At 46.2% G+C, this 252,936-nt stretch overlaps 3 protein-coding genes across 27 annotated transcripts; 2 read left to right on the plus strand and 1 right to left on the minus strand.

The window, feature by feature from the left end:
• The first annotated feature begins 53,028 nt into the window (after nt 1-53,028).
• LOC119717831 (uncharacterized) lies at nt 53,029-184,120 on the plus strand. 19 transcript variants are annotated; one of them, XR_011811164.1, is made up of 19 exons: nt 56,590-57,562; nt 62,977-63,216; nt 90,471-90,727; nt 112,629-112,680; nt 131,004-131,088; nt 135,200-136,355; nt 137,185-137,481; nt 145,025-145,177; nt 151,555-151,668; nt 152,190-153,884; nt 154,179-154,302; nt 156,308-156,942; nt 157,640-157,750; nt 161,082-161,212; nt 162,881-162,954; nt 165,726-165,816; nt 167,458-167,521; nt 167,613-169,353; nt 170,634-184,120. XR_011811164.1 is itself a non-coding variant. In XM_072041953.1 (10 exons), the coding sequence occupies exons 1-8, from the start codon at nt 144,622-144,624 to the stop codon at nt 168,004-168,006; spliced, it is 690 nt and encodes a 229-aa protein (XP_071898054.1). In that variant the 5' UTR covers nt 143,598-144,621; the 3' UTR covers nt 168,007-168,087; nt 168,727-169,353; nt 170,634-184,120. The 19 variants fall into 19 exon arrangements, 1 of the variants encoding a protein (XP_071898054.1); XR_011811168.1 differs by lacking the exon at nt 56,590-57,562 and adding an exon at nt 53,225-53,828 and having other exon boundaries at nt 151,555-153,884; XR_011811188.1 differs by lacking the exon at nt 56,590-57,562 and adding an exon at nt 54,042-54,485 and having other exon boundaries at nt 151,555-153,884.
• A 13,541-nt stretch (nt 184,121-197,661) lies between these two features.
• LOC101790301 (endonuclease domain-containing 1 protein) lies at nt 197,662-211,577 on the plus strand. Of its 7 annotated transcripts, none has more exons than XM_072042258.1 (4): nt 197,662-198,069; nt 204,493-204,579; nt 207,863-208,189; nt 209,886-211,577. In XM_072042258.1, the coding sequence occupies exons 1-4, from the start codon at nt 198,010-198,012 to the stop codon at nt 210,429-210,431; spliced, it is 1,020 nt and encodes a 339-aa protein (XP_071898359.1). In that variant the 5' UTR covers nt 197,662-198,009; the 3' UTR covers nt 210,432-211,577. The 7 variants fall into 7 exon arrangements, with proteins under 7 accessions (XP_071898359.1, XP_071898423.1, XP_071898505.1 ...); XM_072042404.1 differs by having other exon boundaries at nt 197,683-198,069; nt 204,506-204,579; XM_072042345.1 differs by having other exon boundaries at nt 197,685-198,069; nt 204,437-204,579.
• Nucleotides 211,578-220,257: 8,680 nt separating this feature from the next.
• Nucleotides 220,258-234,999, minus strand: IL2RA (interleukin 2 receptor subunit alpha; the record flags this gene model as incomplete). The annotated part of the gene is given in 6 exon segments (NM_001310816.1): nt 220,258-220,349; nt 221,282-221,329; nt 223,025-223,261; nt 223,568-223,672; nt 223,896-224,081; nt 234,828-234,999. Coding segments are annotated over 6 exon segments (681 nt in total). The 3' UTR covers nt 220,258-220,305.
• Nucleotides 235,000-252,936: the final 17,937 nt, after the last annotated feature.

The following is a 252,936-nucleotide window of genomic DNA, read 5'->3' on the forward strand; positions in this document are numbered from 1 at the left end:
GAAAGCGCATCTGAGTCAGAAAATAATATTCAAGGGATGCGAGCGGCTCTGAGCCACGTCGAGGAAAAAAAAAAAGATCTTGGTGCCCTGAGCTGAAACAGGCTGCTGGAGGGCAGGAAAAGCTGCTGAGATGGGCACAAACGTTGCCCCGGGTGCTTCGGGAGGATGTGCCTCTCGAATGTCACCTCAGTGCCACCCTCTCCAGCACTCGCGCACCCTCGGTGCCTCTTCCTTCTTCCAAGAGCAGCGCCTGGGCGTTGTGATTATTTCTCTGAATCACCCAGAGAGGATGCTCCGGCCTCTGTTTCAGATGCAAAATGTGCCTTGGAATTCAATAGTTGCTATAGTGCCGTAATTACGCTTTTTATGGAGTACTTAGTCACAATGGCTGGAGCGCCTGTTATTAGGCTTGGACTCCTTCTGCTGCTGTATTTTAAAGACCTTTCTGTTAAGCACCTTCTCCCTGCTTTAAAAATAGCTTGTTTCAGCACTTGTGTGCCTCCAGAGACAGCCCCAGCTCATGGCACTGATGGAGCACAAGGGCAGGGTTTGCAGCCTGCTCTCTGTACCCGGGAGTTGCGGTGCCCTGGCCTTGGGTGCTCCAAAACACACTCCAAAGTCAGCTTAAGCAACACCAGCAGGATATTTCCAGGATCTGGGCGCTGCTGAGCACTGATCCCGGCAACATCTGTGGTTTGGAGAGGGCTCGCAATGCCTGCTCGGGGCACCTGCACCTTCCCTTCGGCAGCGTGGAGAAGGGTGGACCCCATGGGTGCTCCTCCTGGAAGATGACTGAACCTACAGCAACAGGACATGATTTGGGCAAAGATTAATCCTTCTGGGGTGCTGCTCTTCTGGTGCCCACTCCAGAAGAAGCCCAGCTGCAGTGCAGGCAGTTGAGATAGGTAAGATGAGCACCGTGCTCCACGCCACTCCTCCGACCAGCAGGGATGCTCTCCGCCCTACACCACGGGATCAGCCTTTCCCCTTTCTTCACCTCTTTTTGTGCCTGGGTTTCCCCATCTGGAGAGCGGAGCCAACTGCTTAATTGCCTACTTTCTAAGGAGTCAGGCGGGATAATTAGCTGGTGTTTGGGTAATGCGTCATAGGGCAGGAGCGCTAAGTGGTGCTGCTGTCAGCAGCACAGTGGGAAGCGAAGGGCTCAGTCTTGGTTTCCAGTCGGGGATGTCAGGGTGTCCCTGGGATCATCGCGCCCACTGACTGGTCTGCTGGGAACTTGGGCGAAGAGTTTAAAGGAGGAGGATGCCAAGGGCAGCAGCGATCCAGGAGGAGGGCTGTGACAATAGCTCGGTGGACTTTGGAAAGAGAATGATGACAAAGGCAGGGAACACGCCTGGGGCAGCACAGAAAGGGCTCGTGTATGTAAGCACAGCATAATTCTTGATCAGCAACATCCTCCGAGTCGTAAAAGTGCATCGGGGAAAGTTTTCTTGCCATGCATTTATTGCGTGCGTGCAGCACGGTGGGAAGCACAGGACAGAAACCTTTCTCTGTCTCCCCAGAGACTGAAGTAGCCTCGACCTAAAAAGAGATTTTGCATCTTTAATTTTTATTATTCTGCAGATTTCTTTAAAGATGAACTTTAAGCCCTCCTCATGTCTGTTGATGATAACTGATGAGGTTTCAATGGTGCCTTCTTGAGGTTAAACGTCCAAGAGATGCTTTGGTTAAGCGTCTGCCTTTCAGAGCAGTGCCGTATCTCTCTTCTGCTCCCGTCTACTTAATTTGGAGCGGGTGCCCAAGAGCGGTGCAGCTAAGGAAAGAATCCTGGGCTGAAGCTCTCGAAGCTTTCAAACGACCGGCAGACCCTTCAGCGCCGCCTTGTTTTCGCCGTGGCTGGAACAGCGCTTTCCGTGACTCACTGCTAATTACACCGGGCTTTCACAAACAAATGTTTTTAACCACGTTGGATCTGGAAAAAAAAAAAAAAAAAAAAAAAAAAAGAAAAAGAAAAACTCTTCAACCCTCAGCTCTGTCCCTGCACTGTCCTGGAAAAGCTGCTGTGATTTGGTGTCCCACCTCTGCGAGACCAGCTCCTGGGCTTTCCGGCCACGCCAGGGAAGCCCATTCTGCTCCTCCTGCCTCTTTTCTAAATGAGCTGACATTTCTCACGCTCTCTATTTATTTTCTCGTCCTGGAGACGGTCTCACGCTTTGATCCACGCGAAAGATGACTTTTCCAGGGAGGTTCTTGGGCTCTCCCTGTTTCCTGCCAAGTGGCCAGCCACAGGCCACTTGGAGGAGATGCCAGCTCCCTTCTCATCTTCCCAGCAGTGCTGAACCAGCCGCAGACCATCTCAGCAGCTTCTCTGCGCCCTGCAGGGACGTCTCCACATCCAGGAGCGAGGAGAGGAGGAGCACGGACAGCCCGGAACCGATCCTCCCCACCGCTTGCATCCACCCCTCTTTGCAAGCTGCCCATAAGGATGAGTGATGCCTGACCTCCGGAAAAGCAGAGCATCCTTTCGTTTGCCAGCCCTGACGATCTGAAAGCTGGCAGGCACGCCGCCGTGGGTGAGTCGCCGGCCGTGGAGGAGCCGCGTGCCAAACCCGACGCCCCATCACGGCTGCTCCCCGGGGAGAGACCGTGCCCAGCCTCTGAAGTCTCTAAAAGCCTGCTTTATCCTCGAGAACCGCTTCCTGTTGTGTCTGTTCCTGTGTTTGTATTACGGAGGTGGAAATACTGGCAGCGCTTCTGGGAAGGGCAGGGCTTGGGGAAGGATGTACCTATTTATCACGATCGTCCTCCGAACCGTGGCTTGGATGCTCCACTTGAGACCCTTGGGCTCAATTGGAAAATTCATCCCACTGCTCCCATGAAGTGGGATGGGTTTTTTCAACCAACAGATAAATTTATATGAAGGAATAAGCATCTCCTTTCAGGGCAGGGCATTCCGGGCATCACGAGTTGCACATTTTTTCCTCCAGACTTTGCTCCAGCAGCAAATCCACCCAAACAGCCTCATCTGTCCTGTCCAAACCCCAACCCTAAGAGAAACCAGGGGCAGCAGCTGCTTGCAGAGGGGTGGGACACGGGACAGGGCCATCACAGCTTCTCCTGTGCCCTTCACACTGGGTCTGTATGCACAGGAGCAAGGGGAAATGCTTCTGGAGCCGGGGGGCTGCCAGGCTTGGGGGGGATGGCACAGGGATGGTCCAGAAGCAAGATCCAGCTGCTCATGTTGCGAGATGGCCATTATTTCCTACAGATCCCAGCGTTTTTAGCCCATTAGAGGGAAGCATTTCTGTTTTCTGGAGGCAGGAGAGCCGCGTACCCGGCGGGAGGCTTCGCTTCTCACCACGCTCAGCTTCTCCTGCTCCATGGGAAGCTGCTTCCCAGGAGCCACAGATGGGCATGGAGTGGTGCCTGAGCCCGTTCCAATACTGCTCGTCTCTGTGGTTGTGTGATTTTGCAATCTGCTTCCTGGGGAGAGGAGGGACACAGAGGCCTGTGGCTGCTGAAGGCTTGGGACAGGCTCCTGCTTGCAGGCAGGCATCAGCATGGGCTTGGCAGCCAGTGCTGGGTTTGTGGGCAGCCGCCTGAGTGCCACCCCTGCTGATTTCCTGACCTGCTAACGGGTTCTCAGGGACCTCTCCACATGCCTGAGAACGAGGAGATAAGAGGATGACCCAAATCACCACGTCCTTCAGCGTGGGCACCTGGAAATGCCCCGTCCAGAGAGTGTTCGCCCAACATGTGCTGGAGAAAGGCAGGTTCCTCATCCAGCGTGGCTTTCCCCTTGTTGGTTTGGATCAGGGGACGAGGTGACATCCAAGCAGGGAGTCTGGTTGCCCCGGAGTTGTGCTGCATTGCCATGAGCCAAACAGATCCCGGTTTCTCCCAGTTCTGGGTGCACAGCAGAAAGGGCAGCTTGCCCGTCTCCAAACAGGGCGCCTCCCAAGGGACCTTGTTTCCTGCACAGGTCATCACATTATTTATTGATATACTCATGCCCATCCAAAAGGGAAAGTCAAAATCCTCAGTTCCTACAGGGAGAGAAGACATTTGTTTTGCATAAGCCTCATGGTAAGAGCCTTTACGTGGGCATTTTGATCCCCAAATTTGTCTTGCTAGGGTCTAAGGCTGCCCATGCCTATAAGGTGAGGCGCTGAAGCCCATGGGAGCCCTCCAGTTTGTCCTCTCACCTTCCCCAAGACCCTTATTTCTGCCCTTTGCCATGAAACGGGTCATCTTTGAGAAGAGTGGGGAATCTGGCTCTGTGCAGAACTGGAGGGGGCCTGAGAGTGTGCCATAACCTCACCGAGTACACCCCTACACGTTGCCCAACGATGCTTGGGGAGCATTAACCAGCAGCTGTCGTGGCTCCCTCCAGGAATACCCAGCTCCGAGGATAAAAATAATTCACTCTGGAAATGGAAAAGGGCAAAGCAGGAAGAGAAGAAAGCCCGAACCAAGCCAGGTTTGCACAGGACAAGGGAAGGTGATGGGAAAAGCAACAAGAGAACGCTGAGCTTGGTGCTACGGAGCACTTTCAGGGAGGGGAAGGGTTTGCCAGAACACCAGCCTGAGAAGTAGTCAAGAAATGCCAGCAGGCAGCAGTCACATCTCCCTGCGTAGGCATCTGGAGTGCGCAACAGCGGCTAGCAATGAAAAAAAAAAGGAATGCCAAGAAAATGCTCAGATGTATTAGCAAGGACAGCGTGTCCTCCAGATTGCCGAGGGAGGGAAAGCAGCAGCAGCGGTGACCTTTTCCAAGTGATGGAAAACCAGGGAGATAGCCGGGAACTTGGGAAAGAGGTCGGAGAATGGAAAGAAGAGCAGTCTTGGAAATTTTTGCATGGCAACTCTGACTTTGGTTCCAAATGCAGCAAGGGGAAAGGCCCTGACCTAAATCCCTGGCTGTCTAAAGGAGGAGGGAGCAATGAATACTACGCCATGGGGCCATGAAGACCACGTGGATGGAGATAGTGTTTTTCTCCGTCTACAAAATGAGTGGTTGTGAGAGTAGAGTAAAGGCAGTTTATCCACTCGTTTGTGAAGGATTTGATGCAGTGTCTCAACAAAGCCCTTTTTTTAAAAAAAATTAATTTGTCTTGGATCTAAACACCACCGCACAGGCTGAACATCGCAATTTAAAGGCCCTCCCGGATGACCAGGCGGCGTCTCGATGCCTCCCAGGTGAAGTCGGAGCGCCTCTGTGAACGACCCCGAACCTGCCTTGAAGCCATCTCGCTGCAGACCCGAAACCTCTGCATTCATCTGCCTCCGCCAACCTCGGTGCAGATAAGGCTCGGCAAAACACCGCATCCTCCGGGATGGAGGCGGGGGAGTGAGAAAGCCAGCAAATGACTCATCGAGCCTTGCAGGCAAGATCTGCCCGGGATCTGCGCCGTGCAGGAGGAGAGGAGCCGTGCAAGAGGCTCGCAAGAAGCTGATGCTGGTCCTGCAGGACCCCAAGGACCACCCTTGTGGTCAAGACCTGGTGGAAGTCCACGCCACCCTTGACACATCCTTCTCTCCCTCATGTCCTGCAGGTCCAGGAGCCATCTCTGTTGGCTTTCCACCAACGGAGAGGTCATTTCCTCCAAGAGGAGATGGCAGAGGTTTGTTTCCAAAACCCTAAGGGGTATAAATGTTGGCCACGACGCACCAGAAAGTGGCTGTCCAACTGTGCGTGGCCCCCTAATTAGGGAACCAAACGCAATCCGCCGAGGCCGTCCCTTGCACCGCGCTGAAGACCTGATTATGGTCATTTTCCTTCCTGCTCCCACTGCATGCCTGAGAAAGGGACGCAGTAATTAAACTTTGAATCTCATTAAAACCCAGAAAGTGCTTGGCTTTCCGAGAATCCAATTATCACAAATGCTATGTAACGCCAGTCAGGGCACGGCTTGTTTTTGGTGTTCGGAATTATTCCTGCTAAACGTACAAACACGGCGTGAAATCACATTTGCCAGGGGGTGTTGAAAACCCGAAGAGGGCACAGTTACAAAATCAAGTCAAGGGCAGGAGAAGACACCTTGGGGAGGGAGGGAGAGGCTGCCAGAGGCTTCGCTCACCAGTAAGAGGAGGAAACCCTACAAAAACACGTGGTTGGAAGCAGAACCCTGCCACCCCCAGGGGAAATTACTCTTTCTAACAAGCAGTTGACCACGGAAAGGGAAGAGTTGGGTCCTCCATCCCTTTATATTCCCACCTCCAGGCTAAAAGCCTTCCCGAGAAACAGAAGATGCTCTTCTCAACCCACCTACAAAAGGGAGCCCAGCCGAAACATCCTCCATCCTCCAACTGCCCTCCTCACCTCGGGGTTAGGGGTCCCAGCTCCGAGCAGGGAGCATCACCCCTCTCCGGAGCCGGTGGTGGCACAAGGGATGCCCAACTTTGCTGCGTGCTGCCTCGACTGCTCCCTGCCTCAGTTTTCTCAGCTGTAAACTCGTATTAAAACAATAACCTAATTTGCCGGGGTGCTGACAGCCTCCAGCAGCGGGAGCAAGGAGCTCTGCCAACCTGGGGTAAAAGGTGCTAGTTAAGTGCAAAATACTATTATGCTTTTTTTTTTTTGTGGCACAGTGTGTCTGCCATACCTTACACTTATGTAACGTTACTTAGCACTTAGTCGGCACTTCACATCTTTAACTAATTACACAGAATCGAGCCATTTACCAGCGTGAAAAGAAAAACATCCAATAAAGGCTGATCCTGAGACGTTGGACTGATTTCCAGGCTCCTCCAGGAGTGAGAATTGCAGAAGATGCAAAACGAGGTTTGGAAGAAGAACGGCCAAACAAACAAACAGATGCATGAAATGAGAGAAGAAAATCAAACCGTGTGACAGCGGAGAAGGACTTGCAGAGGAAAATAGCCCACTGCTTTTTTCTTTTTTTTTCTCATGGAAACAGCCAGCCAGAGCTCAGCCTGCAGCATCTCCAAAGCACGTTTAACATTCACCTCCTCCTCCTTTTTGCAATTAAACACATATTCTTATGCACCTCGACTTTTAAAATAAATAATGACAATTTTTAGCGCTAGCAATTAAAAGCGGTGCTGTTTACATTTTAATTAGCTCTTTCAGTGCGACTAGCTCAGCTTCTTTCAATCAGAAATGGATGTATTTAGAAACAAGACAGCTTTAAATGCTCTCCCTTTTTTTTTCTGTAAACAGTAGCCCTGCTCTGCTTTCAGGTTCTCAGGGTAGAGGGAGCAGAGAGGCAATCTGCTGGATGGAAAACTCTGCACAGCTTTTCTTCCCGGTGGTGATTCTCTGTGGGAGTGCAGAAAAGGAAGTTTATTTTGGAAGTGAGAAAAATAAAGCGAGGTTTTGTTCCAGGAGAGCGCAAAGATAAGTAGCATCTGTGCGGCTGGAAGCGCTGTACGTGGCTGGGAAGACCACATTCACAGCTGCAAAGTGCCAGGTACGTTTTTTACCTCCTGATGAAGCTCCAGAAGGCAGCCAAGTGCTACCAAGGCAGTCCCCGGGATGGATTTTCCACCCACATTTGGCTTGCGCTTGTAAAATCACCAGTTGTGTTCCTGCTCAGTGCCGTCCGTGGGCCTTGACGCAGCGTGGCGAGTCGATGAAAACTCTGCCAGTGGTTTCAGCACGAATAACAGCATCGTCACAGCACAGAGAGTGCAGGTGATGTACATCAGGACCCTCTGTACACCAAACCTGCTCGGGCTGAACCTCCTTCAGCAATGCGCTGCATGGCACATCTGTGTCTCGGATGCAAGCCTCTTGGAGGAGAGGCAGGTGTCAAAACACCACTCGGGAAGCTTTTGCCACAAAATAATTCGTCCTAAATAGACAGCAACTGTAAAAGTGTTGCAAATTGGTGCAGAGGAGAAGCAGGTTCCAAAATCCATGGTTAGCAGGTGGTTTTAGCAATGCTCTCCTGCCTGCACCCTCACGCTGCTCAGGAGGAGGCAGCGTTATTTGTGACGCACAAATAAACTCCGTGGCTTGCCCAGGGCAGGAGGGGAAAGTCTTTGGACATAGGTTGAAAACATAATGTTTTTCTGGGGAATGTTCTCCCTAAGTATTTTCATTTTTCCTAAGTACTTTTATTTTTTGATTCCCAGCTATTGTTAGAATGGTGGAGGAGAGAAAGTTGGAGGAGTCTCAAGTCCTTGGCATTGAAAAATTCCTTTACCTTGTCTCTGCCTCAGTTTCCCTCACTATAAACGACTGCAGAGCTCCCTGGCATGGGCTAAATGCAGGAAAAACACCCGCTAAGGACCACCTATTGTCATGGAAAGAGAAGGGAAAAGGCTGTGATTTGAAAAATAATAGCCCATCCCTGCCAGGGCAGAGTTTGTAAGGAGCACTGATGGGGTATTTGGGGCTCGTCTGAGTTGTTTCCTTGTGAATTGACCTCCTCCTCCAGCAGAAAAAGGCTGCAGAGGTTCTGTTTTGGGGCATTTCTGGGGTTTTTCTCCCCCCAGAGCTACAGCCAGGGTTGTGGTGAGCTTGTCCCCGCCAGCCCCAGCATCCCGTAAGCCCGTGACCTTCCCTTGCTGCTTAGTCTCCTTGAGCCCCAACATAAGCAGATAAAACAGTAAGACCTTCAGGGGCTTTGCATGAGCTTGCTCACGTCCCGCACCAGGATCCGCTGGCAAAATCACACCCAGTTTCTGCGATGCTTTCAGGGAAATCCCTTTGCAGGGAAAGGAGAAAGACCTGGAAGGTAAAACACAGGGAAAGCACCATTGGCAAGCGTGCAGGTTGGTATCTCTGCTCTGTTTGCCCCGCATGGCAATGGCAATGATTTCAGCAATGGTCGCAGGGCTGCACACTAAGTCATCGTGGGTTCTGTAGTTAAGCATGACGGTGTGTATGAAGGCAAAATGATTTATTTTTTTCTGGTGTTGGGGCTTTCTGTGGGCTGCATCTGCACTTGAACTGCTCCTTTCCCCCTTCCCCAGCTGCACATCTGGATGGTGAGCACAGAGACACCGGTTCAAAATGGGGTATTTTTGCAAAACAAGGCCAACACCTGACCCCCAGCCAGGTTCCCCCCTCTTATTTCGGGGACAACCCTCACCAAAAGATCACACTCAAGGTGATGAAGCCATCAGAAAAGGCTGATTTCTGTGGCTCATGAAGCACAGCCAGTGAGGATGAAGACAAAGCTGTCAACCTGCTCGAGCTGCCCAGTCTTTGGTGCCAGAGGATGGCACGGTGCTTCCAAAAGGAGCCCGTCCTTGGCCATCGGGGAGCCTGATCAGCTCCATCTGCTGCGGAGGCCTTGCTGGATGGCTCAACCTGCGAGGCTGAAGGAGCACCCTAGCACTAATGGCTTGTGTTGGCTTGCTGTTTCAACATATTTTGTATGATATTTTGTATTTTTCCAGCCAATCCTCCAAAGCCTCTCTGCTCCTCTCTAGCTCAGCACCCCATCCCAGTGCAAGACCCCAAAGCACGCACCCATGCGATGGATGGGTTACACTTTGGAGCCCTTCCTAAACATGCTTCTTAGAGGTTGGGAGTGGATGGGAGACCTTGGGTGTGAAGCATGGACCACAAAGAGGATTGCTAAGGGCTAGAAAGCAAAACAGGAATCTGGATTTTTTTAAATCTCTGCTTGAAAGGAGAGCAAAAGAGCATGCAGAAGCCAGTAGTGAGGGAGAAGGCTGGAAAATCCCAACAAGGCTCTACCCGTGGCTGAAGGCCAGTTGGGCGTCCAACGTAAAAGCTGGCCAAGGCTGAGTCTCAAGAGGCTGCTCGGGGATGGGGAGCCATGGACAGATGTGTGCTCCTGGATCCAGCTGTGCCACTGGCCCTGCTCCCCCTCCAGCCGTCCATCCCCACCCTCCAGCTGCAGCACGGAGCAGCATCACTTGGAGCAAAGGATTTGGGGTCAGGATGATGCCGTTGACATCGCAGTGAAGAGCACCGAGGACACCAACGGGTGGCTGGGGCACGGTGACATTTCCAGCTGGCACAGCCCTCTGCCTGGTGAGCATCTGCCCTGGGGATGGAGAATAACTGAGGGAGCCAAGCGGGAGCTTTCTGAGGCAGCCGAGGGTTGCTGGGGAAGGTCAGCGAGCCATGCAGCAGGATTGGTTGTATTTTTGTGGAAGAAGGGCTTTTACACCCAAAAGTGTAGCAGGGAAGCGAGTGAGGAGGGAAATGGAATTGCTGGCAAGGCAGAAGGGCCAACACTCGGCGCCCTCCTTACAGTCCTGTCCTCTGAATTCCCAAAAACAGGTTCTTGGGAAATTTTAGATTTAAGATATCAACCTGTGTAGGTTGCAGACATCCTCTGGTATTCATCCCCAGCTGCTAATGGCAGGATCTGTTAATGAGCATTTTGATCCTTGGGTGGCTTTTTTATAAAATCGTTGGGCAACATGATCCTGAGAGGCAGCGGAAAGGAAATGTGGTGGTGATTTAAAACAGAAAAGGAGAGAAAATAATTTTGGCAATCACCAGCCTATAAAAATAATAGAACAAATATTTAAGAAAAGATCATGATGAAGTATTTAGAGCTTGTTTCTGTCCACACAATAGTGTCAACAGGGAGAAACTTTGCAGAAGCCAGATGCTGAGTAAAATTACCATGAGACAAGAGTCAGACTCGAGGGATGATGGGCACAGAAAACGGCCAGGTTTTCTTCTTTTCCAGCTCTTTTTGGTGCAGAGAGGAGTGCTGCTGGAGAATGACAGAGCCGGAGGATGTAGGGAGCGCAGCCTTTACGAACATATGTTTTTATTTTGACTAATGCATTTTGCTTTGTCTTAGGAAATAAAAAAATTAGGGAAAAAAAAAAAAAAAAAGCACTGGTCTGAAATATGGTTTGTGCAAACTGAAAACACATTGAAATGCAGCAAGTAATCCTAAACAAGTGTGTGCTGCATCGAGCAAGGCGCGTCGGCTGGCGTAGAACAAGAGTCGGGAATCAGGAGCAAGCTTCATTAACATCTTTGCTGATGATCCAGGAGGATGAAGCTGATATAAAACGAGGTTCACAGAGGATGGAAAATCAGCAGCAGATTAATATCTAATCAGTTTTCTGAGGTTTGGATCCAGTTCTGTTCCAAACACCTGGAAATTTCCACCCGCTACAAAGCGGCACTCCGTGCACCGAGAGAGCTCATCTCGTGGAGTGACGCTTTCATTACTCACCGCCTAGCCCACTCAGTCTCTTTGTAACCCTCTCCATCTACTCCTGGGCTTCTTTCCTGGGTCTTTCCACAGCCCTCCTCGTCGTTACCTTGTGTGATATTCCCAGGCCTGTTTCTGGAGCAAGCCCGTGCATCCCAGAGCACGGAGCCGCCCTCCAGGTTTACAACCCGCCCGCTGTCCCCGTGTGCGACAAAAATTGCTTGAAAAGCCGATGCTGAGCAGCCCAGCTGGAGAACGGCATTGTGCTCTCCAGCACGTGTCCCATCTCCACGTGGCCTTCAGCACTCTGACCTGCTAACAGGGATTAAACTGAGAAACCTCCCAGGTCTGCGCCTGCCTCCGCGCTCCCCTGGCGCTTACAGTGCTCCCTGACCTCCTTCTCCTTACGCTACTTGGGCGATTCGCCGCTGTTACTCAAGACCTTTCCATCCATGAGGTCTTGAGTAAGAGCCGTGGATTGTCTGAGCAGCGTAAGCCGCGTCCCCGGAGCGCTGACCTGGGCTCTCCTGGCCGTCAGGAGAAAGGGGGCAGCGGAGGACAGGGAACAAGGAGCACCCGTGACTCCTCTGAGCACGCTGGAAGGATGTGGGTAGCTTCTGGTTTCCTGATTTCTCGTCTCTCCTCTCAGATACAGCTCGATGGTGCGAGGAAATGGGCTGGCAAGGGGGATGGTGTTACCCTAAGTGGAGAGAGGAGCCACAGGGGGACCTTCGTGGCCTTCATCTGGGACCTTCACAGCCTTCATCTAGGACCTTCACGACCTTCATCAGGGACTTTCATGTCCTTTGTGCGTCAACCATCTCAGGATCTGCTGGGGATGGAGCATGGAGGAAGAGAAGGAAGACCTGGAGCTGGCAGGGTGCTTTAACTGATCCAGGTTGGACCCCATAGGACCCTCCATCATCACCCACACAGGGTCTGAAGTACCCTGAGATGTCCTCTGCAGGGCCATGAAAGCCCCAGGTGAATTCCCAGGTGATAAACTCATGGAGAAGGACACCTAAAGGAGTTGTCACCCGCGAGTGTCTCGAGGTGACAGATATTTGTGTGAGCTTCCCCAGCTCTGTCCGAGGACTCCAGGGATGCATCAAATTACAGACGCCAAATCTGAGGTCTTTTAATGTGCTTACACCTGAGGGTTGGGTAGCCACAGCAGGACACCCTGGGGACACCCAGGGGGTTCAGGGAGGTCCAGTGCAGCAGAAAGAAACCCAGAGAGAGCAGAAAGGATGCTAAGGAAGGATGCAGCAGCCGATGCAGGAACCGGGGGCAAAATTACAGGGGACACGATCTGAAGGGGTCAACCATGGAGGATGCTCGCTGCGAGGGGCAGGAGCAGGCTGAAGCCTTCTGGAGAGGCAATATTTATCCGCTTTGCTTTGTGGCTGCTTGAAGCCTGCTGGGGAATTTGCTCCCAAACAAACAGAGGAAGAAGCAACGCATGTGAATGGATCCAAACGTCTCCTTATGGCGTTATTTTTTTGTTGTTTCTTTTTTTTTTTTTTTTTTTCTCTTAATGAAATGTGTTGATTCTGCATTTGCAGCACGTCAAGGCTAATTTTAGGAACGTGCAATTATTTTTTTTGTTGAAAACCCAAGGGGTTGCAACCCCCCTGAGGAGGATAACGCCGTGTTGCTGAGCGGCGATTCCCGGGGTGGGAGGGCAGGCTGGCTGCGAGGCGGCCCCAAACGGGGCAGGAGCCCAAAGAAAAATGCTGTTTCCCAGCCCAGAAAGCAGGGAAAGCACAGACAAAACAGCTGTAGGGCTGCCAGGAGCTTCAGGACCTGGTGTCAGGTGCCTCTTGCTCCAAAGGGGTGGGGGGGACAGCAGGAGGCACGGCTCAGCCTGTCCTCCCCCTCTACAAGCAGCTCCTCCAGGCCAGGCTGGAAGCGGCCCCATCCGCCTCCTTCTCTGACTCAGCCACTACACCCAGGGAATTTATGGCCTTTCCTTCCTGCCAGCCTCAGTAAATATCCCCGTCATCTGACCGGGCTTTGGGGACCTACCAGGAGCAGGAGCTTTGCAGGAGGGATGGGGTGGGGACCTGAAACGTGGAGACCTGCACCGTGGGGACCCACAATGGGACCCTCACCCCATGGCATCGCCATCCCCATCAGGACCCTCACCCCATGGCATCTCTGTCCCCATCAGGATGAAGCTCATGGGGCTATCCCAAATCAATCCCTATTCAAGACAGTGGCCACCGACCCATCTGGGCAGGTGCACAGCAGGCACAACGTTCCCAGCACGACCCAGCTTTAATTTCCCTTTTCATTTTAAAATCTTCTGAAAATGGGAAGGGATGGAGCAAGGGTCTGAGACCACCGAAAAAAAAACACAAACAAACACCACGTATACAGAAGCCACGTGCTTCAGCTCTGCTGGTTCCTCTTTGCTTATTTACTTAATTATGATTTTAGGTGATGCCCAGGTAGCGAGGTGCCTTCACCCCGTAGTGCCTGGGCTGCCTCGGGCTGAGCAGAGCAGCAGGACGTGGTCTCTGATGGATTCCTTGATGCTCCCAGATCTATTCGGTCACCTATACGGCTTCCCTATAGCTAATTTAGGGATCCTGGCTTGCCCCCTGGAGGCAGCCCCACGCACCGTTGACGGAGGTGAGAAAAACGATGCTAGTGATAAGGGTGAGGGTAAGCTGATGGAGAAGTTTAAGCACATCTGAAGGGCTGCAGGGAGAAATCTGCACTTTTGGGTCGTTGAAGCAGCTATTTCGGGTAGGTTGGACCATCTGGGCTGGAGAGAGGATGAGGCAGAGCCTAAATTCAGCACCTGAGTTATGCCTCGCTGGGTCCCCCTGCACTCATCCATCCCAGGAGCATGTTCACCACCACAGGGATGGAGATCTCCGCAAGGCAGGTGAGAGATTCTTCAGTTCCTCATCATTGCAGCCTCTGGGGATGCCAAATCGTGACCTCTGGGCCAGGCATCGTGTGCTACACCCTCCTGGCACGGCCATGGTGTCTTCTCCTTCCCAGCTCTACACTTCTCCCAGGGCAACACAACCAAGAGAGAAATGTTCCCAGAGCCACAAAGAGTGGGTCTGCTTGGTAATGTGGATGCTGGGCGCATCCTTCAACAGCCTGAAGCCCACACCTCGTTCCTGGAAGGGTTTTGCAGGAATTGAATTGGTCAAGCATTGTGGAAGAGCATCGGACCACACGAGTGCCCATCTCCACGCCATGGAGTGCCTGCGTGCGGGCTCTCATGAGCCAGGCTACGAGAGGTGCAAAGTGGCCTCTGTCTCACAGCCGAGCGTTAATTTACCTTTACTAATGGCTGGTGGCAGATAGCAGGTAATTGCTTTCGAGCCCAGCGTGCACTTACCCTGTCTGCACGTTCAGTGCGTCCAGTGGTGAGTTCATAAATCAAAAACTCTCGAGAAGTCTGTCCCTTGATGCAGCGAGCATTTTTGTGGGTGAGGCATCCCCACATGGCCCCACAGCCGTGATTAATAACCTCCATCTTTCCATTTGCTTGGTTTTTTTTTTAGGGCAAGTGTGAATCCAGGTCCTCGTTGGACTGCCACGAAGCACGTTGGTTGGCACAGTGTGGAACAAGGCAGGGATCCCAAACTGGAGTGAGGCAGAGCCGTGTGAGCCATGGGAGTCAAAAACTCCAAATAAATGAATAAAGGGATAAATAAATAAGGCGGATCGCTGGAAGCCTGGCAAAAAACATGCAAGACAATCTCATAAACACAATCAGTAAATTGCCACTGGGGCAAATGCACAGGGGCAGTGGCTGGTGGCCATCCTGCTGCAATGCCACCTTGGTCGTGCCATATTGATGCCCTTGGCTTGGGCCATGAACCACAGGCACAAACTGCTGGTGTGACGGTGAGATGCCAAAGGAGATGCTCTTGCCACATGCCTGGCAGTTTGGGAAGGTGATGGTTTTGTCCAGGATTTAAAGTCATCTCCCAAACACCCCATGAGGGAGCACTGCAGAAGGGGTTTCTCCTGAATGAGCATCCTCCACTTGCTTTTTGAGCAGACGAGGGGCTGCTTGAGTCTTCGCCCACACCAAAGCAGCCAAAACACATCAGGAGCAGTATTTTGAGGTCTTCTCCATCGCTCCATTAAAACCCTTTCCATGCGCTTTGATGCTTGACCCATTCTTGTTTCCCCCCGCATCACCTGTTGAGCCAGAAGAGCCAAAATTCCTGCACTACTTTCCCTCTGTGCCTGGATAAAAAACAGGCAAGGAAGCTAATGAAGGCAGCCACGGCTCAGGGCAGCCCTTGCTCGGCTCTGTTGGCAGCAGATGAGCGGCTCCAGCTCGGCGAGGGGCTGCAGCGCGCCCTGGTCGCTTTGCAAACACAGCCTGCAGCAGCCACGGCCAAAAACCCAGGGCTCGCTCAACAACACTGGGAATTAACCCACGCTGCACGGGAAGGCGTGCACGGGCTGAAAATAACCCCTGCTCCCCTCTGATTTTCTTAGCAGGGGGCGAAGGGGGGGGTGAGATGCTGCTGCAAAAGCACCGCCGCGATCCAGAGAAGAGCGAGGGAGAAGCCGGCGCTTCTGCTGCCAGGGAACGAGCTTGAAATGGATCCAGCGGATAAAGAGATATTCAAAGTTCAGCTAATGAGCAAGATGACTCACTGCCTCGGCCAGACAAAGGTTAGGCTGGAAAATAGAAAGGCTCGCTGCAAGGGGCCGGTGGGGATGCGAAGGGCTGAGCGCTGCTGGGGCGGGGAGGCTTGGATGTGACCCCGGGTTTGGGCTGGCTTTGCCCCAGGCTTTGCGTCGGGGTTGCACAACGGAGTGGCCTGAACCACGCTGGCAGGCAATCGGGCATGCGGCAGCTGTACCTGAAACCCTTCTGCAGCCCTTCTCCTGCATAAAATATTCACCCAGTGGCTCCAGCAGGTGCTGCTTGGAAATGAAGGCAAACAGCCCTGCCTTCGTCCCCTTCTCCAGGCTGGCAGTGCTGCGGAGGGACCAGCTTCAGAGGATGGTCACCAGCCAAAACGTGCCTGCTAGTCACCTGAAGACATCAGCCTGCTTTGAACACCTGCATCGCCACCGCTGTGCCCGAGGAAGAGAATTATTTTGGTAAATGCACGCTGCTCCAAAGCACCCAAAAGTGAGGCTGTAAAACCAGCACCTCTCTGCTCACTGGCTGCCTTTGGGGTACCCCAAAACCCTCCGAGGGCATCCCTCTGTCAGGGCTGGGCAGAACAGATCTTTTTCTTTCTTTTTTTTTTTTTTTCTCCCGGTTATTATAGCCCAGAAACATGGAAAGCTGCAGCTTGGAAGCCTACAGACAGTTTTGATGGTGACCTTGGGACTTCATTTTTTGGATGTGCTTTTATTTCCTTCACTGCTGGCAGGAAGCTGAGGCTGGGGCCAGTTCTGGAGCACAGCTCTGAGCTTCCCCAGGACGTGGCAGGGCAGCACGAGCACTTCCAGCCCATACACCTCTGGGCAGGCAGTTTGGGAAGAAGAGGGGTGGGTGCGGATGGATGGGAGCAGCTTTTGGAGAAAGCAGGATGGTCAGAAAGGGAAAGGGGAGATGTGGGTCTGGAGGATGGAAATCCCCTGTCCTGCTCCTCCCAGCCATGTTTTTCCCTGCCTTCATAGCATCCTCCTTGCCATGTATAAGCTGGGTGCTGGCCAGGAGCTGGAGCTCCACTTCTGAGCAAGGAGGTGAAAGGTAGGAGATGAGGAAACGGCCTCAAGGTGCACCAGGGGAGGTGTAGGTTAGGTGTTGGGAAGAATTTCTTCCTGGGAAGGGTGGTGAGGCATCGGATGGGGCTGCCCAGGGCGTGTTGGAGTGCCCATCCCTGGAGGTACCTAGGAGATGTGTGGATGTGGCACTAAGGGACATGGTTAATGATAGGACTCAGTAGGTCAGGTAGATGGTTGGGCTTGGTCTTGGAGGTCTTTTCCAACCTAGACAGCTTTGTGTTTCCACGATGCTCTCCATCTGCCCTTCATTTCCACAGCCATGGGCTGGCTTCCCAGGCACAGGAAGAAGCAAAAGGCTGAAAAAAAAAAACCTAACCCCCCCTAAAAAGGCTTCAGCAAAAGGCTAAAACCCAAGGCAGCGTGCTGGGCTGGAAGAGGACAAAGGGACTACTTGTTCCTTTTCCATATCCACCCTTGATCTCCCTGCAGTCCAGGCATGGCTGAGAAATCAGAGCTGGACGCTCTGTGCCCCAGTGTTTGGATGCTGCTGTCCCTGTCCTCCAGGGCACAAGGAAATTATCCAGCTCTTGACAGCGTGAGGCTGCTCCTAGGTCTTGTAACGCCAGGATGAGTTACTTTCCGAGGGATGCATCACGCAGATATTAACTTGACTGCACCTGTGGACTTTTAAGCTCTTCAGTGAGCTTCTCAAGCATTAATTAACCGGTTACCAGCTCTGCCTGGCACGTCCCCCACTTGCAGGTAGCTCCGCCAGCTGGCTCGCAGCCGAGCCCTGCAGGACAGGCTAGTGGCTGTGGCAGAGCTCACAAACCCTCCACCCTGAACAGAAGGCAGCCTGGATCAAAAATGGGGTTTAGGATGTGACCCAGGAGGGTCCTGGGCAATGTGATGGGGTGCATCACCTTGTCCTGGGTTTGTGCAGCACCATTGGGGTCTTGCTCCTTTGTGGGGTTCCTGGTTGTTAGTTTCAGGCTGATTTATGGTCTTGATGTTGATTAACGTGGAGAAATGGAGCAAATGGCCACTGGGACTCACAAAATGCCTCGGTGGTGTTAGCACAGCCAGACAGAGAGGTCCAGGCTTCATCCAGCCCCGGTGCTGTCATGGCCAGGAGCTGTGGCCACCAGCACCTCGCAAGGAGTGAGGGATTTGGGGGTTGGATGGAGGAAAATGCATCACGTTATCAGCAAGTCTGAAGGAAACGGTGACACGACAAATTGCTTTATAAATTATTGCCATTTAAATGGTCAAAGACTGCCAAGGGTTCCTCTCAGAAGTCCTACTGGAGGAGAGTGAATCAAAATAAAAGCATCGCTATTTCTAGGGCTGCGCAGAGAGGTTGAGCCTGCCGTGAGATGATTTATTTCAATTTTGATTGAAATAAAATGACCCCGTGATGGACTGATGCTTGCAAAACAGAAGCACGGCTAAAAGGCAGCTGGAAGGTAGAGTGATGCTCCTCACACCAAAAATCCTCTGGACACGTTCGTCCTTCCACCAAGGGAACTGAGCCTGCAGGACCGAGCAAACCCCATGGCACTGAGCTCAAATCCACCACACCTCCAGTCCTGTGACAGCCATCAAAGCTCTGCTAACAGTGCCCAGCTGGAGGCACCCTTCCCAAAATCACGACAGAGGAGAACTGAAATTAAAGCACTTTAAGGGCTGTCCCACCTTTGGGGGACGGCACCCTTGTTATACCCTATAAGATGGAAGACCTCAGCTGGTACGTAACACTGCCTGCCTCTGTCACCACGCACGTCCCACTGCAAATTGCGATGATTTGGCTATTTTGGGAGCAATCCCAGCCAGGCTTTAAACGAAGCAGTCCCTGGCAGAAACACACATGCAGGTGGGGCTCGGAGAAAGTTCTCCTTGCGGTAAAAAGTTTTGGCCACGCACGTATTATGGCGCCTCTCGAGCTAATGCGTTCCCAGAGCAGCACTCAGGTGCTTATTAATTTTACAAGAGCAAAAAGCAACCAGAACACCCTGCTTGCTCTCACCCGCCGGGCTGTGGTGTGCGTAGGTAAAGTGAAAGCAAAGCAGCTTCTGCAAAAGGCCGTGCAGCGAGGTCGGCGGTGCTGGCGATGTGCAGAGCATCGTCCCAGCTGCCCCAGCCAGAAACCCCCAGGGACACCAAAAAAAACCACCACCACCACCTCCCACTAAAGCTTTTAAAACACAAGAAAAGTGGGTGGGTTTGAGCCAGAGTGAGAATAAGACAAGAGGTTAAATGAGCCTGAAAAAGAAGCAGAATTTTGGAGCTCCATCCCGGTGGTGGATGCACTCCCCACGCATGCCCCCTGGCCATGGTGAAGGACAGGGACCTTGCACATGTCGGAGGCGCTGTGAGTTCATTCTGAGTCACTTGGGAACATTTAATTCGCCCAGGAGATGCTCCCAGGCCAAACAGAGCTATTAGCACAGTCATCCCTTAGCGTGACATCAGCTGGTTGCTGGAACTCCACGGGTATTAGCTTGGGAAGAAGCTTTGCAAGGGATTGCCGGGGGGGATAAATGGGCAGAGAGGGGTGAAATGAAGAATGTGTGGGTTAAGCACTGAATTTCCTCCAGTGGAAGAGCTGGAAGTTGCCCACAGCACACACACCGAGAGGGCTGAGAAGCAGTAAACACACAGAACAGCCCCGCGTTGGCAGGGATGAGGGCTGGTGACCTGTTATATATTTTCTACCTCCACCTTCAGAGCAAAGATTTGGCTTTAATTGCCTTCTAACCACCTATTGAAGTCACTTCTATCGATCCCAGCACTCCAGAGCCTGAACCACGGCCAATCTTTTAATGTGCTTATCCTCACGCTGCCCTGCAGGGGTAGGAAAAGACCGAGATGTGATTTTCACATGGGAAACTGAGGCAAGGAGAGATGGATGGCCTTGGGCACAGCTTGGGAGGCTGGACCTGGGGGGTCCTGGTGGGCAGCTGGCTGAATGTGAGCCAGTGGTGGGCCTGGGTGGCCAAGAAGGAAAGTGAAGGGGGAACAGCTTCACCCTTGGGTAGGACACAACATCTTCTCCAGAGACACAGCCAAAAAATGCACACCTCGGAGATGGGGAAGGACAGGCAGAGGACGCTGAATGTGGCCAACTTGGGGTGGGTGCTAGACCTCTGTGTATCAAGGAGGGACACATGGAAGAGGGCATTGCATCCTTCACTGTCTTTTGAATAGAAAAGAAGATGCCCTGGTGCATTATGAAGACAAAGCACGAGGGCACCTAACTCTGCAGGAGGACTGGGGCTGTGAGCTAAGCCCCAAGAGGTTCTCTTCTCTCTTCAAGTGTGGGCACCAGACCACCACCTCCTGTGATTTAGCCCTGAAATAACCTTCTGCTGTGGTTATGGGCATGTAGATGCTCTCCATCCCTAGCCCTTTAGCTGTTAACTAAGCATGCCATGTACACCCTTATAGCTGAGATCTTGCTGTGGTGACCGGATCCAGGTAGCCATGGTGGAGCCTCCATCCATGGCCTCATCTCAGATCTTTAACTAGATGGCACCTTGGTGACATTTCTTGTTTGGAATCCACCACATTCAAGGTTGATCAAGGTTTCTGGACTAGGCCAGATATCAGGGGTGAGTTTTAAGGTGTTGTCTTACCATGTGGGTTCACCCAAACATGCCGCGTGTGCAAAAAGCGTGAATCACTGCTCCACCGCCTTCCTCCAGACCCTGAAATGTGCCTGACTTCACACAATTAACCAATCACGCTCTGGCACAGCAGAAAAAAATGATGTTGACAACTCGCACGGAATACCTTGAGCACCTGTGAGTCACTTCGGTAACATCTCTCCCGGAGATATATAACAGCACAGTTGGATGCAGGGCTATTACAGCCAGATTTCATGTCAAGTTACAGCTTGTATCATCCCTGTGCCCCCCTCAGCAAGCCCATCAAGGACATTGCTCTACGGCACATCCAGCAAACACCTGCCTGGAGAGCTCTGCTCAGAGCTGAGATAAATGCATTCTTCGCCTCCCTCAACAGAGCAGCTATTCACTCGGATGTTCTGCATGACTTGTCCCGCTGCCAGATTTTGAGCCTTGGTCCTCGTCCAGGAGAAACAGAGACCGAGTTGGGCGGCTTTTGCCTCGAAGCATCCACGCGTGGGCTCCAGGTGTTGTGCTGACTGCCCGACGGGAGCCACATCATCCGCAGAGCCAAGGTTGCTGAAGGTCACTTCACCACCGCCGGTGGATCCCAAGCGATGCATCAGTGCTTCTCAAGCCCAGGCAGTGATGGCACAGCCCCATGGCAAGGGGAATGTCATTTTTTGGGGAGCCTACTGTATTGGGGAGCTGCTGCCCCGTCACCCCCGGTGGCCTCGCAGTCATGGGAAGGCAACTCTTTCCGCGAGGTCCCAAGGCGATGGAGTCACGCCATGGGGAGGACTTTGCTCCTGCTCCGTCTTTGCAACTTGACCAGGACAAGGTTCAGCGTCCAGACGGGGCTGGCAACAAAACAGGATTGCTCCGGGCAGTCTCTGCAAGTCAGCAGAGGCTGCGTTTTGGCAAAGGGAACGGGGGCGAAGCCTGGCGCAGGAACAGTCGGCGACACGGTTGGTCAGCATCCCCTGCAGCCCCACGGGTGACCTTTTCCTTTGCGCAATGAGAAGGCAATGTCCTCCTTCCATCCCGGGGGGACTCCGCCAGACCCCAAGCAAAGGGACATCTTTCTTCTCCCACAGCTTTGGGTGCCAGCAGCAGGCGCCTACAGCCACGCTCCTCAGCCTCAGCTCCCTTTTGTGACCTTTTAATGGGCAAATGAAGTCACATCTAGAAATTGGTCCATCATTTTTGATACAAACCTTAACATGAAGCAAATCAAGACCTCCTGTGATCATGATTGTCATCTGTAATGCTATGATCTTTGTTTCTTGTGAATTAGAAAGGTACTGAGACACTCCATAGCCCACCCTGTGAGACCTGACTTTTTGCTCAAATGGCCCTATTTGTCCTAAAAAACATACCCAGGTCCTTCATAAGTCAAAAACTTGGCAGCCGTGTAAGGGGTACGATGTGTCTGATGAGTTTTGGGGATAATATCTACAATAGCTTTTCATTGCTGGAATGGGAAGTATATCAACTTACACGTTATTGCAAGTAACACTTCAAAAATCTGTTGGTGTGGTGCCATAAATAAAAAAATAAGGTTCCCATGAGCCGTTCCCACCAGAGAGCTCCATGCAAAGCAAGGCTGGTGGCTTCATTCATGTTTTGCCCCAAATACTTTTTGTGGATCTTGTATATCCCCCAGGGCTTTGGTTTCTGCCCCCAGCACCATGCGGGTGACGTTGGTCAGCATCAGAAAAAGGACGGGTTTGTTGGCAGATGTTCCACGGGCAGTTCTTGAGTTGGCTTCAGATGTCTTCTGCGTTGTGGCACCGTCTGTTCTGCATTTCCACACCACATTAGGGATGGGAGAGGGCTTGTGGCGAGCAAGGGATCCCCGCAGGACCTCACGGACCACATCTGATGTGCCGGGAAGTATTTGTATTTTTTGTATTACCAAGTTCCAGAGTCATCGATGACATGGCAGCATCCAAGGGCTTTATTCAGGCAAGCTGCCCAGTTCATTCAGTTTTCCTTTTCCTTAGCTATTGGGTTGATGAAAGGTTCACCTAGCGAGCTGAGACCCTACACTGGTGGGATTGTAGGGGCGCAGGAAGACACAAATAGTTCCTGTGTTTGTAGTAGGCATTTCTAATCTCAGTATTTCCTCATTGTCCTTCATCTCACCAGGCTGTGGTCACGATCTGTTGGTATTTCAGCAGTTATTTTCATCTCCTGAGCTCTGCAAAGACCCTGAAGAAGATGAATGCTCTGATTTTCTGGGATCTTTGATGGGTTGTTTGTTTAAAGGAGCTTTTGGGAAAGAACAAGGGAACATCCCCAAGTCTAATCTGGAAATTGGATCTTTTGAAGTGTTCCCTTTTCTCTTTGCCAGTAAGCTGAGCTAAGCTGCTCTCTCCTTCGGAGCAGTTAATGCTACTGAGTTGTAGAAACATGTGGTTTGAAACGTTTAGGTAGCACTTCAGGGAGGGTCAGGAAATCATCCAAGTCTACCCACTGGATGATGCATTGCCTTGCTTTTAATGTTGCAAACTCTGAAAAAATCAGGCAAAAATTTTCTACGCTGAGCATTTTGTACCACTTCTGCCTAATTTTCAGCCAGAACCACTCAGCTGTTTCTAAGAACAGGGGTGGGGAAATGTAAGCTTTTTTTTTCTCCCTTTAAAGAAAATATCTGTGGATTTGTGCTTTGGAGCTGGATTGCCCATTGGGTTTCAGTGAATGTCTGCCCGTGTGAAGCCATTTGCAAAAACATCAACTGGCCCGTTTCCAGGTGAGATGTCTTAGATAAGAGCAGTGAAACCCCCAAAATACTCAAAGCTCGCTGGGTGTTCTCACCTGGAGGCAGAGCAGGGCTGACCCTGTACTCCCTGGGCTGTTCTGGGCTGCCAGCTCCATCACCCTGTCCTGTAGGGCTCAGCAGGGAGCAGCCAAAGAGAAATGTTGATTAGCTGCTCGTTAACAGAGCTGTGCACATCCTGAGCACCGAATGAGGCAGCAGCTCTCTGCAAAAAAATAGTGAATGTGTAGTTGAAGGCTATCTGGATGCACCTACATGAGATGGATTGCTGCAGGTTGTGGGATATTTTTAAGCCAGGGTCTTGTCTTTGGCCAGCTAGGGTGCTCCTCAAATGTGTCTGGGTGCGAGCTCCTCTTTTTCACATTGTTTTTGCAAAAAGCCCTAAAACTAAAGGATAAAATAAGGTGAACCCAGTCTGTTATTGGTAAACATCACCAGCAGTGATTTCTCCTTCCCCATGGCCAGAAGGACCCTGTGGCACCCACACACCCCATGGCAGGGCAGGGCTTTTGCACTGCCAACCCCAACCCAACCACGCCGCTCACTCCCAGCCCACAGCAAGGCAGGGCAGACACCCTGACAGCACCTGCCCCATCACCTCCAAACATTTGTCACAAGAATAACATGACCCTGCCCTCACTCATGGGGTCCCCAAATCCTCCCCATGCCCCAGCGTTGGGGTGGCCACACGGTGCTTGCACGGGGAGGATGAGGTAACCTTCCCGTTGGCCATGATGCCATCACCTTCCCCGTAAAGCTCCCTCCTTCTCGCCCTCTCCGTCACGTTTTCCTGGCAGGCAGCCCAGGCACGGGGCAGGGTAATCTCCCAGATGGCATCAGGCACTGAAGTGTCTCACTGCAGAGCTCAGGGTGACAGCACGCACCCTTAGGTGCGGATGAAGGCCAGCAAGCCAAGGCAGGGATTTCTAGCCCCTTTGCCACCTTCCTTCCCACCTCCCCTTGTTCCCTGTCTCCCCGTGGCTCCAGCCTTGGCCAACGGGCTTTCTCTCCCTACTTCGTAGGATCACACCATGGGTTGTGTTGGAAGGGACCTCAAGGATCATCCAGTTCCAACCCCCTGCCATGGGCAGGGTTGCCCGTGCCAAAGGCACTGCCTAGCACGGTTTTTCAAAACCAGGTTTGTTTTCCCCCGGATTGCGTGTTGCGGGTTTCAGGGTTGCTGACTCCTGTAGTTTTATTCCAAAATGTGATATTTCATGATGCTTTGGTGTAAGAGTTCCTGGCACCACGTGGCTCTTTGACAAGGAGCTTTTATTAGGGGCGAAACAGAACGGCACGTTTGTGGTCTTCACACGACAAGGAAAGCGAGGAAGTATGCCCCCTAAAAGTTCAGGAAGCGGGCACAGAAAAAATAAAATAAAATAAAATAAATAAAATAAAATAAAATGCCACCACCCAAATCTCTTCTATCATTTCTTAAAGCCCCACGATTTGTAACCTGCCGTGATTTTTCTGGTGCTGGGTCACTTCTCCTGCTCTCCAGGGGGCAGCTGCTGCAGTGGCTTCCAAGCTGTTCCCTGAAATGTGGAAATCCCCCTTACACAAACAATGGCACTGTTAGTCTTGCTGATTTTCTGGAAGCACAAAAACATGTTTGTTTTCAGCCATGATCCACTGAGGGAATTTCCTCACTGATTTGGAGCTTGGGATATTTATTTCTTGTTCCTCTGAAAGCCATTTTGCCAGTTTCCAAGAACCCCAACGAACTACAATTACCAAGATTAGGAGCTTTAAGCGGTCAGCATCCGACGGAGAAACAGACCCCGGATTGTGATTATTTTGGTGGAAACGGCCAGAAACAGCTGAACGAAATGACCCCTTTTCCTGCAGGGAGCCTGAGAGCTCGAGACGAATGTGCCCCTGTCCGGGACAAGAGGCTGCCTTTGGCAGGAGCTTTGTGCTGATGGAAATCCAGGCAGCTGCCCAAAGCTGCTGGCGGGCAGGGGAGACCTCAATTTGAAAAAAAAATAAATAAATAAATAAAAAAGGGTTCAGGTTGGCAGGAAGGATGTTCAAGGGCATCTCCCAGAAGATAAATACGCCAAGAGGAGGGAAGGGTCCAGCAGCTCACTGATGGGGGGCACAGACATGCTGTGATGCCTTATCACCAGCACTCGGTCTGGAGGTCCTGGTGCCTCCTCGCAGCGCATCTTTGCATCTTTGCAGCCTGGAAGATCTGAAGTGAGGTCTGACCTTCCCCAGGGATACAGAGATGGGAGTCCCACGAGGCTCCCACAGGAGGAAGGAGCTCCTTTGTTGGCTCCACGCACAGATCTTCCCCGCGGGGAAGGCGGCAGCTACTGAAGAAGGAAATCTTTGAAACCGTGCTGTGCTGTGAGTAACTCTCAAACACCCTGAGCGACCCCAGGAGGAATACATAAGGAGCTGGGTTGTCTCGAACGGCTTGAAGGATGTGAGGAATTTCCTAAAATCATCACCGAGGGCACGTCCATACTAATTTGTGTGACTGCAGAGCCTTGGTTAATTACCGAGCTGCACATCCACAGGAGCACGGTGGCTCCTTCCACCCCAGCTGCTCAGCGGAGACCCGGCGCCCACCGAAAATTCCCCATCACCCATCCTCATCCAGCATTATGACAGCATATATATGTTATAGCAGTAGCATTATAACTTCCACGCCTGCCCTAAAAATTGCTCCGAAGGCAGCATTCACCACTAGCTCCTGGGATCCCATCCCTGATGGTGGGATGTGGGAAGACGAGGAGCCCTCGCCCCCTTCCCAGCTCTCCGGGGTGACCCCGAGGTGTTGAGCATCCATCCCCATCCCGAGGAGGACGTCCCACCAACAGACACACCACTTTCCCCTGTGCTTTTTTGTGGCTTTTTTATTTTTCCAGTATGATGCTGCTGTGGCTGCTCAGGAGGCAGGACTTAATTGGAGAGATCTGGAGCAAGGCAGATTTTGTCATGTAAATGATTCCTGTCACAGGACACGATCTAAATTTGGATTCTGAGGCTGGGGCTGAGCAGAACAATCTCTGCCGTAGCATGGCAGCTGTCAAAGGTAGGGAGAAGCTTTGAACACCTACAGGAGTGATGGCTGGTGCCTTTTATTTCACTGCGGGGTACATTTCATCCTCTGAACACATCGAGTGATTATATATTGCTGGACAGGAACGATCCTGGGAGACAGGCTCTATTATTCCCACTCCTTTTAGCTAGGGTAGCCAAAAAGCCCAAGCGCTTGTGGGCAATAAAAGGAGTCGTTATCAGGGACATGATTTGATCTTGAGATTTCCAAGCTCCCAGGCCTGTGCTCAGGCCACGAGCCAACATCACAGCCTGTTTCTGTTTAGTGTTTTCGCTCTCTGCTCTTCGGCATCACAACAGGAGGCAGCATTTTCTGCTCTGCTCCGCCTGCCAGTGCTGCCTCTCACCATGTTGTCCTCCTGATGCTGCCCCATGAAGTACCTGCTCCTTTAAAACAAATAATTCTAAATAATAAAAATAAAATAATAATAATAATAAAAAACAGCAGTTCTGACAGTGATGGATAAGTCTCTAGTCATGATGGTTTTTGGGTGTGGATTCTCTGGTGTCTCATAGAGTGGGCGGCTGAAGCTTTGCCTGTGGGTTTGCAAGACTTCATGGCCACCTGGGTTCCCAAGTCTTGCTCTTCCCTGCTGTTCCCCTCTACCTGATTGTTTGCTTTCATTATCAAATCAGAAATTTCACACTCGCAAGTCCAGCGGTTCTCCATCAAATTCAGCTGAAATTGGCCAAGCTGCGAGACAGGTCCATAAAACACGAGCCCAAAGGCACGGCACGTGAAAGCATTGGCCTTGCGTCCTTGGGAAGCCAAGCTAATGGGGAACAGCAAAAATTTGCTCTGGAAAATGGCTGGAACAAATCCTGTTGAATGCATAATGCGAGTAATCTTCCAGCGGCCGGGAGAAGAGCTACGACAAGCAGAGCAGGGAGGTGAAGTGCCTCATTCATAAGATCCTCCAGCAAACACGGCACCTTGTCACGCTCATACAAAATACATGAAGAAACCATGATTTTTGGTGATATTCAGTGTTCACGAGTACTCGGTTCAGCAGTTTAACTCTGCACAGACCCGTCATGGGCACTGTGCTGGAGCGGATCCCTTTTGGATGGGTTCGTTTTGGCTGGCCAGAGAGTAGGGCTGCTGGGGTGGAGTGATTATTTAAACAGCTTCAGCTTCAATGCAAATCCCTCGGCTGTGAATATTCAGTTGTAAATTTGACATACGGTTTCTATATGCCAGTAAAACTTGACCTAGACCGGTAAAACTCTTAATGAGCTAAAGAAACACACCCACCCAAACACAAATCTAGAAAACCTCTTGGAACACATAAGGAAATATGGGCAGAAGGCTGTTGGCAGCGTTTGCCTTCATTTTGCTGAAGGTCTTTCATCAGCTTTTGATTTTGTGACCCGGAGAGCAGTTCCACGGCGTATTAAATTAAAGCAGCCCATCCTAATAAATCTTTTTCAGGAATAACAGCACCGAGGAGCAGCTCCAAAAGGCAGCCTGCTTGCAGTGCCATCACGTAGAGCGATGCGCCCTCCCCAAATGTAGGGCATGCGAAGCAGCAATTAGTTGGCTGGGGGGAGACCCCAGTACATGAATTTCAGGCGGGGAGCTCTACCTGAATCCCCCCTGGTAGGAAACCTGCCTGAGGTCCATATGGCTACCCATGGGTAAGTGTCAGGATGAGTTTGCAGAGCGTGCAAAGCCGCCTGCCCCGTTCCCAGCGTCACGGCCACGTGCCGGGCTGCAGGACATCACGCCTGGGCTCTGGTCCATCTCCCGCTCGAAGACGTGGTTCTGATTTTGGAGACCTCCTCCTGGCTTTGGCTCCTCTCCAGGATGGAGGAAATGACTCAAGTGACTCTTTGGCAGCGGCAGTAAAGAGGAAATATTAAAGAAATCCTTGAAAATGAAAGAGGCACAATCACGAGCAAAGCCCAGTGAAAGCCCACTGCTGTTATTATGATTTTCTTTTTGGTAAAGCCCCTGTCTTGGGTAGTAATTGAACCCAGAAGGAAATAGGATATTGTTCATATCCTTCCCGAGCCCAGGGGCTGAAGGTATGAACCAGGGCTCGGATGTGCAAGGAGCTGCACGGATCCAGACCACAGGGACCAGCCTTACCCCAGCGGCACCTTCTGCCTCCTGCGAGTAGCTCAGGAGGGAGCAGATGGACTCAGATTTAGGGACAGATAAATGAATACGAGATTTCAGTGACAAAGCCATCTGTCTCGCCAAAGTCACCCACTTCAGTAGTCTGCGAGGCTTGGATCCACCCACTTGTGTTGTAGAGCCAGACTCCAAGCTCAGGGATTTTACTTATGGCTAAGTGTGATGTCTGCTTTGCAGGGAGATGAATTGTGCCCTAGGGGTAGATGCTTCTCTGCATTAACTGCAAACGCAGAGGAGGATTTAGCTTTGGTTTTGTCATCTAGAGTCAACACGTCCCAGGCAGATGCTCAATGGTTCAGCTCTTTCCCCATTAGAAGGAACTTGGTCGGTGTCTTGGCTCACTTGTAGTTAGGGCCGAAGTGATGGGCATGCAAAGGGCATGCTGATGACACCATGGCAAGAGGACTGGTGCTCAGAAGGACCTCTCCTCACCCACTACCACCTGATGGGGTCTTCTCCTAGCTTAAAGTCCCCATAGGAGCACAGCCAAATTATCCCTTTAGTATTTTGGGTCCTCAAAAACGCACCACACTGCTGCAGGTGGAAAAGAGGTGAAGTTCTCTGCCGTGCCCCAAGTTTTCTTGGTGATTGTGTACTTGGACATGAAGAATCACCTGGGCCATTGCCCACTCATCCCGGATCAGCACCTCCTTTGAGCTATGGCACATCAGGGTCTGGCTGGGACATCCCAAAGGCACCTGGGGACACACAGCCAAAGGGAGAGAACACCCACTGGGGCATCAGAAACAAGGCAAGAAGTCCCAAACACCTTTGGGACTTAACCTTTGGGTTAAATTGGCTTTGCAGAGCAGCTCCCAGGAGTTGGGTGCTTGTGCCCAGGTGCATTTTTGGGTGCATTGACCCCAGGAGCAAACTCTGGACCTCAGTCAGAGCCCGGGTGTGGGTCAGGCTCTCTGCCTTCCTCCCCATCCCTGCCACTTGCAAAGAGCTGGCTGGCAAAGAAATTAAACCCATGATGGCTTCATCTCCATGAACCCCAAATTTCTGCTTACATAAATGAGAATCACAGAATCGTTGACCACCCTGAGCTGGAAGGGACCCGCAAGGGTCAGATCATCAAGTCCAGCTCCAATTAATGTGCAGCCCTGATTAACTGGCAGCCTGCTGCAGTGGGACTGATCGACCGTGCGGGCACCTCCACCGGACAGAGGCTGCTCTGTGTGCCAGGGGTCTACGCTCTGGCAGCACTTCATTTGGTTTTTGAAACTTTGAAATGTAAAAGGCCACCCGGGCAGAGATTTTGGGGGCTGCAGAAGCCAGCTGGGCATCTGTGCAGCATCTCAGCCGTACAATAGGAGAGGCAGCTCTGCTTCCAATGTGTTTCCTTTGCTGTCCTCCCACCCTCGCTCCTACGAGCGCCTCATCATAATTCCTCCAGCACAGCTGACAATTCTCTCTTGTGTTTTCTGTCCCTGAGAAGTCTCTGCTCAAAGCGCCAGCGAGAGCTGCCGGGTATTCAGGCTGAAGGCTCGCACAGGTACCTCTCACGAGCTGCTTCCAGGCTACTTACCTGCCTTTTTTGTGGTCTGGCGTAGGCAAAGGCATATTCACCCTCTGGGCTCCTGGGCTTTTTGTTGGAAAGAGCATCAAAAACTCCATCCTTTGGAAGCTGTGCTCCTCGAGGAGCCATCAGCATCCTCTGGCACAGCACCATCAGCCACCGCCTCGTTAAATCTCAGCTCCCCGCTACCTCCAACACGACCGGGGCTCTTGCAGGTGCCTGGTGAGCCCCGCACGTGTTTCTCCTGCAAATGCATCAAATGCATCGCTTTCCTTTGGTCTGGCTGATTTTCCAAGCCTTGCCACAGCCGTTCATTGATCCTTTGTAGCAAACTGCAAAGCAAACAAACAAACAGAAGCAAACCAAACCACAACCCCCCCAAAACACAACACGAGACGCAAGATAAAACCCCGAAGCCTCATCAACCTGCATAGCTTAAAGCCAGAGAATATATTAAAAATTTCCATCATGGAAATTTCCTAGCTCAGCATGGAGATTTCCCACTATATTCGACTCTTCTGTTTTTCAAGGCTGCAAGCAAAGAATGGAAATTTCCAATTACTGCATCAAAGGCTGCTGCTCTCCTGACAGTCTGCTTCGCAGGGGTCATCTGCTCCTGTAGGACATTAAATAATTTAAGGGAGGGACAGGGAGGGTTTGCTCAGCTGCAGCATTTCCTGCGAGAGGCACCGGCGTTTCCTCTGGGGCTGGGTGGGAGGGAAGGAGCCCGCTGGCCCCGCCAGGGTCAGGACCTGGGGGGCTGCTTGTGCCAGGTCCCTGCACGCTCAGCGGGGAGCAGGGGGAGCCCAGGTGCTGTCGATGAGCTGGAGCTGTCCAACCTTCACCCTGCTGCTTCCTCTGGATTGTCTCCATCCCATCCCATCGCATCCTGGAGGGGAGGAGGGAAGATGGAAAAGCAGGGAGGGATCTTGTCACTCCCCCCCCCCCGCAGCGGTAACACCAAAATCTCTGCTGGTCGATGGGGCTGTGGAAAGGGGGTGGAAAGTCTCTAAGGGACGTGGTTTGGTGATGGGACGTGGGAGATCAGCCTGATGGTTGGAGTAGGTGACCTTGAGGGTCATTTCCAACCTGGACAGCTCTGTGATTGCCAAGGCAGGAGGACCTGAGCCACTTCTGCCTCCCCGCTGTGCACGGGGTGAGCAGCCCTGGTCTGGGGCTGGTGGCAGCCCCTACCTGGCAGCATTTCATCCATTCCTGCTCGTGGACAGCGCTGGAATTCCCTCCCAAGGTATGGTGTAAAAGTGCAAAGTAATGGCACAACCCGGGTGATTTTCTTCATCGAGCCTCAGCACCGCAGCATGAGGCATGTTCAGGACGGTGCTATCAGCATCTCCAGCTCATCTGCCTTGGCATGAGCACGGGGAAGAAGGAGAGGGAGGAGAAATGAGTACGTACGAGTCCAGGGAGAATTCTGACTTGGCCTCGCTGTGTGATTTTTGCAGGCCACGTCTTATCTGTGCCTGTAAATCTGGCTCCGTGATATTTATGGGAGCGCTCTCGGATTAATGCGTCTTCTGAACTCCGGTCGTTACAGAGTGTTTTCTGCTGGTCCCAGCTCATTACAGAGGTAATCATGTGAGCCAGTTTATTTAAAAGTGGAACTGGATCTGAATGTTCTCCACGCTGAAAGGCTCTTAAGAGCACGAGCTTGCAGCAGTAACTGTCCGTACCTCCGCAACTGCTCGCATCCAAGAAATTCAGAACTCTGCAAAACAGCATCTATGTGGTTGTTTCCTTTATGGGGAGGCAGAGGGAGACAAAGTGGGTTGTTTTAAGGTTTCTCTATGAGTTATTGGTAAAACCGGGATCAGAGCCCTGGTCTTGAGGCGTGTTGGCCCTTATACCTTTTATATCCCCTTGGTTTGAAAAACAACTCATCCTGGTTGGTGTCATCAAGCCCAAGAGCAGGTATTTGCTGTCTCAGAGGATCTAGATGGGTCACGGAGTTACAGAACGGGGTAAAATGAGGTTTTATGTGAGTCCGTCTTCATAATATGTTCCAGAAAATACAGCTGTTGTTAAGGGGAGCGTCAGCGTGAGTCAGGTATGCGACGAGTTTCAGGCAGCCAGCACAGGAAAACATCAGCAAAGCTTTCTGAAAATTAGAGGAAATAATTTCTGACACAAACGGTCTTGCACCAAGCATGAGGCAACTGGCCCAAACCTCATTATGACAAAGAAAATTACATTTATCACCGGACCAGAAGCTGGTGGCTGCGCACAGACCCACGAGCATCACCTGCAACAGCCCTTGGTAGGAGCTGGGAGAGAACAGCCCCAGAGAGGGATGCGGCAGCTGGCGGCACGGTAGGGGCTGGTTTCCCAAAACTGTGGAGAGGAATGGGATGAAGCATCGAGATGAAACCCCAGGATGGGAATGGGAAGGTTGCAAAGAATTTTTGGGGTATGTCCAAAAAGCTGTAACATTTGGCATGGTGCTCATCTTGGCCGAACAGCAAGAAGAAAGCAGCAAGAAGAAATAAAAAGTAGCGTGTAGTGAAAGGAAAGCAGAGAAAGAGGGGATATAGATAGCAGGTGGAGGGTATGCTGTGGAGGGAATAATTAGGAAAACTGTAGCTGGCATAGGCAACGTGGATGACCAAGGTATGGAGGATGTGGAGAAGTTCTTAAGGTGTTTGATGAGCAAAAGGAGTCCTTGCAATGGAGATATTAAATGGGGAGGGGGCAGAAGCATTCAGACACGTTTCTTTTCTTTATCTAGAAAGAAGCAGTGCCACGTGTTTGTGTCAGGAGGGTAAAGGAACTCCTGCTCTGCTCTTCAGGTGGGATTTGGTTCATCCAACCCAGCTATCAGGTGTTAACACCCAACCCAGCTGGCTTTTTTGCCTTCCTAAGCAGTTTATGGAGAGAGACATCTCTTCCTGAGGGTGATTCAGTTGCTCCGGAGATAGGTGGGCTGAGTCGCTTTCTAAAAGTGACTTTTTTTATTTTATTTTATTTTCTCCATTGACTAGAGAGGAGGAGGCTAGACACTTAGCTCCCGCTACACACCTGCCTTTTTGGCAGCTAAAATTAGGTGAGATGAGTCTCATTTGTTGGTAAAACCAAGAGGGGTGTTGGAAATCTACTACAGACCGGTATTTTTAGATCATTCATCCAGGAAATGTGAATCAAGGGGCCCGTAAGAGCTGCCTCCAAAGGCCTCTGGACTGCTGGCATTGGTTTCACTGCCGGCCTTGGCACAAGGAGGAGCTCTCGAAGACCAGGGGAAGGGCAAGGAAAAAGCCTTGATAAATAGGTTGACGAAAAAGGTTGACAAAAAGGCAAGAAGGACAGCATGGGGAGCTACAGCTTCAGTCCCACACGAAACAGTGGAACTGCTGACGTACAATTCAATCCATATGGAATTAAATGAGAAGAAAACAACTAGCATCAATCTAGCCAGTTTGGGTAGAAAAATGGTATTTTCAAGATGTCATTTTCAAGACTGGTATTTCAATGGCTTGCCATTCTTCAGTGAGATTACAGATTTATTTGTCAGGGGCAATTACAGCTCTACAGTATGCTGTCCTCGTACCCCAAACTGCATACTCACTTGTTGGTGATATATTTTCATTAAAAAACTGGCACTCTGAATTATCAGACCAAACCCATTTGTAACATGGGTTAGAAACCGGCTGCCAACAATCTCAGAGAACATCCTCAGCTGGGAATTCAGCACCAAATGCAATTTTGACGGTGAGTTTCCACAGGGATCAGAAGGAGGCCTGACACGTGGAGGCAAAGCAGGGAAATGCTTTGGCTTACGGTCTAGGAAAAGCCCCACCAGATGTCGAAGGGAGGAGGACCTGACTCATGAAGGCTGCTCCTCGTGAACGAGTCCATCTGCCTCCCTGATCTCGTGCTCATGCTCGTCTAGAGGCTGCTCAGTGACTGCAGGGTTTGGATATTTTCCTTGTACCAGCACCTAGGACTCAATAATATATCCCCAAATCCCACCGGCTGCAGATATTTTAATGCCAGAAGATGTTGGGCACCAATGAGGCCAGGAGGCCAAGGGATGGGCACATGGGAGCAGGGAGATGGCACATGAGGGAATCAGGAGGGAACGTGCTCCATCCTCGCTATGTCCAAAATATTGGGTGGCAGCAAATCTGTCTGCTTATCCCCCCGGGTTCCCTTCCTATAAAATTTGACCCTATAACCTCAGCGAGCAATCCCCAGGAGACCTCCAGGTAAAATAGCTTTATCTTACAGCTGAGGTAGGAAGCAAATGTTCTGGCCAGGGACTGCAGAAGGCCTTGTTCTTCCAAATCTTCTCCTCCTTGGCCAGGCCCGCTTTTTTTTTCAGGCGTGCTTTGGATACGTGGCCACCCAGATGCAACTTCTCTGCAGCCTGCACGTGGATGGGAAGGGGATTTCTCCTGCACAGGCAGGTTGCACGTTGTCTCACTGCTCACCACCCAGTGGAGGATGGAAGGCTCTGTGTATTGATGTAATCCGGTAATTAACCACGCTAAATAACGAGGAGGTAGCTAGATAATTCAGTCTAACCCTTCCCACTCTAATGATAGTGTTTTATGGGCTATAACACATTTTCCAGCTGGACCCTACTGCTCTCCTGGTAGCACTTTGGACTTCCAGGGACTAATGTAATACAATATGATATAATATAAAAAGCCTTCACGGCAGCCAATTATACTTTCAGAACCAAGTAAGAGAAGTGCCACACAAGATGGCAAAAATTACTCTGCTAACACGAGAGATTCATTGCACAGGGCGTTTTTCGTGTGATGCCCAAGCAATGACGCAACCCGGTCCCTCTTACAGCCTCAGTATATCATGTAGACAGCAGGGGAAGTATGCAGGAAGGATCCAAAAGTCCTGGGCTGAAATCCCAGTAAAGCCGATGGCAGGATTTCCATCCCTTTCAGAAGGGCCAGGAGCTCACCCCTGAGAATCCGTCCTGGCTCTGCTGGGCCGTGCGTCCACCTCCAACTTTTCCTTTCATGCCATCTGTAAAACGGACACAAAACCACCTGTTTTACTCACGGGGCTGCTGTGCAATTCAACTCACCAGCACTTGCCTGTTGAAAGGGTCGGAATAACCGCAGTGTTTTCTTTATTGCCTGAATATCAGCCCGGGGTATGAGGGCTGGAAGCAGATGCAGCTCCCAGCTGCGCTGTGCAAGCAGCTGTGAAGCCCTGCAGGCAGCAACAGCTCGCCCTGGGGTCCACGTGCCCACCCGTCAGCCCCTTGGGGCAATAAACAAGGTGTAAACTCCATAAATCTCTTGCTTTAGACCCTTTCACCTTTCAAACCACTTTTTGCTTGTGGTCCTCTTGGCCCTTGGGCTTCTAGCCTAGGGAAAGCAACAAAATCCGGACTCGGATGGTGCTGGAAAAATTTTCTCTGGGAAAGCCAAATGGATCCACGCTGAGCTGAATGTGTCTGAAAAGGTCTGTCCCATTTCTAGGTGTTTACCAAATTAAACTCAAGGATGGGGCCTCGGACTGAAGATCCCCTTAAATCAAAGGGTGCCAGGGGTGTTGTGCCCCCTCTCAACAGGCCAAGCTGGGAGAACATTACCCAAACAGCGAGTCCTGCCCATGTCTGCCCAAAAAAGAGCATTTAGAGCCTGAAAGAGCTTTTCTAAAGTGGAAGAGAACTGACGACACGGTGTCCCTGTGATAACCAGACCGTAGGGAGAGCCTGAAATTCAGAGGCAAAGAAGTGAAGGAAAGATTTTGGCTGCAGCAGGCCAGCACAGGGACAGTGGCACCCTGGAAATGAAAGGGAGGGCTATAGAAGGGGAAACCAGGAGATGAGTCACTGGCAGCTGCTGGGGAAGGAGGCAGCACGAGTGTGCTTTGAGCCGGCTTTCCACCCCCTTTGCCGTCTAAAGCAGAGGATTTCAATGCCTGTGTTTATTGTTAGCGCAGGGCGAGCGCCTGCTGAAGTCCCGAAATCTTCCCTCCGGAGGCACCGATGCAAGGATTTGGAGCAGCAGGTCACAGCCCAGAGCTGGAGGGATCTCCTCCAGCCCCACCTCGAGCATCCTGCACGCCTTTGGGGGGCACACAAGCAAAAACCCTGGAGATGCAGGGCACGGAGGCGAGATGCGCCCGCTGTGCCCCGTCCCAAAGCAGGCGCTGCGAGCCCGGCAAACAAAAGGCTGCCCCGGGGAGAGAGGAATTCACAGCCACCATTTCCCGGAGGAGCTACTGAAGGCGTCGCTAATTGCTATTTGCACGGCTGGAAGCGCCCAGGTAAGGTGCAATGGCTCTGCCCGCCGGCTTTTCGCGTGCGGTAATTCAGCCCCCGCGCCTCGCTCTCCGCCGGCCGCTCCGGCTTTGCGCGGCGGGGAGGAGGCTGCCAGGAGTTTGTAAGTTTGAATATTCCTCCCGGCCGAATAATGGACACCAGGCTTTCAGTAGATCGGCGCTCAGGAGTGTTAGAGGAGCCCTAAATGGCCGAATTGTTCCTCGCGCTGAAAGAAGCAGGCATGATGTTTCCAATTCTTCTTCATTTCAGACAACAGCTAGCTGTTTTCGTTTACTGGAGCAGGAGCCGGGGAGGGAAACAATATTGAGTGAACGGTGCTGAAAAAGGCTCTGTGTAAAGCAACAAATTTTTCTGACATGGACCCAACCTTGCTTTAGAATATTGCTGGCAAGTCAATAATAGGTACAGCAGAAATCAATCGGCAGCAGTGTTGCAAACGAGGCAGGGAGCACAAAAAGTCCTTTCAGCACAATAAATAAATCTCTGCTTGTTCAAACAAGTAGCGTTTATGACATGATATGGAACTTCCAAAAGCAGGCATTTGTGCAAACAGAGAAAGATGTTAAGTTTATTAAGCAGCGTAACCGAAAAACAGCTCGGAAAACTCTTCTCCTCCCCCTCACAAGACTGGAGAGATAAAATATTAGGAAAAAAAAAATCCAAGCAAAAGGATCAGAAACTGAGGGATCTTGCAGAGAGCTGCAGCAGGGGGGAGGCAGCCTCCTGCTCAGACAAGATGCTCTCTTGGGCATAAAATTATTTTTAGGATACAAAGCTATGGTATCGTCCTATAGAATTCAGCAGGAAATTATACCTTTCTGTTGAGCTTTTGGCTGTTATTAAATGTCTGCAATAGAATTTTAGAGGTTATTAAAAAACTCTGTAAAAATTAAATTATTCTCTGTTTAACTCTACAGCCTTTTAAAATAACTTCCATAAAACTGAGTTAAATTTCAATTGACTCCCACTGCTTTCATTGCTTACCCAGGTCTATGGGATTTCTCCCTTACAGGTGCATTATGTAACATTAAAATTGCAGTTGATTTTCATTTGTAAGTAAGCGGACTGCCTTTCAGCTACTCTGCTCCTTATTAAAATGTACAACTCAATAGTACTAAACAACTAGTAGCACAGCATAAAAATCTTATAAAACACTCACAGGTGCATATAGAAAGAAAGGTGTTCAGAAATGCTTGAAATCGATTAAAATGATGGGTTTAAAACCTTGAGAAGTCGGGAATAACCTGGATATTGAAAGACCTAAGAGACAGCGCAAAGCACAAAGAGAAAAAAGCACAAAAAAAAAAAGGAAATTTTGTAATGTATGAGCCACAGTTAGGAAACCTCCTAGGAAACTGGCAATCTTGCAGCCCATCAGAGAGTAAAAGGAACAATTAGGATGTTGCAGAGAAGAGAAATTATTTCTTTGTGTCTCTTTCCAACCCGGAGATTGTCACCAAAATACTTGCTCTGTGCTTGCTCAATGTACGTAATGAATCTGGGAATATTGTCGAAGATTTAGGCTAAGCCCATGCTTGAACATTTTGTGGGAGTAACAGCGTCAGCAAAAGCCCGTGTGCTTTTTATATTATACCAGCAAAGAGTCAGCACAATGCAAAGACAGCTTATTCTGCGAGAGGAAGCTTGTTTACCCCAAATTACCCAAACCAAAAATGCCGACAAAAGACAAGTTTGCGCAACATCTCTGCTGAGGCTGTGCGTGGATTTAGGATATGGCCAGAGCTCAGTTGTATTCCTGGAGCTAGGAGCTGGGTTTCTCAACGTGGGCACTGCCATGTTCCTTCCCAGGCTCCCAAACATCCAAGGCTGAGCCCAACTCTTTGTGCTGGATGGAGAGAGGCAGGCGTCTGTTCAGAGCATGTGCCCCAAATGCTTAAGCCAGGTACACGAAGGACATTTTGGGATGTTCTCAGGTGACTCACCACCATCCCCAAGATGAGGAGACAAGTGCCGTGTCCCAGCCATGGCTCCCAGATGCTGGGTATGTTTCCTAGGGCTCTGCTTTGGGACAGCTCCAGCCCCCAAGCATCCCCTAGCACCACTCTGCATGCCTGCAAGCCCCGCTTTCCTAGACAAGTCATACAAGAAGGAGATGCAGGAAAAAGATAAATTAAAGAACAAGAGGTCATTAGGAAGGTCTAATGGGTACCTCCATGTGTTTTGGGGCAAATTAGCTGCAAAGCACTAAGCACTAAGCAATATGTGCCTTCTTTGCACTACAAATCTCCGATGTACCAAAGGACTGCAGTCCACCTGGGCAATGCCCACTGACAGCAGTGACTTTAGAGGAACAGCCGAGTGGTGGCCATTTGGGCTGTGTTCCCTGGATCTCAGCCCAGCTGGCAGAGCCTGGGCACCAGGTTAAACTCTTTTACTCTCCAGAGCAGGGAGAGTCACTCAAATTGCCCATCAGGAAAGCAAAGCTCAGGGCCATGCCCCTACATTGCCTAGGAGAGAATTTGTTAACCTTGGCCAAAACTACAGCAAGCACCAGGCTAAAAATGTGATGGCAGGGGCAATTGTTGACCCTGGTGCTGGCCCTACGTGGTCTCCAGTAGCCACTGGATCAGACCAAGGTCTGAAGATCTCCCCCAGCTACCTCCAGAGATGCCCTGGGTGCATCCCCAGCCCCTGGACACGGGGCTGTTTGCAGGAAGCACATCTCCACCCTGGATAAATTAGTGCCTGGGATCTGCCTCATGCCCTGCAGCACTGCACAAAAACAGGAAAGCCGTGCAGCCACCGTGGCTAAAAGTAAATTCATGATTAGCTAATATGTTTTGCTGTAATAGTAACACAGCACTCTCTGGAGCTAGCTCAATAGCCAAAAATGACCGGTGATAGTTACACCCTGTGCTTTGCACAGAACAATAAATAAATGATCCAACAAAAAATGCCTCACTTGGTCCATCCCATTTCTTTACTAAGGTGCAGGCAGAAGTGCCAGTTCTAAGCTCTTGGGGGCAGGACTAGTCGTGTTTTAGGCTGAGGCTTCCAGCATCCTTCATTCATCACTGTCCTCGGTGGCTTTCAGAAATCCCAGCTATGAAGCAACTATTCCCGGGTGGAACATAAACAGTTGTGCTGGTTGAGGCTCTGCTCGCGCCCCGTGTCGTCACTGTCTGCAGCAAAAAGGAGCTGCAGAGACGGGCTGCATCGGGGAATCCTCCCCCAGGTGCATCGCATGCCCCAGCTCATGGCAGGGACGGCGTGCACCTCCCCAGGCTGCTGCCACCAAGGGGGTGGGAGGGCAGAGAGGTGCCCTTGGGCTCCCTCAAGGATCACCACCAAGGTCCCTGCACCAAGACCAGCGTGGTGGGACCCCACACCTTTCCACAAAGCAGGATACAAAGGGGAACGGCAGCAGGGACCTCCCCAAAACTTTTCCCCTCCTGTTTCCAGATGCAGAGCGCTTCCCAAGAGAGCCAGGCGGAATCTGACATGAGTGATGTGGCTTTTGGCTGGCCCTCTCCACCTGTGACTCTCAAAGCATTTGGCAAGGCACACTTTTCCCTTTCTGATAATTGCAATAATCTAAGCAATGCGCATAACGATTCAGAGCTTTTCTAATTGCATACTTTTGTCCAAAGGACACAATACAAAGCAACGCAAATTAATTTCCCCTCCTTCAGTTTGCAACCATGAGTTAATTGCACAGAAAGCAAACGCAGAAGACTTCTGATGCTGTCCCAAGAAATTGCTGCTGTCGTTCATCCAGCTGGTCAGGATGTGATGATCAGTATCAGTTACTCAGCAACTGATCTGGCGTTGGCCTCCTTTGATTTAATGTCCTGTAGACTCACTTGAACTCGCACGCAGAAACGAGTTCTCCTAGGGACACGCAGAGTCTTCTCCTGGAAACGTAGTATTTCTCGTGGATCCTGGAATTCCTCTGAATTACAGGGAGGAGTTTTTCCACTGGGGAGAGGAGTGCTTGTGAATCAGCCTTCTGAAGAATTAAATTTGCTTATAATTTAAGATTTAGCTAATGCACAGGATGATCTTTTGGCAATGTCGTGATGCAAGCTTGACGTTTTGAGGTTATAAACCTCAAGCAAATAAAGGCAGAAAGAAGAATGGCTTCAGAAAAGTTCCATTGGGCTATAAGTCAGAGGCTGTTCCACAACATTTTATCTCTGAAATGTCATGCTGTACTGGCCTCAAAGCAAGAAGAACAGACGGTTCATCTAATACAATTATTTTAGGATCCTTTCATCATAAACAGTGTGCATGCCAAAATGAAAACGTATCATGGGAAAGCATTTCTCATTGAAGCCCGAATCTCCTCCCTAATGTTTATTCTATGTCATGGAGAACACCAGGGGCCAAATACACTCTGGGCTAAAAACACTGGCATGAGTTCTTGCAACATAAATCTGGCGGCGATTCAGGACGCGACAGCCGAAGGAGGCTGCGGGCTCCCCGGCCCCGGCAGACCCGCTGGTGGCTGGTGATGGAAAGGGGGTGATGAAAAGCAACCCGAAGCACACCACGGAGGCTCGCTCTTTTCCACAGCTGCTGGCTGCCGTCCTGGTCCCTGCCGTGTCCCGAGCTCCTGGGAGGTGCAGCGGCAGCCCCGACTCTCATATTGACGGAGATCCCCGCGTGGTGGTAATTTGCACCTCCTTGCAACAGCAATTTGAATGCCGGCCCGGGTTGCAAATCAATCTCTTCTCCATTTTCAAGAACACCACAAAGTCTTTTTTCCTGCGAGGAAAGCTTTCGGTGCTGTTAGCTGAGTTGAGGCTGCTGCATAATTCTCTCTTATTCTCAGCACGTTCACTTTTAGTTGATTATTTCGGCTGTTTCACTGCTCCCACATTCTGGGCTATTGTCTTCTGCCTTGCGAGTGTGATCTATAGTTTCAACCACAGTCACGCTGCACTTTGCTTTATTTAGATTCCTCTTATTTCATCTCAGTCCTCCTGCCGTGGGGCTGGGGTGACTGGCTTTCACGTCACCGCCGAGGTTAGCAGCAATGACTTTCATCATTTCCTCTGGGTCAGTCCTAAAGACACTGAACAACCCAGGGTCCAGAATAAATAAATGGGAGACTTCAATATCTCCAGCATAATTGAATTTCAAATTGCGTTGTAAGATCTATGGGTGAAATAGTTTTTAATCCATTTAGCCTACCAGATTAGTCTTTGTACCTTTTTCTTTAATTGGGACTGTGTTCAGGAACTGTTCAATAACTCGCAGAAATCTAAATAATTTATAACAGCCTTATCTTTATTAGCCAAACTTACATTCTCATTAAAAAAACATCCATTTGTTTGACACGACAGGCTTTCCATAAAACTGCTCGGGCATATCAATCAGGTTAACGTCCTTTAATTCATTACCAATCATGTCCCATATCAGATTTCCTTTGATATTGTTTGGGATCAGTGTTAAACGGATGAATTTGCAATTACCTGGGACTTTGCTGGTATAGGAAATTCAGTCTTCTGCAGAGCATCCACACAGCATCCCAGCACTGCAGGACAGTTTGGGTAGGGAAAGACCTTCACACATCTCCAGGCACCAGGGCTGGCCTCAGCATCCCAGGAGTTGGACTTGATGATCCTTATCGTTCCCTTCCAACTCGGGATATTCTATGATTCTACGATCCCCATACATTGCTCAGAGCCTCACCCTTTGAATTTTGCAAAGATGGAGATCCCAAAGCTCTCTGGGTTCCTGTTGAGCTGTATTTTTTTTCTCCTAATACCTACCTGCAAAGTCCTTTGCTGCAACTTGTGCTGACCACCTCTTGTTCTATTATTTTGCCCCTCCAAGGAAAATCTGGCAGTGTCTTTCCAATAATCTGCAAGGGGTAGTTAAAGACACCAACAAGCTGCTTCTTCTCAAGCCTGAGCAACTTCTGCTCTTCTGTGTCCCACCAAGTCTCCTCCATGGGCTCAGTGTTGTGTTATAGAGTCGTAGAATCATGAAGGCTGGAAAAGCCCTCCAAGATCATCTGGTCTAACCATTGCCCTACAACCACTGTCACCCACTAAACCATGTCCCCAAGCACCACGTCCAACCTTTCCTTGAACACCCCCAGGGATGGTGACTCCACCACCTCCCTGGGCAACCTGTCCCAGTGCCTGACTGCTCTTTCTAAGAAGAAATGTCTCCTTATTTCCAACCTGAAATGCCCAGCTTCACCAATAGCCCAAGTAGATGCAGATTGCTGCTTATTTACTGTTCTCTGCTTTATTCATATGGCTTAAAAGCTATGTACTTCCTCCGACCTGCCCCGTGGAGAGTACTTGAGAGCCTGGAGAGCCAAAGGAAGCCCTGAGCCAGAGCGTAAAGAGGAACCAGAGAGAGGTAGACATAGGTGGAGTTGCAGGTCTGGCACTCGTGTGACCCTGCAGGTTCAGCTTCTTGTTTAAAGTTGTCATCATTTTAGGAAGAACAGTGACCTGAAGAGCTGGGGACGTGATGTAATACATTTCACATGGGCTTGGGTTTGTTGTCCGATTTTCTAAAAGATAGCAACACATTTTTTGGTGAAAAGCAATGCCATCTGTGTGCTGGGCGATATAAATCTCAAAGAATAAAGGGACGTTTCAACAAGCAGTACACTCAGACCTTTAATTGCCTTTCCTAAATGCCTGCTTGGCCTCCCACCGAGCTGGAGAGGGGTGCCTCAGCAGGCAGGCGACCTCTGTAACGCTTACAGGAACCATCACATTAATCTGCCACCCTAAAAAGAGCTTTAGATAAAGACTCCTAGCTGCTCTCTAAATCTAGGTGCTGGGAAGGAGAGAGGAGGAGAGGAGGGTGTGGGAAATGGCCTCCTCCATCCTTCTGGCCAGGAGTAAAAGTCAAGGCAAGGGCTGGCATAGTGGAGAGCTGGGGATGGGCTTAAGGGACAAATTGATTATTAATTCAATCTGTGATAAAAGAGCAAAATAAGTACTGGTTTGCTACCTGGAAAAAGGACCAAACTTCTCTCTTCTGCAAAGAGAAAAGACAGATTTTGGCTTGCAAGCCCAGTAGAAAGGCTTAAAGCTACCTTTATAGGCTGGCAGCAACTGTCCAAGTGGTGGAGCAAGTGATGGGCTGATGGACCAGGCTGTGACTAGTGGGCAGGAGCTTGCTGAGAATAGGAAGGTGGAGGTCGATCAAGCTGGAAGAGAGAACAGACGGATGGAGTTCATCCCTGTGAAAAAAAGGAAAGAGCAAGGAAAGCAGAAAAAGGAGGCTGGGCAATAAACTGTACAAAGTCTGGAAACAAGCCTAGAAAGTGATATCTGTGGAGGAATGGCATGAGTATGGAGGACTGAAATGTGAAAGACGAGGGACGAAATGAGTTTTAGTTATCGGGGGATATAAAGGGTGAGAAGAGAATGCCCTGGAGAGGCATCAAAAATAAGAGGAGGGTAACAGAAATTGTGTGTAACTGAATCAATGGAAAACAAGAGAGGAGAAGTAACAACAGACTGGAACATCCATAATTTGTCATGCTTTATCAGAACTACTTCTGCTGAGGGAGTAAGTCAATCCAAAACAACAAAAGAAACGATAAGAACTGGTTAAAATCATTTGAAGAAATTAGACCAGCAGGGCTGGATGGAGCTCTCCCAGAAAGCACTGGCCAGAGCAATTCCTGAATAGCTGGTGACAGGGAGAGCCTGAGGAGCAGGGGGCTCCATGAAGAGAGAAGGGTAAATGTAGTGCTTGTCTTTAAAGAGGAGACTACGGGCTGTGAGAATTAGCCAGCAGTCAGTTTAGCATGTAATGCAGAGAGATAATACAATAAACTGCTAATTAGTTATTAAGCACTTGACTGATAATAGAAATATAGAATCAAGCAGCTTGGCTTTGCGATAAATGAGTGATGCTAAAGCCATCCAATTTCCTTCTTTGAACAAAATGACTATGTTATAGAATAAGGGAGAGGGAGTATACGTGATATATTTTGAAATAAACAGGGTTGTCAACACCCTTTCACATAGCATTCCCATAAGCTGACCAGGAACTATGATCTCTGTGAAATCATCTTAAGACACAAATGACAGAGAAAAACTGTATTCATACAAGAATTATGGATTCCCTCCCTCTGCATTGAGAAGGTTTTCCAAACAGGCTCCCGCAGGGTTTGCTCCTGGACCCGATTCGAATATTTTCATTAGCTGTTTGGATGACGGAATAAAGAATATATAATTCCTCTGGAGGATGTATTCCAAAATGTGCCTGGGAAATAGTACAAAATCAACCGGAATTGGTTCAATATGGACAGAAGCAACAACACACAGTAATGCAAAGTGGCAAACTACTGGTCAAGCAGCCATTCGAAGGAAAGGGAGATGTGAACAAGACCCCAAACCGTGCACAGCTGTTGCAGAAAAAAAAAAAGGTAAATCTTGTTTGGGGACATGTGAACTGGAGTATAATAGGTGAAACTTGAGAAACAATTATCCCAGTTTAATGAGGGCTCGGTGTTTGGGTGCTGTACTCGAAGAAAGTAGAAGAAAGATGTAGATGAATTGTAGAGGGTCTGGAGGAAAGCAATAGGGATTAAAGACAGGTCAAAAGTTTGGAGGATAGGCTGACAAAATTTTCTTTGTTCTGTCTGGAAAGGAAAAGATTGCAGGAGAAGATGAAAACTATTTTCTAACACAGTGGAGACTTATAAAAGGATATTGACAATTGTCAACTTGTTGGTTTGATTTGCTGCAAGGAATGTTGTTACTAGGTATCCGGGCCATAAAAAAAAGCCCCATAATCATAGAATCATAAAAGCCTCCTAAAAAAGAACTTCTCTTTGAATTAAAAATAAAATTTCTAAATTAATTGCTACATCTTCCCCTCTGAAACACGGATTAACCTCTCCCAGGGATGGTTTGATTCTGCTCGGGGCACAGAGGGGGATGCGTGGTCCCTTTCCAGCTTCTCCCTTTCCATGCCTGCATTGTGTAGTGTGCCAAGGGTTCCATCTTCCTCATGGCTGTCCAAAATGTCAAATATTGATGCAGATCTGGTGCTTGTGCTTCAGCATAGCTTCAAACCCCACTGGTGGGAATCAACTATCAAACAACAGCAGAAAGCCAGTGGTACCAAATGAAGCAAGGAGTTTTCCCTGACCCTTACCAAAATCAGTCTTTCCTCCTGTGCATTGCATAGTTTGACCAGCTTTGTTTTCCATGAACCAATGTTGCTCTGTATGAACAGAATGAAGAGCATCTCCCATTCCTGCATCTCCCACAGGCAGCAGAGGGGTGAATCTGGCACCGTGGTCCTTTTTCCTTAGGGCTAAAAATTAGTAAGTGTGCTGGTGTGCAAAGCTGGTGTGCAAAAATATGCTTTACGTGACAGGGAAATGGTGTGTTTCTCACTTTTCCTTAACCTGCAAATAAAGGAATAATATCTGGGAAAAGGTTTTTGGAGTGGTTGTTCAAGAAATACAGGTGTTGAGGGAGAAAGAAGGAAGGAGTTAACAGCCTATCGGGAAGGGACAGAATGGTTTGGGTTGGAAGGGACCTCAAAGCCCATCTCATTTCAACACCTCCCACCAGCCCAGGCTGTCCCTAGCCTCATCCAGCCTGGCTGTGAGCACTTCCAGGTTGCTGGAACTCTAGGAGGTTTATGAAACAATGTTCAGGATGTCTCTGGGTGGAGATAAAGGAAGAGAGAAATCAAACAAAACCAGAAGCAGTCTCATGGTAGAGTCCGTTTTACATCAACTAATGAAAGAAGGAGATTGAGGAAGGGTTTTTTGAAAAATATAGGAGCCATGAAAAGAATGATTGCTGATGGACTTGAAGGAAAATAATTCACCGAGTTCAAGAATATTTTGAATTTTGTAGTGAAAAGGAAGAGAAAAATAAGGAAAGGAGGAAGCGATTTAAGATTTTGGCTGTCATTCCTTGTAGCCCTTAAGGTTTTGGGGAGCTTTCTGCTACTCTGAGGGTGTTTTCTTTTCTCCTCTTAGACCAACACCAAGTTCTGAATGAACAGGTTTCTGTGTCTGTCTTTCTTTTTGTGAAACATTTCATTCGTTCCATACAAGTAACACAACTGCAGAACTCAACACAGATCTGCGGCATGGTTTGGGGGAAGGAATTAAGTCTGTCCTTATTTTGGAGAAGGAACAACTGAGCCTTGGTTGCTCAAAGAGGTCCTGAGAGGCAGCATGGAAAGTCACTGGTGCCTATGAAGTTGTCTCTGCACTTCATCTTGAATATTTAGCAAATGAATGAGACTTGGGTTTTCAACTTAAAAATCACTTTATGGACTTGTATGATGTTCACGGCATCCCCAAATGGCAAGAGGATCATTTCTATTCTCAAGAGCATGAAACAGGGGCAAGGAATTTGATAATTTATGTTTGGCAAATCCTGATAAGCCTCAAAGGTGAAACTCCCTTCATTCACGGGAGAAATGAGTTGCAAAATCAATGCTCGTGCAGTCTCTGCACCTCTCTGCTCGACCGCTTACAGGGTGCTGGGGTGGCTCTGGCAAGCAGACTTCACGTGTTGCTGAAAAGGTGCATGAGGAAATGATCAGATGGGGTAGGATGTGGTTAAAGCCTCAGTTTGCAAACTGGAGCTAATGTCAGGGAAGCATAGCATGTCTCACATCCACTAAAAGCCCCCAGCAATCACTCCCACTAAGACGAAGGAGCAGCACAGAAGGAATTGTGACCTCCCGAGTCCCGGTAGCTTCTGGAGCTGTTCCTGTTAATACTCCATTACATGCTGCCCGGGACGTAGAGCACCAAAATACACCTCGCTCTAGCCCTGAGGCTCAGCTGCAACCCTTGCAGCTGCAGGAGGCAGAGCCACAGAGAGCCACAACCCCCAAATCTGGGTTCTCACACCTCCAGTTGCTTGGGCAGAACCAGCACGGAGGAGGAACCAAGCTGTCCACCCCCTTCCTTCTCCATCTCCCCTGTCCACGCTGTGTGGCTTTGGGGAAGTGACTGCAGGTAGGAGCAGGCTTTTCAGACTTTTTCCCCACCTATTTTTTAGCCAGGACGTGCTGATTGACCATATAGTTCTCCACGTGTGCTTCCTCTCCATCTCATACCAGGCAGCTTCTGCTATGGCTTCTTCTCACCCCCTACCCCAAGCGCCTCCCATCCCCATTGACCCAGGTACCCCTTCCACTTCCAAATCACGGTATTAACTTGACATTTGCAAAAGGTCACCGTGCTTGCTCTGCCTGAGAGTTACATTGTTCACTCTTCTGTCTTTGTGCTCCGTAAGCCCTTCTAGGCAGAGGTTACCTCCTCGGGTATGGCTGTATAGTGCCCAGGAAAAAAACCCGGATCTCCTTTGGTGCCTAACGGCTGTGACAAAGATAACTGAGCTCCTTGATAGAGAGGCTGCTTTTGATGTTACAGATTAATTTTCAGAGGGTAATGACTCTTAATTTACATGCAAAAGCCTTCCTTCCAGAGGAGGTCCGTAGCAGCACCTCATGGCACGACAACCAGTGCCTTCATTTCAACAAGAACCAGCCCCAGATGACTCCGAGAGTCCCTTCGGGTACTGCCGGAGCACGTGCCATTTGTGCCTGCTGCAGGAACAAACGGGACACGGGGCAGGTGGCACACAACGCAGATTTGTGCCTCTATTTCGTGCACGTCAAGGCACGGCTTTTTTTAGCGTGCGAGCTCCGGTCACGCTGAATCCGTTTGCTGCATCCAACTGATTGCGCTAAGCTCAGAGCTCGTACGGCTGCCCGGGGCAGGCAGGGTGCAGCTGGGAGGGAGAGGAATTAGAAATTAATTCAGGTGAGGATGGGGCTGAGCCCATTCCCAGCCATCAGCTTTTCCCTTAGAATGGCATTCCTTAAACTACCCTCGAAAACAACTCGTTCCCTGAACTCCCCCAGTTCTTGATCTTTTCCATGATGTCTCCTGCCTGCTATACCAGGCAGGGTAGGGCAGAGCTGTGGCTCAGTGTAGCTACAATTAATCTCTACAGACTAATTGGCTGGTGCATGTGGGTTTAGTGGCCGGGAGGAGGCTGCCAGCCCTGTTAGGTTCTGCTTTAGGTTCTGACCCGGCTCTCGCCCTTCTCTCCAAGGGCTGATTTTCCTGCAACCTGCAGGAACAGAGCTGCCACTGAAGCAGCCACTCTCTCCCAAGTTCATCTGAAATTCATTAAAGGGTTCAGAAGCTTTTGGGAGAGGGGGGCGGACAAACCTGCGAGCAGCAAAAACAGCAGGGCAGAACCCTTATTTCCTGCCCGAAGAAATAAGAGGCATTTCTTCTCCTTGGTGCTGGGCTGGCGACCCACACAAATAACAGGGAAAAGCGACCACGCAGCCGGCTGCAGAATGGGAACAGGGAAAATGACTCAGCAAGCCTGGCACCAAGCTGGAGAAAACACAGGTACATTATAGCCTTCCTCGAGCATCCATCTCGCCTGTGACATGATGTAGGAATAGCAGCGAGCACAGGTATTTGCATCTGATGGAAACATCCCCTCTGATAAATGATTTAGCCCTGCTTTTGCAAATAGTTATACACGGGAGCAGAGCAGGTGAGAGGCTCCATTTGTATCTGTCAGTAAGGGGGGGAAAAAGTTCAATGAAAACCTCTCATTGCTTTTTAAAATATTTTTTCCCCCTGTTATCAGTTAGCAAATAGCTGCTGAATTATAGTTTCATGCTTCGCTCGTGTCATTTTTCCTAAGATCAGTATTTCCTGCTACATCACCTTAGAAACTCGATCAACAAACACTGTGCTCGACATGTAAACAGAGCTTTATTTTACTTTATTTTTGACAGCAGCCAGTGTTTTAGAAACCAGAACACTCCAGGTTCTCTGGGCTGTTTGCCTCCATTTCACAATTTGGGTTCGGTTTTGAGGGCCTGTCAGCATTGTTTACACCCAGGTGCGTTTGAGCCGCGATGTTTTCCTGCGAGTGGCAAGGAAAATATATTACTGCAAATTGCTTTCTGGAATCAGATTTTCTCTTCTGTTGAGAATCTAAATGAAACTGCACTTTCTAGCACGTGGGAACTAAAGAGTGAAACACGTTCGAATGAGAAGTGAAACGAGCAGATTTAGTTTCAGTGACTGAGATGAACAAAAAAGAGGCAAAGACAACGCTGGCAAGCGAAAAGGACCAAGTCGAGAGCCGGAGCTCCAATAAAACCCAGGAGCCTGAGCTGTACCAGAGGAATTAAAGAACTCAGACGGGCCTTTTAACCATTGCCCTGGGGAACGGCACCGGCTCCAATCCTGCTGTCCATGCCAGAGCCCTATAACATTTTTTTTTTTAATGTTCTTTTGGAAAATCACAGCTGGAGCACCATTAAAAAAAATAATAAAAAAATAGAACCAATAAAGTTTTCTTACTTGCTTTCACTTTGAGCATCTCCCAGGTAGCTGGGGTGAAAACACTTGTCAATTAATCCAACAGAAAACAGGGGGATTATTTTTGGCAGTTTTAAAACAGCCGCTGAGCCTCCTGTGATCCGCCCCGCCACACAGACAGGCTCCATCAGTTAGGGATTAATTTTAAGGCAGATATTAAAGCCTATCACATGATGACGGATTTTCCTATATGTGCGGTTCGATGGGATGCTACAAAGCCGGGGCGTACGCATGCACACACACGTGTGTGTGCACGCCTGTGTTTGGTTAAGCCTTCTTCATTCATAGCCAGACGCAGCCTCAGGCTTCCTCAGGCCTTTCCAGGGAGCATAAACTTGGGAGGGAGAGAGAGCAGAACGATCTTTAAACCTCGCATTTTTGCAAGCAAGTTTCTGAAGCACATAAGCTCAGGTGGACAGAGCCAAGCTTGTAAAGATTTTACAACAAGCGATGTTTTCGAGAGGAGGCAGAATCCCTGCTCGCTCTTAGCCCGAGACCTCGTCGTAAGAACTCAGAGCAAATGCTGTGAAAAAAAAAAAGCGAAAAAAAAGCGCTTTTTTTTTTTTTTTTTTTTTTTTTTTTGTTACAGAAACGCGTCGCTTTGCTTTCCTGCCCAGCTGTCACCTCGAGCGTCTGGGCTTGACAAAATGAGACACAGCCGCGTGACGATGTGCTGTGGCTGCCGCCGCCGCTCAGCCTCCTGCAGAGCTCCCAGCGCCGGGCACCGGTCTCCCCGTCGCAGGCTGGGAAGGGAGCGGTGCCTTCTGCTTGCCGAGACCCTGTGCCAGGCAAACTGGAGCTTTGCAAAGCGGGGCTGGGCTCTGCAGCGAGCTGGGGCTGGCTCCAGCCCCCAAGGTTTTGCAAGGGTTCGCATGGCGAGGTAACTCTCTTCCCATGACACAGCAGAACAGCAGCAGCAGCAGCAGCAGCGTAAAAGAGATTGGTTCTGGCAGTGCTCCGAGGAGACTATTTTATATCCCAGCTCCTGCCTCTTTCTCCTTTAAGGACGATCCAGAGGAGGGGATGTGGAATAAAAAGAGGCTTAGCGAGGTAGGCAGGATAAACCCCAGGGAAATAGGAGGGGAGGCACGCTGGGGCTGGAACCCACGGCAGTGGGACAGCCTGGATATGACGGCAGAAAGAAACAGAGTGGTAGAAAACCCCCTAAAATTGGGCAGGAAAGGCCAGATGAGTAAACACGAGGTGTAGGGCACAGGGGGGGAAGCATCTGAGCCCTCCAGGGAAGAAGGAAGGAAGGGAGGATGAACTGCTCCACGCTCAGCTAACCCTTTTTTGTTTAAGTCATTAATAGCTCCTACAAAAGTCCTGGTTAAGTACTGAAAAAGAGTAATAAAATAGCTGAAACACCGACCTGTTATATGTACAGCTTGTTGCGAGGGCAGGCTGGATTGAATGGGGTTGGGCACCGGTGTCCCAACCCCAAAAATCCGAATGGGGGAGCAGAAGGAGGTTTGCCAGGACAGGGCCCGCACGGGGCATCGTGTCCCGCGGACGCGTGATGGGCATCGGTGTCAGCCAGAGATGGAAAAGGCAATTTATTCATCTCCCTTTATGGGAACTCTAAGAGATGCTGAATAAATTGGATTCCAGTCCTGTTCTCAGCGCCACGGGTCACGCTTTGAACCACTGAGGGGATGTGATTTTCAGTGGGGCGAGCTTTGCCTCCCTGTTTTTAACAGTGAATAGCTAGCCCCCTGCCAGCCCCCTGAACTTTGCGCTTGGCTCCGAACCCCGCTGCAACATCGCAGCTTTGGGAGCTGAATTTGGGGAGCTCCCACGGGAACCACATGCCACCAGTCCTGCCTAAAGCCCAGCCAGGGCCCGAGCCTCCGAGCAGCGCTGCAGGGAGAAGGATTGAAGGCGGGTGAGTGGGGCGGGTGGGCTCGAGCTCCATCCCCACCATCCTTGGGGCACAAGCTTGAGCTGAAGCCACTTCAGCACTGAAGGCAGAACAGCAGCCTCCGAAATGCCGGCGGCCTGCGTGCCGACCTCCAGCAGGGAGACCCCGGCCGCACGCAGCGGGGCCGCGGGACGGCCGGGATCTCCCCAAAGCTCCTGAAATATCTTCTCCTTCCTCTTTCTCTTGAGAAAGCGGCTGCTCGTGTGCAGGGCTTTAGTGCAGCGTCAGGCGTGCATCACTAGGAACGGCTCCTGCAGGCATCTCTCCCTACAACCTGGATCAAAAAGCTGCTGGTGGTACAGCTTAGCTGCTCCATGGTTTTTATACCAGCTGGCCGAGCTGCAGAGGTAAACCCACGTTTGCAATGCCTCAAGGCTGCACAAGCACAGAAATGGCCCTGCTCGCACCTCCTGCCTCTGTAGGCTCGCTGGCACAACCAACTTTCTGTCGCTTCAGCACCGGAGCCGCAGCCCCGGGGATCCCTCAGGAGGCTGGGGCTGGGAGCATCCCCGCTGAGCAAGGTGCCGCGGCGTCAGGGCACGGGGTTTTGCCAGGGGGGAAAGAAGGGGAGGGGAATAATAGTAATAATAGTAGTAGTAATAATAATGATGGTAATAATAATAGTGGTAATAATGATGATGATGATGATAGTAGTGATAATAATAATAATAATGGTAATGATAATAATGATGATAATGGTGATAATAATGAAGATAATGATGATAATGATGAAAATGATGATAATGATGATAATAATGATGAAAATGCTAACAGTAATGATGAAAATGCTAAGAGTAATGATGAAAACGGTAATAATACTGATGAAAACGATAATAATAATGATGAAAATGCTAAGAGTAATGATGAAAACGGTAATAACAACAGGGAAAGTGCTAATAATAACGATGAAAATGCTAATAATAATGATGAAAATGCTAATAATACTGATGTTAATGGTGATAGTATCAATGTTAACAGTGATAGTACTGATGTTGAGGATGATAATACTGATGCTGAGGATGGTAATGCTGATGTTGAGGATGGTAATGCTGATGTTGAGGATGGTAACGCTGATGTTGAGGATGGTAACTCTGATGTTGAGGATGGTAATGCTGATGTTGAGGATGGTAACACGGATGATAATAAAGCTAATCAGTCAGCGAGAAGGGAGCCCAGCACGGTGTTTTGGCCGCAGCAGCAGCAGCAGAAGCAGCAGTAGAAACAGCAGTAGAAGCAGCAGCAGTACAAGCAGCAGCAGCAGCAGTAGAAGCAGCACTAGAAGCAGCACTAGAAGCAGCAGTAGCAGCACTAGAAGCAGCAGTAGCAGCAGTAGAAGCAGCAGTAGCAGCAGCAGTATCAGTAGCAGTATCAGCAGCAGCACTGGGGCGGCGTGGGGCCGGGGGTGGCGGCGGGTCCGGCGGCGTGGCGTGACGTGAAAGTCCCCTTTAAGTTTCCACGGAGAGGCCTCCGGGTGTCACATGATGGACATGATATAATGAAACAACATTGTGCGGAGGGAAGCATTAGGGGAGCCCGGGGCGGCGGTGCTGCTGCTGCTGCTACTGCTGGTGGTGGCGGAGTGTGGATTGGGGAAGGTTGGGGGGGGGGGGGGAGAGAGGCGGCGACAAGCGACAGGCGACATGCGGGACCCCCCTGGCTCTCAACACCTGCACCTGTCCCGGGGCGATTTGGGCTGCGTGGGGCGGATAAGGCTGAGGTGAGTGAGGAGGAGGAGGAAGGGGATGAAGTATGGGGGGGGGCTGCGAGGAGGTGGCCGGAGCGCTGGGCGCGGCGGGGGGGGGGGGGGTGCCGCGTTCTCCCGGCCGGTGTGTAGAGAGAGAGAGAAAAAAAAATAATTAAAAAAAAATAAATAAAAGGGGGGTGAAATGAGAAAGGGGAGAGGTGTGCGGGTTCATATGGGGGGGGGGGGGGGGGTGCTGGCGGCGCCATGTTTGCGCGGCGGAGGTCGGGGGGGAGCCGCGGAGCCCCCGCGGAGCTGCGCCCGCCGCGATGTCCGCATTCCAGCTCATGTTGCGCAGATAAAATTCAAACTTGAGGTAAACACGGGCTGCCGGGGGGGGGGAGGAGGAGGAGGAGGAGGAGGCGGGGGAGGAAGGAGGGAGGGAGGCAGGCTCCGTCCCGCTCCCACCCCCTGCTCTCACCCCCCCCCCTCCCCTTCCCCTTTGCACCTGGCTGCCCGCGCCCTGCCCCGAGCCCCCCGGGAGAACGTGGAAAGGGGGTGAAGGTGGAGGGGGGGGGGGGTTGCTGCGCTTTTTAATTAATTTAATTTAATTAAGGGACCCCCACACCGCACACGCACACTTCTCCTTCTGCTCGTCCTCCCGTCACGCCGCCTGTAGGGAGAGGAGAAACTCCGCGGGCGCGGCAGGTGCGCGGGGCCGGTGTCGCGACAGGGCGCTGTGTGTCGCGACAGGAGGGCGCGGAGGGGGGGGGTTATTTATTTATCTATTTATTTGGGGGTGCTGTTTTTTGATGCGGGGGGGTGGGGAGAGAAAAAGGAGGCTTGGAGGTGTTGTTTTTCCTCGCGGCGAGGATATGGTTTGTTGTGGTGTTTTATTTTTTTTGGGGGGGGGGGAAGCAAACAACCTCCCCCCAAGTAAATAAATTAAAAATAAGAATAAATGAAAATACTGCTTTAAAGCACTGAGGGTGCTGAGGGGGGGGGGGATTAGGGCTGCGTTTTGAAGTGCGTATGGAAAAAACAAAATGTGGCCGAAGAGAAGAGAGAAGGGGGGGGGGGGGACAAGAGGAGGAGAAGGGGAGGGGGGGAGGCGGGGAGGGAAGCGCCGCTGCCTCGCCAGCCCCGGGCCTGTGACACGGGCGGTTTCGCTGGCAGCGGGGTATTTTTAGCACTTCCCCGAGCCCTTCGTGTGCTCCAGCCGCCGGGCGAGAGCTCCGTCATGCACGGACGAGGGGCTCGGTGGTGGTCCCGGGGCTTGTGGTGGCCCCCCCGGGGTTGATGGTGGCCCCCCCGGGGTCCTCGCGGTGGCCGCCTCAGAGCCGCGGTGGTCCCGTGGCCCCACAGGTGGGTGCGAGCTGGGAGGGGTTTTGGGGTGCTAGGAGGGGTTTTGGGGTGCTAGGAGGGGTGGACGTGTTGAGAGAGGGGTTTGGGGGGGCTTGAGGGAATGGTGGTGGTGAGTGGGGTTTTGGGGTGCTGGGGGGTGATGAGTTGAGGGGGGTTTTGAGGTGCTGGAGGGGGTCATGGTATTGGGATGGTGATGGTGAGGTGTTGACTGAAGGGGTTTTGGGGTGCTTGGGGGGGAACGGTGCTGGGAGAGGGGCACTGCAGCATCAAGGAGCGAGGTTTTGGGGTGCTGGATGGGGACGGAGAGAACGCCATGGTGCTACGGAGCTGGGTTCTGGAGGGCGTGAGGGAGCGGCAGGGAGCGGAGGGGACCCCATGGCGTCGAGGAGTGGGATTTGGGGTGCCTGAGGGAATGGTGATGCCGAAAGGAGATCCTGGGGTGGTGAGGAGACCCCATGGCGTTGAGGTGTGGGGTTTTGGGGTGCCTGAGGGAACAGTGGCGTCGAGGGGGGACGCTGCGGCGATGAGGCGCGGAGCCTTGGGGCGCCTGAGGGAATGGCGGTGCTGAGAGGAGACGCTGCGGCAATGGAGGAGCTGGATTTGGGGGTGCGTGAGGGGACGGTGGCGTTCACCGGGGTCCCTGTGGCAAGGAGCAAAGCCTTGGGGCTCCTGAGGGAATGGTGGTCCTGAGGGGGGACCCTGTGGCGATGGAGGAGCGGGGTTTGGGGTGTGTGAGGGAACGGTGGTGCCCAGGGGGGTCCCTGCGGCGATGGAGGAGCTGCGTTGGAGGTGCTGTGGCGACGAGGAGCGGAGCCCCGGGGTGCGTGAGGGAACGAGAGCTGGGTTTGGGGTGCGTGAGGGAGCGGTGGTGCCCAGGGGGGTCCCTGTGGTGACAGAAGAGCTGGGTTTGGGGTCCCTGAAGTAACGATGGCGTCCAGGGGGGTCCCTGTGGCGATGGAGGAGCAGTTTTTGGGGTCCCTGAGGGAATGACGGTGTCCAGGGGGGTCTCTGTGGCGATGGAGGAGCAGCTTTTGGTGGTCCCTGAGGGGATGATGGTGCTCGGGGGGTGTCCCTGTGGCGATGGAGGATCTGTTTTTGAGGGGTGCGCAAGGCACCAGCCTCTCAGGGAGGGGACGAGCGCCGCGGGCAGAGCTGCGGAGGCTTTTCCTGCGTGTGGCGCAACCCGGGGCTGCCGAGAGGAGGGGAAGGAGGGAGGGCAGGCAGGCAGGTGGCGTGAGGGCCTGTTGGGCACGGCTGGATGCGCTCCTATCCCCTTGGGGCCGCGGAGCCACGGCCGCCCGCGGAGGTGCCACAGCGGGGCTGGCCCTGAGGCGAGGGGGGCGCGAGAGGCGTCGCGGAGGGCGGGAAGCGCGCGAGACCCCTCGACGCGCGGCGGCGGCAGCAGCCCCCGCCTGGCGCCTCCTCAGCACTGCACCAAGGCGGCGGGCCCGCTGGCCCCGCCCCCCGCGCCCCCCGACCAATCGAATCGCGACCTCCCCCCCCCTCCAATTGGTTTCCCCCCCCCTCCCTCCTCCCCGCCCGCCCTTGGCAGGGAGCGAGCGCGGCCCGCCCCCGCCCCCCCCTCCCCTCTGCTCCCCCCCCCCTGTTTGTTATGGTCTCGGCCACGTGCCGCCGGCTCCCGCCGTCACGCGGCCCGGCCTCGCGCCGCCCACTGCCCGCCGCGGGGGGGGGACGGGGGAATGAGGGGGGGGAACGCGGGGGGTGTGTGGGGGGGGTGCTGACAGGAACCGGGGGGGCTGAGGGGGGTTCTGACAGGGATTGGGGGGTGGTGAGGGGAATGAGGGGGTCTGGGGGTGTGAGGAGGGAGGGGGGTGGCGGGAGTCATGGGGTCTGGCAGGAATCGGGGGTCTGATAGGAATCGGGGGGCCTGGGGGGGGTCTGACAGGAATTGGGGGGTCTTGGGGCATCTGACAGGAGTTAGGGGGTCTGACAGGAATTGGAGAGTCTGACAGGAATTGGGGGGTCTGGGGGGGTCTGACAGGAGTCATGGGGTCTGACAGGAATTGGGGGGTGGTGAGAACTGGAGGGTTTGGGGGGGTCTGACAGGAGTCAGGGGGTCTGGTAGGAGCTGGGGGGTCTGGGGGGGTCTTACAGGAGTTAGGGAATCTGACAGGAATCAGAGGGTCTGACAGGAATTAGGAGGTCTGGGGGTGTCTGACAGGAGTCGGAGGTCTGACAGGAGCTGAGGGGTCTTGGGGTATCTGATAGGAATCAGGGGGTCTGATAGGAGCTGGGGGGTCTTGGGGTATCTGACAGGAATTGGAAGGTCTGGCAGGAGCTGGGGGGTCTTGAGGAATCTGACAGGAACCAGGGAGCCTGGGGGTGTCAGGCCAGAGCTGGAGTGTGACTGGAAGCAGGGGGTCTGGTGGGAAATGGGGGTCTGGGGGTGTCTGACAGGAGACAGGATGGCAGGAGGGAGCTAAGGGGTCTGACAAGAGCTGGGGGGTATGGGGATGTTGGGTGGGAATTGGGGTGTGTGATAGGAACTGGGGGGTCTGGTGGGAGCTGGGGAGTCTGGGGGGGTCAGACAGGAGCCAGGGGGTCTGACAGGAACCAAGACGTTTGGGAGTGTCAGGCAGGAACCAGGTTGTGACGGGAGCTGGGGGTTCTGGTGGGAACTGGGATGTCTGCAGGTGTCTGGCAGGAGCTGGGCCTGGCTCCCATTCCTGAGAGGGGGGGTTCCAAACCCTCCCCCTTTAGGAGAGGCAAGGGGGACCCCCCCCAGTGCCTTCCCCTCCTGTAGGAATCAGGCTTTCGGTCCATGCAGCATCTTTTTATTGGGGAGTGGGTCTGGTTCGTGGCTGGGCAACCTGCCCTGCGGCCAGCAGGAACCTCTGCAGAGAGGTGGGGGGGTTCTCTTAGGAAGAGACCGGTTTGTGCCTGGTGGATTTTTGTCCCCCCCATGGTGTCCCACAGGAGCTGCAGAGCAGTTGTGTGTCTGTCCGGGCTGGTGGTGGTAAGGCATGGTGCTTTATGGAGGTACCCGTTTGTGTAGGTACCCGGGGGGATGCCGTGAGGAACGAGCTCAGCTATCGGTCTCCAGAGCCTATTTATAGGTAGGTTGGGCAGATCTTACCCGTAAAGGACTCGTGCTTCTGGATACGTGGTGAAAGACGGTGTTTTAAACGATGTCGTTTCGTTCACAACAATTTCTGAAATGGGATTTTATGGAAAACAGGGGAAGAACGGCCGTTAGCCGGCTACGCAGGGGAAAAACAAGTCGGTTGGGCGTTGAGGAACGTGCTGCCATTTTAAAGCAAGTTCTCAGCAGTAAGAGGATACGCAGCCTGAGGTCAGTGCCTTCCAGGCTGCAGGCAGCAGACCCTGGCCGTCTGCTGCCGGCTTTACACAGAATCACTGGGACAGGACAGAGGAAAGGGCATCTGCTGGCTGGAGGCATAAGCTCGGCACGGAGACCGTGTGCCTCTTGAGATCTGGGGGTTTGAGAGGGTGAAAAACATGGCAGAGCAGGATTCTAGATCCCTGAGGTATCTTCCCTCCGAGTAAGTGGAGGAGGAGTGGGGAAGCAAGCCCTATCTGGGTGTTCTGCTCTCTGTTTTGCTACTATGGAGTTTAAAAAATAAAAAATTAGTGTATTTTTAAGAATTACATGAAGCTGGCATAGTGGTTCTTCAGTAGCCTTAAAGAGTTAAATAACAGCAGAGGAACGAACGAGAATAGGTTAGGAAGAGCAGAGAGGGTTTTATAACCAACGGTGACAGTCATGCACGGATATTTAAATCAGCCTCAGAGTTGCACTTGTGTCTTTTATTAGTGGGATTTTTATGTTTTATAACACAAAATACGAGCAGGATGGGAAGATAAGGTTCATGGTACGTGTCGGTCTCGTTCATGAAATGGATCGAGGGTGGTTTGTGCTGCTTCAGTGTGCTTTCACTTCCATTCCTTCATAACGTTACCGGTACGATGTTCTGTGTCTCAACTACTGAGAATTTCCAGAAATCGTGGAGGGAATCTGGCCTGAAGATAGCAGGAAGGGAGTTGTGCTGAACGGCGAAAGGGCCGGGGTGGTAATCAGCCATATTTAGCACATGCCGGAGGGAGCTGCTATTTTGTGTTGGTTACGGCAGTCATTTGAAATGGAGTTATGCACAGAAAGACATGCATCCACCCAGGTAGCACCGGCTTGCTTTGTACATCTGCATATCATTGTATTTTGGGGGAAAAACATGCCTTAAAATAGGAAGTGAATAGGGAGCCCTCGGTCTGGTGCGGATCTGGGGGTGCTGGAAGGTGCCCGTAACGGAGCGTGCCGGCGTCTCAGCTTTTCGAGTGTACGTGGAATTACTGGTGGAGTTGATGGCACCAGGAAATTGCTTTCTCTATTTTTGTTGGTGAGACGCAGCTAACGTAAAACGAGCCCTTTGGATCCCATATCCCCTTTCTCTTTAATATAACTAAGATCGTTTATCTTCTCGGACGGCCGGGGGAGAAATATTTCATTTTGTAACTTAGTTCACCTGCCCTCCGATTGCTGTCAGTTCATGACAAGGAACAACGTGTGCTGTACGCTGTGTTCTACAGAGCTGTTGTGGCGACGAGCACGATGTATATGAAGAAAGGTCCGTGAAAATAGGTATTGTGCCAGTTCCCCTCACTTTTTACCATGCCGATTTGTTTCTCATGCAAGAAGTAGTCAAAGTTTCACGGTAGGATCTAATTTCTCGTCAGGTTTCAGTGGCAAAAAGGTTGCTATTTTGCTGTTTGTATGTACTTTAAAAAAAGGTTTTGGAAAGGATCTAAGTGCTCGTGCTGGTTTTGCGATAGGAAGTAGTGAAAGCTTTTTTTTTTTTCCTGTTTCAATAAAAAGGGAAATTGGAAACTTATTTAAACCATTTGTTTGTTTATGCTCCTGGTAGCCTATTACATGGTTAAAATTGAGAGGAGCTTGTTAATCCAGGGTAGATTTCTTTTCCACTGCTGTAATCATGTTTACTATGTATATTTTTTGTATTAACAATGAAAACATGGAGTTACCTTTTTTTTTTTTTTTTTTTGTGCTGCCACATCTATAGTATGAGTAGCTGTAGTTCATCATGCAGTATTTGCATGGTGTTTTTCCACAAATAACTGCTGCTGGAATTATGTCGTAGCACCAAAATATGAGCTCAAAAAGACCGTAACATAAAGGGTCAGAGCACTTGCAAACATAAACCCTGAAATGCAAATATAAAAAAAAAATAAATGATATCCCCGATAGTTCTCGCAAGTCAGTTTCACGATAATGTTAGGTCCTGACTCATGGCTTTCTGAATGACTGGAGAAAGAATTAATGGGGTTGCGAGCGTTTGCCAAGAATTTGTGCATAAACAGTATATTTTTTCTGGCTTCGGGTTTTACAAAAATCCAGCATAAAACCCTCCATCCTTTTTTTGGTCCTTCAGGGCGTTACACCTCAGCCAGCAGGCGTAGCGTTGTTATCTAACAGTGAGACTGGAAACTGGAGTTGTTTGTGTTCGCCTCCGAGGTTCACCCTTACCAAGGTCAGAGATTTCATCCTTCTCTAGTTCTTGACCTGGGCACTTTATGCTTGCAGAGGGTCCTAATTTGTGACTGCTCCTGAGCCTCCTGGAGCTGTGGCAGGAATGTGTTAAATGTCCCCCGCAACGCGCTTCTGCACGGGCTGAGTCTGGAGATCTCTGCAAGACCGACAGCTACAGGGGGAAAATACTGATGGCGAGAGTAAAACAGCCGAGCTGAACGTGTTCCCTGAATTTCCTACAGAAAGTGATGTGTTTGGCAGGACAACAAAAAAAAAAGTGATGATTGTAGGATGTGCTGGTTGTAATTAGTTGTAATCAGCGTGGATGAGGAAGTTTTGCTGTTGACAGTGGTTTATTTTACGAGCGTTTCAGTCGAGGCATGTGGCAGAGTTGGTGGGTGAGGGGAGATGGTCCTGCTCCTGAACTGGGCTTCACAGCCGAATTCCAGTCTCCTGTTACTTGTTACTAGCTCTTTATTTTTTTTGGTATTATTATGCTAGGAAGCATTAATGGGGCATTGCTGATGTTATTTTTTTTATTGTTATTATTCTTGCTAGGCTATAAATTTGCCACTAAAGCGTAAACAAAAGGAATGGAGAAAACAAATGGTTTAAAGGGCATTTATAGCACCATTTGTGAGCCGTGATTTTATTAACACGTCTCTGCACGTAGGTTGGTCCTACTGAAGGACGTAAATCATGCGATTATTTAGTAAGCAAGCAAAGCTGGTAAATACAAAGGTACTGCAGCAGTTGTGGTATTTTCCTCTCCCGACTTTCAAATTCTTATTCTTTGTCAGCAAAACCTATGACGTGCTTACATGTAATAAATCCTGTACGACAGTCTTACCTTAACAGAAAACTTGTGAAGTTAGTTTTCTAATAATACCGAGAGAGAATTTTCTTTTTTTTAATTTGTGTCAGCAGTGGTCAGAAGCAGCAGTTAGTTGCTGGGTGGGAAGATGGAGTGAAAAGGGGGGGGAGAGGGGAACCTGGTAAGCATCCTGCTCAGCTGTTACAAAATGTCCGTAGTTCTGGCGCTTTGCATAGAGGGACGTGCTGGTTTGCCTGATGCTGCACCGAAACCAAGCAGGCTGGCAGCAGCGCGGTGTTGAGCCCGAAGTAATCCTTCTTATTTATTTTTTTTGGTAGTATTTTATTAGTTTGGATTAAATATTGTCTGTGGAGCTTCTCCTGGGGGAAGCTGAGTGCGTCCTTTCGGCTGGATTTTTTTTAAAGGGGGGAAAAAAAAAAGCCCTGAATCTGGGTTGAATTGTTCTTCATCTGAATCGTGGTCAGGTATAATTTTGGTGCTAAATAAACTTTCAGAAAAGAAAAATTATATTTGTAAATACAAGTTAACCTTTTATATGGAATATCCTGAAAATGTGCTGATTTGTGTTACTGCATTCTGTTTAGTTCACTGACTTTCGGTATCTCCGTAGCAGCTATCGGAGGAGCTTCTGCAAGCATAGATTTGTGAAATGAAGGCAGATCCTGGCTTGATAAACTACAGCGTGCAGAGGAAATAAAGGAGAATTAACTGGCATTCAACTTCTAGCCTCCTGGGGGGGGGTGGGTGGCCGGGCCGGCCGACATTTGCTTGTTTTTTGCCTTGGTTGCTGTTGGTGTCAGCCATGGAGGTGTTTGTTTCTCTGTGGGCAAATGCTGGGTGGCAGGAGATGGTTAAGCCAGGAGCCGAGCATACCGTTGTGTTTCACTGCTGGAACTCGGTGGGTGGGGGAGATTTGGAGCTACCCAGCTCCTACAGGGAGCTGTGAAGCCTCGGGAGACCGAAGATGCATCTAGCAACGGTGTTTACTTTTAGCAGGAGGGTGAAAAAGGATTTCTGGCTATTAATCTGGCTGTGTTTTCCAAACTGAAAGCACTGGTAGGCTTTCAGGTGTCGCTGCTGTGTTACCGGGAGTTCTGCAGTTTGGCATTTTTAGGGGTGCTCTTCCTCTTATTTTATTTTTTTATTTTTTTAACTGATCTTTAAACATGAATCTGTCAGTGTCTGCTGTATATCAGTGTGTCACCTGTACTTCCTGGGAGATCTTTATGTAATAACTTCTGTGATTTCACGGCAATGGCACAGGCTCCCAGAGCAACCAGAATTATTTATCCTATCGATAGAGAACAAGATTCCAGACCTGCAAAAAGCAGCAGGTATTTTCTTCTCCGTGAGACATAAACATCAGAAAGACGTGTAAGAAAAGCCTGAATGGAACAGAAACGCTCAAGTCCTGCGGTATTAAATACTGTTTATGTTTTTAGACAGGTGTCAGCGGTGCTGGGAATTGCAGGCAGTACGCCACTCGCTTCAGAGCGGCCTTTAAGCCGCCGAGTGCCGTTGCCCTCTGCCGGAGGAGAGCAGAAACACAGCGCTGCGTGGTGGGCCCGAGCTGCCAGAGCCACCCGAGGGTGCTGGGGGGGCTCTGGGATGCTTTTCTCCTCCTCGCTTGTCGCTCTGGCTTCCTTGTCAGCTCAGGTTGAAGCCAGGTCGGCCAGCTCCTTGGCTTTCCTTCTTATACTGCCCGTGGGCGTCTCCTGGGTGAAGTTGTGGGTATAAACAGCAGCCAAACGGTGGACCTGGCATCACGGGACCTGCTAGTTCTCCAGAGTTTGTCTAGGAGCCACAGCTCATTCTGAGAGCCTGGGTAGCAAATTGTGCGCCCTTCCTATAAAAAAAGAAAAGATGGGAGCTCTAATCTCTGAATGTTTAGCCCTGTCAGGTTTTGGTAATTCGAAGTTATCTGTGAAACAATGTCGATCCAGAAATTAGTGTTTCAGTGTAAAGGGCACTTAAATTTGAATAGTCTTTGTAGACCACGTAACAGGAATGCGATCTGACTGATTTATAATATATGTGGTTTCACTAACACTGCATATATCTGCTGTTTTGATAAGCCTGTAGCATAGCATAGCACAGCCTTCTTTTTTTTTTTTTTTTTTTTTGTGGTTTAGGAAAACGCCTGCTTTATTCTTTTCAAGAAACTGCAGTTTTCACGTATTTGTGGTGCTGAGGTTAAAGGGACTTTACGAAGACAGATTTCAGCGATCCTGCTTCAGGGAGAGCCTCATTTCTCCCGTCCTTGATGGGAGGATTACAGGCATTCGTAAGGAAGTCCTTGCTGAATATTGGAGAGAGAAAAAGGTCGGCCACGATGACCAGGGAGAAGTAACCATCAATTGCTAATTGAAAAGGTATTTACTGAGTGAAGCTCAATTACTTAAAAGCAGTATTATTTTGGTCACAAGGGAGTCTCATCTGTAAGCTGGAATTTGTGCTGGAAGTCAAAGTTGTATAAAACAGGAGGAGGAAAATGCTGGTGGAGGTGTTGGTTGGTTGGTCCAGACCCCCGGTGTTACAGTGGGAGAGGTGGCTGTCAGAGATGGAAATAATCTTTCAATTATAGACACATGCAAAATAGATTCTCCAGGGGTAGCCTGGACGATGGGCTCTAGTCCTCCATTGCTTCCAGCAGACGTGCAGCATGATTTCCACAGCCTTTTTTCCTTCCAGGTTCCAAACTGAACCCTTCGTTGGTCCTCCACAAAGCTGTTTGTGGTTTATCACTGATCTTTAGAAATCTACGTCTCAGTTCCAGCATAAAAACCTACGTCTCGGTTCCAGCTGACATGGACTGTGGTGGTGCAGATACTGCCCGTTGGTGCAGATACCTCTGTTCTTCCCTTGGGTTTTGCACATGCTGCATCTGGGGATAGCAGTTAGATGCATTTAGCCTTTATTTTGTTCTAGACCAGCAGGTCTTAATTTTTTTTTTTCATGCCCTTCCCCCTCTTCAGGATGTATTGCATGCCCCCGTAGTCTGAAGACCGCTGGTTTGAAAAACAAGCTGTTTTAGTCTTTTCCTGTAACTTTGTGTTCCTGTGGGTAAAGCTCCTTTTGAGAAGGTTTGTGTAAGATCATTCTCATAGCTGGTAGGTCAGGTAAATATTACAAATGCACTCTGTTGTGGCCAGTATCATCCTGCTCAGAGTCTCTGAGGGATATTCCTTGTTGCACTTACCCTTCCATTCATGTTTTCCTTTGCAATTACCATGTCCTCCTACTGTCATGAACAGGTTTAATTCTGTTCCACGTGCTGGTGGGTGACAAAGTAGTGATGTGTCTTCTGGCAGCTTGTTACAACATCAGTTCCCATGAAAATAATCTTTTTACCTGAAGTGTTTGAGGTCTGTCTCGAAGAATGGCTTTGTGATACACGTGATGTCTGTAATAGACAAGGACTGTAATTTATTTTTTCTTTACTCTGCTACTTTAGATAAAAAATTTCCTGGCTAGATTCAACCTGGAAGCCAATGTTGAGACTTTGAGATGCACTCACTTTTGTAGCTGTGGGAAATTAATTACTGTATACTTCCAAGGTTACCATATAAACCGGCCTGCAAGGTTACCATATAAACTGGCCTGCAAAGTATTTTCTGGGTAAATTTTGCTTGGCTTATTTCGTTTTTACATTTGATCTCTAAATCTTCACGAATACCTTAAACAATGTTAATAACTATTCATTGTCTTTCTTAATAACGCAAGCAGAAATGCATAAGGTTTTCCAAAGTGGGTTCAGTAATTCTTTTTCACTTTAGATTTCTTCTTTATATGTCACGTTTTTTGGAATGCTTCTTTGTCTGTGCCTTCTACCAGTATCTCTCTTTGTTGTGCTGCTGCCTTGCAGGAAACAAAAAAGAAAAAGAAAAGGGGTAGTGGAAAATAAGTCCATACTCTTACTGCAGGTGGCTTTCATGATTCTTGTGTGCGGTGTTTATTTTTTCCAGTTGTTTTGCTGCCCTTTCGGCAGCAAAAGGACACTTTGCTTATTTCCCGATTGCCAGCTTACCTTTGTGGTTTGGTTGCTCTGCAAGTTTTGAAGAAGGAATCTGGAAGGGGAGAAAACAGAGCAAGAAAAGGGCAGCACTGGGACCTGTCCTCCTACCCTGTCCTTGCCGTGGGCCGTTCGTGGTGGCCTGTGCATGTGCCCGAGCTCAGCTGTGCTGGGACGAAGCCTGACTCGCAGCGATAACGCACGTTCTCCTCTCCTGCCCCTCCCTGCCACCCAGCCGAAGCATGAGGACGAATGCAAATTCCGCCTTGGTACTTAAGGAAATCCTCTTGCAGATTGCAGCGGTGTGGTTCGTAACTTCGAGATTTCTCGAGTGAGGAATGGAACAGTCATCTGGTTTTCTTGCTGACCGGGGCCTGGAAGTGAATGCCTCCACATCCTGTGATTGTGAGATGGGTGTTTCCAAGCGGCTCCGCTGCAGGCAGTGCATGAATGGATGCTCAGGCAAGCTCAGGATGCTTGCTTTTAAGACAGACTTCGTAGCAGCATCTCTTGCAGAACTGGCTTCAGAATCTAATTTCTGCTACCATCATTATCTCCATTTCAAATGGGTAAAGACTGTAAAGCTGCGTTCTCTCAGCTAATTGATATTCAGCTGACCCCTCTACTTCTACATTCTGTGCCTCTCAAGGGTTCTGTTAAATAATATTTATATTAATAGTATCATCTACTGCCGAATCCCTCCTGTGGTTTATAAGAGCGTATTTAAGTATTACATTATGTTAACCAGCTCTGCCGGTAGCTCAGGATTCAGGTTGCTTGTATTTGCAGTTATTCTGCTGCTGAGTTCCTCATCTCCGTGAGTGTTGGGAGTAACAGAGGTGGGGGCTGCAGGGGAGAAGTCTGTGAAGAGCAGCAGGGGCTGGAGGCACTGCTGTGAGCTCTCCTGAGGAACCCTGGTAAGGCGTAAGGCAAGCTGGCTGTGGCTTTAACTGGTGCATGGGCAGATGGAGCAGCAAGCGAGCGCTGTCTGGAGGCAGCAGCTCCTGAAAAGAAAGCTGAAGGTGCAGGAGCACAGAAAGAAATCCAAGCTAGGTAAGGTTAGAACTTGGAGTCTGTGGAGAACAGAGAGATGGTCAGCGCAGGGAGGAGGCTGGAACAGGTGAGGCTCTTCTGGAAAAGTTCAGTATAAGATGGAAAACAAATGTTAACACCCTTCACAAAAAATCAAATTGGCAAGTTTAGAGAATAGGCGTAACTGAACTGGTGCTGGATTTAACCTGGGGTACAGAAGTCAGCTCAGGAACAAAGCTGGAATCTTCAATTTGGATTTCCTAGTAAGATATCTCATTGTGCTGCCACTAGATTAATGTCTTGGCCCAGGATAACGCTGGCTTTTGAAGAGCTTATCTTCAAATGTTTAAAAATCTGTTCTTGTGTTTTACCATAAACTGATGTGGTCCAGCAGTCATCTGGCTCGCATACTGGAAATATTTTGTTTTTCTTTTTACATGAGTCATTACCATGCATTTGTTACTATGGTTGTTTTCTTTTAAAGGATTTCTTCTGCCCTTGACTTACCACAATGTGGGGCATTCAGGGTTGACTTAACTCCCAACGTAGAAATTTCCTCTGGGATTGCTAGTTTCTAAATAAATCTTTCTAGGTTATGTGCCTGTAAAATTAACCAGTCTTACTATTACTTCTGCATCAGTCCAAGTTAGGACGTTGCCCTATTGCACATACAAATCTTAAAGCTACTTTAGGCTTCAAGGAGTTGCTCATAACTTGCTGGGGGTCAGCTGCTGGAGGTGCTCTTACTCGGTAGCAGTGGTGTGTACTTGAAGGAAATAATGAGCGAAATACTGTAGTGGATGATATTGCTGATATTTTGGGTTCCACATAGCTTTAAAACTGAAAAAGGGCAACATTGCCCATGCGTGCTTGTTCTCATTAAAGTATTCTATTAATAGGTAGCGGTCATTTCTCTTTCTTTACACAGTATTTAAAATATTATTCTGTAACACATTTCTTGTCATAGTTGAACCTAAATATCTGCTTCTGTTCAGGAGAAGCTGTAATGTAAGATTCATAGAGTTACAGACTGGTTTGGGTCAGAAGGGACCTCAAAGCCCACGCAGTTCCACCCCCTGCCATGGCAGGGACACCTCCCACCAGCCCAGGCTGCCCCCAGCCCCATCCAGCCTGGCCTTGGGCACTGCCAGGGATGGGGCAGCCACAGCTCGTCTGGGCAGCCTGAGCCAGGGCCTCATCATCCTTAGAAGAATTTCCTCCTTATATCTAATCTAAATCTCTCCTTTGTCATTTTAAAGCCATTACTGCGTGATGAAACATGTTTCCTTTTTTTTCTATTGTTTTTTTTTACTGAAGGGGTCGCTTTAGATCACAGAACTTTTTAAGCTGGGTCAATTCTACTTATTTCTTCAGTAGCTGATAATTATTTTTTCTTATCTTGAATTCCTGGTCTAAGATACGTAGTGCTGGCAGTGTTTGTGATATTACTGTAGAATTACTGCTCACTTTTGTGGTAAATACATGGAACTAGTAAAGGCTTCTAAGGTTTCTCAGTCTTGTCACTTGGTATAGGAAGTCTGATGTGGTTTAATGGCTGTATATTTGTGTTTCAAGCTAATGAAACTCTTCTTAAAAATGGTGGTGTTTTTTTTTTTGTTTGTTTTCCCCCTATTGCAAAGCTGGAAGATTTCTACAACGTTGGATGTTTTGATTAGAATGTTTCTTCCAGTTGCCAGCTTAAAGGTTTCAAGGCCATTATTATAACCTCTTTATTAAAAAACAAAACAACAACAACAAAAGGTTTTGCCTTATGTAGCTCTCTTTCATGTTTATTTGTCTAATGGTTTATGGCTAGGAGTTGTATCACTTATGCCTCTTCGGTCAGGTAAGCAAACAAAACTCCCAGGATTGATTATTTTTTTCCATTCTTTTGATCATCCTGAACCGTGTCTGCTCTGCATGCTTGGCTCAAATCGGAGACGGATTTGCACCTTAGTGTGCCTACTGCCCGTGCTTAAAGCAGCATGGGACACGGTGTCCCTTGGTGTCTCTTAATATCCTCCAGAATGTCTAAAGTCTGTGGCGAGTGAGCTTGCTGTGCCGGGCTTTGATGTGCGGTGCAGTTGGAATAGCTCATCAAAGCAGAAACATGGGCGAAGGAACTATTCTTAATCATCGTGCAGTTGTTAGCTGCTGCTCTGCAGCTGAGGCTGCATGAAATAACTGTGTGAATCGTCCTCCATTTCCTGCCTCGGAAACTTCATGGTCCCGTCGTTCATTTTGGAACCGGTGCTGCGGTGTCATTTCCCAGCTGAGACCGGCATGGAGTCTGCAGGTGCTTCTCTGCTCCGTTCAGCCGATTCCTGCCGTTGAGCAGTTGAACGTAAACCACTGATGGAGCAGAGAATAACAGCAAGAGCTCGTGCAGGCAGGCTTCCGTTGTTGCTGGGAGGCAGCAGGAACAAGCAACCACGTTCGCTCCGTTTGTTATGCTGGTGCTCCTCTTCTGCTCCTTCCTACTCGTGGTCTAGATTGAATCATTTGGCTGCCGTTAATGATCTTGGCTGAGAAATTATAATTTGTAGTCTGAGACCACGGCTGGTGGTCAGACAGCTTTTTTCTATTTTTTTTAATTTTTATTTTTTTTTAAACCGGTGAATCCCGTTCCTTCTGGCAAATGCAGGGCTGGCACTTGAAAGGTAGAGGTTACCATCTGGTGCCGTTCCTGCTACCTGAAATGTTTTTTCTACTGATGCTGGAGCCTGCACCTTTCTTAAACAGGGACCACGATATAATAGGGCTGCCTGCAGACTGCATCCAAAATTGCTGCTGTAAATTGGGGTCTTGGTAGCTTTATTTCTTACCTCTGTCCTGCCAGTGACCCATGGTTTCTTTGTAATGGGCTGCATTTTTCCTGCTGCATAGATTCCAAATTGAGGAGCTGTTTACCTGGCTGAAATACGTATTGTGCTCATGTATATGACTAAATCTACAGCTGCTGAAATTCACTTCTGTTATTCAAGTTCTTAAGGTTATTCAGCTCCTTCCGTGTGATATCCTGGGTCTCCTTTTGTAACTAAGTTTTATCAACAAACATCAACATGTTCATTATTCTTAGGCCAGGATTACTAATAAAGGGGGGAAAAAAACAGCACAAGACTCTAGTCTCCAAACTTATCTGATAATTATGTAATTCAAAGTATCTACACCATTCTATCAACAAAGATCATGGAAAGTTGCATGTAGAGATCTTCAGATACGTTCCATGCTTTGAAAAAAAAAAAGAAAAGTTGCACTGTTAGGTGTTCTGTTTTATCAAGATGTAAGACACGTCCAAGGATGTTGTGATGGATTTAGAAGAAGCAGATGGTGAGGTCCAGTTTTTCTGAAGGCATTTCAGCTCATTTTGAGTGACTGCAGGGAAGTGAACCAGACAGAGAAGCTGCAGATAGAGAAAGCCTGGAATTCCTTTCCATCAGTGATAAAAGAGCTGATAGAAAACTGCTTAAACTTTTGTATTAATTGAGGAAAACCCATGAACGCTTTGATGCAAGTGTGGGGATAAGTACATTAAAGAAGAAACAATGTAAGGAGTGGTAAAAGGGCTGAGCTGCAGGGAAAAGCCTGCTGTAGGAGATGAGCAGATAAATGGAACCAGTAAGCCTGTTAAGACATGTCAAACAGTGATAAATACTAATAGAGCCTTCAGCTGTTCAGATGGAAACGTAGGAAGGGGAGGTGAAGCCCACACTGAAGGTGACAGCATTTGGTTTGGTTCAGCCCCTCCGTAGGGACGTAGGGAGAAGGCAGGATGGGTAATGGACATAAGGCTTAGAAACAGAGGTGGGTGTAAGAGTGAAAGATGCTAAAGCACTCAAGTCTGGATGATGTGATATGCTCCAAAAACTTCAAAGGATTTTTTTTAAACTATTCCAGAACTGCAGTAGGAGCGTTTTTCTTTTTTAAACACATGTATGTTGAAATAGCTGAACTAGTACGCTTCTTCCAGAACTCAAAAATAAACTGAACCTAAAAACTTGGACTTGGACAGCTAGATACTCCTAGAATTCTACTGAAGCCATACTAAAGTGTTAAAAGAGAGCAAGGTAATGAGTATACTGTACAGAAAATGCAATTTGCTGATCAAAACTAAATTGTGCTGGAATAACCTGACATCTCCTCCAGCAGGACCTGCTTTTTCAGAAGTCAGCCTTCCCCCAGGCTTTGGTCAAGTCCTTGGGAGGAATCCAAATGGGAAGGTACTGTTTGAGCTGCAGAAGGGGGATGTGTTTTATCAGAGAAGTTGTGGTGTCAGTGACAAGATGGCCCAGAAGCAGTGACAGTTCAGCAAATGGAAGGAGAGGGGTGGGGACAGTTCACAGAGAATCAACATTTTTTTTTTTTTTTGGTGATTGGTTTAGGTGCAAGGGGTGAGTGACTGCCTGTCAGGGCTCCGCACAATAGGTTTTTAAGACTCAGAAGTTAAAGTAATTATGGAGGGATTATTGCATTACAGAGATGTAATGGTGTTTCACTGCTTGGAATGACACAAGTGTTGCTCTGATGTGTATTTGGAACCTCTAAAATTCTTATTCCTTCCGTTTAGAGTTTGGTTTTGATAACCGGTGAGCGTTGAGTTAATAGTTAACATGTGGATGTTAAAAGAAAGCGTTAGCAAGTCGTAGCGCTCTTTCATTTTGTAATCGTACAGTATTTATAAGAAGCAGTGAGGTCATTGGCTTCCGGTACGAGCCACTTCCTGAAAACCATGTTTTACATGGTAAATCTAAAAATGTATTTCTTCGAAAAACTCAGCTGTGTTTTGTTTCCTCTCCTCTCGATTCTGACTGTCCACCTTACTTCTGTTTCTGCTCCAGCGCTTACGTACTGCCGTAGAATAGGGCCGCTTGGTGACGGAGGGCACGGGCTGCCTGCTGCAGGTGCTGCGGAGAAGGTAGCTCGCAAAGCCAGAGCAGGAGGAGGTAGCGTGGAAGCAGCTTAGAGTCTGACACGCAGCAAGTATTGACGGTCTCAAACATGAGTGAACCGTGAATCATACGCTGAGAAATAATCAGATTAAGATAATGAGGTAAAACCAGCATCAGCAAAAGTACTTAATGTATTATTTTCCTGTTGGGTTACGGATATCTGAGGGGCAGTTGTTCTTAGGCAATGCCGGTTAAAATCAGTTTGTTCTTGGGCTTTTCTTTATGCGAAGTTCTCATACAGTCGGTTTCTGAACGCTTAGGTTTTAAAAGTAACCATCAAATTTCATAAGACTTGAAGGATTTGGCAGTAAAAGGAAGCAAGCATATATATGCTTCCTTGCTTGCAAGGAAACAAGCCTCCACACTTCATTTATGCAACATTTTTTGATCATATAATATTATTGTTTATAATGTAAGAGAGTATTTTAACTGTGACCACGTTTAAAATATCCAAATGTAGTCATAATTGAGCAGTATGTATTAATTAAGCTATAGCAGGTGAGACTGTATGTGGGAGCCAGGCAAGATCTGAAGAGCCTGGCACATCAGAAGGAAAAAGGTGTTTCAGGGTAGTTCAGAAGAGTTGTTTTTAACCAGAATTGGACAAACTGAAATTGCTAAAAAAAAAAAAAAAGTATATGCCTCTTAAAGGCAATGTAATCATTTAAATGTGTGGGTCACTAATTTTATTTTTTTGCATTGTTTTAGTTGGCTGAAAGGCTAATTAAGTTTAATATATATATAATATCAGAGTGAAGACAGACCAGAAGAGCTTTATAAACAACTGCTTTGATATGCAAATCATCTGAAGTTCTGAAATACAGGAACATAAAGAACTTCTGCGGTCAAAATGAGTTTGAGAACCTTGTGTCCATTTGAAGATGGAAGATAAATAAGAATTTTTGTGGTTAATCATATACTTGTTCAGTTCAAATGAGGTATTTTGTTTGACCATGTAACAACGTAACTTGCTGGATTTCATAGAAATAACAGCAGTGGGAAATTCTTGAAAATATAAAGACTTCTAAAACTTCGGAACAGTTCATGTTATTTTAGCCAATCATCATACTGATGTGTTGTTTCTATAAAGTCATTTTCTGTGCCTCTGTAAAGACATGCTGCCTGTCAGCCTGTAGTTGGCAATGTTCCTGACCGTTGCCATGGTTATTTTATTGGTAATTAGCATTTGTCAATAGCTTGTCCATCATAACTCTTTAAAATCTCAAGCCTCATCTGCCCATACCACAGTCACTTTAGAGATTTCCAAAAATGCAGTTCAAACCCTGGCTTTACGTGGCTTTGTTGGCTACTGGATGAGGGACACAGGTTCTGAATTTATTGGGGAGAGCTGTGTTATTGTGCTCTTGATCCTTCTTTCTTTTTTTATCTTCCCTCCTCACTTTTCTTGTCCAAATTCCAAACTTCTGGACATGAAGTAGAACCAATGTCTTCATCACTGCGTTCTTACTTACAGTTTTATTGAAAAATTTGTTTCCTCTACTAAGGTGAATATAATGATTGTGTAGTAAAGTTACTGGGAGCTGTGGGAGCGTGCATTTGTTTGCTGTCAGGCTTTAGCTTTACCATACCAGGTTCAGTTTGTGCCTTTCACATGAGGTGCTAATGTACCCTTCCCATATAATCGCTGTGTGGTCAGATTATCACTTAATTGTGATCAGTTCATTCTGAGACATTAATAACTGATAAAAGTTACCACTTCACAGCACTGGCAGCGTTGGAACATCAGGGGGAAAAAAGCCTGAAGCCCGTTTCCACTTTTCCCTGCAGTGCTTTGCTTGCTTTTCATAGGGCAGGCTTGAGGATCTTGTGATACTGGTTTAGGCTGTGCCTTGCCTCTGGCACGTGAGCCTCTTGCTTACAGCTGCCCAGGCAGCAGTCGTGGCACTGCACTGCACACACCACACGGCTCTGCACCTCTCCTGGTGTCGAAGGGCTGGGGAGAACAGGACGGCTCACGCTGCCTTTAACCTCCTGGTAAGAACTGCAGGTACTCATTCAGGTGGTTCATACGGGGGGTTATTAGACAAAAAAGTCATCCTGATGGTCAGGTTCCAGGTCCAGGTGGACTTCTCCTCCCAGGTGAAATCAGTAGACATCTTTGAGTTTTTTCATTGCTTTGTATCTTGTTACTTTCCTTCACAGGCTGGGATAATCTGGGAGTTTCTCACAATTTTCACCTTCTCTGTCCAGTGCATGGTCTGGTTACCCAGCAGGTGAAAAAAAAACCTCAGGCAAAGTCTGTAGGAGCAGAAGGATGAAATGCAGTAAGCTATGATAGAAAAACGCTTAGTCTGAGTGATCTGAAGTCTCTGGACTGTGATGTACACCAAGTTGTGTGATGCTGCTTTGTCGAAATGGATTTGGGGTTGAAGTTCACGTTTAGGTAATTTCTGGATTGAAAGAACACTGTGTTTTTTGTTGTTTGAATTAGGTAGCTTTGGGGTGAAACTTTGGCACACACGGTTAGCTGAAAATGACGATGGAATGTGTTCCTTAGTTTTCTGTGTTGCTTGAAAACCTAAACCATGAAGTATTTTGTGAAAGGTTATTTAGCATTTGCATCATCTTCAAAAATGTTTAAAATTGCTTTATTAGTTTTATGTTTGGTGTGCAATAATGACTGGTAATCTTTGGGTCTTCATTGTATTCCTGACTGCCTACGTACTGTTGAACTTGTAGGATTTTGCCTGCGTGGCTAAGCACGAGCAATATCAGGCTTGACAGCTGCGATGACGCTACATAAAATAAGATGAAGTAAGTGAAGAGTTAACCACAGCAAAGCTCTTCGCAGTATCACTGCAGTTTCAGATAGTTATCACTAGGAGGACACACAGACCACAACATTAAGGAACTAATTGTTTACCTTTTCGCATTAACTGCTTTGGTGCTAGTTTATAAGACCCAGAGAATTGCGTCGCGAGGTTGCCGTGTAATAATGCGCTAATTCAGATACTTTATTTTCTTCCAAATTGAAAGGGAAAGTTGTGTGACAGAGTAGAAGTGAGTACGATAACATTTGGAAATCTCCGTGTTTGCTTTGTCAGTGAATCAGACGAACGCTTACTCTCAAGGGCGTACGCCAGGCAGTAATTGACATTTCGGTGGAAGCGATCCCTTTTTGTTAGCAGTTTTTGTATGTTGTTTTTTTTTTTTTTTTTTTTTTTTTACTGGAGGAATTTCTTGCACCTTATTCTGCAATATTTACAGAGGCTGCTGCTGGGCAGGGAGCTCCGTAAGACGGATCGCTGGATTTGGTGCGGCACTTGCTGTCATCTTGGCTAACGTGTAATCTATTTGTGATCTGGTGTTTGCAAATCGCTTTCCTTTTAGTTGTTTGTATGTATTTACTTAGAGTCTGATGTACAGTAGCTGTACCAGGTTGAGTAATATGGAAATTAGTCTAATTGATTTAAATAGTTTGTAGACTGCCTGTGTTGCTGAGGCAAGCTGTTACCTAATAAAGATTTCAGAATCTGACTCTTTCTGTATCGGATCGTTATTGATATCACACATGCAGACAAAGATGATAACTGAAGCATATGCTTTAAATAAAATGACACGAGAAAATGAAAAATGCTTTCAAATTTAAAATTGGGGAAGGATGCATGAACATAACACCAGATGGAGAGAAAGAGAAAGTAAGATGCAGATTATTAATAAAGTGTGATGTGTTACAGTTACATAGAATAGAATCTTAAAGGCTGCCATTGCGTACAACTTGCTGTGACTTCTGTAATAGTTGTTGTATTGCATAAAAGTGAAAATACGTCATCTGAGTCCTCTGCAGTGAAGAGACCTGGTGCTACAATAAGGAGCACAGCCGAGGTCTAAGTGGTTTTGAAAACCTAGCAATTGTTTTGCCCTTTAGATTGCAGGACGATAGAAGGTGAAATAAAGATATTACTTGTAGATTTACTAGTTTTACTTCTCTAGGTTCGTATACTTACTTCCCTTAGGGACATTCTCCTCAGTACTGCAGCTAGTTTCTATAGTTTCATTTTCTTGGATGTAGCAACAACCCCCTGTATCTACCTGCGAGATCACTTGGGCCTGGGATTGTTGTATGGATGCTTTATGGAAATTCCTGTGCTTTAAACAAACCTTTGCACTTTTTGCTCATCATCTATATTATAGCTGAGTTTTTCATGTATTTGCTAGTACTTGCTGTGCTTTAATCCTCGTGACGCTAATATCCTGAGCAAAACCTAGTGTATTTTCTTGCCAACCATTTATATTTGTTTGTCCCTCCATTTGTATCTCAGTTCAGTTGATTTTTTTTTTGATTTTTTTTTTTTTTTTTGTGGGAATCAGTCTGTTCTATCACAAAAACTTGTTGTTCTGTGTCAGGCCCTTAACTGTAGAAAAGCGAGGACCCAGCCTGCTGCCCGACTGCGCCGACTATCTGCTAACCCTCTGCATCAGGCTGGACACTGCACATCTCGGGCTTTAGGCCCCTGGATCATTTATGTCTTCAATTTGAATTGAATTACAGCGTTGTCAAGACAGTTCTCTTTCTGCAGCATTGCTGCTAGGGATTCTGGAGAGATTTCCTTTATTTTGCAGAATTTTCTGGAAGTCTGGAGTAGGACCTGGCTCAGAAAAGTGCTTCAGGTTCTTTAGGCGTTTCACTACAGAGGGCTTTGTCAGGCTGAGGCTTTTTGGTCTGTTTTCAGGATTATTTATTTTAAACATCCCATTTCCCATTCATACTAGGAATATTCTAAATAATGATGGAATTATAAGCAGAAACCCTGCATAATGCTGCTGAAGGATTAGAGGCCTGCAGCATTTTTGTAAATGATCTAGTTAGAATTTTGGAAAGCGTTAGGCCTTGATTAATCTAACCAGAGCAAAGACTGGGAACCTTTTGATATTAGTATGAAAAATGAGGACCAAACTGCAAAACTTAAGTGTAGAAGACAAAGAAAATATATATATATATATATATATATTTTTTTTTTTTTTTTCTTTCCCAAAGTTGGATGAAAATGCTGTATATTGAAGAGCTGCCTTGGACTAACAGAATGAGACAAGCTGCTTTCAGAATGAATACGTGCTGAAGTATGGTTCTTGTTCTGTCAGAGTATTTATACAGTGAGTAATTACAGTATCACAGGATATTTGCAGCATTCTCAAGATGCAGTATCATGTTGGTAGGGAAGCAAGATTTTGATTATTCAGATCCTTTAAATGAGGAAGCAAATAGCTTGCTGCACAATACTGAATTACACGGATGTATTTGTTTAGGTTTTTGTTCAACAGCATAGCAATTGTTAACCTTTGACTAAAAGCGAGTTCTTTGGAACTCATTCAAGGATTTACATTCAGATAATGATTCAGAATTTGAGAGAGTTTCCAAAACAGATCAATACTGAGATCTTGTTTGGTGAGTAACATCAAATCAATGTCATAAAATTCAGCTGTGAGACTCACAGATTGGCAGCTGGTGCAGAGCTGGAAGAAAGGACCAGGGCAGGGGAAGACAGGAGAAGGTGGGAGCTGAAGGCAAGGCCACCAGGCTGATGGGCAGACTCTTCAGACTGAAGTACAGACAGCAGTACCTCTGTGAGTATTAGCATTTGTGGTGCAGCAGATCAGGGTACTCTGTGCGTTGCTGCTAGCAGTGTAGTCATTTGTGAAATCCTAATTTTTGCAGTGGTTAGACTCCATTTCAGCAGATCTGCTAGACTTGCATTTTGCAGCCTATGAGGCGTTCCGGAGAGCAAGGGCTGAAGCAGGCCTTCAGAGTCAGACCAAAATAATGGGAACTGGAGAAAATCATTCTGCAGTGATGTGTTTGTTTTTTTTTCTTTTTTTTCCTGGAATATGGGAGAATGAACCACACATTCTTTTTTATTTATTTATTTAATTATTATTATTATTTTTTTAAATCAAAAGATCAACAAAGGGGGAGGATGCAGACTTTATCTTTACAGATACAGGGTTTTTTATGGTGTCTTTTCCATGAATAATCAGTCTTGGCACTCGCTCTCTTTGGTGCAGAAGTACAGGAACTCCTGCAGCACTGATGGAAAATGCTGTCTTTCCATCAGTGGATTGCCAAAGGCAGTACTGCTTCCATGGTGAAGGTGAACAGAGTCTGACTGTGCTATCACAGACTGGTGTAGGACCTGATGGAGCTTCTCTTATTGCTGGTTTCTGCTAGTGTAACTCCAAAAGACAGAAAGCACTTCTGTGCAATTCTAAGCAAATTTCCAAGAAATATGCTTCGTTTAAGCAGAAATCTTACAACTTACTTCACAATCACGACAATCACTTAATTAAAGGATTATTTCAGCTTTTTATCCAGAAATAAGCCTATTTTCATTTTCCTGTAGTCAGCGGGTGCTATTTTTTCCCTCATACTTCTAATGCAAGCCTTTTGTCTCTTTTTCCCTTTTAGCCTTTTTAACTAAAACAGGTTTCATTGCTAAATGGAATTCCTGATGCTGCTTACGTGCCACAGGTGGTAGTTGTGTTGGGGTAATAAAAACTGGGATGAGTTGAGGAATGATAACGAGCTGTTTGTTGCACAGCTGTCAATGTTAGAACACGATCCTCTGCTTTGACCAGAGGTTTGTTGTAAGAGGAAACCAATTTCAGTGGCAGGTAATGTCTGCAGTGTCAGCTTAGTCATGTAAACAGCTCTGAACTGGAGCATAGCAATTAATGTTCTGCTCTAGGTACCAAGCTCGACCTGAATCAATCTCATGTTCTTTTTTTGTTACAGATCCAGGTTGCTTCGAGCACCTTGGCTTTGCAGAAAAGTATTTTTATATCTAGTCTTTCACAGTCTTAGGGGAAGTGTGTGAGGCTGGCGTCAAGTGTAGTGGCCTATTGAAGATAAGGTGGTTGAACTGACATCAGCTTGAAGAAGGCTTTTCCTATTTATTCACGTGACCTGCCTTTAACAGCTCTTGAAAAGCACACGAGTGGGTCTGTGACGTTGGCAGTCAGTATCTAAAGAAGCCGTTTCCAGGGCCTTGGCTTGTTGCTGTCAATTTGTATTACCTGGTGCCAGTTTCTTGAATTTAGTAGGAACAGAGTGGAAGAAAAGAGGGAGAACAAAGGATAGACTGGAGTGGTCATCCCTGTGCATTAAACTTCGTGCATTATGGAGAAATAACCTCTCAGAGCTCATGGCCACTAAGGATAAAGCCTGCACAGCTTGTTTCCAACCACAGTGCTGATAGGTTTAGTGGAATTGACGTCTCTGTATTTCAAAAGCTGTCTCGAAATTTGTTGGAAGGGGAAGGTGGTTGACATAAATGTAACCAAAACAGAAATAGAGGAATGTTATTCCTGGTATTGTTCAGGATATTTTTCTTTTCTGTGGAATACTTGAGAGGTAGTTGAATCACTAACAGGAATGACAAGCTAGGAAGTGACGATGGGAGTGCAGTGATCAGACTGGATAATTCAGTCAAAAAGTCAGGCCCCTCCCTGATACCACATCAAGGTCAGAGAAGTGCCTGTTAAATCAGCACAGGATATTTTCTGTGTCTTCATCTCTCAAATATTCATCCTCAAGCATTGTTTCTATGATTGTTTGGTTAAGAAACCATTGGAGCCAAGTTAGTTTTAAGTAGAAAACACACTGCTTTTGGCTTTATTTTTCCCCCAGACACCAAAAAACATCTTTGGAAACTGAACACAAGTACGTAAAGTAAGTAGTAAAATATTTACAGGAGTAGTACTAGCTGTTTAATTCTCATGTACTGTGTTCTGTGTTTCCCAAATAACTTGTCTTTGCATGGGTAGTGACATAAATGTAATCCAGTGTCAAGAAGAAAAAAAGAGGAGGTCAGAAATGGTTTCAATTTTTCATGGTCACCCAGTGTTCATGGGTGTAAAGGTGAAACAAGACAAGCTGCTGTATATTGTGTGCAAGGGAAATTGTGCTCCTCTGCCTTCTTTCTTTCTTCTGCCCGAGGTGCTGGATTCCCTGTTGTTTTCTGCTTCGGTACCGCAGACTCGGTAGTTCCAGAAACAAGACCAGTTGTGATGGTTCGTTGCTCTTAGGGAATGGTGAAATGTCATCTCTCAATGGAGAGAGGCTGCGGTCAGAGGGGGAGGGTGGAATGGGTTTTGATGTTCTTCATGGTGTTTCCTTGGGATGGGGTCAGCATGCCTTTAATATTCTGTGTTTGTATACGTCATTTCTGACGGCAGAAATACACTTCAGAAGTTATTTTGCCAAGGTTTCATCTTTTGGACAAGAGCGTGGCTCTCTGCAGTGCTTGGAAGTTTAGGATGTGATTCCTCACATTTTGTTTTTTTGACTGACTGGATTTAGTCAATTGAACTATTTTACCTGGATCTACATTAACTGCAGTGAGAATTTTAGCAGGTTTATGTGAGGGCACCTATATTGTAGAAATTAAGCGAGGCATATCCCAATCCAGGGTAACAGCGTGTGATTTGGTTACCGTGCAGTGTGAGAGATCTCAATTTATACTTCTGTGTTGTGCTGTTTTTCTGTGAAAATCTGTAGAATCCAGGGTCGTTTCTCTTCCAAAATTAAAATATGCTAAAACAGGCTTTTGCAGTCAGAGTGGAAAACGAATATAACACTTCTTTAACATGGATTCATCTGGGATCTCTCTTGGTTTCCATGAGTTGTTCTGGGACAGAGTAAGACCAGTTGGTTTGATTAAACTCTAAATATGTCCTAGCACTGTGTTGTCTACCTTGGTCACCCTGCTATTAAAATCCTAAACAGATAATATTTGTAAATTTTACTCTGTTGTAATGAAACTCTGCAATGCAGTTAACTGCTGGTATTAACATACTCATTTGGGTTGATTAAAGAGATGCTGGATTACAGGGCCATGTTCCTCGTGTTCCCAAATCACTCCATCTCTGAAAGCGCTGTTGAAATACTAGGGAGGAATAAAGGTTGAAGTGAGTCATGTTAATGAAGTTCATGTATATCTAAACCTTCCTGTTCAATCTGTTAAAGCCCTGCTGAAATTGCTAGCTGGGATTTCAGTGCTGGCACCAAGGTGTAAATTTTAGCTGCCTGTTGATGCAGTCTTTAAGTTACTTGAGTTTCATGGAGAGAGATGGGTGCCATGGAGAGCTCCAGAAACAACCCCTATCTGCCATGATGTCCTCTAAATGTGATGCACCAGAAGCAAATCATTCTCTTATTAATGATGCCTGATTTAGGCAGACTGGATCCTAAACAGCCTGCTATCAAAATTTCCTCTACTCCGTTTTATTTTGCTTTGCGACTGAACTGTCTTGAGAGGAGAAGCAGCAGAATCTTCTATACAAAACATATCCAATACAAGCAGAAGCAATCTGTGTGGGATGTATGCAAAATAAGGTGTTAAGGTTTTCAACTAAAGGGTTCGGGGAGGAGCCCCTAATTTACGATGCTATCAGCATATGTAGCAGAGGTGTAATACGCATGATTTTCAGTACGTTAAGTTTATAAAAATGCCTGAAGTGTTGGTTGTTTCTCTTGCACTCAGTTTTAAATCGGTTTCGTTGAATACTTCATTTAAATAAAGCCAAATTAGATAGAAGAACACCTAGAAGAACACCAATGATAGTAGATGACAGTCAAAAACCATAATTCTTTTGGTTAAAGCCCTTTGTCTCTTTAGTCTGCAGCATGTTTTAACATACTCCTCTTGCTTCTTCAGACATCTCTTGAAGCTGGAAAATAAATTGAAAACAAATTTATGCAGCTACTCAGTGCCAAGTGCGATTCCTCCTATCTTTGCAGCAAAATTGATGGAAATCTGCTGGTTTGCTGGTAGGACTTGGGTGAGGGGCGTGCTTCTTGGGGAGCACCTTTGCTGGCCAGTGCATCCCTGGCAGGTGCTGCCAGCTCCCCTTGGTTATCAGCGTTGGTTCTTCTCGAGTTATTTTCTGCACCAGTAGATCTCTACTGCCGATCGTTTAATTACTGTGGATTATTTTAGGTATCACACTGATGAAATGGGTGAGCAGAAGGAAACAGAATGGGGTTGTCATGACTACTGTGGCTTTTTTTTTTAATTTTTTACTTCCCTTCAAAAAATATTTTTATCTAAATTTTTTAGGGATAAAATTCGCTTGGATTGTAAATTAATTGTCATACAGCCACATCTTCCAGTTTTGCTGGATATTGCAAAGGGTAAAAAGGGAGAGTTCTCTATCTTTTCATGAGGAGAATTGAGTTAGTTTGATATTCACAAAATCCATTTCAAACCAGGTGGCTTTGCATAGAATTTACCTATGAATTAAGAAATAATTTTTTCTCTATTGAACTAGTAATTTTTTCGTGAGATTCTACCTGCTAATAGTCATGATTTCATTGTTTATTTTAAATTAATGTAAATCCTTTTCTATGAGTAGATTTCCGTAATACTCATGCCTCGGTTGTGTTTAGAAGTGATTTTCTTTGATGGAATTGATTCAGGCCTGTAATTATTGCGTAGCAAAAGGAAGACCAAAGCAATTCAAGATCTTATCAGTCACTCGAGAGGGCAAATCACCTTCTTTATGATGGATCGAGTCAGCACATTGCTCTTAGGCATAAGAATGAGTCTCTTTTTTTCTGGGTACCTTCAGAGCGGGCCTGAAATTACCTGGACCATTAGCAGGGTGGTGCAGGGGCTGATTGAGGTCGTGTTTCTTGCACCATTGGTGTGTCTTCAGCAGTAATCAAACAACAGGACAAGCAGGAATCCTTCTACAGTGAACAGCACAGGTCTGGCTTTTAAATCAGAAGAATTTCCTTTTGTTTTTTAAGTCTCTCCATTTACAATTGTTTGTTACTTAAATATGTACGTTTAGGGCAGAACTATAAGACAAGTGCCTGACGAGTTCCTTACTGGGTTTAAGGTTGGTATGTGCCTCTGGTCTTCCCAACACGCAGAGGAATCTGCAGTAACAGCCGTGTCTGCAGCACGCTTCTCGATTCCCCAGGAGCTCTAGCTTTTGTTGATGATACAGCCAAATCAGCCTGAGCTGATTTAATTTGTCTCTTCCTCATCTTAACAAGCTAGCCCTAGATGAACTTGCCTGTTGCATTAAAAGACTGCTACTTCTCCCCTGTGCAGCCCCAAATCTTTCTTAGGGATGTCGTGCAATCAGTGTTGAAACCAAACAGTAGAAAAATGATTTCTCTTCATTTTCCTATAGTTGCAGGTGTCTCTTCATATTTTTTGTACATTTAATAGAGGTTAATCATTTCTGGTAGCCATTTTCTGCAAGAATAATTCTTATTATGGACTATTAATCTACAGAAATAATGTTTTTTTCTTGTGCATCCTAGTTACTGTTATTGAATGCTACGAGCAGCAGGACGAGGAGTTGTGTACCATTGGGTTTTGGTGCTGTACTGGTTTTCCTCCAGTGTAAGCTGCATGCAGTTCATTCTGTTCAGGAGCTTGTCTGAAGTCCCACAAGCAAGCCACTTGAAAGAGCAAACGTAGAACAAAGGATGTGAGTTTGTAGAAAGTGTAATAGGACTTTGAAGGCTCCTGATGGCTGAGATGCTTGTGTGTTGTGCGGTATCTTCAGTTACAGTCTGTTCTTGTAGTTGGCTTTCAAGGTACATAAAGCCAAACAACTGAGGTGTGATGATCTGTTATCTCCCAACAATTCTTTCACATCCTGTATATTGGTGTCTGTGCTCTCTGCTATCTGACCGTGCTTTGTCAGTCCACATCCTGCCTTTGCACGTTGGATTTAAATGTGCAATTAAGTGCTGATTAATTCCACTTGCTGAAAGGAGCTGGTCACACAAAGTAGGGGGAGAGAATGTGAAAGAACGATGCTGCTCTGCTCTGTTCCTTCTCACTCCGTTTCTATTTTGGTGACAGACATTGCTTTAAGTTAAATATCTGTGCTTCCATGAATATAATCTTTATTTTAAATTAAATAATAGAGTTTGGCAGAAGTTGGCAGCACTAGAAAAACGCTCCTACATGCCCTGAGTGTTTTATTTTTCCAAGGGTGAGTGTGTGTATGGTAGTGATTGAGAAAGAATAAGTATGTGTGGGCACTGGCAGCTGGCCACGCTCCTCATGGCATGCACTGTAGCACCTCTTCCTTTGCCTTGCAGAATGTACAGGTGTAGATCCATAAAGCACTTCTTTCAATATTATATTAAATAAGGTCCTCTTAGTCACTCGGCAGTTACAAAATGCTGCCAAGTGTAACACTTCCTCTTAAATTGTCGATTATCTGCAAATGACGAAATACTACACAGTTACTGCAGCAGGGAAGAAGCATCTTCTCCAGCTATACAACACCGAAGTGTGAAGGAAGATGCGCTGAGCAGAAAGCCAGGATTTCTCCTTTGCCCCTCCTACTTACTGCTTCTGCATGTGAGGAGCCTTGCTCACTGAGGCTGTCTGCTTGTGGCAAGCAAAATTGTCACTCAGTGCGCTCACAGCTGTGAGTTTTGACGAGGCCGGTCAGCAGCTCGAGCACAGCAGGGCTGCTCCTCCCTCACTGCCACCTTGCTACCAGGAACAAGCGAGACTTCGGCAGCTTCCCGTGTAACGAGGTACGGATTCTGGATCAAATGTTAGAGCTTCTCGCTTCTACGTGAAGAAATTGGATTCAACCCGGGGGTATGTTCCAAAGGGAATCGCATTAAATCCAACTGTGGGCTTCCAATTACAGTATGTGGACCCAACACAACCGGGGAGAGAGCTGACACACGCACACAGCTCAAAGATGTCAGGCAGAAGGAAACATTGGATCAGTTCGTCTGACATTTAGGGTGTTGTAGGTCATTACGTGCAACTGTTACTCCCTGTTTTGAGCTCATGCTTGACTGAAAAATCAACAGGCATTTGTTTCAAACCTTTTTCATGCTGTCTGTTTTGAAGTTCCTGAAAAACGGAGACTTCAGCATCAATTCTAGTAATTTGTTCTATTGGTTAAACACGTTCTGGGCTTTCTTCGTTTCCTTTGTGCTTTTCTGCATGTCGAGCTCACATTTATGCCTAGTTGCTAGTTTCCTGTAGTTTCACAGCAATTTTAAGCTGGCATCAGCTGGCAGAGCTGCTGAAAGAAGCAGTCAGCTTCCCGCAGTCGCTTGTTCCTGCTTTGGCGCCAGCTGGCGTGGCCAAAGCGTTGGCCCTTGGTGCTGGCCCGATCTTCCTACAGCTGTACAGGGAACCCGCCTGCAGAACCAGCAACGGCAGCGACAAAATCAGTCTGGGTACGAAGATCTGGCGCAAACACAGCTGCGTGAAGGGTGCTGAAGCAAACAAGTAGGTGGAAGAGGACAGGAGTGAGCAGTCAGGGGTGGGAGGTGTGGGCAAGGCTGCCTGTTCTGGTGGTGGCTGTCCAGGCAGCAGATGGTGAAACGATGGAGTGACTTTCAGCTGTTGGTTCTTGGCCACTCCGTGCTATAAATAATCAGATTGTGCTGGTGGCTTGTGTGGTGTCATCTCTACATCTGTGGCTTGGTCCTTGTGGGGTCAGCATCACAACTTCACAGCCAGGTGTGCGTACGTCAGGGTGCTGATGTAAAAACTGAAGTTACTTTATGTAGCAAAAGCAGTTTAGAAGCAAATATTGTTGGAGTATTAACGTTGATTTTCCTGGTAAAGCTTAGTATCTGTCATGGTAATTGGCAGATGATACTCAGACTTTTGACTGTCTTACTGCAGGGTTTGTATGAAGCAAATGGGTCTTGGTTATTAGCAGGGCAAAAGTGCAGATTCCCAGTATGTGAGAATGGGGGGTGTAGGGCTAGGAAAAGGGGGAATGGCGTTAAACTGAAAACGAGTAGGCTTAGAGTAGATAGAAGGAGGAAATTCTTCCCTCTGAGGGTGGTGAGGTCCTGTCCCAGGCTGCCCAGAGGAGCTGTGGCTGCCCCATCCCTGGCAGTGCCCAAGGCCAGGCTGGATGGGGCTTGGGGGCAGCCTGGGCTGGGTGGAGGTTTCCTTGCCATGGCAGGGGGCTGGAATTAGATGATCTTTAAAGTCCCTTCCAACCCTTCGATAACTCCCAGAACCATCTTCTCCGTAAGTTCACCAGGTGCTGAAGTGAGATAGACAGGCCCATAATTATCATGGATCTCTCCTTTTTTCTTTTTTTTCTTTAACTTTTCCTAAAAGCTGGGACATTTGCCAGCTTCAAGTTGACTGGGTCCTCTTCAGATTCCCAAGACTGTTGAAAAATACGTACTTGGGGTGCATGCATATTTGATATAAGAAGTCCAAATACGTACCAGTTTTCTAGGGTGTCAGATAGCACCGATGTTCTTTCTATACAGAAAAAGTCTTTTTCCAAATACTGCTGAAAGCATGGACTGATTTTAGCGTTGTCAAAACATGTTTTATGCTTGCATTGACGTTTACCAGTGACTCTCACTTTTATATAGCACATATTCTATAATGAAAGTTGCTATATTTTTTCTTCTCAAAAGATTTCAGCATTGTTTAGGCAACAGCGTTGAGTGAATGAAGCATCTAGTCACTATTTGTTACCTTCTCACTATTCGCCGTGCTGATACCAAATCTCTTCTGGCAGCCCAGTTAAACACTTCACTAGAAAGAATTTCTTTCTCTTCTGTGGTGCGTTTGGTTTTGGATAATCCGATTGCGTATTATTTCATTGAGTTCATCCTCACAGATTCTCCTAGCAGCCACAGATCGCGTTTCACACATGGGAACTGATAAACAAAGCTGCAGAGGCTATTTTATCTTCCCGTCTTGCTTAGGAACTCCTCCAAGCAGCCCGGTTCGTCAGAGCTCTTGCCACCACTTCGGTGGAGAATGAGGAAGCCACTTCACTTGAGATCTGACCGATTGCCAGCGGATGGTCAACTCAAACGCTTTAGAAGTGGTCGTGTGGATTGGCCTCTCTCAAACGAAGCTCCTCGAAGGTGCCCAGCCACGCTTGTCCTGGGGATGTTCTGCTGCTCCTCCTCCTCTTCAGAGCCTCCCACCTATGTTACCTGTCCCGCTGCCCTTCGTGGGGCTGCTGGCTGGCTGGTGTGCTGTGCAGTTATGTCCCAGACAAGGTGTCTTACATAATGATCAATCCTTGATGCATATTTTGTATATTTTTCTTTTGGTTCAAGCTTTGAGAAACTTTCTGGGGTGAAAAATGTCAGGCCACCTGTGACTTCATGGGGGAAATTCCCATATTTCTCATTTAGAACTCTCAGTTAAGGGTTCTATTGAAGGCAGAAGGTATTTTTTTTTCCTTTTTTTTCTTTGATTTCAGTATTCGTTGCACAGATTTTTATTAGCCTGTTACAGCTGTAAAATGGCAGCGTTGTTACCATCTTCACTGGAGGTGGTACAGTTTGAAGAAGGCTTTGCAGTCTGATTTAGTTGTTTGTACTTCATTATAATTTGAGAGTCTTTTTTATTTACCAAATGCTTGTGATTAAACCATAAAAAAACATGATAAAGAGAAGATAAGTCTCTTCACAACACAAGGTCTTTTATTTCTCCAGAAACCTGTGAAAGCAGGAGGTTCTTGCCAGGTATAGAAATTTTCAGTAGGTTGCTCTTATTTTCCCCTTACTATATTTCAAATAGTAATGCATGTGACATTATTGACAAGCTTTCTCACAAAGGATATCCAAGTTTGACAGATCTTGCTAAAACACCATTTAGTGTGCATCTAGGTGGAAATAAGTGATATAAGAATGGATCACCATTAAACGGTGCTGAAATAAACACAGCCGTTCTTCGAAGAGTCCTAATGATGAATTATTACTGGAACTGCACTCAGCGACTTGTAGAGTCAGTGGGAGGCTTTAACTTCATTTTCCAGGAAACCCAGAAGGCTCGCTCTCACTACAGTGCCTCCATCTGCTATCAAATAGATCACCTATGATGTATGTATTTTAGAAACGTTCAAAGCATGCGATTGAAAGGAAGTTGTGTACGCAGTAAGAGCTTTCTGTGTCCACTTCAGATGCTAAAAGTACAAGTATCGAGAAATCACTTGCTTTTGAACAAGAAATATCAGTTCATAGGAATTTTGTGTGTAGCAAACTTTTTGAAGACTTTCTTCAGGAGAAAAACTGTAACTTAGAGAACCCCATTTTCATACCTGGTAAAAGATGGTCAGTAGGTTTTCCAAACCCATCACGGGGCTGTGGGTGAGACCATGGACAAAACAAAGAACTGGGCATTTAGAACCATGGTCCTAGCTTGAAAGTACCCTGCTGCTGTGAGCTAAGCTGGAATTCCCAAAGAGGAAAAAGGGAGGTGAGAACTCAGACCTTGTTTGTTGAGGTTGTGGCAGTCTGACCTTCCCTGGCTCTTTCTGAAAACCCCGAGGTAGGATGTGTCATGGGTTGTTTGAGTTGAAGGCTGCACTCTCCTCTGTCAGGTGATGGGAGATTTGCATTCCCCGAGGACACCTGAGCACAGCTCTTGGGGCATCTTTTCTGAGGACAGGGGAGAGACTGATGAGAAAAGAGCCTGTGTGAGGAGGGGAGGCTGCAGAGAAGATGGAACAGACTCAGCAAGGGCTCAGATGTGGAAAGAGAGACTTCTCCTCCAGGGCTGCCTAGGGACTATGCAAATTCAGGTCACTAATGGCTTGTGAACAAGCTTGAAAACTAAAGGAGTTACTGAAAAGCTTTTTCTTCCTCTTGCTTTCACTTGTAGCTGTTCAGGAGTTCTGTGCTTCATGCATCTTTCTAGTAACACCTCGCTCCGGAGCCTGCGGTGCTGTTACTGATCCGAGGGTGTTCGAGTCTCCAGAGAAGTGCAGGCAGCTCCTCCAAGCACTCGGTGCCTCAGGGGCTCGTCGTTAGAGACAAGATGGGAATCTGAAGGCAGCTCTGTGCTGAGGGCTCATGCTGGGAGATGAGCAAGGCTGCGTGTCCTCTCCAGAGTGGGACAGACGGTGCTCGTGCTTTATTTATACATTGGAGAGATGGGAGGACAGAAATACTCCTTCCAGTCTAGGGAACAGCTGCACAGAATTGGGAATCTTTCTTTAAGGGTTGAAGAAAGCCAGCTAGTGGAGCTGCTGATCTGGGTGTCTACGTAACACCCGAGAGGGAAGGGCTTTGTAGAACCTAAAAGAAGTCAGAGGTAGGGACTCTATTCATCTGGTGGTTCCGGTGCCTTCATCTGTAGGGAGCAGCAAGGCAAACCCAAGAGCAGTAGGTGAGCAGAGGCTGCAGTGGGATTGAGAAAGTTTAAGCAGGAGGAATATGAGCAGAGGTAAGCCACTGAACTGGAGTTGGTCATGGGAAGATTATGTGTTAAAATGAACGTGTACAACATGAGAATGGGTTAAAATGGGTTCAAAAATACATAAATAAGACAAAAAGCTTTCCAGACCCCTCTCTAGCCTTTGGGAGGATTTATAGGTTATGGGATGATTCACCAGCTCCATCAGCTACTACAGGCAAAGGCTTTAGAAGTCATCTTACAGAGTCACATCTTGAGAAGGGTTTAAGATTTAAGTCAAGGTAGGAGAAGCCTTTTGACACAAATTTGGAATAACCTCAGCGATACTGCTCTGAGTGTAAGGCAAGTGAAAACGGGAGGCGTTGGTACCTGTTGAAAACTGGATACCCTGATTTTTGGGACCATCTCCGTGATGTTGAACTGGATTAAAAGGACTAAAATGGGGGAGTTGGTCATGTACCAGATCTGGATTAGAACAGCAAGAGGTCAGCATTTTTATTGAGCTTATTGTAGGATGAAATTCATCTGTCTTCCCTGTGAGAAGCAGCAAAATGACCCGATGAGTACAGGGTAAGAAGTGCTTGAGAGTAGCATTGAGATGCCTGAGGTAAGGAAGGGAATCCACCTTTCCTGGAAAGAAAAGTAACCCTTTGTGGCTAAGGGGTCACTTTGAGGCTTTGGAGACCCGATCTCTGTCAGAGACACTCGAGGGAAACAGAAAAGAGAGGCGGGTTTTCTACTGCAGTAACAGGACATGCAGGAGATCTATCTATGTAATATCCATTGATGTGAAAAGGAAGAAAAAGAAAAGATTTTAGTATTTCACAGGATTTTGGCTTGCCGTTTCTTCAGAGGGAATCCCGAGGAGATGTGAACCAAACGTAGCTGACTGAAGAGGAAAGTCTGGGGAGAGGATGGAGGTACATGGCAAGCACATCCCAGGCTGGTTTGATGTTGAGGAGAGTTGAGAAAACACGTTAATCCTAAATTATGTCCAAAAAATATTAAAAAGTCTCCCTTCTGGAACTGCTGAAAAGAAGACAACAGTTCTGGTACCCATGGGAAAGGAGGTGACCTGCAGAGGGCTGCTTAAATGTGCTTTGTCCTCGGTGGGGTTGGACAAGGAAGGGAAGCTGAGAGAGAATGAAATAGCTTCCCAGTCTAACTCACAGTCAAGACAGTGAATCAAGAAGGCAAGAAAAGAGGGATGGAGGCAGTGCAGTTTGGTTAGCAAGTTAAAAAAGGAGTTTCAAGTGGTTCTGAGACTTGCTGTGGCTTTGGAAGTTCCTGCTAGGAGCACTGTAAGGGAGGACAACGGAGTGGGAAGGGATAGCACACAACCACTTTGTTTGGTTGGGTTTTGAGATGGGGCTGGAGTGGGCAATGTGCTGGGCTCTGCAGGTCAGCAAGGTGCTGAGCAAAGGCTGAAGGAGAGGATGTGCTGGGAAGGGCACAGTGGGCACTGCAAAGGTTTGTCCACAGGCCCTTCTGCTTCTGTTAACCCACTTCAGTCTTCTTTGTGAAATAAATATGTATCAACTCCTTCTTGTTAAAAACTAGCTCTAGAGTTAACAATATTCTGGTGACTTTTAGCTGTCTCGTTCCTTAAACGTGAAGGCAAATCTGCCTCCGTGTCCCTGTCTTACCGGAGGTCGTGCCAGGATGTTTGTTAACATTGCAAATCAAAATTTATACAAGTGAGGCCTTGAGGGACTGCTGCTAGCTTGGATGTATTAATAGAGCCAGGCTCTGGGTGCAGGAGTGATGGTTTGCGTGACTGATAGCTCGAGGGAAATTATTTTTAGAAGTCTTGCTATTAATTATTTGTTGTTAACAAATCGAACGTGAGAAAACAATGAAACAAAATATTCTTGAACGATCGCAATTCAGAGCTTTGACCAGCAATAGAAAACGTAATTAGGTTTGGTTTTCTTGTTTTCAAATTTTTTGCTGGGTTTATTTGTGTTTTTAATTGCAAATGTTCAGCTTTTGAACTAATAAGAAATAGGGGAAGGAGAATTTTCTGTACTTTTAAATCCTGTGTGCTCTGCTGGGGTTTTAATTGTGTTTTAAGCAGTCGGTTCTGGTTTTAAAGCCTAAATGAAGTTTGAAGCTATTAGCTGTATGGTACAATGTACAATGATTCAGCATTCGTGATGAAATCTATTTATAGTTAACTCTATTTTTATTCAAAGAAAAACAATAGCACTGAATTTCAGGCAGTTTGACCAGACACTGAGGAAAGTCTGTTGGAGCTGAGGAAAATCTCGAGTTGCCTGATCTTGAAAGCTGAGCTAGTGAGCTCCTCCGGCATCAGCATCTCAGGGCTGTCCTCTCTAAGGTGAAACGCTGTGCTGGAAGGCTGCCTGAGGGGTAAAGCCTGTTTTCCATCAGCAGTGAAGGGGTTATCCACATGAATTATGTTGTATTTTTAAAGAATTGAGCAATATAACTCAGCTTTGTTCATTTTCTCCCTCTTTCAGGTTTTCCTGACTGTTCTGCAGTCCTATCGCTGCAGCAGCCATGGATCCGAATGCTGTGGCTGCAAAGGCTTCTTACTTTCTCATACTGGATCCCTCAAATCCAAGAGCTGCTTGGCAGTTTCCAAGGCAACCACCTGTGGAATAATTAAAAAGGATGAAGCGTTAGCGTGCCAAAGATACGGAATTCTTGCCTGGAGAGAGCACTTCGTTTTCATCCGTTGTGAAGAACCAAATGTGTCTCTGCCAGCAAAGTTAAGGTAGTACAATTAAAAGAGTACTGATTTATTGTCTGGAGATGCTGAAAGTTGGCGTAGGAGTAACACTCCTAATATGCCCATATGCTGTTCACTTCACAAAGTGACCGTGGATTGCTTACTGTTAATTTTGGGGGGATATTTAAACAGAAAATCCAAGAGAAAGATGATGATGGAAAAGCAATGTGAGTGAACAGCATTTCGTGCAAGTAAAACATTTGCATGAACTGTTTTGCAGTTTTTGCTGTCTTGCCTCACAGATGATTTTAAGCTGGTAAGGACTAAAGTGGAGCGTGCATTAGTGGGAGCATAAATATAGGAAGTGGAGCCTTCATGCCAAGTGCACTGAGATTTCTTTGGCATTCGGTGGAGTGATGGATATAAAAGGAATATAGGAGTGGGCTCACAGAAAAATGACAGAATCGAGGATCTTTCTTTATCCTGTAGCCTAATAAAGGGTATGCAGCGACTAAGCTGATGTTGGAACTGAACTGTTTAGCAGGTTTAGACTCCTGGGTGAAGCAGCAGCTAAAATCATTTTTAAGCCAGAATCAGAGCTGAAATTGCCCAGTAGGGGACCAAAAGGTAAAGAAAAGAACTCTGTTAGAATACCAACTAAAAACAAAAATAGCAAATTGAGTTCTGCACATTTGAAACATGGCTACAGAAGTTTATGGCAAGCTCTTGCACTCTAGATGGAACTGGAAACCTTATTCTTTAAGTATAATATGCTGCTGGATGTATCTGCTTGTTATATCTTCTTCTCTGCCAGTCATTCAAGTACATTTGAATAGAAAAATATTGTTCATTTCTGACAATGAAGTTAAATGGGGAAAGCCACATTCGCGTTCTTCTCATAGTCCACATAACTGCTCAGTTAAGTCTGGTTACCTAGCTTAATGCCTTTGTGCAGTTAATTTTAGGCGTGACACTTTTGTGTCATTTATTTCAGAAAAAAAAATCTGAATTTTCAAGCAGAAATATTTGGGATACCATCTGGGCTTTACATAATCAATTTTTACTGCCAAGATGTTTGTGGGATTCTGTTCGGATGTGGATGGGATTTCACATTCCATCCCTTTCACAGCACAAGAGGATCATTGTTTTTAGATACGGTGGGTCCAAGAAGAAATACAGATTGCTTGATGGCAGCTTTGTGATCTGAGGGAATACAAATAGACGCCCAACCTATCTAGTAACCACTGTTACGTAGTCAGGCTCCTACAGAATCTCAGAAGTAATATTTGTAGGCGGAATCGGAGTGCAACTGTACTTATAAACCCTAATACTTAGCTGGCAATTTCAGTTTTGCTGTCACCGTAGCTTAACTGCTAAATTGATTGTCTTCTGAAGTAAGTCTTCTGGCTGTTCACTTCTTTTCAGCATACAGCTGAGGAAAAGGTGTTTTTTGTGTTTGTGGTTTGTTTTTGTTGGATTTTTTTGTTTGTTTTGGGAAAAAAAAATACTGTTTTCCCATATGAAAGGAATGCGCTGGCAAAGTATTTGCAGCAGACATGGAGAACATGACTGACATGCGGCTCAGGTAGAGTTAGGCAATGGGGGTGTGCGTGTACGTCTGGATCCAAATCTTCTGCTTTCCAAGAACCATGAGTAAGTCTGAAAGATGAAGTGTGTACTTGGGAAAGAGCGTACGCCCGCGTGTGTCTAAGACTAATGCAACAGCTAGGTAGTAATCCCGTGAAGTAGGTCAGAATTCCCATGAGTGTGCACAGAGGAGAAGTTCCCTCCTGGACACTCTTTGAAAACACCCTGGCCATTATACAAATACCTCACTTCTTCTGTTTTTCCTCCAGTAGTGTGGGTAGGATTGTTCTCATGAATCTCAAACTCGTAGGTAGTGCTGAAGCTGGTGGTGGAAAGCAGACAAGGTGGGTAGCTCCCAAAGGTACCTGTACCAGACCTCCTCCAAAGGGATGATGTCTAGATTAGATTTTAGAAGCACTGCTCTTTATCTTGATGGCTCAACGAGGCCATTACTTCAACCTAGATCGGAAACTTTGTGTGTGTAATTGTCTTTAATACCTAAGACCCACGTACAATCACTTTTTTCCTCATATTCAAGCAACCTGGTCTAGTGGAAACTGCCTGTGCACGTGGCAGGGTGGTGGAATTACATGGGCTTTGAGATCCCTTCCAACCCAAACCATTCTGGGATTTCATTCCTAATCCAGAAATGGGGTAAGTGGATTTGAGCTTGGTTACTGGTACAACCCAGTTGCTCCCAGCTCAGACAATCGACCCTGGCAATTCTTCCAGGCTTGGGATAATGCGGTTCAATGTCAAGGATACCGGAGAGCTGCATGGAGTTTGTTAACATAGTTTCTATTAGAAATAAAAACATGCAGGCTAAATTTAGGCAGCTGGACTGTGTGAAAGAAAATAGAGCGGCTGGGCAGAATTTCTAATCTTGTGTGTATAGTTTACGTTTCACTAATTGTTATCCTTGAGATATTTTTCAGGACTGAAGGGGAGGAAAAACTTAAAAGCTGTGATTTGTTCAGCAATCCGGATTTTTTAAGTGGTTCAGTACATGGCAACGTAGGATTTGTTTTTGCAGTCCTGGCTATTAAGAATTAGTGCTATGTGCACCTCGAACAAGTGAAATTTTCTTTGTGCTGCTCATCTGTAACAGAAGATTTATGTTACTTTGCGCATTGGGGTAATCTGAGCTCCTCTGGAAAGAAAAAAAAAGTACAAATGAGTCATATGGTAATGCTCTTAAAAAATACTTGGTCCAGTTAATGTACACTTTTTTTTTCCTATTTCTGTGCTGTTGGCTCAGCTGTATCAAAGGAGTCAGTTACAGCGTGGGTCTCTAGACTTATCACTGAAATGCACGTTGGTTTTGCCATATCGGTGGGACTGTTTCCTAGAAGAGAGAACTTTCTTCTGGCTGCTTGGAAATCAAGGTGATTTTGGGGGTTGGGAGTTTTCGCCGGGAATTTTCCTTCTGCCAAGGGGAGTCAAGAGTGAAAATGTAGGGCTCATAGGGAAAAGTGTTAAGCAAGAAATGCCTTCCACTTCCTGGAATAGGGAACTCCAGCAAGGAATTGAGCTGTTTGCATGGGCTTTCTCTGGACACCTAATATCTACGTTTCTGATGGGGGGTTTTAGGGTGTATCAGGGTGGGCAGACACGTCAAGATCTCACCAAGGTGTTGTAGAAAAGGTGCTCAGTGGTCTCTGGGAATATCGGTCACGGTGATGCTACGTAAAGTCACGCATCCCAAGGTTTTTAGGACCATCTCTTTCCTCTTTGGCTCCTCAGAGATCAGAAGAGAGTTAAAATGAATTGCCCAGAAATGATGAAAGAAATTTTCCAGCGGCATCAATAGAGGACGCTATTTTTTGCCCATCAGCACCACCATCAAAATCAGAAACCTCACTAAAAATGGGTTTTGCTCCTCTGCATCACCTTTGAGTGCTCTCAGTGTTCTTGCAAATAGAGTTGTCCGCTAGCTGGTAACTTCAAGATGAGTCCTAAGATCACTTGCTCTCTGCCAGCCCTTGCTGCTTGTGCGTTGTGGATACATCTCAGCATAGTTCAGAGGACTTGCCCTGATGAATCAGACAGAAATATTAACACCTGACAATTTCTCAGGACATCGTACCTGTGCTAGGCAAAATGAATCCTGGAGAGGTAATGAACATAGACTGGAGAGCAGCTTCTGTCGTACACCCACCTGGAGCAGTGTTTGTCTCCAGCAGTGGCCAAAGGTGGGTAGCTGAGGAGTGCAGGAACAGAAGAAAACTGCATGATGCTCCTTGTGCATGCCCTTCAGTCTTCAGACATGGGGAGTGCAGGGGCTTACTGAGCCGGATGCCTCCTTAAATGTTCACTTGGTTTGTCTTCTTAATTTCTTAAATACTCCCTTCAAGCCACGAGAAGTTTCAGGAATGTAATACTTGGTGGTTCCATAGCCTGACTGATGTGGCAATGTAGTGAATGAAGTCCCATGTTCTTCTAACTCCCTTTAATGACTTCCTCTTCTACTGCAAGAGAGGTAAATGATTAATCTCTATTTACTCTCCCCATGGCAATCATAATTTTCTAGACCCCACCTGGCTTAAGTTGAGACCCAATTCAAAGCCTCTTGACCTGTATTATCCCCCCACCCCTCCCCAGGGATACCCTACTTAATGCTTAATTTCATTGACTTTTTGAATTTCATCGATGTAGTTTATTGCCAAGTCAGCAATCTGTTTGCAGTCTTTCTCCAGTTTTTCCTGCTCATTTACTGTCTTTGCTACCGTGACTAACTTAATACCATCATCAGATATCATCTAGTGAGCTCGTTCCATGTCATTTATGAGTTCATTGAACACTGCTGGGAGCAGATCCCAGCACAGATCCCCATGGGAATCTGGGGGTGGAAAGGAGGAACCGTGATTGTACCAAGTCCTAGCAAATGCCCACTTTTACATGCGACACGATTGAGTTTATACTTGTGTGTTGTTGTGGTAGGCTTGTCCAAGTGGAATCATCACTAACATTTTTGTAGGAATGCTGATTGCATTTATAAGATCTGTTACCGTTCTCCGTCAGCTGCATATTTGTAATTTCACCTTTGAAAGACGTGACAGGGAAGAGATTCACCTTTTTTCATGATGGCTTTTAGAAGTGCTCTTTGCTCACAGTGCAGCAGTTTTCATTTTCTCAAGTTCTATTCTCAAAACCCGCTTGTTCAGGATGTACTGCTGTATCGCTCTGCACTAGCAGTGTGTACAAAACAGCGCTGAAAAAGGTAAATTGAGCAATTGGGTGAATCTCCACCATTCTGAAGGTACACTGGTTTTAAGTGGGTAAGTGTGGAAAATTACATTACATTAACAGCAGAACTACGAGTTGTTCTTGTTTCCTGATGTTCATCATGTTTTGAAGTTCAGGGACACCTCCCTGCAGCCCAGGCTGCCCCCAGCCCCATCCAGCCTGGCCTTGGGCACTTCCAGGGATGGGGCAGCCACAGCTCCTCTGGGCAGCCTGGGCCAGGGCCTCACCACCCTCAGAGGGAAGAATTTTTCCCTAGTATCTAACCTAAATCTCTCCTCTGTTGGTTTAAAACCAGTCTCCCTGTCCTATCACCACAGCCCCTGACACACAGTCCCTCCCTAGCTCTCCTGCAGCCCCTTCAGGCCCTGGCAGCCCACTGGGAGCTCTCCCCGGAGCCTTCTCTTCTCCAGGCTGAGCATCCCCAGCTCCCTCAGCCTGGCTTCACAGCAGAGAGGCTCCAGCCCCTTCAGCATCCTCGTGGCCTCCTCTGGCCTCACTCTGACACATCCCTGTCCCAGTGCTGGGGCCCAGAGCTGAACTCAGGCTCCAGGTGGGCTCTTAAGAGATCAGAGCAGAGGGGGACAATTCCCTCCCTCGCCCTGAGGAACGTTTGCAGGCTGCTGTCATCTCTCTTCATATGGAAGTAGTTCCCTAACGTTGCTCATCACTGTTTTTCTTACCAGCGTTACCCCTTCCTAAGGTGGGGGCACCGAAGCAGTGCGCAGAGCTCACGGTACGAGCGTGCAGCAGATGGATGCACCTCACCCTGCTGCTCTCTCCTTCGGTCTCTGTTCCCTGCCTAATGACCTCTGAATTCCTGCTTGCGTTCTCACTGCTGCTGTTATCAACCACTGTGAAAGCTGTGTTTTCATAGAGCTATCCTTAGTGACTTCAAGGTCTTTCCTAATGAGGAAAAACTAATTTAGAACCCTTTATCTTCTGCGTGCAGTTACTTTTTTTTTTCCCAGATACTGGACCTTGCATTTATCTACTTGAACTTCATCTTCTGTTTACTCTCCCAGTCACACTGTATAATAACTAGCTGGGAAAAAAAAAAAAAAATTGGGAACTTCACTTAGATTTACTTAATCTTTTCTCCTCAATAGACCTGTGATCTCACATTGAATCATCTTCAGAATAATTAATGGTTACATTAAATGACAGTATGGATTTTTATAGGACTATGCTTTTGTGTGTCTCGGTGGAAATGGCTATGTGTTTAGCATGTTAATTAACTGTAAATAAGACGACCTTGCTTCTGTTGTGGGTTCTAAGAGTTGTTTGAAGAAGTGGTAATGAAGGGTATCTTAAAAATGTCATGTTTACATCCCATTGACAATGTTGAGAGCTTGTGCATCCCTGAAGTCCTGCAGTTCAGCCACTTGAATCTCAAGAGATGGGATTTGTCACTGGTAGCTGTCACCTGCTTTTGTGGGACCACGATGGTCATCTCCTGCCTCGGGCTGAGAGTGGTATGGGGGACTGAGGAGCTGCTCCTTCCTGCAGGACTTATTTACGTGTCTTCTCTTTCTTACTGTGCTTTTGTTGGAAGGAAGAGGTGTCTCTGAGCTTCGTGAGCTGTCGTGCGCATTGAGATACTCAGGTCAGTCAAGGTGATGTAGAAGCTATCGGGAAAATGTTCTTTAGGGGATTGTGTCCCTAGTCCTGCTGGAATATCCTACTATTCCTGCTAAGAATACGCTATTGAAAATGGCCAGAGAGTGATGTTAAATGCTGAATGCTGTCCCCAGCCAGAGAAGGTGAAAGCAATTTGGCTCACCCTATGCAAACATCCCCTCGTGGGCAGGTAGGTGCTGCTGTTCGGGCTCTGCAGTGGCTCCAGCGGGGTGTTACACACCCGGAATGCCTGTAAATCATTGCAGACACCTGCATGAGGTCAGTCAAATCCCATCCTGGTATGTAATGGCAATTGCAAGGCACGCTGTGTTGTGATTTGGGTGGTTCAGAATTTTGTCAATTTTTATCACTTCATTGAAAAATAAATCTAATTGAAAAGCCCAGGGCTGCGGTCAGGTGGTGCTTTACTGAATGAAAAAAAAAAATCCATTTTTAAGCAATGCAATGAGCTGAGCTGAATCCATCCTTAAAGGTCAGGGTTAATTTGAGTGTTAGCACTTCTCTCTGCATGGTCACTGGCAGCGTAGCAGCTGAGCTGTTCTTGAGTTTTTAAGATGAGTTTGTGTCAGCCTGGAGCTATTCATACGCTACCCCAAAAAATAACCTTCTGAGTGTATCTTTCAGCGTGCTGCTTGCTGGTGATTGTTCATCCAAGTGACTGATCTGAGTGGCTGGAAATTTTGTGGTGCTTTACCTTCGGCAGGATGAGCCACACGCTGAAGCTCAGGTTTGTGTGGGTGAACGGGCAGTCCCGCGTCAAGTCTGCCCACCCAGCCTCGTCAGCAGCCTCGGGGCTGAGGTTCACGAACTTTTTTTCTGTTCCCTTTTGTTCTGTCTGCAGCTTCCTCGGCTTCGGGCTTCGCAAGAAGGCAGACAGGTCTAAAAACTATGTAGATTACATAACCTGCTGCCGGGGTTTGTTTCAGCTGCGGGGTGGCTGCTCTCAGTTTCTGGCAGGGTGAGCACGCTCCTCTGCCCACCACACCATGCCAGGGCTGGGGCTGAGAGCAGGTGTTGAGACTGATGACATCCTCTGATCCCTTTTTGGGGTGTGAATTTGAGGAAATGTAGGATTTTCAGGGGACCCGAAGGATGCCAGTAGCCCTCTCCTAATTCATTCCCATCAAGTAGACGTGGATTAAACACAAACGCTCAGGAACGGTGTCAGGGCTGAGAAGATGAAGGGTGTTTTTGCATACTGCCTGCCAGGATAAGAAAAATTAACATGAAATTCTTGTGGTCTTGGAGAATACTCGCACAGGGAGTTGTCTGTTCGACAGATGAGGGCTTGAAGAGTATTTGGGTTGGATTAGTCATTTTGAAAAGAGGACTCGCATGCGATTTGTAGGAGAATGTTTAAATTTCTTTGGGATACGTTAACTTCCACTTGCTGAGGACTTCTCATTCTGATTCTCAAGGAAATGAACCAGTAGTTCTTACTCAAGCAGAGATCTCACTGAAATCAGTGGTAAGGATTTCTTGCTGTTAGGGAGGCCTGCAAAAAGTGAGGTTAACTCTACACAGTCTGAAGTGTGAGGCTGGACTGCTCAGCAGTCAGTGAATAGTCAGGGTTCTGCTCATTCAGAAATCGTTGTTTCCTTCAAATTGTCTGATTTTTACCTTGTGTGGGGTCCCAGGGTTATTTCAGTAAAGGTGTTTCTAGTATTTTCTGTTTTGGGCACTTACTCCAGGGTTACAGATTCTGCTGAGGTGTTGCTGGCAGTGATACAATCAGTGTCTTGTTTATGGTAACTTCTTTTAAGGTTTGTAATGCAAATATCTCTGCAGATGTCAGAGCTCCAGGTCCTCTGGAGTTGAGGATTTCATCTCCTCTAACCTGCTTTATCCACCTGATCCAGGCAGATAATGAGGAAGGGCCTTCACCATCAGTCTCATCTGGATGTCTGATTTTCAGAGAGCTAAAGGCAGAGTCTCTTAATTGCAGGAGTAATTTCAGATGGCAAGTAGCAGGACTTACTCCTCTTCCTTTTTTATGATCGTTGTTCTAAACAGGGAGCTGTGGGTTCCTTCGTAGTTGTTTTTCCTTGGTGTTCTGCCATGAAAAACCAGTCTATAGATAATTGTGTAGAGGAAACATGGTGCTCGATTTGGAGTGGTATTTGTGTTGGTAGAAGAGGATCAGCATCCTAAAGACTTGGGCCTAACTCACTTTAACAACAACAAAAAAAAAGTTTGGTTTTGTATATAAGTGATTTTTAATGATACTGCTTCTCTCAGTTAAATCTCTTCCAACTTAAATAATGAGATAAACTGCCATATGCTAGTGTAATGCCAGCACACAAATCGTGATAAAATATAAATTAACAGAACTGCAATTTGGGGCTTTAATGCCATCAGAGGGATCCATGTGGGAGCCCTGTTCATTCTGCACAAGACGTGGAGTTGGTTGCACCACCTGCCTGTGTTCTGGAGGCTTTGGGATGGAGGGACTGGGAAGGACAGAAGAGAAACTTCGGCAGTTCCAGTGCCTGGGGAAGTCCTGGTGAATGAACCTCTTCTTCCAGGAAACACTGCAGTGAGCTTTAAAAGCTGGCATGTGAGCTCTGCAGCCTGCTGTGGATGCTGTCTTGGATTTTGAGGCAGAACCAGCCCTTCTGTGGCCGTTTGTGCCAGGCTGCAGTTAGCAGTCTGTGGAAACTGGCTGTGTCTGTACCAGGGAGTTAAACGGGGCTTAGTGGGATTGCACAGCATCCTGTGGTCATCCCCACTTGGAATTCGTTGCCGTGGTCCTTTGTGGGGCTTTGTCCAGTCTTTCCCAGGCAATTCAGGGGGTGGTTCTGGTGTGGAGTTTGGCTGCTGCCCTGTGCTGCTGCCAAAGGCAGCTCAGCTGTGTGAATACGGGGTACACAGCATCTCTGCTGGCCCTTGGGGCCTGAAAAGTGACTTTTTTTAATACTGATACAGGAGTAGGCACAGGTGTCTTGGTACTCAGTAAGCAAAGGGTCCAAGGCCCAAGCAGCTCTGGAAATTTGGATACTGAACTTACCTGGGCAGCTTGCAGAGTTGTAAGCACAGGTTAAGTTCTTTACTCCCGATTTTTATTTACTATGATCTTGTTCGACCCAAATATTTAACTGATCTGTGTGACTTGGACTTCTTAATGTTCATCTTTGGAAGTCCACGTGTATTTGGACAGAGGCTGCAGACCACATAAACACGTCCATTAATGGTGAGCACATAGCTCAGATGCCTCCCTTTTCTGTTTTACATCGGCATCAGTGAAGGAGTGGTTAAGTGTCCAGCTGCTTGTGTCCAGGCGGTCGTTTGGAGTCGGTCATGATGAAGGTAAAGTTTAGTTTAATGCATGTGCTTCACTAAAACCACAGGTGTTTATTTTAGGGCTAACATCAGATACTTGTAATCTTGAAAAGGCTGGAAAAATGTGAAGCAAAACAATAACTTTTTTCTTTCCTTTTGGTAAAGAATACCTGAGAGGAGTGCGTGGAAGCTGTCAGCAGCATTCCTGAACAAGTATTCAGGCACAATTAGGCCACTAGTATTTTGATGATTGATTAAAATGAATGAGACATTATAAATAACATTTCGAATCCTTTCTGTGCGCCTTCTGTTTATTTCATTTATTTTTTAGGGGGAGGGAGAAGATGTCAGATAATTTTTGGTCATTTCTGCGCTTCCTTGGAGACTGGAAAATGTTTCACTACAGGCATTTGAGATTCTTACGTAATCTGGTAGTTCTGATAACAAGAATTGTAAGAAAAATGCTGAGCAATTCACATCTTGTCAACAAATTACAAGATTGAGAAAGATTGTGCTAAATACTCCCGCAATAATTTCACCAGAAATACGAGTATTCTGGGCTCCTGGAAAGCATATGTTTCTCTAGGAATCAGGGTTGTATCCTAAAGGAGTTAAACTCTCATCTCACGGAATAAAAGAGGTACTGACAGTTATTCCCTAAAAAAAAAAAAAAAGGCATTTGGGTTTTGTGGAGTATTAAAATAGAGTAAAATGGAACTGTAAGAAGGCAAAGAGCTCCAAGTTCAAGGTCTGTGGTTCAAAGGGACCAGCCAGGAAGGGACTTGATCCCATGTGAAGCACAGTGGGGCTTATTTTACCTGCTCTGGTGCTTCACAACACTTACTGTATTCAACAGAGAGGGTTTTGTTATTTTTTTCCAGTATAAAATGAAAATACTGACCAATTACTGCTACCTCCTTTTAAGTTGCACTTCCAGAAACGAAAATGTAAATGTCCTTATTTTTAGGATGGTTTGAAGTTGCCATATTCCGATACCTTCTCCAGAATACAGATAGCCTGAAACAGGAATCCAGAAATTGAGGATGACTCAGAATTAAAAATGAGTCAGTTTGTGCTTTATTCTGTTAAATTTCTTTGAACTACGGAATTAGAAGCAGATGAAATGGTTACCTTAGGGTGCCTTGTCCAGAACTGTATAAATTCCCTTGCTGCACGTGACAGGGGAGCAGGGCAGCTTCAGAGGTCCCTGTAGCACGTGCAGGAGAGTGACAGAGGGGATAAAACAGGAGCAATCTGTGCTCCCGAGCTGCCTGAACATCACACAAGGCATTACTGCGTGCCCACCTTGCAGAGCAGATTTTGCAGATGTGGGGTCTGCCGTGAAATCAGAAACAGCAAGAAATATTTAACCTCGAGTACCTACAAGCAACAACTTTCTGTTTAGTTCCTGAAGAACTTGTGACTTGTCAGTGAATGCCATTAGGCGGCTCACGGTTCAGCGTTCAGAACAAAATATTTCAGCATGGAGCAAGGGCACAGCATCAGCTGCTGCTTGCTCTTCATTTTAATCCCGTTGTTTCTTAACTACAGAGTTCAAAATCTTCACCTATTACTGTTCTCATTCAATATCAAGAAACAACCTTCCTTTCTTACAGTATTTCCTCCATTCTTGCTAATCTGTCATTTCTTTTGTCCCTCTCACAGCGTGTTCCTTGTCTGGTGTCACAGATGAGCTCTGTGTCTGCTGGCACAACCAGCCGTGTAGGTTGAATATGTCCCTTAAAAGTCTTTCTGTGTTTTTACTGCATTATTAGGACGTGAGGAACAGTCTCAGTCGTGCCACAGAAGGTTTAGATTGGGCGTGAAGGATTCCTTCATGGAGAGGGAGCTCAAGCACTGCAACAGGCTGGAGGTATTCAGGAGCTGCGGGGATGTGGCACCGAGGGGCACAGTGTAGGGATGGGTCAGGGTGGTGGTTGAACTTCATGAACTCAAAGCTCTTTTCTGGCCTGGATGATGCCCTGATTATTGAGCTGTGTCTGTTCTGCCAAGTCCTGTCACTGCGTTAGCCAAAAATTGAGTTTCTGGACAGACAGAAGGATGGTGATAAAGTGTTTGGGTGATGGGGGGCTGAGAAGAGGGACTTGGATAGTATAAGCAGTAAGTGTGTCATCCTGTTCTTCTTTGGTAATTGTTTTGGCTAAACTAATGTCCTCCTGACATGTAACTCCTCATCATTTTCTAATAAAGCATAATTTAAGTCACCATTTGTTTCTCCCCTAAATGGTATTTTCTTTCTTTCCCATCTTAACTTCAGCTTCTGTGTTACTTTTTGAAGTAACAAGGAGAAAGCAAAGTAGTGGATCAGATGTTTTCCACGCCGGTGTTTCTGCAGATTGGTTTATTCAGGACAGCCATCTTCCAAGTGCTGCTTTCTTCAAGTCAAAAGGGAGCAGTTCATCTTCACGCAGTGTGCTGCAGTAAGCATTGAAGAGCAATACAGTTACAAATTAAAATAAACTTCAAAGCTAATTTTATGATTTCATATCTAGCTCTTAATGAAGTTTTAGTTTCATGTCTTTACACCAAGCCTGTAATCTGGTCTGACCTTATCTGACTGAAGATGAGATTTTTTTTCCACAGAAGTGGGTCTTAGAGTGAGTGCCTTTAGAAAGTTGTCTAGTCCGAACTCACCAAGTAGTGGTAAATCTTGCACCTCTTTTTTTTGAAGGCTAAATCTTTAATAATGCTACAGCAAAACAAAACAAGAAGTTATTTCAAAATGGAACTCTTTTGGCTTCCAGCCTTTGTATCTTGCTATGCCTTTCTCCGCAAGGCTTGCAGGGTGGGTTGCTGTTTGTCATAGTCACAAAGTATCACTAGAAGTTGGGTCACATCCTCATGTTCTCCATAATAAACTGTCTTTGCTCCTTTGACCCAGCATCGTGAAGCCTGTATCGCAGTGTGACTGTTTTCTGAGCTCTACCTTTGAACGCTTGCCAGTCCTTCGGCATCTTTGCAGGGTGGGTATCGGAACTGGACATGAAGTTCTAGCTGAGAATTCAGCTTGGTTTGTTTCGTAAACACTGAAGGATGGTGTCATCAGCCAAACCATTAATACACCCTTGCCCTGCACTGGCAGTCCACATGGGGATGATTCACTTCAGAGTGAAGTCTCTTCAGAGCCCTTTCTGGGTAGAAAGCATCCCAAGTCCCAGAGGAGTAGCCTGTGTTCCTTCTGGAAGCACGGACAGCTTTGATTTGTTAGGATTAAAATCATTTGTTGTCTTCAACCACCGCTAGGTCATCGTGGAGCATTACTATTTCCTCTGCCAGTACTTCTGTCATCTTAAAAGTTGTTTTTTTATTATTATTATCTAACTTACAAAATTGCCAGGGCCCAGTTCGATGCCAGTTACTGCTCGTGTCACACAGGCAGTAACACGAAAGCCTGCCATCCACTTGCTTTGCATAAGACAGCAGTTTACCAGCTCTGGAAAAGATGAGGGGACTTTGGTATCCCAGGTGATTCTTCTTGCGGACAGAATGAGTCATCTGCATGTGGACTTCAACATGTGGGTGAGTGAATCATCAGGTGTCGAACAGATGAAGCTTTTCAATGGGACATGCACAAGATCGTGTTTTCTCACAGAGACAACTTGCACCTGCCTGAAGAAAGGAGTAGGGAGGCTGGAATAGAGTGACATCGAGTGCCTTCGAACATGTTACCTGGGGAGCTGATCCGTAAGCCAGCCCAGTGTTGCTTTTCACAATCCTTTGTATGTGTGTGGGATAGTGACCTTTAAAGTACTGGTAAGAGCAGCAGCTTTGGGAAAAACTAAAATAATTGACCAGTGGTTGCACAAGAAACTGAGCACAAGTTTGTCCTTCTCACGTGCTTGTCTCACAAAACAGCCTGTAGGGAGGCTCTGTAAATTGGGGCAGCACGTGACGACGACCCAGCACGTACGTAGAGCCTGGGGCTGGATAAAACCCGACTGCATGCATTCATCCGGGTCTGACACAGGGCTGTGGCCAGCGCCCGCTTGGGCAGTAACCGCAGACTAAACTGCAGGATTGTCTCAGCTTTGCTTTCTTTTTTTTTCGGTAGCACATGGCTGAGTTCCATCATCCACAATCGTGCTGAGTTTTGGGTTTGACTGAGTTCTGAAAACTAGACAGCAAAACCATCTTGCTGTTATGACAGATTGGGGATAAGAAATGAAGCACCACGTTTAGGTGTGAACATGCTAGGTAAGTCGGGTTCAGAGCTTCAGCCGAAACCTGACGTGGGTTTACATGAAAAAACTAACAATCATTTCATGGAACTTCAGCTAAGCTTTAGTTTTGTAATAGTGCTGTGAGCTCAGGGAATTTTCTTACAGGTTTCATTATAAAGCATTTCTCAGTGGGCTTTTTAAAAGGGTTTTTAGGAGGTACCAGTAATTGCAGCCTTACATGGACAGAAGAATTCTCTGAGCAGTGAATTTTTATTTTTATTTTTTATCTCAGTGAGGGCTGCAGGCTGAAAATACATAGATTTTAGTCACCAAAGCAAACTTAAAGTGAGGTAAATTCATTCATCGCAATTAAAGGTGCAGATGCTTTTAGGATCTGACCAAATAGCTCTAAGTAAAAGCATGTTCTTCATTCCTACTTCTGAATATGGATTTCGTAGAGTGGAAGGGTTGAGCACCAGAAGTGCAATAATAATAAAAAAAACCAACACCACCCCCACTCTTCACACCCACCCCTTCCCAGCTGTCTAGCTCAGTAACTTTCACACCATGGTTGCAAGGCCAGAACGATTACAAATTAGGGTTAGCACAAAATCTAGCAATCTGAATGTTTCTACATCATTTTACTGTAACGTGGAGGCTAGAATTTCTCAAAGAACAAATCCGACAAAATGCACGAGGGCAGGGAGGTCACACTTTTTTTTTTTTTTTTTTTTTTTAAAACAATTCACTGCAACAGAAAATGGGATTTCTCAGCCTTGCTTTTCAGGCAAACCAAATCATACATGGCACTCCTGCATCCTAGGATCATCCTCATTACTGAATTTTCTTCTAGGAGGAGGTGGCAGGACATTCAAACAGTTCCATATACGATACCAAGACCCAAAACTTCTGGCTACGGGGCAGTTCTTGGCTGTTGTTTTTTTTTTTTTAAGTGTCCTTAGGCAAGTCCCCAGGTGCCCATAACAAATTCACGGGAGCAGCAGAGTACGTTAAACCTTCCTAAATCTTACCCTGTGCAGAGCCTCTCCGAGGGCTTATTTTCAATTGTGGTGGAAGGAGCATGCTTGGTCTTCACTCTGATTTTTAACTTCGCCATAGATCCCTCTAATTAATTTACTCCAGGGCTAGACCATACTGCTTTTTAGGATTGTAGAGCAGCCATTAATGGAAATTGGTTGAGAGTGGGAGTGCATGCATGTAGAAAGTGTGTATAAAAAGATAAAGATGAGCCTCTTGCTTGTGATGTGCTTAGATCAAAGCCAACAACATGTCCTATACCTTCGAGTAAAGTTAGGTAGAGAGCTGCTGTGCTCTGAATAACAGCTGCCACCGCAGCCTTCAAGGCAGGAAAGCTTTTGTGGTCCTCAGTAATGCGCAGCTGATTCTTACAAGCCTGTGAGTTCTCTTCTGCATACAGTGATGTACAACTCCAGGTATGGATCAGGGGCTTTGCCTTGATTATGACGTGAGATCAGTGGTTTTCAGGTATCCTTACAGGAAATTACGGTATCAGCAGTAATTGGGGATAAAAGGTACACTCCCTAGTGCTTGAACCCGATGAACCCTCTGGCCATTGTTGCCTGTGCTTATATTTACAAAGGCAAATTTGCAATAATGCAAAAAAACAACCTGTTGTTCTTCATGGCAGCGTTAAGAGGTAGTGTATCAGAGAATTAAATATTTTAATTGCTGCAAAAGAATCTTTATGGAAATCGGGTACGTACCAGTCACAGCCTCCCTGCTTGCTACCCTGCTCTTAAAGGAGGCGTGATAGCTGTGAAGGCATCCTTAGGATCTGGGTGAAGTATTCATACTGCACTTGTCTGTGCCAGAACACCTCAGTGTATATTAAGAGAAATCAGAGTTCACCCCCCAGGGAGATGTCATAGTTCCCCCAAGAAATCCAGCATCAGAAACCCAAACCAATGTACAGACACAAATCAGGTGATTGCCAGCCTAGGTCTAACAAAATCGACTTTAATTGAAAATGTGGTGCCATAACTTCATGTGTTTTTTTTCTTTTTTCTCCTTTTGATGCATGGTGTGCGTTCAGGACTGTAGGACAGGGAAACTTGTATTCTGCCCAGCACTTCTCGGCTCTTTTTCCTGCTCTTGCTGTGCTCCATGTGGGAGCTATCACTGTTGAGAACACACTGCGCTCTTGCTAGAAAAAAAGACTAAAATTCATCTTTTAATTTATTTGTCCTCTCGTTTGGAGAGAGCAACTAATGTGATTTCGCATAATAAAACCAGCCATGTGAGAATCCACAGAGGTGATTTTCTAAATTTAAGGTTTCCCTTGAATTTTTTATCACAAATAGATTGGATTACTATAGGCTGTGTCAGTGTGAGTCACTTGTAAGTGCCTGCTAATCCAATAAACCTGAGTGGTTTCTTATGGAAATACTATTTTCTGATTTCTATTTATACTGTGGACCTGGCCTTGCTGAATCCCCACTGACTTCACTGGAAACATCTACGTGGAAAAAACTCATCTAATTTCATATGGTAATGGACATCACCATGAATCAGTAAAACGAAAAATAGCCTCGAGTAATTAGTAAATGTTTTAAAACGAGTTATTTCCCTCAGTGTTGTTCTGTATTTTGTAGCGTTTTAGGCTGAGAGTAAAAACAATCTGCAGAGCTTTTTTTTAATTTAGTTTGTATGGAAGGTGGAACAGTGTTAATAGGTTTTCGCCCTGTCCTACAAATTCCAGTGGTTTTGCTCCTCTTGTTGCCACTGCCCTACTTTGTGCTGGTGCAGTGCCCTTGGATCACTGCGTGCTGTGCTGTCCTACCACTCTCAGCCCTGCTGAAAACTGCCTAAAAAAATGGAATAAAAAAGCAGCCGCTTTGAAATCATGACTTCAGCCTTTTTTCTCTGTTTAGCTTGAGCAGCAGCTGGTATTACGAGACAGCAGAATGCAAATACTTGGCTATTTTTCGGAATTTGTCTGAAATTAAATTTAAAAAAAAAGCGAGGAAGACAGTTTTTCCAACATGAGATAGGTTTTACTTCCCTTCCAGAGCAGCAGGAGGGTCTCACAGTCTTAAAATCTAGCCTCTAACCCTGCCCGTTGCACAATACCGGGATCTGTGTTTGCAAAATGGATCTCTCCAGTGCTGAGAGGGGGAAAAAAATAAACGTACTGGAAATAGTTTGACAAAATTCAGCATTTGGGACATATGCAGTGCTGCTGATAACCTTAAGGCACCGCAATCTTCATAATGTTAAATTTACATGCACGTACTGAGTGCTCAAATACCATCCTCCTCGGGCTCTACTGGCATGTTGTTGTGCGTGGTGTGAGGGCTGGGACGCTCAGCTCCCCTCAATTTTTGACGTGTTGAGACAGAATTTGTAAATGTTGGCTGCCTACTTGATCACACGTATTTGTGATGATTATTGAGCCTCTGAAATAAACACTGCCTGGGGAGTCAGATCGGTAGCTGGGGAGATGAGAAGCTCTAATCTTGATTTTGCACAACAAATTCTGCTAGTAAATGAATAAATTCTGCTAGTAAGTGTTGCATGGCATTTGGGGAGGCAGTTCAATACCGAGATTTTAGATCTGTTAGTGGTGGTGGTTTATTAGCAATAGCTCCAGATCCTGAATTAGATCCTTAATTAAGATTTCAGCTAATTTTGTCACTAAGCATCCAGTCTCTCGAGCAGATACTCAACAGAGTAAGGGAATGCGCAGAGGCCTGGGAGTTAATGAAGAACCTAGAACTAAAGCACAAGAGAAGAGTGAAAATAAAGCAGAGAGATCTGTCTTCGTGTGTTGAACACAGTTGAATAATATAAAAGCATATCTGATGAGGTAAATATAAAATCTAAAGTACAAAAAGACTGATAGCTCATGTTAGTGGAAGCCTCATTCTTGCCACAGAGTGATAATAGATAGTAGATAGTGCACTAAATAAGCTGGTGAGCATAATTCTATTATATCGCAGGTCTTTTGAAGGATCTGAAACCCCTTTTGGAGTCACCAAGGGAACAATTTTGGTAATTAACAGACTTCAGGTTAAAGAATAAAGCTGCGATATCTCTGCGAGCAGTACGAGCTGTGGCAATCTTCTTGAAAACAGTATGCACGGGCAGGCTGGCAGCGAGGTTCAAAGGCAAAACTTACTCAACACACGGACAGCTGAAAACGTAAGAATGCCTAAATCAATATGTTCATTGCAGGGGCTTGAGCCAGCTTGGGTTAGGTGGACCTGGCTTATTGCTGCATCTGACAGCAGCGTTGCATCAGCTGGGCTGCGGGGCAAGATCGCTGCCCAGGCAGATTTGTCTCGACCTGAAACAAATGTGCTCTTCCCTCCACTCAGCTTATTTCTAAAACCAGCCTTTGTTTAATACGAGAGTTAAAAATAAGCTTTCTTTTTTTAGAAACATGCCCTGTGGCTGGTCTGTGGACCAGAGGGCTGCTTCTAACCCTGCTGTTTTGTTAGGTAGCTGCTGCTCTGCGTAGGGCTTTCTTTTGGGAACGGGACACCGTCAGCGCCCTTAAGGTTGTTCTCTTGTCTGTGGACAACAATGCAGGAACACATTGCCAAGAACTCCGTTTAAAAGTCGTCCTGTTCCCTTCTGAAGGCATACACTAACTGTAAAGCCTGAAAATTGAAATTATTGTTTTTTTTGGTGTTTTATGACTTGTTGCGCTCCTGTGGAGGTGGTCAGCTGCAGGAGAGGGGAAGAGGACTCTCAACCCGAATTTTCCACGATGTGGTGATGAGGCACTGTCCCAGGATGCCAGGTCAATGCCATCAGTCTGTCTGAAGCCTTAAGCCCAGGTTTCCTGCTTCTGCCATGACTGCAGCTCTTGGGATGTTGCACATCAGGCAGCTCATCTTCCTGTTTGTGGAGAGCCAGACTCCCAAGAACAGGCTTTTTAAATTATTTTCCTGCATTCTTAAAAATAGGGCAACTGTACCAGCTTGATCAGAGGCACTTGAATTGATTCTGATGAAGTTGGGTTATCAACATTTCCCTTCTTAGGTCTTCAGACACCCCTGGCCCTCTGCGCCCGTGCAGGGACTCTGACTGATTTCATGCTGTTGATGGAGCATTTGGGAACGTGAATTACATTGAGAGTGGAGCTGGGTCCTTGATTCCATTTGTCTGGGTGAGTTGCATGGAAGAAGGAAGCCGTAAGAAGGAAGTAGGTGAGGGAATGGCTTGTGCTTCAAGGGAAGGAGGAAATCCTCTTTTTTTTTCCATTCAGGGTTCCACTTGCTGTATGTTTGGGCTGTTCCCCACCCATCAGAGGGGTTGGAGCCCTCTCACAGTGCATGCAGTGTGTTTTTTTCCTGAAAACAGAGCATGCTCTCTGATTCCTCACTCTCCTCCTATGGAAAAAAAGCAGTGCTGTGAGATCAGCAATTACCTTTCCCCAGCACTGTATGTTCTCTAAACGCAGGGTTCAGCTAGGAGGTCACTTCAACAACAACTAGAAACGATGGCTGTTTCCAAAGGCTTCATGCAAACCTGCTCTTCTGTAAGCACTCCGTACTCGAGCAGATTTTCTTCCAAGTGCAAGAAATCCGTTTTATGTGCTGCTTTCTGAGAAAGATTTGTTGCTGGCTGTTTATCAAACAGCAAGAGTGCTGCGGAGAGGGGGAAAAAAACACAGTGGCAGAAGATGTTTGAGTAGCTGAGTACCGCTTCTCCCCCAGGAGAATTGCTTTCAGGACACAAGGTTGTTGATGGAGTTCCGAAGTGAGTACGTGTTTCCTTTCCCCCTCCTTCGTTCCTCATTAATCAGTAAGGTGGGAAGGCCTCTCTTTGTACTCGAGGCATTTTCATGGAGTTGTGGCAATTCTTCGTAAGTTATAAAAGAAATAAATAAATAAATAAATAAATCCCGCAGCAGTAACCCAAACACAACGGGTTGTGCTCCAAACTGCAAGCTCATCTCACGCTGTTGAGATGCGAATTGAAATTGTGACAGAATTCTTCCTCTGTTTAGAATACATTTTTTTTGTATCTGCTAATGACATATTGTCATGCAAATGAAGTTGAAATAAATTAAAGGAAATAGTTTTCCTCTAAAGTATACTCAGCTGTAGGACTCCATAATGGAGATCTATTTTCAATTAGAGTTTGGAATTTGGAATAAGAAGCCACTGAACTAAACATAGTTGCCAATTTTGAAGGGACATAGCTAGCATAAAATCACACCCATCTCCAAAATATGTTGATCTATTTAAAATCTGGAGGAGTATCATGAAATCTGTGGTTTTACTTTGTATATTTGATTGTGCTTGGAATTTAGAATTATTTTTTCTGGATTTTTTTCCCCCCTCACAACAGCATTTTGAGAACAGAAATGCCATTTTTTTAAAACCACAAATATTGGCTGTGCATTTCAGAGGCAAGCAAAAATAGTGGCCAGGGTCATTAGTGAAAAACACACTCCATAAAGCTCTATTGTTGCTTTGCTAAATTTAATAGTGTGAGGTTTAATGATGTCCCTTCTAAAGGAGTTAGACGATTGCATACCTCCTAATGATGCATGAATGCGTTTCACATTGAGATTTTAGAACCTCAGCTGATGAAGGCAGGATTGGGAAAACATTTTTTTCCATGCACAGTTGCTTGATGAATCGATGAGATTCTTTGTTTTCTTCTGAATGCGTCGTTGGTTTTATATTTTGCTGATGCTGAAGGTTGGGTACCTTGTGCTGAGATCAACATGCAGCCGCTGTTGTGAACCACTGATAGTTTTATTTTTAAATATGTTTGTCCATCTAATTTTACTGCATGTTTATAAAGACTGTACTTTCTTTATTGATTTCAGAGGGAGCAGTATGACAGTGTGAAAACTAAGACGTTAGGGTGACCGAGGCAATTGCTGCACCTTCTCCAGATCCCACGGCTTTGTAACGTGTAGGTGAGGGAAGTGAAGCAGCCAGAAAGATCTGTGGCATTTTTGCGTCCCTTCATCATCCTCACCCGGCTGCAAACTTTAGAACAGAGCCAGGGCTCTTCCTGGCATCCTCCTCTTTCCATCTCTCTCTTCTTGGTGCTTGTGCATCACCATTTGCAGCAGACTGAGCACCGTGCTGACCTTGAGTGCTGAGACGTCTTTGTATTGCATTTTCCAGTCCATCCCTTGCTGTTTAGTTACTCATTGTCTGGAACTTACCAGTTTGTACGGAGCTTTGAATAGCTCTTCCAGGTCACTACTTGGCATGGTAAAGGGAATGAGGAATTTTTTTTGCTGGTTCTGCTAAAGTTTTACTAATTAATGGTGTGGCTAAAGAGAGAATGCAGCATTAGAGCATTCTTTTTAAGGACAATACTCTGAATAACTCTACTTCATACATTTCTCCTTTTCTTTTTCTCCTCCCTTTTTATGGTTGCTTGTTTTTTTAAATTTTAATCTTCATAATGCTTTACAAACATAAACGAATTCCCAGTAAGGCATGGATATACTTTGTGTTTTTACAGATGTGAATCCGAAGCGCAGAGCAGGACATAGGGGCTGACTTCAATTCAATGCCTGTTGCAGTGTGTTGGGGTGCTTGCAACATAGGGCTAGCAAGTATGACCCCAAAAAAGGGAAAATTACCACTTTTCTGGTGTAGGTGTTGGAGGCAAGGCAGGGAACAGTCGAGGAATGTAAAATGATGCTATATAGCTATCTTGGAGCAATTAAATCCCTTTTTACATGTTTAATCTCATTTTTTCTCTGGTTATAAGGAGCTTCTTTGGCAAAGTCAGATTTTGGCATTGTTGACTTTCTTTGGTGGCGTGCTCAAATCACGAGGCAGTCTCCGCAGTTCATCTTGATAGAGCGCTCTCGTAGCAGAAATATTCTGGCAATCCAGTTGGAGAAATAGAAATGAATGATGGAATATTTTTTTTCCATTGCTGAGTAAAAGCAAACAGTAAGCTTCAAGCATTAATTAGCAATATAATAAGAAACTTTAGTTCAAGTAAAGATTTTTTTAAAACAGAATTTGTCTTTTTTTGTGTTGCAGAAGAAGAGAAATGGTGACCGAGCTGTGCAAGTGAACCAGGACTATCCAAAAGGTAAGTCAGTCGAAGGAGACTGCTTTTTTTTATTGTTTATAAGACTAGAGGACATCTGTGCTGTAAGATGTGTATTTAATTGAGAAGATAATTAATTTTCCTCCCTTCTTTTGACTGTGAGTGTAGTGTGTGACTTTGTAGAGTTGTTTGGAGTTAGCTGGTTTGAAGCCATGTTGCTCAGGGCGAGTTGGACTCGGTAGGTCGTTTCTCTGCCTTTCTCATCACTGCTCAGGATTGTGTCCTGTAATTGTGTTGCTGCTGCTGTTAGAACCATGGTGGTCCAGTGATGTGTGGAGGAGGTCTGCGGGGAAAGGCGTTGTCTCTTTTGAGGCTGTTTCTGATGAAACTCGAGGAGTCAAAGCAACCTACAGGTACACAAGAAGGGCTAGAAAGGGTTTTCAAGTTATGAAAGCTTGGTAATATTCTCCGTAATACCAGTTGGTGCAAGGAAAGTTTTAATCTTCCTTTCAGGCTGCTGAATATTTTTGAATATATTGAAAACAATTATTTGGAGTGCTGTATGTGTTTGTGGTTTAGCACAGGAGTTTCTTCCATTTTGGTCAAGAAAGACAAACGTTTTTCAGTGGTATTTCAGATAGCAAGCCTTACAGCTCATCTTCCTGATTCGCTTGCAGTAGACACCGGCAGACTTTTAAGATGTGTGCTCGTAACTGTCTTGAACAGAGCAGGTACTGTGCAATAAGAACATCTACGCTGCAGTTGTAATAACAAAACCTAATATTATTCTGAATTCGGTTTCACACAGGGCTAATAAGTGAATTCATTAAATGATTACATGAGGCTTTCTGTGTATTGTTGAGTCAACTTTAAATTATCCATAAGTCTGCAAAATGCATCTCAGTGTGCTTGAGCAAAGGATGAGTATGTTCTTAACGCACAGGTTTTGATATTATTGATGCCTCCAGTTTGTCAAACAGTCGGTATGGGTGGTGCTTTATTGATCCTTTCTCTATGGCTTCCATTAATGTAATTTTAATTAATACCTGTATCCTTGTCTTGTCTGAAGTGTTAGTAATCTTACAGACTTGCTTTTTATAGACACTTTCTATTAAAAAAAAAAAAAAAGATATTAAAAGTGGTAGAACATGTGTCAGGCATATGCAATTCCTTCAGCATCATGTTTTCCACACTGATTTAATAGCTATTGAATCTCTTCAAATATTCTTGTTTCCAAGACCTGTTTTACAGTAATAAATCTTCCTGGCTGTAAAATTCTTGAAATGATTCAGGAGGACAATTGTTTCCTTAGCACATTCCTGAAGAGATCATAGTTAAAAATGGAAAGGTCCTTAACCAGGTCACTTTTTTCCTTCCAGTGCATGTAGTCAGTGCTGAAAATGACAGTTAATTAAATCACCAGTGTTTGTCCTGGTGAACCACAACTTGGCACTGATGCGCCTTGCTGTAAATTCTTAAGAGAAATCAGGGTAGCAAGTTTTGTATTGGAGTGCCACACTGAACTGCACTGAGAAATGCCCGGCCAGATAAAGCTGTGGCATGGCTTGAGACAACTCTTCGTTTAAAAAAAAAAAATATAAAAATCTGTCTTAAAATTGATATTGAAAATATTAATGAACTTGCTGGAGATTTACTTAATTTCCCTGAATGTTTGCACATGAAGCTAGTAGATGGGCTGGGGTGCACAGGTTTTTTGACACAGAGGGTAAGAAAAAACCTGCTCAGGGTAGTTTTTAACATCTTCCTTCCATACAGTGAGTGCCATTTCTAGTTCTGGGGGTTCTCAAGTTGTATGGAAACTGCATCAACAACGAGTACATGGTCTGTTGTGTTGCCAGCTTGTATTTCTTCGGGTTTGCCACCAGAGTACATTTGGAAATAGCAAGCCCTTATGTAGGAGAAATCCCAAATGAATTCTGCAGTCCATGATGTAGGTTGCATGCCTGACAAGTTATTAAATTACAAGGGTGATGAAGTTGTGCGACCTGGTCTGTTGGGTCCCAGAGGGTGAACGAATGTTGTATAATCTGTGCGGCTGTCTGACAGCTGGAGAAGGCTGCAAACATCAACCATGAGTTCCTGGGAGCAGAAGGGAATTCAGCCAGCAGCCCCTAATGAGCTCCACGAGTTGCCTTTGCCAAGGGAAGCCATTCGGTAGCTCGTGGGGAACACAACGTGTGCCAAGGCAAGGGAGACGTGAGTGTGCCAGAAGCACACAGCTGGAGGAGGATCTTCCTGGGTGAAAACACAGGTTATGCTGTGAAATTCCTTTGTCAGCCATGGTCTTAAAATCTGTGGCTTTCTGAAACACTGTTTGTTTGTTTTTTTCTGTTTGGTTAGCTGGATGGCAGGTGTTGGGATCACCCTCCAGGTTGTTGAGCTTTGAGGAAAGCAGTAAGTCCTAAGGTTTGTTCCTCCTTGGGCATTTCCTTCAATTACTCAGGCTTTGGCACCTGAGATACTTGATCCTCTTTAAGTACCTTAGGGTAGGAAATAAGACTTTGCAGCTCCCCCAGGCTTTTTAGCAGATTTGTGTATGAAATCTCCTCTTACCATTGTTCTGGAAAAAGGAGTCTGGTATCCACGCCATCCTCACCTGCCAGGCAGAGGGATTTCCATATAAACAGAGCATTTTAACCAGGTGCTTTTACTGCGAGATTTTCAACCTTGTTCTTCATAATAGCACCCATGAGTATTGCAAAAAACTTCCCTGCTAGTCACTATAGAGATAACCTCTGTGCTTAAGAGGTGGGCTTGGGGATTACTTCTGCACTGTAGGATCTCAACAAAAATGCTTTGTCTCATTCCTGTTAATGTCTCCTGGAAGAAAAGGGGATGCTAGGAAGCATTTTACACGTGGGTGTGTATGCACAGACACTTGTACAGCTTGGGAGGAGCTGCCATAGTCCTGTTGGAACTCTTGGTTGGTTGTGTAAAGATCTGGGGTGGTCTAACAAATGGACGAGGGGATGAGAAGGTTTCTTACTGGCAGTTCAGGTCCTGCTAACTTTGTGCCTTTGTGGAAGCCACCGAGTCGTGTTCCTCATTCTGACTTGTGAAGTGAGAGGACCCTACCTACTTCAGAGTTCAGGCATCAAGGTACATCTTAGTATTTTGACTTTTCAGACCCAAAAGCCTAATATCTGACCTCAGGAGGAAGCCTACTCCTTGCACACCTGCAAGCAAGCAAGTTTCTTAGGCTGCTCAGTCTCGTAGCTTTGGCAGGGATTGACAAGGACTTTTTGCAGAGAAGAGAGAAGTGCAGCCAGCAACCGTCCAGAAAACCATTTTCCTCTTTGGCTACCTCTTCTGAGGAGGTCCACTAGTGCATGTGGCGTTAAAAGAGACAAAAACCACAAAGAGGTCAGTGCTTGGATGTGTGCGAAGTAGCCATTAACGCAGGCAGCGAGTACTCAAAAAGAAACTCTTCATTTGACAGTGCAGTCTTCTAGATGACTTATAAACATAAAAACACACCATATTTTTAAAAGAGCACTCTTAATTTCTGTCAGATGTGAAAGTACCTGCAAGTTTGATGTGTGTGCGCCGGCTAGGAGCTACCAGATTGGTGTTTTATGAGTTGCCTGGGGTACGGTGGCTTCATATACAAAATCCTGGCACCACCACGAACACTGGGAGACGTGTATCAGCTTTGCTGCGTGCTTTGGGATCTGTGGTGCTCAGAGCACGTCACAGTTCAGGATTCCCTTTGTGCAGCTGTGTTCTGGGCTACAGGAGGCCCCAGGGAGCAGGCCTCTGAGCTTCTTTTGCCCCTTTTTCCATAGTGATGCAGCTGTTACAAGAAAGCTTTCTGGAAAATAACACCCCTCCAAAAAAAGGGGGGAAAAAAGAAAAAAAAAAAAAAGTTATGTATCATCCCAGAACGTATGCGTCTGTGTTATTAAGACCTGGCTGATACATTCCCAAGCTAAGTGGTACACGGCACGTGTTCCTGCTCTTCTCTCCTCTGCGTGTTGATCAGAGCCTCCCTGGTAGTCCCAAACCTGTGGTTTTCTGAAGACTTTGCGTGTTTAAAATTGGAAGACACCCAGCAGCAAAACCTTCTCCCCTTTTTTTTCTCCTTTAAGTGACTCACTCTATCGAAAGGATAAAAAGCTCTTGGTTTCAGAACCATGTTTAAGATCTAGAGTTTATACAGAAATTTCTTTTTTCTCTGCTTGGCAAGCTAAAATTGTATAGGGCTGGAGCAGTTGGGTGACCAACTTGCAGTTGTGCTTCCCCTGATGCCTCCCTCAACTCTCAGGCAAATCCATGCACACACACAGGGAGTAACGAGGAGCTTAGCATCCTAAATAACTCTCGTTTCTCGTTTTGTAACCTGGGGGGTGTCTTGATGCTGGAGAAAGTGAGCAACAGGCAGAGGACAGGGCACTGATCTTGTTAAACACTTTTCTCTAGAGATGCAGGGTGAAAATACATCTTGGTTATACAAATATTTTTGCATTGCTAATGCTTTTTTCTTAGCATGAAACCCAGAGATTAACAAATCATTTTTTGACTTGATTTAGATTTTTATTTTCCCCTAAGTGAGGCTAGTTTCTATAGCTCAGGGGTGGGAACCTGTGTATCCTACAGGCTATATATGACTCACAACTGTTTCGTACAGCCTACTATCACTTTACTTTTTCACGTTATATAGATCAGTACTGACATGGTTGCTAACACATGGCTGCGGCCTGCCAAATACGTTTCAAAGCCTTGGCCCTTAGCTAGAAACAGATTTCCCTGAAGTTGCTAAAAATTGTTGTGTCACAACCTGTTTTCACTTGCAGGCACCAAGTGTCGGTGAGTCCCGCTTGCTTCCCAGGCAGCCGGGGATGGAGAGACTGACATCGTGACATCCAGGCTGGGGGGGATGCAGGCTGTGATGCCTGATGGGTTGGAGCTCTCCAAGCACTGATTCAGCATCCTGGAGCTTTGCATACCATATTTCTATCGCCCAGTGTCGTTTGCTTTGGGCTTTTTCTTCAAAACACCAAATTCTCCCAGGTATGGGAAGCGATGGATGTGCGTTCCTCTTTAGTTTTCAGCATCCTTTGGCCAATCCAGGAGGGTTGGCCTAACAGGCTGGAAAATTACAGCCAGCTCCATCAGCCTTCCAGGAGGAGTGCTGCTGGTCCTCAGAGGAGGGCGATGGCTGAGTCAGGCCATGCTGATGGGCTGCTGGCTTTCTTCTGTGCCCGCAGCATCTTCCAGCCCTTCTGCACGGGGCAATCCCAGCGGAGGCTGAGCTCAGCTGAGACAGGTTGTTCCTTTGGCATTGAACCAGCCTTCAGCAAGAGGACAGGGGGTGCAGAGGATGCAGTGAGGAGAGGGAGAGGAAGCTCACGTCTCGTTGGGTGTGCCTATCACAAGTCAGTTGTGGAGATTTTCCTCCTGTCTTCGAGGCTTAGATGTGTGTACGTGAGAGTTCAAGTACCTAGAATAAAGGTCTTAATATTGCCTGTGTCCATAGGAAAAATAATTTGCCTTTAGATTCAAATTTAGGATTTTTTAAAATGTTTTTCCCCTCTTGGTTTCAAACTAATAAAACTCATATATTGTGCGTGTATAAAGGAAGAGATAACGGGTGAGATGATGTCATGTCAGACAAAAATTTGCAGAGATGCCACTCAAAATTAACACTTAAAACTCTAGAAAACCTTGTTGTTGTAATGCACATTAGAATTCTTAAAATACTTCGCAAAGGCTGTGAGGGTAAAGCCAGGGAGCCCGGATACCTGCATTCTGGTTCTACTCCATCTACTTTGTAAGCTTGGAGAAGTTGCTTTGCAGTTCCCTGCCTTGGTTCTCCTGTCAGCAGCGTGCTTTACTTGCTCTTGATAAAGAACTTCAAAATAAAACCTTGAATTGGTGTTGTTATGGACTGCCATAAACTTAATTAAAATCCCTTTTCCTCCTCCCTCATCCCTTCCCAAGATGAGAACAAGACGCCTGTTCTTTTCCAGGTGGAATGCTGGACTGATGTGCTGCAGCTGCTTAAGGTTAGGATTTACCCGATCCCTTCTGCTCTCCAGACACCCAGTGAGCAGCTTCAGCTGGAGAAAACCCTTGGGTTTGCACCACAAAGCACGCTGTCAGGCTGTCCAAGCCCATCAGCATCCTTTCTTGGGAGCCGATGGAGCCACACCAACCTGCCCTTACCCAGCTGCGAGTACGGATCTCAGGGAAGAGAGAAGCTCTTGTGCTAAACTTCCTGCTGGCAAGAACGTGAGAAGTGAATTCAAGCAGGCATTGAGCTCTGGGGGTGCAGGAAAACACGTGGATTTTGTACAGTTAAACATCGTGGAAGAAGTTGAGTTCAACAGAGTTAAATCTCCACGCTTGGAAGAAATGAACACCCGTGCTGGGGTGCTGCCCTACTCAGTGATCTGCCGCTCGTGTTCTCTGCTACCACTACCAATGTCCTGGCCAGAATCCCACGTGGGGAGCTGAAGAAGTGGATTGTCTCAAAGCAGAACCCTTCGGGCTTTTTGTTCTGTGCTGGTTCTTGCTGCAGCTGTGCTGTGCCAGCATCTGCACTCCGTATCTAGAAGCAGCGAGCGCACTCTGAAGGGTGGCTGCTGGGCGTTGCTGTGCTGCAGGGGTGTTAAAAGCCTTGTGGTGTGTACAGAGGTCAGATGTAAGTTGCTTTAATTAAGTGTAAAAGCTGTGTGTGTGCTGCAGAAGAGGACAGACAGGGATTCCCACCTCTGACTTGTCTTCTTGCTGTCCGGATTTCTTGGCTGTTGTCTCCCCTCTCACATACTTGGGCAGAGACGTTTCATCTTCTCCTTCCCATGCTGTTAAAAACAGCATCAGGCTTTGGAAACACGACAAATCTGGAACGTTTTGTGCTGTTGAGAAGCCCTTCTTGCTGTTTGGTACCAGAGCCATCCTCGTCCTTCCTGAACCACGCACCTAGACAGCATTTATTTCGATCAGAGCGCCGCAGGAAGCAGAATTCCCATCCTGTGGGACACTTCTCCAATCTGATTTTTATTTTTTGAATTACAGAGCTTGGACTACCCACCCCAGGGCTGGCAGGCGGCCGGGCAGGAAGCCGGACAGACTGGCCTGCCGGCCAATCTTGTTGCCTTTTTTAGAGCATTTTGATGAAATCAGCACATTTCCATGCAATCTGTGTGTTTTGCAGCGTAAAGATTGCTGTGTTGGGAAGAGTTTGGGGGCAGCTCCAGTTGGAGCCTGCAACTTGCGGCTTCTGGGAAGCTGCAGAGCAGTTTTATTTGTTGTTACAGACAGCCTCGTGAGAAGAGAGGTTGTGGTTCTGTGGATGAAATCCCTCCTGGAAGGATGTTCTCGAGCCAGCACGAAGGATTTCCCTCTGCGTGTCAGCGTTTAGGTAGGTGAGCTAGCGGCCAGGGGCCTCGTGTTCCCGATCTACCTCTCACATGACAGCAGCTTTCTGACAAAATTGCTACCAAATGTTGTGTGTTTTCTCAGAGCAGTTTGCGTTGGGTGGAATCCAAGCCGTGCAGGACACAGCTCTCATCTTTTGGTGGGGCTCGGTCAGGTTTGGAGCAGGTTGTGGTGTGTCTCCAAGCCATGTTGGTGATAATTGGACCTGGCTCTTCCTCCTGCTCAAGGCAATGATTGAGGTCAGATCAAGCTGCTCAGGGCCTTTACTACTTGAAAATCTCCAAGAACTGAGAGCTGATGGTTTTTCTGCCCCCCTCTTCCAGTATTTGCTGATATCTGTGTTGAAGAATTCTCCTTGCATCTAATCAGAATTTGCCTTTCTGCAGTTCAGGGCTGTGGCCGCTTGCCATTTGGCTGCGTGGGGCTGAGCAGCTGCAGTTCCTCAGGAACCCCCTGCAGGTGAGCAGGGCTGGGAGCGAGGAGCCAAGAACCCTCCTTCCATCACTCTTCCTCTCCATCTCTTCCTCTTTTTGGGCATGGAAGTGCTAAGGAGAAGCAGGACGTGGATTCTCAAGATAGAGCCATGTTACTGAGTGATGTTGATATTGACTGGACTTCTTTAGCATCATCCCAAACCCCTTAAATCCACCGGGGTGACCTATCCAGGTATCTCACACTTAAAACAACTCAGACTGATCTTGAAGGTATTTTCTTGTACTTCTTTTCAGTAGATGAATCTTCCTCCTTGGACGATTCTTTGCATTTTGAGGCTGTAAGCTGTCAGTGAGTCACCAATTAGCAGCTCAGTGTAAATAATTTCAAGTGAAATCATTACATGTTTACTGACGTAGTTGGTGCGGTCAGAGGAAACATGAGGGCAGCCTTGGCTCTCTGGAGAAGCTCATGTTGGAGAGGATTTTGAGTGCATCCCGAGAACGGACTGGTTGTTTACACAGATGTTCCAAATCATCCATCCCATTTCAAATGAGCCGGTCTTGCATGGAATTCCATCCGTTAAGGAGTGATATATTGGAACAGGGGATGCCTTTATCTGCTTTTCTCGTTGCCTGTTGAAGCTCTGGTATTTGCACAGTCTCAGCCTGAAAGCTGTGTGTGTAAATCCCACCAGAGGGGGACCTAGAAGATAACCAAGAACACCAGTAAAAAGGAGGAATAGGGGAACTTCACCTTCCTGGAGTCAGTCCGTACAGGTTTGGTGGTTCTTGTGTACACACAGTCTAACTTCCCTGGAGCCCATCCAGATTGACAACGGGTAAGCCACTCGGCAGAAATCAAAGGAGGTGTAATCTTGTAAAACTTGCATTAAAGGGAAGTTTTTGCATTTCTATCCAGAAGCTGCCTGAGCAAACATCTACTATTGACTTGATCTCTTAGACTGATAGCCTGCCTTTGACTTGGTGTGTGAAACTTAACTTGAGCGAAATGGACCATACTTTTTTTTCCTTTTTTTTTCTTTTTTTTTTAACATTTAGCATCTTCCTTAAAAAAGCATGTGACCAGGTGCTCCTGTCATGGCAAAAGGTAATGATTTAAACTCCCTCTGTGCTTACTGTGTTCTCCCAACTTCTCCTCGAGTGCTCGAGGTGCATAGGGAACGAGAGGGCTGCTAACGAAATAAAATGCAGTGAGATTCAAGAGGTTGCAGCCTGCAGGACTCAGCTCTGCAAACTGTTTTTTCCATACCCAAGAACCATGAGTCAGATTTTGCAAAGTGACTCAAATCTGTCTTCAGCTTCATTTGAAGCCGCTGCATTGGATGTAGAATTTGAAACAGCGTTATGCAGAGAAAGGGCTCAGAAAACTGAGTTTGAGCATTCCCTTTTAGTGGGATGGGGGAAGGAATGGCCACAAGTGACAGGGAAATGTGGAAGGAGGTTTGGGTGTTCCTCAGTCCCCAGAAACGTGGGCAATCCTCCTGCAGCCTGGAGGAAATAGAAAGGTGATCCTTTCTTCTGCGCTCCTGTGGGGACTTCCCAGGGCCTGAGAGATGGTTATTAATTGAACTTCCCTTGTCCTCGCTGCTGATCTGTGGTTGGGTTCCAGCTTGAGAGCAGCACACAAGGGTGTGGGCACTCCTTGGGCTTTCACATTCCTCTGCCAGAAGCCTCCTGGAGACGTCCTTGGAGATCCAGACGCCAACCCTGGCCCGCAAGGAGGGCAGTATCCGCCTCACACCTTCTTTTAAATAAATTAATTTCCTTTTGTTTTGCACTTCTTGCCTTTATCTTCACCTGGGTAGTGTTCCTGCCCATAAAGCTGTCCTCTTGGGTCAAATGTGCTGGAGCTGCAGCCCTTGGACAGGATGTGACTCCTGCATGTTTTGCTGGCTGTGTCATGCACAAACACTCCCTTTCCTCTGGAGGAATTCGATGACAATTAAACTTGGAGGCACAGCCACCTTCCAAGTCTCGGTTTCTCCTCTTCTGTTCCCATGTTTCACCCTCCCTCTGAGAAATCTTTCTTTTTTGATCGTGGATTTCGACCAGGAAACAAATTTGATGGCTCCATTCTTAACCGTCGGTCTTTGACTGCCTACAGTCAACATCCTAATATTGTGCTGAGCAGAGTGACTAATACCTCCTGTCTGCCTGACGGCTTGAATGAACTGGTAGACAGGCATGAGTTGATTTTTCCTCTTCTCCCATGTAACCAGCCTAGAAAGAATTCTCTAGATTTAACTTTCCTTCCTCAATTTTAGGTGGGGACCCTGAGCAAACAAGTGATGGAATTCAAGTGCAGCAGTGCAGAGAGCATCTCTGCTGGCTCCCCTTCGTGGTACGAAGATGAGCTGACAGCACCAGACACACGGGTTCCTGAGGTTCCTGATAACACAAGGTCTTGTAGGACTCTGGCTGCTTTTAAATCTGCCCAAAACTCAAACACCTCTGAGTTGTCCTCACCCCCATTGGACTCGATGATCTTGAGGTCTCTTCCAACCTAGAGATTCTGTGATTCTGTGAGATTCTATGAACGAGGGATGTCATGTTTGTAGCCACGTCCTGCTTCTAGATTGTTCAGGTCCTCGTTACTTTTTGTAGAGGTTTCTGCTTTATAAGAAGGTGTAAGGGACTGGGATTCAGGAGCCCTGCAGCAGTCTTGGTGCTTATTTCCACACCTCCACATCTCCCCCGGTTTATTTTCTGCTAAAGTTTTATGAATTTTAGTGCAGCGCCTCTCAAGCACCATAAATAAAAACCCAAAATGAAACAAAACAGTCTTAACAAGCCACAAATATCAGTATATTTAAGCAGGAGTTGGTCGGTTACCTTGCCCACACGGCTCTTTGTTGCACCTCCTGCCAGGAGCCTCGGGGATGCCCTGAACCACAGCTCGGAGCATCTCCAGCCACTATTCCTGGCTGCACGGACACTGGTCGTGGTCAGGGACACAGCATCGTGCCTGCAGCCTCTCTTCTTCACAGCTGCTGCTCTCTTTTGGTTCTTTTTCTAGTTCCTCACTACATGGGTACGTGGCTCCGTTACCACTCTGCAGCTCCAAGTCCTCCAGTGACTTCTGAGTCAATTACCAAGAGGCTGAGAACAACAGGTTTGGGATTTTCCATGCACAGATCCCTTTCAGAGAAGCTCTGCACGCTGCTTGGAGAAAGTAATCATTGCCTTTGGGAATTCAGAAGTCTGCTTCACTCTCAGGCTGACCTGCAGAGCTGCTTCTCTCTCTGATATTTATGTAAAATTTTATTTCTAAGGAATTTAACGTGGTTCACCGTTGGCAGTTACCTCTTTCTGATAGCTCATCAAGAACTCTTTTTGATAGCTCCTCAGGAGTTTAAATTAAGCCTGTAATTTCGGGCACCTGTAGCTGAGTAAAATAAACCCAGTTCTGCCAGCAGCTCCCTCCCCAGTAATGCAGTCACTGTTGGATGGGTGCAGTCTCCCTGTCAGTCTGTTGTTATTACAGGAATGCTGAAAACTATCCCCTAAGGTTGAGGATGCCTGAGTCACTCCGCTGAAGACAGGTTTCTAAATCAGCATCCAGTTTAGCTCAGGATTTCTGAAACACAACCACTTCCTGGGCAGTGTGATAAACAGGTACAGGTATTTTTGTCATTATTTTTGTCTCGGCTTCGAATCTTCCTTGGGGTTGCTGCCATGCATGCTGGAGGCTTATCTGGCAGTCTCAAACTACTGGAAAATCCCTGAGGATCTGGTAAATGAAGCACAGAAACCCCATGTTGTGACCCAGCAGCCCTATTTTCGGCCACATCCAATATCTCAGCTATTCACATACACATGCCCTGTGCTCTGGTCAGACCGTGCCTTATGCTGAGCTAACACAGAACTCAGCGATAAATATTTTAACGTTTTCTGACTTCCTAGATGCCAGTACAATAGCTGGATGTGTCATTCTCCAACACACAGATTACATTCTGCCGAAACACTTGACGGTGTCACCAGGACCCTGTCAGAGATTGACCCCATCGATTCATAGCTCGCTGTGAAATCCAGGCGGTGCTGCTGACTCTGGCCTAGTAAAATGAATCCTTGTTACGGTTTCCCCCTCTGCACATGTAATACATGGGTTTTAGCAAGCCTTTGTCAAAAGGGAATAGAGTCCTTCAGTATTTAAAAGAGGTCATCTTATTAAAAGCGAGCTTGTACCGCAAAGCCATTTTTTTTTCTTCTCTTTTCCATTTTTAGGTCAGATGATTCAGGTTTTCCTCCGTGCTTTTAACCTTTTGCCATCCGAGCGAGTTGTTCGAGGGACAGCGATGCTTCGAGGCCATTACTGAAAAAACACTGCCTTTGATAGGGTGCTTCTGTTTCACTGTCATTTTCTTCTGTAATGTTTGCTTATCCCTTTGTTATTTTCCATTTTTCCTTAGCACTGAGCTAGCATCCTAATGAATGCTCCTCTTGTTTTCTTTTTAACCTCTCACACTTGCCTTTTTAGGATAAAAGTCCATACAGGAGAAGGGGGAGAAAATAAAAAAGGTCTATAGCTTATCTAATCTACCAGCTTTTCATGGAAATGTATACAGAATTGCTAGTAACAGAGAAAAAAACAGAGCATTTTAACGCTTCTCATTCTCATTTGAACAGAAATTTCCATAGCTTGCTGGATGTTCCCTCCTTGCATTTTGTTCTTCAGATAACAAAATGAGCGTAGGCTTTCGTAAACTTCCCCTGTGAAAGGCAGGAGAGAGTTCCTGATGCACCTGAGGGTTGTCCTGCCTTCTAAATACTTAAAATAGATTTAAAAACATCGGCAGGAGTGTGCAAGTCTGCAAGCACACAGAGATCAAGAACAGGTAGCTGGACTGTGGAGAGAGTGATGGGAGAAGGGGTGGCAGAGCCGTGTTGAAAAATATTCTGCAGAGGGTTTGTGTGGTTCACAACGGCTGCGTTTGGAAAGCAGAGGCTAAATTCAGGTGTTAAAAGGGCTTTATGCTTTTAAAGGAACCCAGTATTTTATTTTGTTGGGCGTGGGGTAAATCTCTCAAAGGCAGTGGGGTTGTGCGAGGCTTACATCAGTCGCTGCAAGCTGAATTTGGCCCTTTATGTTCTGTGCTTCGTAGTCATGTGATGCTATTTCCATAAATCATGCACTTGAAAGGTTTTCTTGCTTCCTGCTTTTACCAATCAGATCATATAAAATGCAGATGAACCCAGCTTCTGGTTTAGAAGCCTAAGCAGAACACCCCCTCTAAATCCCCTTTTATCACGCTGGTCCTGGTTCCCCCACCTGAAAACAAGATAGCAAGAATGACAAACTTTGACTAATACCGTGGAGTTTTTTTGGTCTCCTCCCTTTCTTATTTTGACCTGTACTTTGCTTTCGTTCTAAAGTGAACGTAGAAATTACCCTGTGGGAGTGGTGAAACTGCAGCAGAGAAACAAAAACTATTTGGATTCTTCCGAAAGCTATTCATTCGCTTGCTCTTCTTTTTATTAACGGCTCGAAGCATGCAGCTTGTCTTGTTCTGACTGCGTACCCCTCAGCAGGAATGGAGGTAATGCTTTGTGGCTCTTTTCATTTTAATAGTGCTTTATAAGAAAAGGTTTTTGTGTTTTTTCTCATTGTTATTTCAGCGACTTTGAACGTGTGTACGCAGCTCTACAGCTGCCTGGTGGGCATATTTCTATTAACCTCAGCGAGCTCCTTTTCCAGTAACTTTTTTTTTTTTTTTTTTAGTAGAAAAACGGGGCTTTAGGTTCGGATCTGGGCTACGCAGGTGAAAATCTCAATTCTCTCCAGAGGAGGATGATGCAGAGCTGCTTCCAGCAGCCGTCAGCAAATTTGCAGCCAAAGCCGAGCCTGTAGCAGGTTTTTGTTTTAATCATACCCAAAACCTAAAGAAACATCTCTCTGCACTCTTGGTATCAGCAGCACTTTCTGTGCTGGGGAAAGTACGTTCCTGTAAACCCATGAGTAAGTTCTGGGCGCTGCTTTCTCTGCAGCAAGGAGGTATTTTTAGCAAGTCCTTCAGTGTACAACTTCCTAAGTCTTTTCTTATTGATTCACTGCAAACGCAGGGTGGGCGGCAGGTAATTCCAAGAGGATCCTTGCCCCAAAACCGTGCCTGCTCCCTCGCTGCGGGTGCAGGCGGTCACGGCTCCGAGGCACGGGGTATGGTAAGGATGAGAGAAAGTTTTGCTTGGCTGCTGCCTGAAGTAGGAGTGCGAAGAATGTCTCTGAAATACTGCAGAGTAACTTTATGCCCCTTCACGCCTTCGCGAGGCTTTTGCACGGGGGGGAGGAAGGAAAGACAAACGGAAATCCTTTAGATTTTGCTAAGGTTTGCCGTAGATAGCCGTTTCTGGACCTGTTCCAGAGGTCTTTATTCGGCATATTTCTCCCTTTCTCAAGTGAAAATGTTCCTGGTGGTCTCACGCAAGGCGTTAATCCCAGCACGAGCAGCAGCGTCTCCTGCAAGCCACCAGCCCCGGGCTGGCTGCGTGCTCCCTGGGGCTACCAGGGGCAGGAGGAAGCCGTGGCTTCGACGGGACCACTTTAAAGAGACACCAGGAGGGAAGGACCCTCTGGTTAGCTGCCCTGCTTTAACAAAACTTTATTAGAAGCTCGTCAGTACTGGTATGCGTGGCACCTGATACCTGCATTAGTTTTGATGGCTGGCATACAGGTCAGTTGGTCTCAGGAAACACAGGTTTTTCTGAAGTGCTCAGCGAGGGCTGTTTGTCTCCTGAGTACTCTGAAAACAGCACTCGACTGCGTGGAACAGGGAAAATGTACATCAAAACGTAGAAGTAAAAATCCCAGTTCCCTGCCAGGGATCCTGGGCTTGGCGTTGCATTCCTGCGTGCGGCAGTTCCCCGTCTGGACAGAGATCAGTCGTACCCACTTCTCTCTACTGGCTTCACGCTAAGCGAATGAAATCGAGTTCACTTGTTACCTGTGTGGCGTGAAAATAGTCTGTGAGAGCTGAGAATTGCTGCAGCTAGGAATTCTTCCGAGTGACAGGGTAAGCAATACACAATTAATTGCAATTAATGGCTACGCTGTGTTCCTGTAGCCGGTAGTGCCGATGCTCGGTGCTTCCGCCGGGCTGCAAACAGCCCAGAGCCCCAAAGCAGGCTGCTTGAAGAACAGGATGAGTTTGGTGGATGATGGTTATCAACATCGGTGCAATGAGATCGGTTTCATTAAACCTCTGCAGTCAGACGTTGTATATTCTTGTATTTCTGCTGCTGCTCACTAAGCAGCCAGCTGTCCGGTGCCAGCAGGACTTTGACACCTCCAGTGTGCAACCCAAGAGGAAAAAATCGTGCAAATGAACTTGTTCAATAATTAACTGCATGCATGTATGTTGCTTTTAATGAGTCTTTCTCCGGACTTAACTATTGAAAGGTTGGGTTTCAGCTTCTTTGGTCAAATGTAGTGAAGATCTTAACAAATGTTTGCTCCATGTCAGAAGCTGACCAAGTGGTGATTCGGTGTGCTGTAGGAGAAGTCTTATTGCCTCTTTTTATCCTATTTCAGCTGGTTTTGTAAGTGGTAAGCTATTTCTCAGGTATCTTTGCACACTATATACATCTGTTGTATTCACCAGACATTACACACACATATACATATTCTCCATCCATTTCCAAGCGACGAGAGGAAAGCTTGGCCTGTGTGTGTGGCAAGAAACGTGGACAAGAGGAGAGCAGCGAGCTTCCCGCTCCGGTCTTTCTCCCCGGCTTGCTAGGTCATGCCTGGTGCATGTTTGTGTGCCTCGGTTCTGCTGTCAGAACGAGGAGGTGAACGTTTGGGATTGCTCACGGGATCAGAAATTCTTGAGCGATTCTAAACCCGTATCAAAACATGAGATGGAAACTTTTGAAGAAAAAAAAAATAAAAAAAAAAAATGGTGCCAGAGTTTTTGGACCAGCTTTTATACCTGAACTCAAATTTTGCAATAATGAGTTGCACATACATGCAAATACTGAACCTACCTCTTTTTTGTCCTTTCTTTCAACTCTCTTTAACCACAGCACACATCAAAGTGTTACCAAAAGACTGAGCGTAGGAATTTATGTTTGGAGAGCATTATCCATAGATGACTTCATGTTTATTCCAGCCTTCCCTGTTTTCAGGTTCTGAAACGCTTTTGTAATTTTTTCCATTTGATTTGAATCGAAGCCATTTTGAAAAAGCAAATTATTTTGGATTCCTTAATGCAAACTTCCAAAATTTATCTCCAGCTTTAATAAAACTCTACTGCTCAAGCCTTTTTTTTTTTTTTTCCTGAGCTGTAGAACACAGTGAATGAGAATAAATAGAAGCTGGCATGTTTCTTCTTGTGCAGTTTTATTGGTGTGCATGTTTGTTCATTTGTCTGTTAACTTGTAGAATTCCATGATCTTACAAAGTGGTTTGCGGTTTGGTTTGAATTGGTGAGACTTTCCTATTTTTCACATTTTAACCGTTACTGACATTTTAATGCAGTAGAAACAATGCAGCAGAAGAGCCACAAGTTTTTTTATTTTTTTTATTTTTTGAAAATAGCCATTAGATGTTATGGTGCTTTATTGCCTTGCTTTTAGAAGGTTTTAAGAGGTTCTTGATGGATTTCTGGGCCTGTCTTTCATGGGGTGTTACGGAGGCACATTGATCTGTATTTGCATGCCCAGCTGCCAAAAAGCCTGCTAACAAATTGGGTGACAGACACTCCAAGAGCTGTCTTTTCTTCACATCTCTTGATTTGTAGGGTTGGCTGGAGCACTTGCTGGTTTTTAGGTACAATACCCAGGTTGCCCCGTTTAGGATCTGACTCTTTACCTCCGCTTGCGCAGTCACACGTCGCGTCTTCTCCACTTTATCTCACAAGTGCGGGGAGCCTGGCTGCTGCCCTCGGCGCGGAGCTGAGCCGCAGCACATTGGGCTTGCTTTGCTCGGAGCTGAGGGACTGCTGGAACGCCCAGTGGCACACGGACAGCTGCGTTTTCTTGTAAAAAGCAGCACTGCGTGCTGTACACGCTGTAACAACAATACCACTGAAGCAAGAGGTCACATTGATCCACGCTGGAGTTCACCGGTACTACGCTTTGCACTGAGGTCAGTAATGAACTGAAACAACCTTTCCAGCATTTGCTTTTCCTCCTCGCGGTGCCAGCGGAGGAGCTGGGAACGGCCTCCTGGAGTTTTCAGGGAAACTCATTGTTCACGTAAACCCTGGGAAGGAATTTCCCTTCCTTCTTGGCCTGCTAGGTATGCAGCGAACCATTCAGTTTGCTTTAGCTGCATACCATCTGCATTTTATTTTTGTTTTGTTTACTGACTTTCCGCCCGTGTCGGTCCTTCTTTTAGCGTGGGTATATTGTTGTGCAGCCCACCTTTGTCAACAGGGCTCTGCCACTCTTTGTTCGCTCCGAGCAGCCTCGCGTTATGCAAGTTGGGGTTTGGAACAGAGCTCCTCTTGGAAAAAAAACTGAAATTGGGGGAAATTCTACCTGTATTGTGCCTGCAGGAGAATGGGCACTGGCCGCTTTGATTGTTTAGGGCCGCTGCTGTTTGTCTGGCACACGTGCAGTTCTGCACTTCGTACTCACGTAGCACTGTGTGCAGGGACCTGCAGTCCTTGGGGCGTGCTGCTCGAGCGAGGAGCACAAACCCAGCTTCTTCCTTCTCCACCGCTTGTGGCTCTGCTCAGCATCTGCTTTTACTTTCCCTCCGCTTCTTTCTCCCCTCTGCTTCAAGCTTTGCTGGAAGAATCGCTCCTTCCTGAGATGCCTTTAGCCTCAGTCACCGCTGTTTCATGGCGAAGCTGGTGCCGCAAGGAGATCCCAGTCCCAGAGCATCAAAGATCCCAGTCCAACATCATCAGAGATCCCAATAGCACAGCACCAGGGCTGTTGGAGCTGGAGGAGCCCCGCATTCAGTTGGGTTTGTGACGTCCCTAAGCAGACCGTTCAGGTGGTGACTTCGCTGTGGCCAAACACCACAGCAGCGATGCTGATTCTGGACTAAACCCTGCTGCTGGAGGCTTTGCAGAGCACCATGAAAGGAAGGTCAGCAGCTCAGCACAAACCCAGGGGGCTGGGTTAGAGGAACGTGACCCTGTGGCTCCAGGACCCAGGCTACATCCGCGCGTTCCTGCGGTGCCGTGGCCAAGCTAATCAAACCACCCCGAGATGCCAGGAGCTGGCTTTGCAAAGAATAGCATTGTTATTGACGGTTTTTCATTAACCAGGTTGCCCCAGCTTCCTGTTACCTGACATATTTGAGAGTTGACTGTGTTGTATTATGTTGGAGTTCCTTACTGAACTTCATGGTCCAGAAGTTTGGCTGGCTTCTCCTCGGAGATAGCTCCAAGCCGTGTTCTCAGCAGCATTCACGATCCAAACATTACCAGATTGTTTTGCTAGACAAGCCTTTAGTGTAACGCTGATCAAAATCTAAGTCACCGTGTTCTTTCTTCAAAGCTAGGTGAGAATGAGAAATCAGTCAATGTTCACTAAATAAAAATTCCTTCTTCTGTACAGGATTTGCATCCAACAGCACTGTGATGCTAGGCCTGGATGACCACACTGAGCAGAATTGTCTCCTACCAGGAGTTCTTGCTGTTAGGTAAATCAAAACATGTTTGTTCAGAGGGTGACTCATGGAAAGCTAAGTAAAAGTTTTATAATCAGATCCTTTGGAAATGCTAAATGGCACATCACAATGAAATCGTTAAAGTCTCCTTACATAAATTGTTTATACGCTGCTAATCCTCTTCTCCAGTGAAAAGAGCACTGAGTGGGGCTTTAGTACAGAAAGTAAGTGCAAGCTTCAAGCTACCTGTGCTTCCCTGACCTCTGTGACTGGGCTGAATTTGAGTGCACTGCCTGATTGTAAATCTAAAGATCCTGCCTGAATCCAGGTGGAAGTTTCCGATGCAGAATACTTCCCAAATCCTTCCTGCTCAGCAGAAGGGATTACACTGACTCCGCAATGGAAGGAAATGGCATGAAATGCATTTTGCTGTCAGTGCTTCTGCAGTGAAATCCCGTCCTTCCTTGCATTGTGCTGTACCTTATTGCCAAAATCACCCTGGGATCCTAATTGCTCCTCTCCATTTGCATACCTCCTAAGTCCTCAGTATTCCTTCTCAAATACTTGCCTGCTGAAACCTGGGAGAGACCTTTGGTAACCACTACTTGCCGTGGAGAACAGCTGACACCTGTCAGAGGACTGATAAAGAGCCCTGGACGAGGTAGCCAGCCTGCTGGGAACGAAATAACTGGGCTCAGCTGGAAAAAATTAACCTAAGAGCTTAGGATCTGTCATCTTTCTTGTGGCGTACGTGACAAAGAGGTCTAGCTTTCAGAGGCACTGCAGCTTTATAAGGCATAGAGAAGGTTTTGTTGAGTTAACTTGGTAAAAATGTCTGCATTGTGTGTGTATCCGGAGGGGGCTCAAGCAGAGGCTAAAGAAAGTTAGGTGAAAACAGACTTTAGGCTACCCAAAGGCTGACCTGTATCTCCGGGAGGTGCGATGACTTAATAAGAGTGGTGTGGCTGGGAGGAAGTGTACGTAGTCAAATTTTCCCTCCTACTTCAACATTCAAATGTGGATTGTAAATATAGAAGGCGCTGCCTTCGTCGGGTGACCTTTCCTTGGTACTGCTTGTCCAGTTGCTCCATAGCCTTACTTCTCAAAGAGGGAAATACCAAAAGGTAGCATCAGCAGTGCCAGAGTGAATTTGCTTACACGCATGTAAGCACAACTGGTATTGTGAAATGGAACGAGTGGGGCATAGGGAATTTCCAGATCCCAAGATGAAAATAATTTCAGAGAAGTATAGACAAGTTTGAAGCAGTACCACGGTAAACGAAAGTTGTTAGGTCCTTTTTTTGCTGCCACCCAATTGTGTACTTTTTGGCACTGGAGATGTGTTTTTTTCTTCACGAGACTCAAAAAAACATGAACAAGCCTGCATGGATTTTATAACACATGATACCTTTATTTCGGGATCATGGGATTGGGGTTGGAAGGGACCTCAGGAGGTCTCTAGCCCGACCTTCAGCTCCGAGTAGGATCAGCTCTCTCTGGCTTTCACCTGGTGCCTTTGCTGTAACCGAACTTTTAAATGGAGTTGTGATTTAGTCTTTGTAGTAAAAAAAAATCTCAGGCCGAGTAGAGGCTGCCGATCAATTAATTGAGTTTTAAATCACACTTGTTAATGAAGTACTGTCTGCCTTCCAAGAGCAGCTGCGCCTTTCTGCATGGAGGAGAAGAGGATAAAGGGAAGAACAGACACACCAGTCCCAGACTTCCTTTCACCAATCATCCCCGGATGGATTTTCTCTGTTTGCCAGTTACACTTAAACTAAATTTTAAGTTATTTCAGCTCTGGGGCCGCTCTCTGAGATTGTCACAGCCCAAGAGTCAGCTCAGTGAGGTTCAAGGAGCCTGACGGTGTAGGGCTGCTGCGGTTTCAGTGACCATTTGAAGCTTGACACGTGCTCTGCCCACTTGTTCTCAACACGTGTGAGCACCATTGATGAGCATGGCTAGAAAAGTGTACACTTCCACGTATTTTTTAATTGCTATTTTGTTCCTTTTGGTATGATGGTGATGAAAAGTACCTAGGCAAGGCTGCCTGCTTGCCTGTGGGCTGCTGGTTGTAGGACAGGCTCGCTTTCTGTCACTGCCCTCTTCAGGACAGACCGTGGCTCATCTCTCATATCCGTGTGTGTCCCTTCTCTTCGTGACCTTCCCTGGTCGCTGAGGCTGTGCCTTCGCAGTCCCGTTACCGAGCCGTTGGCTTGCAGTGCTGCTGAAAGGCATGACCCCATTTTTATCCCATTTTTGGATCTTGTGCAGTGCAGGAGTCATGCAGCCAATGGACCAGATGGCAGGAAGACACACCAGGTTGCCCTGCAGCAGAAATGGGTCTTGCACTGGATTCAGCTGGGCTTGCTGGAAGCGTTGGAGATCTCCTGATCCATCCTTACCTAGCAGAGTTTCAGGCAGGTCAGTAGTCCGTATGAGGTCAAAGCAAGGTCTGTTGGGACCTTGCTTGGTTGTAGGATTTCTTTTTGAAATTCCTTTAAGATCAGCAATAAGACAGTTACCCAAATTTCATAAACCTTTCTAAAATTTCATTTCTTGAATCAATGTGTAGACATAATGGACTGACCTAAAGAAGTGGGAGCACTCCCCGTGAGGACCAAGTCCCCTCTGGGCCTCCTTGCCCCATGAAAGGTTGGACCCCATGGTTTTACAAAGTCCCTTCCAGTCCAGGTTGTTACACGATACAATCGCTGAATTTATTTGATGAAATGGCAATCTTGTGACCCCTTAAACTAAATGGACTGGAGAGAGAAGTGGGAAACTGGATTATTTTTTGGTGTGTAACTGATGGAGCTCAGCAGGACAGGACAGCAGAGTTCCTGGGTACCAGCAGAGGCCTGTGGAGAGATGTGGGTGCGTTTACTGAAGGAAGGAAACCTGTGACACATCTCAGAAGCATCCAGCAGGCTTGGAAGGACAAAAATGCAGCTAATCCCTTTGAAAAGCGGGAAGCTGTGCGTGTTAAAAGCGGTCCTTGCTGCAAGTGGCAGCTCTCAGCACTGCTTGGCACTGCGGCTTGGCCAAGCAGTCTTGGCACAGAACCCGGCCTTGACCAGGAAATGATTTTCTCTGTAGCTCAATGTCAAGGGGAGGCAGCTTCGCTTCTCTTTGAACGCACACCTGGAAAAGGTGGTTTTAAAAATGATTCTGCTTGAGCAAGTTTATAAAAATCTGCCTGGGTGACAATAAATGTTCCTCGGCTTTGCCCTGAACAGCCTCTTCCTTTGAAGTTACTGTGGCTTCTTTGTCTGATGTTTTTGTTACTGGGAGAAATATCTCAAACCCAAAGATTTACAGGGCAACATCCACGTTATAGAAGACCCAGAGGAGAGGAGGAACAAAGTTATAAACAAAAACGAGTGCCCTGATCCCAAGACCAGGTTTACAAGATGAAGGTATTTTTCCCTGCTGGGCTTAGCCCACATTTTCCTGCATAATGGCAGCTTCATCTGGAATTTAGCAAAATCTTTGTTCCTTTCCATTCAGACTCAAGCTGCAGAAGAATTTCTCTTCTCATTACAATCAACCCTTGGCTGCGGTGGAAAGAAAGGATGTCTGAAAGTCTCCATTATGATTTCGTTGTGGGGTCAGATAGAAGCTGAGGATGCAGCTGAGAGAATGAAATGTTTAATCTCAGGCTAATTGTAGTGGTAGCTGGCAAAAATGGGCAGTGAATGAGGGCTTTATTAAAACATATTCTCAGGTGTCAGCGTTGGTTTCTGTCAGATCTGTAACACACAGCAAAACTGTTTCAGGCACGAATGCAGAAGAGGCTTAAACCTCCCTCAGAAGAGACTCTCGGAGCCAGCAGAAACACCCCGGTAGGGTTTTCTTCCTTGAGTCCTGTTGGTTTTCTTCTCAGTGTTCCTCTTTGCCAGATCTCTTGTATCAGGGGAATGTGTCTTGTATCAGGGCACAATTTTCAAGAACCATCGGTTCCAAGTTCCTAAGAACCACCTGCAGCAAATGGCCAGGCAGGGAGTAGCATCACTGAGAGGAAGGGGGAGAAAGCTGGTGCTCTGGGGACGTGGAGCCTGCTGTTACCTTTGGCATCTGCAGTATTATTTCAGATCACAGCTTGTTTTCTGCTTGTAATAGTTTGTTGTTTTTTTTTTTGCAGAGTAAATCTGAGGACTTCAGGCTATAAGTGTGACCGAGGAAAAAAGCACAGCCCAGGGAGACTGGGATGGGAAAGTGAAGGGAAAGGGAAAGTGAAGACTTCACTTTGCCCTGCCTCGGTGCAGAAGGAGAGAAGACACGGCCGTAGCTTTCAGCCACAGCAAAAGCAAAGATAGAAGTGTGTGTAGGTTGATAAACAGGGACAGGAGCCATAATTAGTGCTGGGAAAGCACCCTCGTGCTCTCCAGGCCTCCTCGTGGAGCCGCGCGGTGCCAGCCAACGGCGGAGGAGCCACAGGTTGGTGCCAGCGATTCATATCCACTCGGTGGAGTTGCTTTGAGATTTGCAGATGATACAGCTGCTAAGTGCTGTTATTAATGTTTCAAAGCTTCTGGCTCCCGTTTCCATACGTGGATCATCAGCCTGTCTTCCCTTGCCATTTTAAAATAATTGGATGACCTGAATATCTTCGAAGTAGCTGGAGTTGTTGCTCAGGCACGGGCTTTACAAATGAAATCTTTCATCTGATACACTTAATGTTAATTTTCCTTCTGTAATGGGATTCTCTTTACCCAAATTTACATGATGGAGCTTGCAGCCTGCTGGAGATGTTCTCCTCCAGTGGTAAATGTGCCCGAGCATCTCGCAGTATGTGGTGAGAAACACGTAGGTAGCTGCTCGTGTGCCATGCGCCTTGGCGGGCAGACCAACAATGAGGGGTTTGTGCGGTTGTTGCTCCAACAAGACTTCAGAAAAGCGCCGGCCCGCCTGCCTGTCACTTCTGTTGTTGTACTTTGCTCTTGGTGACATCACCGGTGGCAGCTAAATGGAGTGTGTTAATTGTTAGATGCTCTTTGCCCAAGGATGTTGACTTTTCCCAGCACCCAGTCCTACTCAGCCAGTTTGGCAGAAGAAGCTCCGCCAGCCAGAAGACGGCCACTTGGTTACGGGTACTGCTGAGAGAGGAGTTGGTCTGTTCGTGTAAATGAGAGGCAAATAATTAAGGAGAACTAAAAGCCACGTGAATCATCACGTTTTCACCATCATCCCTGATGATGACGCAGAGTCAGCTCTGGAATTAAAACCCCTCCACTGTGTTAAAAGTCATTTGAGATGCCTCTGAGATCAGTGCTGTTCTCCAGGATCACCTCTGAAAGGTGAGGATCTCCAAGTGCCTTACAAGTGGTGAGGGATCAGGAGGTTGTGATGTGCTGTAACGACAGACGGACAGATTTCAGCTGGCTATAGCCCACACCACGGCACGCACGCTGCCCTCAGGACAAGCTCTCAGCACTCAGGCATGAAGAGCTGATGTTAATTTTACCAAAACCTTCCCTCCTGGTCCCTCAGCTTCTTCAGAAGGCTGTCATGTGCCTGTGGTTGTGCTCTGGGGAGGCCTGGCGGTGAAGTTCAGGGGACTCTCGTTGCTAACCCTTGGTATGTCCAGAGCAAGGCGGACTGCCCAGGGGGTTTCCAGATCTGATATTTGAAGTGAAGCAGTACTGCAGAGGCCAGGGCAGTGTCAAGAGCTTAAACTCTGTGCAGTAATAACCACATCCTCCCCATTGTCCTTGGGGTCCATCCTCTTCTCAGCCTGCCTCTCTGGACAGGGAGAGCTTAGCTCTTGATGCTGTGCTCTAGGGATGGCTCCCCAGCAGTTCCCATTTCATCTTCCTCCCCAAATCATCTCCCTCCATGGCTGTGTCCTCTCCACAAACGTAAATTTGAGGTGACAAATGGTGCTGGGTGGTGCTGAGCTGGAGACTTGCTCAGTAACATCAGTAGGAAATGCAGTCCGGAGCTGGTGGTGCACTTTGAACGTCGTGCCCTTAGCCATGAGATGATTCTTCCTTCCTCATAAACATCCTTCTATTAAAGGAGGAGGATATTGCAGGATGAAATCCACTTTCTGCTTTTTATCTCGTTGTGTTTACTTTCCAATTATTTCTATTAAGAGTGGAAATAGATCAATCGCTTCCTTTGCAGGCTGGCCCGAATTTTTCATCCTTCTTCTCGTAGACAAGGCCTGTGCTGCAGAATTTCATCTGCAAATTGGAACAGGAGAAAGCTTAAAACTCTCCGAGTCATCACGCTAGCTTGTGTTTTTCCACTTCAGCGAGGAGACAGAGGAAAAACGTGCACACTAAGTCATTATCAACAAGCTCTCGTTTTCTGAGACACCTTGCACAGCAGCTTAAAGCGGAATTGGAAAGCAGATCCCTTCATTTCCATCGGGCAGGGCTGCAAGGTTCCCGGCTTCCCTCGAACAGGGAAGAGCCCAAGGTAAGGCAGCTGTGTGCAGTCAGGTGAATTGTGCCGTGGATGTGGTGGTTTCTTTCTGCTGGCCTCGTGGCTAACTGGGACACGTCTACTCCCTGAGCCTGCAAATATAAGCGGGGTGAATCCCGGTTTTCCAGCCTGCTTCTCCCTTCCAGTTGGATCACAGTGCGTTGGGTTGTCTCGTTGGCTTAGGGAAAATGTGGAACAGGTTTTCAAGGGTTTTATTTTTAATGCCAAATTTCGCAGTGGGGATTGTAATGATGCTGAGGAAGGAGCCCATCCATCCAAGCACTTGCAGTTCTCATTGAATAACATTGAAACACGGCAGGAGTGTGTTTGGAAGAGGCTCGGTGTCATCCAGGGCAAGCCTGCGTTTTGGGATAGCTGACAGACCGTCCTTCCAGTGGCTCTGAAAACAGAGCTCAAATTGCTGTTGTCCTAAAAACTGCTGGCTTCATGGGAATAGGAGCTGCACCCACAGTGCGTGCCCGAGGGGACTGCAAGGGCTGACCTGGGGCTGTTGGACTATGATGTCCTGTGAGGAGCAGCTGAGGGCACTGGGGGTGTTTGGTCTGGAGCAGAGGAGGCTCAGGGCAGACCTCATTGCTCTCTGCAACTGCCTGAAAGAAAGAGGTGAGGAGCTGGAGGTCGGCCTCTTCTTACAGGTAACAGTGATAGGGCTAGAGGGAATGGCCTCAAGTTGTGCCAGGGGAGGTTCAGGTTGGCAATGAGGAGACATTTCTTCTCAGAAAGAGCAGTCAGTCACTGGGACGGGTTGCCCAGGGAGGTGGTGGAGTCACCGTCCCTGGGGGTGTTCAAGGAGAGGTTGGACGTGGTGCTTGGGGACATGGTTTGGTGGTGATGTTGGTGGTAGGGGGATGGTTGGACCAGATGATCTTGGAGGGCTTTTCCAACCTTAATGATTCTATTCTGCTCTATGAATACAAACAAGATGTTTGCCATCAGGTTTCTTGGGTTGTGTGTTCACAATGCCTGGCTGGGCTGCTTCTGCTGGGTGCTGCTGCCCGCGTGACTTTGGGGGGAATAATATTTGCTTAGGGCAACACTCGGTATGTAAATACCCAAATAACACCAAGCTGATGGATCAGGAAAGAGGAGCAGGATTCCTGGAGGCAGGAATGGAGCACGTTGTGGTCCTGCCCTGAAGCTGAGGACAACAAAGGCAGATCCCTGTACGTCGTCCGTGTAGTTTGGGGCATCCTTCCAGAGCTGAATCCTACATACAAAGGGAAAACAAAGTTGTTTGCCACAGCACCGGGGTTGAGCTGTTACTGGAAGGGGGAAGGCTTCTTCCATCTGGACAAGAAGTATCTTTGCCATTGCCCTTGGGCTTTATCAGGAAGATTTCTTTCCTGCTGGAACGCAAATTGCCAGTTGTTTTTCACTGGCATTAGCGCCGGTTCCAAGGACTTAAGTCGAGCGTTGAAGCCATAATGGTGAATTTCTAATCCTCTTTTTACTGCAGCTGCAACGCGATGCCACGACAAGTACCGTGCCCGAGCTGCACCGGCGCCGAGCCGACTTGTTCTTTCGGAGGCATTGTTGGTCGAGGCAGAAACATGCTCGTGCTCACCAAGTGGGCTGAGGGAAATTAAGGACCTGGCAGCGAGAAGAAGCCAGGAGCCTAAAGGAAGCGGTGCTGCCAAACGCTGCCATCCCTGCCAGGGCCGGTAGCGGGGCACAGCGAGGCGCACGCCGTGTGGATCGCTGCAAGAGGTGGCTTGCCCGCGGAGCTGACTCAGTGGGTCGTGGGCTGCTGTTGGTGTTTGCTTCTCTGAGGTGGAGAGCTCGGGTCCACCGCTGTTGGGATGCAGAGCGCTTGGCCCTGGTGGAAAAGCTGGGTTTTCGGGTGAAAAAATACAGTGCTGGGGCTTGGCCTGATGGTAGGTTGTGCCCTGAAAGCTCTCCCTGCCATCAGTTGGTGTTAGCGGTGTGCTGGAGAGGTTGGGAACTGGTTTTGGGTCTGGTTTTGGGCTCCCTGGGGTCTTCCAGCCTCCTGCATCTTCCTGAGCACAGTGAAACTATTTGGAGTTTTATCAATGACAGCGACTTGGCTTTTCAGGCAGGAAAACAAATCGCTATTTTGAGAATTTCAAAGCATGCAGGCATCAGATAAGGTACACCTCGGGTGATACCCAGCCACATAGGTTGCTTTCCTCTAATTGCAGCTCTGCAGGCTACACGTGTCAGCGCTCAGGACTCGAGCAGTGCCCTCCCGTGTGCTCACCTTCTTACCTTGGTTGCCTGCCTGTCGTCCTTCTCCGGCTGCTCCCGGTATCATTTTACCTGTACTTTTCCATCCCGGCTGAGGGTAGCGGGATAAACACGGTGTGATGCAGAGCAAAGTCTTACCGTAGTTTCGCAGAGATGCCAAGAGCTTCAAACGTGCCATCTAGTGGTGTAAACACAGCACTCCCCGTCAAGGAAACCCCCCAGAATCCACCCCCTCGTGCTCATTACTTGTGAAATATTCTCTTGTTCTGGGTGGAGGTAAGCACTTAAAAGTTTCTGCTACCCCATCAGTTTTTGGAGTGTGTGGAGTGAGCTCCTCAGGGACTTGATAATCAGGAGAAGGAGCAGGGAATTTTTTAGGCTGTTCTACGAAGTTTATGATAACTCAAGAGCTCTGTGCTTGCATATCGAGAAAAGAGTTTCTGCTGGTGGTGCCTCCCCTCGGAGGAACCGAAGGGAGTTTGCAAACCAAATGAATTTTAAGGTTAAAACACTTTGGTTTTGTTAGGGAGAGGAAGATGATAATTGGGTGGTCTGTAACCATACAATGATTCATCAACTGTTGCAAGAAGCCCTCCCTTTGCAGATCAGAGCTAGGATGTTGACCGCTGCAGCTTGCAACCTGATTTCATCCTCCGCTTGGCTAAAGAAGGCTGCAGCGAATTGCAAAAGACTCCAAAATCTTCCTGAAAGCCATCCCTCATCACCGAGATAAGCACAGGCCCTACAACGAGGAGCGTTAAAAGGCACGAGGCTCATTCCACCCTTCGGCATGTGTGCGCGATGAATTACGGTCTGAATCCAGCCCAGCAGGAGTGTTTGTCCTTACTCTTATCTCTGGTCCGAGCTCTGGCACAGAATTGGAGTTGCGCAGGTTGGGCTTTGTGTGCTTGCTGTTCCTAGGGTTTTTACCTAGAGGTCATCGTGTCCTTTGTTACAGCAGGCAGGTTTCTTTCTGTTCGGGTTGGGTTATGTGATCCATCTGCTGTAGCTACCGGAGGAAGGCAGGAGAGCGTTCCTGTGCTCCCTCGCTTGCCCCTCAGGTCAGCCTTTTCAGAGCAGGGCTGGAACCGAGCCTCTCGGATCAGATCCTACAGCTTCCTTTGTGTGTGCTGCTGGTGTGTAAGCACGTGAGACCAAATGGAAAATATAAGAAAAAAAACCACAAAATTTCTAGCACTGGGCTTGCAAACTGCAAATAATATTATGGAAGGAAGATGCTTGTAGGGAGAATAAGAGAATTTAAATGTCTAAAAATAGCCAGCAAGCTAAGTGGGAAGAAAACTAAATGTGCCAGCATTAAACGCTGGAAGTGTGTCTGTCCTAACCCGAGGTCTGCTTATGTGGCTTGGATAAAATGCAGAGGGAGGATTAAGGAGAGAAATCAAACCCTAGGGACGAGCAGCATCTCTTTGGCTGACTTTTCCAAGGATGGTTTGAGTGCGGTGCTGAGCCCTGGGGCTGTGCTCAGCGCCTTTTGGGGTGAGGCTCTGCATCCAAGTGCATGAACCAGAGCACGGGTACTGCCCGGAGTGTTTCAGCCCCAAACTTTGCAGGTTATAGGCTTCAGGGTCAGCCCCAGAAGGATTTAAAATTAAATGAGACGAAGTTTAGGTCGCAGCTGGGTTAGTCCTCAAGCTGCGACCAGGCTTCCAGCGCTGCCTCCTCCTCCCCAGGCTTTTTGGGTGAGCAACCCCGCGGGCTGCGGGGCGAGCAGCAGTGATGGGGGCACGGTTCGGAAAGCTGCAGCAGGTGGGAGAGGAACAGGGGATCTTCAGAAGGACAAGAAAGCAGCACATCCATAATAATAATAATAATAATAATAATAATAATAATAATAAATAGGAAAAAAAAAAAAACAAAACAGCCCTGCATTGGGAAAATTCACGTCATGCATTTGGAAACAGTTGTCTTTGAATGTATTTGTTTTAATTGGTTTTTTTTTCAGACTTAGGTGAGTGGTTTAGGTGAGCCATTTCTGCTGCTACCTGATTTTTCTTTCAAGGAACATGATATTTTTACGCTAAAAAAGCGGCTGCTTCTTACCTGTCATCTTTTCTTGAATGGGTTTTGATTTTATGGCAGGAAATGTTGGACCATTTGTGCCAATGGGATGCGGCGTCTGACTTTATGACCGCCGCGCGGGCCTTTTATTAGTAAAATTTAATGTGTAACAGGGTAATTCCGTTGCACCTACTACTCTGCTGGCTTGATTTTCTACAAAACAAGTGTCTACTTCCTTGAAGGCCTTACATAAGCACGCACTGGGAACGGGCCCAGCATGTTCGATCACAATAAAGGAGCTGATTCAGACCGGGCTCTTTCTTAGAAATAGTCGTAAACAAGTTTATATATAGACACTGCTCTTATGTACAAAACTCGCTGCAGAAATGCTTCTAAGGACCAGGGGATCGAATATATGGCATCCGTGAGCAAACCTGTTGTTGTAGCTCGAGGTGAGGTTTAAGAGAAGAGAACATCCCCGAAATCCCGGTGCGTGGAAGGGGCTGAGCTCTGAAGAGCTTTCTGCTTGTGCCAGGAGAAAGGCGTTCGATAAAAGGCGGCACGGGAACTCGGGCTGGCATCCCACGCATGCAAATCCAGGTGCTGTGTGTGTTATATTTGGGTGTCGGGGTTGTTCCAAGCCGGTCAGGACCAACGTTAGGTGCTTTGATCCCTCGCTTGTGCCCAGTTGCATCGAGATGTGACAGCCCCCTCTCCCTTGAAGTCCCCACCGCTGAGCATCACGCCCTGGGGAACAACAGAGGATTGTCACCTGGGGGGCTCTCCTCCCCCTGAACCAGGCAGGATCCCAAATGATCCCAGACAGAGCTCACCGATGGGGTTTTATCTCGAACAGGTCCCAGCGGCGTGAGGGCTGCGTGTCCTGAGCTCTACTGCCGGCTCACGCTCAGCATCACCAGCTCGGTTCGGGACCAGAGGTGGGAAGCCTCCAACCTTTGTGATGGATTTTTTAAGGACGGTGCCTCGCCTCCTCCCTAACGAGCTGAATCGTTAAAATATGTTAATGGCAGCAGACACACGAGAAGGGGTGAAGCAATACCCTGACACGCTGAATAATTAGATCATCTCCTGCGCAGGAAAAAACTCGGGTGCGAAACAGGAACAAGAAGAGCCTCCCTCCCCCTCTGCCGAGGCACCAGGTCAGGCTCTTGCTGCGTGCAGAAGCAGGTTAGGCAATTACATCTTCAGCATTAATTCCTTTTTGTGAAATTCCCGAAGGTCGGAGGCGCACGTATGGGCACTGACGGCCACTAATCGCCTCGCGCTCGGCTGCTGCGTTTTCGGAGAAGTTGGAGGCTTGTTTCGGGTGGCTGAATTGGCGAGCTGCGTATTCGTGATGAAACAAACAAAAAAAAACTGAGCGCTGCTGGCCTGAATTCATAAACAGCGCCGTGGTTAATGGGGTTTCCTCGCTGAAACCCTACTGATTGCTGTCCTGAATAGGAGTTAGATAAAGGGAATTTCCTCAAGAGGTGCAGGACGCTGTGGATGCTTTCCTTGTAGCCTTTGTCATTCTGGCAAAGCGGGGCTTGATATTTCTGAAAAGACTGATTAATTTGCAGTAGTAACTGCTTCTAATCTCCGTGATAGCAGCGGGGTGGGAGCTGGCACCCACGAGAGGCCGTGGCAGCGACGAGCAGGCTGGGCTGTGCGAGTTGACTTGTTGATAAACACAACCCTTGACTTTTTGTTCTCCTCCTTAATCGCTTCCTTCAAAGAGTTAACTTCCCAAGCAGCCACAGATCAGTTCTCTCTCGGTTGTTTTAATTATTCTTCTCCTCACGCACGGTGAAGGTCTCGTGTTTGGGGAATGTCTCCTTTTATTTTTTCTGTTTGTGTGTGTCCCCTTCCCTCACCGCTCCGGTGATGCTGGCATCACGCCGGGTGAGCTGGCCGCGGTCGTGTCCTTTTCAGCCACTTTTTTTTGAGCACCCTCGGGGGTGACACGAGTGCTCCTCTGCGTGGGATTTCAGCGAGGGAGAGGCTCTCGCGGGGGCCTCCACGTGCTCGCAGCTGAGCAATTTCCTTTTGTCCCGCTGGCAGGTGACTCAAAGCAGGAGCGAGCAGCTGGCCGCGCCGTTAGCCGGTGGCTGCAGCCTCGGGAGATGAGTTGTGGAATTTCCATCCAAGTCGGGATTAGGCTCAGGAGATGATGGCAGCGGCACAAAGCACGCCGGGGGACCGCAGGAGAAGAGGAAATCATTCACGGCGACTCATCCTGTGGTTGGGTGATTCAGGGGGTCTGCCGGTGGTGGTCACAAAGGCACGTGGCTCAACTGCATCAGCTTTTGTGTGCTGCGCAGGATGCAAACGGTCTCCGAAAATTAATCCTGGCCTTTTGGATTTTTGTCCGGTGAATTATTTCCAGAAAGGAGTTACTGTATTTTCTGGAACGCATATTGTGAAATTCTTTTCTTTACAGTGGGCGAGTTTTCAGCTGGTGATTTATCAACCAAGTATTTTACAGGATCATAGTTAAAGGCTCTTTTTAAAGAAGAAAAAAAAAATCCTGTGCAATAGGGAAAGCAAAAGCATCTCGGTTTCCAAATGATGGAGGAATAACCGAAAGAGCTCGTTCTTGGAATAGGAGCTCCATTGGCACTCGGTGGTGATTTCCTGTGCATTTGCTGTGAGAAGCACTCGGTGATGTGAGTAGGTGGTACTAAAGGGTTATTACGAAACCAATTTTCAACCAGACGTTTTGAGTCATGGATCGGGAAGAAGGCTAGCAGCTCCGGAGCTCTCTCTTTGTTCGAGCAGCGCTCCTGCGAGGCACAGGCAGGATGCTCCCGGGACGGAGCGGGGACAGGTTTGGCACCGGGATCTTGCCCTTCTTCTTCTTCTCCGTGCCGCCGCGCGCTCGCGATGGGTTACGGGGCTGGAGGCGCCGGGAGCAGCGGGCAAGGTGCACGGCGAGCGCTTCCCTGCCTGTGTTTTCTTTGTAAGTATTTGCTCGTGGCTTTTCCCAGCCGTGAGAGACAAAATGGGGCTGTGTCAGGACGGATGCCTGCGCCAGGGCGAGGTGTTTTTTTTTTTGGGAGCCCGCTCGGTTCTGTCCTGCGAGCAGCTGAGCTGCTGCTGGCAGCAGACAGTTGGCTTCTCCATCAGGCAGGGGAACAAAAAAAAAAAAAAAAAAAAAAAAAAGAAAGAAAAGGGGGCGTTTAAGGGAATTGGTCTGGCTCCTAAACCGAAGGAATTGTTGACCTACTGACTCAGTTATGAAGAATTAGGGAAACAGTCTTATTGTGGTTTCTTTTGTTGGTGGCAGATTCAGAAGGCGTCTGCGAGCGGCCGGGCAGGACTAGCACAGGAGAGGTGCTTCTGGTACCTGCTGCCTCTCGCCTGGGGCTTGTGCCAGCAAGGAGCCGACCTCACATCACACCTGGGCTCGATTTTGGATGCTTCTCCTGGCAGTGCAGGGGTAAGTTTATGAACTTCTCCTTTTCAGTGCTAAGATGCTATCTTACTAAATGGCATGGAAAGAAATCTCTTTCCAGCTGTGCGAGCGTGGCGAGGTGTATTCGTTCTCCAGCAGAGCAGCTCTTAAGAGAATCGCTGGCTGGCCTGTGCGAGTTAAGGAGCCTGGAAATCAGGGGGCAGGCTTGGATCAGGGTGACAAAACCAATCCCAAATGGCTTTTCCCTCCGCACTTCCACCTGCAGACCTCTGCTGACGGGGGTGCTAAGCAGCCTTCGTGCCCGAGCCGTGGGATGGGACCATCCCAGAGGCCCTGCTGCTCTCTCACATCCCTGATACTCGTTGCTGAATGAAGCAGGGCTTTGGTTTGCTTGAATTTCACATGAAAATCGGATGGCCGTGCCTGGAACTTAATGATACTTTTCCTGAAATATGCCTAGAATAGAAACGTTATTTTGAAGTGGCTTTTTAAATCCCAAGAAAAAGGCTACCAATTAGTGGTTTCTCAGGAAAAAAAAAAAATAATTAGAATAAAAAAAAAATGATTAGCATACTGTTGGCTAGAAGGAATCCCCCTGGCTGGTGGAGCTGGCTCTGGAAATCGTGCTCTCTGGATCTGCTCTCGACTGCCACAGGTTTGGGGCTGGTTTTTGGAGGATAAGGCTCTTTTGGGGCAGTGATTATTCCTAGCTGTCCGGCCAATAAAGCGAGGATGGTGATGTTTAACTTCACCTTCTGTGCTTTATCAGCATCATCACTCTGCTTTCCTTTTAAAGAGGCTGTGGTGTGATGCCGTAGCTTTTTGCTTCCCAGCAAATCACGCTGCACGCATAGATGGCAAGAAGATAGGGAAGGCAGAAGAGAGCTCGCTGGATTTATCAGGCTTGGTGGCACATCTCCCGCGCAGACAGCAGCTGCAGTAAGTGGTGCTGTGTGCTGACAGACGCGAGGATTTCACCGAGGGGCAGCTTCCCTGCCTGGGCTGGGTGATGTGAGGACGTTTGGCTTTTCCCAACCCTCTCGAGACGTGAGTTTGCAGCACGGTGCTCAGGAACCTTCCCCCCTTTTTTTTTTTTTTTTTTTTTCCTGCAGCGTGGAGGGCAGCACACCCACCACCCATCCCCACGGAGCTGGGAAGGAGCCCAGGGGCTCAAAAAAAAGAGGAAGGTTGAGCATTGTGCTGGATTTCCTTTCCTTAAGTGCTTCCTTTGGATGGCAGGAGAGGAGCTTACGTGCGCGGCAAGTTTCTAGTGAGCAGTTGCGCTGAAAGGAGTGGGAGGCAGGGTCAGGGAAGAGTCACTCGGTTGTTATGTGGGTGTGAAAAGCCTCTGAAAAGGAAAAGGCGGAGGAAAATATTTCACTTGAATTAAACAAATAAGGGAGAATGTTATATGAATTAGATATGTAAAGTTAGGCTCCTGCCAAGTATTTTTGTGAATTAACTGCATATCTTCTGAAGATCATTTCTTTAATGGTAAGCTTATCAAAATGTTCTTAAAATTGAATGTGTTTGGAAAAAACAAAACCGAAACAACAAAAAACCAACCTTCCCACCCCCAATTCTTTTTTTCTTATCGTTTCAGATAGCGAGAAAGGCAGTTGCAGTTTTTTATAGCCCCTAACTTGTTAACTGTTAAACTTAAATTGAAGCAAGGGATCAAATTTCTCCCTCGCACCGGAGCAGTTCCATTTACTGAGAAATCACAGGCAGGACCCGTTTAAGGAGAGGCAATTTTAGATCTTCAGTTAATGGCTGTGTACCCACCTGCGGGGCAGGGGAGCTGCTGCTGCTTTGGGGAGCTGGCTCTTCCTGTCTGTTCACTGCTAGGGGTGGCACGGACCCAAATTAATGGGAAAAAAAAACTGTTCTGCAGTTTGAACGCTGATGGTTATTTTTTTTCCACGTGCGTTTGTAGTATCTCTGATTGTTTCTTGTTTTTAAAATGCTGCCTAATAGAGAGGAGAGAACCTAAAATACACGGTGCAGGGATTACTTCTTTTTTTCCATGCTTTCTCTGATTATCTTGACCCAAAAAAATGCAGCCCGTGGAGGCTGGTATAACTGCACTTCCTCTCTGATACAGAAAACTGCCTGCTTATTGCATTAGTAAGCGCAAGACTTCATGATTAAAAAAATAATACTAATTACAAAACAACACCTTTATCATAAACCATATCTTTCTCAGCACGAGTCATAAATTGCGTATCAGGAAAACACTAAAACAGCGTGACGTGAGATAGGCAGGTGTGTAGCGTGATTTCTTTCACTAACACATCCGAAGGCTTGATGTTTTAGGTGTGTGCAGTGTCTTGGTGGCATCCACGTGTGCTGACTTCCGAGGGATTCCCTTCTGAAGGTGTGCAGGCACGGTAGGGAGGCGTTGTTGGTTTTGCTGTTTGCATTGTGTTGTAAATTTGGGAGCTCAGCTCTTCGTGGCCCGTGGCAATCCAAATGCAGAGTTTGTGGCTGGAGTTTGCATAGAAAACGGGTGAGCTCGAGCTGGAAATTGGAGCTGGAAGAGGAGAGCGCTTCCTCTCGTATTGTTCTGCTGGAATCAGGATGCCAACATTTAAACAAAAATCATGCATCGAGCCAAAGGAAAAGGTGTGCATACCAGCAGTGTGGGCTCTGAATAGGAGCCGTGTGCTGCCGGGAAGTTGCAGGAGTTGTGCACGGGGATCTCTGGAATCTACCTGCTGGCTTTCCTCGTTTCCTATCCATTTCCTCATGGCCTGGGCTGCCCGCAGGCAGTGCTGCCCTGCCAGGCTGTGAATTTAGGGGTTTTCTGGCACGATTCGTGCTCGGAATCGAAGATTGCTCACCCGAATTGTAGCTTTAAGGACCTAAGAGGCTACTGAAACTCCCTGTGTGACCTGTTATTACAGGCTCCTGTACGTACAGCTTTATTGCCAAAACATGAGGTTGGCAGAAGTGAGTCATAACCGTGAAGATCTCCAGCTTCGCTCTTTTGATTTTCTTTTATCCACCAAAAATAAGCATATTTCCAAGAATACAGGTAGGTATGCGCTGTTCTCCTGTTAGGGCAGAGCTCTCACTGGCTCTTCGGTCTATTTACATAGCTCGTAGGATCTATTTTGAAGCTTTAGTATAAAAGGAGCTCTGTATACATTTTATCTAATCTTCGGTGCAGTAGGCATGAGCAATTCCCGGGGTAGGGATCAGCGTATAGGGTTCTGGCCCTTCTCCTGGGAGTCTCTTTCTCATGGAGTCATACTTGCCCTGCAGTGCTTTCTCTCTCCTCTTTATGGCTCTGTGGATTTTGAATTCCTCTCCACGCTGGCACTGCTCCACCAGGAGGGCAGGGAGCAGCCTCAGCTCAAGGTCTGCCCGAAGGCTGCTGCTTTGAGGACTGTAGGAAGGGGAATCCACAGGGGGAGAAGTGCCCAGCTGCCCAGGTGAGCCCTCACCCTTGGATTACTCTTCAAAGTCAACGTTATGACCAGTTTTGGATGTGTCTTTGGATCGTGATGTTTACATGTTGTCTTGCAGTTGATGTTTTAGCGTGACCTGAGCGTACCGAGCAGGATTTGCTGTGCAGATTTCACGTCTGGTCTCAGGGCTGGCTTCTTCCTAGGCCAGCACTGCTGACCACGTGGCTGTGAGGTGAGCTGGATCATCTTCTTGATCTGGTTGAAAATTGGATTTTTCTTCCTCTTTTTGTGGAGGGAAAGTAAGGTTTTGGCTTTCTGAATGGATCCAAGCCATTGCATAGCTGCATGGCCACTCGTGCTGGTGATGAAGTAGGAGGAGGAACTCGCAGCCAGAAGCATGGGAGAAGGTGGGACTATCCCTTTCCTTGACACCTACATAAAAATTAAATTCAGCACAGCCTGATCAGGAAGCTGCCCCTCACCTCTCTATTATTCACAGTGGAGCTCAAGCTAGAGCTAAGGGCTGGCTTTGTCAGGTGTAGACACACATTTAGTGAGCCTTGGCCTCCAAACATGCACCTATCCATTTTTACTCTTCCCTCTTCTCCACTGGCACCTGGATTTTAGGTGTCTCTGTTTCATTGGAGCATCCATGTGCATCGAGTACTCAATGTACTCCTTCAGTACACCAGTAACAGAGCTGCTCCTTTCCATTTTCTGTCCAAAAAGTGCAAAAGTACTTGAGATGAGGGCTGGCACACCTCTTGTGTGGTGTCAGAGGAGTCCCTCCAATGCTACCATTTCTAGTCATCAGCGTAAATAGTACAGAAGGAGTATTTGTAAAGCCTGATAGGCTCGTGGCACTTGGAGATTCACTGTGTTTTTTCAAACAGCATCACAAATTGTTCTTTCTGTTGATGCTTCTCCCAGGCCTTGCCTTTGGATTTGTAGGATTACAAATCCCACAAATCGTACCCTGTCCTCATCAGAGTCGGGGTGGAATTCCTGTTGCCCAGGAAAAGAACAATAAAAGATCCCAGACCCAAAAGAAGACCCAGACTCCAAAGAAGCTTTCAGGGCAGAGGTGATTCAGGCAGAGGGATTCTAGCAGACACGTAGAGTTCTTCATGTCATAAAGAATTATCTGTTTATATTCCTTTTTTCTGCTCTGGAGGTTCTTTTGCTTTCGTAGTTTTCTTGTAAACTTCTCTATTCTTAACGTTTTTCTTGTTAGAACCCAGTTTTCTTGCACACATGCTTTAAAGATGAAAGTTGCGCTCGTGCTCTATCTGCTTTCTGCAGGTACACTCACCTAATAACTTGCAAACAGCAAAGCACATGATCAGAGACCCAACCTGGTATTTAACCAAGAGGGAGAATTTTCTAAGCCCAAAAATCAGGGGTAAATAGTTGAAAATGCCTTTTAGGATGGATCCAGTCCTGCTAATGCTTACTTGCATGCATGAGTAAAGTTATTTGCATGCATAAGCAGTGACAGAGTTGAACTCTGCATCATCAGATCTGCTGTCAAAAGTTGACCCTGGGCATTTTGTGAGAATGATGATGATTGTCTCTTTAATTACTTAAACTCTGTTTTGCCTGTTTCGGAGAGCTATACACAACTCTGTAATTACTGCCATTCACATCAGGCTCTCTAATGGCAACGCCGTGCACGACGTCGAAGGAAGGCGGCGTGGCGTAACTGCAGCACACAGACACAAGGGCATCCTTTTGGTGGAAGACTTTGATTATCACGTTATTATCAGCCGATTGAGCTGGTGCTGAAGTTTGCCAGCCCTCTGGTAAGTGCTCTTACGGAATTACAGAGTCATAGATGTTAGAGATGGAAAGTGCATTAGATCATCCAGACCATCATCCTGCCAGGACTTGTTTTCTGCTGCATTTCTTTTTTTTTTTCTTTGCTTCTGCGGTTTATGGCTAGAGATACTCTAAGAACTTGGCCTTCCACTTCGATCTGCTTTTCCACCAAGTTTGATGGTGAGATTTTTCTTTGCCTGATCTTTGGCCTAAATTTTTCCGTTTCTTTGTTTCACCACATTGTTTCGAGTCTGCGGTCTCATCTTCCAGCAATTCTTCTCTCCGTGATGTTAACAGCCTGCAAATATGAGCAGAACAGTATTTGGGGCTCTTGAATATTAATATATCACTTACCTAAGTGCTGCACGTTCAGATCTTTAGGATTTGGGGAAAAAAAAATCTGATTAAAGATAGGTTTTAAACCAAACTGCTAATAGGATAATTTCTACAGTGTATATTTTATTCCAGGATAAGAGTGGTCTGTGCTGGTGTCACTTGAGAAATTGCTGAAAGTTACCTGAAAAGGCCAGATTTACTCTGGAAGTGTTTTTTTTGGGGTGGGGTAGTTGTGCCAGTGTAAAAAAAAAAGTGATTTTTAACTCTGTTGTGGCATTTAGGCTGTGGGGAAGTGATCCTGTGCAGGCAAGTCTGCAGAAGGCGTTGCAGGGAAAAGGAACGAAAGGGGACGTTTCAGTGACAGAAATGGTGGAAGTTGTTTTGTCATTATCTGCATCTTCATTTTTTTCCCTCTTTCCATTATCCTCTGTCGTTCTCAGAACCACGTTATAAATACTGTTTCTTTTTAGAGTTGCGCTCATCTTGGTGGGATCTGGGGGTTGTTTGCTTGTTGTTTGTTTCTCAATGCTTGGTCTTCGCTACAAGAAGTCTTGGGCGCCCAGGCAGGGTCATCTCCACAATTTCCAGCGTCTTCACCACAAAGAGCTTGACCAACACCCCCCAAAATAAATATCCTTGGCCATAAGGAAGACAAACGGGCATTGTTCTTGCTCTCACCCCATGAGAGAGCGGCTGGTTTGGGTTTGGTGTGAGCTGGCCCGTGGCCACGCTGGCCTGAACCAGACCATTCAAAGAGTGGCCTACGGTCATACCCCGGCGCCTTCAGCCTAAATCTCTGGTTTCTGAAGCATTTTATTCCTGTTCTCATTGCAGAATGCCCCAAATGATGAGAGGGTTGCATGGCAAGCCTCCAGAGAAGACTTTTCGGTTGCCTTCCTTAAAGCCACCTAAGAAGCTCGACGCAGGGTAGGGATGTTGATGAGAGAGGTGAGGACAGGAATATTGCAGGAGGCAAAATTACTATTGCCGAGTGGTTTGAAGGTATTTGAGGATGGGATTGTGTAACTGAATGGGGAAATGAATGAGAAACATGTAAAGGGGTGGGTTAGTGAGTGAGTAAGAGAAAATGCGAGTGGGCGGGTAATTAGACTGGCAAGTGCGAGAGGAGGTAGGAGTGGGTGACTGGAGGGGTAGGTATGTAGCAGGAAGGTTGAAGCAGCTTCATGGGTCGGCTTCATGGCAATACCTGAAGGAAGGGGAAAAATCATCCCCCTCCAGGCATGTGGATGAGTTGGGTGCTGGTGCAGGCACTGCACTGTGCTCAGCAGAGGACCTCGAGACCTCGGTTGCTTTCCAGCAGCCTGCTGCAGCTCGTGGGAGGGCAGCTCGTTGGCTCTGCCAAATAAATGTCCGTGTGTCTGTCTGCGTGCAGCCAGCTTGGCCTTGCTCATGCGGCTGTGTGCTGCTCGTGGTCATGCAGGAATATGTAAAACCTTTACTATTTGAAGGTGGTTTTGGCTCTGACGAAGTCACGGAGAAACCACATGAACCCAGCACACGCCTGAGCACATCTGGAGCGCTGCTGGTCGTGGTGGACGTTGCCAGCAGTGGAAACAGCCCAGAGCTGCAGGTGGAAGGAGTTAGGTGGCAAGTACCGCAGAGCCCCAGCCTCTGCTCCCACCCCGCTCATGTCCAGGTGGCTTCTGAAGCTCTCCAAAGAGGGGACACCCCAGCCTCAGGGCTCCGGCACCCACGTGGTGACCATCCTCATTGGAGAGGCTGAGATAAAAGGTACAGAAGTGACAGATGAGGTCAAAGTATGAGCGTACAACGCAGCATTACAGCATCTCCCGAACCTGAAACGCATTTCTTTGCAATGAATGAAACATGATGTTGCAGTCACTTAAAATAATTATCAAACCTTGGCTGATGACTTTCATTAGGATCTTTTACCACAACCGGTGTCAGGCTGGCCATAGCTCACTATGTCTAATCAGTAATTGTTTGTAATTTACCATGGCAGAGTTACAGCCCCAGCTGTGACCTTTTCCTAGCCGGGTACAGTCGGGCTATTGTTGAAGGTAATGGCTCCACTATCCCGTTAAGTTACTCTAAGTTGTGTGTGGTACATTTTCAATATTTATTGTAAGAAAGCAAGTCCTTTTGAAGTCCGCATAGAGGTGAATGACTCCTGCAGGAAGTTACGGTCTTTATCTTAGCTGCCCGAAAGGTGTGTGTTTGCTAAGGAATAACTAACACGTGGTGCTGCACCGAAACATCCTGCTGCAGACCTGGCCCTGCTGCTTTTTGCATCAAGTAACCAGGCAAGGTGAGAGTTACCCCTTACTGAACCTGTTTTTTGAGGAAAACCACGTTGGTTGCACGTGGATGTAAGGTCAGGATGAAGACCAAGCAGCCTGCTGTAAGGAGCACGGTGACTCTGTGGTTGTCATTTCATCCTACACGGGTGGTTTCAGCCCACGGCGTGCTCTGGAGGCTGCTCTGGGAAGGGGGACCCAGCCCAGCACCACGGGGTTTTTGCTACTGCCTGCCAGCAAGGTGCCAGTTCTCCTTGTGGGGCACAAAGTCCCTGCAGCTGGGTTACACCAGCATCTGGGACAGGCATCAGGGCATCTAACTCTTCAAACCATCCCCAGAGAGAAATCTCATCTTCAAATCCACCACCTGTTGCACAGCAAAACTCCTCCAAAGCTTGTAACTGCAGCCAGGCGAGCTCGTGCAGCAGGCAGCGTGCTTTTTCTGTCAAACCCAGAAAGCGTTCGCTGCGCTTAAGCAGATGTCGTGCTGTTAGAAAGAAACCAGATCTCGTGCTGCTGTTGAAATGCTGTAGTAACCGTGCTGCGAGGTAAGGTGCAGAGGAACGTGGGGGTGTGTTTAATGCAAGCCTGCTGGGCTGTGGATCTGTCAAAGCCCAGGATTTGCATTACTTACATAAGCTCAAATCACAGGAGCGTTCACACGTGCTCGGTGTTTGAGGAGCTGCAGGAATTGAGTGGCTGGGTCAGAAGCACTGCTCGCACTTGCTGACAGTGGGATTGCACAGGAACTGTTGTAGTACTGACAACTGCAGCCCTAGCTAGGAGCTTGTTTGCTGTTACGCTTGATGCTAAGGCTCAGAACAACAATCGTAAGAGCAGCGTGCGCCTGCGATGGAAATACAGATAGTCATCAGATTTCTGAGAGTACGTAGGAAAGAAAACCTTGAAGTTTCCTTTCTGTTTAATTAATTGTTTGTTTCTTTTTTGTGGGTGACAAGGTTACAGAGCATTCGTAATAAGCATGCTTCGTCTTTTGCCATTTTTTTCCATATGGGTGTGTGCTTCCTTTTCATTATGTTGTTTTTCTTTCCTTTTTTTTTTTTTTTTTAAAGCAGCCACTCCTTTCATTTTAAGCATAAGAAATGAGCTGCTTTCGGAGCAGAAAACAAGTTTCATAAACATCGCGATTCTGATCCTTCTAATCCTTATTACCTGTAGGGGCAGGTGCAGGAAGCTACGACAGGGAAGGAGGCTTACTAATTTTCTCAAGGCTTGGGATTATGCAGTGGAGCAGAGTTATTTTAGACGCTACGGAGAAAGTTCACAACAACATGGTCAAAAGGTGCGTTGCTCAGAACTACATCCCCTTTGCTTGGCTTATTTCACTTCGATTTTTATTTCACTTTTGCCCCGTAGAGGTCTTAAGCCTTTCCAGCTATCGTTCTAAACACTAAACGGGAGTAGGTGGCCTAAAGTCTACGTATTATCTTAATTGTTTCCTGCTGTTGTAAAGTAGATTTTATTTCTGGCGATATTATCTCTTAATACTTTCATTACCGGGCTTTTTCTGTTTGTTTGTCGAAGGGACACACTCAAGAGAAAGTGAAGGGAAATGCTCACTTGATCTCAGGAAAAATAGAGCAAGCAGTTAATGTTGGTAGCTGTACTGACTCTATAATCCTGAGGTAGCGTCCATAGGAAAACGGCCAGACAGCTTCAACAAGAAGTAAGAATATTCTTAGCGCTCTGAAACTCTTTAAAATGCTGAAATGGGAGTAGGGCGAGGAGGGTGGTTTAAAAAAAGCAAAACAAACAAAACAAAAAACAAAACAAACAAAAAAACCCAGCACCCGTCCCTTGTGATTCTCTGGTTTTGTCTGAGTTGTTTTTTTCCTAGCTACGATCAGTCATGTGTGTGAGTTGTTTGCTGCCTTAAGACTGCAGCTACGTGCAAGATGTATTTGCCTAGTATTAAAATTGTGTGTGTAATAATATTTTCGTGGTGCTTGCCATCTGGCAGATCCATCGCACACCTTTGTATTAAAATCCGTGGCTCCCTGTTGGCGTGTTGCTGTGTTTTATGGATGGAGACTTCAGTGCATGGACTTGTTAGGTTGCAGTTCTGGTCTGAGGAATTGTTTGGAGCTTCCTACTTGTTGCCAGAAATAGGGTTTCACTCTTCTGTCTTGCTGGGCCCCGTAGGACCAATCCATTTGTGGGCAAACACTTCTTCTGCTTAAAAAAATACTCAGTTCATTTCCTAGAAGAAATGCTGGCCAGCTAACACAGAGTAAGAGATCCAAGTGCCTGCTTCCCCCGATGGTTCAGGAGGTGCTGGAAGCTTTGTGGTTCTGATCCAGAAGTGTACATGCAGATCACAAGGTGTAAATCTCTGTCAAAAATGATCTCAAGGTGGTACGCCCATTAAAAGCTGCGTACAAATACTTCTCTCTTGAATGGAGTTAATAAAATTGTGTCAGAGAATGGGATAATCATGATAAGGAAAATTGGAGATGAACTTTTCCAGTCTCAAAATCTGTAACCGAGCTGTTGTTGCTTAAGCAGTATTATTATTTTTTTTAAAATAAATAAATCAGCTTTCTGTGCTGCAGGCACACCTTTAGAAAAGGGCTTCTGAGCTGCTCGAGTTTGTCAGATATATTTGCTTCCATTTCTGGCACGTACTGACTAATGAATTTCCATTTTGAGCGTAGAGCCGTCCTTTAAAAGACCGGGTTTTTGAAGTGCTCGGCAGCAGACAGCATCTATGAGCTTAATTCCAGCTCGTGGTGGCACCTTCTGGATACTGAGCAATTGGGAAATTTCACCTGTCACTTGGGGAATTGATTGAAAGTTGATTTTTTTCCAGAACCTGGCATGCTCCACGGTCAGCAGTGTAATATAGTACAAGAAAACAGTCCAAGTCTGCTGTCTCCCAGGCTTGATAACAGTCTAAAATGTTTTCTTCTCAAATTGCTTTTAAAACATGAGCATGCAAATTTGAACGTGCTCTGCAGATTTGACCTGTATTTCTATCTGCCTGGTTGGAAGAAGCCCATCAAATTATTTCCATATTGTTTTCAGTAAATCTCCAGTTTATTATTCTGAGAAAATTTGATGCATCTGCTGTGCCCACGATCTGGCTTTCTGATACGCAGATGCACAGCCCTGCCTATCTTGTCAAATCAGTGTAGCAACTGCTTCTACAAACTACGTGACAATGTACAACCTCCTATCTGAGAACCAGATCAGACAGAAAATTGGGCCTCGGTCCAAAAAATAAAAGACTGCAATCAATCTACTCACTGTGTCAGCACTCAGATTCGTTTCTGTTACATACACTGCAGGGAAAGGAAGTGGAAAACACGCGCGAGCATCCAGAAACGGATCCCTGAGTCATGGAAGATGGCTGAGATGGGCGTTGTTCATAGGAGCTGCATAAAGGCTCCTGTTTTTTGCAGGCGCCTGCTGGGCTGGTAGACGTTGACGCCGCTGTTGTAAGGCTGTGTGACACTGAGGAAGTCGGTGAGTGACACTCCGGATGCCACGTGGTCGCCCTGTTTACAGTCAGCCCAGCTGTAAGCGCACACACCAGACACCAGCAGCAGACCTCTCTGCTCGTGGTTCACAACATCCTCCCTCTGCGTGGCCCTCAGCCTTCCCACCTCGTGCTCGGTACCAGCAGGGATTCACTGCAAACCCATCCTTGAAGTGCCGAGGAGCTGGGGTTGGCTTGACCTCTTGCTTAAGAGCCTGAATTTCCTTCCCTTCCGCCCGCTGCTATTCCTGGCTGCTGCTGGCACCTCTCCTGCCATGGACAGGTGGTCCTGTGCTCGGCACTCTCCTCTTAACACTCTCATTTCCCAGCAGTAGCCACCTTCTCTAAAATGGGCTTGGTTGAGCAAATCATTTACCCCTGCTACAGCGAGGAGGCTCGGCGGGGCCGTGAAACCCATCCACGATGGCCATAGGCAGCGTTCAGGTGCGTAGCAGCAGGGATGCTTCGGGGTTACAGCAGTAAATCCTTCAGGAACAAATCTCATGATCTAAGGGCTCCTGTTCCTGGGCAAAGCCACTTGCCAAGGTCTAATCTGTGCCTTAAAGCTCTGCTGGTAAATCCCATCTGGCAGCTCTGCCTGCTTTCGGAGGGAGACACCAACATCTAAATGTCCTCCTTGGGAAAGAGCAGTGGAACCTTCACTGCCCACAGCAAAAACAAAAACCTTTATAAAGGTTTTTTGTTGTTTCACTTTCCTTTTTTTTTTTTTTTTTTTTAATTCTTGCTACACTGTGGATGTGCAGCAGACTACATGGGTGGGATTTGGCTCTGGCACAAAGACCAAATAACTTAATGCCTTCTCATGTACCTGTCTACAAATGCCCAGAGACAGGATTCAGTTGCTGGCACGCGGGTGTGGGGTGCCTTAGAGACACCTCAGGGTACCTGGGACGTATCTGTGGGGCCAGCAGGTACAACGTGAGTTTTCTGGGACTGATGCAATGCTGTAGATAGTAGCTGTAGGCCAGGCAGGGCACTGCACAGCACCTAAAATGACCAGAGCTGCAGATACTGTTATATTTCAGCAATGGCACATTCATACTGAGTGATCTTGCTCCCATATAAGGTGAAGCAAGTAAGAAATAGTTTAGAAATAAAAAAATATTTCATGTCCTTGCAGTGAACACCGCAGAATTTGTAATAGTCGATTGGGATGCAGAGAAACTAAAGATGTTTTTGCAGCTGGATACCTGGGAAAGAAAATGCTCAGATTCAAAGCCAGTAGCTCTTGGTGAGTGTGACTGTAGCTTACTGCTTACGCTGCTGTCAAAATTTTGGTGTCAAGGTCACACATATTTGCCCATTAAGCTTTTTGTTTCCAAACAAGAATTTTTGGTTGTTCTGTCATTGCTTAGTCGTAAATAGTGAGTTGTTCTATGAAAGTAGGGGACAACGTACATGTTGAGCCAAAACACTACAGCACATAAGAAAATTGGGCTTCTGTTTTTCATTGCCAATTTCCTTCTCTCTTCTATCATGTCTTGGTTTTAAAAAATCAACAAGCCCATTGTGATGGTTTTGATTAGGCTTCAACAGAGATAATAAACGTATAGTGTCCCTTTGTGAAAGGAGTTTTTAATTACTGTTAATTGTACTTGCTAGCATCATTTCTGAAGGGAAGCGGAGATGACCTCATTCCAAAAGTTGTCAGTCTCATGCCGGTGTCATTCACCGCCTAGAAAAGAGGTTGGCTTTTTGTTTCTCCTTGCTTTTTTTTAAATGAGGAGCTGTCAGCTGGCCTGGTGGTCCCTGCCGCTTTGGAAACACTTTGCAAAGTCTGGTGTAGTAGCGTGCTTGTTTCTGAAACATTCAGCTTGAACAGGAGCACAGGACTGGCTACGAAGGACAGTTAGCAAAGATTTGAGGGTTTATTTACCTTGTTCTTTCACACTAACATCCAGTCTTGGATGTTTTCAGCATCTACCCAAAGACCTGATTTCTGAACCCTTGGAAGAGCTTGGCTTTGGCATGCTCGTGGGGCAGTGAGAGTTTTGTCTGTCTTCGTAATTCATTTCCTGTGCTATTCCCTTGTCTCATCTTACACAAACCTTCTCTAAAATACCCCAAATTTCCAATTCCCTTTCAGTTCATCAGTGCAATCTGCCACTGTGCCTGCCGTGTATCTCAACCCTGCTGGAAATCCCCGTTTCCCACCAGTACCTCGGTGCCTTTTGGTGGGATGAGCTAGGCTGGCAAGCTGATCCAGCCTCCGTTGCCACTTGCACAGCAATGCCAAGAGCCAGATCTGACAGCCTGAATGCCAAACCCCAGTGAGATACCAGCAGTGAGGCTCCTGAACCGCTGGGCTGGCGTCTTTTCTCGGTTACTGCTCAAGCAGACTCTTGCTGACTTAAATCACTGTGCTCGTTTTCAGTCTCAGATGTGTATTTAAAGATGATTTTTTCTCAGTATCAAAACCGTTGACTTGGAGATAAAGAGCAAGATGCCAACAGGTTTCTCTACAAGGGAGTAAGTGCTCAGCTGTTTCGTTTTCTAGCCCTTGCCTGGAGAAATATATAAGGTCAGTGAGCTTGGTACATTAATGGGTCTCCTCGCCACTTTGCCAAACGCGCTGTGAGCCATGATCTAGAACTCCATGTTCCTCTTCATTCTTTCTCTTTCTGCTGCTTCCTAAAAGACAGATTTCAGGTCTTGGTGGTGTGAGATGCTAGGTCAGCTTACTCTGACTTGATTTTGTCTTTCTCTTTGCCATCTGTAGCATGAGGATCTGTTGGTAAACCTGCATCTTACAGGTTTATGCTGACAATCATGCTGTCTTGATAGCATTTTCTGTAGTTTTATCAGAATAAATGCTAAATACAAATATTCTCAAACCTTTTCATCTCCTAGGCAGGACAGAATTTATCTCGTTATGCTTTTTTTTTTTTTAATCTATTTTTTTTTAAAAGGTGGTGGGACTGTTCTCATCTTTACTGCGTTCTTTGCAGGACTTAGAGGGCAGTGAGGCCCAGGCTGCCCAGAGGAGCTGTGGCTGCCCCATCTCTGGCAGTGCCCAAGGCCAGGCTGTATGGGGCTTTGGGCAACTTGGGCTGGTGGAAGGTGTCCCTGCCATAGCAGGGGCTGGGATGAGGTGGACTTTGAGGTTCCTTCCAACCCAAACCAGTCTGGGATTGTATGAATCTCCAGATCTGTTATCTTGCACCTGCCAGAGGTGAATCCAGAAAGAAGCTGGTAGGATTTAGTCTCTGAAGTGGTGCGTACACCTGGATCAGCACAAAGCACAAGCTGCTTCATCCTGAACAGGCCAGCAGGAGGCTGAGTCTTGCCCCTCATTCTCAGAAACTACTGTAGGAATCATGGTTACAAGGTATGTCATGAACCAGCAGGCTGTCTTCGGGACAGTTTGACTCCCAGAGCCTGAAAGGGAAGAAATGACCTTTTTCTACCTACCAACAAATCCAGAAACACAGCTACCTTATTCAGAAGCAAAGCTGTATTCTTAGCTTCGGCAGAATTTCTCCTTTCCCTACTGATGTGCATTTTTGAAATGCAGGAGAAGCAGTGAGTGTGGATGTGGTGGTGGCGGATGCAGAGCCCTGCCGTGGGAGAGCGGGGTTTATTCTCGTCGTTCACATCTTTACAGCTTCCCGCACTGTCCCACCCTGCTTCTTGACCGTGACCCTTTCTTGTGGGCAAAACCAGCTCTTGATTTAAAAAAGGAAAACAACTTAAATCTGCCCTAGGGCAAAAATAAATGACGGCGAGAATACCAGTGGATTGAGCAACGTGGACACGTTGTTTCCGTTAAGGCTTCTGACTATAAATGACGTCACGCGGATGGTTGGGATGTTTGCGAGCACTACAGGGCTTGGAAAGGGAAAGCCAATCGGAAAAACACTGGGAAGCTGAACAATTTGTTATGCTTTATGACTCCCTGGTAGTTTAATGAGGGAGCTATTACTCATGCGCTGTCACTGCACATCTAGAAAATTCCTCTGGGTTTAAAAACTGGCAGGGAGAAGTGGTTTCCTAAAAACCACTGAATTAATTAGATAAAGCGTGTTGCTCAGGAATCGCGGACAGGAAGGGTCAGAGGTGGAGCTGCGCACGACTCACGATGACTTGGAAATCTCTGCAAGATGCTGTCCAGAGCAGAGGGGGTCGGTGGTGCAGGAGGGAGGCTCAGCATCTCTTTGGCAGTGCTGTTGATTTGGGGGAGAAAAAGGTGGGATGGGTTGTAGCAAATCCTTTCCCTCCGTTCTCCCAAAATACCTGGTACTGGGGTACCAGACTCCTAAAGAGATGGGATTTGAGGAAAGGTTTCTTACAGACAGTGGTACAAGGCAACATACCATGAATATCAAACCTTAAAGTGTGTAACACGTATTTAAGGAAAAGAAAAAAGAAGTATTTGTTTGGTCGGCTTCACTGTACAGCTTTAATTGAGTTTTCATGGTTTTATAATCTGTACTCCCACCTCTCTCCAGCTTCTGACTCCCTGTTTCATGTGCCTGGGTTATTTTACAGGTTTGTGTAGTGCAATTCACGTACTTACTGCAGTTATTTTAGTTATTTTAACCTCTCGTGTCATGTCCACGCAGGATACGCATTATCTTCATCTTACCTGGAAACCTAACAGGAATTTATGGCCCTTGAAAGTGGGATGAGTGCTGTTTGTCTTGTGTTTTACAGCCTGGTGCAAACAGAGGACTGCTCCAGCCTGGAATTGCAGGTGAATATATTCCCCAGCAGACTCCCAGCGCAACTCCTGCCTTGCAAAAAGTGCTGATCCCACACGGGCTATTAGGGAAATCTGTAAGGAGTCTCTGAAGTGTGACACAGTGATTAATAGGACAGTCAGCAAGCGGCTGTGATAGGATGATGAATGGCAGAATCAGCACGCCACTGTAACACTTGTAATGCAAGTTTGTGGTGTGTTGCAGTACCTCAGACACCATCCTGCTCCTTCCTTAGTTTAACCATTTGGTGCTGTACATCAATTTTGTTTTCTTTCTGTATTACTAGCCTTAGAGAACTCCTTCAATTATTTTTTTTCCCCCAAACATAAGCTCTAATATAGGATATTACCCATTTTACACCAAAATACAGAGATAATGCAGCAGAAGTTGTGTGTTTCAAGCTTCACGTCAAAAGGTTTAGCAGTGCCCATGCAGCATGCGCTCCCTTCTGAAACAGGCAGTACTGAGCTGGCTCTGAATATTTTTAAAAGCACGTAAATGCCCGGTTTTGTGTCTCTGTGCTGGATTTTTGCCCTTGGGTGTGGAACTTGCTGTCTGGGCCGGAGTTAGGAAATGCTCCCTACATCTGCTGTGACAAAGCGTTGGGTGTAGGACGGCTCCGTCTCACCACAGTAGGAATGGGACTTCCAACCGAGACTGGGGGAAAGCTTTGGGAATTATGAGGGTGGCAGGGCTGTGATGTAATTCCCATTATTCTGGGACTCAAACCACCCAGGATAGATGGAGGCACTTCCGAGGCACCTTGTGTGTAATGCCTTAGGCCAGCACCTGGGCACTCACAGTGGCAGCAAACACGGGGATGCTCAGAGTAGCTCTGAGAGGGCTTGTCAGGGCACCAGGAGCAGCAGGACTGGTGTCAGAGCGGTGCTCATGTGTTGGATCTCTGCTGCTGCCATTTTCTGGGGTGGACGAAGTGTGAGGCTGAAGGCCAAGGTGATGGAAAACGTGGCTCATCTTTCTGGGCAGGAGCCCCAGGGGCCAGACTGCTGCTGCCTTGCCATGTTCTGGAAAGAGTTGTGGGGTTGGCGTGGATTCTGGTGGGTTTTGGGATCTTTCAGGGGACGTGCAGGCTGTTTGTTGCTAGTCCAGGGGAGAATCACCCCAGATGGGACACCTCTGATCACCAGCAGCAGGTAACACCAAGCTCTAAGATATGCTTGCAGTCACCCAAGCAGCTACCAAATAAATGGTTTTATCACTCCGGGCACCTACATTCTGCCAAAATTTAGGCAGAATAAAACAAAAATCCATCACTTGCCCACTGTTTTCTGTTTGTCTGCAGTCTGCTGACCCTTTAAACACCTATCCCCGAAATGTGAGCTTGGGAAAGAGGTGGCCCAGTGACCAGCCACGTGCCCACAGCCCTCCAGCCTGGTGCCCAGGGGTGCTCACTGTGCACGCAGCCGTGTCATGCTGTTTGTTGCTCAGTCACCAACCCAGCAGAGAGACCGTGGGCTTCTGAAGCTCTAACCCTGAGTATTGTGCACCAGTACAAATTTTTGGCTTGCTGTTGGTAGCAACCTAACTCAATTTTCCCATTAAAGAGGGCTCAATATAGCCTCCTAATGTTATCATGGCTCGGCTGCTTTCCCTTCTTTGCTAATTGCGTGCCTTTCCCTGTTTTCTCTCCGTGCTGGAAGGAAGCTGCTGGAACAGTCGGCGTTGCAGAGAGGCAGGGCATGCCTTCAAGGGTGCTGCTCCCACCTTCATACCGGTACGTGGGCACTTCTGCACGTGCTGTCAGCCAGCACCTGCTCCACACTTTCTGTGCACAGACATATGCACGTGCTGCCTTCAAACCACCGTCAGGCTTTACATTTGAAGGCCTCCCTCTCCTTCTTTCTGAAATCCTCGCCAGGCCCTTTGCTGCAGCTGGCATCGCACAGCACATACTTCCTTACCCCAGTCATCACTTCAGCTATTTTATCCTTTTAACCTTCCCAGTTGCTACATGAGACAATTGTGGGGATAATCTAGTATGAATTCACTTGGCCTGTACCAAAACCACAGAGAAATTCTGCGCAAAAGGAATCTCCCGACAAAATTATTCGCAAGGGACTGGAAGGGAGAGAACACAATGCAAAAACCCAGTCCAACTGCGAGGCTGTGGGGACAGCAGCACGGGCTGGCAGCTGCGGGTGTCGTGTCAGACCTGTTGCAAGCACCGCGTGGTTCCTGCAGCCCGGCTGGGCAGGGAGCAGACCTTGCTGACAGCCTCTTGCTGCCATTCGTGGCGTGCGTCGTCCCGGGGAGTTTTGCGTCTTCGGTGCAGTTCTGCTCTCTGCCTCCAATTCCCCTTTTCTCATCACGTCTGATATATTAAATTGAATTTGCAAATTATTACAGATTGACATTAGGATGTGCCTCTTAACAGATCGGGCTAAACGAATTACATGCCATGAAGTAAGTGAACTCATTTAGTAATTGATGAATTAATTTAATTATCTGTCTGTTACAGATAGGAGAACTCAAATGTAGGCAGCATAAAGATCTAACTCTTCTTTGCTAAGTCACCTGGGTTCTTGTTATTTTATTGTTTCTCAGCCTAATATTGGCTGTATTTTTTAAAACTGTAAGTTAAATAATTCATTTGCAGCTTGGGGTTCTCCTCCGTGATTCCATCCCACCCCATTTCCGGGCTGACTCCTGCATCTTGAATTTGTTTGAAACCTTAAGATGCCTATTCACTTTTCCTTAGCTAAGTATTAGCACTGGTTCTTCATCCTTATCCTCTGCTCACTGGACAGAAATTCAGCACAGACAGTTGTCTTGTCCAGGCTGAGATTTTGACCTGGCTGGATGGCCGTAAGTTTTGATCTCCGCTAATCATATTCTGAACACATTCACCAAAAATGAATTCTGCATCTTACTTCCCAAAAGTTGCCTCCACCAGCACATAACTGCCTGCTGCTGCTGTGTAATCGAGTTCCAGATGTGCATCATTTCATTTCTCTCCTGAGATGCTTCCCTGACTTGCCAGATGTGAATTAACGTCAGCTGCAGCTCAGCATCATTTCAGCAGAAAGGAGCTTTCTGCCGTGCCAACCCTCTGCAAATGCCACAAAAGTACCTTTTTATTTCAGCCTCTATTTTAAGGCTGTGTGTTCCTGTGATGTCTGGAGTAGATCAGCCACCAGGCTCTTAATTTGCCTACACGGGAGGTTTTATTGTTTCATTATTTCTTATAGTTCCTCTTCTCTTGATATCTCTTCACTCTTTCCTCAGTCAGGCAGTGAACTGGAAACCAAACTGCTCTGATCCTGTTTCACATGAAGCTCTGAGATCACCGATGTGTCTTGGTCCATCACAGGGACAACAGTTTTACAGTGCCTCCCCTGGAAATTGCAGGGAAGCAAAATATCTCCATGGCTAAGTGTCTCCATAGCATCCTCAGACTGAGTTTCTCAGGTCCCATAGAAAATCAGACCAGAAATAAAACTCGAGCCCTCTTTCTTTTAATGCTCAAATTCTGATGTGCTCACCTTGTCTTTAGCTTCAAAAGGTAGAAATGGGAATAGGGAGGGGAGTATTAGGTTCAAAAAGTGAGCTGCAGCAACATGAATATATGTCTGTTGTGTTTTTCAGATAGTTAAGGATGTGTTTGTCTAATACAACTGAATTTGTTCGGTAGCTGCAGTAGATGAAAGCAACAAACACTCTGCAAAACAAAATGATTTTCAAAACCCAGCAGCGACTTCTCCCCATCTCACTTGCCTGTGTTGAATATGTGGAGCATTATGTTGTGGTCCTCTAATTAGCTCGGTAATTTCCATGGCGTAGGCCAGCATCGGTGTTCATTATTGAAGCACAGCGCCTGTTTTTGTCCTGGAGATGAGTTTTGTCCTGTAACAGCAGTCAGTGCATGAACCGAGTGGGAAGAAGAGGTTTGGGAGTGAGGATCAAATCTGCACGTGGTCCTGGGGCTGTAATCACTTCCAGTGCCATCAGACACTCAGGGTTGGTCCAGGTGATGGGGAACCCCTCATCCTTGCTCCCTGTGAAGATCCCTTTTATCTCCTGGCTCTTCAGTCTTCAATGCAACATAGGGGCCATTCATCTGTCCCTAAAACCTTTAGGTAAATCCGTCATCCCTCTCATTTCACAGCCAGAAGAAACAAACTGCTCAGTTAGGTGACATAGCTTGGATTAGATGAACAGATACAGAAAACGGGAGTTTAATACATCTGTATTTATATCCATATGTGTATCAAACCACTGGCTGGTTCTGTTTATTCTTTTGGTCAAAATGGGCTGTTCGTGGAGAGTCTGCACGAGCTGCATTTATGGCCTTCCCCTGCAGTGGTGGGAAGTGTCAGCTGTCTGTGTTCCTGTAACACTGTCTTATTCTGTAATAAAACGTGTGATCCAGCGTGGAAGCAAACGTAAAAACATACGATAGCCGTGCAGCTTCCCTCTGCCTTTACGAGGAGAAGCTAAAGTGAAAATGCAAACAAGCATTTAAATGAGCCCTTTTATACATTCCAGGTGCTGATCTCCCGAGAATGCTTTCCATATGCCAAAGGAAGAACACGATGTTGGAGGGAAAGCCTATTTATAAATGTGTACCGACTGAAAGGTAAATAACTCCTGTTTCCAGTAAATTAATGGAATATGCTCTCTGCACTGGATGTGTTCCCTGCTGAGAAGTAGCTGGGGTAAATATATCTGGCATGTATTGTGTTTGTTGCTCTGCAGCACGGTACGTAGGAAGCAGGTATTTTTAAAAATCGTTTTCTCATTCTTTGCTTCTTAAATACAACAGAAGAAGGGTTCAAAGGTGGTTTGTTTTGCTCTGAAAATATTTCTGGATTGGCATTCGTGTTTTTGCAGTGTCATCCCTGATGGGAGGGGTCAAGAATACTTAAATCTTCTGCTAAAAGATTCTCTGCAGTCTGTTTATCAGGCCTGGGAATTGAGCTGGGATTAAAAACAATCACACTTGGATCTGATTAAATTTCCTATCCCTTTCATTTGCTGTCTTCTCTTCTGTGTGGTAATTCTATTTTACTTGCTCTTCAGTAATCAGAGTCTTTCAAAGTAATCATAATTGGAGTTTGTACTGTACCAGAAAAAACACAGAGGAATAAACATTTTTATGCATGTTTATTGTTACTTTTAAATGATACCTAAGGGCAGTTCTTTCCAGGTCACATTTCATCCTCAGACAGACAAATTAGCATGATAATTTATATACCAGTGTGAACGAAGCACTGAAGATAAGCAGAGGGGCAAAAAAGTTACAAATGCCTGGTTTGAAGAGCTGACTGTGGAGACGTGAGTGGATGCAATGCACGACACAAGAACACAAACAGTTGGTGTAGTTTCTGAGGGCTTCATGACGGGGGCATTTCTGCTGAGCGCTGGGATTAGCACTTCTATTGAAACTTATGTAACAGAGCCTTTGCCGGGGTGGTTTCTAAAAATGATGTTCGTTGCTCTTCAGATTCCAGAGGCTTTAAGTCAGAGGAAATACTTTAAGCTGAAGAACGGCTTTGTTTTTTTTTCCATTGATCATTGGTTTCCTCCCAGTTCCCAATTAGATCCTACTGCATGTGTAAGACAGCAGCGGAAATTAAAAAAAAAAAAAAAAAAAAGTGGGGGTTATAATGAAAATACTTGAGCAAGAAGCATTGAATTTTGTTGTGAGTGGTTCCTTTGTTATTATACCTTTGTTCTAAGCATACCTTAAAAAAAAAAAAAAGGAATTAGATTGATTATTGTGTAGTTGGTTGCACTGTACAATTTCTAAAGCACAACATCGGCCACTTTTGTCCAGAAGAGCAGTCAGCTGCTATGGTGATGGGCACAGGATGGGAACATGGACAGAAATAGTGGTGAGGCTGAAGATGGGCTGTTCATCCTTCCTTACTGTTTCAGCAGCTCTTGCTGAATTTGGTATGACTGAATTCAAGGCGATAGCAGGCTATCTTACTTTTTTTTGTCTCAAATTCTAGCAAATACTACAAAATAATAGGCAAAAAAAAGGGTGAGACACTCAAGCTGATAATATTTGTATAAACCTGCATCTCATTCCCTTCAGTGCAGCTTGTGCCTGTTGTGCTTGAATTTGGGTGCACAGAAATCTCCCTCCCCCTGTAAGAATTAGTGGCTTTTTCAGTAATTTTCAGTAATGAATAATTCATATACTAAAGTCTTTGTCACAAGAACATCTCACTGTTTCTCCCCCAGCTTGATCAGCTTGCTTTTGTATTTTTAGGATTTCTGTTTCCCTAATCAGCCCAAAAATAAACCTGAAGAGGTTTCAAGAAACAGAATTCAGAGTAAGTCTGAGACAACTGCACATCGAGGATATTGCTTTGCACAGTAGGTGATCCTCTGGCACTTTTCTATTTGCAGCTCCTTCTTTTGCAGAGAATTATTTACCTGCAGTACGAGGCCACGCCACTGCCATGCATTCAGTGCCACAAAGTAGACCAAGTGGGATACATCTTACTTAGCTTCTATTTTTCAATAACTTCTGAATCTGTAATCCAAAATGACTCCTTCGACAGGAAACACGCTATCTGTAATTTAGTGATAAGGTTAGTGGTAAACTTTGGTTGCCTGTTTTATTGATTTGACTGTAAAAGCTCTCACTTAAGCTCAGACTGAGAAGCAGTAACTTGGCTAAAAGCCTGTCTAAGGGTCTGGAGGAAGAGAAGAATGATTTTGAGGTTGTCTTTTAATTCACCTATTTGAAGAGCAACACAAAGAGGGGACTAACTCAAACAGCTGCTGATACTTTATTTTTTCTTCCAGATTCTGAGGACATCCCTTTCTGTCAATAGTGAGCTGTTCCAGAAATAGATGGAGAAAATTGTACGTGGGGGAAGCTTTTTTTTCTGAGGTATAGCACATCTGTGTCCCTCCTTGGTACTTGGAGATACCTTGCAGCATTGGCCATCAGATCTTTCCTGTTTGAAGCTTTGAGAAGCTTCTGAAAAAAAATAAAAAAATAAGCATATTGTGTGTACATAACAGGTAAATTAGATGTTTGATTAGTGAGTAATGCCAGTCTTTATTCAAGGGCTGCTGGCTTATTCCAGAGGAATGTTCCCCGGTTCGCTTACTTGGTAGACCTTTTCATTACAGCTAAACAAAGGACAGGAAGGAAAGCGAGGTATATGAAGTACTGTCATCAGGGTAGGAAATTTTAACAGTAATGGTTTGTCATGTTGTTAATTTCCTTCCCTATGTGACCTAAACGCTTCTTCTCACCTGTTTATGTCAAGTCAGTGCAGACCTTTTGGCCATACTAAATTCCATCTGTGGAGGCTTCAGTTGTTTCTTTCACACAGCTGATTTTAAGATAATTAAATTGCTCAGCAAAAAAAAAAAAATATGAATGGAAAAATTTAGGCAGCAGGCCAAAGCTGAAGGATGGACCTTTTATAAAGACTTAGTAAAACTTCAGTAACTCAGACACTTAAAGTTTGGTGTATTGATTTTTTTTCTCTGTAAGTTCAAGAACTGTGTTTCATTGCAGGCTGAACTCTCATCTCTGTTCCTCATGACCAGCTGAGCAAGGGAGATGGGATTTGATGCTATCCAAGGTGTAATTCCACAGTTCATGTCTCTTGCTAGTGCCAGCTTAATAAGTTTCTGCCTACCCCCAGCCATTCATTTCCAGCTCAGCAGCAGTGCAGTGCCTTCCCTTTCCTGACCATGTGCAAACTCAGGTCCCTGAAAATATCTCAGCAAGGAAAAGAAACACTTCTTCTTTTCGAATTAGAATTATTTGAGTGATCTTGCTTACAGTGTGGCCCACCGACAGTTGTATCTGTACAGCTAAAGGTGACGTGCACCTGCAGGAACTGCAGCATCAGAGGCACAGCAAGCGCTGGAGGGTGTCCAAATGTTAAGTGGTCTTGTTGTCAGTGAAAATCTGCTCTGGGACTGTATCCTGGTTGAAGGGGCTTCACTAGTCACGGTAATATTTATTGGTCTTGCTTTTCATTTTATTTTACTTTATTTTATTTTATTTAAATTAGCATCTTCTTGTTCGGACACTTTTTTTTTTTTAAATTTGTTTTTTTGAGGAGGTAAACCATCCCTGAGAAGTAAATCAGCTTTGCGGACAGCCATGAATGTCAATAAAGTCTTGGCAAACACAGTAGGTATTTATTCAGCCTTGCAAATTAAAAACATTTTTCCTGCTTGTTTTGTGAAGGGAACAAAAAAAGACAAATTACATAGCGGATGAGCTCTCTTGATAGTTGGAATTCATTAGTCTGGTGGTGAAAACGCTGGGGGATTGATGGTGCAGAAATATAAAAGATGAAACAGCTTTTCCCCAATAGCAGTGGTTTAAGTTCAAGTTGAAAATGACTGGGAAAAAAAAGACTTTAAACACATCTGTAACTGACTTCGCAGTCCCAATTACTATCTTGGTAGGCAGTTCTTCCTCGCTGCAGTTAGTATTAATTGTTTTTTCAGCTGGAGGACAATTCCTCAATGGTTGCTCGGCCTTCATGCCATAGGGTATCTGCAGCAGCTCGTAAATGAGATATGTGGCCGGGCGTTAAGTAGGAAGTTCACACACTCCTTTCCCATGCTATAGCCGTTCGGTGAACAGAGCCTTTCTGCAGAGTTGTCAATCTGTCATCTTCCCTTGGCTTCACATTTTATTGAAAAAAAAAAAAAAGGAATTTGAAAAGTTACAGTAAGTTGAACAGTTTGTCAGACATAACGTACTCGCAGGCTATTGTCTGCAAATTACAGGCTGGCTCGGTCTTTCAGCCTGTCATGGATGGATCATAAAGCTGTCATAAGCAAAGCTCTTAACAAAATCCATTTGCACGGCTCCTGTTATGGCAGAGCATGGCGAGGAAGCAATAGGACTAATTTTTGAGGAATTTCCTGTCCAGGAGCTTTTTAATCCAGTTGGAAGTCTTTGCTGGTCACTCCCAGTGGATGTTTTCCCTGATTATCCCTGGATTCATGTGACAAAACACACGCAATTGTCACTTTCATTCAGAAAGGGGTCACGGTTCACATACTAGTCTGAGTGCATAACTACTGGATTTAATCACTAGGAGGGAGAGGGTTACCTGATAGGCCTTGGACTGCAGCTAAACCACGTGTAAATCACCAGAATTCGGGTGATTATCACCCAAATCAATGGCAAAATAAAAAGCAGTGCAAACTCCAGTCTTGCAGAGGTTTAATCTCAGACAAAACTTAGTTGCTGTAAGTAATCCCACTGATGGCAGGTAAAACCCTGCGAATGCTGAGCTATTTAGGATCAGGGCTTAAACCCCTGGCATTTCATTCCTGTATAATTTCTTCTGAAAGGTTACAGAGCAGTGTTTGTAACTACAAAAGCAATGTAATAGGACACTTTTCCAACTATTTTATCTATGGATTCTGGGTTTGCTCTTTATATTTCCCCAGGTTTTGCTCTTCTATTGAGTAGGTACGTAAGGGTGAAGGTGTTGCCTTCTCTGCTCCTCTTCTTCCTCTCCAGTTGAACAAGGAAATTACTCTTAAAAAATCTAGGAAGGACAGAAAAGCCCAAGATCTGAAGATGTTCTGAAACTTCCAGGGCCCAGAAGTTAAAGGACATAATTAGGAGGAGGACTCTCAGAGCAGTGCATCAGTTCTCTATCTGCAGTTCATCTGTTTCACCCATTTAGAAGTGACAGTTTGCAGCCCTAATGTGAGAGTGTTTCTCATTATCTGTGCTCTGGAAATGCACAGCGTCATTACAAGTTTTGAAAGATGCTTTCTTCAAAACTACAAATGCATTACACGGGTGAGTTTGCTCTCTGGTTAGTCATACTGAGCTGCTGTGGTCTGCACCCGTTCTGGGGGTGGCACTAAAGACAAAGCCCCAAAAACTGAACCTCTGTGTCAAGTCCCATGCACATCACAGATGGAATGATGCAGACACACATCCTGTAACACGATTTAGCCTTGCCTTTGTCCAGGGAAGATAATGGTTGTGAAGCTTTATTGCTTTCCTTGTCTCACAGATGGATGTCAGGTTTGTTGGACTTTCTCCTGAAGATTTTAGGGGAGGGGAATGTGTTGGCTGCGCTGCTGACAGATACCCTCAGGGGAACTGTCCATGCTCATTGGAGATTTCTCTCCTCTATCTCCAGCCATCTACGAGTTCAGTTTCGAGGCTGAGATAGTTGTTCAGGTTGTCACTGTGGTAAAGGAAGAGAGATACAGACTTCTGGAGGCGATTAACCCGTAGGAACAGATGTAATTTCGTTTCTTGACATGATTTCCTGCCCCCGAAAAGAAGGATTTTGAGACTACGTGGCTGTCCTCGGGAGACCGCAGATGGGTTCGTCTTGGGTGAAGGTTGTAATCAGCTTGAACAGAGCTGCCAGCAGCAGGCAGAGTGCGTGCAGGTAGGACACTGCAGAAGGAAACAACAAGTACAATGCTTCACTCCTTGAATTACGCTACAGCAGGGCAAAGCTTGAGGCTTTTTATGCCTTGGAAGCGGTTCGATCCTGTCCACGTTGTAAAACGGCTCTATTTAAACCCTGTTAGAGCAGCATCTTCTCTTGCACCACGAGACCAGTGTTATTCACAGCCACATGGGGTTTCCTGACATCAGGAGACGCCGTGCTGCTGCTCTGGGCGCTCTGTTCCTCTGCGATGGACCTGCGGAGTGCGAGCACTCAGTGTTGACACGATCCTGCAGATGCCGTTCGGGTGTGTTTGTTCTGCCAGCTGAGCTGAGACGCCGAAGACAGGTTACAAAAAATACATCTGTTTGAAGAGAAATTGTGGATAACACACTCAAGTGGTAAGAGTTCCAGGAAAGTGCCTTGTGTCAGACTTCCTAGAAGCAGTGCTGCAACCAGGTGGTAAGTGCCAGTGCTGCGTAGTCCGTAATTAACACGGTCCTTGCGCTGGGTTTGGGCACTCGCCTTCTCTCCATGTTGCAAACACCACCTCGGTGGGAGCTGGCAGACAGGTGGGCTGCTTTTCAGGCCATCCTTTGGAACAAATTTTCAATGTGCAGGGATTAATACATAACTTCTGTCACACTCCATTACTGCTGCTGCTGTTAAAAATAGCGTGCTTTACCATCTAGGAGACGTTTCACACATCGTTTTGCTGTCACTAGAGGGAGTTTGCAGCAGTGCTTCTCTTACCGACTTCCTTGGTGATCTCGGTGCTGTGGGCAGAGCTCAGCAGACGCCGTGCGTGAATAGGAGACGGCAGGAATGAAAGTAGGACAAAGGTCCTGCCTCCCTGCTTAAACCCTTGTACGCAATGTCCGAGCTCGACTAACCAAATTCTTCAGGGTGACAGAGCTGGAAGCAATTCTCTCTGTTGGTAGCACTGTAATAGAAAACAAATGAGCATCCAGTGACTCAAGGCAGAGCCAAGGGTAAGAGTAAGAAAACAACATCAATTATTTAATAGGAAAAACAAAGATGGAAAAAACCAACCTGGATAGGTGCTCCTCTGTGGCATTTCCGATTTGTTGTTACAGGAACATCATCTCAGCTAGAAGCAAGCTCCCTCAGGAAGCTGGTTTCATATGGTGGTTTAGATTTAACTATTTATTGTCTAGCACCATTTGAAATCAGTGTTCTTGGAGGAAGAATGCCTGCGTTCGTCAGTGAAACAGCTCCTTGGAAACGTTGGTGGAAAAGAAAAGGTCAAAATGTGCTTCTGCCATTAGACTTAGCTCCACCACCAACCAAGTGACCTCAGGAGGCTGGGACCTTTGAGTTTATGGCCGTGGGAGAGCATCACGAGGGGCAGAAATTCTGGTGTAACACTGCTGGGCAGTAACGTGTTTACAGCACTTGTAGGTGGTGAACCAGAACTCGGAAACAGAGAAGGGCTTCCGAGACATAAACACTGCAAAAAAAATGTAATATGGAATTGCAACACAGCATCAAGGCACTGATGGTAATGCACCCACGCTTAAATCACATCTAACACCAGTGTCTGTGACAATGGGACCACGCAGGCTGAGGCTACCCAAAATCGAAGTATTTGTGGTGTTTTAATACTGGCTGTACAATTTTAAACAAGCACGTAACTAATGATTTTGAAAGTTTCTACCTTCTATATATTATAACAATACAACATTTTTCTATTGAATAATACCACAGAGGTAATTAATTAATATTCATCAAGCATTTGGGAAACCTCCAGTGTAAAATACTATCCGGTACTTAACTCTTCATCCTTGCAGATCTCGGTAACCCCTTTGGAGGATGACTGATTTCTTTTGGTGTTCAGAGTCAATAATATTTTCTAGCACCATTTGAAATCGGTTATAGTGATTGGGGAATTGCTCCTTGTGAATTTTATACGAGAGTCTCCAAAGAGAATCTTCAATGGTATTACCTAGGACTGAAAAAAAAAGGGAAGTGGTATTTCGGTGAACAGAGTTACTGAATGCAGAAGTATTACATCTTTAAGCTGGAGTGTTGTTCGGTGCCTTTATATAGCTGGAGGTTCTTGCTAGGAGAAAATGCAGTCCGCAGCTGTAGACAGAAGATGTAAAATAAGCATCATGAGGTTTTGGTGTAGGTCATCAGTGCAAAGATGCTTTGGCAAGAGGGAAGATAAAGGCAGATTGTTTTCCCAACGGAAATTACCAGTATGGACTCAAGATCAAGAAAAAAAAAAAAAAAAGGAAAAAAAAAAGAGAGGAAAAAAAAAAAGAAAACACTTGGTTTAATGATCTAGCCAGGAGGTATGACAATACAAAAAAGCAGCAGGAACCCTTCCAATCTCCAATTACTGTACTCCGGACATGCTGAAAGACAGATCTTGGGAAGGATTTCATTGCTAACCTAAGAGCTTTTTCCCTTCTCTTCTCTTACACTGTTAACAGCATAAGCCACAAAACTGAGTCATCTTCCCAAGGACGCTGTAGTACCTAAGAAGTTTTCCCGAGAACTGCACTCTTCAGGGAAACACAACTGGCCAGAGATGCGGAGTCCAAGCCTGGGTCGTGTCCCCGGTTGCAGCAGGATCTCATTAGCCGTGAAGATAATTTCTGAAATGCATTCCTCAGCCAGATTATCATCCTGCATCTAGCTTTTGGGGAGGTAGTGACACAGACGGCAATACATGCCTCTAGCAGGGGAGCCTTTCCTAAATGAACTGGTAAGAGCAGGAATCTGCTGCCTTTCCCTGCTCTCTGGTATGGAGAAACTACAAAGTTGCTTCAGACAGCAGACAACTGCAGCAGCTTTTGGGTGTTCGGAGACATTCCTGAGCTGGCTGGGGGCAGCAGATTCACCCTTGTCTTTCCCTTGCTCTGTCTTTCCATCAGCATATCCTCCATTTCATCAGCATTTCATCAGCAGTACATCCTCTGTTTTTCCACCGGTATATCCTCCCTTTTATCCTCAGCATATCCTCCCTTTTACTTCTGCTTGTTTAACTAAGGAGGGATCAAGTCATCACGATCCGAAAGAGACTCGAGTGTGAAAAGTACATGGCCTCTAAGTCTCTCACTTGCATCCTTCTGTGAAATCCACCCGCGTGGTTTTTGTTTAAACCCTCAGAAGTGGGTAGGACTGTGTTCTGTTAGTCCTTGAGTTACCATAAAGGGGTGAAAACGCTGAAAACTTGGAATATGGAGTAGTGTTTGTGGCACTGTGATGCCAAGAGCTGACACCTGCCCACGGACGTGTTTGGGGGAGTTTGACAGATGTTCTTAGAGAGGTTACAAGCTGTACGGAACGAAGCATTGCGCTCCTGAAGTGTTCCTTACCAGTAATCCGTGTGTTTGAAGTCTCTTTGCTGCTGAAGTAGCTCCCACCCAGACCTTTCTTTTGAGTGGTTGCTTGTGCAAAGTCCTTCAGCCTATTTGGAGTTCAGCAGCTTCCCAAGGTAAGGTCTGAATATCGAGAGGTTTTCATACTTTAAGGAAACTTCAGCACAAAAACTAATCTCATGGCACAAATCAATTACAAATTAATAACAAGTGATCCCACAAAAAGCACCCAAAGGAGATTATTGAAGTTTAATTATTTCTATTGAAAGGTGAGAGGTTTTTAAACTAGTAATTTTCTCTGTTTGCACCATATAGTGAGAAAAACCAGAGCTGCTAAGTACTTGGATCTCGTAAAGGCTTTTCTGACGTGAGTACCATTGCTGGTGTGCCCGTGCCCTGTGGCTTCTCAGATCCCTCCTGCAGCAGCAGGGGAAAGAAAGAATGAAAGAAGGTGGGAAGGAAGGAAGGAAAATGCTGCATGAAAACAAAATCCACTGTAAAATAAATGCATGAGGAAGGGAGGAGAATTGTATAATGGGTTTATTTCTTTTTTTCTTTTTTTTTTTTTTTGATCCTATTTACTCTCAGCACTCGGTCTTTTTAAAAGTGAAGCTAGCAGAAGACAGTCGTCCTGTCAGGCAGCCAGATTGAGATGCAAAGCAGCGCTTATGCAAATTGCATCCAAAGTGCTCCTCGGTACCACGGCGTATAACTTCAGCTGCTGGTGGGTCTGCTCATCCTGCTGCCTGACACCCTGCAGCAGGTGTAAAGTGCAGGGAGGTTGCTTTGTGGTCTGCAAAGTGTCTCCAATCACTGACTGGTCTTTTGGAGCAGCGTTAAAATGAAGTGAGAAGTCGTACTAAGCCCAGACAGCGCTGGGAGTCAGCCACTGCTGTTGCCCCAGCAATCAGGGATTAGCATAAAGGATGCTTGAGGATGGAGGAAGATGGCTAGTGGGAGTATTTTAACACAAAATATTTTAGGAATGCCTTTTGATGTACTGTTGTTGTATTACGGGGGCATTAAAACACGTTACTACACGATCATAAATTTAATGTCAGATTCATTTATCTGAAACTTTGGTGATCCTCCATCGTTACCTTCAGACACCTGGCTTTTGCATTGGGGAGCTCCGTGAACTCCATTGGGAATTTAAGGGAAAAATGCCTTGATCCCATTGAATAAGAGCTTGGGATGATGCTGGAGAAGTGTTTTGTGTTCATGGCAGATAAATTGCGGCTCAGGACCACAGTTTGTAGCAGCCTCGTCCTTACGTTAATGAAACATGCAGGCATAAAATGTTTGTAAAAGGGTGGAATAGAAAATAAGACAACACAGTGTTATTCTGATAGATTGCTCCTAAGTCTTCCAAAGCTGTTTGAGACTTGATAGCCAAAAATAACCTGCATGAGGGATCTGTCGTGTTGGATCTGCAGGGGTACAAGTGGAATAGATGCGGGTAGCATGGGTTTTGCTGCAGGCTGTGTCCAGCTGGGATGTTTGCTACATACGGAACCAGGCTTAGGCTGAGAGCTTTCTGGTGCTGTAAAACACAGGATTAGAGCTCCCAACTCATAGAGTATGCCAGGAGAGCAAATTCACGTCTGGGTAATGCTAATAAAAACAAAATTCATTGAGTTGTGTCCAGAGAGGACAGCGAAGCAGCCTTTGGCTTCTGACGTGACTCCTGCATAGGTGAGAGCTCTTTTCACGTCCTTCAGGATGGTTCTGCAGAGACTTGTCCTGCTGCCGGACACAGTTCATGGAGGTGATGGCTCCTGCTCTCCAGTGGTGCCCATCAGATGCTGAAGATGCATCTCCCATTGAAAAGGTTCAGAGATTTGAGTTTTGAGGCATAAAACTCATCTTTGTGCTCCTTTCTTGGCCACTGAGCATTCTTATGGACAGCAGGAGAGTTTTTAATGGTCGCCCTGCAAAAAAAGGAGAGGCAAGCCATGGAATTACAAGGATTTGTGTTGAAGGTCAGCATTCAGGGCTCAACATTTCATGCTCAGTTGTTGCAGAAGCCAGATCTGCTCAGGCCCAAATGGGCAAAGCAATTTTAATATTCAGGTCCTGCACGTCCCCGTCCAGGTGCCAGTCCGTGCCGCCTGCTGGCTGTGCTCCTGGGGCAGCTCTCCAGGAGCCTGGTAGACACAGTGACTAAGCTCATCACCTCCAATGGACTCCAGAGCCCTTTTCCATGCTCGATTTTGCCATTATTTAATCTTTAGTCCTGCTTGTCCTGGCTGTGGAACAAATGGAGAGGAATGGGGGGGGTCTCCCAAATGGTTTGTCATTACCAGAAATACCTTGGGCGGAGGGGATTGCCTGCCCAAAGGAGCAGGCTCCAGGCAGATCAGAGCCTGCCCAGAGCACATCTGGGAGGCGAAAATTTCTCAGGAAATCCACGAAGATGATCTCAGGCTGCTGGGTTTTCAGATAGGCTGCTGTGTGAAGGCTCTGCTGCATTTCCAAGGTGAGAACCGAAGCCAGAGCTGAAGCGTTCGCTTCAGGGAAGAGAAATTTCCTTGTTTCACTGCAAGGAAATTTGCAGATTTCAGAACTTGGAGAACTTCAGAGCAAAACGATGGTGTAAAAGAAAAAATATATATATATTTAAGATTTGCTTGGAAAGCCTGAGACGCTCATGAATAATTGCTAACGCAGCCTTCCCACGGCCGCTCGGCAGCACCACAGCACAACCGTGTTTGTCACCATACCGAGATGTTTTCTGGCAACCCTGGAATTTCTGTGATGTTTTTGTTTGTCGTGGAGCTGTCGCTTATCTTTTAATTTCCCAGATGTAAACGGTTCTGAGGAAGCAGATCTGCAAAAAGGACTTGAAGAAGAGTTGAAGAGCGAGGTGCGTGTGCTGCGTTGTGAGCGAAGCCAGCGCATCGGTCGTAAGGAGCGGGGTGGGCAACCTGAGGGGTTTGGAGCCTGTCCTGTGTCGTGCCCTAATGTCAATTTTAATACTCCTGAGTTTAGCAAGGATTTCAAAATCTGAATCAAATCCTCTTCTCGGTGTGCTCTGAGCACGTGTGGCCACTCAGATCCATTTTCTGGTAGCAGCAGCTGACACGATCCTATTTCACATGGCGTAGGGAAGGCTTAAATCCAAGCACAGGACTTTTAATATGGGAGAAAATTAAAAAATGACCAAGTTCCATTTGGTATGGGACCTGCCAAGCTGTTCCTAAGCTGAGTTCCCAGAACCCCAGACTGGTTGTGGTGGGAAGGGACCTTTGGGGTCCCTCTGCTCCCACCCTGCTCCAGCAGGGCCACCCGGAGCTGCTGCCCAGGCCACATCCAGGTGGCTTTTGGAGCTCTCCAAGGAGGGGACACCACAACCTCTGGGTACCCATGCCAGAACTCCAGCACCCACCCAGCCCAGAAGTGCTTCTGGTGCTCAGAGGGCTCCTCCTTTTCCCTTTTCCTGGCCAAGGGCGCAGACGGAGGGACCCATGCCTGCTGTGAGGGCATCCTCAGCTCCTCTCTGTCTCCCCGAGGCATCCTCCCAGCTGTGCGATGCCTCCTCTGGCACGGGGAGCAGCAGGAGCCGCGTGGTTCGCCTCGACGCGAGAGGCCGTGGGTGGAGAGGAGCTGGCGGGGATCCCAGGAGCCGTCGGGAAGAGGCTGCGAGCGGGGGAGAGCGAGCTCTCCACCCACTCGGGATGAAATCACGCCGGTAAAGGCTGCCGGGACGAAGAAGGTGTCAAGTCTAAATAAAAAAAAATACAAAAAAAAGAGGAAGGGCACTGGACCAGCGAGGAGGGCAGTTCCTGTGCTGGTGGGCTCAAGGAGGATCTGGTTTTTGGAGGAGTGCACGGTGCTGGTAACGGATACGGAGCCGGGAACAAGGGAAGAATTTGTCACAGGAAGGTTGGCTTTAGTGCGGAAGGAAAATAGAAGTTGGATACGTGACCCGATTGCTGGGGATTTAATAACGTGTCTGATCTGGGGGGGTTGCTGCCACCCAAGCTGCTGCCCTCCCAGTCTGACCCGTGACCGAGCTGGGAGCATGGAGAGGTAGAAAAGCTCTCCGGGAGCTGGCGTGCTTAAGGCAGCGTGGTGATGGGCTTCTGGCGGAGAGGTTGCATTGCCACTTCCCAAAAATTGTGCTGGTGCCATACCCAAAAATGATGCTGGTGCCAGCTGGACATGCTCACCGTCTCCACCAGAGTGGTGTCCGTGCCATACAACCCAACAAGGGACAGCACCGTGGCTTTTGTTCTGCTCCAAAATTAAATACCAGCCAGCATGAAGTCTTTTAGGATTTTTTTTTTTCCCCATACTGATACCTAATTTACAGTAAACCAAACCTGGGGAGCTGGGGGGGGGGTCGGGAGCCCTTTGGCTCTCGCAGGCGCAGCCAAGGACATTGCCTTCAGGTCTGGCTGAGGGGAACGGGCTCCTCAGCACTGCTCCGTCTGCTCCAGCAAAGCAAAAAAAACAACGCGCAAAGCTCCTTCCCCACCGCCAGCGGGTGCAAAATCGTAATCATTGCAGGAGAGATGCTGCCAAAAAAAAAAAAAAAAGAAAAAAAAAGAAAAAAAAGCATTTCCCTAGCTCGCTCTCTTTTCCCAGAAAACCAGATGGATGAATCATTATAACAGCAGCTATGACAGGGGACCAGACAACAGACTGAGCCCGAAGCCCAGCCCGGTCGAGCCAAGATGAAAAACTGCCCAAGGATTTACCAGTCCTCCCCTCCCACGTGTGCTTAAAGGAGCGAGGCTCCACAAATAGGGCATCGTGCTCCTGGCTGCCTTGCAGCATCCCTCCTGGTGGACCAGAAAGCCTGGCTATCATCTGGCACGCTCTGGGGCTAGGAGAGCAGTCCTGTGCCTAAATCCTGTTGAATGTTGCGAGCAACGAGGCTGGAAATCATTGGAACAGGAGGAGATGCCCACCTTGGGGCTGCCCACGGAGCAATTGCTGCAATGACGGCCTCGTCGGAGGCTCTGCTGTTATTTCTGCTTCCCAAGGAAGCGGAGCGCAGAGAAATGAAGGTCCCAAAATCTCATAATTTGGGCTGCTGGGTTCGAGGCGGTCGGTGCAGGATGTTGAGGACTCAAGGCGCGGATTCCTCTTGTGCCGTTCAGTTTCCTCCCAGCCCCCTGCTTCGTTTATCGCCCTCTTCCAACCTGTGCCTGTCGGGCGCTCTCGTTGCGATCCTCAAATCCTGCTGCTGCTCTTAGGTTTCGAGTGTTTTGATCGCTGGCTGCAGAGCTCGAGCCGAGCCACGCTCCCGTCCTCCCCGAGGTAAACAAGGAGTCAGGGGAGGTCGCTGCAGGTCCTGCAGGAAATAGCAGGGACCAGGAGATCTCTTCACCTCCCCTGCCCTCTGCAACGTGCAAGGACCCCGTCGCAGGGTGAGGGCAAACCCAAAAAAATGGCATCTCGGCCCCAAAATGCTGCTTTTGGTCTCCGCGGTGGATTTGGCACTCGGGGCTCCACAGCAGAGGCAGCTGGGGAGCTGCACCCCACATCTGGATAACCCACAGGGCTCAAGACCTTGTGCTTGGCTTTGTCAGGATTCATTTGGCTGCATTTGTGAGCACGCAGGGGATTTACCGTGAGCCCAGTTTGTCCATGTGCAGTTTTATGGGGTATGGGGTTTTAAGAGCCATCCTCCAGCCCTCAAACCCCTGGTGCTTCGTGGCCCTGCAGCACCAGACCCCAAAGAGCTGTGTCCTGGAGGTGGCCTCACGCCTCTCACAAACCCCAGGTACCACCAGGAGCTTTCTTTTTGCTAAAGTTTGGTGCAGCATTAAAAGCTGTGAGATACGCGGAGCATGATGAAAACTGAGCAGACAGCTGTAAATTAGGGGGAAAAAACAACTTGACGGCTGTCACCGCCCCTACCAGGGAAGGAGAGGAGATGGGGAGGTGGGTGGTGGGCCTTCATCCCACCCCATCAGGTCTTCGGAGGATTTTTGTGGGCCAGGGGGGAAGGGGCCAAGGCCGAGCTGCCTCTTGGTTTGGCACCGAGGGGAAAAGCCAAGTTAATGCTGCAGCCTAGTGGAGAAAAGCCGGCCGTGCGCATTGCCAGCAGGACTAATTCAGGCAGAGGGATGTGTAAAAGGCTGGTGGGAAGCAAACCACGCCGAGATACTGTGCTGGAGCTTGTTTTTATGGGATCCCGAGGGCGAATTTTGTAACCTATTCAGGTCTCCAGGAGGTATTTTGCTGTGCCCGGAGTGATGCCCCAGTGAAAAGGCTGCGGACATCACCGTGACCCATATCAAAGCCAGCACAGCACATATCTCTGAGAACAGTGCTTGCTGAGAACAAGTTTTTGGCAGTACCCCCATGGGGGCAGCTCTGTGCTCCCAGAAGGAATCAAAATCGCATCAGAGCACGTTTACGGGGTGAAATGGTGAAACAAAATAAATGTTCCTGCTATGTGTGATGTGGATGCCCGGTGCGTGCAGCCAGGTCTAGGGCACAGCAAATATCGGCTGGAAAATCAGAAGGATTTCAAAGAAGAGCCCCAAGAGTGAGGCAGGGCTGGAGAAGCACCCCTGGGAGGGGTAAACCCAAGCTCAGAGTGTTAACCAAGCCAGGAGAGTCGATCTCTCACCACCAACACCGAGTCCCGTGTCTAGGTCCCTCTGGGGACCCCAGTCCTGGCTTTGGAGCTCTGTGGTGGGTGTCTCAGAGAGCATCCATGGGCCAAACCCATCACTAATTTCACCCCCTCGCAGGCTCCTCTGGATGTACTGGGGTCCGTTCCCGAGCAGGATAGCCCAGGGACCCAGGAGACCTTGTGCCTGCAGTGACAGATCTGGTTTTCATCCCTGATTTTATCCCTCTCAAACCCAAGACGAACACCAGGGGGAGAATAAAAACAGGGAGGGCTACTGGTGTGTAAATAGGTGCAGATGGGTCATGAAAAACAGGCAGCGTTGCACGGAGAAGGTAGGGGGGGAGGATGGAGGAGGAGTGTGGCCAGGAGAAGAATCAGGAGGAGGAGAGAGACGGTGCTGGGGTCGAGGAGGAACACGCAGCTGTGAGGAGCCCGACAGCTGGAAGCCAAAAATAAACCTCGACGGTGAATCAATTTGCTCCGAGGGACGGGTAAATTGGGGGGAAAGCAACCACCGAGGGCAGAGGACAGAGCACCCGATGGACTGAACGAGCAGGAAAACCCACAGAGCAATGAATCACCCCCCTCCCGAAAAGCCCCTCTTCCCGAAACAAGGCGGGGGTGAGGCAGAAAACAGCAGAGACAGAAACAATCAATTACGTGGCCGAGGGAAGTTGACTCCTGCTGGATAAATACGCCAGCTGAGCAAAAGGCAGGGAGAAGATCCGAGTGTCAGATAAATCCCCACCAGGGCACGGCCCTACAGGCACGGTGGTGAGGATGCAGGAGGGGCAGAGATGCTCCTTCCAGTGGAATTTGGCCCACGGCTGGGATTTTGCTCAATAACCTTGGAGAGGGGCAGAAATTGGAAAGAAATTGCATTCAAAGCTTGAGGAGCAGCTTGATTTTAAGGAGCAGCTCCCTTTGAATGAACACAGAAGTGATGGGGAGAGCCTAGAAAAAGCGTGGAGAGAAAGAGGGGTTTCTTTAGGAAAATGTTTTGTACACAATAGCTTTTGGGGTGAAAAATTTATAGAGAGGAATTTGAGGGATTGCATCTTGCAGAAAACTTGGTAGGGAGGTGTTTGCTAGTAGGACCTCACTGCTGTCAGCCACCCTAGGAGAAGTCCTACCTAAGAACCCCAAAAAAAGCAATGACCCATGATTTGGAAATGAATTTTGGGTGTTTTACCAAAATTAGAGGGAATTGGGAAAAGCCTCCTCCCACCTCCATGATGCAGCTGTGAGGACTGCGAGCATAAATGGCCCAGGGACTCTTGGGGTGGAGATGCCATGTGTGAGGGGGGTCCCACCAGTTGTCCCCTGCTCGGCTCCTCTCCAAACCAGTGTTTCCCAGTTTGACCTCTCCAAGGGACATGGGTGTCCCAACACTGAGTGAACAGAGGGCATAGGCAGAGAACCAAATCCCATTGATGGGAACCCAAAACCCAACTCTGCCCAGATGCTGAGCTCTGCACATCCACGTGGGGAAGGAGATGCTTCCACCCAATCCCTTGGTGCACTCAGAGAGGGCCCCAACCCCAAGGGTTTGATCCACAGACCGTAGGGCTTCCCTCGGATGGAGATGGAGAAGATGAGCCACGAACTCTGCTGATGTGAGGCCACCTTGTCACTAGAGGGAAGCAGAACCATGTGCACGGAGCTGCTGCGGCACTGCTGCTCCAGTGATGGAGCCAGCGAGCAGAAGCACCTGCCCGGAGCTCCTGTGGTGGAGAAGGAGAGGACACCTTCATGGGGTCACTGAACGCTTCAGGTTGGGAGCACCTCAAAGCCCACCCAGTTCCAACCCCTTGCCATGGACAAGGACACCTCCCAGCAGACCGGGTTGTCCCAAAGCCTCATCCACCTGCTGCACCTCAGGGGCACATCTGGGTCCTCATATCCCATCCCTGGTGCTGAGCTGGCATTAGCTTTGGGGGCTGAAGAGGGGTTCGAGGACCCTTGAAAGTTGAAGGTTCAAGGACCCATGGTCAATGGGGTTGACTGGGGTCTTCAGGCACCGCCAGCTCTGCAGAGGAGATGCCCGATGTTCTCAAGGACAAGCCTTCACCAGAGCTTGGCCAACCCTCCATGGCCCTCTTGGGATGGGTGAGCAGTGTCACTGGGTGTGTAAGGACATGGGGCTGGATCAGGGGAGGAGTTGGGGTGGTGGGAAGGAGCCAGGGACCCCAATTACCCTTGGTGAGATGGTGTCTGTGGTGCTGCTGGTCAATGCACCCAGCTCACAGCTCCTCCTCCACGGAGGACACCAAGCCCTGGAGCCACTTCTCTTGGGCCTGGAGATGCTCTTCTCTGGAAATAAAACAGTGCCCTGGGGTTCTGGGGCAGGTGGGATGGCAGCAGAAGACACGAGATGGCAGCTGATCAGAAATGACATCTCAGATAACGAAGCAGCTTTCTTCCTCTGGTTTTGGCACCCAGGGGCAAGATCCATCCAAGGGCATCCACGCGGGGAACCACAGGCAAATTCCTTCCCGTGCGCCACACCAGTACTGTTGGGTTAAGCATTGTACTGATAAAAAAATAAATTTTGTTGTGCTGTTAAATAGATGATTGTGGTTTGGGGTTTTGTACCTCCAGGTCATTCTCTTTCTGGTTAATGTCAGAGCCACGCTAACGGTGCTTGCTGAGCTCCTCGTTACCTGCAGGGGATGAAGCAGAGCTGTGGTTGGGGCTCGGCGGGTGTTTGTTGGGCTGAAGGTCCTCATCCACAGCTGGGAAGAGTTGGAAGAGAGCCCGAGGTGGTGAGTTGGTATCAGAGACACCCAAATCAATCGTTTCTGGTGGCTCTTGCAAGAGGAGAGAGTTGGGAGAGGAGCAAAGCGAAGAGCACGGAGGGGGAGGAAGATCACCAGCAAAGAGGGCAAGGTAGCGGGCATCATTAGGGCGAGGAAATAAGTTGGTTTGTCTGTTATTCGATGGTATTTTGGAAACGGGAGATGAAATATTAGCTGTCGCTAGATCAGCAGCTAAAAATTATTGCCAGTGTTAGTGATTTGGGTGGGGAGAGAGAGACATGTAGGCCAAGTGACTCACCCAGGAGGACAGAGGAGAGGAAAAAAAGTCATGCTTTTTCTGAGAAATGGAGGTCCCTACAAATGGAGGGTTTTATTGTCTGCTGGAGCGGCGGCAGGCCATTTTAGAGGCAGAGAAGAGGATGGATGAGCTACTGAGATGGCTCCAGCTAAAGTAAAGAACAAGAAGTGCTGGTGAAGGCCTTGTTTTTAACAGGAGATTTCTCTTCTCCCCGTTAGCGAGAACTTCCTGCAGCAAAAACAAGTGCAGCTGCTTTTTTTTTTTTTTTTTTTTTTTTTTTTTTCAGAAAGAGGTGACTGAATCCTTTTGCTCTTTGAGAGCGAGCAGGTCGAAAAACAGTTCTGTGGCCTCCCATATTGAGGGGCGCATCATCGCAAAGGTTGCGTTGCACAAGGCCGGCAGACCAAAGCCACCAGCCAAACCAAGCCCTCTGAACCTCCTGGTCCCCATGCTGAGCGCCCCAAGGGGACAAGGACAGATCCTTGGGACCTTGGATCCATGGACCAGGTCCTCCTTGTCCATGGTGGGAACTCAGACACTTGGCTCAGCTGAAGATGTGTGTATGGGCACCTAGCGGGTCTTTATCTCCAGCCAAATCCCAACCTTAATGGTTTTATTTCTGCAAAAAGGCATTTTCTTTCAGGCAGCCAACCTTCTCTCCATCTCATTTGATCCTCCTGTATGGATGTTCTCCTTTCTGTTCTCCACCCTTTTCTTGAAATCCATGCACCTTAGATGGTGTCGCAAATGTTGGACATACCACATTTGAGTCGTGTTCTGCTGACACCAAAGGGGAAGAACACCTCCAACTCCCAATCTGACATGAGGGATGGCCCGAGTCCTGCCCTGCCCTTATTTAAAACAGCCAAAATATGCCAAAGGGGCAGAGAACAGCCTACAATAGCACAGGACAACTGGTTATCCCACCCAACTCACCGTTGGCTGGTGGGCAGTGATCCCAACAACCACAGCCCTCTAGGTCTTGGAGATCCCTCTGCATTTATGCTCTATAAACACGTATATTTACTCTGTGGCCAGAAGAACGATGAACTGAAACCACCCCGTCCTCACCTCCTTTGCTCCCACCCAAGCAGCTTTCTGCAGGCTGTGGGAGCAGATGTTTCAAGAGCTACACGGGAAGAGAGTAGGTTGAGGAGTGTACGCTTGAATTTTTCTAAATGCCTGGAAACCTTCAGCTGCAGGCAGGAGGGGGAAAGGGTGGGAGTTGAGCTGGGGACAAAGCAAGCAAATTTTGAACAGCAGATATTAAACCGAGGGCTAGGAAGAGCAAATAGGTGCTTAGGAGCACAGTCCTTACCGGGTCTTGGAGAGCCACGCAGCGGGAACAAATGCCTGATAATGCCATGACAACAGATGCCTCCTGCAGCCCAGATGGCTCTGTGTCTCCCTGGAGCTGGAGCTCTCAGGAAAGGTTAAAAAACCTCAGCAATTGGTGCTAAAAGCCAAGTAGACCAGCTCCCTCCGAGCACATTGGATGTGCCTCCGGTCATGGCACATGGCCCTGGCTCCAGCCAGCAGGGTTGATATGAGGAACTTTTGGGCTTGAATTTAGCCTAAAGACAGAGCCCTACCCCAGGAGCAATGAATCATCTGAAGATGCCTCAATGGGGTGGTTTGGGCAGTTGATCCTCAGAGATCCCTAACAATATCAACCACTCTGTGTAGGCCAGCCAGGCTCAACTGCTGTCCCCTTCAGTTCCCACGTGGATCCATTTGGGTTTGCCACTCCACTACTACAGTATTTTATCTTGTTTGTTTGATTGTTCTCTATTTTATTTTGTTTTGATTTATTTTGTTTTCTTTTATTTATTTTATTTCATTTCGTTTCATTTCATTTCACATGAAGCTTTGGGGCCCCTTTTAGCAGTAGAACTGCACGTCCTGCCTTCACACGCTCAGCTCTGCTGTTTTATTTTGCTGCTGGGACCCTGACTTGCAGCAGCAGCTCTGAACTGAAGCGTGAGCGTGCTTCAGTCCCAGCGATGAAATGTAAAAGGTTTGCTTCACAGGCAGCTGCAGGAGCAAGCTACAGGAAGGCTTTTTCTGTTATCCCCTCTTTGCTAAGACACCTGAATCTTGTTCCTATCCTCATCTCCTGCTGACCAGGCTGAACAAGGTCAAGAAGAATCATAAAGTCTTAGAATCATTAAGGTTAGAAAAGCCCTCCAAGATCATCTGGTCCAACCATCCCCCTACCACCAATGTCACCCACCAAACCATGTCCCCAAGCACCATGTCCAACCTTTCCTTGAGCACCCCCAGGGACGGTGACTCCACCACCTCCCTGGGGAGCTGCATCCCCTACCCATGGCTGTGCTGGTTGACCCAGCACCAGACACCTCCACTTGGACTGAAGGGCCTCCAACCAGCCCCTCTTCTCACCCAGGAAGTGTTTCTGGCCACAGAGGGGTGCAGAGGGGATACGTTTCTTTGTTTTTTTTTGATGGAAGGCATTGCTTGCTCACAGGTTTGGTGGTGTGGGCATTGCTACAGGGACCCTTCCTGCCTCAAAGAGAGGCAGAAACACCAGGGAATGGTGGAGAACGATGCTCAGCATGCCTGCTGTGCTGTGGGGTTGGTATGAGTCTGCTGGTTTGTCTTCCACATTCAGGAAATGGGGATCCTCAAAGGATGTGGATCTGTCGTGGTCCAAAGCAAGCCACGAGGATGCTCAGAGGGCTGGAGCCCCTTTGTTGTGGAGACAGGATGAGGGAGCTGTGGGTGCTCAGCTTGGAGAAGAGAAGGCTTCAGGGGGACCTCATTGCAGCATTTCAGTACTTGAAAGGGACTTATAAAAAAGATGGAGAGCAACTCTTTGCTCAATCAGATAATGACAGGAGAAGAGGGCATGGTTTTAAACTAAAAAAGGGGAGATTTAGATTAGGTGTTAGGAGGAAATTCTTCACTCAGAGGGTGGGGAGGTTTAGAACAGGTTGCCCAGAGAGGCTGTGGATGCCCCATCCCTGGAGGCGTTCAAGACCAGGTTAGATGAGGCTCTGGACAGCCTGATCTAGTGGGTGCCATCCCTTCCCAAGGCAGGGGGCTGGAACTGGGTGATCTGTGAGGTCCCTTCCTACCCGAGCCATTCTGGGATCCTATGATGCTATCCTTACCTGCTCCCCACACCTCCTCTGTCCTCACCCTCACCAAATGCAGCACTGCTCTCCTTTCCCTGTTGTGCATCCTCTGAAAGGCACAGAACTGCACTACAATTCCTCCTAAGGGGCTAGGGATTTGGAGCAGCCCAGCAAAGCACCCCCTGGCCCTCATCCTGCACCAGGCAGGGCTCAGCCTGGCAGGACGTGGCCGGGCACAGTGCCCACGGCTGCTCGCTCCGTGCCAACCACACCGGCACACCAAGGCACTGCTCTCACCTCCTGACCACACGGGGCCGTCTGCTTAATAGGGGAAATCTGCTCTTCTTTCACTCTCAGGGCTGAGAAATGCTTCGTGTGACCTTCTCAGCTTCGGCTTTTCACTTTCTCATTGCAAGCGCCCGTGCTGACAGCCCCACACACTCCCAGCCAGCGAGTTTCCCACCTATGACTAAAGTTATTTCTAGCTTGGGACACCAGGGGGAACTTCCCTCTGTTTCCCACCCGTGGCTGATGTTTGCTCTTCGGAGTTGTGTTGGCCTTTGGTGGTCAACAAGCTGGAAATCAGGTTGGAAATCAGAAATTTCTTCTCAGAAAGAGCAGTCAGGCACTGGGACGGGTTGCCCAGGGAGGTGGTGGAGTCACCGTCCCTGGGGGTGTTCAAGGAAAGGTTGGACGTGGTCCTTGGGACATGGTTTAGTGGGTGACAGTGGTGGTAGGGGGATGGTTGGACCAGATGATCTTGGTGGTCTTTTCCAACCTTAATGACTATATGATGCTACGCTTTCATGAAACCCATCCAAATCCTTCTGAGGCAATGCTGAGGGGGTCCTCTGTATAAAAACAATCGAAAAAAAAAAAAAAAAAAAAAAAAAAAGCCTTTGTAAATTAAAGCCTTTGTAAATTCCCCTGGGTGCCGTGTCTCAAAGAGGTGTAGCATCAGCTGGCCAGCCACCCATGCCTCTGTTATGGCACTGTAATAACCAGAGTTATTGCAACCCCTTCTCCCAGGAGAGGCTGCCTTGGCATGGCTGTGGCTGCCCGCTATGAGATGGTGCCTGGGGCTGCTGGTGGCATGCTGAGGACAATTTCTATTTCAATTTTCTTCTAAGTTGTGCAAAATGAATAGCTTCGAGGCCGTGCCCCATCCTCCTCCTCCCTGGACAAGCTGTGGGACATGTGGAGAGGAGCTTCCTTCCCTCAAAAAGAAGTTAATGGGCAGTGTCTCCTGGGAAGAAAACAAGCCCTCTTTCCCCTTTTTGCTTTCCAGGAATCAGAAAAGAAACAAGTCCCTTCCTTCCACCCTGCTTTGGGGGTTTTGGCTGCCTGAATGCCAGGACAAATGGGAAATTCCTGCCAGCAGCAGCAGCTCAGCCCCAGGCACTTGAGTAACTCTGGGCTACCCCCTGTGAACGTGACTTACACCCTCTGCCCCGCGAGCGACTTGCACCCGAGCATTTCCCCTGCCCTGAGTGAGAAACCACCAAGTGCAGAGGCTGCAGTTTCCTTTTCACATGCTCCAGCCCCTGCAGAGCTTTGTGGCTTCCCTCCCTTCTGCTCCTCCGTGGGGCTTCAGTCTTCAAATCTCAGCATCTTCTGGCCCTCGCCTCCACCCTTCATAGAATCACAGAATCATTAGGGTTGGAAGAGACCTCCGAGATCATCTCCAACCATCCCCCTACCACCAATGTCACCCACTAAACCACGTCTCCGAGCACCACGTCCAACTCTTCCCTGCTGGCAGCTGCCGTTAAACGCCAGCTCCCTTTTGTTGGACCCCGTTTATGCTCCTCTTGCTCTCTGCAACAAGAGGAATTCACATCTGGTCTCTGGAATATCCCCGTGGTTTTCCCAGGAGTGGTTTCCAGATGAGATCTCTGCTACCTCCAGTTGCAGGTGCATCATTTGAGGTGTCTGAGTCAAACTGTGATGACACCTGAAGCGGTGACTGAAAAGAGGGACTTTAACAGGAGGCATCTGCTTGCGCACAGGAGCATTTTTCTCACCCGTCATGGTGAGCAGTCTTTGGTGTTCAGGGAAAAGAGAAGAGAAAGCAACACCAGGGACTGGTGCCTCTGATCCAGATGCTTCAAAGTTGGGTAAAAAGGAAGAAGAAAGGAAAGCTGACTCAGAGCTGTCCTCCATTTCTTCTCCAGAGGGCTCAGGAAGAGCAAAAAACATCCTCACCATTGCCATTGGGAGGGATGCAACCGAGCTGAAGGACTTCAGGGGAGACTTGGCTCCATATCCCTCAGCTAAAGACCTCATCTACAGGGACGTGGTGGCACCTGCGAAGACATTGAGCTGGAAGTCACTGCCAGGGATTAGCTATGCCCTTTTTAACATTTTGGAAACATTTTAGTTGGAAGCGTATCAGATGTTCTTGACACAGGCAGTTGAGGTGTTTTTCACACCGTCAGGGCACAGTTGCAATAGTTACTAATTTTCAGGGTAACTGAGCAATATTTGAGTTTATAACTTGGTGATGAGAGGGAAACGTTCCCCCAGACCTGAGGCATTTCATCTCAGGCATGAAATAAACATCAAGTGGGGGTAGCAGTGCATGATGAACTGGAAAAATTACTTGATATGTCCTGATGGCTCCACTACCATGCATGTCCTGGTAGGACAATTTGTCTTTTTGCAGCAGAAGATGGTAGCATTGCAGAAAATGTAGCAGAACTACATTTTTTTTTCTATCCAGTGTGCGATCCATCATAATTCCTTGATCCTTTTCAGAAAGAATGAGAGCAAAGTAGTTGTTCCTAATCTGTGAATACATCATGGTAATTTTTGCCTCGTTGCAGAAATTCATACTTACCCTTAATGAATTTCAAGGGTGTTTGTTTTCTTGTTTCCCAGAATATTTCTCTATTTTATTCTGATAACCTTGAATAACAGCCCTGCTCTCCCGTGTCCCTCAACTCCTTTCCAGCTTGAAGCAATCTAGGAATTTAATGAGGATATTGTCTCCTCCATCTTCCAAGCTACCTTGAACAAGACCTTGGACAGACTTTGTGGAAGACAGTGGCTCTGTTCTCCCACTCTGGTGTGGACCAGCTCCCTGGGAACACTCTCCAGCACTTCCCACACCGACCCCAACACATTGTGCCAGCCTCCTGTCTCAGACAATGCCACAGGAGACAGGATCCAAAGTCCTTGTGAAGAGGAGAGATCTGAAGCTTACCACCTCTCCCTTACCCGTAAGGTCTGTTCCCAGGTCTCAAGAGGAAATCAGACAGGTTTGAGAAAATCTGGTCTTGACAAACCCCTGTCTCCTGTTACTTTTCAGAAGCTTTCAGAGTTGTTCTGGATGGAAATGAAGTTCAGCCTCCTACTCTATAATTTCCAGGATCCATCTTTTCCTCCCAATTCATTTTTTTTGAAGACATACATGACTATTCCCCTTTCTTTATCCGAGACCATCTTCCCATCCTGCTCAAGCTCCCCAAGACAACTTCTAATGTTATTTTTAATCATCCAAGAAGAGCCCCTGAGACCTGGGCAAACTGAAGGTGTCTGCAGCTTCTGGGTACTTTCAGCTTTGTAGGTGTCACCCATCAATAACCTCCCCTCCGCACCGAGCAGCAGGTTAAAGTTCCTCCTGGTCATATTATGATGGTCAGTGTACGTAAGAAGGGATTTGCCACTGCCCCAGATCTGTTTTATTTTATAATTTGGGCTTGCTGGCTTAGTCCCAGCGTACTCCTTGTATTCTCTGAGGCTCATTTTTTGGAAGCTGACCTACCTTCTATTTTGCGTGCCACCTCCTGAGGCTGAGGTCAATGAAGGCCTTGAGGTTTACCCTGCCTATAATGATGCTTTTTTCCTTCACTTTGGGACCCTCTGTGCTTGTGATCACATTATCATCTATTTAAAGTTGAGAAAGGAGTCAAGCACGCAGGATAATGTGTTCAGCTACAAGCAACTGCAAATCTGAGGCTCAAAACTCTTCCAAGGCAGACACTTTTTAAAGAAAAAGAATAATGATTATTAATAAAATAATTCAGTAAGGGAAAGAACAGAGTTTGGGACCTAAGGGAAAGAGTGATCTTGTGTATTATTTCCCCTGTGGCCTGTCTCGTATAAAGAATCTTTTCAATTAGGAAACCGTGGAGTTGCCTTGAGTTGCAGCAGCCTGTTGCACAGGAAAGCTGACCACCTCCTCCTTGAAGTCCTGATGCTCTGAGCGTTAAATCAACCTTTCAGCAATTGCCATAACAAAGGCATTTAGGATTTACAATAGGAAAAAAAAAAAAAATCCCAGCTGCAAGGGCAGCCAATGCAGTCAGGTAATTCAGGTAGGCACGCGTTGCCCGGGCATGCAGAGGAGCCTACAATAAGTAAATTTCTGTGAGGGCATGGGGCAGGCAGCTGCCAGGAAGGGTAATATACCCTATGCTGAACCTTCCTGGAGGCTGGTCATGGACTAAGGGTTCTTCCCAGGTCCATCTGCTGTGATTTTTGGTGCACTCTGAGTGTTTTACGTTGGCTGGATCGAGGGAGGGTGGCCGAGGCTGAGGATTTCGGAGTTTGCCGTGGTCCCGGTGCAAGTCACTGTCAAAGCTGAGACTGGAGCTCAGAAATGCTGGCTCCTGCTCTGCAGCCGGCGGGGTGTTTTTCATAACAAGGGAGACAAGTCAAAGGAGGACCGGGTCTGACATTTCTCAGAAAGAATTTCCCCTGTGTTTGCAAGTTCAGTGAGTGCCATCGTGTTTTGCCAGCGAAACCCAGTTACAGTTCAGCTCTCGCTGACTTCTGCAGCTCGGTTCAAAGATAAAGAACTCTGCTTTGGGGTAAGGATCCCAACTGTCTCTGCACTCGTGCTGGTCCCCGGCTTGAAACCAAGGTGCTGCAGCACTGGTAACTGCTGTGTATGTGGAAGTGTCACACCACTTCCTACGCGAGATAGCGGGGCTCTATCTAGCACACGCTGCAAACCACCCATTTCCTGGGCTGACACCCCAGCAGAAGCTTGCTTCTCCTAAAAGGATGACTGAAAAACATCCCGGCCTTGCTTTCCCTCTTGAAACCGCGGCCCCTGGGGAAAGCCCCGTCCCCGGCAAGACGTCTGAGCGTGCACGGGGAGGGATGTTCTCCTTCCCCGCTGTGACGTCCTCGGAGTGCCCTGGGTGGGATGGAGTGAGAGACGTGTTAAAACTGCTCGGTTCAGGGAAAGTAAAACCCATTTGGTGGCTGATGGAGCTCGTTGAGGGTCTGACGGCTTTCAGGAAGGTGGGACTTTCAGGATGGCTTTGCGTCAATAATGTGTCAGGAAATAAAGATGTCCTGGGTCTGTGGGTGCTTTGCTTTTGCACATCACCAGGAAGAAGGCAGATAAAGGAATTCTCCACCATGCCTTTGTTTTTCCCCCCATTTTATCAATAATGCTAATCAATAATGCTATCTAACCTTATTGCAATAATGAAATAAAAAAAAATACTCATTGCAGTGTTTGTAAACTTGCATAGAAAATCATCTACTAGAAAGTCAACTCGTGGCCAGTGGAGAAACCAATAAAGCTATCAGTTTTTACCTGCCATTCGTAAGTGCTATTTACTTATCTTCGGGGACAGATTGTTCCTGCAGGCCAATTTGCTTGGATGACTGAGAATAAACCACATGCAGCCTTTTAAAGGCTGCGTAGATGAGCTGCCTGAATGCATGCTGGATGAAAATAATTCAGAGCAAGGAAGAGTAGACTGAGAGTAAAAAATACTTCTAAGTCCATTCCTCTATTAGCTCCTCTGAATGTTTGAGTGGTTTCCAAAAGCAAAATAAGAGTTCAATAATATAGCATGACACGCAGAGAAAGAATCTCGTATGAACAGGAGACTTCGTGTTATAAGCACTGACAAATGATATCCAAATAGCTGTAGGGCACCTGTGATCTTTAGGAGAGATCAACTCTGTAATGGAATAATCGGGCTGAGCAGTTGCCCTAGGTTACAATAAAGAGGGGTGTTACCTGTTTTAATCCTGCAGAAGAATTATGGCTTGAAAGGTTTGTATTAAATAAATGCATAGAGTTTAATGACGAGCTTGTGCCGCTAACCCCAACACGTTTTCCCCATGAAGCACCCATCAGTGTCCACGGGGAATATTCAGGAGTCAGTACACAAATAGCATGAGAAGAACGAGCACGGTGTTTCCTGTAGCTCACCTCCCAGGATACGGTTTGGGGGCTGATGGTAACAGCCCTGCGTTTATCAGAAACTTGCCTCACCACCGAGAAAACTGAAAAGTATCAGCCGGTGCATTTTGTGCTGAGTCCTGTGATTTAGGTCTGCGGCTGACATAAAAACAAGAACCAGGCCGTAGAAACCTAGCTCTAAACCCAGTATTTTCTGCCTTCTGATTGCTCCAGCCCTACCCGCATTGCCCTGAATTTTGGTCTTGTTTTGAATAAGCCTTTCTTACAATGTCCGTAGTCATCTGAAGGCTTTTGCCTTTTGACATTTGAGGCTGGACGTGGCTCAAGCTGACTCCTTCCCCCATACCTCATTTGGGTGCTGTAGCACTCTGTAGTCACAGCAAGTTTTACAACACACAGAGACTTCTAGGTTTTGCAAACAGATCTAGGAGTTGTTAAATATATATATGTATTTTTATATATGTATATATATATAAAGAGAGAGAGAGAGAAAAGAAAGAAATGTAGGTGGCAAATTCCAAGTCAACCTCCTCCTTCATCATCCCATGGGGGAGCTCTGGGTGTGACATCAATTCTAGGTCAAGCTGCTCAAAGCCGTTTCTATCTCAGGTTTTATGGTGTCTGCAAGCATTGACATTGGATGGTTGGAAGAAGCCCTGTGCTTTGCATCCAGTACCTCCACCACCAGGCTGGTGTGCTTCTGATTTAGCGTTCCTCACTCCCAAACACCGCTGGTGGCATTCGCTCTTCCTTCACCCAGATGAGTCTATACTGAGAATTGATTCAGTTGAGTTTATACTCAAATTGGTGACTCTACCCAGTTGGGTCTATACTCAAACTGATGAATCTGCTTTTTTTACTGGAGCACCCTCGAGATCCAGTGAGGACAATGAGGTGTGGTCCAGCTCAGAACACTAAACATGCAGGAACACCTAAAACAACCTCCACAAGTTTATTACTGATCGTATCTCCCTCTTGTCAGCCAGTCTGGGTTTTAGATGCATCATCTAGCAAACAGTTTTGCTGGGCTGGTTTCCTCACTGGTGCCAGCAGACATTTCTTTTGCTTTTCAAGATAAAACCAGCCTCTGGTTAGACCCATCTGGTGGGCTGCAGGTTGGCTCCTGGTACAGCCTGCATCAACTCAGTCCTGCTCCCACCCAAATTTAACCTCTTTAGCTATCTTTTCTGCCCTGGCAAATGCACCCTGATTAGAGACAGGCCCAGGCAGTCGGTCCTCACTGTGAATTTCATGTTCCAGAGAAGCATCTTTATCTCGGGAAAGGCATCAAAGAGCCAGCTGAGGTGAGGTCTGAGCTGGCTGCGTGCAGGTTTCTGTATTCCCCTGCTGGGTTCATGTCTGCCTCTGTTTGGGGAAAATCTTTGCTCATCACTGAAGAATTCGCCTGCTGCTGCGGCTCATTTTCTCACCCTGCTTGACTTAGACCAGCAGCCCTTGGTGCTCCCGTTCCTCTCTCCTACTTGGACAGACGGGTGATGCCCATTTCTAACACTTTCAAAACCGTGTCAATGCAGAAACCCACAAAACAAAGGAAATGCTGACTTTAGCTTACCGCAGCTGATGACTCACTGTATCTTGTTGACATAGTCCTGGAAATACCCATTTCAAATTCCCCCGCTTGCTTATTATGGACACAGGTATATATTTATAGTAAATTTGTTCTCTTTGTGCATATGGAGAAAATAAGCACTGGAAGCTGCATCCAGAGGGTGAAAACCCCAGGATTTTCTCATGCACCCTATGGGCAATATCCCAGGACACAAAGGAAATGTTACTGGTCCTCTTGGGACCTGCTCAGCCCTCTGAGGCCATCTATTTGGATTTAAAGCTATGGGGTAAGGATGTATCACAAGGGCAAGAGTCAGCCTAGGGCAGGCATTAGCTGACTCTTGACTCTTGCTGGGTGAGCTCATGGTCTAGCAGGAGGTCTGACTCAGAGCAGGAGCACGAGTCACCTGCACAAACAGCTCTTGACTTCGCTTCTCAAGCACCCAGAATTTGCATCCAGCCCAGAGCTAGATTAGCACATGCTCATCTGCATGCAAGGTGATTTTCTGGTGCTAACAGGAAGTTTGGGGCTTGAGTAACATGCAGAGCACCACTCTGAGTCCAACCCTCCCAATATTATATATGAAAAAAAAATCTCTGGTCTTCACCCTCTGCTGGCTTCTCAACCACATCAAACAACTGGATCTAAGAAAACAAAGACTGAACTGCATGAAGAGCATCCTTCCCTCCTGTTCCTGGCCACACAGACTGTGTTTCTGTTGTGTTCACAAGAGAGCATCCTTGAGATGGATGACGAAGAAGAGATGCTGCAAGGGCAGCTCGTCCTCCTAGGGGGTTACAAAGCTTCCCATTTCCTCGTTCCCCTGAAATTCCTGCTGGATTGCCATGCCAACGTCATGAGAAGGAATGAGGAGGGGCTGTTTGAGGGCTGTCCCTAAGGAAAGGGTTTTGGCCAAGGATAAATTTTGTATTTTTATGTTATGCTTTGGCAAGGTAACTAATGCAAAATAGACATCAGGTATGCAAAGATGGGACTCATCTCATGTAATCTTAGGGGTGTAAATCAGAGCTTGTCACCCTCAGATCCTTTATGGCCATCAGAGACAATAAGTTCTTCACCTGACAGTATGAACTGTGCCTTGGAAATGTCCATTCATCTCCTGCTGACTCTGAGGGGGTGCTGAGCACTGGCTCTTCGGCAGGATGAATCCTGCCCAGCAAGCAGCAGAGGTCCGGAAGCAAGTTTGGGAGTCTGAGTCACGTCGGTGGGTGAGCTGGAAGAGGGCTGTTGCAATTGCTTGCCTCTGCCAGCCTGGCTTCAGGGCCAGCTCGTTGTGATGGAGGCACGGTTAGAAAATGTTCCTGGTGAGGACTGGAGACCTGGTTATTTTCCTCGTCCACTCATCGTGATGCAGCACCGGGTCTGTGTTATCTGAGCTCTGGCTCTGTGTTCCCACTGGTCCCCAGTTTGTGTCCTGCACTTGAGTTTTAAGCAGCAGGTAGTGGTGAGCAGATTTCGTGTAGATCAGATGTAGCCACAAATGCATAATTGAAATAGTAAATAGAAAATAAATAGTAAATAGTAAAAAATAGAAAATAAAAATAAAATAGTAAATAGAAATAGAATAGCAGATCATGGCAATCAAAATCAAAGTGTCTCCTGCCATATACACCCAACCTAGGTGGTTGGCTCATGCTCCCTGTCCAGCATAAGAAAACCATCACGCCCCAGCTGGTAATCACAGGCTGTTTGCTTTGTTAAACTTAGATCCTACCTTAAAGTTCATAAATGCATTGAATGAAGTCCTAAACCAACCTCCTAATGGCATTTTAGCACTTAATGCCCTGTGGTTTTATCACCTTTCCTTAAGCTAAGTGTTAAGTCTGAATCCTTTTATCCCAGACACATTGGGGAATCAATGAGCATGAGCACTGAGCAAGATTTATGAATGAAGGAGCTGTTTGCTCAAAATCTGGATTTTCAGCAACGGCAAGAAAGGCTCAAAAAAAAAAAAAAAAAAAAAAAAAAAAAGATAAAATTACAAAATGCATATTTAAGATTATATCCTTATCAGGAATAAGGTCTCTCCTGGCAGCTTCAGCACCTCCAATGGATTTCTTTCAGCTCTTAGCAGAAAATGATGCCTGCATTGCAGTGGGATTTGCCATCCTCCTACAAGACAGCATCATCATGTTTTTTCTGACATCTGCAGAGGTGAAGTGTTTATAGGGGACATCTGTCCCTTCCTCCTGTGCCACCTCCATGGACTTCAGAGGATGCCAGGTCCAGCAGGGACAACCCAAAGCACGACCCCTGGGCATGGGACTGCTCTTCCTTATTAGCAATGCTCTGATATACATCCACCTGCAACCTACAGCCTGATTTCCATATGGGGTGAGCCAGCAGCTAGACTGGAATCTCCTTGACGCACCTGCTCATTAACCTCGGCATAATTAACATGCAGCAACATGGGCTGTTTATTACACAGAGGGCCAGCCTGGGGCTCCCGAGTGGTGGAAACACAGCTTTGGGTAGGTACAGAGACCGTGGGATATCATCCAAATCCCCTTCCAGGATGAAATGAGCTGACAGGGTCTCGTCCATGCCCCAGGGGACTCTGAGCACTGGATCTGGAAATGGGACCTCCCCTGGGCTCTCCGAGGTATGTACCTGGTGACGTGTTGTGGCTTTGGGCTGTGGGAAGACCTTAAGATGAATCTCTCAAAACCAGGGAATTTGGCCGTCTACAGTCCTGTTATGATTTTCCAGATGTGTGCTTTAGGGTGGGAGAAGATGGGAGCCACATCTACCATGGGATCAGAGAAGTGTTAGCTGGAAACATTGGCTGGAGGTCTCCAAATCTTGAAGCAGAAGCGCTGCCAGTTCTCGAGCGGCTTGGTCATGGTTTCATCCAGCTAAACCGTGTGTCACCTCCTTGTTCATCATCTGCCATTTCCTAATAGCCTGGGGCAGCCCTGCACTACCTTCCTAGAGACATTTTCTTCTAACCTGCACCTCCCAAGCCACTACCTGTGGCAGCTGCCCTTTGCTATAGTGTCTGGCTCCACCACGAAGAGCTTGATGTCGTTCTCTCTGCAGCTCTAAGCAGCTGTAGGCAGCTGTTGGGCTGCCCTTTGGCCTCTCTTTTGTCATCCCCAGCAAATCCAAATCCCTCAGCCTCTCCTACGATGTGTGCCCCAGGCCTCTGACCACTTTGGTGGCATATCTTAGGGTCGTTTCAGTCCTCCCACATCCCAGCAGGATTCGGGAGTCCACCTACGTGGTGAGTTCTGGGCCTTAGATGTAACATCCTCCAGGAGGACAAGCCAAAGGAGGCTTAATTAGCAGGTTGTATTAATAAGTTATTTTATTTTATTTTATTTTATTTTATTTTAATTTAATTTTGGGGAAAATGTCTTTTTCTTTAAGAAGTGTATCTGTATGAAACCACAGCCTGGTTCAGTTTCCAGAAGGAGCAACCTGTCGGTGAACTCAAAGCACAATTCTGAGTGCTGCTGCAGCTCATGAATAAGAGCATGGTGGAAAGAGGGAAATCCCACAGAGCTGCTTTGACTCCTCGGGACTTCCAGGTTACCTGAGGAACAGCTGCAGGCTGTGAGATACTCCCACTCCAGGACCCTTTTGTTGTGTTGTTTCGTTTTTTGTTTTTTTTTTTTTTTTTGACACGGGCATCATCTCAGGGCTGTTGCTTTTCTCTGGGTAACCTTGCACCTTGCTGTAGGTGAGTGACCCACGGGGCAAAACCCAGAGCAGAGGGGACGAGATGTGCTCCAGGCTTGCAGGGAAAGTGAGAAGGTTTGCTCACTGAGGCTTGCTAAACTTGACAGCTGTTTAATTTTAATCGCCTTGCCGGGCTGCAGTGAAGGCTGTGGTTAACTATTCTGGGTACAGCAGGGAAGCCACAGTGCTGGCAGGTTGAATGAGGCAAGCTCGTTGTGGGATAAACACTTAAAAAGGGGTCTCCTGAGACCCTAAAAATGCAAGAGGCCAGATCCCAGATCTGCCTAGTCTTCTCTTTTTGTGCTATTTTCCATGACCCAGGCCATGCGAGGAGACAGGAGTAGGATGGAGGGATCTGAGCCTCCTGACCTGAAGGCATTGTGGTCACTGGCAGGGGTTCAGCATTTCCCCATCGATGCAGTGCTTGTATTTTGTAATGCAGCAGCCTAAAATCAGCAGGGAGGCAGCCTCCTCCCCCTGAGTCACGGGGCTGAGTTTTTCGATCTTTGAGCCAATTAATTTTTTATTATTTTTTTTTCGTGGGGAAATCCATGAACCTGACATAACCTGGGTTGCGTCTGCAACCACTTGTAGTCTGCTCGAGGTGTGAAGACGCAGAAGTTTTCATCCTATGGTGCAAAAGCTCAGCTTCTTCCTGGGCACATAGGAAGGAGCTGCCTTGAATCCTGGAGCCGTAACCCCAGTGATGATGGGACTTGGCCTGCGATGCTTTCACAGATACAGGCATTGCACCCCAAAACCACAGGCACCAAGAGAGGGGGTGGATTGATTGCACAATGCTTCGAGTATGTAAAAGCCAGACATCTGTGACGGAGCTATCTGCTTACACTGCGTTTGTACTCAACACAGAAATAAACACGTTAATTTGAACTATTTTATATAGTTGCCTAATTTGGGCTGCGTGCATCTCTCTGGAGATGCCTTTTTTCTCTCCATTGACTAAAAAGGACAGGTTTGTAAATGTGTTTTTCAAATGCCTGGATTAGGATGAACCCCATAGAGAGAGATTTTGGTGATGGATATCTCTTATTATTTTATATAAGATTATTTTAAGATTCTCGTGTGTCATAAAACAAGTATAAGGACATCATTCTTATTTTCCTTCTATATCAATATCACATCTCTGCTTTTGCCATCTGCGTTTTACCTCTGCTCCCAGGCAAATATCCTGCCCTCTCTTCACCCAGAATCACCCAACCTGCAGAAATAGCGGGGTGTTTGCCTGGGGTGTGAGGTTTCGGTGGCTGCTCAGCCCTCCCCGGCGGCCCCCGTGCTGCTGCAGGAGAATCAGAAAGCGAAAACCAACGGATTGATTTTTGGTCTCCAAAAGCTGAACAAAACTGAAAGAGTGAAAGCAAACCACAGGCAACCTGCCAGCTGGCTGAGCCTCTGCAGCGGGGCGATGCGCTGTCGGTGACGGAGAGGAGACCCTGTGGTCACCGGGACCGTGGTGCTTGGTCCGATGGAGTTCGGATGCTTAAAATAACTCCAGGTAGCCCAAATTTGGGTTACAACATAAATCATGTTCCAGGTCTTCACGATAAGCTGGAATATGTTAAAAATGCTTCTTGATCCTTATGGGGCCGCATTTGTCTCCAAAATGCAAGACTGGCCCTAAGTCAGCATTTAAGATATTGCATTAAAAAATATAATAATATCTCAAGGTAAACCATTTAAAACTATGCTCTGGTCCTTTTGATGGATTATGCAGCCTTATTTATCTTTTATATCCTTACCTCTCTGCCTAATTTTCCCCATAACTGAGATACTTTTTGCACAGTCCTGGACAACAGCTGTGCCATGTCCCTTGGTGCTGGCCCCAGGGTGCCCACGCTCCCCTTGTGCCTTGTGCACCAACAGAGCACTTCCCACAACCTGAGGTCTCTGAGGGTTGTCCAGCATCCAGACATCTTCAGGCCCTGCCTGTGGCCAGGGGGATGCCAGGATCTTTGCTGCCCGCTAAGGAGAACAGAACAGAACAACACAGCCCACGTCCAAGCAGTATTTTTCTCCCTTGCATTGGGATTTATTTTGCCCCCGTGGCTCCTGCTGCTGTGATTTGCTCCTTCCTGAGCATCTGCGCTGCTCAAGCTACATAGCAGCTCTGTGGCTCCTCGCTTGCTTCTTCCATGGGGAAAGAAGCGTCAAAAAATGGCTTTGGTGGCACCTCTTATTTATTTATTTTGTTTTTCGGAAGAAATAGTGCCCTCCTCTGTCTGACTCTGCTGGTTTTAAATCCTCTCCTTCCTGCCCTGCAGTCACAAGAGGTGTTTGTATTTCTCCTCAGCTGGACTGCTGTAGCAGCAGCCTTTAACATCTCATAGAAAGGGAACATAAATAAATATAAAAAATAAAATAAAGAAAAAAATCCTTGTGGAGAAGCCAGGTCTGGACACCCACACACTTTCCCTAGAAAAAATACTGCAAACACTATTTCTTTTCAACCATGACATGGAAAAAATGTTCAAATTACTTCATGGACACATCTCCAAGTTCCCAAGAAAAAATCCCACATGACCAGGAGAAGACTGGAGGATCTAATAGGATTTTTTTTTTTTTTTTGATCTCTTTAAGAGCTGAAGAAGTGAAGTTTTGTCTTTCAGGACAAACCCCCTGTAAGCTGGCCTGCAGGAGAGGGTGTGCAACATCTCTTACACACCTCCGCTCCATCCAGAAAGTGTGCAGCTCTGGATACCATGCAACCATTGTCTGTACTGACATGGAAGGCAGAACAGTGCCAGCTGTTAAGCATTAGAGCACCATTTTTATAAACATGTGTGAAATGCAAAAACATGACATAATAGGCTTTGGGAGTAGGGTGTGAGATCCGTGGCTTCTTCTGGTTATTTCACCAACTTGCTGTTACAGTATTCTTTGAGTGTTGTCTATATTTCAGTCACAGCACGTTTTTATTTATTTATTTTTTGATAAACTCTGGAAAAAAAAAAATCCAGATTAAATAAAACTATGTACATGTGGAAAAGTCCAACGTTATTCCCACTGGTCGCTCATTCACAACCCAGCTGGGTTCCAACAGCAAAATGCCCACATAACAATCCAGGCTGGTCCACCTCTAGGGTGACCCTGGATTAGCTTTTATTGATGTCAGCAGCATGGAAAAACATTCTGTTTTCCAAGACTGGCTCGTTATACATTACTCTGTGTGGGATTTCACCACCAGGCCTTCTGAGAACTTGAACCATGTTTCCACTGCGTTTTTGATTTCACAGCTGGGTCCTGATTGCATCACCTTAGCTGATATCTGCTTTGCCTACTTCTTGTTTTGCTGTGAATTTTTTAAGTCCTTTTTGAAAAAAAAAGTGAAACTTGATGTTGGCTGCCTGTTTTCTTCCTTTCTCTGTATGTAGTGACTTCTTTTGAGCAGCAATAACCTGCCATTTTACCATGTTAAAAGCAGAGGACCAGTGAGCATTGCCAGGACCCCAGCCTCAACATCTTACTATTTTTCTTCAGAGGCATCAATCAGGTGCTGTTCTAAACTTGAGTCCCCAAATCCCTTTGCTCCGGTGCCTCGAGACAGCAACCTGCCCTTGGGGGCCCTGCTTGAGCAGGAGGCTTGGACCAGACGACCTCCAGAGGCGCCTCCCAGCCTCAGCCAAGCTGATTCTCTGATTTTCTTCCGGTGGCCAGGCTCTGGCACTGCCATGGCATCAGACTCCTCACCTTTTGTCAAGCCCTTTTCTGGCCCAGGTCCCAACTTCTGATGCTCCCCAGTTACAGTAGGTGGTGGTTGGTCATTGTCATCAACAATCTTTAGTCCCATTTCTCCCACTGATGTAGGAAACCATCATCTTTCCTTCAGCTGTCCTTTGAGAGACCGTGGGAGTCAATTCTTGTCATTCCCTCTGATTTCGGAGGCATGCAGCATCTGCATCCATCCCCCCAAACCCTTTTTATTTGACTCCTAGTGGAAGAACCCATCTCCACCAAGCCTCTGCTCCGTGCAGGTTGGGATGTTGCTTGAACATGGGCTCAGCAGTGGTCTAAAGCAGCAAGCAGAGCAATTTGCAATTCTCTCCATACTTACTCTCCCTGGAAGGGGCAATTTGCGTATTGGCTGTGTTGTATAACAGGGGATTTGGGTCTGATAAGCACTGTACTAAAGGAGAAGAAGGTGCTTGTGGTTCATGTATTGGTGCAGACATGGGAGAGGACCTGTCCAGTGAGATATAATTTTGAAATGCTCTTTCTGTATCTAGAAAATGTAATGAATAAAGAACGGGGCAGTTATATGCCCCCCAAATCTACAGGATGGCATTGGCAATGCTGTTACAAAACCTTTACAGTCAGGGAAGGGAAATGCCTGCCCTGATCATATTAACTGTGTTCTGAGAGGCTGTAGGAGAGCAGGGCACCTGTGTGTGCTCAGACAGGCTGTGGCATCTAATGTCCCCAAAGGCAGTCGGCTGAGAACAGAGCCCCACGAGAAATGAGGAAATGGGGAGGGAAGTCACCAAACACAGTCTGTTTGTGACATGTGACGCCAGTCAGCAAACTTGGGAGAAATTGTGAGGAAATAGAAAATTGCACTTGTCCCATTTCTGGGCAGGCATGAGCAAATCTCCCTGGAATAATTACATTTTTCGGTAAGCTTCACTTTTTATAAAAAGGGGAAGATTTATGACTGGGTTGTACTGGGTCTGGCTGGGATGTTAACTTTCCCTGCAGCAGCCCATACAGTGTTGTGCTCTGCTCTTGTAGCTGGAACAGCAGTGTTATCACACCAGTGTTGTGTCTGCTGCTGAGCAGTGCTGGCACAGCATCAGGACTCTCCCTAACCCTCCTAGGGGGTGGGCAAAAAAAAAGAGAGAAAGGAACATCAGCAGGGCAGCTGACCGAAACCAACCAAAGGGATATTCCGTACCATATGATGTCACACTCAGCAATAAAAAGTGGAAAAAGAAAAACAAGAGGAGGGTTGGGTTCTCGTTGTGAAAACGTCGGTCCTCCTCCCAAACACTAGCTACGTGCGTTGAAGCCCTGCTTCAAGGACATGGTCAAGCATCGCTCATTTGTGGAGAGTAGAGAGCAATTTCTTTCTTCTGCACTTCCACACAATCTTTACTTGTTTTATTTTGTTTTTCCCTTTCCCCCTCCCATTTCCCTTTTCCTTTTTTTCCCCTTTAGTTAAATCATTCAATTAATAGCAATCTTTCCTTAATAATTATTTTTCCCTTTAATTAAATTGTCCTTATCTCAACCCATGAGTTGTTCTTTCCTTTACTTCTTCCCCTCCTCTTCTGAAGAGTGAGAGAGCGGCTGTGGTGGAGTTCAGCTGCCTAGCAAGGTAACACCACCACAGGTATTTATTGCAGTGGGACTCACGACACGTCGCTGTTTCTCAAGGGGGAAGAACAAGGTGACAGTTCACCTGAGATACTCCTTCAAGGTAAGTCCTGCTCATTCCTCATCGCTGACTGATGTATTTCTTTTAAATTATTTCCTTAAGTTTCAGAATAAGTACATCGGACAAAGGGTGGGCTGCAGTTTCTGAGATCTAACCTCCTCCATAGGAGAAAATCAGAATTTACACAGGTGTATACTTGGCAGGGATTTAATGTTTTATATTACAGAGGACAAGGGGAGGAGGAATGGCCCAGGAAAGAAATTCGAGCATAGAAAAGTAGACAGTAAAAATCTGGAGAATATGAGTGATGTACTTAAAAGCCACAGAGATTGGAGGAAAGTGGAAACTTGTCACTGTGTGAACTAAACCTTGGTCTTTGAGGAAATAATGAAATCAAGTGGGATCTGGAAAAAAAAAACCAAACATATATATATATATATATATATAAATATATATATATATCACTTTTGGCTATGCTTAGACCGAAACCTTGAAGAAGGAACATTATTCCCAAAGGGAATGAATCAACCCACTCTGGACTGGCATTGCCAGAAGCCAATCCCTTGGATCATGCTCGAGCTGCAGCCCTTGCTGAGGCTGGCAGTGTGTCACCTCTCTGGAAAAGACATCAAAGCCTGGTGGGACACTTGGAAGAGGTTTTGCCTCTGCAACTCACCTATTGCCCCAGCCACATGTTGGAACTGATCTAAGATACCTTGGGGAAGCAGTAAGTGGAGGAAGCCTTGGGAACAGATGCACAAGAAGGTGCCCAATGGTTAACTCAGTTGTTTAATTGTAGGACAACAGATTCTAGTGTGTTCTTTTTAATTATTCATCTAGATGATGACCATCATCATGATATCATCATCACTATAGCATTTATCAATGCTATTTATTATTAATTATCTCCCAAACACGGTGTTATCATGTTTCGTGTGAATTTTCATATGCCCCAAGGTTATTTTGTGCACTGGAATGAAGCAGCATGACCTGGGCTGAACAGGGCACATCTTTTCAGCTAACCCACCCGGCTCCATTGGGCCTGCAGCAATAATGCTAAAATTATGTCCCAGAGCTGTTGGATCAAAGCTGTAGGAGATGCACTGAAGATACTGGGTGCAGAGTCTCCTCCTGACCTGAGGATGGCTGGAGCAGCCAGGTACACCTGATCTGGGAGCATTCCTTATCTTTGAATTACTGCCAGCTGATCACAGCACGAACCAAGCAGATGGGAGCTGGCTTTGGGTTCGTACCCCCTTTCACGTGCAATTTCAGGAAAAAAGTAGATTCAAGACCTTATTTTGGCCCACGGGCAGAGTCTGGCTCACAGCCATAGGAAAGGCTTGACTCAAGGTTATCAGAAATGCCACAAAATACCTTGCATAATGAACCTGTAAGTTTCAGTTGCCAAGTCACCTGGAAAATTCACACCAAACTGTTGAATGAGAGGAGGGAGCTTATTCTGCCCATGACCTTGAAAAAGATCTCTGGAAAAACACATCTGCAACACTAGTCCTGGCTCCACCCCAGGGCGACTTCACTCTAAATCCTACTCAAATAATCCAGTAAAACAGAATTATTGCCAAATTTCCTTTCCTGGAGATCGTATATAAACCACCCCCCAGCCACAGCCAGTTTCAGGCTGTAGCAGGGGCATTTGAAAATCCTCTGCTGCTCTGGGGCTGCAAACAGAATCACGTGAATAAACATATCTATGCACTGCTCTTTCACACGGTAGGTTGGTTTCTATATATCTGAAATGAAATCAGTTTTTTGTGAGTATATATATTTATATAAAGCTTGTGGAGGGGGTGGTGCAATAGAGGCACCTTTCCTGCCTGAGATGGGTCAGCTACTGTCATGCTCTAGAGGGTACTGGAATGAATCACCTCTTGTGGTTCACTCCTAGTTTTCAGCTTGCTGTCACCACGTTCCTGATCCAGTGCTAGTAAAGAGATAAAGGACCTGATGCCTTGTGTCAGACCAAGGGTATCTCCATTTCAATCTCCTGAATCCAATGGAAATTAATACAGGAGGGTCAGGGGAAATAATACAAAAAGGGCAATGTGCAAGGTGACTTTCCCAGCCTCCAGCAGCTCAGACACTTCCCCAGCCAAAGGTGGGCTTTGTGTTTCAGAGGCAACAGCAGCTTTCACTCCTGTGAATCTTTCAGCTGCCTCTCCTATCAGCCTTATTTCAAATGCTAATTATTTTAAAACCACTCAGTTGAACGTCTAGCAATGAAAATGGAAATATCACTGCTATCCCAAAGCCTGTGTGCAGCTGAGAGAAGATAAAGCATCCTGCATCACAGGAAAATTTGGAGTAGTTCTCTCCAAACAGAAAGATCTTGCTGACTGCCAACAATCACGTCAACACCTGAGAAAGATGAAATAGGACTATTTCTGGACAAGAAATAGAAATTCCTGTGCCAGCTCCTTTTGCAGTATAGCAAAAAATAACCAGAAAAGCTGAAGATGCGAATGGGTAGAAATTTTGTGTAATCACGGGAAGAGCTGTCCCTCGATATTGGTGTTGCTACATTTGCTGCTACCATCCTCTCAGTCCTTTCTCTGCATCCAAATGTTTGTCTGTGAGCTCATTTTTGGGGTTGGACTCCCCCCACACGCAAGGAGGATGCATATTGCCCAGTGTCAGCTGCCTGAGAGCCAGGACCCCAGGCTGGACCATTTGGGGTTATACATCTGATTTAAGTGGGAAAACAACCAACCAAAAATACATACATAAAAAAGACACAAAATGCTGAGATTCAGGACTTTGATTCAGGACTCAGCCTTCCCACTGAGCTCTTGGCCAAATGGGTTGGCTGGAAGGAAGGTCCCTGGTCCAGCACCAGATGTCTGCTGAATGTGGACCTCTCTTCATGCCCCTGTGATCCAGCTGGGATCCTCCAGCAGCTGACCTGTGGAGATGCTTATGTTACCAGCTTGGCCAATTTATTATTATTATTATTATTATTATTATTATTATTACTATTGTTATTATTACTATTGTTATTGTTATTATTATTATTATCAAAGCAGAAGCATTAGTTTTGCCAAGAAAACTTTGCTGTGTGAGCTGATGAGACACGGAGTGGGTTCGGGTCACTCTTCAGAGGGGCTGAAATCTGCTGCTGCTGCCCTATCGAGGCACTGAAACCTATCCTAAATTCCACCCATATTCCCCTGATGATTTTTCTCTATCCAAGAGAGGAGAAAATGTTCTCTCCCTGATCTTTCAAAGGCACCTTCTCTGCCACAAGGACAAAAATGACTCCAGGTTTGACGAGCTTTCTCTTATCTTGTCTGCATTTGACCTCCAGGTGAGCAAGAGCCCATCCCTCAGAGTCCTCCCCGCGATGCCACCACTGCTGCTGATTCTGCTGCAGATCTCCTCCAGCTGCCTTTGGTTGGGACGTGGCGAGGTGGTGACGTCCTTTGAAAGCTCATGCCCCCAGTTTTTCTTCCGGGAAACCCCCCCAAATGATGCCCTGGAGCCAGAGAACCCAGCCTGGATCTGCCAGCGCTACGAGAACCAGTATTACTTTGCCACCCTGTACGACAGGAGCAGGCGTATTCCCGTGTACTCTGCTTACTTGTACCAGCCTGGGCCTGGCAAAAGACCTAAAACGTGGCTGGTTGAGCCCCAGGTGAGTGTCCTTTCTTTCCATACATCAAACTCATTAAAAGCATAACTGGCATAACTGTATGGGATTCATCTTATCTGTCCCCTTGCAGTGCAATTCCTCTGATGAATTTGAGATGTCATCAGGAGATTGAGATGAGTCATGCACTAAAAATGCCCATTTTTCAGCATTGAACTTAGGGGAACATAAAGACAAATTACCTGATATCACACTGTGTAATGCACCCCCTTTCCTGTCCTGTGCTGGAGTGGGGAAACAAACCACGGCAAAGAGATGGCCAACAGCAGCTAAATTTGATGGGAATGAGCCACAGAAGAAGGCCATGTGTCCTGTTCCAAAGGAAGGCCAAAAAGTTTTCCTAAATATGGAAAGAAAGGTGTTATAGAATATATATATATATATATATATATATAAAAGGCATTTGCATTTGTTGGCCATAGCAACTCAATCAATAAATTTGGTATGGTGCCACTGACAATATTCAGAGGGGATAAAAATTTCTCTTTTCATCCTGGACCATCACCCCAGGCCATCTGCAAAATCTGTAATTTGGCTAACTTTCTTCACAGACCTTTTTGCAGCGTGGTGCCCTTTGATATTTGGGTTTCCCAGCTCTCTTTGGGAATTGTGAGCTGCCTTTAAAGGCTGATTATTTCCAACTTATTTTCAGTGATGCTGCAGAAGGAAAACATCTGTGTTCCCTGGCATGGCTCAGCTCTGAGAAACGTTATTAGCACAGTGGTACCAGATCTCACTTGCACTGAGGTATTTTTGCTTAGTTATTAGAGCAAAAAGCTTCATCCTTGTAACGAGCTGTAGCCCTCCCTGGGAAACCTCACCTCTAGGATGGGTTTCCCAACCCATTTCCCTGGGCATGGGGTTAGAGGAGGCAAACACTGGTGTTTCAGAAGTGTGGTATGCCTGCAGCATATACATGCTTCTTCCCAAATGGGGAGCAAAATCGGAGCAGATCAGAGGGAATGAGTCCTCCTCACCTTTCCCTGGGAGTCCCATGGGCTCTCCTCATCCTCTTCCCATCCTGTCCATCTGCAAGGACTCCCCAAGAGACCTAAGCCTTAAATAGGACATCTGTGCTCTTGTTTTCCCCAAGCCTGTAAAACACAAGGGTGTTGACAGATTGAACTTAAAAAAAAAAAGGCACGAAAAACATAGAGACAGAGAAAAACTGCTGTGGAAATGGGGCTGAATGGAGCAAAGGCCAGGGCTGGTGACAGGGTGATTAGATGCAGGTGATGAAGGTTGGATATGATTAATGGGGGTGGCAGGAGCTGGGGAGAGCCCCGGGGCAGCTGTGGGGTTAGGAGATGGGAGGAAAGGGAACCAGATGTGTCACAAATGTGTCTCGCCAAAGTCACCTCTCAAACCTGGGAGAATGGAAAACTCTCACTGCCTCATCATCCGCCCACTCTCCTGCTGCCAGCTGGATTTCAAAGGTCACAAGTCAGATCAAGTGCAGCCACATTTTGAGCTTTATTTTATTTTAATCTCGTGTATTTGTTGGGGAGGGGCAGCTTTGAGATTTCTCTTTGATTTGAGTTTTCACACACTGAAATGACACAAAAAAAAAAAAAAAAAAAAAAAACATGAGTGTTTGGCATTCAGAGACTTGTGCTCCACAGAAACCTGCTCTTTTATTCCCATCCGCAATGCTAACACACTTTCCTCTTTACCTTTCAAGCTGATGGGCTTAAGTTATCCCAAAACGATGGAAAAAGAATGGACCCTCTTGAATTATTTCAACGTCACTTTAGAGCAGCTCGGCAAGAGCCAGGCTGTCCTCCAGGACTACAAGAACCTGACGGGTCTGAACCGGGGCCACCTGAACCCCAGCGGCCACCACTCCGACTCCTTCAGCAGGCTGGCCACCTTCAGCCTCACCAACATAATTCCCCAGGATGAGAAACTCAACGGCGGTGCCTGGAACAACTACGAGCAGCAAATCATGATGAGGAGGACGCAGAGCTGTAACACCACCTACATCGTGGTGGGCGCCGTGCCCGGGAACAACTACATCGCCAAGGGCAGGGTCAACAAGCCCAGCCACATCTGGTCGAGTGCTTGCTGCGAGGTGGACAACAACCACAGGAAATCTTGGGCTGTCATTGCTGAGAATGACAAGAACGAGGTCCATATGCTCACACTGGGGGAGCTGGAGGAGGTGTTGACCCAGCTCTACGGGAGGGACCAAGTTTATCTCTTTGATAGCGACTGTCCGCGGGAATGAGCCTCGTTGCACCTCCTGGGTGTAAAAGGGAGCCAGTAGCAGCACCATGTGCACTGTGTGCCATTCATCCTTCCTTCTCTAGCTGCTTTCCAGCTTTGTTTCTGGGACCATCTTCTCTAAAAAAAAGGAAGGAAGAGGCCAGCAGAGCCTCCACCTGGTTTGCTTTCCTACTCTGCCGCCCACCCTAGCAATGAACTTTCATGGAAGTGTCTTTGGAAGCTCTGGAGGGGCAATCTGAATAAAAGCCCATGGGCAGGGAAATTGGAGCTAGTCGCTAAGACTAGAGAGGTTTTTTCTTTTATTTTTTTTTCTTGTTTGTGTTTTTTGTTTGTTTGTTTCCTTTTTCTCCATGCCCGTATACAGAATGTATTTCCTTCCCTTCTTCATCTGGCATGACTGATAGCATGCTGCTGACTTCTCCCTCACCTCCTTGGGAAAGATCTCATGGCAGGGTGGCTCAGGTAGCCCAGGGAGGTTGTGGAGTCTCCAGTTCTGGGGATATTCAAAGCCCAGCTGGACACAGTCCTGGATGACCTGCTCTGTCTAACCCTACTTGAGCAGGGGTTTGGGCTAGAGGATCTCCAGAGGTCCCTTCCAACCTCAGCCATTCAGCGATGCTGTGATTGATTCTGGAACAAGCAAAGAGCCCAAGGATTGCTGATAGTCTGTAAGGATTATCCTACTGACACAGCCAAGGACATCAGCAAAGGACAGAGGGAGAGAGGAAGGAGGAAAGAAGGAAGGCAACTTAGCGTAGGAGGAACATCCCAGCTCCGCTGAGGTCTGCAACAAGGTAAAACAAGGAGAAGGAAGGAAATAACCTGCATTGAATCATTAGGCTCCCTAACCCTGAGCTTACATGAAGGCCATGCTTATGTAAATTTACTAGGAGATTTTTGTTTGCTTGTTTTTGGACCCTGTACCTTGAGAACAAGTGCTGAGGTAATAGGCAACCAGGCTCAAGGAGCAAATATACAGAAGACTTTGACTAGTCAAAGATAAATTTCGGTGATACGGCGGTGGGATAGCTTTATTTTCTGCTCTACTTCTGAACCTTTTTCACAGATTTATATGTAATTGATTTATTTTTTTCCATTTTAAGATCTGTTCGTTGGTATAAAAAGTCAATATATGGAATATAATTTAGTTTCTGAGTAGTTCACAATTTATTTGCTCCAGTGCTGGATCTTAGGGTCACATTAAGTAAATCAAAAGTTACTTCCCACTGACATTTCCACTCCTGGTAATGCCCTACTGCAGAAAGCTTCCTTGCCAAAGGCAGGCTGTCCAAATGCAATCTGAAGATGTGGCAACACTTATGGAAGTGTTACCATCAGGGTCCTGATGTTTTTCCTATGAACTTGCACACATGAGGTAGATCATGGTGTCATCGTGGTGGATCATTCTCCATGGGTCCTGGGCCTCGGAGCTCTGGTTGCAGAGGAGATCAGCTCAGCTGCATAAATACAGGCATCCTGGGCCAGCTGAGATGCCTTGAGGTATACTGCGGGTCTGATGACCTGCTGCAGGGTCCTGGGGACATCTGCACCCACCACGGGCCAGCAGTCAGGGTGGGTTCAGGTCCTCAAGAGCATCTCCAGTGGCTCTGGACACCCTAGTGCAGGTGATCAGGTCCGGCCCCAGACCTCTGTACAGTGCCAGGTAGCATCGTGAACATCTGCTCCTGTCATCTTCACCTGCCTTACCAAGAGCAGCAATAATAATAACCCACTTAAATTACAATAACTTAAACAACAATAATAACTCACTTTTTGCCAAGTGAGGCAGGAGAGTATCTGTGGAGGACAAAGTCAGGAGGAAAGTCAGGGCCACCACTCATATTTTCCTCTTTCCTGATAGTCCCGTGTGGTCCCAGGTCCCCTGCCCAATTATTTCAAAACATCAGAAACCACCAACGGGGTGAAACTGCCGCTGCTATTTCAGGTTGAGGGAGCCCAGCAGCCCCCTCTGCAGTTACTCATGGGCCTCCTCTGACTCTTTCACCCCACCTCCTCATGCCTGAAAACCACACTCATCCTCACCGCTCCAGCCACCCCCGCTTTCCAGGCCCTGCTGGAATCCCCCCGGCTCCCCATAGCCCAGCCACCCCCTGACTCACACCTCCACCAGCTCCCTGGTTCTCCTCCCCAGGACCGTTTCCCCCAGTGGTACCCAGAAATGCCCTCCCCTCCTCTGCGAGCACATGAAATGCATTGGAAGCCAAAGGAGTAAATGAATCAGCTTGGAGGCTGCCTTCCAGCAGATATCAGGGGCGAGCTGAGCAGAGGGCTGCCCCAGCCCCAAGGCCCTCAGCTCCTGGAACAGCCTCCGGGCAGCTTTCTTACGGGGTTTCCTCTGGTTTCTGCTGATCCTGGATGTGAATGGGACATAGGGACAGAGCCCAAAGCCGCCCCGTGAGCCATGCGTGTGCCTGCTGGGAAGATGCAGCCCCCCTGAGCTGGGAAGGTAACGTCACAGCTTGCTCTGCTCTGTGTCTGTCTGTCTGTGGGGGGAGATCTGGGTGCCAGCAGGACTTTAGACATGAAGGAAGAAGTGGTTATTAGTGGGGGCTGTAGGGGGGCGTTGGTAGCTCAGAGCTATTGCTGGTTGCATCACCTTTTGGGGCATCTGAAGGGGCACGCAGCTCTGCCAGCAGCTCGCCCAGAGGTCCTGCCACTGCTCGAGGGCCTCTAGGTGTTACCCATCCCATCAAACAAGCAAACGAATGAACAAAAAAGCCTAGCATTTAATTAGTTCAGCCTGGAAACACACTCATCACACTGCACATCTCTGAGGAACCCCTCTGGCCAACAGAGGACCAAGTGTCCTTCCCAGGCCACCTCTCCGTGCACGTACAGTGGCCGAGCAAGCACAGGACAGGCTGGCAGCAGGACTCAGGAGCAGAAGCAGCTTTCCTCCAAATTCCCGGCGTCACTTACTATTTCTGGCATTGCCACAGGCTTCCTGTGTGGTCTAGACTGAGGCATTACCTTGTGCAGCGATGGCTGGGTTGCAAACACCCCCATGTAGCGTGGGTGGAGGAAGGAGAGCAGACAGCCGCACGGTGAGCAGGCTGCTCTGTCCTGCCTGCACCAGAAAAAGGGTGAATTAGCAGGTGAGGAGCTCAGAGGTGGGGCATCTCAGCTGCTTCTGTTGCCTACACCCTCATGCCACAAGGCGGCTGGGCTCTTGTGACAGCAGACGCAACCCATACCTTGGTCCCTCCCACGTTAAATGAAATTAATGGTGCTTTTGTACCTTGTGAATATCTGAGGGGTTCCAGGCTGCAGGTGCTGCTCTCCTGGTGTTTCAGATCTGTGGGCACAGCAGACATTTCTGCCCTACACAAGCCTGGCTAAAGCTGAGCCTTTTCCCCAGCCAGGAACCATCCAAAAGGGTCCTGCTGGGTTTTTAGCACACTGAGGACTGGTGGAGGAGGTTTTCTCCCCACTTTTGGGAGGAGGCAACCAGGAGGTACCAAGGCAAGACAGGAGAGGTTTTCCCATGGCACCTGGGGTCTCTGAGCATCTCCAAAGCAAGAAGCAGAAATGGGGTCCCGTCTGTCACCACGCAACTGAATCTTACAGGAGGTCCTACTGGGAATTTCCTGACTTCAGTTAAACATGGATCTTACAAAAAGGAAAGGGGTCATTTCCATTTACCTAGCTTCTGCTTTATCTTACGAGGAGCTATTAGATATTATTGTTATTGTTATTGTTATTGTTATTATTATTATTATTATTATTATTATTATTATTATTATATTTTTTTTTAACAAACTGAATGTTCCTCTCTTCTATTTTTTCATGTAAGACATAGTTACAAGGTCACCAAAAAAGCTCGGATCTTGAAAACTGTTTTCCCTCTTGACTCTTCATCCAAACATGAAATAATATTGTTAAAAAAAAAAAAAAAAAGTGGATCTTTGCATTTTTATAGCACCTTCTCTCTGATCTCTGGTACCTTTACTTGAATCGAAGGGCTAAAGCATGGCTGGCAACTCCTAGAGCAAATTCTGGTGTTGGAGAAACAGTGTTATGAGTATAAGGACTAAAGGCTTGAGACAGCTCTGTCTGATGTAAGTTTATAAAAGGGGAGTGGCACAGTGAAAATGACTGTGTGCTTGGATATATTTTCACAGAGGTAGCAAAACTGTAGATCAGGAAGAGGAAAACACCTGACAGATAAACTGGGCTTGGAGGAAGCCTTCAGCAGGAAGGAAAATTGAGAAGAAATTATCATTTTTAGCGCTGGGAAAAAAAAAAAAAAAAAAAAAGAGAGAGAGAGAAAAGAGGAAAAAAAAAGCTGAAAGGCTTTATGCTGTGTCTGTGTGATTCTGCACAACACTCAGAATATCTGCTGAAAATGATTTTTTTTTAGCATATCATGATGATATCAGTGAGAGCAATATATTCAGGTCTCCTAATATGAAGTAAAGTTTGCTTTCTAAGTATCACATTGGCAAGTACAGTATTTATAATGTAAATTTGCACCCTGTTTCTGACAAATTGCACAACAGCATCTCTTTCTGCAGTTATGTTAGCTGAGCCTAATCTTGTCCTGAGTAACCTGCTCACATTTTCTTAGTTGAAGACCCGTTTTAACAAATTGCTACTTGCATAAATGGTAAATAATAATTTAATTCCAAGGCTCTGGGATCTCACTCTGAATATATGGAGCACTGGTCTTGGACTGAGGCTGATTTATGAAGTTTCCCATCCATAAAAAGAAAACAGAAGAATTATCTTTCTTTTACTGTATACTGTGTCCTAAGGCTAAAACAGACATCATAAAACCCTTCATTTTTATTATTTTCCTCATATGCTGTGCTTAATCAGAACTTTGTTGAGGATAGGGGGTTTCAGCAGTATAAAAACAATAAGAATTAGAGGAGTAAGAAACTTTTGGTTTTGAGCAAAGAGAGCTGGAAAACAGGACTATTCGTGCACAGGAAATTTTGTCATTTCAAAATGTGGTTTCAATCTGAATCAGAACAAAACCCCAAGAAGTTTCCAAATTCCCCTTGAAATGGAAATTCTGAGAATTTTGACCTGGAAACGCTGAAGCAGGGTGTTTCTGATACCCTCCTCCTTGCCCTAGACCCTCTGGGCGAAAGCAACCTTCTTGTCAGCTTGCAGTAGCACCACGACCAGCTTCCCTGAGGACGTGGGAGGCTTCCTGGGGACACCAATGGTGCCACCTCCCCTGGAGCCTCTCCAATATCACTGGGCTCTGAGCATTGCTCTGGGAGCCCTCATCCCATCAGGACTTCTTGGGCATTGCACAGCGGGGTCCTGGCATGCAACTTGCGCAAGCAGCATGTAGAGCAGGTGGTTGAAGGGCTTTTTTAGGATAAGCAGGGGAAGGTGTAGCATGTTGACAGGATAGAAGACCCAGTTTTGGGTCTTGAAAGTGGCTCAAACAATTTATGCAGAAGCATTAGCCCTGCAGCAACGCTGTTCTGCCCTGCGGTCATGGGCTGCATCCTACAGGGACCTGGTTAGGGCAACACTCCTGGGGGCTCTGCACTGAAAGGACCATATCTAGTATGGGTGTTAAAAATAAAACCTAGCTAGGGGATGTCTTCCCCGAGTGTCTCCTGCAGAAAGGCTGGAGGAGAAAAGAGAGAATTAGAAACCTGGAGATGACTGATAGAACTGGTGCTTGCTGAGTCCACAAGTCTTAGCTCAAACGCCTTCACAGCCCCCAGGTGAGCACGTATTTGCCCTGCCACACTGTTATTCCTACAGAAAACATAAAAATCTAGAAAGAGTGGGTGGCTGAAGTGTTAAGACTGTGACTGAGAGGCGGATCTGTACTGTTTCACTGCCTCCTTGCACTCTCAGTCTTGCCTTGCATCTTCTCAGTTGTCTATGATATGGGCCATTTTTGGCCACTGAACTGTACCTGTGCATAAGGTCCCTAGCTCCTGTTGTTTTGTAATAATAGTTTATTATTGTAATTTTTGTTTATTATAGTTTTATATAATATATATAAGTTTATATATTTTTATAAGTTTATTATTGTAGTTTATCACATAACATAATATTTATTATAATAATAATTTATTTGTCACTGCAACCAAAAAAAAATCACACAAATTTAAACTTAAGAAATTATTCTGCCTTAGGGTGGTAGGCAATGTTTTTAATAAGGTTTCTTCACTGATACATTTACACAGGTGAGTAACAGGTTCTGAAAATCTTGATGACTTTGAGGCTGGGGTTCGGCTCAGCCTCTGACACCCCTAGGTGTCTTGGATCCTGGCAGATTTCTACATTTAGGCAACCAGATCAAATGTTAGGTGTTTCTGTGTGAGCTATTGTCTAAGCTTGCAGTAGAGTCAATGTAGATCTAGCTGATGCTGTCCATAGGGGCTGGAAAACTATTCTGCCTGGTTGAATATCTGCATTTAATAGCCAAAACTCTCTAGACTTCTCTTATCTCCACTGTGATGGGATGAGCTCACATGGAGATATCAATATGAAGACATATACACTGAAACATTTTAATGTACAAGATAGCTTTTCTGCTGCAGGCTTCAGGAAAAAAAAAAAAAAAGTTTCCTGGCACTTGGGTTTATATGGTATAGGAGTAATGGAAAACAAATATCAGAATCTTCAGTCTAGATCAATAACAAGGACAAGCTGCCTTTCAGACATCCAGAACAATTTATTCTTACAGTTTATTAATCATTCCACACTGAGAAAATCAAAGTTTGCAGAATAAAAATATCAAAAACAAAAATGTAAATTTGTAAAACAAACAAGAGTGGCCATGGAGCAAACACGACAATTATCGTGCCCCTTTGGCCACGGCTTCTTCCAGTGGCAGAGTTTTGCTACCAGGCTAGATCCTATTGATTTCCATATAGTCTGTGTGTTGTGTTGACATAGTCTGTGTGTTGTGTTGAAGGATCAAGCCTCAAATACAACCATTTCCCCAGAGGGTCAGCGGGCCCTACCAGGAGGTACAGCTCGGATGAGAGTTACAGTTTTGTGATAAAGTACACATACAGCTCCCATGCTGGAGATCACCTGAGTTCAGACTCTACACAAATGTTAATAGCTAGCAAAATAAAATCCCATCATAGTTTTCCTGCTATTGCTTACAGGTCCCATACCAGCAACGTGTATCTCTTAATTTACAGGGAACAAAGGCAAAATATATAGAGAGAGGCCATGAGCCAATCTGGCTAGGGAAAGTAGAATAAAACACCAGGGCAGTGGGAGACAAGACTTGTTATCTGCTTCACTGGATAACCATGTGCATGCTAGAAGCAGATGAAATATTAGCCTTCCCCAGTCAAATGCCAACAGTGGGACAAGCCAGGTCAGCCTACCCACAGTGCTTAACGGAGTTATGTTAACAGTAACTAGAGTGTATTAACCTAATGAAGCACAGGCACTAGTACCACTGCTCGCAGACTTCAGAGCAGCTGACAGGTTTGGAAACCTATCATCTATTGCATACATACAGGTTGTTGTTTGCTCCCATACAAAATAACAGCATAAAGTAGACCATTACATATCTATCTGTGTAAAGATACATATTATGAATTAGTCTTATTCCAGCAGGAATAAAATAAAATAAAACAACAACAAAACAGAAAGTATAAATATCAAAGCTATGGAGTAAGAGTAACTCAGGCTTGGATAGTATAAATATCAAGGCTATGATGTATAACTCAACAGGAATACAAACTAGTAAAACAATGACACATTTTATCACAAAACAGAAAATCACACTAACATTCCATGCTGCCTGAACTATAAGGAAAGGATTCATCCAGTTTGGTTTTTGACATATACTGTGTAAGCATCTATAGGTAATCCGGTCAATTTGGGCATCGTTTAGAGTCAATGAAGCAAAACCCATGCCTTAAGCCAGTGAGTCATTTGGCCTATGTACATATACATATGTATATATGTGTAAAGCTACGTGCATATGTAGACAAAGCTATATATATACGTGTACATATATATATATATATTGCAGTACATGTATATATAAAGCAGTGTATATATGTTAATATATTTGACATAAATAAATATATGCATACATATATAGGCAACGTGGTGAGTCCCTAAAGGACTTGTTCCTTCTCATTGTCTGTTTCAGGCACAGCTGCCTACATTTTGTCAGCTGAATGCCATCCTCCCAGGCAAAACATAGCTAAAAAGAGGCAGAAGACGATTCAAACCTCATAAATTCCCAATAACGTAAGTACATGTCAAGTATTGCATATGCTGAAGTTGTGCTTGAGTCTGTCCTCAGATGCCTTTATGCTATGCTCTTTGGAGCTCTGCAGCTACAAAAAGTGTAGACATATTAATCTGTTGCCACAGTCTGCAGCATCCTTCCCTGATCTGGGTTAAAGTAGGATAGAGATAAGGATAGGGATAGGGATAGGGATAGGGATAGGGATAGGATAGGATAGGATAGGATAGGATAGGATAGGATAGAAGTAGAGTAGAGTAGAGTAGAGTAGAGTAGAGTAGAGTAGAGTAGAGTAGAGTAGAGTAGAATAGAATAGAATAGAATAGAATAGAATAGAATAGAATAGAATAGAATAGAATAGAATAGAATAGAATAATCACTAAATACAGCAGGAATGTAATAATGTAGTAACTGTTGTGGAGATAGTTTGCAATAATTGGAAGAGGGGAGCAACGATAAATACGTGTCCATACTGAACCATGAAGGAGTCCAGTAAGGCGCAATCTGGTTCTTCTGTAGCAAGGCATTGATTTCACAAGCTTAGATCTGAATGCTGCAATTCCCTGGGAAGTTATCACCATAGCTGGGAAAAGGCAGGTTTTCTATGGCTTCTTCTATATTTACGGGGAAAAATCATCCAGCACTTTCTGCAGAAGACACCACTTAGGATCTCAATTACCCTTTCTTTTAGGATCATCTATTTCAGCACTTGTTCCACCACAGGGCCAGTGAAATGTAGAACGTTCTTGGTAATTATTCTTCTATCACATTCTCAGAAACCCCACAACGGCCCAGGCAATCTGCACCATGGTTAACCATCTTCACTAACACAAGTTTCAAACCATTGTCTACACTTTCTATGGCTTTATCCTATCATGAACAGGCAAAAAGCACTGCTGGTGGTTACACAGAGTTCCTCCCTCTGCCTTGTAGAGAAAGATGCACATTCAGCAGAGAATCAGAGCCCATTAGTCATTAGTGAAGAACATGAGGAGAAATTGGGATGAGGACTAGCAAAGAAAGAGGAGAAAAAGAGAACTCCCAAGTGTGAAATTGGGACATTTTGGATTAACGAGGCTGGGGAGCCTGTGAGCAGGAGCAGTCTTTATGCATCTCAATGTAGTAACAGAAAGAGCGAGGAGGCCAGACTGAAATAAGACTGAAGTACAAAGTTGTCATGATATGACTGAGAAATCAGGGGGATGAAGGAAGAAGAATTACGTGGTGGTGGTGGCAGATGCTCCACCAGACTTCCCACGGATCAGCCAGAGAGAAAAAGGCTGATTGCGTAATCTATCTGAAACCAACATATTTGCATAATTAACCTTAATTTCCTCACGGGATTCATTTTCCACCCGTTATTTGAACTGTCATTCTCAGTTCCACAATGGCTGGGACAAAGCGGTTTTATGCATGCTTTTTGATTTCAAAAGCTCTGATTCCTCCTTTTCTTGTACGAGCATTTAACAGCTGAACCAGACAACCCAAAATCCAGGGTCATTTATTTAATACCACAGAAGGTATTCAGAAATCCAAGCAGTGCAATAATGAGATGGCTGATCTGGCTGATAGCTCTTCCAGTGCGAGGGATTTATTTTTTTTTAGATTTCATATTTTCCTGGTTCCTTCCCACTTACCATCTCTGCTTGGCGAGTCACACAAAGACAGCGGAATGGGTAAGCAGAACAAAAAAGATAGCTGTAAAAACACAAAATCAGCACAAAGTCAGCACCTGGAGTTATCTGTAATGCTCCACGGGGATTACTGCAGTTACCCCAACTGGGAAAAACAGAGGATAAGACTGGGAGTGGGTCTTATCCTGTTCTTATGTCCGGAGGCAGCAGTTCCCTCACAGTGCCCCATTGCTTTTCTCCCTGGGGCAAAAAGGATCCAGCCAGAGGGGACCTGGACAACCAGAGAGCAACCACAGCCAAATAACCAGGGGCTGCTGATGCTGCAGTCTCTGGCATAGTTTGCAGTACTTCTCTTTCCCTTCCTTTATCACACTCCATTATTCCTCCTTATTATAATGTACTCTACGGCTGTCAGCAGACTCCAGCTGGAATCAAGAGCCCTTGTACGAAGTCTTGAGCATGTGCACAGTAAGAGCTGATTTCTATTTTAGCAGCTAATGATTGAATGGGAGATGGGGAAGGGGGAGAAGAAAATCGTTTCAGACTGATCTAAATGCATCAGTTTAGCTGTAAGCAAATATTTTATTTTCCCATCCTCTTTTACTCCTTCGAAAATGTGTAAGAAACACATCATTTAAATATTTACATTTTCCTCCTTTTCTCCAGTGGAAGTTACTCACTGAATTCACATTACATTTCAGAGGAAGAATTTGAAAATTACTTCATTTTAAAACTAGATTTTTGGTCAACCTATTTTTTTTTTCTTCTCTTATACAATTTTAGAAACTGCTACATAGAAAGCTGAAGTGCTTAAACAGTCTCTACTCTTTCTTTCCTGACATCTCACCTGATCCATGGACATAGATGTGTCTTGCAGTACATTTATTAGCTCGTATACCAGAGATGGACCTCTTTGATAGAACAGCAAATTGAAAGGCAAAGTAACTGCTCTGGGGGACAGGGTGAGGTCTGAGCCCAATTAATAAAATGGCATACCTGTCACTGGTAGTATCACAGAAGAGGAAAAGGATGGATGAGCTGAACCTACAAAGAGAGAGAAATTCTTGATGTTGCATTGATTTGCTCTTCTGGCAAAAAGCCAGCCTGTTCCAGCACCACAGCAGTGATGAGGGCAGAGTCAGGCTAGGTCTGACAGCTTTGCCTCTGCACAGCAAACTTAATAATTGTCAAGTTTGTATTCTGACCATTTATACATGTTTCCAGCCCAGATATTAACATATCTGCCAAGCTGATATCTGCCAAAGGTGGGCATGAAGTGGCTGTATCTCACAGGGAATTCAGCTAGGGTCTTTATTTCATATGAGATTGGAAAGGAAGACTTTCAAGGTGCCAAGCAAGCAATTGGAAACATACTTCAAACAGGGTCTCATTTTCCCAACAAATGGAACCTAAAACTTCCCCAGTGCAAGAAATCCACTGGATTTCTCCCTTATCCTGAAAAGGAAGCTATAAACTTTAGCCAGTATGAGGTATCATCAGGTTTTTGACAAGAGGTTCTATAAGAGTGGTATCTTGATAAATGTTTCTGTGCTGAATGCTGCGGGGAGAACTGAGAAAGGGGAGAATATTCCTTATCTAGCTTTATTAAAGGCATTATATTTTAACAAAGGGGAAAACAACACTTTGGGGGAATACAGTTTTGGTGCACTAATTAGAAAGAATGACTTTGTTCAGGCTTGAATGTGCATTTGCAAGAAACTGGAATTACTATTCAGTTGAATTAAAGGATTAAAGGCCAAAACGGCCTAATTCATCATCAAGAGTCATTTGTTTTTCATAAAACTAATTTAAAAGCTTCAAATATTTATAATCTCTGACTTTTCAATAGGTTGTGTCCTTTTCTGGGACTGGCACGCTGATGGGTTATTTCCATTGTAGCAAGACATTCCTTCATCCTGATAGCACTACACGAAATTACGAATGGAAAAAAAAAAAATGACTGTCCTGATGGAGGAGGAAAGGCCAAACAACAGCTGTGACTACCATACCTGAAACACACTGAACTGGATGCTGTTCGAAATCAGACAAATCTATAAAGAAGGGGAGAAAATCCTGGGTTAATACTGAATCAGCAAGTCCAGTGAGACACGTGATTCATTCCTACAGTCAGAGCAGCAACGAGGCAACGATGGCCAAGTTGCTCCCAAGAGGTGCAAAGGGTCTTGCCCAAACATCCCTGTTCCACCGCATAGCCTGCTACAAGTCACAAGGGCTGGTGTTTGTCTCAGCTACCCTTATGCACATGTAGCCTCTGAAATAGTCATCTGGGTTCTGTTACAGTCACTGGGGAGAAGGAACTCTTTCTAGGGTGCAATTCATCTAAAACCTTGAGCAATTTTTACATCTGCTTAGATGTACCTTTTGGAGTACCTTACTGTGAAGAGAGGATAGATGACCTCATCTTCTAGGAGCAAGGAGAAAAAAGAAAGGCTTATTCTCCTATTTTCTTCCCAATATTTGACTATCTGCTCCCAGATTCGTGCTTTCTTTTGCAATATTGCAGTTAGCATGAGAAGATGTAAAGACCAAGCAGGAGGCAGCTGTATCCTCCCAATAGATGTCATCTCCATCAGTATAGGAGTTTTGCAGTCACTAATCTCTCCACCCTGAGCCCCAAGCAGGTTGTTCCTTAGGACCGAAGTGCTGAGTTGGTGGGGTGTGGACCCTCTGTGAACAGGTCAATATCACACCGATGTGATGCCAAAGCAAAAACCTTACCTGGCTCAGTCACGGGTGACAGCCACTCATCCCTAATGCTGCTGTCGTTGGTACATCGCATGTTGAGGGGTGTCCAGATGTTTTTTCCGTTCACCTTCTTGCACGTGCGTGTGCCAGAGATAGGAGGTCGCTTATCATAACCGGCCTGGCATTTGAAATATAATACTTGCCCCAGGGAATAATCGTTGTCCTTTTTTAAAGAGGCATGTGGAACAGTCTTGGGTGTACCACAAAAACCTGGGAAATCACAAGGCAGCACGCAGTTAGACAGATACATCTGACCTACTGCTTTTATTTCTGGATCAAAGTGATCTGTGTTTGTACAAAATGTAGTCAAGTAGGGTGCACCAATCCTTCCTAGCTCTCTGTGAGAGTGTAAAGAAGTAATTTACCTACACCTGTTCAGCCAAGATGGTATTATAGCAATTTCTTATTTCTCTCCGACTATAAAATATAATCAAAAATTGCTCATCTTCATTCTTATACTGCTTCCATGGAAATCAGTGGGAGAAGTTGTACAATAAGGAGCAGGCTTTGCCTTACCTGAAAGGTTTTCTTGCTTTGGAGGTGCAGGGCTCTGTGTTTTTCTTGTCTCCTGTGTAAAATTTAACTCCACCATGGGAGCATTTGAGAACAAAATTTTCTCATCTGTGAGAGAAGATACATTTTTTGAATTACAACAGGATAAATAGCAGAGCAAAGCCTGAGCACCCAAACTTTTACAGGCAGGATAGACCTGTTTTAAGTTTTAATTTCCACAGATAAGCACAAAAGGTCATTTCTTAGAGCAATGCCCTGATGCATCTTACCCTGACAAACTCATTGGAAAAACACCACTGCAAGTGCAGAGAAAGGTCAAGCAATCACTCACCAATGCATTCAAATTCCTTGTAGACCCAAGAAACAGTCCCTGATATATTCTGACACCGAATTCCCAAGTACTGCCCGCTTCTCCTCCTGTAGCCCTCATCACATACATAATACAGCTTGGTATGCACTGGATATGTTTCAGCAGCAACATCAGCAAATTCAGTCATTGGAACAGGTGGGCATTTGCCTGCAAACAGAAAACCCATGAATCAGAGCAGCCTATACATCTACCTTACTCACCATGGCCTTCCAGTATCTTTTTGTGTTATCAATACCAGATCATTGACAGAGCTCAATTAGGTGGCTGGAGCCTAATTCTGCTCCCAGTAAGAGGGCTGAAGTTGCAGAGGTAGAAGAAAGCATTTTCAAGAGGTTCACCTAAGCTGCCTAATGGAAATCTATTCATAATCATCTGTGTGAAATGCAATTCAAGTTGTCACCCCCAGTGAGTTCTGCATTAATGCATTTATACCTGGGAACCTACGGGGCTGTGAGGTTGAATTTGGATAGACAACGCCTCCTGAATGCAGGTTTCCTTAGAAATAGCTCTCCAAGTGCAGAGCTACCTCGTGGGCTGCTGGCAGGTTCAAGGTGAGACAGGACAGCACCTCTGGAGAAGAAACATACCTTGTGGGAGGTTTGAAAGTCACCCACGTGCATGCAGCATGAACAGCCAGGTCTGTCTGCAGCTGTGCCTGGTTGTTCTGGAAGGGAACCTAGGGTCAGCTGAGTCAACATGCAATGTAAATCCAGCTTCCTCCCTCTCCTCCTCCTCCTAATGAAGGACAGCTCCCTTGTGGGAGGGCAGAGGGATGAAACTGGGTGTCATGAAGGGAATGTGAGGGCAGCGGAGCTTTGGTTTTGATTGTCTCCACATCAAGGAGATACTCTGATTGTCTGTTGAAACTATTAGTTATTTTAAGTTCATGGCTTTGTGAATTTATCATCATCATCATCATCATCATAGTTTTAAAGCAATGCTTCCCTTCAAAGCCTTATTCACATTGGAGTTGGCTGCTGCCATTGATTCTATATATATGGATTTGTGTAGGGCACAGAAAATCCCGACCTTGGGAATCTCCATGAAGTAACACAAAACCCACACTTATCTACAATTTTTAGGAAGGAGGCACTGACCCAGTGCCCTTGCATTTTCTTCTAGAGGAGGAAGGATGCTGGAGCCAAGATGTGCTGCAGCAGCTGTTGGGAGCCTCCAGGCAGCTCACACCTGCTCCAGCCCCAGCTGCCCAAAGCAGGCTGTTGAGCCCTGTCTTTCTGCACTCAGCAGCTGGGCAGCATGCAACACTACCCACAATTTCTTAATGAAACTGCAGACAGTCATATCGTAGAGCTGCTGCCTGCATCGGAGCGCGTAGCCCTGAATCTATGGAGTGAAGCTTAATAAGCAAAACTAAGTCATTAAAAGTTGGGATCATCTACAAGCAAACATTGGGAAGGAGATTACACTCTCACAGTTCTGTCTGAGCACACCAGAGAGAAGCTTACTGTTAAATAAGTTTGCAAACCTAAATATAACTTGTCCCCAAACAAGGATGTTAAGTGCTGTGTCATCAGCAAATTGCATCTAAATATACTTCTCAATCAGTTGGAAATGAATTTAGATCATTTCAGTGCACTTGAAAAGCCCACAGAAGTTGATCTGCAGACCCAGAAGATGATAAAGACACCACTTAATGATTATTTAAGGCTTAAAGGCTGAGAAATTTGAAAATAAAACATACTGGCTGCATTGGGGTGGGCGCTCAGTATCTTCGGGTGCATGACCTGTGGCCCTTTATGCTTATGCATAATAGTAACAGCTATTATGAGTAAAATGTCTTAGTCACTGTGTCTTCACATTTTCTGCAGCCGTAATTAATGCAGCCTTGGCAACCGGCAAGAATGACTGCGAAAGGGCCTTGAATTCCTGCTCGTTGTTCATTTGGCATCTGCCCTTGACTCCCAAAGTGCCTTCTTGAAACAAAGCCATGCTGACAGCAAACCAATCAGTGTTTCCCAGGCCCAGTCCTGCAATGCCCTTTTCTTTCAGAGCCACCCATCATTTTCTCCCTTTGATATTTTCTGCCCTTTTTTGCTTTTCATTATCCTGCCACTTGGTAAAAGTCACAAAGTTCGAAGAAGGCCACAATCAAAAGTGTTGTGAGTGGTTTAACAGCCAAGCTGCGTAAGGACTATTTTAATGCCCTTGCATCTTTGTGTTATCAAAGGATTCGCTTCATAAACGACATCAGACTGTGGCTTCGAGTGAAGCTACTGCACCCGAAATAGTTAACCACATGGTTTACCACAGACTGTCAGGGTGATTAAAATTAAAGAGTTATCAGATGAGCAGCAAGTTGAGAGCATGTACTCTCACTTTCCCTGTAAGCTAAATGCATGCTTCCCTCAAGACTTCAAAAGCCTCTTTGAAGCAGATTGCAGATCTGAATCTCAGCACAAGGCACACAGACCTACGACTCTTTAGTCTCTTCTTAAGAAAACCCACAGCATCTAGCCTACTCATCATGAAGGACGACTATTGTTTTAGTCAATGATCAAATGAAGTTGGGGTTCTTCTGAACTTGCAGGCGTCGGATAAGGGTTGTGCAGAAATGGTGCGCAGGTGGCAGGCAGCAAGCAAAGCCCGACTTCCACTCTGGCTGGTGCTTGTGGATCAACGCATACAAGTTGCAGCTGGATCTCATGCAAAACTCCTAGGATCTAGCCTTTTCGTTTCATCCCCACCACTCAAATTCTCGCCTTCTCACTTGTAAACCACTGCAGCATCTTCTTTGGCTTTTGCAAGTACATTCCTGCCTCTCTGATCCAGAAAGCATTTGGAAAGACGAATTTCCTAGGCCTTATCTTGACCATTCTGGACTTCTGGCTTCCCTCTGTTGGCTTCCACTGCTTCACTGTCACATCATATGTTTTGCTTCAATTTTCAAGAGCCTCCTCCTTATCAACAATCACACACTTTCAAACCATTGGCTTCTCTTCTCATGTTAGACCCATGTGTTTGATGCTGAAGTCATCAGCTCTGGGGCTTATTGAAGTACCAGTCCTCACACTGGGAGGAACCTTGAATGAATATGGACATGTCAAGATATCTACTGCCATTATTCCTCTTCGCAGTCTTCAAGTATCCTGTATGTCTTCAAAGGTGCTTTTCTTTCAGTGGCCTTCTACACCTCTTTCAAGAACGGTCAGTGCCCACCATGATGATCAGTATTACTTCTGTACTTTCTTGCCTCATTTTTGGATCCTAAACTTTCTGTGTTTGATAGCTATTGGCATCATGTCTACCCCAAATGAGCCCTAGCTATCAGCCAGGATCTCAGACATTGTGGCAGTAGATGCGATGAAAATTCATGATAATGACTACACACTCCATGAAGTCTGCCTAAGAATGGAAACTATAGTTTGGCCACCAAAACACGAAAGAGCTCCCAGTAATTTGACATTTAACTGCTTCGTAGGCTCAAGCTAATTTCAATAGCTAATGTTCGAACTCCCACGAAAGAAGATTATGTATCCCCCAGATCTGCAGGGGCTGTAGGTGGTGGCATATAGGTGTACAAGGGTTTTTCATGGCATTAGACATTTTGGGGTAGTGTGGGAAGAGTGTGCAGAGAAGACTGGGTGAGGATCATATTTCCTACACATAACAGTCTCTGGCATTCATCACCCCAAAACTTCAGTCTTTGTGCCCAAGGAAATTGGATGGTTTGTCCCTAAAAGACTGCAATGTGGGTGATAGAAGAGCCAACGGATGGGAAGAAGCCAGGGAACTGTGGAACGGCAGTGCAGATTTACTCCTTGACTAGATTTCCGACTTTCACATTTTTTAAGGGAGGTGAATTTTAATTTTATTGCTGTTTTGCATGTAGATGGGAATTAATTTTAATTTCTTTGAGCTGTTGTAAGAAAATAGAGATCTTATAGAAGGCCAGCACACCTAGGAGTCACTGGCCTCATAGCCTCTGGTGGCCTGATTTTCCATGGCCCAGCTTTCCTCCCACTCCTGCATTCATCCACAGCTGCTCCAAGGCTACACTCCTGCCAGAGTCACTTTAAACGCCACTACCATCCCATAGCACTAGTGACAGAGGTCTTTGGCTCAACGCCCTCGCATCACTTTCAGAAGTCCTCTTGGTGGTTTTGTTTGCCTCCTCACTTCCCTTTACCACATCCTCCACTTCCCCACACCCATGACAAGGTGTTGTATGCCCCTATTTCCTTCTCTTTTGATCCTGATGTCCCATCTACTCTTTCCTTCATTTTCAAGCTTCATCACTCTCCCAGTACCATTTTCATCTCCTCTGCACCAAAACTGCTATATGACTCTAAGCCAGCACTCAAGAATATTACCTAACTATTCTATTATTCCAGCTGGGATTCCCAATTTCTCCCCATATCAATGAGATTTTGATGTTGACAGCATTCCTGGAAATTTTGTATCTAATTTCAAATATTATCAATATTATTAAGAGTGGGTGGGGACTTGTAAATTCAGATAATTGATATCTGTGAAACATAAAGTGTACAAAGTAGCTATTGTACTTTTTGGTGTGCTCCCCAAAATTAAGTTTGATGAGTCTTCCAAGACCTGCAAGCCAACTACTTGGCATCTCAGCCACAATATAGGTGGGATTCCTGCTATTACTGCTTAAACATAAGTCTTCAGTGCCATTTCAAATGTCTTAGGGCATCTGGGACCTCCACATCAGCTGTCAGATATCACACAAAAGCTATTGGAGGCCAGTCCCAGGCAGAATATCCAGACATGCCTGCATTTTGGCACACAGACCATCCCCTGTTTTTTTTTTTTCTGAGTTCATTGTCGTGTGCTAAATAAAGCTTAACTGCCTTTGGTGACCAATGCATAGTCAAAAAATAAATCACTGTAATTCAGTCATTAAGCAAGGAACATCGACATCAGGGTGAGACTGGGTCGTTAATCAAAATTAGGGAAGATAAACACCACTCTGTGGGAATGGAGAGCTTTTCATGACACGCAAAATAGCTGCTAAGACCTGATGGCACTAGTGATAGAAGTCTTTCTTTCAATGCTCTGACCAATTCAGAAACTCAGTATATTGCTTCCTGAGGATCTATACTTCCCAGCCTCATCCCCACGAATGTATTGCTGCTTTCTTTCCCTACAGGTGAGGCACTAATCTTTTGGCTATCACTATTAATTCTTCTAGCACCAGTATTTTATTTTTTTTCCCTGAGATTTCCTATCCGAAGTTATTACTGACCCAATATAAAACTTTGCTGACAGCAGACGTGCTGGTGGCATTAGGATTTTTGAAGCTCATCTGTGTTTTTGTTTTCTGAGTTGGCAGGGCTGTGTTAGATAAGGCATCAGAACAACACCTTCTGTACAGAAAAAGAGGATGGGGAAATTTGTAGCAGGTATTTTTAGTTATTTGGTAAACACAGGCAATGAGTCATGCCATGGCGACCTAAACTCAGAATTTCGTCTGTCATGTGGCTTTGTGTCACTGGCACTGACATTATCTTGACATAAAGTTAAAACAGCAAGATGTAAAAACAGGGCAATTTTCCCTTAAATACAAAGGTGGTATGAAGGGATCGGTAGGAAACTTGCTGTTTGAAGATCTAGCTAGAAGCTAGAAGCAGAACCAGGCAGTTCACACACCTGCCAGTTCAGAGATGAAGACAGCCTTTCCCCAGAGATGCCAAGAAATCAAACCATGTCAAAATGAAGAGATTTCCCCAGATGTGCCTGAAAAGCTAATTCAGCCCTGGGGGTTCATGCTGCCTGAAACTCTGTGCTCTCTAAATAGAGCATATCTCTTGAAGATGAAACTGATATAGGTGAACAGAAGGAATTGATACCAGCAACTGGATTGAAATGGTAATGAACTTTTTCTAACTTCAAGACTTTTTCCCAAAGGGCCTGATAACAAGCTAGCTATAACTCTGCCTGCTTCTTTCCCATCTGATTAATGTCATTTATGGTCTAGGTGGATTTGTAAGGGGGCAACAGATTGGAGATGCAAGGCAGAGCTGCAGACCTGATGTTTACAAAAACTTGCCTATGAGATTTTTGTTATCTATACTGTAGATTGCACAGAGATTATTTTATGAATTCATCTTAGTAGTAATGAGTCTGCACTTTAAGGGACAGAAATGCATTGCAGATGAAATATCAGGCACAAGATTTAATGCAGACAGTGATGGAGAAGAGACCAGACCTACAGGGCAGGAGATGGGTTTCAATATTCCTGTGTCCTGATCTAAGGAGCAGCAGCTCAATGTCAGCTGAGTGTGTTGGTTCTAGAACATGTTTCTATTGAAAAGACATGAGAATGGAGAATGAGTTGGCAGGATGTCTTTTTTAACACTTTGTAGGTGCATGGAAAATTAGGTTTGGGACAAATTTACCTCCCTCATCTCTTGGTTTGATGATGCTAACCAGCTGTTTGCCATTAACCTAGGCAGTGGAATCTTTTTTTTTTTTTTTAAATGAGAATATTTCCATAAACTGCAAGGCTAGAGTTCATTTCTCAATGGACTAAGCTTTCTCATCCTCAGAGGTAATTCACAATCATAATTTACTTTCAGGAACCTGCTTTCTTAGCTCCCTCTGTAAGGACTGGAGCTGGACAGATGTCTCTGGAGGACAGTAGACATCTAGCTTACATTTTGCAATGCAAAGCCTACAGGTGCTTCTCGCTTTTTGTTGGCTGCAGTGGTGGGTGAACAGTCTTACATGCTTAGATTGGGAATTAGCATAGGTTAGCTATTGCACTGATTTCATTTTAAAGTTAAGTTGCTGTGAGTTCCCAACAGAGCAGCCCAAAGAGTTTGTGTTGCCTTCTGCTAACCCAGATGCTCTTCTGAGCATCTGCTTTCCCTCTTCCTGAGCAGCTAACCCCATGCACCCTAACCCCACCTGTTGAGAGACATAGACTAATGAGTGTCACCCAGCAGACATTTCAATTCCCCTGTAGTCACTAGAAAGAGACTTACAGGATGTGACTCACTGCACCCTTATCTCCAATCTATTAGATGAACTGTGCCCTAAAAGAACTATTTTACCTTCCCTGGCTATGAAGGGGGTCCACACATCCTCCTTGCTGGAGACTTTGATGGTGCAGGTGGCTGAAGCTAAGTGGGATGAAATCTCACAGCTGGCAGGGAGGCTGGGCAGGGGACTTGGACTGCAAAGGTGGAATTGGAAGAGGGAAAGTTAGAAAAGAGGGAGCGTGTTTCACAATGGAGGGAAAGGGAGGAAAACTAGCCCAAACAAAATTCACTGAATAGAAAATGTATGAATCAGAGAATGAGCAACCTTTGTTTTTCTTATTCTGTTGTTTCCGGGTGTTTATAACTTTTGATCTAAGGTAAAGCCACAAAGCTCAAACCCTTTAAAGGCACCCACCACACATAGTAGGGCAGGAGAACACTGTGTCTGGTTTTGAAAATATCATTTGTGAAAGCCTTGTTTTGGTAACATTTGGTTTTTGAATAGGTTTAGCTGTTTTTTTCCTTAAGCCTGTGAGTTCAGTAACATTGGCTCTGAGGTATTTCATCTAAATGAAAGAATACATTACTGAGAAAGAAAATTGTCTTTTTAAGCAGCAGCAGACATTCAGATTCTTTGGCTGTAACTTTCTCAGTCTTTACTTCTGTTGGGTTGGAAGGGTTATTATCCTCTCTGAAAATAATTGAACTGGAGGACAAGCGTATGTCTTGGGTAACGCTGCACAAAAGGTCTGGTGGGAATCTTGATTTCTAATGTAGCTTAAGGTCTCATCTCATTTATGACCTTAGCATGGCACTGGTCATTGAGCATTTTGCTGGAGCTCTCAAGAGGGAGATGGAAATTATTTGTCATTGTTGATGGTTTTTCTGACCTTATAAACATGAAATATTTCGCCAACTGAAGAGGGATGTCTATTCTTTGTTTGGGGGATTGTGTTTTTAAAAGGAGAACAAAAGGAGAACATAAAGAAAAAGCAGAAGATGACAGTGCTTCTACTGCTACAGGTATGAGGAACAGGGAAGCGAGCAAAGAAAGTCACAAAAAGACTTTGGCATGTGAGTTTTGGAGAACTGTTGAAGGAGATGAAGAGAAGGGTTGGTTCAGAAGATGAAAAATGACATAGAAAACATCCAAAAGCTTGGATTTGAAGATGCAGTTAGTGTAACAGGAAAGAGAAAGGATTCAGTTGGACATCAGGGAAGAAAGCAGAGGGTTCAAAATCATGATATGATGAAGAAACAGTGAACAAAGTCAAAGGCAGTGGCTTTCCAAAGGTAGTGGCTAAAGAGTGGATTTTTTACCACAATAAAAGGGAATCATAAAATTATACAGAATCAGAGAATCATGCATGTTGGAAAAGACCCTTAAGATCAAATTAAAAGGGAAGGACATATGGGGACATATATAGGGAGGAGATTTCTCTATCTCAGGGCAGAAGCAGATACTGCAGGCTCTCTGTCCATAACATTGGCTTTTCCTTAGCACAATCACAATTTTAACAATTTAAAAACTCTTCTATTTCATTGAAGCTCTATGTTGGGCACTTTGCTGCTGAAGACCACCATAGCTGGAAGTTTTATATAGATATTTGCTCTCTATTCGACCTTACAAGAAACAAGTTGCATGTGTTTGACAACTTTAATTTATTCTGCATTGCATTTCAAATCCACGGGAGCGAGCACTAATATGCAAGTATAATGGGAAAGAAATTCCTCTCATTTAAATGACTGAGATCTGGTACCCATCTTGTGTGAATGAAATTCAGTTGAATGAAATTCTTTCTTTTGTGAGTTTTAATCCTTTCCAGGTCTGACTTGCAAATCTATGCAGTGTATTCCTGTAAGATGAATACTAAGATGGAAAGGTCGTAGGAGCGCAGTCCAGCTTTTATTTTGTATTTGACCCTCACCTAACATACTTCAAGCCTCATCCATGCCTACAGCATCTAGGCACTGCTGCCGTCAGGGTAAATGAGATAAATGTGATGCTCTTCAAGAGAAAATCTAATTTTCTCTTTCCCTCTTTAGCACTAAGATGTAGTTTAATTTACTAAATGAATAATCCCTAGTTTCCCCAGATTTATGTAAGAGGACTTTACTCTCTGCAAAGTACTTTGAGACCGATCAGTGAAACTGCTGTGTAAAACAAAGGCTTTTTATTTTCTTTTTACCCTCATGATATTTATTCTTGATATCTCTTTTTGACAGAAACCCTCTTGCAAACAACAACTACAGCAGGATCTATTTACAAAACCGAACTTGCAATAATGGGAAGAGCTGAAAAGAATAAGGCAAAATAACATGAATAGCACTGTATGTACTGGGATTAGAGAGTCCTAGCTGATTTTTGACCAGCTTGACCTAGCCTCTTTCCCTTTACTTTGCTCATATCTGTTCCCAAATCTTCTTGTTCAACCCCATAAGGAATAAAAGCAACAGGTCTAGTAGCCAAAATACTTCAGGCATCTCTACAATAAAAAATAAATAAATCATAAATTGGTATACAGGGCAGTTTTTCTACATTATTGTGTTATTTGCAGGGAGACATTTATATTTATATAAAACACTATGTTTAAACATTGGGAGAGGCATTCAAAATAAGTACAAGAAGCTGAGGAAAGAAGAGCTTAGTGGTACAGTGAAGAACGCAATGCTATGCATTTATTCATTCATCAGAGAATTAAATCATATCAAATTGCATAAAATGCAACTACTTAGCACCTCTCGATTTTTTTTTCCAAAAAACAGAAAGATTTCTGATAAATGAGACTTGCCAGCAAGAACTCTCACAATGTGTCCCGGGCAGAGTAATACAGAAAGCGTGATATAGGGGACCTGACTCATCCCAGAACCGATCCCATTTACATATCTCTGGCAGAACATCTCGCAGCGATGCTCTTGCACACAACACTTAAATATTGGCTGTGGGCACTGGCACTTCATTTGGCAATCAAAATAACCCGCAATGGAAAAGGTGTGGAGCTTACAAAGAAAAGCATTTAAACAAAAAAATCACCTGGGGGTTAAATATTTTTTAAGGTATTTTCTGTGTTCATGGCTAGAGCTGGTTGGTGATAAGCATCCCAGCCATCCCTAGAGGTGCCCTGACCATAGTAAAATATGCAGCCCTGGTAGAGATGATCCCTTGGTAGTTAAAATATTGGTGTATCCATGATTCTGCCCTAAGCTGTGTCTGCTCATACCTCTGAACCCAGACATCACCAACAGGTACAGAGGGAAATATCACATTTATCCTGAGAGTTTAAGTTGTATCCCTCTGAACAAAACAGTTTAAATGCAAACACTCTAAAATATCACCCCATTTCTAATGAGCACGCCTGTCACAATAGATAAGCCAAATACAAGCAGTATTACAATATATACATGTATAAAACTGCACTGAATGAATTAGCTGCCTCCGTTTATAATTTACAGGCACTACTGGTTGGGAGGTGTGGCTGAGCGGTTATTTGGTATCTCTACTACCTGTAACAAAATAGATGGCACTTTTTAACTAACAGCACGGCTATCAGTTTTACCTGCATAAACACTGACATTTCAGTGTCTATTTTTATATTTCCTAAAGTTATATGCAAAATGGAAAAACAAATTCAAAGAGTTACCTAAGGCACCCAAGGTGGCTTTGATCTGCCCACTGTTCCAGTGATGGGTTGGAAGATACATGCATTACTCAGACAAAAAATATTCTGTATTGCTCTGGATTGTCTCCGGTTGCTGGTTTGTGGGCACAAAACCCATTTCTCTCATTTCCTTAGACTAAAAAATTCCTTAAGCTCTTAACATCTTTCCTTACCTGAAAGGAGCCAGGATGTTGCGAACATCCTCCAGTAGCCACCACAAAAAAAAAATAAATCATATTTTCCCTCCCCAAAAAGCAGAAATAGTCATTTACCTGCCCTGTTTCCCTTGACGGATCCAAACAAGAGCCACATCAAAAGGCACTTGAGCTCCATGGGACTTGTTCACATCTTTTCTCCGCAACTCCGAGGATGATGAAGAGTTTCTCAGAAGCGATGGGCTGCTGTTGACTGACCCAACGAGCTGTCTACTGCATGGTTAGACCTGTGGGCAGAGCCACCCTGCGTGCGCAGCAAGGACTTTGCTCTCTGGTCAACAAATTGTCGTTCCACTGGCTGTCTCTGCCAGAGACAATAAAGGCTGCCGTCTCTTCTGCTTTTATCCAGGAAATCAAACTTAATGCTCGGCGTCGCAGAGCATGCTGTTGTGTGTAGGAAGTGGTTTGACACATCAGAGCTACTGACTCCAGAGCTGTTCCACTGCAGCTGAGGTCAGTAGAAGAGGGCAAGATTTTAAAGGGTTTGTGCAGACACTTAACCTCAAATCTGTGTCGGGACAGGCATCTGAGAAGGATCATCGCTGTAGGATAGATGTCTGGTGTATGACAGTGGACATCAGGCACCATCTGTGTGCTCTGCCTCTGAAGAAAAAGGTCCCAGGAGATATTGCTCTGGCTTTTTAGAAGACTTTATCTGCTTCTGATAAGCCCCGCTCCATTTGTGTTTTGGTGTATGACCATCTGCAGTTTCTCTGGGGGACAGATGAACTGAAGGATGGGAGGTTTGATCCAAAACAAATCTATTAGGATGGGGCTGGCAGATTTTGAAATGGCTTCTCGTGTTCCTAAATTGGGTTTCAGATTCAATGGAACTGGTTCTTCTGAATGTTAATAGAAAAGCGGAAAAGATGAAGGAAATATTGTGCTTTAACTCTGCATAGTTTCTCTACAGCCATTTCCACAGAAATTATCATCAATTACTACCTTGGCAGCTGGTTGAGATAAACTACAGAAAAAAAAGGATTTAAACTGTCTGTGGTATTTTCCACTGATGTGGACAGAACAACCTGTAAAATGTATTACCTATAATGTACTTAATATACTATCCATGTTAAATATAATTTTGCTATTTTTATGAAAGCTTTTTTGGGGTTTTACTGATGCAGGTGACCCTCTTAGAGGGTCTGGTGGCAATGGGGCTTTGGCTGGGGATTACTGCCCAAAGCCAAATGCAACAAGTTACAGAGAACAAGTGAGACTTCTGGAGCAACTGCTGTGGCTAAGATGCTCTCTTCACCATACTCTGTAAATGTTGGCTGCTTTTATATCAGTACTGAGGGCACTTTTACCAAATCACCTCCCATATTTAATAGGATAAGAGGAAACACTCATGCCAAAGCCCATAGAGGGACTTGGAGAGATTTGCTCTTGAAACATCTGTCCGACGGTCATAGACCCCAATTTTTCACCTATTTGCAAGATGCCCAGAGATGTGCAACTGCATGTGCAGAACCACAGCCATCTGGGTCGTACAGCAGTGAGATTTGTCCTCACAATTTGTCCTTCCCCTACTAAACATGTGGTGTGTTCCCAGGAGTTGCAGGGATTAACTCCCCAATTTCTCCTTCTATTTCTTGCCTGGTTAAATTATTGAATTTCTTGACAATTTGCATGATGGGGGGCCTTGCCTGCAGTTGTTCCCCTCAATCTACACCCCGCAGTTTTGACTGCAGATGCAGGTTCTCCACTAGCTTCATTTTTCCTTTGGCTGGAAAAGGTCTTTTTTGGAAGGTGAGCTGAGAGCTCCTGCATTCAACCATTTACTTTCAAGCAGCAAATCTCAGTGTAGGTGGATAATAGCCGCTAAGTTTTTATTAGAAATGGTGAGTTTTTCTCCTAGCAAGAGCACGCTATGTACACTCAGCTGTACTGGAAGGAACGGTGACCCCAGGTGGCTAATTGCTACAAGCACAGTTTGCATGAGAACAACCCGTAACTCGGCATTTAGACCTTTTAAAGGTCAGAAAAAACGGTTACTGCTTGTGAGAGCAATTAGTTAGGTCAGCTTTGTGAAATGGGTCAGCTTGCTGAGTTGTTCCTGGAAAAACCAGTGCTGCTTCTGCAAGCAAAAGGTATTCAACTGACCCAAAGCAGAGATGGGTACAGAAAGGGGAGGGTGAGAACAGAGAGACTGAGCCAGGGGGAAAGTCATCAGAAAAATAATAATAATAAAAAAAAAACAACAGGGGTTTGTGACAAAAATGAGAAATCAGCTTTATAATTTTGATGATTAGCAACAGAAGTGTGTGGCAATAAAGGAAAGGAAGTGCTGAAAAAGCTCAGAAGTGTTGGAATCCTGGATAATGATGGAGAAAACCAGGAATATCTTGAGCGTCCAGGAAACTGAGGAGGCAAAAGAAGATGCTGGTGTCTCCGCTGCTTGTTGAGCTTTCTCCCAGTGATCACCAGGGGTTTGCTGCCCAAGAAGTGCCCTCCTTCAGCAGAGGGCTTGGAGAAAATAGGAATTTCACATGGCCCAGGTCACATAGGGAAGTGAGGATGGCAAACGAAGACTTTGAAGATCATTTATATATTTAAACAAAGCCATAAGTCCATGCAAGATGCAGAAAAGGAGTTGCCAGAGAGTAAAACACAAACCCAGCACCAGCTTTCCTTAGGTCTATGTTTAATAAGGGTGTTTCAAAATTCCTTAAAAATGCTTTTAAAAATGTGACCACATGAACTCCTTCAGTCTGATGCTCAGCACGAACAGCTTCAGTCTGATGAACAGCAGAAGTTGTAAGTGCATCAGTGCATCTGATGCAGTTTTATCTGGTGGAAAATAGCAGAATCATTCAGAAACTGGGGAGAAAACAAAAATTCATAGAGGTCTGTATCAAGATCTCCCAAGAGTCATGTTTTCTTTACTTTTCCATCACAAATAAAATAGATTAGTACTAAGTTTTCAGTTGTTCGTTGCTTATTTTATAAAGCCCCTGATGTTGCAAATAAGAACAAGTCAGTTTAAAGAAAGAACAGCACTGTGATCTTTTTGCAACCCAATCTAGTTTAAATATCTTTGGTAATTATCCACATAACCTACTAGGATAAGCAACCTTTTTGCTTTCTTTCTTTAATTCAACTTTTACGCTGTCAATCACTCTTGCCTAAGCCTTCTCTTGAGGGGAATAACTCTTCATATGGACCTTGCCAGGGTGTGGGGTGTTCTAAAAGCTGCATGCTGTTGATTGCTTATATCTTCCTTGAAATGATGGTGATAGTGGTAGTTAACTCAGAGTATTTATTTTTTTACTTGGGAGGGAATGTATTGGGAACTTCACCTTAGGCACAGGGTGCAGTGCTACCCTGTACCGAACAGCTGTAGCTTGGATAGGTGGGCTCTGCCCTTAGATAGACCACTCTTGGCTTCCTTTGCAGATTACTTAGAGGACTGTCATTAGTATTTTCAAGAAAAATCATTAAAGATGCTATAATAAAACCTGTTCTTCAGGAGTGGCCTCACAATGATGCCTAGATCAGCTCCAGTTTCTTCTTTTTCTTTTTTTTTTTTTTTTTTTTTTTTTTTTCAGTCACTCTTTTCTGGCCCAAATCTTTTCCACAATGGAAAAGACATTTGCAATTATAACACTTTTTCCTCTACCACCACCTCAAGGTATAAATATTTTTTTTCCTCAATCTGGAGGATGCTCAGTGCAGACAGAAGCTTTAGGACACAGGAATCTAAAAAAGTCCCTGCTGTCAGCTATTTCAGATTTGCAGAACTTGGTCTGATGTGTGGACGTGTTCACAGGGATGACAAAATTCACTTCTGGCACAAGGGGCCTTCCCATAAATGTCAGAAGCATCCAGTTGTGCTGTAAAACAGAAATATGGGGAAATCCTGGTTATGCCACATGCCAGAAATGATCATCAGATTTTTTTTCCTCAAACCTATTTATTTGCAGTGAACAAATTGTTCTTAACTGCTTTTTATTTCCCAGAACGGTGAGACAGAGCTGACACATGGCATACAAATTTAGCACCTTAAATAGAGCATATCTGACAAGGTCAACAGAGGTTCAAACAGAGATTCTGGTTATAGTCAAGAGAGAGTCGCATTGTCCAGACAGTTGTCAAATTTCCCCCTTGAGTCAATGGAGAGAGTCAACAAGTGCATCTAGAGGGTGATTCACCTCCTCTTCTGGACATCTACATCTAGGCGATGAATCACCCATCCCAATTTCTCTCCCTCTCCCCTATCTGCTGACCGTGGAAGCAGCATAGCCCATTTACACTAAACACGGGTCTCTTCAGTAGCTATAGCTGGATGAGGTGAATCCGTCCTGAAAATCCATTCTGAATTTCAGAAAGCAATTTAAGCTGCTTATTTAGTGACTAAGAACAGCTTTCCCCATCACACATCCTGGACGCGGTTCATTATACTCTTATTAACTATTTCATTCACTGATGCCATGCTCTGTGATAAATACATGAGGTCCATAAAACCGAAGTGGACCTCTAGGGTTCAGTACTCAGTGCTGGGCTAAATCCATCAACCAAGTTGTTCAAGGTCTTTTACCAACTGATTTAGCTTCATTTCAAATGTTGGTACTGAAAAGTTAGTATTCAGTTCAAAAGTGTGTATTGAAAAGTACACGGTGTGTTCCTACCTCTCTCAGCAGGTACCAGGAGGGTACGAAGCAGAGAGGAAGAATCTACATCTTGCCTTCCTTTGCATTTCTCACCGTAGCTGTCTCCATGAATATTTATTACACGATGGCTCACCGCCAACAAATTGAGAATATGGGCTTTTTGTTCACAGCCACGGAGATATAGGAAATCCTCTGTTTTTTCTGAACAAAAAATGCTTCTTCTCATCAAACTTCTCACTATTGGACAAACATCTCTGAGCTGTGTATGTGAAATCAGGCCAGTACGAAAACTCCAGAATGATGCAGTGTCCCTGAAGACCTGTGTGAGAGAAAAACAAAAAACAACCAACCCACCAACCAAACAATAAAAAAAAACAGCTGCCTTCTTAGGCCAGTGTGTGCAAGCTCCTAAACCTAAAAAGTTCATACAATTTCATACATGAAACATGGGAAAAACCTAGCTGGATAAGGCCAGCAGTGCCTCTAGCCAAGCTTCATTCCACCAGCACTGGCAGCAGGGGATCCTGGTCCAGGAGGGCACTGGAAACAGGCTACTTTCCATCCCTTCATGTCCACCAGCACCCATGGTTGATGCATTAGCTAAAGGCTACATCTCTGTCCATGCATTTTGGATTTGCTTCTGGTCAACTCTGTCAGCTCTATTTGAACCCACAGGTACCATTGTCCTCCACAGCCTCCTGTGGCAAGATAAAGGAGTTTGCTACCCACTGGGTAACAACAGTTCCTATTAAATGTCTTCTTCTGTTATTGTAGGATTTGGCAGCTGATTGTGTGCACTCATCATATCATAGCCCTCACCTCCAAGACACAGTTAACCTACCCAGACCCACAGCTTCCCTCTGTTCTTCTTGAAGAGTCCTAAACCTTTGTTGTCTTTCCTTGTAAAGCAACTGCTCCATCCCTGTGCTCATTTAATTGTCCTTCTCTGGACCTTCTCCAATGTCACAAAGTCATTTTTGACATGCAGAGACTGCAATAGTATGAGCTATCCCACCTGTGGGCCCACCAAGTTTTTATAGGGCAGCAAAATGATCTTCCTTATCCCATTCCCAGTGATGGAACCCAACATATTTTTTTTGGCTGTTGACGTTGTTCTCCAAAACCATCAGGTTATTGTGCAGCAACAGCCAAAACACATTTTCCCTGGGGGAATCAAACACCAAGGAAATTATTATTAAAATAAAACGATGTCAATTGAGCAAATATTGAGATAATTTTTAAACATTTTTCTTCTTGGACTCAGTGTCTGGCTGAGCTTCTGGTTTATGGGAAAAACTCTTTGGACATCCTTGGTTTTCACACACTGAGTGCTGCCCCATCCTCATTAATACAGTGATGCCTAGACTGGGTTCCTTATTACTTTCCCATGTAAAATACAGCTGCATAGCACAGGTAACATTTTTTCTATAGATATTCTTATTTACATTCATCATTTCTCTGGCCCAAGCAGAAGAAAACTGGGACTAAAATTATGCTGATAAATTACACGTTTTATGAACATATTTGCTCCTTCCTTTCTCCTCTATATCACAGTCAACTTGCAATTAATCTAGTATATTTAGTCCTGTAAAGAGCACTAAAATCTTGAGAGGGTCTCTGTAGTGAGCTCCTTACCCGAGATGCCCCATCTCTTTGCATGACTAGTAAGAATTTTTACATTATCTGTCAAGCTAGGTTATATATGGTAGTTGAATTATAAGGTGAGTACCCAATTAGCCGGAAAATCCCTGAAAAGGAGGAGTCTCTAAATGGTTCAAAATCATGTCAAAATGGAAGAGCATATTGAGTGGCCCTGTTTAACCGTTGCAAGAGAAGGATGTGGTGACAGGTGTTCCCCAGGTTATGCTGTGGGGCTGTTCAGCATTTGCAAGTTATCTGGGCAAAGAATACAGACAATCCTTTCTGCACTTGCAGAAGATGCTAAGCCAGGAGGGACTATGCATATATTAAAGGGCAGTAAGGGAATTCAAAATGACCACAATGTACTGGATAGAAAAATTAGGTTTCAATTTAGAGAACAAGTGCGAGCAATGTACGTAGGCAGAATAAAACTGCCTACCTGCAAAATGGAATAGTTGCATCACTGACTAGACAACTCTTCTGAAAACAAACTAGGGCTCACATGCAAAAGACCAATAGACCACGTCACACAGAGAAAAATGTACATATAATTCTGAAATGTATAAAATTTGTAAGCAGTCCCTTGTTTTATGCTGTGACAGTAATTGTCCATGGCTGTCCAATAAAGCCATGGATAGGATGCTGTGGCCAGCAGTGGTCCCCACACAGTTAGGAAAGCACAAAGCAGCAGCAGGCAGTTGAGAGGAAAGCAAGGAGAATAACAAAGGGGTCTAAAAAACATGACCTAAAAGGAAAGATGGAATAACTTGAGACTGTCTGAAGAATGATGATAGAGAAGGTGAAAAGATAACAGTCTTCAGCAAAGGTTAAGGTGGAGCTGATTCTACCTGGGCATGGAGTAAATGACCTCTCAATTTTCATTATCATTAGCTCTTATTTGCCATCTAACCCACCTCTCTGGGCAGTCTCAGAGAATGACTGTTTTTTGTACCAACTATACCTTCTTTAGCCCAGAGAAAGTGCTTGGCCTTCGGTTTTAAAGGAGCCTGTGACTGTACCAGCTCCAAGACTAAGATTTGTATAAAATAATGGTGTTGTTTGTTCCAATAGAAGTCAGACAGAAACTCCATGTGATATCTGACTTGAATATTGGAAATGCTAGATCTGTCTTTTTCTGACCGATGAGGTTTTCTTCCCTGCCCAATAACTAGACACCAAAGGTGAGACACCTTCACACCTTTAGAAACTCACAGAGGAGATGTCTACACTTGAGCTGGCTGTCTAGACTCCCTTTGCCATCAATGAAGACACAAAGACTAAACTAGGTCATGGTGGTATCTTAGAAAACACGTTTTAAATAGGTCAGGTGGAACATGCCCCCTAAGTATCTGGTTTTCCCTGTTGAAAATAAAGAGGACCTAGCAGATAAACTCACACATAGATACCTTGTATTCTAGGCATCTAAAATCAGAGATGAATTTCACCTCCAAAAATTTTAAAACTCAAGCTTTATACTATAAAGATACTACTAATAGTAAAGCTTACTAGTAATAGTATAGCTACTACTAATAGCAAAGCATACTATTCCCACCCCACCTTTGGCCCTTACATTGCCATAACCCTAAGTGAACTTCCCATTGTTGAAGACCACCATCAGAAATCTTTCTGGTTTATAAGGCAGCTTTCTACGTTGTTTTTTTTTGTTTTGTTTTGCTTTGTTTTGTTTTTAGTTTTGCGAGCGGGGTAGTTGTTTCTCTTTAGGGGTTCCATGAAGGCACATTTAATCTCAGCTGTGTGAATTTTGTTGAGTCAGCTCTGAAGTTACCACCTCATAGGAAGCTGTTGCAGATGTTCCAAAAAAAACGGGGCTAAATACTACGCCACAGAAATAAATGTGAGTGCTTGCATTTCAGTTAGTTGTTCATAATCCAGTGCCTTTTTCCTGAAAGTGAGAAAAAAAAAAGGACTGTAGGACTATATAGATTTTGATCCTTACAGGAATGCTAAAATAACTTTTAAATGCAAATATCAGGGGTAGGAAATGTTTAGAAAAGTTCTTCAGCTTGAGTAACTTGGAGGTTTCTAAATCTAACCACTAACCAAGAAATGTTAGTGTGTAAGTGAGAAAATCGGTGTGGTCCTCAGGAAGGAAGTACAGAGTGAGAAAATGAAAAGTTGAATGTAGAAAGGTCAGGATGCATTTTGCATCAGCAAGGCTAAAGAAACAGAAAATAGTATGAGTTGTTCCTCTGTGAGCATAAATTATTAAAGCTGAGCTTTTTATTCACTGCAGATTAAGAAGTCATGCCCTGTTTTTTGCTCCTAATGAGGCCCAGGACTCTTTTATAACATGCTTCTGAGAAGTCCCCAAGCCTCTTCTTACAGTATCAAGAGCAATCCTTCAAATAATTGCCAGAGTAACCCAGGCTGAGACTGTTACAAAAGTCAGACCTCATGCTTGGGGACATCATTTTAAAATTCTAATTTCCTGTGGTTGCTTTAGGATTTTCTCTTTGGGGTGTTTTTCTAATGCATATTCAGCTGATTCATATACTGCCACGGCACCAGCATTCAAGGGCTTGTAGATAAAGGCAATTTAAAATGGGTCACTTAAGATTGCTCTGGTTAATGGGAGAGCACGATGCCAGGAAACAGAGCTATGTCTGAAGAGAGAAACTCATGGGTGAAATACTAAACAGCTTGCTGGTTTCCTTTCCATTGGGTTAGATTTCTGTGACCCCACTTCATTACTGGTACCCTGATATTGTTTTCATGGACCAAACACTATCTGTGCGGTGGAGGTGTGGGTTTGGGATGGGCACCTTGGTGCTAGAAAATGACCATGAGATGATGGACGTTTGAGGCACAGGGCTTTGAGTGACCCAAAGGGGTGGGGCTGCCAGACAAGGAAACATTTGGGGATAAATAGGGTGGTTTTCACCTTTTCTCACTTACCATTAGAAGTTGGTGCAGACAGACGTTTGAGCTAGTCACCCATCTGTCGTTGCGGGCGATGGAGAGGAGCTGGCACCTCTCAGCTGACCTATTTTAGATGTCTGCATTTGGGTGAAATGAACTGATTTGTACAAGTGTCTGCTTCTCCACGCTGGCTACAGACGATGCAGATATCATGTTTGGTCTGAGGATACCCACCAAGCTTTCCCTCTTGGCTTTACTAAGCTCAGAGCTCTGGGCAACTTTGCTCTTAGAGGTGAATGCCATTAGGCTCAAAGCAACAAACTGCAGCAGGCAAATGTGTAGTATTGACAGGACTGCGATGTCCACAGCAGTCCTAATACTTGTCCTGTTCAAGCTTCTGAGGGTCAGTGCCTCTGTGGGGCTTGCGAGGACAAGGAAGGAGAAAGGTGGCCTAGAGATGACTGAGCTGAGTGTGAAACATGCTAATGAAGTGCAATAAGAAATAAGTGGACTTATTTCCATAAAGTAGGTTGTATCTCATGCCCTGTAGCCGTTCCTTGAAAAATAAAACAGCAGCTATTTATCAGGCTGCTCAACAGAACTCCATTTACCATCAGAAAGTTATCCTCTGACCTTCATAAATACAACTCTGCAGACTTTATAGCCAGACCCTATCACTTGCATTCATCTGACCACGAGCCAGGCTGGTGGCTGGCTTTGGAAGTTGCAGAGGTCTCACTCAAGCTTGTCAAACAGCATCACACTTTCTCCCCTGCTCCAGGACAAAGCTCGTTGTAACTACAGAACATTCTGTCCTGAAAAGGGGTCCTGGCCCCGACACTCTGAGCTCAGGCAGTGCATGCAGTCAGCTTCAAAACTGGCAGCATTTCCCAGCTGGACAAGAAATATGTAGACTTTGCTGTAGACCCAGCAGCATGCCATCACGTCGGATGGTTTCATGCTTCAGAAGGGTGCAGCAACACTTACAGAGAAAAAAAGATTAAATGAAAAAGCAGTATGTAGGTTCATACACTCTCTTCTCTATTGATACCTTTAATTTTCAATGTTTGGCCTTTCTGAAGTCCTATTAACCCCAGATAGTTATTTAGAGTACAGGTCTTATAAAGAAAATATTAAACAATCTTATAATTAGAGGCCCTGTCCTAAGGTGCATGCTCCAACCTCCTAAATGTCTAATCTGCTAAATTTCTTTCTTTCTAATTTCCAAAGATTAACATTTCCTAATCTGAAGAATTTTAATTGCAACAGTATCTTTTTTTTTTATTATTATGATTATTGTTTTTTAATGTAGGAAATATTTCTTGATGTAATTTACTTAAAACTTCAAAGTAGAAGAAATAGTCTTTGAAAGTGAAGATTTGTGGGGTGGGGGATTCACATGGCCTGATGTTATAGAGAGGCTGAAGCCACTTGTGTTGAAACAGTGAAGAGAGGACGAGGTTTTCCAGGACTGACTGAGTTTGTATCAGCATATCCTAACTGCCCCTCGCTCAGCTGCCCTTGTGCCCATCCTCATTACATCTGTTACTTGCATGATGCAAACAGCAGTAGCACTCAAAAAAAAAAAAAAAAAGAAAGAAAGAAAAAAAGCCTCATGAACCGTTTTAATGGTGACCAAGTGGAAAACCCAAAATATTTGATATGACTCATAAAAACCACAGATAGAGCAAGTCCTTTGGAGTGTTTTGTCAGCTTATTTAAAGTTAGAAGAGGAAATTACTCCAGATGCCAAGTCAGATACATGTAGATCTGCTACTGAAGATACTGCAGGAAGCACAGACATAGGATAATATGAAAATATAAAGTATAATAGAATGATAGTATCTGCCTGCTTAGCTGTTTAGTGTTCATACTATGTCCACCAAGATGAATGTATCTGTATCACCTCTCTTAAGTCGAATTCATATTTGTATGAACACATTAAAGTGAACGGTTTCTTCCCCAGTTCTTGGCCCAGCTATTTGTACATATAACTACATCCTTTTTCTACCTTATTGGGTTTTGCAGTGTGACAGAGACCAGATTTGGTGTCTTTCTGCTCTGTTGTCCATAGACACTGCCCTACATCTTTGCTAAATAAACCTTAGAGGGAGGAGAGAGAAAGAAGAATGGTGGAACTGGACAAGTCCCAAAGATACAGCTTGCTTCAGCTTTGTACAAAACTAGCACCCTCCTCTCAACGTGGCTCATCGTGGCTGGCTGTGCCAGTCAGCATCAACCCACAGTATAATTTTTAGCAGAAGTTCAGAAAAAAAAAAATCTCTGGGTTTCAGAAGGGAGAAGGTAATGACACCAGTTGTAAAGCAATTGGGTTTGCACTCAGGTTGCTGTGGCATCCCAAAAAGCCATGCACAACCAAGCCTCAGCTTCTCACCCTCCCCAAAAAGTGACATTGTCACTACAGAGGTGCTGGTACTGACTCATTGCCACCAGCACTGCCATGAGCAAGCCTTGGTGGGAGAGCTTGGCTCTGCCCTTGGCAGGCTCCATCCAAACATCGGCCAACTTCAGTGGGGGGGGCTTTAGGATGAGAAATCATAACCAATGAACATAACTGAGCAACCAAAGGAGCTAACAGGGGGGCAGTTTGTTGAGAAAGACCTGCCACTGCAGGAATACACATCAAAAAGATGAGCCCAGAGGAGAGGGCTAAGAGCACCTCATGATAGTGTTGGTTCCTTCACCAACCCTAAAAGTAGCCTGGAGAAGGCACTTCTTCACCTTCTGTCTGCCCAACCCTGGTAAACTGCTCATAAATATATATTTTCTTTATAGCAATGTTGATTGTAACTACAGGGATGTCTCTATGTTCTCCTGCTTAATGTCATGCAGCCTTCGAGCAAGGACAGTACATTAAAAATCTTCATTTGGAGCATCATCTCCTAATTCCAAATAACTAGAAAACAACTGAGCAGAAACTTAGTCAAAAAAGTTTTCTAACTTATATTAAAAAAAAAAAAAAAAAAGAGAGAGAGAGAGAAGAACTTCATTTGTTTTTGCTTCAGGAAGCTCCCCGCACCAACGGAGAAGAAAGTCCCTTTCTAAAATAACAAGAAATTCATTAGCACTTCTTGTACCTTTTTAAGGTCACCATTATAGATATTTTTGATAACACATCCTTTTATGTGCATGTGGTCTGCTCTGACGGTGGAGATAACGCTGTTTACAAGGTTCTTACCTGAAGAGCGTTTTTTTTCTTTCTTTTTTTTTTTTTTTCAATGTCTTCCTTATTTTTCAGGAACAGGAGGATGGGTGATATTCAAACCTGGCTCATTTATGGTTAAGGTCTTGGTTTTCTATGGATTGGAAAGAGCATAGGAGGAAAAGCAAGAGACATGGTGAACATTTGCTTTAAAAGGATGAAAGTTCAACATCCAGTTTTCTTCATTCTGCCTCGCATGATACCACAGGACTAGGTCATTAAGGACTTTAGGGTTCTCTATTTCTGGCTACAATGTTTTTTCTTAAGAAACGTGGGAGTTGATAGACTGGTCTATATTAGCCATCAATTCAATTTGGTATCAGGTACTTTTCCAGTACTTTGGATAAACTACTCCAAAGGAAGAGGCAAGAAAACCCACCTGAAAATGCAAAATAATCTGTACTTGTTATTAGTCTTGTTTTAATTTCCAATCATTGGATTATTTGATAACATACAGCATTAACATTTTTCTTTCTTTCATAAGATTGCATATTCTGAATATACATACAGCTCTCTGTTTCTTAGTACAGTATGGTGTGATTTGTCGAGCTACCAAAAACCCCAAGGCACACAAATCTCTTTATGAAATTACAACTACGAGCAAAAATAATTCCTAGGATGTAAAATGGAATATGGAAACTGTTACAGTAAAAGTAGAAAGTGCCCTTCTATGGACTGCCTCCTAGAGATTATTTGTCTCCTGTCTATAGCTCATGCTTGAAAACTTATTGTGTATCTCAGTTTTAGACAACTAAAATTGCATGAGATTAATTACACTACAGTTGTGTAGCACTTCTTACCAAATCTTGTATGTCCACATATCCAACATACACTGCCCTGCTTTGGGATGGAATGTATTGTTGCTACACACCTGGGTAAGCTGCCTGGGACTTGTTGAAGGTGTGAATGCTACAGCAGAGTTGTACCAGTTAGATCAGACTGGTCCACTCCCCATGAGGATGAGGATGTTCCAGTACATCTGTCCCTGCTTGGACAGAGCATCTCTGTGGCAGAGATAACCTGGAAAGGTTAATGTGCAAGTCCTCTAGGGCTGCCCAAGTCTTCAAGGACTGATCCAAATCAGCAGTCCTTCATTCAACAGATTCTGAATATCACAACTTCAAAAATCCTCCCAGAATATCTTTGCTATTCACTTGGACATAAACTGGGGCTAAGGATACAGGAGATTTCCCATAGAGGAAGAAAGAGTCATAAGGGGGGAAATAAATAAAAATAAAAAGGGAAGGAAAAACAAAAATTAAACCAGGCAAAACCATGTCCCAGAACACACACACACAAAAAAAAAAAAAAAAAAAAAAAAAAATACTGCATACATGGGAAAGGAGTTGCAATTCTGTTCACTTCTGCTTGAAAGCTGACAATCCCTTGCACTGTCAAGGTGAGATTTTGGTTTCAGAGGCTTTAGGGGAAATATCCAGCCCTCTTCATAGCCCTAGCAGGGCTTGTCTGGATATCTGTCATGGTGCTCCTCTATGGAGAAGAAGGTGTCACCTGGAATCAGGCAATAGGAAATTTGTTGTGGTGAGGCTGAGCAGGAGGCTGATTCGGGGAACACAGCAGGTCCACTTACACCTTACAATTCCCATGTCATTCCCAAGCTAAACAATTAATGGAGGAGGTAGAGGATTCCTTTTGCATATTTTCTCAAGCCTTCATGCCAAGTTCTTTCTTTGGTCTCAATTATCTGGAAAAGTATTACAAGTATCAAAGCCACGGAAATAATCACAAATTCACAGAATCATCCAGACCACAAAGGAGTGGTCCAACCTGACATTTCACGTAAGGTTGGTTATGAAATCCCACCTGGTTTTAGGGCTTTATCCAGTTGGGTCTTGAAAAACTCCAAGGATGGAGACTGCACAACCTCTTTGGACAATGTGTGACAATCCATGGCCATTTTAGTGCCCATCAATGTGTTAACACCAAACAATCCTGGTTATTCTGAGAGTGCCATGATGAATATCTACAGGGAATTCAGAGCGCTCTCTCTGAACCTTAAGTTATTGGATCCAGCTGTTTTGGACTGAAAACGGTTGTTCACAAGAACTTGATACAAATCTGCAGCAAGCAGAAGAGCAACCTTACCTATCTGTAAATCAACAGTACAGATGCATTTCCAGAACAATGTCATAATGCTTGGTAACAACTCACTTTTCTTAGAATTTAATCTCAAATCCAGAATTATATTTTAGTTTGAAAAAATGCACCTGTAAGTTTGGAGGGAGCTTTCACTCCGATGTTTCCACCGATGTTGAAAATTGCTGTTTGAGACTCTTTCCATTTTTCTGAGCAATGAACCTGAGATGTATTCATTTGCAGAGAACTGATGCCCAGAATCCTTCAAACGGCCTCAACTTGGGCTCTCGAAAACATCGGAAATGCACTAGTGCCGTTATTAAACCTGCAGTAGATTCAAGTGATATTTTAGGATGGAAAACCAAAGGGGCTAGGTGATTTTAAAAGGAAATCAACACTTTTACACAGCAAGAGTTCAGTGAATTTAACCAATGGCTTTTCCTGGCACAAAATTTTCAAACCTGGAGACAAATCTAATGGTGCAGGATCTCCACTGTAGTACTTATCATCATTTGATCTTTGAATAGGAGTGTAGGTTCTTGAAATTTTTGAAAAAAATAATGGTTTGGCCATGGTTTGGCTCTGATATAAGAGAAGAATAAAAGACAGACGGTAAGACGAGAGAGAAATCTTTTATTGCAGGCATGCAGAGTAATGGCTGGGAAGGCAGGCAAGCCAGCTTGTGAAGCTAATTTGTTCCTTCCCTTCCAAATCCTCCCGCACTGTTTGCCTTGGCTTCCAAAATCTTTCTGAAAGCTTTTCCTTTTAAAGCCGATGACCGATGCAATGGAGGTTTAATTTTATTTTTTTTTTTTTTCTCCTCCCTTTTCATTTTCAGAAAATCAAACTCAAAACTCCTGGCGCATCTCCAATGTTATTGATGCCTCGGTGGGATTTTAAGCATGGAAGAAACCTGCAGCTTTGGCACAAAGTGTCTCTTTATGGCTAACACGGGGGGGCGATCTGAATAAGTTCCCATCCAAAACCTTCCCCTAGCAGAGCAGCACAACCATCTTTTTCTCTTGGTGACGGCAGACGTCCCATCTGTACCGAGTCTAGTCGTGTGCAATATTTTCACTGTTACATTTTCAACATGTTTTCTCAGTTCTTCAGACAAGCTTGAGACAGTGATGGTAGAACAAAATGGTCATTTTCCCATTTGCAGCGCTTTTCCCCATCACCGGCCAAACACAAACACTCCACTGCTCAGTGTCAATAGCAACAGAGCTTTCTTTAGCTGTGATAAAAAAATATTTAAACATATCTATCAGAGACGTTAATCTGCGATGAAATATTTCTCTTCTGAGATATTTCTTGCTCATTCTCATTATGGAACTAAACCAAAATGTGAAATTAGGTAAAAACATGAAGTAAGTAAAAACTAGGTGAAAAAAGACAGTTTCTGGGGTTTTGGGTCATTCTATTTATGACAAGAATGTTTTCTTCTATTCTTTCTATTTCTTTCATTCTATTTATGACAAGAAGTGTTTTCTTCATTGCTTTTGTTGTGGCATTTTCAGCTGTTCCCTTAGCAGAAGGAATATTTTAAACGCCTTTCTAACTATTTTCAGTTCTTTCAAATTGTTACTCCTTTGAGAGTGTTTTTTTTTTTCTTGTTTTTTTTTTTTTTTTTTTTTTTTTTTTTTTCTCCAAACCTAAGCTGATTTTCACTGTTTTCACTGATCTTCCTAAGCCAGGATTAATTTTCTTCTGGCACTGCCCTCCTCATATTTCATTTCACCACATAGGCGACGCTGAAGGTCATTGGTCATTTAGAAGATGACTGTGGTAATTTCCTTTTTTTTTAAAAAAAAAAAAAAAAAGTAAAAAAAAAGTCCAGAACAGTTTGAGGATGCTGCCAGGACCTTCACGAGAAACGTGGTGCACGGTGGGGTCGATCGGTACCTGCGCCCTCAGCTAGAAACCATCGCTCCATCTCATGGACTTCAACCACCTTCTTAACCCGACGGACCCTTTTTAGAGCTTTTGGGCCCCTCTGTGATCCCCATCGCCTCCCACCTGCTTGGCCACGACCGTCACCCTAAAGGGCTGCAGTTAGGTTGCGATGCACTGCCCTCTAATGCCATGTTGGCATATTAGCAGCCCGTGTCCTACGACGATGTTTGCAAGACACAGCACAAATGCTCGAGCTCTTCTGCTATCTTCTGCTATCAAAGCTTTTTTTTTTTTTTTTTTTTTTTTTTTTTTTTTTCTTTTAGTATTTCTGCCCTGCTTCCAGCAGTCAGTGGTTTAGTGGGATTTTTGGGACATGGGCTGTGCTTTCACCATCACACTTATCAGCACTGATGGCACAACCCCAGGACCTTCTCCCATCCCTTTTCAGAGCCATTTATCCTCCAGTGTCCTACAGTACTGAGAACCACAATTTCTATTTCTTTTGCTTCATTTGGCATCACAGATCACTGTGAGGGAGAAAAATTAGAACTTGCTATTTCCCTTTTTTGTACCATTTTGGATGTTAGATGGTCTCAGGTTCCTCTTCAACTGTTTTTTAACCAACACTTGATTTTCTTAAGTTTTTGTTTTGTGTTGTTGCTGCTTGGAGGTGATGAGATGCCCAGGAGTGCAGATGACCATTCAAAGTACATGTGCACGGTGCGTTTATATTGAGTATGTTTTCAGCTTTTTAAAAAATGTATTTATTTATTTTTAATTTTAATATTTCCAGCAGCCTGTTTGCTTTATTGCCTCCTTCAGAGCACTGAGTTGGCATTTCTAGCAAATTATCCACAATGAATGCAGCATCTCTTTCCTTAATGGCAGCAGCTGATTTAGAGCCTGCCGCTGTGTGTTTTGTTAGTGCTATTTTCTCTTGCGTGCATTGCTTTGCATTCATTAACATTGGGTCCCATCTGCCATCTCATCACCCAGCCAGAGCTCTGCCATCCTTCTGCAACTTTGTGCTTTCAGCTTTTGGCTGATTACTGTGAATCTTTTGGGATCCACAGCGCATTTTAGCACCTTTGCTGTTCACCTTTTGCAGGTCGCTGGTCGGGATGTTGAGGGGTCTCTGCTACTTGCTTCTCCCAGTGTGAAAATAAAGTGTTTATCCATCGCCTTTTGGTCCTGCCTATAACCTTATGTGGGCCCTCAACACTTTGCAGCGTGGTGAGATTTCTCTACCTGCCTACAGCTGCTCTGCGCCTTCCTGAAATTAATGAGGTGGATTTTGTTGGCTGCTTCAGGTGTATACAAGTATGCTGTGGGAATTCTTGCAAAGAGCAACAGATACATTTTGATCCACACTGAATGTACTTACCAGATTTACTTAACCAAGAGCTGTTTTTCTTCTGATTTATCTGATTCATTGCTTTAGTAGCTAGTTATTTATAGGTCTAATAATGTAGTCGTTGCCCTCTGTGTTGTGACTTGTTCCCAGTCTGCCTAGCATGAATTGAAATCTCCCATCACGATCCTGTTTTCTACCTTTGCAGGCTCTAATCTCTTTTTAGCTTTTCCCAATGACTTTCATGCTGTGATATTGCTCCGTGCTGGTTGGTGAGTTGTTCTAATCCACAGTGATTTTTCTCAGAACCTTTTGATGCAATTAACTATTTGATTCTTTCCTTCAGCATAAGATACCGTCCTTTTCTCAATGGGATTTTGTCACTGCAAATTGGTATTCAAGCATCCTGCTGATTTTCTTTCCTTCACAAAGTTACAGAAATGTGCACCATATCAATCCCTTCCT

This window comes from Anas platyrhynchos, chromosome 1 (genome assembly GCF_047663525.1).
Source record: "Anas platyrhynchos isolate ZD024472 breed Pekin duck chromosome 1, IASCAAS_PekinDuck_T2T, whole genome shotgun sequence".
Classification (NCBI taxonomy): Eukaryota; Metazoa; Chordata; class Aves; order Anseriformes; family Anatidae; genus Anas; species Anas platyrhynchos.

Coding starts and splice junctions, on each gene's coding strand:
- LOC119717831 (XM_072041953.1), top strand. CDS start 144,622: ATGGGTTACGGGGCTGGAGGCGCCGGGAGCAGCGGGCAAGGTGCACGG. Junction 144,698..145,024: donor TCCCTGCCTGTGTTTTCTTT/GTAAGTATTTGC, acceptor TGTTGGTGGCAG/ATTCAGAAGGCGTCTGCGAG. Junction 145,178..161,172: donor CTTCTCCTGGCAGTGCAGGG/GTAAGTTTATGA, acceptor TGTGTTTTACAG/CCTGGTGCAAACAGAGGACT.
- LOC101790301 (XM_072042258.1), top strand. CDS start 198,010: ATGCCCCAGGGGACTCTGAGCACTGGATCTGGAAATGGGACCTCCCCT. Junction 204,580..207,862: donor ACCTGAGATACTCCTTCAAG/GTAAGTCCTGCT, acceptor TTTGACCTCCAG/GTGAGCAAGAGCCCATCCCT. Junction 208,190..209,885: donor CGTGGCTGGTTGAGCCCCAG/GTGAGTGTCCTT, acceptor TTACCTTTCAAG/CTGATGGGCTTAAGTTATCC.